Source organism: Lagopus leucura, unplaced genomic scaffold (genome assembly GCF_019238085.1).
Source record: "Lagopus leucura isolate 7727_CA_CO unplaced genomic scaffold, USGS_WTPT01 Super-Scaffold_100033, whole genome shotgun sequence".
Classification (NCBI taxonomy): Eukaryota; Metazoa; Chordata; class Aves; order Galliformes; family Phasianidae; genus Lagopus; species Lagopus leucura.
The window spans coordinates 143,680-432,037 of record NW_024962282.1 but is presented as its reverse complement, the minus strand read 5'-3'; the positions used below and the strand labels follow the sequence as shown (position 1 = coordinate 432,037).

At 41.6% G+C, this 288,358-nt stretch overlaps 5 protein-coding genes and 4 long non-coding RNA genes across 29 annotated transcripts in view; 3 read left to right on the top strand and 6 right to left on the bottom strand.

The window, feature by feature from the left end:
• The window catches only part of LOC122185968, a 23,410-nt gene extending 8,513 nt beyond the window's left edge, over window positions 1-14,897 (bottom strand). For 3 of the 11 annotated variants that reach the window (XR_006181012.1, XR_006181008.1, XR_006181017.1), the window contains exons 1-5: window positions 13,629-13,739; window positions 11,595-11,686; window positions 11,299-11,492; window positions 8,379-8,594; window positions 7,119-7,183 (exon numbers count right to left, since the gene is read on the bottom strand). This is a non-coding gene — a long non-coding RNA (uncharacterized LOC122185968). The other 8 variants (XR_006181010.1, XR_006181009.1, XR_006181011.1 and 5 more) reach the window with 8 other exon arrangements.
• Window positions 6,789-10,444, top strand: LOC122185967 (ferritin light chain-like). Its single transcript, XM_042882212.1, has 3 exons — window positions 6,789-6,956; window positions 8,529-8,675; window positions 8,949-10,444. The coding sequence occupies exons 1-3, from the start codon at window positions 6,789-6,791 to the stop codon at window positions 9,459-9,461; spliced, it is 828 nt and encodes a 275-aa protein (XP_042738146.1). The 3' UTR covers window positions 9,462-10,444.
• Window positions 14,494-17,737, top strand: MYOD1 (myogenic differentiation 1). Its single transcript, XM_042882211.1, has 3 exons — window positions 14,494-15,226; window positions 16,375-16,453; window positions 17,050-17,737. Exons 1-3 carry the CDS (start codon window positions 14,666-14,668, stop codon window positions 17,310-17,312), a joined length of 903 nt encoding a protein of 300 aa, XP_042738145.1. The 5' UTR covers window positions 14,494-14,665; the 3' UTR covers window positions 17,313-17,737.
• On the bottom strand, window positions 15,046-22,254 carry LOC122185969. Of its 2 annotated transcripts, XR_006181019.1 has the most exons (4): window positions 22,221-22,254; window positions 21,839-22,013; window positions 18,984-19,189; window positions 15,046-15,309 (listed from the first exon to the last, which is right to left on the bottom strand). It is a non-coding gene; the product is annotated as an uncharacterized LOC122185969 (long non-coding RNA). The 2 variants fall into 2 exon arrangements; XR_006181020.1 differs by lacking the exons at window positions 21,839-22,013; window positions 22,221-22,254 and adding an exon at window positions 20,923-21,027.
• Window positions 22,255-22,269: 15 nt separating this feature from the next.
• Window positions 22,270-45,989, bottom strand: LOC122185963. Its single transcript, XR_006181006.1, has 6 exons — window positions 45,912-45,989; window positions 36,046-36,228; window positions 34,836-34,918; window positions 30,496-30,629; window positions 24,263-24,471; window positions 22,270-22,368 (listed from the first exon to the last, which is right to left on the bottom strand). It is a non-coding gene; the product is annotated as an uncharacterized LOC122185963 (long non-coding RNA).
• On the top strand, window positions 34,047-133,822 carry KCNC1 (potassium voltage-gated channel subfamily C member 1). Of its 6 annotated transcripts, XM_042882208.1 has the most exons (6): window positions 34,062-34,631; window positions 115,385-116,276; window positions 120,196-120,220; window positions 130,385-130,400; window positions 130,558-130,717; window positions 132,727-133,538. In XM_042882208.1, exons 1-6 carry the CDS (start codon window positions 34,062-34,064, stop codon window positions 132,861-132,863), a joined length of 1,800 nt encoding a protein of 599 aa, XP_042738142.1. In that variant the 3' UTR covers window positions 132,864-133,538. The 6 variants fall into 6 exon arrangements, 5 of the variants coding, with proteins under 5 accessions (XP_042738144.1, XP_042738142.1, XP_042738141.1 ...); XM_042882210.1 differs by lacking the exons at window positions 120,196-120,220; window positions 130,385-130,400 and having other exon boundaries at window positions 34,047-34,631; window positions 115,385-116,318; window positions 130,529-130,717; XM_042882207.1 differs by lacking the exons at window positions 120,196-120,220; window positions 130,385-130,400; window positions 132,727-133,538 and adding an exon at window positions 133,547-133,822 and having other exon boundaries at window positions 115,385-116,318; window positions 130,529-130,717.
• Window positions 120,767-129,304, bottom strand: LOC122185964. Its single transcript, XR_006181007.1, has 4 exons — window positions 129,202-129,304; window positions 127,317-127,548; window positions 126,108-126,258; window positions 120,767-120,841 (listed from the first exon to the last, which is right to left on the bottom strand). It is a non-coding gene; the product is annotated as an uncharacterized LOC122185964 (long non-coding RNA).
• A 4,132-nt stretch (window positions 133,823-137,954) lies between the features above and the next one.
• SERGEF (secretion regulating guanine nucleotide exchange factor) lies at window positions 137,955-270,367 on the bottom strand. 5 transcript variants are annotated; one of them, XR_006180999.1, is made up of 12 exons: window positions 270,324-270,367; window positions 269,273-269,411; window positions 268,462-268,617; window positions 268,055-268,149; window positions 266,591-266,651; window positions 266,167-266,280; window positions 265,808-265,870; window positions 262,605-262,763; window positions 237,004-237,164; window positions 196,906-196,942; window positions 142,332-143,573; window positions 137,955-137,983 (listed from the first exon to the last, which is right to left on the bottom strand). XR_006180999.1 is itself a non-coding variant. In XM_042882166.1 (12 exons), the coding sequence occupies exons 1-11, from the start codon at window positions 270,345-270,347 to the stop codon at window positions 196,273-196,275; spliced, it is 1,035 nt and encodes a 344-aa protein (XP_042738100.1). In that variant the 5' UTR covers window positions 270,348-270,367; the 3' UTR covers window positions 143,520-143,573; window positions 196,260-196,272. The 5 variants fall into 5 exon arrangements, 3 of the variants coding, with proteins under 3 accessions (XP_042738098.1, XP_042738099.1, XP_042738100.1); XR_006181000.1 differs by lacking the exon at window positions 137,955-137,983 and adding an exon at window positions 144,291-144,373 and having other exon boundaries at window positions 143,486-143,573; XM_042882166.1 differs by lacking the exon at window positions 137,955-137,983 and adding an exon at window positions 196,260-196,298 and having other exon boundaries at window positions 143,520-143,573.
• A 1,222-nt stretch (window positions 270,368-271,589) lies between these two features.
• Window positions 271,590-284,523, bottom strand: TPH1 (tryptophan hydroxylase 1). The gene is made up of 12 exons (XM_042882071.1): window positions 284,492-284,523; window positions 284,140-284,191; window positions 282,796-282,933; window positions 281,668-281,851; window positions 280,114-280,214; window positions 279,371-279,438; window positions 277,655-277,851; window positions 277,016-277,151; window positions 276,416-276,542; window positions 275,273-275,368; window positions 274,598-274,731; window positions 271,590-273,240 (listed from the first exon to the last, which is right to left on the bottom strand). Exons 3-12 carry the CDS (start codon window positions 282,913-282,915, stop codon window positions 273,066-273,068), a joined length of 1,338 nt encoding a protein of 445 aa, XP_042738005.1. The 5' UTR covers window positions 282,916-282,933; window positions 284,140-284,191; window positions 284,492-284,523; the 3' UTR covers window positions 271,590-273,065.
• Between the last annotated feature and the right edge of the window lie 3,835 nt (window positions 284,524-288,358).

The window sequence follows — 288,358 nt, the reverse complement described above, 5'->3', positions numbered from 1 at the left end:
TTATATCTCATAATTACGAGGAAATCAGGCTAACGCCCAAATCAACAGGTCCTCTGCACAAAGATAATGAAATCAAAATCAATCTGCCTGAGCTGCACAGAAGGATTTGCCACAAACAGACAACAATCTAACACCTATCACTGTAAGAACCTTATAATATATTGAAAATCATTAAAATTAAGCAAAATGTGATAGGGAAATAAATATCCTAATGATCTACACCTTCACTTCACTGGAGTTTAGCACAGTCTTTAAGGTCAGATGTTTGAAGGAAGTTATCCACTTCTGTTTTGTCTGACTCACCTCCACTAAATCATAAAATCATAGAATGGCTTGGGATGGAAGGGACCCTAAAGATCATCTAGCTCCAACCCCCCCTGCTGTGGGCAGGGCTGCCCCCCACCAGCTCAGGCTGCCCAGGGCCCCATCCAGCCTGACCTTGTATACCTCCAGGGATGGGGTATCCACAGCTGTGCCAGGGCCTCACCACTTTGAGCAAAAAACATATTCCTAATGTCTAACCTAAATCTCATCTCTTTAGTTTTAAGCCATTCCACCTTGTCCTGTCACTATCAGACCATGTAAAAAGCTGGTTCCCCTTCTGCTTGTATGCTCCTTTCATGTACTGGAAGGCAGCAATGAGGTGCCCCCGGAGCATTCTCTTCTCCAAGCTGAACAAGCCCTCAGCTTAAATTTTCACAGCAGAGGTGCTCCAGCCCTTTGATCAGCTTTGTGACCCTTCTCTGAACACACTCCAACAGCTCCATATCTTTCTTGTGCTGCGGCCTCCAGGCCTGAATGTGAGGTCAGATGGGGCCTCACAAGGTCAGAATAGAGGGGGACAATCCTCTCCCTCTTGCTGCTGCCACCCCTCCATTGATGCAGCTCAGGTTGGCCTTCCAGGCTGCATGAGTACAGTGCTGGCTCACATCCAGCTTTCTGTCCATCAAGACCCCCAAGTCTCTCTCCACAGGGCTGCTCTGATACAAACCCATATGAATCCCAAATTTAAAACATTTACCTGATGAAAGTACACTTTAAAGTTAAAAAAGAAAGAAAGAAAAAAAAGAAGCTCAGCTTCATAGAAACTTTCAGAAGGCTTTTCCTCAAATAAAAACTGTGAATATGGCTCGCTCTCAACTTTTTGGTGAATGCAAAACCAAAAACACTTGGAACAATTTCCCCTTCACCTGCAACATCTTGCACACCTCTCTCCACAACTGTGGCCTCAATGCCTTTCCTCTTTAGCCAAACAGTAAAGGGCATCAGTCAAACCATTCAACTCCCTGGAGTACCTGCATTTTGGAAGCAGGTGCTCTTGGTACCAGCAGGAACTCTATGAACATTGATTGTCAGTGACATAGAGCAGCAAGACAATAAAGGGTTCCTGGACTTTCATCAGAAGATGTTGTTTACTACTGGCAAATATTACTGCAGTCTCAAACTCTGTGAACAAGTACAGAGTGCATCTGCTCATGCTCATCTCAAAGATGTCTGATGCTCTTTCAAGGGCTGCTGAGCATAGAGTGCACCTACTAGAGTTCACACTGCCTGGAAGGCATTACCTGCAGTCACTGACTTCAGTGGCACAAACTGTACCAGAAAAGGGCAGTGCCTCTTCCAAAACGTCAAGTCTTATTTTCTCATTTGTCTGAAAACAAGCACAGATTCTTATTCGTATCTGTGCAAAGAAAAGCAGAACAAGAAGGGGAAGGGCTACAAACCGTGAGAGACTCCAGGCAGTTGGGGATTGCACAAACCCCTTATGTAATGCATTGCCTGGGGCACACCACATGTTTTTAGAAATTCCTCAGAATCCCTTTATACTTGCTCCAGCTCTAAGACCCAGTAGCTCCATCCTCCAAAAAGTGACTGGAATTACAATGTACCATGGACAGATCGCACTCACAAGCCTCAAGTTTGCTGTCCAATGCTTTTTAAAATATAACTTGAAATAACAATTGCCGTATCTCAGAGGAGGAGTGACTGGAGATGAAACTTGGTGTAGGTAAATTGCCAAAAAGTAACTCTACTTTGGAAAGAGCAACATGTGCTTAAGAGAAACTGGAGCTATACAGCTGGTGGCCACAAATCAGTAGTGTCCGCAGTGCAGTTTTACCAGAGAAGCCAGCATTAAGGAGCCTATGAGCATGCACAGTCACAGAGGTTCCAACAAGGCCCGTGCTTAGCCTGCCAGAGACAAGCTAGGGCTGCCTCATCTCCGCTCCAGGCTACCTGAAGTACACTCTTATGCAGGAAGGGAAAAGACAGCATTAATTACAGAGAGCCTCACTTAGGTACCGCAAAGAGGAAGCTGCATGAATTAGGAAGCCCTTCTAGACCTGCTCCAATACACAAGGTTAAAGATAAGGACAATTTTAATCAGCAAAGATTTCTCTAAATAACACAGTGGTTTCAATTATCCAGTGTTTGAAAGTTCTTTACAAAAGAACTTCATTGCAGAAGAAGAAAGATGGATCAGCCAAATTCTCCATACCCACGTGATGCAGGCTTAAGTAAAAAGAAAACCATGGAACAAAACTAACCAAGATAAAGCTTACATAACAGCTGCAAACAGTGTCACAATTTTATTCTGCTACTGTTGCCAAGTGGGAAAACTAGATGATGGTCAGCAAGACATTCCATGACAACTGAAAAACATGCTTGCACACCTCAGCTGACTTCTAGCACTGCAATATGGTTTGCATATGAAAAAGCATCGGTGAACAGAAGAAAACGGAAGAAAATTCTCTAGAAAAGGAAAGCAACAAAAACAAAGCTTTGGAGTATTTGAGGCAAGCTCCAGAAAAATACACTTAAAAAATGACTTCAAAATGAATCCAAATAGTTGCATACAGGATTTCAGTGTGATATCTGGCCTTAGTAAGTGGTATACATAAATAGTAGATACTGCACAGTCACACAGTAATGTCCAGCACATACGAGCCCCCAAAATAGGCTCCTGTCTGCTCTGTTTGACATCAAGGACAAGATACTTCAGAGAAACTACATTCTAGCTTGTACTTTTGAGAAGCTCTTACCTTGTATTGCTAAAGCATACTGATTTCACACCATTACAGCAAAGCGGACCTTTCTGAACACTTCACATTTGCTCGGAGACACAAAAGTAGAAAATATATCCCAGAATGACCAACTCACAGCTCAGTCACAGGGCTACAGTCATCCCAGGGCCACCCCACGTTTTGTTGATGACTGTAAGACCATTTTTAAGAAAGCCCAGATTTCAGGCTGCTTTTTTAACTCTATGAGTCATACAGAACAAAAAAGCAAAGAACTCAGAAGTCTTGCTGGCTTTTCTTCCATGGAAAACGGGAAATAAAACAGAGTGGGATCAGACAAAACAGTGAAATGAAGCACCTGTTGAGCGTAGCAAAGCATATGGATAAATGGGTAAAGTGACTTCATGTCCAATAGAAGAGATTATGAATTCACGGGTGCTCATATGAATCATTCTCCATTTCCTGCCAGAGAGCTTAGGTTTCACTTAATTATGAAATAAAATTATGAATGAAGAAGGCTAATTTACAGGCATACATATCACACATTTATTTACAGCTTTTTGTTCATGTAGCCTTCAATCTTCATTATTGCTATTGATGGGCACAGAATGATCACATATGAAAAATATTTGGTGGCATTTGATAGATCACTTACAAAGCACACAGCTATAAAGCAGCTAACAGATGGTGGCTGGACAGAAGCAACAGCCACAATTTTTGCTACCTGTGGTTACAGAACACACAATGCGATCTCCAAAGTACAACTTCAAATGACAGAGAATCAAGGCAGAAAGCAGCCAGATACAATTAAATATTTGCAAAGCACTCTCAGCAGAAAAATATTTTCAGGTGACTGCTGAAGCCTTTTGACAATAACTCTGTCTTCTCTGCTACTCTCAGCCAACAAATTCACAGGAGGGGTGTGTTGTACGAGAGCTTCTTTTTCTGGAACAGGAACTGCACTCCTGCATACCATGCTGTGGTTGCTTGGGCTCCCACTCTGGCATACCACTTTGAGCGCTTTAAAATGTGCTGTGTCAATATCATCCCAAATCATAGAAATAAACTGAGGCATGTGCCTAACGTAACACATTTAAATAATCCTGGATTTTGGGGATAAGGAGGGCCAGTCTTGTCACCAGTCCTGTTTACAGAGTCCTTGTGTGCAATGGCTTGCACAGAACTATCTGCTCTTCTCTCCCTCAGCATCCATCCCCACCACACCGTCGGTGTCTGTTCGTTCAGGATTCTTGTATGGCATCTTCATACTTCAGGACACGTGGGAATAAAGTTCTGAAGCTGATTCACTTGTACGAAAGTAACATATGGACACTTGTCTCAAGTGACTAATAACTTTTCTAAAGCATAGAGTTTGAAAGAAATACCTGAAGCCTTCCCCTCATGGTTAGTGCAATTGACCAGCAGTTCCTCTACCTTAAAAGCCCCCACCTGATAGCAGACAGTTGCCCTTATTAAAGACCATGCTGCAATGTTGTAACTAACTAAGAAATTGAACAAAGCATTTGTCTCCTAGAATACAGCATTACTTAAAAACCAAGATTTGAGATCACATGTCTTTGGAACAGATGGTATTGTCCACCATCCAGATACTATCAGTGACACCATCTCACCCTGTGTAGCAAGAACCCCTATGTTACATTGTATGGATTTTCTCCATAACAAATACAATTGCAGTAGAAATGGCATGTGTTTCCTTCAGTTTGATGCAGAATGGAAAACAAACCAAACGGTGTTCCCATGAAAAAAAAAAAAAAAAAGGAGTTAAGGAATAACTGGAATTAAGGAATTCTGGAGTGAGTCAGAGCAGGCCCATGCTTCCTATATGGCCTTAAAAATGTCTTTGTGTCACTGCCATGCGATAACTTAAGATACGAACTTCCAAAAGACAGCATGCGATCAAGTCTACTATGCTCAGAAATTGAACATTAAAGGCCCACCAAACAAAATAAACTACAAGTTTCTCCAGAGGTACTAATTGGCTTTTAATTCTGATTTCACACTTGATATTATAGAATCATAGAATCACTTGAGTTGGAAAGGACCCTTAAAGGCCATCTAATTCAACTTCCCTGCAATGAATAGGGACACCTACAGCTCAGAGCCCCACCTAGCCTGACCTTCAATGTCTCCAGGGGCAGGGCATCCAACAGCCCTTGGGGCAACCTATTCCAGTGTCTCAATACCCTACCTAAATACCAGTCTAAATCTCCTCTCTTCTAGCTTGAAACCATTTCCCCTTGTCTTATCACAACAGATGCTGCTAAAGAGTCTGTTCCTCTTCTTTCTTACAGACCTCCTTTAGACACTAAAAGGTTGCTCTCAAGTCTCCCCAGGTATCTCCTGAAGGTATCCACAGGAGGAGATCCCCATGAGCCTCTTCTCCAGGCTGAACAGCCCCATCTCTCTCAGCCTGTCCTCTTAGGGAACCTTATAGAGGTGTTCCACCTCTTGGATCATTTTTGTGGCCCTCCTCTGGACACGCTCTAAGAGGTCCATATCTCTCCTGTACTGAGGACTCCACATCTGGATGCAGTATTCCAGGTGAGGTCTCACCAGCGCATAGTAGAGGGGCAGGATCACCTCCTTTGCCTTTCTGACCACGCTCTTTTTGATGCAGCCCAGAATACAGTTGGCTTTCTGCACTGCAAGGCCACACTGTTGGCTCACATCCAGCTTGCTGTCCACCAGCACGACCATGTCCAAAGCCAAGACTTTGTCTTTGGCTTTGTTGAACCTCATGAGGTTCACGCCTGGGCCCACTGCTTGAGCCTGTCTAGGTTCTCCTGAACAGCACCCATCCCTTAGGCATGTCCACTGAACCACAGAACCACAAAGCTTAGTGTCATCCGCTAACTTTCTGAGAGCACTCAATCCCACTGTTGATGTCATTGCTGAAGAACAGCAATGGCCACAGCACTGACCTGAGGCACTGGCACTCGTCATTGATCTCCACCTGGACAGTGAACCATTGACCACCACTCTCCAGGTACAATGTCACAGCCAGTTCCTTGTCCATTAAACAGTCCACCCATCAAATCCATAGCTGTCCAATCTGGGTGGGCTTTAAGATCCCCACCAACCCAAGCCATTCTGTGATTCTAAGCACTAAAATATGATTAGTTACATTAAACAACGAGGGCAGAGTACTGCAGAAGATGGAGGGAAGATGGAGGCACCAAAGTGGAAATAGGCAGGTTTCTGCAGAGCAGCTCTCACACCCGTACCACCAGCTCTCAGGCAGTCGAACCCAATTACAATTACAGCGTGGAACAGGCTAACATGGCTGCCCTTAATCCTCAGAACAGGTCTGCGAGGGAGCAGAACGAGCCGCTAGAATACATCGCACAAAGCGGCACGCATGGTTGAGCTGACTCAGCACAAGATCCCACGTGAAAGTTATCCCATCTGCAGGGCGTTGGGCCACATTTCCACTCCAGCGGCTTCTATGCGTTGAAAGCAAACGCTCAAAGAACAGCACGCGGAGCTGCACCTCCGTGACATGGCGGCTGAAAGAGCCTAGCTTTGGGGCCACCGTGCAAACAGAGCAGCGCCGCTAACGCACCTGACGTGACCCTGCAAGACTCAGGGCGCGCCGCCCACGGGCACACAGGAAATGGCGGCGGCGCCGCGGCTCCCTCCTCCCCCGGTCGGGCGGGAGGCGGGCGGAGGCGAGGTGCGGCCCAGGTGCCCGCCGCTATATCAGCCGGGGCGGCGCGGCGGCGCGGCTGCCCCATGGCGGCGCCCACTATGGCCGAGCCGCGCTCCAAGCGGCCCCGCTTCACGCTGCCCGCCTGCCCGGTGCACCGCCCGGTGCCCGGCAGCCGCGTGAGGCAGAACTTCCCGGCTGCCGTGGAGGAGGGCCTGTGCGGTGTGACCGGCGCCCTGCTGGAGCTCGCCTACAGCCTGCAGGCGCTGGTAAGGCGGCGGGAGAGCCGGGCGGTGGGTGACCCTGGTGGCTGGTAGGGGCGTGGGGTGGGTGCTGCTCAGTTAAGAACAGACGGTGGATAAATTAAATAAAAAAAAACTTGAAAACGTTAACATCCTATAAGTAGTTAATTATGTACATAAAATATTTACCTGAGCGGTTAAGCAGGCATGGTAACTTTCCTTCTGTGGCTGCAAAATATGGAATCTCGTTGCTTCTGTGAACAGCAAGGTGAAAATGAGCGCAGGACAAGGCTCGTTACCGCAACGGGGGTTGTTAATGCAGCATTCCAGCGTGGCCCTGCTCTCAGAAGCTTTATTGCCATGCACAGGTTGGGGCATCCCAGCTGGTTATCACAGTAACAAAACACTGTCTTGCACGCATAACTTTTCTGCAAGTTTTTTTAAAGAGATGAACAACACAGATGAAGCATTTACTTTGTATTTACACACAGCAACAGAACAAGGCGAGCAGGACAGGAAGAAGCAGAAAAACCTATGAAATCATAGAAGCACAGAATGGCTTAAATGGGAGCCCACCCAGCCCCAACTCCCTGCCATGGGCAGGGCTGCCCCCTGCCAGCTCAGGCTGCCCAGAGCCCCATCCAGCTGGCCTGGTGTGCCTCCAGAATTAGGGCACGCATTTGTCCTGTATCCCTCCTAGACTATAAGCATATAACAGAGCTCCAGTCCAGAGCCCATCCAAGAGGCAAAAGCTGTGCTGTACTGCATATGCATGCTTAGGGAACTAGTAGATCACAACATTGTAATTCCCTCAGTTCCACTGAAGCCCCTCTCCTATGAAGAAAGGCTGACGGAGTTGGGCTTATTCAGCTTGGAGAAGAGAAGCCTCTGGGGAGACCTTGTTGCAGCTTTACAGTACTTGAAGGGAACATACAGAGAGAGAGGACTGGCTTTTTACACAGTTTGGTAGTGGTAGAACAAGGAGGTGTGGCTTTAAACCAAAAGAGGGGAAAATTAGGCTAGGTGCTAGGAAGAAGCTTCGGAGGTGGTGTGGGCCTGGCACAGGCTGCCCAGGCTAGCCACAGATGCCCCATTCCTGGAGGCATTCAAGGTTGGATGGGGTCCCGGGAAGTCTAAGCTTGTGGAGGCAGCCCTGCCTATGGCAAGGGGTGTTGGAACTAGTTGAAGATGCAAAACTGTGCTTGTTCTCTTTTGCACTTGCCTCATCTTAATAGTTTTGAAAGCTTATTTTTCACCTATGTTCCCTGTTCTGGGATTATGCCTTGAAATTTATTTGTATTCCAAGGATCTCTGCCAACAAGAAAGAACATCAGTATTGGAGACAAACAACAGTACTATATCAGTATTACAGTTACCTCTCTAGAATTAAAAGCCAGAGGGATTTGTAATAGAAGTAAACAGACTTTTTAGTAAAGACACCAAACTTACTGTATTGTAGAAATTCGGATGAAGGTCTTCAAAGTGATTGTGGGTAGATAAAGTCCCATTGGAAAAATCTCCCGGATTCTAGCAAATCTTAACCATCTGTGTGGTGTGGGGTTTTTTTTTTTGTTTTTGTTTGTTTTTTTTTTTTTTTAGGGTGAATATTTTGATCAGTCACACGTGGCTCTACCAAATGTTTCGAAGTTCTTCCTGCATCAAGCTCTGGAAGAGATAAAAGCCGCAGAAGCTTTGATGAAGTATCAGCAAGAAAGAGGAGGCCATTACTGTTCTAAAACCATCCAGGTGTGTAGCAAGGAATGAGCTTTCAAGCACTTGCAATAAGCAGTAGTTACTCTAATTTCTTGCATTATATTGTTGGTACTTCAGATCTCTGCATTCATCCCCTTAGATTTCCAGGTTTAATTTTCTAGGAGTTATAAAATCCTAAAAAGAAATGCTCCAGACTAGGAGTTTTAAATCCTAATGTGACTTCTTGATAGGAAGCTGCAGGGAAACAGTGAGTATGGAAAGATGAGCTGTTCTTCTAAATAAATGTAATTCTGTCTTTGTTTCTAGAAACCAAATTATGACTATGCTGTTGGTTTGGTGAAAGCTCTGGAACTAGCTATGATGCAGTGGAAAACTCTGACGCGATACTTTGAAGAGCTTTATGCCCTAAGCATTGAAAATGAAGACCCTCATAGTGCAAGCACTATCAAGAAACAATTTATTGGGCCCAAAATCCAGAAGATCAAGATGATGGGAGATCTCCTGACCAATGCTCGCAGGCTTGATTGTTCCCAAGATGGCAGAAATAGTCTTGGGGATTTCTTTATGGACCGGTTGCAGAAAGAGTTCAGAACAGGCATAGAGCCAGAGTCTAGTCAGCAGTGCAGCCCCTGTCCGCCTCTCCAGCAGTGTGCAGGAGCTTCAGAGGGTCTGAAGCGACCGCAGAAAGAATTTTCCCAGCACAGGAACAGCATAGGGCCAATATATGCAACCATACACTGCACTGCCACACTGCCACAGTGTAATAGCGATGGGATGGGGGCAAAAATGAAACGGGAGGGAGGTACTTTAATGCTGTAGCTCTTATCGTTGTGGTCCAGCTCTGAAGGCAGACCTGCACAGAGAAGAGTGGCCTGGAGACTAGAACTCGGGGGACTCGATGCTTTTTCACTTCCCCCTCTTTACACCCTGTCCCTTGTTCTCATTTGAGCCACAGCTCAAAATCCAGCCCATTCCATTGTCTTGTTTAAATGACAGCAAGGTTGCTAGTTACCGAAATTGATAAGCATTCATTGTATTTTTACCTATGCAATTCTTCCTAGAAACCAAAAGCTTCTAGGCCTCTTCTGTCTTAATAGGGTTAGCTAATGCAAATTATGTTAGCAGTATATACAACTTTTATTAAAAACAACAACAACAAAAAAAAAAAACTTTAGTAAAAAGAAATGTCTATATGGGAGGAAACTCAAAGATTTAGTTTTATATTATCAGATTTTATATTAGCAATTTTATATTAGCATACTAACACAATGTAATGGACTTTTTAAAAGACTTGCTTTAAGGCAAGGTTTTATTTGCTTATTTCTATCATAGTAGCAGTTAAAATAAGTAGTCCAATTAATTTACTTACAACCCAGCTGTTTCTATAGTTGTATACTTCTCCAAGATGAAGGATGCAAATACTTCCTCCACAGCAGGAATAAGACCAATGCTCTTAAGCACATGGCTTAACTCTTACATTGTCCTGTGTGGAGTCAGGAGTTGGACTCGATGATCCTCATGGATCTTTACCAACCCTGGATATTCTGTGATTCTAAATTCCTTCCATTCACCTCCTACAGGAGTGCCTCTCTTTCACTATACTGGCTACCACGGTCACCTAGGAAGAGCAGCTGGCTAGATCAGCTGTTTGCAGCTAGGTTGTGAATTGTTTTGTTTTTTTTTTTATATGCCACATTTTATGCATTTGGGGTTTGCTTCCTTGAAAGATTCTTAGTTTTATGTAATGCTGCAAACAATGTTCCTATAATGTTTGACAATAAATTCAGTTCCATATTAAAAAATGGTACTTTGCATTTGCATTGTATTCCTCATTTTATATTATAAGCATGACAGTACTTTCCAAGAGATTTTGCATACGTACATGAAACAACACCAGTAACTGTGATTGAGAAGGTTGCACGGATGAATTTAAAGATGAAAGCAATAGACCACAGAATGAAAATAAATGCTACAAGACTGTAGTAAGGTGAAAAAAAAGCACAATGAAACACTCCCAGTAAATGCTTTGACTCCCTTACACAGCTGCAGTTAAGTACCCATTGCTGTAAAGCTGTGTAGACCACTTAATTTCTGTTAGTGTTGCAACACAAGACAGATGATTACAGCATTGATGCTTTCCTCATCTTTCTAGTACAATGACTCAACTTTTTTTTTCTTCTTTTAGTTGGGAAAATTTAAAACATCTCCTATATTCTCCAGTAAAAATACTGCGTTGTGCCACAAGAATGGTTTGAAATGCTTTTAGCAACATGCTGGATTCATCTGTTTGGGGTGGCTGCTCTCAAACACAGTAGTAGTTCAGCAGATATTTCCATCTGGGCTAGATTCCAAAACCCACCCTCACGCTGAGCATACCTTATTCAACAATTAGTTCCACTGACTGCAACTCAACATGAATAAGAGCAATGGAATTCGTCCTTCTCAGTATTAATACATAGCTCACTAAGTATGAACAGACCAAAACTGCTAGTTGAGTTATAAACTCCATGGCTAGTAGGCAACGTTTGATATACAGCGGTCTCCTTTAAGAGTTGTTAACCTACAATACGGGCATCAGTTTCAAGTACTGAAGATCTTAAATGAATTCCAACAGAACAAGGAGCCCAACACTTAAACTTTTCAATGTGAGACTTACTTGCTGCTGCTTCTTCCCTGAAATATTGTCGGTCGTGCTTCTCAGAGGCTCTTCTCTCATTATCTTTGTAGCCAAACATGCCAGTACTCTTTCAGATTTTAGGCCTTTCTCTTCTGAAATACCTTCCAGATTCTGCCCAAAGAGACAATTCTTTTTAGGTAATCTCACAGTCAGCTGTTTTCCCAGTGTATCTTCTGAAAAAGAAAAAATCAGGTACCGTAGATAACCAAAGCTTTTCTTGTTCATGTGACAAGGCTGTGAGGCACATGTGCCTGTGATCTCTTTGTCATCAGTACCTGTCTGCTATGTACAGGATGATCCTCTCCATGCTTCGCAGTGCAGGAAGTACAACCTGCCACTCTTTTCTCAGCTTTGTTTCAACCATGCCCTGTGAAAATGAGATGAAGGGTCAGAGTAAAACAGGTATAAGGTCAACAGCATTTAGAGCAGCTGTACAGATACTCTTCCTCTGTTGAACACTCAGTCATACATGCACTCTGTATCTGTTCTTGCAAAGCAAAGCCCAAATAATCCAGTATAGCCACAGAAGCATCACTGCAGTAAATATAGCATTCAAACTGGAAGCTCTGAAGAGACCTATTCTTTGCTTAAAATTATGAGTTACAGCAACAGAGGCTTCCAAACAGGAATCAAAAGCGGTGTATTTCCAAATGCTGCCATAAGAAATTCCTGTGGTTGTAGGGAAAGGGAGCTTGCTGCTGTCTGCAACCAGAGTGTGGAATTCACTTCAAGTCTCTTGGTGAAGATCATGGCATATCCTTCCTCTTCTGCACTCTGGCTGCACAACATTGAGAAGAGCATCTTGGAATACTGTTCTTTGCTTGTTTCTGGCCCACAACATCTTTTTGAACAAACCTATCCTTGGGCAAAATATTAGAAAGATAATTGGACTTTTGGTGCCAGCAGCAGGCACCAATGCATCCTCACAGAATCATAGAGGCCAGAAGGCCAGGGGAGATGATCTAGTCTAACCCGTTAAAGCAGGTTGAAGCTGCTCAAGGGCAGCTTCACTGCAAGACAATTCTGAGCAGAATTCACCAGCTGGTCATGGCTTTCTCCTGACTTTTCCACTTAGGTGAGCTCATGCACTTACGAGCATTCATAGGCAATTACTGGCAGTCTCTCAGTATTGCCTGTCCAAATCTCACCATCTGTTACCACTCTGCCCAAATTAACCACTACGCGTGCCAGTCCTCAAATGCCTTTTCCTGGTGTCCTGGGGTCAGATACAACCTAGATGCACACTCACAGTGACAGATTATGCTGTAGCTTTAGGTAAATATTAGCAAAATTAGCATTTCCACAAATTAAACCAATGACCTGAGGAAAGTTTCCGTGTTTTGAGTGGATCAGCAAGGCCAGCACCAATGCTTGACAACCAATGCACAGCTGTTAAACCATACAACTATTTATCATTTTTACTTGTTTTGTCTTACTGTATACAAAACATTGTTTTGAATACAAATTATTTTTACTTTAGCTGTTCTGTAAAGGTTAAAACAAACATTCTGTTCTCTCCTTCCGTATCAAAGAGCCTCTACAATAACAGTGGAGTGTTTTCATGAGCTTGCTGCTCTGCCTCAGAACAGCTGGGAGATACACTTCTGCATGTGTAGGGCTGATTAATAGCTGCTCTCCTTGGGGTGGATTGTTTTTCAGCACTGGATACAGTGAAAGAACAAACTTGTACAGAGTCCAAAACATCTACTTTAAAAAAAAAAATTGATCTTTGGGGTAATGACAGAATGTGACTAACAATTCTTATCTCTGTACTTCAAAACACGTAAGTAAGTAGAAAATGAGGGCTGCAGATTGGGAATTTTTGCAAAAAATTGAATGATAGAACAGCAGAAGAACCCAGCATAGTGACAGCCCATCTGAGCTGCCACAGGCGTGGGGACCACGGGCCCGACCGCCAACTGATGCTCTGTCACCTTCTGAGATGCTCTCAGCTTTGCTGCAGGGGGAGCTTTGCCTTTGATTTTAAAGGAGTAGGAATGTCACCAGCACTTATAACTGCAGAATGGAGGCTAATTTTAGCCCGTGGAATCCATAACTCCCTGAATCATAAAGTTAATGAAATCACACAGCTGAACTGCTGCAGTACTTCTGTATTGGAGAAAGACCCAAACTTCCCAGCTTAAGTGATATTCCAAACCCAGACTCCGGCAGCCTTAAGAGACATTACCAAAGCCGTCCTGCTCTTCCACATCCCCGACTGCCATGGCTATCGGCCCAAAGCAACACACCCGTATTGCACAAGCAATAGGGCTGCAGCACCGTTACACGTGCAGCACAACACTACTCACGACGCGACGTCAATCTCTTCAACGGCTTTGGAATTAAGGTAAGCTGAGTCTCGAGCTCAAAGAGAAACCTGAAACGCAGATGTACACACGTGAGCCGAGGCGCAAAGAGTCACTTACTGTAACTCAGGTGTGTCACTGCAGAGACACGGCCGCAGGCTCAGCTGAGGAGCCACGCGCTTCCCGCAGTCGCCGTGCCCGCAGCGCGCTCGTACAAGGCTCGCCCTCCCGCTCAGCCCCGCGCCTCAGCCCGAGCTCCGATAGCCGCGCCCGAGCCCCGCCCGACACCTCGCGGCTCCGGGGCCCGTCCTGCGGGCGCTGCACTGCGGTTCTGACAGAACAGCTCCCGCCCGGCGTCTCGCGCCCGGCCGCCGACGGAAGGCACGCGGCAGCAGCCCCGGCGCCTCGCTGCGGGGCGAAGGGCGCAGGGCTCCGCGAGCCGCCGGACGGGCCCGGAGCCTTTTCCCGCAGCTCCGACGGGGCGGTTCGCTCCCCTTCCCTCCGCTTCGCCGAGCTCCGCCGACGGCCGCGAGCCGCTACTCCCCCCTGCAGGCGGCCGCGCCGCGCCGCAGCCCCGACCCCGCCGCCGCTCTCGCCCCGCCGCCCCGGCTCCGTCGCGGACGCCCCCTCGGTTACCGCGCGGCCCCGGCCGTCCCGCCGGGCGAGGCGCGGGACTCCGGCAACCGCGGGCCGCTCGGCCCGAGCCGTGCCGCCGCGCGCGGCTCCCCCTCCCCACCCCGCAGGGGGCCGAGGCTCCGGGGGCTCCGTCAGCCGCGGCCCCCTCCCCGCCCCGCCGCGCCCCGCCCCGGCCCGCCGGGGGCTCCGGCATAAATACAGCCCCGAGCGGTGCTCCCGGGGCGGCGCGGCTGTAAAGGGGTCCGTAGTGGTTGTAGTGGTGGTGGCGGCAGCGACCCGCACCGGTAGCCTCGCCTGGCTCAGGGTGCGACGGCCCCGCTCCGTGCCTGCCTCATACAGCCGCCCTCGGGACCCCCCGTGCCCCCCGACCGCCGTCCTGCCCCGCTCCGCTCCCAATCGCCCCCATGGACTTACTGGGCCCCATGGAGATGACAGAGGGCTCCCTCTGCTCCTTCACAGCTGCCGACGACTTCTACGATGACCCATGCTTCAACACGTCGGACATGCACTTCTTCGAGGACCTGGACCCCCGGCTGGTGCACGTGGGTGGGCTGCTGAAGCCCGAGGAGCACCCGCACCACCACGGGCACCACCACGGGCACCCGCACGAGGAGGAACATGTGCGGGCGCCCAGCGGGCACCACCAGGCCGGCCGCTGCCTGCTGTGGGCGTGCAAGGCCTGCAAGAGGAAGACCACCAACGCCGATCGCCGCAAAGCTGCCACCATGAGGGAGCGGCGGCGGCTCAGCAAGGTCAACGAGGCCTTCGAGACCCTCAAGCGCTGCACCTCCACCAACCCCAACCAACGCCTGCCCAAGGTGGAGATCCTGCGCAACGCCATCCGCTACATCGAGAGCCTACAGGCCCTGCTGCGCGAGCAGGAGGATGCGTACTACCCGGTGCTGGAGCACTACAGCGGAGAGTCAGATGCCTCCAGCCCTCGCTCCAACTGCTCCGATGGCATGGTGAGTGCCCGGGGCAGGAGATGAGGTCCTTCCTCCTTGTAGTCCAGCAGCAGAGGGAGGCAGGGTCCCCACACGCCAGGTCTCTGGGAAGAGAAAGGAAATCTGTTAGATTCCTGGGAGGAAGGTTAGGCAGTCCCTGTGTGCCTGGGAGCTCTGTTGGAGGTTGCCTGGGAGCACATGGCCCCTGGGCACCTTTGATTTCATGCTCTGCTGTCTGTTCCTCGAAGGACAGCAGTGAGGCAGCTCCCCTTGGGTGTGGGAATTGCAGAGGAAAACACGCAGGGCAACCGATCAAGTCTAAGGTTTGTTTTCTGTCATTCATCAGGATAACAAGAGGATGGCCCAAGTAGCGGGAGTTGTTTTCCTTGACCCTCATGAAGAAGGCCAGCTTTCCTCTCACTTGATCCCTCTGCAGACATTTACTGGCAGCAGAAAAAAGAGCCCAGGCTTAGAGCCTTGGGTTATGGGGAGAGGACAAGGGTGGCTGCAGGACTGCTGCGGAGAACGGGACCACAAGGGCACTTCTGGGATTTTTTTCTGTTTTCTAGTGGAGATAATAATCACTGAGCTGAGTACTTGGGACTGTGAAATAGTTGGCAGATGGGAGAGAGTTACAAATGTCCCCTCTTCAAAATACAGCCTTTTCATTGTAGATTCACATATTGACCACAAATATATTGGTCAGGGTTTAGCGGTTTTTCTTTATAAAACCAGAGTAGGAAGACAAACTGAAAGAAATCCGAAGGTAGAGTAGAGGCTTTCTCAGAGGAAAAGTGGCTTTCTCATGTTTGGGAAAGTCTTTCAAAGTTAGATCAAAAGAATCCCTTCCTCTCTTGAGTTGCCTTTTCTAAACTGACCACAGGCATACATGAGACTGCTGGAAAACCTCATCTCTGATAAAACCACAGCGTCAGTCATAGGGATGGTGGTAATTTCCCTTTGGTACGAACACGACACATAAGTATTCTAGTGTAAATCCATTCCTTTTTTTTAGTTAATTCTGTCTGCTTCATTCTATGACACAAATGTGACAGCATTTTGGCTGAGAGTGATGGCACAGATTAGCCACTGAAATACAAAATCAGATGGCTGCTGGACCTGTGGAATAGGCAGTCCCCCAGCCTCACTCAGATTATTCTCCTTTCTAGATGGAGTACAGTGGGCCGCCTTGCAGCTCTCGCAGGAGAAACAGCTACGACAGCAGCTACTACGCGGAATCACCAAATGGTGAGTATCTGCTGTTGAGAATATGGCTGTGTGAAGCATGGAGGATGGGGGCAGCCAGTGGCCTTCTCTGTCCCCAGTCACTTAGCCAGGCTGGAGAAGGAGCCTGACTGTCCAGCCAATGAGCTGCTGATGCTGGCAGAAGCACTGGATTTCATGTAAATGTATTTGCAAGTATAGGGGATATGTTAGAGCTGCATTTCCTGTTTTGCAAATAGAGCATCTAGGTATACACCCCTCTCTGCAACTGATTTTTAGTCTTAACCCCATTTTGCATGAAGCCTAATACCTGTTCTAACCAGGTATCATTAATCCAAACTGGAGAGATGCCTGACAGAATTCCAATCTCCCATTCCCTTTCTGAAGACTGAATCCACTCTCCCTGAGTAGCAGCGTGTTTCACTTGGGTCTCTCCTCTGTTTCACAGATTACAGTTCCTTTCCTGACAGCTGGCACCCTTCACTCATACTCATTTCCTCTGATGTTTTGCATGCTCTCAGACACATACTTCAGCCACTTGCTGGGGTTTTATGAAAGATCTACATCTTACAATTTAAGTACACAGTGGATAAATGGATCACATTTCTCTTTGTTTTTAGACCCAAAGCATGGGAAGAGTTCCGTTGTTTCCAGCCTCGACTGCCTCTCAAGCATTGTGGAGAGGATTTCCACAGACAACTCCACCTGTCCAATACTGCCTCCAGCTGAAGCTGTTGCTGAAGGGAGTCCCTGTTCCCCCCAGGAAGGAGCAAGCCTGAATGACAGTGGAGCCCAGATTCCTTCCCCCACCAACTGCACCCCGCTTCCCCAGGACAGCAGCAGCAGCAGCAGCAGCAGCAATCCGATTTACCAAGTGCTATAAAGGCAGGTCCAGCCGGACTGCGCCGAGAACAAATTGCTCCATTCAGCCAAGCTCCAAGACTTGCCTTCTAAAGCAGAAGGGACTTCAAGACTTGTTTCAGTTTTAAAATATCATGCAAAATTCCTTCTGTAAGTTTTCAAACCTGTACTACTACAGAATACACTTAGTTATTTATTGGTTGCTAAACTAAAGTTATTTAATATGTCTAGAGATAAAAGCGTATACGGGGAAATGGCCAATGTTAAATTTGGGCTTTGGAGAATAGGAACCTGGCTCTTGAATACGGAGGAAAAAAGAAATCTACAACAGCAGTGGCGTGACAGATCCTTCTTCTTATTACCCCTGTTCTGGCCAAAATAAGGTTGTGGACCATTTTTTATAAAACTTTTTGTATAATTGTAAATAAGAGTTGCTTTGCAAAAAAAAAAAAAAAAAAAAAAAGAAAGAAAAAAAAAAGAAAAGAAAAAAGGAAAAAAGAAAAAAGAACAGAAAAACAGAAGAAAAAGGGAAAAAAATGAAAGCTAAAATTAAAAACAAACATAGGAAAAATTAAAAATATATATATTTAATGTTGCTTGGTTTGTTGTGCCAAACTTTAACTTTATATATTTATACGATGTGATTGCCAAGAATGTCTTCAACAGTATTCTAAATAAAGACCCTTATTTATAAAATCTGTGGCATTATCTTGACTTTCATTAGAGCTTCTAGAGTTACTGGTGCATTTAGGAACGGTGTTAAGATCGCTGCCTTGGCAGGAAGAAGACACAGGCTCTGATTCAGCAAAGAAATCAAGTGCTTGCTTCAGCTGCGCCACTTTCAGTTAATTTGTGCAAAGACATTGCTGAAAAGGGGTTGGCTTTCTTCCTGTTGTATCCTAGTGATTTCTAAACCAAGTCTTACACATCAGTGGTCTTCACTAAGAAGGTCTGTGAGGTAAATAAGCACATTTACCTCACAATTACATGATGAGAGCTTACAAAGCTGTAATAGAGGTGGGAGTCCTAATAAATTAAACTCTCCAGATTCCATTGCAGCTACTATGAATTAAAGCCTTACGACAATATTTTGCAAGATCAGGAACTACATTCCCAAATATTCAGATTTTCCATGTAAGATCTAGTTTTAGGTGACTTTACCATATTCATATACACTCAGGCATTAGAAAACACTTAGAAGTCGCTTTCTGTCACAAAGTTCAAGGTACAGATCACAGTTTTCCTCAAGTTCAGGCTGGAATTGAAGCCCAAGATTGGCAGTTTTAATTTGGATTTGAACTTTAAGCATCTCTGGCAGCACTGCTCCAGGGATTTGCTTCTTGTTTAGAGCCTCTCTAAAAATAACCGGTGGGGTATGTTTCATTCAGTGTATATATGTAACCTTGCAAGCTTGCCACAAAACTGAAAAACATGAAGCTCCGAGCAGATTGTCATTGATAAGCAAGTATCAGGGTGTATCTGTACATTTGGACAGTTGCTGAAGCCCACACACAACAACCTGATCCTTGTCATATCCCTGTGACTTATGGCTCTTGTTTAAACTTCACAGAGAAAAGAACAGCCAAACAAATAAACAACAGATACCATCATCAGCTCTGAGCATTTGATGACAGATCAGTCACTGTATTCCCCCTTAGGTGATTACTACTGAAGGAATTAGTGCAGCTTGTACCTCTTCAACAGGAAGAAGGAAGGAACAACTCATGAGCTCCATCGTGCATGCGGCAGTGACCACAGTGGATGACGACTGGGGGCACAGAGGACACAGGGCTGCTGTGCGGGCACTCCAGGCTTGGCTGGTCAGAGAGGCTGGGGCAGGGCTGCCCTCTCGGCACCTTAACTAACATCCAGCTTTGTAAGAGTCTCCTGTTGGCTTCGCTGTGGGCAGAAAACACAGTCCAGCTTGTAAAAGTTCAGCTTTTCCCTTTTTTATTCCCCTTATTTACATTCATTTTTTCCCCCTAAAAATAAGAATTAAATGAATTTCAGTGTTCTAATTCGCACTAGCATGAATCAGGAGCAACTGCTAAGATCAGAAAAAAGTCCCACTTTAGTCTGATTGGAGGCAGTGTCATTGACTCACAAAAACTAAAGAAACACAGTCAGATCCCTGCAAATCAGAGCTTCCCATATAGATGATAATTCCATTGCCTCCAGTGAACAATCAGGCCCATATGGAGCAGATGATACTGAGAAGTACTATAGACCTTGCCATCCCTGTGCTCTGTGGCTGGTGAAAGTGTCATGAATTCAAACGTACAGGCACAGTAATGGCAATCAAGAAATATTTTCCAGAGTCAGGAACTAAGAAGATCCAACTAAGAAGCACAAAGCTCACCCCTGCCTCACTCTGGGACCCCATGGGGTACAATAGGAAGCACCCTGGGTCCAGCTGGCATGGCACAGCGGACACAGAGTGCTTGTGCTCAACAATGTACATGCAGTTCTATGTGAAGTCATGTATATTGCATTTCACTGATTTATTTTAGCAACCCAAGTTTCCACATACTGATGTTAATGTTACAACAGAGAGCAAGCATTTAGCACATCCCAAAATAGATGGATGGATGGATAAAGAAGAAAAAAGTATTCCTAGATTTACTGTGCAGAGCCCATCTTTTTCCCACTGATGTCAGTGAGAGAAATCCACTGGAGTAAGGCCAAGGGGCATCAGTGCTGATAAACATACCTTTAGATTACAGCTGTATTTATTTTTCAACTTAAGAAAACGCGTGCATTTTTTCACGTCTGTTTCTAAGGTGATATATTTAAAATAAATGCCTGAAGTTACTCCATGCATCAAGGGGATGGCACATTGCTAATACAGCCCTGCCAACGTGGAAACATTTCAAAGTTGGACATCATTTGGACTCAGAGCTTTGTTTTGGTGGTGACATGGGACACAGGCAGAGCAGAGAATGGGCACAAGGCTGACCCAACATTTGCAAATGTTGCTTCCTTAATTGGGATCCATTATCATCCCAGTTAGGATCATGTAGGGATCATCCTGCAAGACAGACTGCAGTCTAGCTTGACCTACAGGAACACACAAGTGTGCACTACACACACCAACACTCTGAAGTCATCAACTTATAGTATAATTCTGAATCAATGTGCTGCAGGATGGGAAAGACCAAAAAGGACTGAATCTGGACAATTGTACTGACACGCAGAGCTTGGGGAGAACTGAGGACTCTGCAAGCCTGAGTCCTCATTTATCCCAGCTGATTTGACAAGACAGGACAGGGCCAGACGGAACGTGGGTGGAAAACTTTCCAGTGAAGGTTTTAGAGCTGTCTGGCATTTCCTATGGAAGGCCACCTCCAAGGAAAAATCAGCAAACTACTAATAATTAAAGGAAAGCAGCTGTTCTGAATGTGAAAAAATATTAAAATATTTTATCTTCTGTATCTAACACTATTAAATAAATACAAAGTGGGCAATTGCCTTGTATCAGTGCTGCTCTTTTAGAATGACTTGTTATTTCAAAGACATGATAGGCATTGCTGAATGTGGAAGGGAAGGGAGTTTTCATTTTACAGATGGCATTTTGCAGAGATATTTCAAAGGGTCAAATACTGCAAAGGGGAGAGCTGGCTCATTCTACTCACAGAATTGGTATTAACATCTCCAGAAGAACATCATCCAAAGGTGAACTTTTGGATCATGTGCTTTCCTGTAAATCTCTTCCACAGCCAAGACCTTCCCTCAATGGCCTGTGCAGAGCCTGTTGTACACCTGGGAATGTTGTTGAGTAGAAACTTGTGGTTTGACAGTCAATAGTTGAGATTCAGGGCTAATGGCACAAAATGAGCCCTAGTGTCATACAGAAGAGCCTCCTTTGCCTTTTCCCACCAAGGTCTCACCAGGAGTTAGCAATGTCTGACAAAGCTATCTGAGCCAGCAGAAGGAACCTAAAGACATCCCTAAGGGCAAGACCCAGAAATATAACTTTCACATATGTAGACACTTCTGAATAACATCTGAACAATATAAATTAATGAATGCTGATCTACCCTATAACCACAGAGTTACAAAAAACCTGAGGGTCTTCACAGTAATACAGTTGGCATGACACTAAGCTCACATTTCTTTCTGAAACATCACCAACTTATCTTCCTCGTGGGTATTAGCAACATCGGATAAGACTCAACAAATAATCCTATATTCATCAACAGGAAGGAAAACGCTGCCTGTGAAGTGAAGCTTTCCATTACTTATATGAAAATGCATTAAAAACTGACAACCAATAACCCACTTCATCAGAGGGAGGGAGGGAGGCTGTAATGGCAGTGGGTTTGGTGCTTTGGTTGTTGTTTTTTTTTGTTTGTTTTTTTTTTTTTTTGCTTGGAATCAGATTGAATTATTCAGAGTTCTGGGGCTCAGCACAGTCACCTAATATTGCAAGCACATGGTTGTGAGATGGGCCACCCAGTCTCTACGAACCAGACCTGAGGGGCTGAATAACCACCTGGAACTGCAAAAGCCCTCTGAAGCACAGGTTCTCCCTAACCCACTGAAACTGACCTTGAGCCGTTTGGTTTTCTTTGTCCAACAGCAGCATCTGCTGGACACCGTGCAAATTGCAGTTATTTCCGAAATCCCTTTCGGTGAGTTCAACGTTCTGTTTTCTCATCTTTTCAGTAACAGGTAATCAATAGGTGGGGAAACAGCAAAAACAGTCACAGCCTTCATTCAGCACCTGAAGCCCCATAAATCAGGAAAAACATGTTGGAAAAAGTCAAGTATTTAGTTACCAAAGAGGCTTCTAAGGAGAGAGAGTGAAAAACTCAAGGAATAGCTAGGTTTTTGTCTATTAATGCACAAATTTGGAAAAAGCAGCCTATTTTCATTTGGTTTATTTATGTGAAAAAGAAGACAAAAGGAAAGAGAAAAGGTTTGAACTCACTGCACAGTAGAGATGTCAGAAGTGCTGGGGGAGACTAACAGAAGGCACGTGCACAAGAGCAGGAGGTGGCAGAAGGATTGCAGTGCCATTCTCTGGTGGAGGAGTCCTTCAGCAGGGTGTGAATTTCCTGGCATGCAGTCACCTCCACCTAAAATGGAAGTGTAGAACAGGACGCGCTGAGAAATGGTCTCACACATTTGGAAAGAACATTTTGAGCCATGCAAGGAAGTGTGGAGGCAACACACCTAGAGATCATCTACCTTACACTTTGGTCATGCGACATTCCTTCACATTGACGCTTTCCTAAAACAATCGTAATGCTGCTTGCCATATTTGAAAGACAAAATCTGAATGACTTGTGCTTTACGTGTGGCTCATCAGTATTTATACTCTGCATCAGGATTCATATTCTGGGAGGATAGAATGGTCCCCTTGGTTGACTGACAGCCACTGAGTGCTGCACTGTCTCTGACTGCCAGCCAGGCTGCTTTTGTTCAGAAAATCCAAACGTTTGGGAACAAATGCTCTCTGAAACCTGTTCGTTCAACTCACAACTATTTCCTCACATGTGGTTCTATTTGAAGTCAGCAGTTTTGACTATCATTGAGTGGCAGAGCATTACGATTCTGCCATTAATGAGAAAGAATTTATTTTCAGCTGATCATTCACAGAAGAGAGCCAGTAGGCCTATACTGGTAAAGCAATACCCTGTTGTTACAACTGCCTTCACCTTGCCTTATGCCACGTGTGGGTTTCCTGAGGCTGGAGCCTAGACAATCCAAGTGATACTGAGAGGTACAATTCTTTTCTACTTGCTACAATGTGAGCAGAAATTACATTCCTGCAATCAATAAGCACTGTGTTTATCGGTTGTTGTTTGGTGTGTTTTTTTTTTTCCAGACCACTGGAGGGCAGCATTTGTATAAAAAAAAGAGAGAGAGACCATTTCTCCAATGCACGGATCTATTTTTTTTCCTAAATTTTTATATATACTTCTTCAATTCAGGTACAGAATATCTTCTCATGCCAAGACAACTGAAATTAATGAGCTGGATGTCTGTCTAGTGTAACTCCATCAGTCTTTCTTGCCAGTTGACACAACTTTGGTACCCTTATCTGTAGGAATTCATGACTTGCAAGATTCACTTACGTGTGAAAAATCACAGGCTTTTGTGTCTATATGGTAACATGTCCCCATGAGTTGCATAAAGGTGATTGGAACAAAGACTATAGTATAGGCAAACATTATCACAGCAGCTTGTAGATGAAGTTCTCTTTCTCAAACAGAACATTCAATGTTCCCATTACAAGTGCAATGCCATAGAAATACAAATGTACACAGGGCAGAACATGTGTCACACCAGTCATTTCCTTCATTTTGGAAAGGAAGCATGGGATGTACTTAGCACAGATGTTCTACACTCCGAAGGCGGTCTTCTAGAGAACTAAACACTTGAAATAGCTTGCAGATCAGAGCCAGCTGTACAAAATGTAGGCCCAAACATGGCTTTAAAAAGCTGCACAAATGCCAATTACATTAAACAATGTGAAAAAAGAAACAAAGTAATGTGCTTAATTAACAAAGCTAGAGATGGAGTCAGCCATTTGGTTTAGAAGTACTCCCAAGAGAGAGGTTAAATCCAACAGCCAGGGCAACTCTGGAAGAAATAAATTAACGTGCTGGGTTAATATTTCAAGCTCTGTGGGAGTGAGCAGTGTGTTTGGTGAGGAGAAGCAAAGGTAAAAATATCACAGGGTGCTATTTTGTTTGTTTGTTTGCCAAGGACACTTCAGCTTCTGCAATTTATTTATTCTTCATGGTGTGCTAGAAAATATGCAAGACAACATAAAATTATCAGCATTACGTCACTGGATTTCCTAAATTTATCTTTTTGCCACCTGTTAAATCTTATCTCAAGGTCAAGAGAAACCACTGCTTTGAGTGAATGAATTATGGCACAAGCATATTCACAAAAAATACATTAGCAGTGTTCTTTTAATTTTAGTACTATGTACAACCACAGATTAAAGAAGCCTCTTACCGTAGGACTTCTCTGAGAAATAAGCTCTGGTGGCTTGCTTCCATCCAGGCAAATCTCACTTATAAGCATTACAGGCTCCTGTGGGGGGCTTTGACTTCATCCTGGGCACGAAAGAGGAAGACGCTGTTCTACTGAAAGCACTGTTTGGTTCAAGTGCTGAGAAAGGTCATCAGGGCTCAGTTTTCCAACATCTCTCTTGGTATCCTCTTCTGTAAGAAAGACAACCAGATTAAAAAATTGCAAGCTCCTATTACTTAAATGCAATCCACCCGAACTCTCCATGCAGAAGTGTAAGCAAGACTTTACAGACCCAACAGCTCAGATCTGTTTTGTCTGGGAGCATGAAGGAATTCAGTTTGACAAATTTGTTCTGGAGCACTGTGGTTAGAGACGTACTTTACTTTTTCATACTGGAATTACAAAGATCCTGGAGAATGTCTTGTAGACGGATTTCATTCTATAGCAGCTTTTTCTGCTCTCATATCCAAGGATTGACCGACAGCTGCCTGGTTCACAATCTTAATACCTGTCATGGTAAGCTCAGGCCTCTAACTCCCGAGTTGCAGCAAGTACTGTGGCTTGAATCCTTTCCAGTGTTCATCTGTTGGCAGCTGTTTCCATCTGTTCTTTCTGAGGCAGTTCTGCCCCATCTCCAGGGAAGAGCAGGACTGGCACGCACTGCATTACTTGTTGTGAGCTGCCTGCTCATGTTTTACCTGAATCTGTCATTTTGCCTCATCTGCTCTCTGGCATCTTTTTGCAGCCAGAATTCAGAATTCTGCTGCACATCAATGATGAAAAAAATTTCTGTATCTCAGAAATGAATGACAAAATAATGCTCCCTCTTTTAAATGCAAGTTATTGGATAGACAGGAAAGATTGATCAGTTCATTTAAACCTCATACCTCCTAGGTATGTAGTGTTCCTGCATGTATGTTTTGTAGCTAAAGCAAAATAACTTTGACATATCTTTTCTTTGTTGAGACTTAAGGCATATGCCTTTCAAGCAATTCTTGATCACCACCATTACATTGGGCTCTGGTATGTTTGTTTGTTCGTCTGTTGGTTGGTTGGATTTTGCCTCCTTTCTTTTTTCTTCTGGTACAGCATAAAATATAGGAAGAAAAAAAAAAACAACAAAAAACAACCAACAAACAAACCCAACAAATAAACAACTTCTGCTTCCCTATCTTCTATTTTAGACACCAGTGGTTATGTTTCCAGACATGCAGCTGATCTTTTGGAAATCTTTGTTGGCTGAGCAGATGTCTAGCTACATAGGACTCATCTGTGAAGTTTTCCTATCACTACTTATTGCTTGTTAACTTGCTGTCTATGGACTGTTCATTGGCTGGAGTGAATTAAAAGACTGTACTTTTTTTTCTTTCTTTCTTTTTTTTTTTAAGCCAAGGTCGTTAGCTTTATGTTTTCAACACTGAAAGTTTTAATTCATATTTGATATACCATCCCTAGCCTGATTTCCAACTGGATTAAATGCTCTTCAAACCTCTTGGAGTTTTGCTGTGTGTGGCAAAAAACGAAAGCCTTTATGTCTAAACATTTTTTCTTTCAAACTACTTCAAAATACCTCTAAAAAATTAGACACGTTCTGCAGTTCTTACTCAGACTTAGTGAGGATGGGGGGGAAATAATCAGTAGGATAAGAGATGTAACATAATGTGGAAATGAAGCTGAAAAAGGTACTCATCCAGGTTTTGTCCCAATGAGTATTGTACACATTTTTGTACATATGGACAAATACACCTGCTAACAACTGTATAAACATACACTCAGGAGAATGGACAGTAATTTCATTGAATTCCCACACCACCTTTTCTGGGATGCACTGTTCCTTTCAGGATGTATTTCTCTGCTTGTTTCATGCGATAATCAAACTGAGCTACAGAAGCACAGCACCACTGAGTACTTCTGCATGAGATCTCTTAATCTGCTGAAGGGATCTTAAGGGATTAACATAATAAACCAAATAAAAGGCTGAAACACTTTGACATTAATTTTAGGAAGCAATATTTTTCTCTATGTTTTAAATAGGCTGGATGTCTGTAAGCTGGAGAACAACTTTAAAATAACCTGTAGAAATATGTTTTGTTTTTAATTACAGGCTGGAAAATTTCACAGAAGACTGGCCCTTATGGATTTGCAAACTGGGTACCCCTTTTCTCTCATCCCTTCATAGGAAAGCCAGTAAGTACGCTCCTGCAGGCTCTCTTGCAGGACAGGCATCCATCCTAAAAGCACAGAAAGGTCCAGCTTCCCATGAGAACAGAGCCTAAATTAGGAGGACGCACTTCTGAATTCTTGTTGGCCAACTCTGAGCACCTTGTGCCACCATGATATTTCTTTGCTTCCCTGTTATTCCCTAACCCTTTACTTCAAGGATACCTACAGGCAGGGAGTACATCTGCAAAGCCTGGCAGAACCCACCCATGAATCATTCCATGAGTAAACAATGACTAAACAAGCCGTGTCTTAGGAACAAGCATAGCACTGTGCTTAGTAAGCCAACCATTTAAATACAGACCTGCTGAAAATCTTGTGTGCTAGCAGGAACATCAGCCACTATCTGCTGGGCCAGTACGGCCTTTCTGCACTGCAATTCCTAGAGAAGGCTTCTTCCCACGGCCAGGAACCTATGGGTAGAGCACCTTCCTGTTCCCTGGAGCACAAAGCTACAATACATCCTGGCACTATTAGCTCTGATCTAGCTCTCATTGGAACAATAGACTGCTGGTAGTGCTGAGCCACAGGTTCAAAAACAAACAAAAATCAGGAAATCTGCATGCCCAACAGCTGGCTGAAGATTTGCGTTAGAATGTGGATTTTGCTTTCCATTTACTCACACTTGTATTGTATAAATCCTGTTTACTTACAAAAGAAACACAGTCCATTTTACCCTTAGTGCCAGTTATTGAACTACAACCATATGCAGCATGTAAGAATTACTTCAACAGGATTAAACATCATATTTCATGGCACTGCCCACATAAATAATCACAAAGCCAGAGAAAAGCAGAGACATCTCAAAATTATTGATCCATGTCAAAAAGTGAGGAGCTGGGTTAATCAAGAGATTTAACCAATGCTTTAAACGTTGGAGTCAGCACTGCTCAGATTTATTTCAACTACGCTTACCTTTCAACACCCAGCTTTATGAACCATTTATACCAATAAAGATTTACAGGCTATTTTCCTTCTTGTTTGTCTGAGAACATTTCAGTTGCTGCTGCAGACTCAGTGTAAGCTTGAGAAATAATAACAGTTGTGAAAAGTGAATCATTCAACAAAAGTAAACCTCCCATTTCAATTTAAAAACAGAGAAAGAAATGTTCTAATTATTTTGATGTATTAGAGAAATAGTCAGCTGTTAGGCAAGCATGTGTTTTGTGCATAATGCAACATGTTCTGTCCTCTTCCATTAGAAAGAGACCCCCATTTTTGCATGCATGTGGTCAAATGAAAAGGATGTACTTGAGGCACTGAGAACGGCACACTTTGCTCAAGAAAAGACCAGTGCCTCCTGTTCTGTATTCTGCAAATAGTCTGTGTGATGGGTTTGTGCCTGTTGCTGTGTTCATGCACCTGCAAGTTGGCTAAGATTTTAAAAACGTCACCCAGCATTAGCAGACTTTCATTTTCAGAAGGAAAAAAAAAAAGTTGATTAGGTCAATCTCAGAAAGTCAAGGACCTCATAGGACTCCCCCCCCAGAACAGATCAACTACAAATAAAGCAAAGCCAAATCACTAGCCACTTTTGGAACTGCAGTGGTAGCACGTGGTAGGAGCTACACAGTTCAGCTCTACGTGCATGCATTTACTCTTTTGAACATGCAGATTTAGAGCCTTCAGGATTCCTGCACTCAGCTCCTAGTAACACACATTTTGCAGCTTCTATAAGCGTGTTTTCGCTGACACGAATCTTCCAATATTGTAAGTTGACTTTTCCTCATCACCAGCTGCTTGTTTTGTTGGATCTCTCCTAGATCAGCATCAGGAAGACAGAGACTAATCTATACCCTTCATAGAACAAAGCATCACATTAGCAAAGCTGCATGCCTTATTTCAGTTACTGAAAGCAGATTTTTGCTGTGATTTTGCTCCATAATTTCTTGATGATTTCTATGTTAGGGAATGTTCATACAAGATAAATCCTGACACTTTTACTATGGTCTTGAGTAAAGTATATCATGAAAATCATTTGAGGTTAATGCATGCTCCAAGAGCAGCACAGTGCCTGGCCCAGCCCACTTATGCGCTGCTTTCAGGCAGGTGCTGGCTCTCAGGCAGATTATAGCCATTTTTAGTGTTCACTGCTGCTCTCTCTCCCTATGAGAAATAGGGTCTGGACAGCATCCCAGGCCTTCAGAAAGCAGATCATTCCTGCCACCTTGCCTTGTGTGCATGCGCAATCTCACATCAATTTACTCAGTTTCACCTCCCAGGAACTTTCAGTGAAATCAGATCATTGCAGGTGGGAATTCCACTAAGTTAACGGAACGAGTAAAGACCTGTGATGATCTCTAACATAACATGATATTACTTTCTTCTTTTTTTTTTTTTTTTTTTTTTTTTTCCCCAGGACAACTTTCATTTGTCTCACAGTTTGATATGCATCTGTTCAATAGTGATATTTCTACACTGGAACTCTTTGTTAAGGATCCTAAAGGGATTCTTAAAACAACCTTCACTCACAATCGAATGCAGCCCAGTACAAACGGATGGAGAACAAAATGCAGTCAGCAGGTGCAGCACAGCAAATAGTTCTCAGCTCACAGCAAAGCCAAGCGATATTTGAAGAACACAGATAAAAACGAAGTACATATTTAAGCAAAATTTAAGTAACCATATGAAAATAACCTCCAAAGCACTGGAACAAGCTGCCCAGAGAGGTTGTTGTGGAGATTCCATCTCTGGAGATACTTAAAATTCCTCTGGATTCTTCCCTATGCAACCTACTGTAGGGAACCATTAGCAGAGGGGTTTGGACTAAATGATCTCCCCAGGTTCCTTCCAACCTCTATAATTCTGTGCTTCTGTGAAGAAAGGGGAAAAAAAAAGCCCAAACCTAGCCAGGTAAGTGTGCAGGGGCTAGCATTTAATCTGTGCAGCTTCTATTTCTGTGACTAAAAGCAGGATGACTTCTTTTGAATCAGGCTTTGTGACTGTGATGTGAGCCCTTCAGGCATGCGGCACCTCTGTGTCTCCCTCAGTCAACATCAAGCAACAACAAATTATTTTCTCCCTCATTCTCATTTTTTTCCATGGAAGGCTTTCATCCAACTATTGATAGTCCAAAAGGGTAAATCTCACCTTGCAGAAAAGTAATATCATCTTTGCAAGTGCAGCTTTGTTTGTTTTTAAATCAGTTTCAAGGACAGAGTGAGTACATTGCATGTTGAAGTGCATCACAGCTTTCCATTTGATTCCAAATGATTTACAAAGATCAATATTAACAGACAGCAATTCACAGCATGATGTAATCTAGAACTGATAAAGAACTGCATTGGAATACTGTTGAATTGTCATGAATTTAATACAAGACAGCACAGACTGAGTTATAGCATTCGACCATTGCAAAATCGGTGCTCCAACCCTGGCTGCTTTTTGTTTTGAGATTATAACTCAGAAATAAATCTCTCCCTCTCAGCTTCCCCCAGCTTTAAAACATTTTAAATGTGCTCTCCAGATGTATTCGTAGTTGTACATAAAGTCATAGGTTTTATAAATGTCTCTTTTCCCTCTTTATATTGTCACTTTTCTTAGAATTGGTCAATAAGTTTTTATAAGAAGCTGTGTCTTTGAGTACAAACTGGTTGATGAACTCTGAATGGCAGGCTTAAATTTAAGGAGTGAGTGTTTCATTACTTATCACTACTGTTGGTATGTCCTTGTTAAGTACCTCAGGTACTCTCAGGTATGCAAAATGAGACACTGTTATACTAGGAAAGTACCAAAGCATAAAGCAAAGCTTCCCTGTATGTTTCTCGTGCCTACACAGCATTCTAAAATTTTGATCTATCGAAGAAAACAAAGCTATAATTTTGCTCAAAGGTGAATACTTACTAAATACAGACATATTAGGAAATAAATGCTCAGTCATCCCCCCCATCCACTGAAAAGAAAACTCCTTAAACCCCTTTGGAGATATGATTAGAAATCACTGAAATTCTCAGCTGTATTATTAGGTAGAGACTTCTTTCTGGAAGACAACCTACCTTTCATTGTATCCTGTTACCCTGGGGATGCTGAAGCATAGGTCAGCAAAGGTGATGCCAGGACTCCAGAGACAGAGGCGAAAGAAAGACTTCCTCTGCCTGTATCATCACAACACAGGAGGCAGTAGGGTGACCTAACACAAAGGATAAAATTAGTAAGGGGACAGATGATCTTTTGCATAGGAGTTTGAAAAATAAAACAGATCTATGGCTCAAAGCTGTATTTCCACTGTCACCACTGAAAGCGTTGATTCAGATGAACAGCTAAGGTTGTAAGCACTCCCAGTGACTTTAATAGGGCTGCTCAAAGCACATATATTCTCTCCTGAACAGCAGCTGTGCAGCTCCAGCCTCTCACATTGAAAAGTCTTTCTGAACTCTACAGCTGTTTTTCTCCTACTCACACCAGGCTTTGGTTAGCCACAGCTCGAGGCAGATGACCATCAAAATCTGTCACCAGTATCAGCTAGGGAAATAAAACACAATTCTGAGGCCAACATCATTTGGGAATTTATGATAACATTACCTCCTCCTGCTGCTGTTTTACCAGAATCCTTTTCCAGACTGTGATCTCCTTGCTCAATCTACCAAATCCGTGCCTCCCACACAGGTCTCCCAGAGCTCTTAAAACTGTTTTCATTCCTTTTTAGCAAGTAAATCTTAGTAAGCTTAACTGCTAATTTAACTTAAATCTGACAAGAACTAGCAGAGAAAAATAAGGTGATTCCTGGACATGCATATCCACCTTCCTATAAAGTCCTCCCTGCACAACTTCTTTTTCCTGGGTAGAGAAAACACCCAACAGGGATACACAGAGGACTTTTTTCAGGTGGTTGACATGAAAACCAAACTTTTACTCTTTCATTCATTCTTTAATTGAAGTCAGTGGAGCTATATGGGTGATGCTGCTTCCACAAGCGAGTGCATTGTCTGTAACACAAGTCTGAAAGCAGAGAAGAGGAGCCACTGCTATTGAAACTGAAAAGGCTGAATGCCCGACTGTGACAAATATATACATATGTTCATCTCGTGTACACTGGATTACAGAACCTCATTACAGCCCTGGAAAATACTGCAAAGTTAGGGGAGATCCTTCAGCATCCCAGCGGGTGGAGGCTGGTAGAATGAGACAGAGCAAGGAATGATTGCAGCACCATTACGGTTCAGTGGGGTGAGAGGAGCCAGGAGTGCCACGATGCAGTTTGGTACTGAAAATTTTCCACAAGCCTCTGTGGAAAACATTTTATCCCTAAATTTGACAGTCTTTGAAAATGATTTGGTTTCTTTTATCTGTTGTAGTCCAAACCTTTATATCCATGGAAAAATATTTTGTTAAACAAAACCAGAATTTTATATTGCAACCAGGCAGGCTCCTGGCAGCAAAGTTTTTTTTTTTTTTGTCAATATGATGTTACTGTCTATGTTCCTTGTTTAATAAAGATCTTATTTTCTGATACTTCACCTCCCAAACTGCAATATAAGCTTTGGAAATGATGCTATCTTTCATTTTCCCCATGAAAATAATGTATAATCACAAACTTATGTTTCCAATGTATGCTTTTAAGACAGTTTCCTGTTTTTGCAGCTGTCTTGCTCCAATCCTCTGCTTCCCCTCACCCACAGATCTATGATTTGGAGCCTTCTCACTCTCTGTTTGAAATACCCTGCTCATCTGTGACTGCCAACTCTCCTTTATCAATTGCAGCCTTTGTATCTTCAAAGAAACCTCGCAGGTCACTTAAGCGTGGCTTCCCCACCTGAGCCCATGAAAACCGCCTTTGAGCAAACTTCCAATTTCTTAACGCACGCTTTCAGGTTCTTCTGAGCTCCTGCAGCACGCTCCTGCCAATGCCCAGGCAGAGAGGAAGATGGAGTGCCAGAAGCTGCAAGGGGCTCCTTTCATCCTCACCGCCGCCTGAGAGCTCAACACTGATGTTCCTACAGAGGAAATGCTGATATGGGTAATGGAAGGCAAGACTAAAGGGCTGGGAGTGGACCTCAAATCTCTTCTGGATTAACCCCCATGGCCCTCAGAACCTGCCCTGCTCTGCTTCCCCTTGGCCCCTGGATCCATCACCATAAGAAACAATAGGTGAGTGGGACTATAAAACAATTACCATCATTTTATCAACAAACTACAATCTTCATTTCCTTTCTCTTCCCAAATTTCAGGTTTGAGCTCACCGCTCTCCTCTCATTCTATGCTTTCCTTCTGCCAACTCTCAAGGACTTTGGATGGCCTTTCTGTGTTGGGGCTTCTCAGACCCCTCCCTGTACCTCAGTCTTTCATGTTCAACCCGGCGCTCAGCTGCTGCCTGGCCGCTCTTCTTGGAGGCTCTGTCAGCAGCTGAGGGTGGCTGCGGTACAGCATTGCGTTGGTTCAGCCTCATGTTCCTTAACTTCACCGTGCTTCAGATTTCCGTGCTCATTTCCCACAGTTCAGGCAGACAAACATCCAGCTCCTCTGGCCTTCCTTCTGTCCCACCAGCCTCGTAACCAACCTGTTGCCATTCACGCAGAGGAAGCAGGCATTCAGGCCTCTCCGGTGTATCCTGCCACAGCTCCTGCAACGCTTCCCTCAGCACCCAAGCTGCTGCCACGCCCGTCTCCTTCCCCTGCACGCCGCACGGGACACGTACCAGGGCAGACGAGGGGTTTTGCCGCTTTGCCCAAAGGTGAGCGGCGGGGATTCACCCCAGCGCCGCCGGAGTCGTCCCGGAGACGCCACTCGGGCGGGCTCTGAGACGGGGGCACGGGGCACCGCTCCCGCTGGCGGGCAGCTCCGGACTCTCGCCGTGAGGGGGGGGCGGGGGGGAGCGGGCGCGGCGCCCTCGGGGCGCGGCCGGCATTAGGACCCGGCGCGCGGCGGCGGGCGGGAGCGGCGCGCCTGCGCGAGCGAGCGGGCGGGCTGCACCGAGCCGCCGGAGAGCGGCGGCGGCAGCGGGAGGAGCGGCGGCGGCGTCGCGGGTCCCCGCCGCCCGCACCGGCCCCGATCCCGGCCAGGCAGCGCGCTCGGCACGGCGAGGAGCGCAGGAGGAGGAAGCGGCGGCGCGGCGCTGTCCGTTCAGCACCAGCGGGGCCCCTCCGCCCCCGCCAGGCGGGGCGGGCGCAGCCCCGCCGCCCCCGGCTGCCGCCGGCTCCGACCCCGCAGCCCCACTGCCGCGCGCCGGAGGGCACCGCCGCTGCCGCGATTTTTCTTTTTTCCTTAGTATTTCTTTTTTTCCCCTCCCTCCCTCCTGGGTGTCTTGGCCACATCCAACCGGCAGGGACCTCCCCCTCCGCCCCGTCCCCGCTCCCCAGCCTCCGCAGCTCCCGGAGCATGTCCCCGCCGCCCCTTCCCGCCCCACCGCCGCGGCCCCAGCCTCCGCGGCCCCCGCGCCCCTGACTGAGCCGACGGCGGCGCGGCCCCGGCAGTCCCCGGCCGCGGGCGCCGAGCGGGCGCGGGGCCCTGACCCGGAGCGGGGCTCGGCTTCGCAGCGCCTGCCGCCGAGCAGCCGTCCCCTCGCGGGCTCGCCGCCCTCCGTGCTCGCTTGGATGAGGCTGCGACATGCCTGATAAGAGACGAGATGGGCCAGGGCGACGAGAGCGACCGCATCGTGATCAACGTGGGAGGGACTAGGCACCAGACTTACCGCAGCACCCTGCGCACCCTGCCCGGCACGCGGCTGGCCTGGATCGCCGAGCCCGATGCCCACAGCCACTTCGACTACGACCCCCGCACGGATGAGTTTTTCTTCGACCGGCACCCGGGCGTCTTCGCCCACATCCTGAATTACTACCGTACTGGCAAGCTGCACTGCCCCGCCGACGTGTGCGGGCCCCTGTACGAGGAGGAGCTGGCCTTCTGGGGCATCGATGAGACCGACGTGGAGCCCTGCTGCTGGATGACCTACCGGCAGCACCGCGACGCCGAAGAGGCTCTGGACAGCTTTGGTGGGGCGCCCCTGGATAGCAGCGCCGAGGACGGAGACATAGATGGCACCGGAGACTCTGGTGATGGCGAAGAGGAGCTGGAGATGACAAAACGCCTCGCACTCAGTGACTCCCCGGATGGCAGGTCTGGAGGCTTCTGGAGACGGTGGCAGCCTCGCATCTGGGCGCTCTTTGAGGACCCCTACTCCTCCAGATATGCAAGGGTAAGCTACGCAACCAGCACCCTCACAAAACGCTTCTCCCCTCGGTCCCACCTCCGCCCGGTGGCACCAGGCTTAGTGCCACAGGCAGAGTAGAGCAGGCATCCCAACAACTGTGTACAGGGCCTGGGGATGCAGGCCACACTCTCAAGAAAGTCCCATGTGTGGGGCCCAACTGGATGCCATGGCATGAGCTCATGTACTTACGTGAGCTTCTGAGACCCTTGTTCTCCAGCGGGCTCCTAGTAATACACAGCATGGGGCAGGTCCCATTCATAGGCCAGGCAGTCCTGTGGGAGGACGGAGATCTCTGTTACACCAGGTATTTCCCTCCATACACAGGTTTCCACAGTCAGCTATGCCCCAGCAGAGAGGCATCTACTCCAGCCCTCTTCCTGTATGAGATGGAAAAGGGATCATGGAAACAGGGAGCTTGGAGAGCTGCTTAGCTTGGACTGGAGAGGCTGTCTGTTCCCTTCTCTTTTCTCATACGTATCATGTTAAATATTTATGATCCTGCTTCTCCGAGAATGGATAATTCAGTTGCTCACTTACCTCCCCACTCTGTCTTTTCCCTTGAGGGAAATGCAAAGTATTAATCAGAGGAGAGGGTTCATTCATGGTGAAGGGACACTGTCTGGGAGGCTTCTCACCTGGCTACCAAAGGCCAACCTCTCCCTCCCAGTGCCAGCAGTTTTGGAAAGGGAATGCACACATCGGTTCACCACATAGATGGCAATAAAGATGGCCCTAAATAGGCACCCAACTCCTCTAAGAAGTGCCTTGGTGCTTTTACATATGGGAATGGTGACACTGACTAGGGCCTGATTCTGCATGTGCAGTCAAATGTAAAGAAAAGATCAAGTTCACAGAAAGAGAGCAGGATTAACCCCTAAGGCATCTGTCTTGGTAAGCAGGAGGGATAGGTGGAGGACAGTGCCTTCAGAAAGGCATCAGCTTGGACAGGTGTCACTTCTCTCCTAAATGTACCTTTATGGAGGTGTAAAATTGCTGCTGGCCCTCCATGGTGACGGTTGGTGCTTCAGTGTGGGAGGATAAACATTGTTCCTGAGGAGGATCAAAGGAGTCAGCAGATTAAGGAGCAAACAGGATGGATGGAGGGAAGAAGTGGAAACACAGGGCACAGAGATAGGGAAGCTGCCTGGACATGAATGGGGGGGCACAGCAGCTGCTGAAGGCTGCTGAGCTGAGCAGAGATCTCCGTCAGGGAGCCGCCAGGTCTGCAGCCTGAATGAATGGGAAAAGCTGGAGCAGAGCCTGCACTTACATCTTGGTGCATTTCTAAACGTTCTTGTTTGCATACCCTTTGGAGGTTTCCTCCTTGAACAAAGAAGTGAATATTTTAAATGAATTCTTTTAAACAGCATGGAGGGTAAAGGAATAATAAAATATTTACCACAACATGAAAGGATGATGCTGTTGAATTGCAGCTTTCAAATCCCCGATTTCTGCCAAGGGAACATGGACACAGAGAGGGAAGGCTGGAGGGCATCCTTCAAATGGCTTCATTAGCTTCCTTTAATCAAGCCCAACATTAGCAGGCGTTAATTTGAGGAGCAGATCTCTGGTGGCCAGGAATCTGTCGGTAAATAGATCTCAGGTCAAAGCAATGTTCTTGTCCAAGATGTTGTGGAATGGTCCAAAGGCTAAATGGATAAAGCTGCTCCAATGAAAAGGCTACAGAGACTAAAACACCGTTTTTCTTGGAAGCATTCCAGTATTTTAGTTTAGAGGGCAGAATATATAACTGATAATGAGTCTTTCTTTGTGATCTACAGGCTGGAATCCTAAGAGGATATAAATCCCATTTCCTAATTCTCTATGGGGATGGGGTATTTCCATTTAGAAACAGGCATTTTATAGACAGATATTTTTTTTCCAGTGGTTGCCATATCATTTATTCACAGTTACATATGCATACGCGGTAGAATTCAAGCCCTGATTTACCTTTAACTCCTTCCTTCCCTAAAGGATTGTTAACTATAGAAAATACAAATTCTGAACTTAATGTATATACTGAATATTTCATAGGTTAAATACCATTCCTTACCTTGTATCTATGGAGACACAGGCTCTATGCATTAATATTTTGTACGAAGGAAGATGGCTTTCATCATCAACACATGCACACACTGTCCATTAAGAAGACATTAAAAGACACTTAACATTTTCTAATAAAAGCCATACGTTATGGTTATGGATGTAAAAAGAGATGGGAGTCTGATTTATGCTCCTGTAACCTAATGACACACACTGCAAAAAGATCTCAAGCTCACAATAGCTAATTTACAGTAAAATAATTGATAGCATCATTAACAAGTGAATGGTATATTAAAGCAATCCTTAGTATAGCCAGGCAACAAATGATGCTGCCTCCCTTACAATTGTGTACGCTGCTTTCATTTGCTAATTGTATCCTAGCTTTGCAAAGATTTAGATTCACACTGCCATTTTGTCAAAAGTTTACATCACAAAATTTGTCATCCTAATACGTCTTAGACCTGTAATAGTGATGATTACTGTAAACATATATATTGGACACCAAACGGTACATCTGAGTAACAATATAAGCACTGATTTACATAATCCTTATACTATTACACTTGGGCAAGTACTAGTACTAGGAACGTGATACATGAATGTTAAGTGAAACCCCGCAGAAAACAAGATTTCTCTGGACTATATGGGGCACATGAATGCAATGAACATTCAGGAGCTGTCTGTGGAAGGCTCAGCATTTACTCAAACCTAGCCATTCCTGGAGGCCTGTGATAAACACTGTTTACAGATACAAGAACCTACAACTACCTTGCCTCACCAGCATCCATCTCATACTAAATATCTGATCTCATTGTAGATCTTGATGTAGGTGGCCAGGGGAGAAGGGAAGAGCACTTATGTGTTGCAGGCAAAATCAGCTAACTGCACATTTTGTCTGTTCACAAACTTCAGCAAAGCATGAGATCCCAGTTACTAGCAGTTTGTACTGGCTGGGTTTAATTACATTCATGTTTTCTAAATACTAATTTCTTAATATAGTTCTTTCTAAAAAGATCAAACGCAATAAAACTGCTGCCTGGGCTTCCAAATCTTATGAGAAGGTGGCTTGTTTCACATCACACCTTGCCTCAGACACCCATCTTAGTAAAGTAAAGTGTAATGCGCTTCTCCATAACAGAAAGGCTCCATGTTTTAGGTAACAGAGGCCAAGGAAGGTACCTGGAGGTCAGAACAGAACAGCAGATAAGGTGGTGGAAAAGATCAGCTTTACAAAGACATCAGGTACGCATGCAGACAGGTGAGCTTCCAGGTAGATTTTCCAAAGCATCTCCTCAGGCAGCTGAGTGTTGCCTCACATTCCAGGCACCCAAACTGGTGAGCCATTTCTTCAAAGCTTAATAGAAATCTTTTCACATCTTCAGGCAACTTTGAGAATTTATTTTCTGCAAGTAGATGCAAAGGGAAAACCCTGCTCAGAGCTGCACAGAAAGCTGCACAGACACTGGAGCAGAGTATCTGAGAGTTATGTTGTAATAGCTCCTGCCTTCTGCACTCATTAGATGTCGCAGGCTGCTCTGCACACACACAGTGCATGGAAAATATTTTCCTAGCACCCTGTCTCCTTCATTTTTACATCTGGGCACGCTGTTCGTACACAAGCAAAGCTCCCACTGACTTCAGAGGGAATCTGGCCAGCATGTATCTAACATCTCTGCCCCCTTCCTCCTCCTTCCCAGCAGGATAAGATGGTGCTGGTGTTCAAGCACAGCTGCTAGGTTAGTCAGTGGTTGGGAATTTGGAGCTCTCAGCTGAGATTCCATGTCAGTGCTCACGTTCAGATTGGAGAGTTAAGCTTCATTAATGGATCCTAAGGAAAACTTTGCAGTCCTTCCAAATAAACACTTGAACTGTTCTTAAACAAAAGCTGGTTGGGGTCCCATGGAAAGTCCTCAACAGCTTGACTTGCCATTCTGGCATACGCTATATGGCTCTGATCTGGAGGAAGAGAGGCTTATGGCAAACATCACTCACTCTTCCCTCCTCTCTCCCTTTGCAAACCTGCTTTCCTCGGCAGGGGATTTCTGAAAGATAAATTTCTGACAACAAGGAAGGAGGTAGTAAAAGGATAGCAGGGAAGAGATGAGAAAAGGGTGGTCCCAGGGACTTCTTCCAGCTTTCTTTTGAATGTTCTAGAGTGCTTCCACCTTGTTTCTCTGTACCGAATACATCCTGTAGGTATGAGAAAGGCTTATGGGTCCCGGCTCCTGACAACTGTACTGTCTTGGTGCTGAGAGGCTATGGGGATATTCCTGCTCATCCTTTAACCTGGCCAAGCTCAGGAGAGCATCACTGCACAAGGAGACCTTCTCCTTTTGCTGTCCCACAGGACAGCCTAGGGATATTCCAGGAACAGGTGCCTCAGGTGGTCCCACTACATGTGAGCAGATAGGGAGGAAGAGGGGATCCTCTCCCCACCTCCCCTCCCCACAGGCACCCCTCTCCTAGGGGGGTTCTTCCAAGGGGCCCCGGTGGAGCTGCTGTCCCTCCCTGGGCCCTTCTGCAAAGCTTCCCTGCAGAGGCATGTCTAATCCTGCACTGAAGCGATTCTCACTGCACACTGACAATTAACCAGACAGCCTAATTTTAACTGCACGCTGCATTACAGCTCTGCAAAAATGAGAATCCTGCATAAAATGAAGTTTCCCCTGCGCTTGTAGTATAATGGAATTACAGATAGACATCTATTAACCACCATTCTGTCATTCATTATTAACACAGCTCCTAAAATCCCATCTTGTTCCTATTTTCTCCCATCGAGGGGAAAGCTACTACAGATCCTTACATAACCCATGAGGAAGCCGGGTATTGGCTCCTCTGCATGCTGTCCAAAGCAGCCTCTGCCATCCCAGCTGGAAAGCATTGGCCACCTCCCAGGCTCTGTCCCCGCTGAGTTAGCCAAGGTGGGAACAAGCACACTCACAAATAACTCCTGTGAATTGTTCCTCTGGCTTCAGAAGTAATAAATTGTAAAGCCACCGCCAAGAAGAAAGAAACTGATCGTGGCAGCTGTGCAGAATCATGACTTCATTGGTTCAAGTTGTTCAGAAAGGAAGATGTGATGTCTGCCCGCAAAGTCTGACAGTCTTTGAAGTCACAACCTCACAGGGAGATTAGAGGGATGATGTTATCCACCTGACAAATTTCTGGCTGCGTAGTGCATGCTTAGCAGTTCTAATTCATGGAAGGGTTGTTTTCAAATCCATTTGCCCATTTCCAATTTCATTTCTATTATTTTGAAACCTTAAAAAAGAACGGCATCTGTTGCCATTTTCATAATATTTTTTTAAATCTTACTTAATTATAATGTTTCTAGGTTACAAAATTTACTCGATTTAGCCAAGGCTAAGATTGCATGGATCATACAATCATATGCATACACATATATATGCCTTCCTATCACCACCACCTCCCACAGTGCTGAGTGGGACTTCCATATGAGGAAGGACTTCAGAACTAAACAATCCCAAAATACTTCTAGAAATGTAACCTCGGTGCCACTGAAATGGATGCGAATTCAGCGACCGGTTTCAGGATGGTATTTGGGCTCTTCTGTCTTTAATCCATCCCAATGTGTCTTCAGTTATTTTCCTTGCCCTTCTCCTGACATTTGCTGTTTTGGTTTTGGTTAGGAATGAAAGGCAACAAAATACTGTATTCTGTGTTGGTGCATCACGAGTCAAAGGATAAAAAGATCTCTGGATCATTTATAATATTTCTATTTTAGAACAGCTCACAAAAATGTGATGCATTAGACTATGCCTAGGAAAATTATTTTCCTAATTTGTTTTTCCTTATTTTGTATGGTCTAGCATTGAGTGATACTCATCTTTTTAGCTTTTTTAAAATACGTGACTGATCTGTGTATATTTATGGTACTACTTCAGTACAGTCTATACATACTGCCTTTCTTTTAACATAAGGAGAGATGGTAGCAAATCAGCAGAGAGGGAGCAGCCTTACTGTTGCTGAAATTCAGTGCCAGCATTTCCAGCAGCTTCAAGGATAGAACTGCATCTTCCTGCAGTGTGGTTCAAGATAACAGATTAATTGCAGCGTACTGCCTTTTTAATAAATGGATTGCGTATTTCCATTCCAGAGCACTGAGGTGTGATAGATGTTAGCAATTTATTAGGAATGTACGTATTTAAATATGTATTTTCATAATCATTTAAAGTCCTGAGAATCTTTAGCACATTGCATCTAAACACTGAGCTCTGATATCGACAGAGCTCTTCATAATCTTAATGGCATTTTTCACTGCAAAGGGCTATAGAATACATCCCCATTCAAGCCACATGACTTCAATTAATACTCAATCAAATCATATCCAAGTGCTGTATTTCATAATAAGAAGGGCAAGAGGGGTATTCAGATTGAAAAATTGAGCCCTAATTGATAATCAAGTAAGTAATCCTTTCTCATGCAAATACAGATGGCAAAGCTGAGTTTCCATTTTGTATAGGCTTGATTTAAAGAAATTTCAGTGCATTCTTGTGGAATCACACTAACAGAACAGCCATTTTGAGATCTTTGCAACTGTATTGCAATTAGCTTAGATGCTATATGCTGAATTTGATCTGAGGAAAGAACAGTATTAGAAGGCTGACTGGGTTTTCTCTGCTGAATGCTGCGTTATATAAATATGTGATTCACTCCAAATGGTACCCAGGAGGTACAGTGCTAGGATCGCATGAAATCAACAGTATCTCTCAAGCTATGGAGAACCACCCCCTCTCCCCAGAAGATCAACAAAGCGCTGTCATTTCTCAGATAATTTGTGCATTTCTCTCCTGTGCTCAGTAAGGACCCAGATTTGGCTGTCTGTAGTCTTCGTCTCATAGCAATCCCTTACTCCAGGAATGTCCCCGTTTCCTTCAGGCTGAGCTCAAGGCACTACCCAGCACGGGTAAAGGTGAAAGGGCCAGGTCCTAATTGATTTTTATTTCCTTCAGATATGAATTATAAGATATAATGGGGGCTCTAATAAATCATGCTATAAAAATGAAGAATAAATCTCAGTCCGAGGCTTTTTACAGCGATTGCTTATGATGTAAGACCCTTTAATGACAGTAAGTTAAAATTGCACTGTAATGGCTCTTTGTAAATGCAATAAATCTCTGCTTTCAGTGCGCTGCGGACAGCCAGCAATGTGTGTGCTGCACATGATCCACCAGCACAGGCACCGGCTGCTGGCATGCACTTATGTAATTATGTTGATACTTCAGAAGCAGCTGCAAACCTCAGCACTGCTAGATTTACATTGAGGAAAAGCTCAGTGGAGACCATCGTGGTGTCTTGACAATGAGAAACAGTTTAAAATATCCAACTGCATTCTTATTTGAAAACCTGGGAAAGAATGCCCCTTTTAAAAAGAAGGGAGATGGATTGCTTGCTTTTAAATAACAAAAGGCAAAGCGTAGTCCTACTGAGTCTTAGGATTTCCCAGAGACAAATATGAGCTACGTCAGGCATTTTGGTCTGCACAACCAAACTGAATACATCTTCTTTACTCAGTTTCCTGTATCATCTACTCAGCATTCACACACACATGCACGCACACACCAAAACCTGCACAGAAATACACCAACAGAATAACAGCTCGTTCTACTGCAGCAGAATCCCTAATCCTGTCCATCTTTGCCCTCTGAAGCATTACCTTTATTACCCCAGTTAAATACAGAAAGATCTAGTCAGATCAGGTTGCTTATTATTTCACATGCATCAGAAATTCAGCTGCAGATTTCACTTTGAAAAACTCATTCCATTAACCCTATTCTGTTTTTCACCTTGGATTCTTGCACTGTCTTCATTATGCCAGAGCAATTGACAGGTATGAATGGTGGAGGCCAGTGTTGTGATTTGTCTGGTCACAAATTAAATGAAAAACTTCAGTCAGAACGTTCTGAATTTATAACAGACTTCAGGAAAATGTATAAGGAGAAATCTCTAAAAATGCTGAGCACCTACAACCTCCAGTGGATTGGAGGTCATGTCTATAGCAGAGAAGGACACAAATGAGGAGCTAAGAGACCTTCAGCCAAATCCAACCCCAATGTGTGGGGACATGAACACAGCTACCACTGATGTTAATGGGATCCAGCCAGAGACCCTTGTCTCTGCCAAAACTTTTCAGGACAAGGACAGTTGTGAAATTGCCTCAACACTGAAGGCAAAAGGACTCATCTTCACAGCAGGCTTTGATCTCTACTCCAAAAACAAAACAACATATCGGCCACATTGTGCTGTTCCGCTTTCTTTTCTTAGCACGGATCTCCCCGTTGCTCGTAGTGTGGAGTTTTGCAAGAAACCTAGTGACAATACATCTTAGCACTTCTTGGCAACGTGTCCTGCATACTGCAGAACTATTTTAACTCAAGTTCTTTCGGTAGAGCACTTGTCAGGACAAACCTAACAACCTAACTATACTACAACTCAACCATTACCAGATTGAGTCAATTGCTCTTGTTTTTGTTGTTGTTGTCTGAGAGGAAAGGGAGGTAGCAGCTAACTTTTATCCAAACATTGCTTAAGCAATGCTGAAATCATGCGTTCAGCTGATAAGAGTTCAGTGTTCATCCTGCCAAGGAGTCCCAAAGGTGCTAGTGATTTTATTAAAAGACCTAAGGTAAATTTTAATCATGTATAGATCTCCTAAAATGTTAGTTATGTCTATGCAGCAGGAAATCAATACTGCAAAAGTGCATTTGCTGTTGCAAAGAAGAAAAAAAAAAACATCTTTTGGAGAACCTGCTTCACTAAGAAAAGCCCATTTTACTTTGTGTCAGTGTGACACAGACTGAAAGCAAATGTTTGAATTTCGGGAGCATTTCTATCATGTCTTCAACTCCAAAGCACATATTTACCTTCACACGTATATAATCGTCAGCTATCATAACTCCTAACCAGCACACTGACTGTCTTCAAAAGATATCTGGGATAGGACAACAGGGTAAACCTTTGTTCTGATAGGGCATCTTTGGTGCTCATGCAGACCTGCCCACACACTGCACTTTCAAGATCTCATTTAAACAGAAATATACACAGAGCTACATGGTGTGAGTTTATTAGAAAGCAAATTAAAAGAAAAAAAAAAAACAACAGAGATTTGGACAGATGATTGAGATGATTGCAAGCAATTGAATTAATGCAGATTATCAAGAGAGCATTTGTTAGCAGTTCTAACTAAAGTCATTATGTATGTGCCCTGTGTGATTGTGCCTGTTAGTTCTGAAGAAACCACTCTGGGGTTTTGGCTAGCATTTACAGCACACCGGCTGTACGAGGGAAGGCCTCACTCATGTAGCTCAGTGGAGGAACATTTGCAGTGAGGCACAAACACACAAACAGCACTTGGTATTAGCTCATTAATCCACATCATTTGGTTATGTCTCAGCCCACCTCACCTTCTATGAACTTTACTTCACAAGATATTGAGTCTTAGTACGTCATTTTTAAAATAGGAGAACTTTTCCTGGGTTACTTGCATTCTTTGGCTTCCCCTTACAATGCATGCGTTGCAGTAACTAGCACAATAGGCTTCTAATTTCCACTGAGACCTCAAGATGCTATTGCCATAAAAACACCAAGTTATCAATAACCATATGTGGAAGGATTTTGTACTATGCTTAGATAGTTTCCCAAACGAACCTGGACTAGTGGGGGAGAACACCTAAAGCTAGGATCCTTCTCAGAGTACAGTGTGCATATGAGATGTACCAACCAGTGCAAGGACAGCAGGGGGTGGCACCCTCATCCCTCCTGCATCATGGGGACTTAGCACTTAGTTCCTGCATCCTTACTTCCAAAGCCATACTTGTGAAAGGATGTAGCCATGTGAGTTCTAATTTACAATTCTCCAAGCACAAGCCCTGCAGACTTATTTTTTTCAGATGCATATTAAAACTTACAGTTGCCTACAGTACTGCTTCTGCATGTGCCCAAAATTACCTTAGTACTGCTAATAGCTACCTTCTATCCCAGTCTCATTAATGCTGACAACTTTTTGTCACTAACAGGCACAGTCCTTTAAATGTACTTGGGCACGCCAACTACATACAGAATATAAGCTGCTTTCAGAAATGTGCTGAAAACACTAGGATACCAGTCTGTGTGCAAGTTTCCCTTACAGAGTAATCCAGAGGCTATGGAGGGTTTATGGAGGGTTTTTTTTTGTTTGTTTTGTTTTTTTTTTTTTCTAGGAATATGAAATTTAAAGTTCAGTAAATTTCTATAACTGCGGGGTTTCATATTTTCATCCGTCTCTGCTCAAGAGACTTCCTGACTTAGAAAACTACATCATCCAGACAGTGAAATTGGTAGCTTGTACAGCTTGAGGAATTCACAAAATAATACGGTGGGTACGTGACAGAGCAGCATTTCCCAGAAAGATGGAACTAAGAAGCTGTCTCGTGATAATTCTATATATTCTATGCTGATTTCAGCAAGGTTAACAGCAGATAATAGATACAGGTAGTAATGTTGCTGGAGACCGCTCAGCTTAAGTTTTGTGGCTCTTTATATTCAATTTCTCGCTAGTTCAGAGTTAGCGCCTGTTACGAAGTGACCAAATGTCATCAGGTGGCTCCACAGTGAGCTTTAGGGGTCTCTGCACAGTCTCTATGGAGAAGGATGGTACAAAATGCACAAAAAAGTATCATCTCAATGGACATAGAGAGGACTCTTGTTACCCAGAGCCAAGGCAGTTCTGCCACGCTGGAATGCGAGCTCCCAAGTGAGCGTAAGGACACATTGCATAATTTGTTCTGAACAGACCTGTATTTCCCAGGGCTATCAGTCACCTTGCAGTCATGCCATGTAAATACAAGTATTCTCAAAATCTCAGAAGGCTGCGTTTTCATCAATATTTTAACATAAACATTCTTTTCATTTAAACTGATATTGATCTTTCGCATTTTATTACTTTTGAATGTTTCAAAGTGCATTGAAGAAAAGCAATCTCAATTAAAATACTGCCAGGATAAGCTTAACTTGGAAAAGCACTGGAACCAGTCTTTGCAAGGTTAGTGCCTTTTACAGCACATACGCCTTAGGTCTGGCATAAACAAATAACATGGAAATAAGTGATCAATAAGCATTCCTGCTATTACATTCACTGCCTTCAAGATACACACAAAACCAGTCCAAAATCTTAGTGGAAACAATGAAAGGTAGATTGTTAAGTCTCTTCCTACTGTAACTTACCTTGTATAGGAGTCTTGGAAAGTGCTCTCATGAAGCAGAGGCAGTTCTTCAGTTTTGCAACACTTTATCAAATCTTCTCCTGCTATAATAGAAACAATTGGGATAGAATTCAAAAGTGACAAATATCAGAAAAACAAATCGGTGCTTCAGTAGCTTTGTTGTGCAGTCAAAAGAGCAAAACATTGGCACAATAAAACATCTTAAAAAATGATTTAATTAAAACAAGATATAGCAAAAGAATAAATGCAATCGTAAGAATTGTTGTACGTAACCACGGCACCAAAAAGAGGAATAAATAAGAAATGATGTTTTAATCCACAGCGTTTGGATTTAGGATTTAATTCAGTGTAACACCTTATTTTTATACCCTGAAGAAGAAAAACAAAATAAGAATAAAAGATTTTGAAATGTGAACATCGTTGAACACTTTAAAACCACCACATTTACCCCATTTAATGTATGGCCATAAAGCCACATTGCAAAGTATTCTGTAAAGGAATCTGCCTGTCCCATTTCCCAGACCTAAGGAAAGACCTGCAGGGTAAAACTCCAAAGAACATTACAGTTTAGCTTCACTTATGTGCAATGGACTAAAAATGAATACTTAATATTTATATGAATCATTGTCAGTGTCAAGTAAGATGAAGTTTTTAAAAATAGAACCAAATCAGGGAAAGAGATTTAAGACTCAGTGGGTAAATGCCACTTTATGTACGGCATTATTTATAGGCATTTTTCTAATCTGTTCTGTCATCTTGTCTCTTAGATTATTAGAAAGGGAGAAACTGGGAACTACGGCTAATGTAGATGCAAAAGAACCTTGCTGAGAACAGTGGCACAAATAAGAGCCAAAGCTGGAAAGTGTGGAGCTGTGTTTGTTGTTCTCTTATTGTCTGTGTGTACTACAAGAAAACCATTTCAGCCTATGTTGTATATATAATCACCTGCATGAAGTAGCCTTCTGCGCTTCCTTCATTCAAGTAGTATTTCTCAGTAGCTGTATGGTGGGAGCAGCATACACAGTTGTTCTTTGATTTTATGGCATTCCTTGCAAACATAAAGTTAACTAGCTCTTGACTTCAGTGGCAAGGTCCAGTTCAAGCCATCAAGAATTTTAATCTTCTCTCTTTTCGGCAAGACAGTCCTAAATTTATTTTAGCAGGAAGATGTATGTGTTTACAGGTGTGAGAACTATGGTCAATGTAAGCAGAGATCCTAGACATGAACGTGAGGAACAGCAGCTCTTTTTTTAGCCACCATGATATCCTGTTTGTGTTCTTCATCCCAGGAGCCCAGGAGGTTTCTGCCAGCCTAGCAGGCGATTTCCACTTGCAGTGGCTGTGGGCATGTTACCAGTTCTCATAGCTGCAAAACTTCTAGTAGAAATCCCTTTTTCTGTAGCATCCCCAGCTGTCCATTTTGACAACTTGAGCAAAAGAAAAAAACCAAGATTTCTGCTTCGTGGCTGTGCACAACTTTGTCCAGATACAGCAGAAGTTTGGTGTAAAGATTTCTCTAAAAGAGCTGCAATGTACACAGATGGCACAAGGCTGAGAAAGATCTTCAGGAAAAACTCAGTAGATGATTTATAAGCAGAAAATACCTTCCCAAGCCCTGTACCAAGTTTAGTGGAGACCAGAAGCTGTAAAAGCAATAAAGATTTGGATATGGATGGAAAATGAATCTTCTCATTCATTACCTGTGCTGCCTGTGATGCGAGCTGTAATCAAGAACAAATTCCAGATGACACGAAGCCATCAAGCTGCAAAATCCCTGTCAGTGCTCACTGCAAGTCCTCGCCACAGGCCTGCTATTAAAATGCCCACAGGCCACAGAAACACTCCCAAGCCAAGCCATTAGCTCCAGTGACAAACTCTACTAGTTAATAGTAGTCACCACTGACTTGCAGCTTAGGGTATAATCCTCTTTTTAATAACTAACAAACTAAGAAAAAAGGATCTCTCTTTCTAATTTCCTTTGTGTTGTTATTTCTGAATTTCATTCCATGTGCTTTGCTTGCAGTCCTTTAGCCTGTTTGAGGTGTGCTTTTCTTATTTGTTTGTAAATCAGTTGAGAAAAAAACAGGCTTCTATGTAGATCAGGAAGATAAGTGCTGGCTTGTGAACTTTCATCACACGATTCTCTGCCTGGCTTTGCATTTCTGTAGCTCTTTCTGGATACGAAATTGCTCTCCCTTTAGAGGGATCAACATCTTGTCCTTCTGGCTGTGCCCCTTTCACCCAGAGTCTGTGGCACCAATTATGTTTTTAGGCAATGTTTGTCACTGGATAACTGACCAGCGGCACAGAGAGCACAGGCTTATGCAGGAGGAACAGCACTCATCAGCAGACATTCAAAAGACATTGTGTTGAAGCAGAAGTACAGAAAATTGCAGGTCCAGTGTAAGCAGTAAGGAGCAAAATGTAGGAAACAGAAGAAAGCAACAAGAAGACAGGCTTTAGAATTAGAAGAACAGATGACTGTGAGGATGGGGAAGTCCTGCTCTTCAATGTTCTCTGCCGAAGAACAGCGCTGGGACACTGGAAGGGGAAAGCAGGATGACAGATCACCTGCCTAGTGGCAGAGGAACGAGACAGTCACGAGCATGAAATCTCAAACTGTGTTAACTAACAACAAATCCCCCCTTCTTTTTCAGCAAGGTGAGAATGACCTAATCAGAGTAATTCTAATGACAGCAATATGCCATTACATTCTGCATGTGCCACAAGCAAGAAAGCAACCCTCTCAAGAGGCCAGGAAGAAGGGAATTTGCAGTAATAGATTTTGTGGTCAAAAGAGCACATTTTGCTGTTGCAAACTTGCCAATGAATGAAAAAAGGGTTAGGCTCCACAGAGAAAAACCTCGTGTATTATTACCAGTGCTTGCACGGGAGAAGTCTTTGCTGTAAGGACATTTGAGGATTTTGGACAGTGTGTTCTGATACACTCATTTTTTACTGTGGCATGTGAAGGTCAAACATGTTGACAGCTGGCACAAGAGCTTGGCAGAAAGAAATGAAAAAAAGAAAGTCAATTTCATCTCTTTAAGAGCTCTACCAGCAGAGGCGTCACCTTTCCAACCTGGCCAAAACAGCTTTTCCTCTTAGGAGTCCTGCACAAGCATTATGGCCACCACCGTGCACACATGCACACATACTCACTCCTTTTCAGCTGTGATGCAACACCAAATGGGATTATGAGATTTCAATAGGAAAACAAAACAAAAGAAAGCAAAAAACCTGGCATAATAACTATACAGGGTACTCATGGACATGAGAAGGAGCCATAATCTCTTGCCCTGTCAGACCAAAGGAGGCAAATGTCAGTGTCTAACCCCATAAGTATTATTCCAGGGATGATTCTCATGGCACATTAAATCTAGGGACAGTTAGCAGTCCTCGGCCCTTAACACACATTACTCAAGAAGAAGGCATGGAATAAACAGGCAGTCTTTAACTGAGGATATATGCTGTCTAATGAAAAAATGTGGCTTCTTATAAGTCTGTTCACTGAGGACTCCAATATGAAATGCCTAGGGTTCAGTGACAGGTACAGCAATGGAAACAATAGGGAAGAGGCATGGTAGAATAGAGAAGCGGTACCATCTCACATAGGAGACATAGGAACGCCCCAAGTCTTGATCTGACTTCAGAAGTGACCTCTGACTACTCCCAGCTTCCTGAAAGTGATTTTTCAGCTATAATCAAGACAATAGAACATTATTTATCTACCTTTTCTGGGTATCCTGATGTATGCGCTGTAAATTGGAGATAAAGTTCTATGAATTTTCAGATCGTGTTTGCTTTAAGCAGGTGATGCAAGGACATCGTTTTGACAGCAGAAAGATTTTCTCAAAAGTTCTTATCAAAACAAATCAGGCGGACCAGAAGGTAATCTTATCTTTGCTCTGTTCTGATTATTCAGCATTCCTCAGTAAGATTGATGAAAAATGAGAAAGAAAAGCTTTAATGATTCAAGAAAGTAGAATTTAGGACAATTTAAGGCCATATCTACAAAACTTCTGCCAACAGTTAAAAATTCAGAAGATTCTTTTTGCTCTGTCAGATGAAAAATTAATGCAGGATGCTCTTAGCAGATTACTGACACTGTTGACTACTAAATAATATTTAGATAATGATAGATTTCAAAAATAGAATACATACACCCCCAAGTTAATATTCCAAAACAAAGCATACAGAATTCAAGCTCTTGGTGAGCTTGAATTCAAGCTCACACCCCACATTTTAACTGGCCCCAGTTAGTAGGAACCTCATAAAGCCAGAAAACAGTCAAAGTGAATTAACCTCTTACTTTCATAACCTTTACAATCTGAGCAGAGATCTCAAACTGAAGGAGGAAGTGGCAATGGGATGAGCCCTTGACTTTCATCTTGCCCACTGCTGGAAAACACACATCCTTCTCAGAACAGGCAAACTTAGTAAGAGCTGAGGGCAGCATCTAAGCAGAGTGGGTCTCTTCCAAGAAGCCCAACACCCTACAGAATGAGATGTCAGAGCAGATGATGTGCACACTGAAGGCTGACATACGCTGATACTCCCTGAGCAATTGCAAGAAGGCAAAAAGCACAGTGGGATCAGATACATTTTTCTCAGCTGGGGCGGTCTTATCTCTGGGAAAATCTTTAGTATTATGTGCCCTCTGACACGAAGGCAGCAGACAGATACTGAGGATAAACTAATAGCTTCCTGAGGAAACATTCAGCTGGAGGTGGTGGAGGTACTGCTACAGATCAAGATGAGAGGCAAAGCAGTCAAGAGGGACACAGAGGAATGACACTTGGACCTTTTCTGTCACTTGCAGCGTGCTGGAACAAGCAGTAATGTAGCTATTCCCCAGAAGACTCAAGGAGTAAAGCAGACAACACAAGAGTTGCACATCTCCTTTGGAGATACGCAGACCACAGAGTGTTAGAGGTGCGCAGGACCTCCTCCCAGTGATAGCCCAGTAAGTCTTGTAGGCAAGCAGCAAATGCCTAGGGGTCTGGTACTGCTCAGGGAACATTGTGTTCTTCAAAAGAACTGCATTGATTTAAAAGAGTTCATTCTGACTCACTATTTGATTTTTCAGTATGAGATACAATGATGGACTGTAATTGCCTTTATCCTGGTTGTCTTATTCAAGGGATCAAAACTGGCAAATCTGACCTCCCTGTTTGTTTTCTAGATCTGTCTCTGAAGGTGTTGGAAAATAACTCATTTTCTATATGGAAGAATGAGGGAAAGCTGCTGGAAGTTTAACAAAATAATAAACTTTCTTCTCCAGTGTTCACTGATTAAAATTAATGTGAAGTTAATCAAAACTCAGAGTGAAACAAAACAAACAAAAAAAAAACAAAAAAAAAGGTCAGAAAGAAATTATATTAGAAATATGCTCCCCAGTCAATTGCTTGCTTTTCAGGCTTCAGCAATGCTGTAATTTCAATACTTATGCAACCACCACAGAATTTTCTAGCTCTGAATTTTACTTTGAAGGCACCCATGAGCAGAAACTTCTCAACAAGCAGCTCCTTCATGTCTAAGCCTAAAAACATTATTTTCCCTAAGAAAAAATTTAAAGGAATAAAATTCCTTTCAAGTCTCCTTCATATTTTCAGCCTCCTCAGTTGCCACTGCTGCATCAGAGAAAAAAAATACCAGGCACCTTCCTTCCTGCTTACTGCAGATCAAGTCAAGGGCACTTTGATTCACACAGGAGACACCGCCTCACAGCACGCAGCTCTTGCAGAAGGAAATCCACTGGGTGAATCAGTTTGTAGCAGACTTTGTGTTGTGCCAGGTTAACAACATATGCATCTCTGTCCTTGTAGCACAGACTGGAAAAATATGCTATTTGCTAAAGGGACATAGCCACAAACATTTTAAACATATACACAAACGTCTGTGTGTAACATTTATGATTCCGCAAATTAACTTGCACCTCAGGCACACATTTTGATGGTTAATTTTGAGCCCTAATGCAGCAGAGCAGTCTTCTATCTGGCTGGTGTCTATCCTTTTCAAAAGGCAAAGGAGTGCATAAATTATGTTTTAAAAGAGGTAGGCATTTTCTGCCCACGGTGTAGAGTCACTGTAGGTGGATTATTACCCAGGAATACCAACGAGGTAGGAAGTCTGTGATTTAACCCATTCTTTGTACTGTCTCTTTGCCTGTTTTGTTTTTTTCTTTTCTGCTGATAGTCTGAAATTATCCATATGACAAGATTTTTCAGGTAGTACAGCAGCACCGTAGCTACATTTCAGAGAGTCAGCAGGAGTTAAAGCACTAAAGCAAAGATTTTGTTCTGAAATAATACCAGGTAAGCCCTGCAGGAGCATCCAGTTGCCTCTGCTGATGTTGGCACTGAAATTACTATTTATTAGCAGGACAAGTTGGACTCTGAACCATCCTGCAGATAACCGGCAAGATTTTGAAGACAATTTCTTCAGCAGGTCAAAAGCAAGAATACTAAATTCATGAGAATCTCTCATGCTTAGTTTGAAAGAGCACTGCTCTAAAATCCAGTGATTCTTCTCACTGAGAATGTCAGACAAGACTGAGTAACTTCCAGGCAACCTAGCATCTTCCATGCTACCTTGGGGCTTACCTGTATACTCTTTTTATCTCTACAAAATAAACAAGCATCTTATTAGATTCAGCTAGTGCCACAAAGGTAAAGGTTGGGACATAGGCCTGCCCAGTCCCCTCCCATCACAGCGAGGATGCAGAGAGCTGCTGGGCAGCTTGATCTCCATGAGAAAGACCAAGGCAGACTCACCTTATGAAAGGAGAGAGGAAAGGTATTTTTCTCTTGCAATGAAAGTAATAGCTACAACCATGTTAGTTCACAGATCTAGTCATGCTTGAGGACACCACTGGGGGAGACCCACCCTCCCCCGAGGGGAGCACAGGAACATTTCACCCCTGGGTGGCAGCAGCACAGCAGCTGCCCTTGCCACCTTTCTTGCCCTCTTTGGTTTTAAGCTGTCACCAACAGGCTGAAATTCTCATTTTTCACTCTGATCCTCAGGGGACACTTGGCAGAGTTTCAATCACAGTCAGAGATTTCCTACTTAATCAAAACGGATGCTAAATAGCACCAGACCACCTTTCCTTCCTTCAGCAGCCTGCACACAGGATTGCTTAAGGGACCCGTTTTAAATCCCCTGTGAAATTTTTTCTTCGTATCCCAGTTTCTGCTTGCAGTGTTTATAGAACACAAAGTTATTTTAATTAGCCAGCTGAATTCAGCCATCAGATATGGAACAGTAGAGTCAGGCTCCTTGCTAAACTGAAATTTGGGCAATGGCTTTCTGACCACAGTAAGCTCTTCAGCTCACCTCTTCTCCTGAAGTTGTATTTTGTTCAGTAATTGACCCTATCACCCTGTATGTGCTCGTATAGCTGAGCTCAAATTCTCACCTGTCATCTCGTCAGGGCTGAAATTTCTACTTTGCAACTATTTCCACTCAAGGTAGAGGGAACACATACCACAGCTTTTATCACTTTATTGCCCTGAATGTTATTTCATATTTGTTTACTGAAACAGCCAAAGGTGCTGATAAAGAACAAGGTCAAGCTATGGTTGCTCACTGAACTGAGAAGACTGAGTTTTTTTCAATGGTAATTAATATAAGCAAAAGAACCTTAATTTACATTCATCTGCATACCTGTATATAGATGTGTGTGCGTGTATTTAAACTGAGAAACACTTTTTTTAAACCTACAAATATGGCATTGTTCTGCACTAACAATGCATTGATGGAGACTAGAAAAGATATATTTCTATAGAAAATAGATCCTTTAGAATTAACCTCTTGGAGCTTAAGCCACTCCATGTTTTAATTTACGAAAATTATTGGGAATTTTACAGAATTCTCATACTCCTCTTACTGCCAGAAAAGATGAACTGATAACAGCCAAGTTTTTTTTAAATAGGTATGACTAGTTTATTATTAACTGATCCTCACAGGTTTCTCCAGCATTCATAAAGTAGCTGTGTAATACAGACCCATGTGAGGTAAAACTATTGACTTCCTGTATCAGAGTCCTCTAATTATTCTGGATTTCTTTTTGTTTGTTCCTAAGTTTGTGCCCATCTGCATGCATAGGATAACACCAATGGAAATAGGCGTTTAAATGCCACTGCTCATTCATGACCTGAAGCTGTTTCTTTATTGCCTATATTCTGTACCTTTTTCTCAGCAGAACAGTTTCCCGTCATAATAACACAAAAATGTAAGACAATACATTAATACCTGTGTATCCAATTTTAAATCCCATACTACAGCCTATCAAAACCAGCTTCCCTGGGTGATGGACGTTCTCCTCAAAGACGGCCACCGTCTTATGCTTCATCAGAATTCTGCTTTCAGCTTTCTTAGTCAAGGAGTTATTACTAGGTTATTAGCAGTTGTTAGGTACTTTAATTATTATTTTTAAAGTCATCTTTTAGCAAAGACCATCCTAAACGGAAAACACATTCAGAAGCTTCTGGTTAGAGAAACTGAACACAGAGAGGCTCAGAGCACAGCTGAATGCTTGTAAGGCATCTGATGAAGTCAAGCACATGGTGTAAAGTGCTTCTGTATTATCTTCAAAGCATTAGATACCATATTGCTTACATACTATATGCAATTGTAGCTTTCTCAGGAGGTTGGTTTTACACACCTTCAGCATGCACCCACTTTTAAAGAGACCGAATGCAGAAGCAAAGCTGTAGGTTTTATCCAACTGAAGCAGGATGTGTTAGCAGCCACAATAATGGGAGCTCATGGATCCAGTGCAGCAGCCTGGATGTTATCCGTCTCATTTCAGTATCTAATCTCTCTAGACACTTATAATATGCCACTCACTGGTGTGCTCCATCTTAGCTGATAGTGAAATCATTTAATAGAAGTGGGTAGTGAGGTAGGTGACAGGCTGATTGATGGCAGTGTCTTCATTTAAAGCTATACAACAATGCCAGACAGAGGTCTAGAGCAGCTCAGGATTACAGCTCTACCTAAAGTTGTCGGTATGCATGCAAGTTTATCGTGCTGAGTGTGGCCTATACAGTCTAGCAAAGTATTTTCCTAAAAAACAAGTTGAGATACTTCAAATTCATTTCTCAAAACAAAGAGCATCAGCATTTCACAGGATAGCAAACGGTGAGACGATGGTGAGAACAGTCATTTCTCCCTCCTGACAGTGAGAGTCTGCTTTTCTGCTTCCTTAGAGAAACAAGGAAAAGTACCAGGCTCTTGAAGCTACTTCTGATTTCACTGATCCCTAATATCTCAGTGGCAAAACCAAGTACATACACACCTCGAGACTACTCACCCTCAGTGGCACAGCTCCGTCCCACATAGCATGCACACTGGAATCTCACAGATCCTTCAGGACAAATTTTATTTCCTACAGATAGATGAGGGAAGCCAGCAAGCACCAGAAATACAAATGATAATACAGTCTAATCCTGTAGAGAGCCATTCCTGCACAACAAAAATTATTATCACAGCTCTGGAAAGCCTTTGCTTCTCTGTCTCTTCATGGTGCTCCTGCTTAGAGATCCTGTGAGGATGGCAGAGCCCACAGGGATTGCCATAGAAAGTCCATTCTTACTTGATGTGGCTCCAGCCAAAGCCTAAAGACAGGTTCTCACATCAAAGGAAAAGGGTATTTGAGTTAGGGAGCAGGAAAGTTTGTTCTTTTCCTTTCTTAAGAGTCTTGAGTACATCAGGTTAATCATTCATGGTCACCTCTTCCCTGTTCCTTAAAGCCAGCTGGTTCTAGGGAAAGTAAAGGCAGAGGAGTCCCTGCCCACCCTTGTACTTTAATGGAGATATAGCCTGACTTCAGCTTCTGCTGCAGCAAATTCCTTTGAATCCAATGGCTTTTCAATCCATAACCAACCTCTTGTTCTGCCTTAAGGAAACAGACAAAGATGAATCTGCTCCTTTCCACCTCCATCAGTGCTCTCACAGAAACTCTGAGCTCAGATCATTCAGTAGTGACCAGCTCAAGAGTGTTTGAATGCATATTTATTTAGTCCCTCTGGAAAAAAAAAAAATCAAAGCATATTTCACTTAATTTATAAAAGAATATCTGGAGGTGGTGGCTAATTCTGTCCCGATTATTCCATGCTCCATTCAAGCTCTACCTTGTGGGGCTCTTTCCAATCCAACAGCAGCACAAAGACAAGATTTCTGTAAAACTAGTATTGTCCAAGGTGTTCAAATGGGCATAACTGAAAATATTTCCTTACCAGAGGCTCATCTGCAATGAGACTGTGACATATGAGGTGTTTTACCTCCTTCAAATGGCAGCAATAAGATGGAGAGAATTTGTCTGCCTATGATTGACTTTCTTAACGAAGGAGCTTTATCTCGCCCAGTGCCATGTGTTGTTGCAGTTTCTGTGGTAACGACTGACTGCAGAGAGCAAGAAGTGGTGGCACAGAAATCACTGTGAACTGCTAGCATGTAAGCAAAGGCTACCTATGGCTATGTCTTACATACGTACATTTTTTATTCACTTAATGTTCATTTTCTGGAATGCAATTGTTAATGTCTATGATATTTATTACTTGTATTTTGGAAGTCACTGACTAAATGTCCTATATGACGTATTTTATGTGCCATCCTTTGCCAGTACGTAAATGCAGCTTCTAATTTAGGATAAAACCCATTTGATTTTTGTCCATATAGTCAAAATTCAATCTTTAATCCAGCCTAGAAAATCAGAGGAAAATCTCTCAATGAAAATCAGAAGCTACTAAATATAAAAGCATGAAGTATAAAAATATATACGTGTATTAACATATATGAGCTAACCAAAACAAATAGAAGCTGACATGAAATGGAAATTAGAGCAGGTAAAGCTTTTTTTTTTTTATTCTGTTTGCTTGGAAGATATTGATAAACATTAATCTCAGGAGCGAGCTCAGGTCAGAGCACCAGAACTGTGTAAGCACTTTAAGTGACTGAAATGAAGTGCTGAGGAAGACTAGGCTGAATATCTTTCATTTAAAAAGACAATTCATATTCTGAGTTAAGATTCCAGCAGCCATACGCAAGACCTTTAAAATAACTCAGGAAATGCCTTCAGAAATCAAGACTGCAATGGTTGGTGCCATTTCTTTCACTACCCACATTTACTCACACCCTACTTCTCTAGAAACACATTCTCAAAATGGAAGCAAATTCTCAAGCACCAAGCCGAGATTCCAGTTTACTAAATTCTTGCAGAGTACTGAAGTTCCATTGAATAGAAACTAAGGCATCTAGAGCAGTTTGTTTAGTCATGAAAATACCAGAAGAATGGAAGACAAACAAGTTGCAGGAATGGAAACTCCTGAACTAGTTTCCTACCAGCTTCTCACAGTCCACATATGCTTTATGAAATGTGTTTGTGTTGGCTAGGAGACAGCTGCTTAAAAATGGGGCAGTTATTCCGCTCTTACAGTCCAGATCTCAAGAGGGCTCTTCCACAGAGATTTCAGGCTGCCATAACCACAGTATTAACTAAATTATTTTCTTACCTAACGGGTAATAGCAATATTAAACATCCCATAAAAATATTCTGACATATACTAACTGCTCGGAAGCCCAAATCCTTTGTAGTCAATGGCTGATTGATGCTCACAGAAGCAAGACAGAGCTATTTATGGACATCACTGTAAGAGTTACATGGCCAGAATCAAACAGTGTTAGCACAAGATAGTGTGCTTGAAGCATCCAGTTGCTCTGCTGTGAGATCATACCACAGTAGAGTCAACTTTACACAACTGCCAGCTGCAGTCCCTGTAAGCTGGGGTGCCATAACGGAGGTTTCCAGTTCGTTCTGCGACACTCAGCTTGAGCAGTGCTACAGCTGCATTTCCAGCTGGTACAGCACGTTCTTTAATATTATATTACCTCAGTTTCTGAGCAGAGGTGGACCTTGTGTTGCTTTTCACAAGGGAGTCCTCCTAGGCAGTGTTGCTCTTTGGCTTTTAGCATTTCCTTTCACAATGGGCATGAGCTATTCCTGTCACCTCTTGCCTGTTTTGTCACCATGATGTCAGCCTATCAGCAGCAGGACTGCTACTGAGCTGCTAGCATACTGTAGTCCGTGCAGCTTTGCATCAAGAGAGGTGGCCACAACAACCCTCCTCATCCAGCTCATCAGCTGCTCCACTGGGAACAGCCTCAAGTCACCCAGAGCCATTCTCATACCACCTGAGCAGTGCAAAAGAGAGGAAAAAAGCAAAGTCCTAAAGGCCAAGCTAACGGAGCCCCCATGGATTAACTTTGTTTCAACCAATTGAAATTACACAGCTGCCATGTGTCAGTGTAGCCTTCACTCCTCACTGTTCCTTCTCCTTGGTCTCACAGCACTATCGTGTAACCTCCCTCATTAGGCTCAGAACACCAAACGTGGGCCAAACCCAGCTTTCTGTTTAGGCCTCTTCCTCCTCATCATTTTTAGAAAAAAAACTGCATTTGAAGGCAACTGGAGGCCTGATTCAGAACAAAGAAGAGAACTGCCTAGTTCAGGCTGTGATTTTAAGGACATATTTTACCTGTTGGATGCTCTAAGGCAATGCTTAAGGCACCTGATGGATACTGAATGAGGGCTTTAAAGCATTCTAAAAATACAGGATAACCCAAGTTTCCCAAATTTAAATAATAAGGAATGATTTCAAGAGGGGCAGGTATCTAAGCTAATAACAAATCCCATTATGGATTTCTCCGTTTGAAGAATGATCCTCTGATTAAGTTTTTTAATTGTAGAACAACTTCAATAGTTGACATTTTCTAAACAAAGAAGACAAAAGCTGAATAACCATTCTTGTACAAATTGCTAACTCTCATTTTACTGTAGGTAATGCAATTTTTTTTTTTTTTTTTTTTTAATGAAAATGAATGTAATTTGCAAGCTAACTACAGGTTTTCTATTTATTTGGCCATCATTTCATCGTATCTAGAGAAACATCATTCCCAGCTTTTATCCAGGGTAAATACATCTCATTGCTTCAGTACATAAACCGTCATCTACCCTTTGGCTTATGAGGTAACAGCCTTTAAATTATGATCAGCTAATATTTACTCTAGAATTAAAACAGTGATAATATCCATGCCATTCCTTGGACCTAACAAATCAGACTACTATCCTCCTGCAAGCAGAAAGAAGATGCAAGTTATGTGCAAAATGATCAAGCATTTCAAGTTACTAGTGAGTATTTCAATATGTCATGGGTTGACATGGTTTGAAACCCATGACATCCCCAGATATTAATTACACTGACCTTGTAGATCTGTAAACATTTCATTATCTACTGCAATGGGAACAGCAGCTCACCTGTGTTCTGCTCTCCATACTCAACCAAACAATTCATTTGGTATTGACAGATGTCTAGGACAGCAAGACTTTTATGTTGCACTGATACTAAATACAGCAGTTGGCAGTGATCTCTCTGGCCAAGTGAATTTGGGCCATCAGACATAGCTCCTAAACTGAATGACAAGTTGGTGCCAATATCTTTTATGGTTTTGTTCAGAATCACTTAGCAGCCTACTTTTTAAGGAAAAGGCAGATGATCTTTATGATTTCCTGTGATTTATGAAGAAGACAATATATCATCAGCCTAAAATCCTCCAAGTCTTTCAAGTATCATCAGAGCACTATAAGAAGAAAGGTCCTCAGACCAGTGCCAGCCAGGCACAGGCTGCTGCCACCACTATCACAGTCCATTTCTCACATGCTTGGAAGTCACCATGAAAAAACATGAGGCTGCTTCAGGCTTCTGCTCATCCAGGTCTGCTGAGGAGGATGCTACGGCACGTGGGGGTACCCCATGCTTATTTAGGCAGAACAGTAAGGTCAAAAATAAACGAGCACCTCAGGTGTTCTAAATGCATGCAGTCCATCTTTTCTGCACATATGGAAGGGCACTGGTCGGAGTGCAGCCTTATCTTCTGCTTCTGGCTTAGGCAACACTTTTTGGGAAACAAAGATGATCAGAAGAACAATAATGATCAAGGTTTCACATTTCTGTTTAGCCAGTAGGGTTATGGCTAGAAGCAAGCCTTGGATGCCAAGAGATCTATATAAAGAGCACAGCCTTAGTGATTAAGTCCTAAGATGTGGGATGCAAAACAAAAACAAACAAGAGAAGAGAAAAAGATCTAGATTTACAACCCAAACCAGGAAGCAAGAGGACCTGGGGAGATTTCCACAGCAAGGGAAGAGCAATGAGTGAAAACACAAAGTACTACAGAATTGTCAGTTGTTTAAGGCTGAACTGGTAAAAATGAATTGGAAAGTTTCCAGAGGATGCCTTTTTGCTCTATTATTTATAATGGCAACCGCTTTGTATAAACTACCTTACACAATTGTTTTTGCCTTCACCCTGATTTATCTTGCTTTCCTTGACAGATTCTGCCAGAATTGTTTAAATAATAATTTGATGTGCTGCATGCAGATTTCCCCTCATCTGCTCTCTGCCCAAACATGCACTTAACCCAGTAGTCTTACTGCACATTGCACAGGGATCAGCCATACAGTTTCTCTAACATGAAAGAGGCCACTGATTTCAGGCAGAAGAGGCTTGACTTTCTCCTAAAACATCCAGAGATCCTGGAAATTAGAGGAGGGGGTAAGATGTTACTACTCTGACACTTAGAGATTTGTCTCATTAGAGATATATCATGCTCCCCATTCACACACTCCCCTTCGTCTGCATGCAGAGCTTTCAGCAAGACTAGAGAAAGAGTCAGAGAGTGAAACACAACTGAGACACAAAACTGGATGGTTAACAAAATAGATTTTCACCTTCTGAATACTTTGCCCTATTTAAAAAATAATAACTCTGTCAATTTATTTGGCATGGACTCTTTAACTAGTGTTTTCTAAAGTGCTTTGCAGAATTTGAAAAAGAATATTAAAAAAAAAAAAAGGAGATTGAGAAGGAGTACAAAGAATAGAAACACAACAAAACAAGTGGTTTAATTTCTAAAAAGTAAATACACAGAAGAAGATTAAAGTGGCAGGAGCTGCAGGAACTAATAGCAATGGGTGATGTAGAGCTGCAAATACTTTAGACCACTTTAGGACAACCAGAAAATGTGCAGGCAGACAGAATTTGCTGGATGGGTTGAAGTAAGCCATGAGACAACAAACAACAGGACAGATGTTAAAAAAAAAAAATGACAACTGAATTTGTTTGTCAAAGTAATTTTCTTACAGTTTACAGTAGAAAGAAATCACAACCGTGTTCTTTTGAGCAGGGTAAGCACAAAAGGACACGTTCAAACATTAGGTGCAGTTTTTTTCATTTGTGTTCAAGTCAAATGTGAGCTCCCTCAGTTAACTAAACATAATGGCAGCATTCCAGACCATGTATCTGATTTTGCGTGGATTTTACATGCTGAGTTCAGATTTTCTAGGATGGAAGGAAATAAAACAGTCACCAGATCTTGATGAGGTGCTAACTAGAGTAGGAGAAAAGTGGTGCTTTCATATACACAGCCTGTTAGCTAACGTCACTTAAACTTACGGTTAAGAGTTACCAGCCAGGCTGTTCACTTCTAGTGGTGCTTTACAACAGAAATCTTACTTCCCTGTGTCGCCTCTGTGAAGCAATGACTTGCAGATATCCATCAAGCTTTTTCAAACAAAAGCTAAGAGCTTTAAGTATACTTGAGACCATGGCACACTTCAAAGGTCATAATTTATCACCATTCATCAAACAGGAAGCAATTAATTTTAATGGAAAATCAAGTCAATACATCATGGTGATGGTGGTTGTTGTTTTTCAGCTATATGAACTGCTGGAAGAAAATGAAGTAGCCCATAGGACAGCAGGAAACATTTTATTTACTTGCCAGGAGAATCCCTCGAGGTGGGGATCAGGGAAGCAAAATCCCTCCCACTGTAAGAGACAGAACAAGTCCAAGACCACCTCACAAGACTGAACATGTGCAAGGTCTATAGGGCATGATGATATGAACCCCAGGGTACTGAAGGAACAGCCTAATGTGGTTACCAAGACTCTCCATTATATTTGAAAAGTCATGGCTGTCAGATGCAGTCCCCAGGGACTGTAAGGAGGGAAATATCATTCCCATTTTTAACAAAGATAGAAAAGAAGTCCTGGGGAACTATAGGCCAGTGAGCCAGTTGTCCAGCTGCAGAACAACAGATAATGCCCAACACTGGGGGAGCACCTAGATGAACAGGAGTGAGACTTGCTTGTGATGGCTATCATACCCTCATGGATGGGACTTGCTCACTCAACAGCTCCAGGCTGGTGCCTACTGAAAACTTCATTTAAAAAAAAAAAACAAAACAAAACATAATGGACTCTGAGATAGTTAGAAAAAAAATATTTAACTGTACATGAAGAGGAACAAAATAATTATTTTTCCAATTCAATCCAATTTCCCACCAACAATTAATTATTGTTGGGGCAAGGTGGAAAAACATGATGCAGTGTTCTACAGCAACAAGGATAAACAGGATGCTGAACTCAGATTAACTCTCAGAAGGATCATCTAACAAAAACACAGCAGAAATGAAACATTTCTTAGACCTTCTGTGTATGTTATTGCTCCAAAACTGCAGAGCATCTAAATGAGGCTGTGACATTAAGCTCAGTGTTAACCATTTTGCCACGGAGATCATGGAGCAAATTTCAGACCTTACTTTGTGAAGGAGTGAAATCTTCATGTTAGCAATGATTCTTTGATACCAATGGGAAAGAAACTGGAGGAAGACTTTTCTTAATTTGAGTCTAACAGCTGGCAATGTTTTGGGAAAAAGAAAGCGGAAAGCAAATTCACTGCCACCAGGACATCATTGTTATTTTACAGTTGCCACTCTGCAATAGTGCACAAATGCTCTGAATATTTAAGGCAGTTGGAAAGCCAAGCAGGGAGACAAGTATGGAGGAATGAGTAGTGATGTGTCAGCTGGACCAGCTGGGTATGAACGAAAACTGAAAAAGCAACAATGCATTTCACAGTGATTTGAGAAAATACTACAGTCTCAGCCCTTCCATACTGACTGGAATTAGGAGATAATGGATCTGAGTACATTCTCACATTGCTATTACCACTGCTACTATGTTAATTTTAGATTGGCTTACTGATTTATGGAAGTCCCAAGAGATCAAAACCAAACCACTAATCTCCCCGCTCCTTCCCTTCTTTTATCTTACTGCCAGAGAATCCATAACAGAGCTGCTCAGACTTAGTCTGAGCATAATTCTAGCTTCAATCCAAAAGCTCTACTGTAACGTGAAATTTGCTCTTATTTACTGTACTTACAGTTTTAAAGAGATTATGCTAAGCTTAGTATAAATCACTATGGAAGAAAGTCTGCATGCAAGAGTGGGGATTTACAGGCTACTTAATGACTTATCTCAACTCTCTATTTCATTTTAATGAAATAACTAGAGTTCTCTGACCCTGTGAAATATCTCCAGTACCAAAGAGTCTTTATTAAAGATACATAACTGTGATGCTAAAAAAAAAAAAAAAAAAAGAAATAAAAATCCCACAACCTTGCATCCCTTGTTCTGTAGTTCTAAAACTAACATAACTTCAATGTAGTCCATAAGCAAGACAAAATATTGAAAGTCTGACAGTGTCCACAGGAAGATTAGTGCTAATTGGTAGTGATCTTTGAAAATAAATCAGTTTGGGAATGTTAAAAGGGAAATATAAAGAGGCGACTTACCACTAAGTCATGGGAAATATCTTTGCTAAGCAGTTGCACTAATTAGTGGATAGGGGCTGGGAAATGACCCCAGTCAAGCAAAGAACTCAAATAACTTGAAGCCATGTGAACCGGACATCAAAGTTACTTGCTCTTAAGAATTAATTCATGGTTTTTATTTGCCTAGCTGGACAAGGGCCCAGAAATAGGAAACATAATGTAATTGAAGCAGTTTTCAGAATGAAAAGGAGAATTATGTGCTGGTGATCTAAGTAAGAGTTGACCCCCAGCTCTTTGGGAGCAGCCTTCAAGTTCTGCAGTTCTCAGCCTGCCCAGCTTTAGGTTCACAGGAAAAAGCATTATGCTGGGTACTTGCAAAAGGCCCAGGTGCCACCTTCCCCGGAGTGCCTCCAGCCATCAGCCCATCCCTCACCAAGAGCCACACAAAGCCGACATCTTGCGGCCCAGTTCTGCTCCATCTCTCCAGACTTGCATCTCACAGTAACCCACCCCATTTCCTGCAATTCCTCCTTATTGCAAATAATTCTGTAAATTCTGAAAGATGTGTCTGTTCTCCTCAGGCTCTGTGACATTAGTTAAAGGAGAAAAGCCCGGGAGTGGGATCCTTCTCTCATTAAAGAACTAGTGACAGGTATTTAAGATCATTTTCTGACCCAGGAAGATGGGAGGATGGTCAACAGCTTTGAAAAATAGGTCCATTTTTAGCCAGACAACAACGGGCATCTTTAAAGTCCAAGAAGCCAAATTAAAGGAAATGTTCCCTGAAGTGGCATCCCATTCTGCACTCCTGATTTCAAAGGCAATGTATTCCTTTGTCATGTTGCAATGAAGAGAGAGGGTTTCACACCATCTTCATTTTATTTTTCCTCTGTTCAAAAGGCCTACAGTAAAGAATAGCTTTCACTGAAGTCAGAGCCATCTGAGTGTGGTATTGAAAAATGGACCAGAATTTCATTTCATACTTCTTGCTTTAAGGCTAGTTTCTAAATGTGTGTAAGGACTGCAGGATAGTATGGCTTCATGACAATGTGATAATCCCAAGCTATCAACAGGCCAGGAACTCTGCTTGTGCTCTGATCAATAGCTTTCACAGACAATGAAGAGTTCATCCTCATCTTCAGTACAGAAGTGGTGGCCAGCACCACTTATCTGCTTATTCTCAGGTGCAGAAGTAGTGGTGTTACTGGTTGGGCATATAAGATGATTCCTATCTATTATCACACTCTAAAACTCACTGAAATGCAATAACATCGTTGCACATTTATTGCTTTTAACTAATTGTAAAAACTAAAATATAAGCTTAGTTTCTCTCCATTGGTTCTGGGAGAATGCCAACCCTTACTCCACAAAGCATTATTTGCAAAGTGTTCCTGCCTTGCCAAACCATTAGATGTAAACCTTTTTAAACAGTGCACCGGATATAATAAACCATAGATAGGCTTTGAATGTCTTTCCATCTCCATTCTTTCTCTTCAGTGTCATACAAGTGCTGTTTAAACACGATACATGATTTAATACAACATCATTACTTCATATCTTTAGTCAATTACTTCCCAAGCACAACCAAAGCAATCCTTTCTGCTTAACATTAAGGACTTACTGACAGGGCTGTTAAGGAGAAGGAAGGCTTGCCTTAAGGACATACGGAGATTCTCTAGATAACCAACCATGGAGGAGGGACGACGTGAGGAGTAGGGTCTACAAGTCAACTCAACCACTGTAAATCCGTGATTGTGTCTTAACTCTAACGTTAACTGTGCATTAACTCGATTGGCCTTAGCAGTCATCCTTTCCTCAGTAGTTATTTTTACCTCATCACTTTAATTTGGGGGAAAAAAAAAAAAAAAAAAGAGGAGAACCTCAAATCCAGCATCTGTAGGAAGCTTGAAACCTGCTATTCAAAAGAAACAGCAATGACAACCACTTGATCCAAAGAGGATTAGAAAAAATATCCGACCGGTAATATTTTCTTGGCTTTCAGAAAGAATGCTATTCTACTTGAAAGCCATTCACACGGCAGACCAGAATTGCCTAGATGCAGTTCTCTTCTGCATAAACTTTACATTTTTAGTCTCTTTTAATTACTTTGATTTAGACAAAATGAAGCCACTTAAGAGCTGGCAGGAAATAACCCAATTATTATTTCCCTTCTCATCAAGTCTGGAGATTAATTATGCATTCTAATAAAGGCTTAAGGACTTGTTTCTAACAGCTGCTGACCATTTTCATCTTAAACCAACAATGCCTTTAAACACATCCTTAACTTAATTGCTTAAATACTCCTTTCAGAGTAAATGGCTCTGAAGTTAGGCAGCTGAGATGGCCAGAACTTGAGAGCTCAGAACCTGTCAAACAAATAAAAAACCAAAGAACACATATCAAAACATATTGTTTTTCTCACCACCACTTAGAATGTCAGTTATTCAAATACTCTCTGTAAAGGATGATAAAGAAGTACCATTGTCTTGTCAATAAAATTAAAAAAACCCTAACTGTTAAAGTCTATCCTCTCTGTAGTGCAGAAACCAGGCTATGTAACAAGCAGATCATACAATTATAGAAGGGTCAGAGTTGGAAGAGATCCTCAAAGAACTGGACTGAGACAACACAGTATACATCTCCTGCCATGGGCATGGACACCTTCCACTAGATCAGGCTGCTCAAAGCCCCAGCCAACCTGGCCTTGATCCTATGAAGTCTCCTCATGAAATTTCACTGACTGTTAAAGCAATTCTGTGCAAGAATGAGAAAAACAAATGCAACAGAAGTATTTCTAACTAGAGTTTAAAATAGAAATATAGTCATTCCAAGTTTAGTGCAAAACAAGTTCAGTAAACTGACATAATCTGTGTTGCTACACAGCGCAAAATAAATCAGCTAGTGAAAATTAGGGTAGCAATGGACCAATCACCACCAAGTGACACAAGATTTGCAAAAGTCCAGGTAAATTAAAATGTACAAAGCCTCTAATTATTAAACAGCAGTAGAGCTAAACAAATACAAATCTTTCATGTGTCTTGATGGCAGGTACATGCCAGCCTTGAGAGTACACAGGTAGTCTTCCTTGTGACTTCAGTACAATGAACAAAACATACATATGATGTTCTGCTTGGCCAGGAATTCAGGGACTGTATTCCAAGTGCAAAAATTAAGTAATATCTTACGTGCTTTTACAAAGGAAGAACTTCTAACACAGGAAAAAAGGGGATAAGGGAAGACAGATCCCACCACCTTTGGCAAACAGAGTTTCCCATGAGCTGCTGGTAGGTAGATAGCAGCTGTAATCCTGACCGTGACTGCCGTCAGCTCTCACATACATCACTTGGAAGTGAACAGAATTAGAAATACTGGATATTTTCATTTGTTTTTGATTTCCTTGCTTTAAAAATGGAGATAACTAACCCCTGTAACTAGCCCATGATTAAAGCAGGTAGTGCACTTAAGCACTTTAAACAATAAAAGTTTCCTATGGATTTAAGCATGAACAAAGCCCACTAAAACAGGGCTAAAACTAGACTTCACATCAGGATTTTACCAATGCAGATTGTGGTATCCACAGAATGCAGAAAGGTGGCAGCTTGTTAGTGCAATGATTGCCAACACTGAGAGACAAGCGTACCCTGCCCCACACACCAATAATGACTGTGTTTTTAAAAACCAAGTGTGGTATTAAAAAAGAAAAAAAAAAAAAAAGGGAAAGCAGAAGCAAGATTACCAGTCCCATAATTTCACTGAATGGTTGGTCTGATACAACTGCACATCAGAACTGACACAAAACTTGCTGAAATGAGGGGCAGTCTTTAACCAAGCATTATGAGAGCTCTGCTGGACACATGCTTGTGTGTTAGTGACAGTTAATCAAGTAGTTATCTTCTGGAAGAAAAATCAAACCAAAACCTAACTCCAACCCAAACTAAGACTACAGTCCTCAGATTTTATTTATCAGTCTTCATGGTGAGAAATAATTGGTTATCATTCTGGGAGCAAGGTCTCAGTATGAACCCAGGATTACCTAACAACTGCTCATTACAGTTCCAGTACAGCTAGAGCTGCCTTGATAAAAGCAAAAACAAAGTGACTTGGAATTTGATTTCAACTCTGCCAACATAATCAAACAAAGCCATTACTGAAGAAATATTTTGTAGTTTCTCAATCCAGCCTTATGCTTCCGGTGTTTGCTATGAATTTCTTTTTAATTAGAAATGAGATAGCTTTCCCTCCTCGTTCTCCTACATTGTACTAGCTCACTAAGCTCAACACTGAATGGGCTAATGCAATGTTCTTCATTTATGCCCTAGAATTTCTATTTGGTACTGAGCCACTGCTGTCAGGTCATTACATGTTTTCACTCTGTGCTCCAAATGCTGCTCACAGGATGCAACCTGAATGGAAAACAGCAGGAGCCTGAAATGCAATAACAGAAGTTCACACAGGCATTGAAAGGGAAAAAAATTAGTGCCCAGTTATTCTTTAAGAATCCTAAAACTGAGAGGAATAAGAGGACCAACAGTACATTGTCCACTGCTTTTAAGAACAGATGAAGATCTGTTAGACTTCCAATAGAAAACTTGCTGGTCAGAAAGCTCAGCTCCAGTTTTGAACTGCTGAAATTCAGTATTGTTCAGATAGCAGGTTTTAGCTTAGGACCCATTTGGGTGTCTCCACATCCATACAGAACTGCTTGGAGAAAGTTTTCATGTGAATAAAATTATTCTGTCAAATGGCTGGATGCAATTGAAACTACTTTCCTGGGTACAGAAAATAAAATCTGCACAGGAAAGATCATCTGAATTCACTGCAGTGGCTGAGTCTGGGCTGAGTTCCAGTCTCATTAAAAATCAGAGAATCATGGGCCAGTCCAGTATGTTGGCACAGACACATGAGCAATAGAGAAGTTCCTCCCTGCTTTCCTGATCTTGACATTCACAGATGAGGACAAGGACGCGTGCCGGTATCACCCCGCGCATTAATGTAGTGGACTGTACAAATGAGTTGGAACTGAAGTTTTTGACTGATGGCCAAAAAAAAGGTGGCAAGTGTCTCTTCTGCAGGAAAAGGTAGTTTAGAATCTACAGTTTGCTACTCATAGGATCACAGAATGGCTTGAGCTGGAACGGACCTCAGAGCCCACTCAGTTCTACCCATGCCATGGGCATGGCTACCCCCCACCAGCTCAGCTGCCCAGGGCCCCATCCAGCCTGACCTCGAGCTTTCGCAGAGATAGGGCACCACAGCTTCTCTGGGAAGCTGTGCCAGCACCTCACCACTCTCATCCTCACTCACCTACTCTGGAGATGCATTCTGTTCCATCCACATATCCAACTCCAACCCCTTTGGAAATTTGAAGGAATTCTTCTTTTGACTTAGATAACCAGGGAACAGCAGGGAAGTGGGGACAGAGTATGACTGTGGAAAATGTCAGACTGTAAAGGCACAGTTTTCTTCCCAGTTCTGCTCAGGTAGAGGCCACTACGTACGCTGTGGCTGTTTGCAAAGTCTAACATCGCCCCTTAGGCAGCAGAGTAGAGAACATCTTTCTCCATTTGTGGAGAGTTCAAATTAATGTGATCATTTGATCAGTAGCTAGTTTTCCTCCACATAAGTGCACACACGCACACACACAAAACCTACCAGCACAGGTGGACTGAGGAAAGATAACATTAGAAAGTTGGGTGCATGTTGTACGATTTAATATAATTGCTCCTCTCTGAGAGAGCATCCCCACTGAATTAGAGGTAGTCACTTTATTTCTGACAGATCAATGCCGCTGCAACTAGACTGGTTGTGAAGTTGCTATGGAATATTGTAACTTCAAAGAATCTAATACAATTACTATTGCTATCCTAATTTGCTTTCTTATGACGCAGATTGCTAATGGAGAAGAGCTTCTGATGACTGATCCTTAACTGATATGAAGGAAAAAGGAGTTTGCTTTGTCCTTCAAGCAGCTCCTTCTTTCATCTAACATTCAGAGCAATTCTCCAACTGGAAACAATCCTTAAAAAAAAAAAAAAAAAAACCTCAAAACATTATGATGTCAAAGAGTTTGATACAAGCGAAAAGACTGCTTTGAAAGACAATCATTAAAGATGTACCCTGCACAGAGCACTTGTCGTTAATAACATCATAAACTTGAAGCTGAAATTGGGAGCAGTTTTAAAATGCAAAAAAGAATCCGTAGATCAAACACTACAAAGGAGGAGAACATAATGTAGCTTTCACACAGATGCAGATGGAGCTGATGGGGAGAGGTTAACTTGGGTTAGAAACATTTTCTGAGGGGAAGAAAGTTCAGGGCATGTAACTCAATTTTATTGTTAATTTATTTGGCTGGGCCCTACTTAAGTGATTCTTTTCATTTAGATATTTTTATTGTGGCTTTCTTGTCCTTTTAAAAATGCTAGTGCTGGGGTGAGAGAGGAAAGGGAGAAGGGGCGTACTCACTGTGCAAGCACAATCAGGGATAAAACTCAATTTATGTTAAATTATTCTGCTGAAATTCTTAAATTGTTTTCAAACGTTTAAATTAGCGACTAGAGCCTGTGAAACTAATAAGACATATTAAACCAATGTTATTATTAAAAGGAGATTACAACTTGTTAGAAACTCAGTGGCAGAGTTGAGATTTAAAGGAATAACCTCCCTTTGGAACAGGGGAACTGGTAAAAACCACTGGTTTGTCAACAGCATTTGGTTTTAGCCTGCCTTTGAGATAGGAGAGATATCTAAGAGGTGTTCTCATTCTGCTCTCCAGATCAGTTGTAATTTTTACCTTTTAAGTCTGGGGAGGAACATCCCTGACTCATTTTCTCCAGTAATGAGATATGCCTCATAGGAATTACAGGGTTGTTTCCTGTGGTTACAATCAAGAAGCAGCTTTACCCATGAAAGGCTGTAGTCCCATCTCAATATGTGAGTTGCAGAAGCTCACCATACAGCTAAACAAGGGTGAGGCAAAAGCATCAAGGTAAAGGTGAGGACAGTAAGATAAGAATAGATTATATACTTATCAAAAAGTCAAACATTTACTGGGAAAATAGATGCATTCTCTACTCCTATGAAATGATTAATTTCTGAATTTACAGTGGCTTTTTTGCAGCTCAGCTCCTGTACTGTTAGGACCACAAGAAGGCTGAAGACTGCTAGACTGGGGGAGTTGATGGAGATTGCAACCCAATAAAACACAGCTACATTAAAATAGTAAGGAAATAATTGTGCAGGTATTTTTGATAAAACTTGTTTGCCCATTACCCACTTTGCTTAAGTTTCCAATGCCATCTTTTCTTCAGAACAGCTGTACAGACTCTCAACCTCTAGCTATTTGCAGGCTGGCTGCTGGCTATGCCATATCACATGGCAGCAAGCCCACCCATCACGCACCAACAGCAGCAGTCTGTGTGCTGCTGTGACCGGTCCTTCTGCCACAGCCACCACCCATACTGGTACCAAGGGCATGGTTACACAGTGCTGGAGGAAGAGCCTGAGGAAGAAAATACCTCCGGCAGAAAAGTGTTCCTGCTTTCAGTGCTCCTCTTTGCTTCTCCCTCTGCATTGCAGGGGTGCAACGGGGAATACTGCTAAAAAGTGAATGCAGAGCAGCACAAGTCTAACCATGAACTAAGTAGCATTTGAAGGTCATTTCTACCACTAATTTGAGAGTAAAAAACAAATCTTAGTAAGCCATATTCGCTACTACAATGCTAAAGATCTAAATGAAGGTACTTACCATGGTGGAGATTTAGGGCATGTCCTCCTCTCCCAGAATACAAAGGAGTCTGGTAAAGCTGGCACACAGCAATTTTAATTTGCCCCAAATTAGGGGAAAATTAATATGGATTATAGCAACTCATGGAACAGTTAAAAGGAGATTATTCTGTATCATGGGAAAAACAATGTGAGCTCTCTAAGTAGACTGTAAAAGCAAGAGTCAAAGGAAGCAGCTGAATTCCCACCAAGCACTGAACTTCTACCATATGAAGTCTGATTCATTTTGAACAGATCACAAGTGCTATAACTTCAATTGCTGTTTCTCTAAGAGAAGATTAAAATACTTCAACTGAATTGAAGTTTTCTGAGATAATACAAAAGGGAATAAAAATCAGATGTTCCAGAACATGCAAATTTAATTAACTGAAATCTATCTCAATGGAAAATTCCCAAATGCTACCACCTAGTCCAGAAAGACAGACCCACCACCACCACTATACAGCTATGCTTTGTGCAAAGGGGTGCAAAAAGCAAGGATGCCTGCTGAGCTCTGACTGCCACTTCCCAGGTCTGCCCCCAGGGCTCAAACGTAGGCAGAAGACCTCTCCTCCCCTCACTCACGCCATACTTCAGTCCAGGACTGTGGAGCTGGAAATGAGAAGAAATCATCAGCTAACCCTCAACTCTAAGACTGCTCATTAATTGTTTTTGGTAAGAATATTATTTTGTTCCTCCATTATCAGGAATAGTGTGAGGCAATAGACAAACACATTCTCTTTTCAAAAAGAAAATCATAAAATGTATTTCTTTGTGAAGTGATTTCAAGAGGCATGTGTCTCTGTAAAACAGTTATGGAAACGCTGCTGACTTGCATTCAGTGAAAACTCATCTGAAAATGATTAATTCCGTTTTAAGTCTTCCAGACCCACAGACAGCAAGGAGAGAAATTCAGTTTTTTGGAAAAACCTCCTATTTGGAAGATTAAGAGGTGGAATCTGCGATACGTGACAATGAAATTTTAATTGTCGGAAGTTTGGCACAGCAATAGATTTTGCTGCACTGCTTTGCCAGTAGACTCTGTTCCAGAGTCCCAGCTTCACACCCAGCCTCGAGCTCTGTCTAGTTTGTTGTTTGAAGCCTGCCTCTCTCCAAGGTGCTCCTTTTCGGAACTGATGAGGGAGGAAACAGTCATTTGCCATTGATAAAGGCCTCAGGGTAGCTTACTCACTGCAGTGATATTGGCCCTCCTGCAGTCACAGGGGAGAGGAATTTCTGCATCTGATTCTCAGGGCTGGTCACCCTCAGGAAAGAAAACTTCTGCAGCACAAAGTGAGATCTACAGACCCTCTCTCTGCACTGACAGGGCCATCATTGCACACACCCTTGTTCTCCAAATTCCCTCCGCACTGAAAAGCAGTGGGTCAGTGAGTACAGTAACAGGTGCATGAGCTCTGTGCCAGCACACCATTCCTTTTTGCCTGGTAAACTCCCAGATGGCCCTCAGCATCCAGCTATCAGCTGTATACTTTCCAAAGCACATAACACAGTGTCTGCGCTCATGCCAGATTCCCATAGGGTGACCACAACCATACAACGCTCACTGCAGCTCCTCCAGCAGTTTTGTTTAGATGTGGAGCACACTTTCAGTCCATACTTTCTGTCGATAAACATACTCCATGTTCATTCCCTTTCATTCCAGAGGTGAGCCAAACTCATTTTCGTATTTTATGTACCTGTGTTGTGTATGGCTTTCATATTTGAGAGAGTTGGATTCTTGTTTGAGTTAAACCAGAGTAGCTTTAGAAATACGCTGATTTATGGCAAAAGAATTCTTGCAGATAGAAGCTTTAGGATGAAAGGCAGTACAGAAAAGATGGACATTCTTAATAGTCTGTTTTAGCCCTCCTACATAAAAGCAAAAATTCAGTGTTGTGAAAGCAGCTCAGGAGAAAACATTGTCTTGATAGTAAAGAGATTAAGTATGCTGCATGTTAACCATATATTCTCTGCATGGCCTTTCATAGACTACTGTGCTATTCACAATCACTTTGTCTGTTTAGGATAAAGCTCTCCCTGGGGTCCTCATCCAAGAGTAAATAGTTACTTCAAGAATTAAAATAGATTGCTGGAACTATATCACACTTTATGGCAATTGCAGTTTTTCTCTCAAGTATGAATCATAGAGATAAAGCAAAGGTCTGCAGCAGAAGTAGGGCTGGAAAGGGGCAGACCTCAGAGCAGCTGCTGGAAACACTGTCTTTTAAGAAGTTCTTCCTCCAGACCTTCCTGGTATTTCTCGGCTCAGCCCAAGTTGATACCTGGAGTTAGGTTTGGGATAGACAAAATGCCAGTAGCTGCTTTTGGAGCAGGGCTGGAAAAGGGCCACAAATTCTGCTACTGAACTTTGGTTTTAGTTGAGTACCTTGAAAGAAAGGGTAAGAAATGCATATTCCCTCTTAGGGATCTCAGAAAGGATAAACCTCAGAAAGTACCTGGGTAAGCTTGAGACCTTGATCTGGAAGGAAGGTACAGCTTTCTGAAGCTAAGCAGAGCTGAGGAAATTCAAGCACTCTCCAGTTTGCTAGGAGTGAAGAAAAATAGCTTACTTTGTTAGCAAGGAGAGGCAAATAACCAGAGGGACTTGGAGAATCACACCCACTCACCTGCAAGGAAGGACAATTTTACATATAAAGAAAGAACTAAATGTAATTGTTGTTGATCTTCATAAGAGCTGGAAATAGAATAAGTCAAGTGGATCTGATTGTGGCTTTACAATCTATATAAAGAAAACCTTCCCTATTTTTTTTTTTTTTAAATAACAAGCTTATATTTAGGATCCTAAATCTGTATTTGGAAACCTAAGGAACTGACCTGATTTTCTGAAGTGTTCAGCACCCACTGAATGAGTGGAAACATTTGAAAGAGACTTCTGTGAGAACTGCTGGATTCAAGAGCTTTGGATGGGGAGAGGGAATCGAAGTTTCTCTGTATTTCTTAATTTAATTTCTTGGCTTAAAAATTTAAGCCAAGATTTGCATTTTCAGAATTCATCACTCTGCACTAACGTCTACTTTTACTTTAAAGAGCATGCAGCTAGAACTGGTTGTACAATCTTCTAAAGAAAGCTTTCAGGCCTATTGCTACCATTTAAACTGGGATATTTAACACAGAGTAAACACTTCGCTGCAGTGCTAGTTAGAAATCTAGATAAAATAACCCTTACAGCAAAAGCAAAGCCATATGAAAAAGTCATAACAAAGCCAAAGCAAAGTCGTGTGAAAGCCACCAGCAAATCATATTTGGGAACGTTTCTATTAAGTAAAAGATAAATCTCTAATATATCAGTTAAGGATGAAAGGAGTATTCAATTATTAGGTAAATTCTGCAGGACTCTCTTTCTGTAGAAATGGCCTTTCCTCACCAGATTCTCAGTTATTTTTTGAGACAATTTTGTTCACACACTGGAAAGGGTGCTGGTATCTCTTCCATTCACAAACTTTCTTTTATCCTCTCAAGACCACAACAGTATTTGAAAATAGACTACACAGATCTAGGGCCTAGCCAGTCCATATCAAAGCAAGGGGCACATGATGAATTACTCATCCCCTATTTCCACTAACAGCACGGTTACATGAAAATGCAAGAGTTCTCCCATAATATTTGCAAATGCTAACATTTTTCAAGTGCCTTTCTTTAGAAGTTCTGCAAAATGGGAGAACAAAAAGGCATATATGCACTGCTTTCTTCTTTTTAACTTCACAGTGATTATTTCAAAGTTTTAATCAGATTAAATTAAGAATTGAATCCCACCAAATGCGTCACAGAAGCATCCAGGCCTACAAATCTCATAAAAACCTGCCTGATAACAACCTGTACATTGAATCCACTAATGCAGGCACTCTAAATTAGGCGATTTTCTACAGAGAGAAGTTTTACAGTTTCACATACTCCTTGTATTATAAACACCATTATCAGTAGTTGTGAAGCAACTGGAGCCTTACGTTATTCTCCAATGCAGTAATGCAACTACCCAGGACAAGAATAATGTCAAGACTGTTATTTTAGGCATAGAAAGGTCTACAGGCCAAAAGCAAGGTTGGCAACCTGTTCTGGTAGGCTGCACAAACACCAGCCAAAGGCAGTCTTTACATTTGTAAGCTGACATACAAAAGACAAAGCGGAGCAGACAAACAGAGAGATGATCTATTGGGTCAGATCAGTGAGGAATTAAATAGATCCCTCAAGTCAGCCCTCCTGCTATACCAGCAGCTTTACCCCCAGACAGCACTGCCATTTCTACAGCATGCTTTAACACTAACCACTGTAACTAAAGCAAAGAACAACTCATTTTTCTACATCAAAGCCTTCTTTTGAAGCCCTATCACCTGTTTCCAAATTCCCTATTGACTGTGGATTGCCACTATACCCAGGCAAACAATTTGCCACCCTCTTCAATAATTCAGTGGCATACAGATCACAAATTCAGGCTCTCTGCTGTCTGAAAGCTTTTATATCACTCTGGGGCAGAATTTCAAGGCAAGATTTCCAAAGCACTGTAGAATATAATTGCTCCGTGCTATTTTCAGTGGAAGACACATGAAGCAATGCCTAGGAACCCTCAAAGAGTTTAGGCCAAGCTTTCCATCTAATCCCTGCCCAAGTCTTCACTGAGCAGCCTCTCAGACTCAAACTTGTATCTATACTGGGTTTACTGTTCATAACATGACTTTCAGTAATCATTTCTTCCATTTCTTTTTACTTCATATTTTAGGCAACCCTTAAGGCATCCCTTAAAGCATCACTAGATGAAATACGTGATCATGATATCTACAGACCAGTTCGTTTATGAAGTCAATTGATAAGTGACAAGGGATAACTAGAATAAAAATTTATGCATTTCCAGCAGATACTACAGATGCTCAGGGGCTGACAGCTCCAGAGGTGCAGGAGCACTGGAAGAGAGGCTTGTAAAGGAAAGGGAAGTGACAGGAAGGAAGCATTAACTCTTCAGTTTAAAGCTGGTTACAAGAAGCCTCCACAAAGCTCGGCATTACCTTCAGCATAGGAAGTAGCATCACAGCTTTTCCTAATTCCATCCTGCCAAGTCATTGTACAGCCCAAACCACTCCTGTCTCCAAGATTTATAGTCCATGCTACAGAATGGAAGTGGTCTTATGGATGTCAGGATGTCACATAACCAAAGCCCAGAGGAAATGCATCAGAAATAGGCTGCTGCTTACAGAGCTTGTGCAGAACTGATTTGTCCACTGAAAAGCAGCAAAGTTTTCCATTAAATTGTTGGCTCAACTGCTAGGAAAGAACTCATTAGAAAGGAAATAGATTTCACTGTTAAAAGTTGCAAAAGTTAAATGACAAAGCTGCTTAGCTACAGGAACAAATGGGATAATACTAGAAGCCAGAAGAGTAGACTTCACACAGTCTATTCCATCCCTTACAAAAAATATCTAGCGAGGAGTATGGAAATAACTTTCATAATCAGAACTCCAGTGAAATAGTAACGTTCAAAGCTTTAAGTGTCAGTTACCCATAACTATCCCTTACATTTTAAGTCAACTGAAGTGGACTTCTGAACTCAAGCTCACAAATCTCAGCACAGACAGAGGACCAGCACAATCTATGAATAACAGCCTGCCTGCAGCTGGTAACCAGCTGTATAGTCTAACATTCTCTGCACTGGAGAGGGGCAGCTGATGGTGTTTAAAATGATTCAGTAAGCCACAGCATTTCAGACTGAATCTTTAAACCAAAGGGAACTTTTCAGAATTAAGGTCTGCCTGACTGAAGCAATGGCCTTCCTTCCCTACATGGATGGCACAGAATTTCAGTGCAAGGAGAACAAGAAACACACAGCGATTTCCTCCTGAAGTTACTTCAGTAACATCAAAGAGAATTCATGGAATAGGCAGCCAAGTTCTATTTCCTCCTGAGATGTGTCTGCCCAGCCAGTTCTGTAGGGCACAAGTAGGCAAGTAGGCAAAGTCTACAGAGAATCAGCTGACAACGAGACATTAGTCAGGGGAATGCACAGATGTTACAAACACCTACCCTGCATTCCAAAATTAACTTTTCTATTAGCAAACATTTGACAGTCTCAGGTCTGCCTCAGAAAACACAAAGAACAGGCTGCTTGTGAACACAGATTGGGAAAACAGTACCTATTAGTTCAGGTAATATAATCTTAGAAGATAGATGTATAATATTAACGTGAACCAATAGGCAGAGAAAAAGTACTATTTAACCATATCCTCAGCACTACTCATTACTTCTCCCTAGCCTGCTACCACTGATTAGTCATTTATTGCACATTGTGATGTGTTCTGGATGGTTCAGATGCACAATTATGGCAATGGAACCATTTCTGATGAAGTTCTCAGGGCAGCTTTCCTGCCAGATTTAGTATTCTCTTGTTCTGAAGTTCAGACTCCCATATACCAATTTTCTATATGAATTGCACTGTCTTCCAGGACGTTTGGTCAGACTCTGATCTGATGCAAGTGAACCTGGCAGCACTGCAGGGAAGAGAGTGATTTCCATTTCCACCAGCTGAGTGTCTGGCACGTACTTTCTTCTAATTACTATTCATCTTTAGGTCCGTTGAATTTATGGGAGGGATTTTGCTGCCCATGGAAGTCCTAATTGTTTAGAAACCTGGACAGTTTCCCTTGTAGCCTGCAACCTATTATATCAACTGTACTCAAAAAACAGGATATGCAAAATAACATAGATCTTAACAAGTATTTGGGAGACCTTTCACCTTCTCACATCACTTAATTTAGCATCTAAGCAAAAAGCAATATTATAAATGAAAGATCTTGACAATGTCTTTAAATGGAGAAATATTTAAGGTGCCTGCACTCAAGTAGCAGAGTTGCCATGCCTTTTTTGTTCCAATTCGTTCAAGAAGAGTCACAGATTGACAGCACTTCTACCAAACACAATTATGCAGGCAGCTCTCTTTAGCAACAATTGGAAAAAGTTGATGGTAACTACAGAGCCTTCAGTCTTCTACAGGAGCAGATCCTTGTCATTCAGCAGCATAGCGAGAGTATAACTTGCTACAAGTTTTGTTGTGAAATCCAACAGAACTTTTTCAAAAAAATATTTTGGCTACAAGTTAATGAGAAAGAATTGACCCATAGCCTTGAAAGTGCCCTTCCACACACGAAATACAGCATGCCAATACTCACATGGAAGGAAAAGGTGGAGCAGAAGCCTCCAGGAAACTAAAGATCTAGATACTTTACGGCTTTAGGTAATCCTCTGCATGTACTAATTTATGGCTCAAAGGAGTTTATCAAGCTAGATAGAAAGTTTAAAAAGAATTAGAAGTCTTGAATGCAGGAGGTAGAAGAAAAATAGTGAAGGAAATCTCTGAGGTACTTTTAAATTCTGTTCTCACACTCCAGAGGTCTCAACAGAGCTAACTGCCAAGGCAGTAATTGAAGGGACAGAAGCCCACTCTGTGCCTGCTGCCCAGGTTTGCTACCCAATGGAAACAGATTAATCCAAATAAAACATACCTTCTGCAGCCTCAGGTCATTTCTAGGTGCTAGAAAATTCTAACCATATCCAGATAAAATTCTTTTTCATTTAAAGAAATTTGTGGATAAATTACGGCCACTTGGGAAGGAAAAGTAGTCCTGAAAAGATTTAAAGTGTTTTCTAGAAGCACTAGTACTGGACAAGCCAAAGCTGACTTTATCAAAAAGCAAGAGACTTCAAATCCCACAGATATTCTAACAAATATAACTCAAATCTGGCTGAAAATGCCCTCAAACTAAGTCACTTGGGTACACTTACCATTTTAAAATCAGATACACACCGCATAATCAAAGAATATTAGGATGTTGTAACCACAAAATAAACAAGAGAGTTAGGCAGAGTAGACTATGATAACAAAAGAGAATAAATAGTAGGCTTACCCCTATCCTGGGCTCACCCACAAGACACCAGTAGAGACAATCTCCAGAAGAGATCCTTCCCCTCTGGTAGCCAGCTCTTAAATAGGTCCAGGAGGGGTGGAGCCTGGCTCCACCCCTTCCGGCAGCACAGGTGAATTGCCTTCACCTGTGCTCCTCTGGCTGACTCAAGGCTCGCCTCAGGTGATCAATCAGAGGTTCAGGCCGTGACTCAGCAGTTCCCATACACACACAATACTCTAGACTTTGAAAATCACAAGGGGAAACATTCAGGTATGAAGAACAGTTACAGGGAAACTCATGAATGCTTTCTGTTCTCTCCAGCCTCCTGTTAACATCATCACGTAGCATGCAAACTACACAAATATAAATTTTTATTTTTTAGTCCATTTAGGCCATTTATTTTTCTGCCCAAAGAAACATTTGCCCCAACTTTCATTTAAGTCATCATTTCCTCGTCTTCTTTTGTTTTCCCTCATTCTCTCCTTTTTAGCTCCTCCTATCAAACAGAATAGACTTTCATGGCTGTGGGACAAAGTCAGACCTTCTGTAGCATGAGTGATTTGTTTAGGTGCTAGACCAACACCAACACTAACACTGACTTCAACAAGTGCTCACTTAACACAGGCAGAAATGGCACCACCTTCTCCAGACTTTGTACTTGGTTGTAGACCCAACAGTGTTTCAGTGTAGACCCCCAGAAGCATTTCACTTCTCTCTCTCCTCTCTGCCCTTCCCAACATTTCATCTACAGTAAAGTTTGAGTGAGATTTTATCTGCAGGTAGTTTGGAATTGAAAGAGGGACGCAGAGGCAACATGTAGGGTACAACCTATAAATATATTTTTAATCACTTTTCAATAGGGATGTTCCTGGCCTTTCAAAATGATAGTTTCAGTCTGAATGAACACATCAAATACCACTGCAAAATAGCACACGTTTTTCAAACTCTGAATAGATTTAATTTACTTGCAAAGAGTTAAAGACACGTGCAACACAAATCATAGTTCTATGAAAAATCTCCAATACAGCCATGCATAACCTCACCTAAAAAGAGAAGCCTTTAACTAAAAAAATGCACATTCGTTGTTTGACAATAATACACCTGGCAGAAAACATTAGAAGGTAATAGCTTCCATTAAGGATTGCCTTCATTAAACTCAAGTTCTTGGTTCATACAGGAAAATTGCAGCGATTTGTGTGAAATTTTCTTCTGCAAATGACAACTGAATTCTACTGTATACTTTCCTGGGAGAAATAGCAGCTGCAACCGTATAGTTAGGTTCAATTTAAAGCTTTTTATTCTGGACACCTCTCAACAGAAGTCCACATGTTTTAAATTTAAAAAAAAAAAATATGCAAAGCTGTCAAGAACAATGTCCAAGACATGGCAAAGCTCCAGACCTGGTACAGGATGCTAATTAATAGCTCCTTAGCTGATCATTACCCATGCGCGCTAAGTTTTATAATTAATATTTCATTTTGGACTAAAAAACTTACAGTTAATTATACTGAATGCCTAATAATAAGAATTTAATTTGATCTCTCTGACCAAACTTGCACTCCAGGAATCAGTGTACATGACATGTGGCAACGCTTGAAAAAAGGCAGTAAAGAATAAATGAGGATATTTGAGTGCAGAAAAATATTAAAATTGCTTGTTTTCCTTTTTAAAGAAAATCTCAGTTGTAATCTTAGCAGCTATCTTGATGTTTTACCACTGTCAGGTCATCCCTTTCTCACACTCCCAAACATCGTCCCTGCCCTATGTTTTGACCTAAACTCTCTGAGGATAGGGATTGCATCTAGATACCATGCTGGGATGGTTCCTAGCAAAATAAGGCTCCAGACCTGAAGAGAAAAGGAGATTTTCCATTGGCAGACCAGTCAAACACAGAACTCAGAGCTTTCCAGCTGGGAATGATCAGATTCCCACCAGGGACAAACCATGCAGCTCACAGCTTATCACTAGAACCTATGTGATGGAGAAACCAGTGAGCATAGAGTTATCTGGCAGATGAGGAAGATGATGGGGTCCATTAAGTCAAGAGCTTGGTGTCACTGGCAATGCAGCTATAGCCTTTTATTACAGGAACAATCTGCTCCACAACAACAAGTAACATTTCTTATTTTCTCCAATAAAACAACCAAAGACTCACTGTGAACTATTCAAAATGATAGCAGAATTTTTCCTTTGAATGATCTGTAGCCTAATATTGCTTCAGTGAGGAGCAAGGAGGATGTTGTCAAACTAAGTTCTCCAGAAGAGAGTTCCTTCAGAGCACTCTGTAACAAACAATTATGTTTTGCATCTGTTTGTTTCCCTACTCCCCCTCACACTTAGGAGAGAACTTTTAAGCAGAAGGCATATACAATTTGATAAATCTACATTTTGGATACTTGCAATTAATCTATGAGGATGTATTTTTTTCATCAGAGAAAAATTATTTTAACAGCCATAATCAACACCATCAAATATAATCAGTCTGTCAAGTTAATCACAATTTAGAATCACTTACAATAATTTTGTACCTTGCTAGCTCACTTCTATGTGAAGATGATTACATCTAGAAAAGATATACAACTCCAAAGTCTTCCACCTCTATTGAAATAACAGTGCTGTTACATATTTTGATTTTTGTTCCTTCTGTATCCTCATTCCATCCTCCCCCACTCTGTTTTTAACTTGCTGAAACTTTTATTGTTGGCCTTTTCTTCCTCCTTCTGCACTCTCCTCTGCTTTATGCATAGCTGTACCTATATGCAAATGATTAGGATAATCAGTGAAAATTTTCCAAGAACCTCAAGGAACATATTAGGTTTGCTTCCTAAACTTACTTTTTCCTATTTATCCCCTAGATCTATGCACAAACATGGCCATTTCCAACCATGCCCAAGACATACTCGGTTGTGTTGGCCAACTTCTCCTTTTAAATTTTATTCCAAATATCCCTCCAGTGCTCTTATTCTGAATCTGCCACAACACAGATATCACCTTCTCTCTCCCATCCTCCAGCAACGCAGTACCTGTTCCCATGCCTTGTTGTCATTTAAACTTTTCATTGCAGTCTTCCACTCTTGATCCCTGAAGTCCCTTCCAACCCAAGCCATTATGTGATTCCATGACTCCTTTTCCTTCTTCAACATAAAAAAAATTTTTTTGAAGAGTCCCATTCTACTGCTTCAATCCCTTTACTTCTGCACTATACATCTAGCTGCCTTTGCTTAGCACTGACAACTGTCAATATTAAATTGAAGCTTACCTTTGATTCTCCTCTTGAGTATGCTACACTCTGCACAGACTTCTCTGACTGCGGCTCAGATCTCTGCCTGTTCTCAGTTTCTCCTAAGCTCCTCATCTTTGCTCTTGACCTCTCAAGTCCTTTTTCTCTACCCCTGCTTTCCACCTCATGTTTTTAACTAGAACAGTTTGAATTTCCTTGACCAAGAATTCCCCCTTTTTTTTCTTCCAAAGAAATCTCTGGGTGCCCTCCCTCGCTTTTCCATGCTTACATGTTGTATTAATACATAATTAATAATAATTAATACAATTATAGCTTTGATCTCCTACATTTTGACTGTTCTATCAGAGTCTTCATGGACAGATGATCTTCTAATTGGAAAAAAAAAAGGAACGATAAACTTAAGTTAATGCACTGGAATCCCTCTACATGACGGCCTCCTGGTTGCTACTGTTGCAAAAACTTGTGTTTGCACTTCTTTCATTAATGAAATGTATGATTTTGATTATCTAGTCAACAGCTTCTAGTGCAGGAATTAAACCGAGTTAATTAGGAGAAAATATTGCACTTTACAGAGATAGGTGAAAAAGAGCAAGACAATACAATATACAAGACACATTCCTCCCTTCTTGAAACCATTATCTTAACTTCAAGAATCAAATGAGGAACTTAGCAGCTTATCTGAGCACTCAGTCAATTTTGTGTCAGAAAGTGAAAGAGGAGAAGCCTTTTGCCCTGGTTTAAATTATTGTGATAGACTAAGAAAGTGAAGTTAGGTTGATTTTAACACCGGGGAAGACATTCTTTCATTATTGCAGTCTACAGATAGTAACAAAAATTGCAGCTGTTGTTCATCCAGATGCCTCATTATCTAAATAAAACAATTCTGTTCAAAACCATACACTATAGACCCACAGTAGGTCAAAGTATCATACTGAAGTCACAGAAGTAATAGAAAAGTGAAAAGAGGAAGGAGGCGAAAGTACTCAAAACCTATGCTGGAGACTGATGTAGTTGTTCCTTGAGCACCTTTATCTTATCTCTTGGATCTATTTCCCACAAATATACAAGTAATTTTCTAAAATTAAGTGGAAAAAAAAATCACGTTACCTACCATAGGTCCACGTTATATTAATGTGTTTCTTGGAGGTTGCATTTTTGTGATTTTTTTGTGGGGTTTTGTTGCCTTTTTTTTTTTCCTCCTTCAAACAAAGAACATCTAGAACCAATCCAAGAAAGATGGGCAGTCTGATGGAGATGCCTGTTATTCTTTTTTGTAATAGTCTTCTTTCCTAGTCATTCAGTATGCAAACAAACAAACAAACAACCTTAAGATGCTTGTGAACACTAACACTTACTGATTGTTATTGATTCTCCTTTACGATGAAATGGAAGCAAGCCACATTCCAATCAGCATTATAGAAACTGTCCACATACAAGTGATGACAGCACAATCACAAATCTTGGCCATATTTCCCTTCTTGCTAGAAGGAAGCCTTGAGCTCTTTCTGAAATTCTGTTGCCAAAAGCAGACCTAAACTATCCTCTTCAGCTGATCTTCATTTACAGGAGTGTTTGTCCTAAAAGCTCAAAGTGCTGAAAACTAGGAAGGTCTGGACTATATTTTTGAGGGATGATATACTATATCATGAAAGCGTAACAAAGAGCTTTAGATGACAACTTCTCAGTATACAATTCATCAACATGTAACCGAGATTTCCCCTTGATATTCTCCTACTTTGCAATTGACCTTACCTAGGGCACAAACCTACCTGCCCTGAGAGACATGGCTGAGGCATTTTATTGCCATGGCAATCCCAATAGCTTCTGCTTTCAATGCTAACAGTGTCTTCTCCAGTTTCCTGAGATGACAGGTACAGTTCTGAGTATAGTACAGTAGAAGAAACAGACCATATCTAGTTTACAGTCATAGCAGGACTGTCAAAAGCTATCAAAAAAATGGAAGTACTATGAATCATATTTTACCTACAATTACTGAAAAATACTAAATTAAACACCACCAGAAGGAAGTTTGTTGCAGAGCTGTGAAAAAACTTTGACATCATCAGAGTCTTGGCCAAGCACTTTGACTGATTCTGGGTACTTACTCTATTAGAAGCTTTTGCAGGGAAGTGGATCTGGGAGTGAGGAGGAGCATTGCATGGAAAATGACACTGTACATTGTCTCATGAATTTATGACAGCCTTATGGGGCATTATGGTACCTAAGCGTAGGTCAGTAAAAAAAAAAACACTGTGGAATTCTATGTAACAGAGATCTGTCTCATGTTTAAGAGTGAACAGAGAGCTTTTTAGAAGGTTTTGACATCTTAAAAATAATTTTTGATCCAAAGAAAAATACAGAAGGTAAACGATCACCATCCCAGATTTATGTAACAGTGGTTGCATTTGGAACATTGCTAAGTTTCTCAGGTATGTAGAAGCAGATGTGCAGGCATTGATATAAATAAATCTCTACGTATTTCAAGGAAACATAATTCAAGGATCTCGTCATTAAATCACAAGACCAAGAGCCAGAAAATCTGTTTCCACTTGAACCACATATTTAACATGCGAGAATGAGAGACAAAATACATCAGTAAATATTTGTCTTTTCACAGTTCAGTATCCAATCTTCGGCAACTCTAAACAAATGGACCACGTATTGGACTTATTTCTGTCTTTAGACTTCCAATATTTAAAAAAAATAAAAAATATCTTCTGGAAATGGTACCTGGCTGGTGCCTCAGTATCTTTCCTGAGGAGATGAGTAATTTGGGGAAGAAGGAAAGGGCATGACTTCAAGTTTGTTTTCTTGTTGAAAGAACCCACTGCCTGTGTTCTAGGAAGGTTCATTACCAAGGTCACTGCAGTCATTCTGGAGACCAACCAAGTCAAATTCCTGTGAAGCAAAATGGCTTTTGAAACACAACCTCCCTATGCATATACTAACAATGATACCACATAAGGACTTCAAAATCTGTTCGAAAATGTAAGTATTAAACCAGTCAGTTAAGATGAAAGCTATCAATGCTAGCTTGAATTGTTCGTGTTAGTGTAGAATGTAACATACCTACTAAAACATGAAGGTTACATATTTACTATCAAATTCAGCGTAGCACGTGTCTCCTAATTAGAAAGGCATTTAGGTATTGTCAGCACCAGCATTACATTACATGTTCTGAAATGTTTAGCAGAGTGTTAACTAGGTGTTGAAAGCCAGGTGAAATCACAGCACTGCTGAACCTTAAATTAAGCAGCAGGGGCAGCTTTTGCTGCAGTGCTTGCTCAGAACAGAGAGAAGGCGGGCAAGGCTGACCGGGAGCGCTGAGGGAAAGCAAGACTAGGATTAGCAGACCCAGGGGACTGGCAGAAGGAGCCAGGAGACCAGAAGGAGCCGAGGAAAGTATAAGGAAGAGAAGAGGATAACAAATAAAGGGTATTCGTACCTCTGTGCAAGAAAGAGCCAAGTTCTAGAATATGAACAGTGAGAGAGGGGGAAAAAAACATTTCTCCATGAAAACATTGGTGTCACTTGAAGATACCCCACACGCTGAGTCAGTGTTAAAACTGTCATACGTGACAGCTAAAAATTAGAAAAACAATGTAAGGATTACTTCAGTCAGAAAAGGAAACACCACAACAATGAATGCTGACTTTCCTACCTTTGGTTTCATAGCAAAAGAACTGTTCTAATTTTCAATGGAAAACATGCATAGAAGTAATATATACTTTTCAGCAAACTCTTCAATGTGTTTCAATGAAAATAATTTTTAAAAGTGCTTAAAAACAAATAAGGAGTTTTCCAAAGTTAAAAAAAAAAAAAAAAAAAGTGCTTAAATTTTCAAAATAGAATCTGCATTGGTCAAATACTGTAAAAATATATCTGTGGAGGTAGACAACACACTACCAGAGAGGATAGCTTCATAATGTGAAGAATGAATTTAAACATGTACTAAAAAGGCAATTAGATCTAAAATGATTTGCACAGTCCCTAGTTGGCATACTGAAGTGAGGTGCATTCTGCCTTATCAGCAGTTGAAATGTTTTGGCCACAAGCTGGAAAAGTCTTTATTTGTTGTGTGTGCTCAATATGACGATCCAAGGTGAGGTGAACCTCAAATTTTTGCAAATGCTGCACATATTCCTTCTGTCATTTGGGTGCCTCATCTTGCTGTACATAAAATCCAGTGCATTGCTCTTGGTCTTTTATACATACTACAGCACAGTGATTTTATAGATAGTCTTCTACTATACGAGCATTTTGCTAGAAATGGAAACGCCTGCCATGCAGCATTGCTGGTCGATTTTCAATGACACATATGGTTGTCAACAATGTGAAGTGAAGAATTTAATTTCTGGTGCTGATCTTACATGTTCCTTTATTGTTTAAATATACCAGACTCATTTTTACATGTAAAAATAGTACCTCTGCTTGCTTGGGAGCTGAAAATGCAAACGAATAGCTGAACAGTCAAGTCCTCGTTCTGCCTGAGCAAGCATCAGTTTTGGGAATGTTCGTATTCCCCTGCAACAGCTTTAGGCACTGAATATGAAAATCCACTCCTAAAATGGAACAGATCTGCTAATTATGTGAAAAGAGTTGCTATAAATATAGGAGAGAAGAACAGTTTAAGTCCAAAATGTGTTCTGTAGATAAGTAATAGCTCAGTTCTGCCCTTATCAACCTGAGGAAGTTTTTAATGCTGAGATGGAATATGAGAACTGGTTGGATAGAACAGAAATAAACACAAAACTAATCAGAAAACATACTTTGCATTCTTCATCCACTCTCTAGTAGCAGCTGTTTTGAGATATTGCTATAAGGATGATCCCGCTGCAATTCTGGCTTTTGAAAGCCTTCCAAATCCTGTAAAATGTATTAATTTCCAACACTGATATGAATAGCATAGACAAATGAAAGCAATTACTTTTTCCTCTTCATTCTGATTTGTTATCTCTGTTTCATACAGATAGTCCATGCCAAGCACCTATCAGTGATACTTTCATGATCTGGTTTAAAGGTTTGTGTTCATTTTTTTGTTTGGCTTTTTTTTTTTTCTTTAATATTTTAAATATTTAGTTATTTTTAGGCTTTAAATAATAAGCGAGGAAAATGGAACAGTCTTACTACGTAATAAAATAGATGACTGATTCCCTTCAGTTCTCCCTCAAGTAACTCGGATTTGGAGGCCTTTGTTAAGCTAGCTTTTGGAATTAAAAAAAAGAGTGGGAAGGAATGGGAGGGAAGATCATTTTCCCAACTACTGCACAATCTGCTATCATCAGCAGATCTCTACAAAAGTCTGAGGAGAAGGAGAAATTACTGCAAATCATAATGGAGAAACATTTTTAGAAAGTTGCAGAAATGCAGCAGAAAGCCTCACTGCAGAATTCCTGGACCAAGCCAGAGGTTGCCCAGTCTATGTTTTTTCTTCCACTGATTAAACATGATCAAGAGGAAGGAGGCCCTTCTGTCTGTCCTGAAGACAAAACACAAACAGTAGCAGCTGCCTGGATTTAGTGGACAAAGGGAAATGGCACCACCATCTCCTCCTGCTGCTGGAACTTAGGATATTCTCAGAGCTGTTTCAAAAACAAGGCCAACCCCAGACCACTCCACTGCAAATTGCTAATGCTTAGTGAAAGGCTGCAGGAAACATTTGAAATCTGCAGAAGCCCTGTTAATATAGCTCTATCTCCTATGGATGTCAGTGAGCTCAGTGCAGAAAGGAAGGGCAGAAACATAGGGACAAGGTGCAGAGGCTACATATCAGAGCTCCGTGGTTTGGCTTCCCATCCTAAAGCAATGAGATCTCTCCTCTTTGGGAAGCACCTGGAAAATCCCAAGAAAGGCTAGTGGCCATAATTTGAAATAATAGAAGATAGAACCATTTTCTAATAAACAAAAGTGAAGGGAATTGAGAAAAGGACTGCCATCAGGCAGTCACCAGAGGAAGGCAAGGGAATGGCAAGCTTGGAGGGCTCTCTCTAACATCCCAGAGTAGCAGGCTCCTGCTTTTATAGAATCATTTGAGTTGGAAGGGACCCTTGAAGGCCATCTAGACCCAAGTCCTTTGTAATGAACAGGGACACCTACAGCTACATCAGGTGCTCAGGACCCCATTCAGCCTCACCTTGAGCGTCTCCAAGGATGAGGCTTCCACCATCTCTGTTTTGCTGCTTCTTTTCTTCTACCTTCTGAAGCAGTCATATTAGCCAGGATACAGTTTGGATACTAATTGATTTTCACCCTTGCAATGCACAATTTGTTAAGATAAAGGATGTGAGGGGAGAGAATTCTCCTTGACGAGGCTAAAATGCTTGAGAGATTACTGCCATCACAGCTACATGTACTTTGTAAAAACAAATAGATTGGTGACCTGAAGCCAAGCTTGCTCAGCACAGAGTCCCCAGCCTTGCTGCCAGTTTTTAAAAAAAAAGACAGGATCCAAAAGCCCAAATGGCTTTGGATCACACCCTAAGCCTGCAGCATAGCTTATGTCCCTGGCATTGTTGAAGCAGCATGTGAAGGCAAGGCTTCCAACTGCCCTGGATCAAAACTCAACCAAATGGCAGAAAGGGAAGGGGCAGTCCAGGACAGGAAAACCTGACAGATGCAAGCCAGTTGGGAGTGCTGCTCTCAACAGGCACAGCAAGGGGACAGGAAAGAAGGGGTCATGAGCCAGGGGCGGACAGGATGGCATGAAAAATATAAATAGTTCTGTCGCATATTGTGTTCAAGGATTAAAGATTAGAATTTGCTCCTGACAGTGGTTTTACGGAGGTTTTGGGTTTTTTTTCTTTTTTTCTTTTTTTCTTTTTTTGTTACGGCCTCTTTTTTTTTATTATTATTTTTTTAAATGCATACATCACATTACCCCAAACTGACAACTCAAGTCAACCGTTATGGCAGAGCAGCAACCCTGCAGATCCCCTTCTGTGCATTCTGCTTGCCTGGGCGCCCTGATGCCTCCTTCCTGACAGCTCTGGAGACCTTAAGACACTCTCCCTCTAATGCACAGGCACAGCTCCCAGGAGTGCTGATCGTCATCACTACCCAGGCTAATGGAGCTTCTTTTTTCCAGTCCCCAGCAGGTGTCCTTTCACGGGAAACCCATGTTGGTAGGTCATGCAGTCTTTCACTGCGTACCACAGAGGATGTCTGATGTTTGTCTGCTATTGCTACTCCTGGCCCACTTTTCTCACAGACCCTGAAGAAAATGACATCCGAGAAGTAGCTGTTCGTAGTCTGCCACAGAAGGCAAGACCAGATATAGAGGAATTAAATGAATGATTGGCTCCTCAAATTAGACTCCAGTAATTATTTCTAAAGACCTGAATGCATCCATCAATATCTTATAAAGGAATACAAAGTCAGCTTTTTGCAAGGAATCCTTGGAAATTGCAGGTCTCATTCCATTCGCTCGGGAAGAGTGCTGGGTTCCCCCTGTACTTTGGTTCACTTAGGAAAATCCTAGCTCCTGCAGATAACACCCTCAAATCTGTATTCTATTTCTGGCACTGTCACCACCTGTAAATTTGGACAAAGTCAGAATTTTCTGAATGACTCATCCCTAACAACTGGGAGCAGCAAAACCTGAGCTCCCAATGCAGTAAAAAAGCCAAGAGTACCCCCTAGTGTTCTGGGTACAACCTCAAAATTTGGCCAGATTCAAATTGGAGACAAGCTCTTTTTACACAGCCGTTCATCTTCCTCCGGCAGAGGACAGTTGCACCGCAACGAGTATCCAAACATGCCTCCAAACCTTTACATTACTATGGCTTAATCATTAATATCCACTGTCATGATTTAAATTAACTCCAGCGGATTTATACCACTGAACCCTTCTTTGCATTGGCAACAGATTAAGGGCACTCCCTGTCACCTAGAGTCGCTCAGATGACATTCAAAACTCATTAGGGTACAGTAAGTCAATAGCTTTTCATGCACTACAGATCTCCTATGAAAGTTGCATGCCTTAATTAATCTGTCGAGCGCTTCAAAATCCATGGAGAGGAGGCAGAGTATAATGCAAGAGATTATAATTTATAACTCTCCCTCCTTTCTGCACAAAAAGGCACGTTATCTCAGATTAAATCCTACTTTAATAACAAGGTTACAGCAATTGTGTAACTTCTGTTAACTGAAAGCAGTCCAGACGCCTCACCTTCTTGCCTGGAAGGTCAGCAGACCTGCAGGTTCTGCCATTAACCTCCTGCTATGCAAGCATGCCACCTCTTGGAACTCCTCTGGACTTTTATTTCTTTCAGCTCATTTCAGCTGGAAATGATTTGTCAGGGTTTGTGGCCATGTGCATCTAGTAACAGTAACTACTTAATCAATAACAAAGGAAATCTGCCCTTGATACTAGCAATAGTCTTAATTTACTTAGTCTTAATTTCTTTTCTGGAAAAACTGGAGGGCAAGTTTAATTTAAAGTCAGGGAGGCACACGTGGAGTGCAGCACCTTGCAGTACATATGCAGCTGATACCATGCTTGAGCAGCCTAATCAACGGGGCACTTGTAGCAGCTCATTTATCAAGACTATGTTCTAGCAGATGATGTAAATTTCAAGATTAAACATAAAACCTTAAAAAGGCAGCTAGTAGCAGGTGCTTATGGTGCAAAAAAAGTCATGAAAGCTCATCACCTAAACTTCATGCCATATTGAAAAATACCTTCCTGTAGCAAGGCAAGCACATTAATAATGCAGCAGCACTAGCTGAGAAAAATGGCTGGTTTATAAAAGCAATTCCAACTCTAAGGGTCCAGGAAATGGAATCTCAACAGGATAAGCAACACTTACAGGCTCCTGCTAAGATGACTCCTCCTGCAAGCCAGAAAATAACTTACAAACAGTTCACAGTTTGCACTTCTGCAGTACTTTGTGCATGTTTCAAGAGTCCAGCTTGGAGGAAGAAACATTGCAATTATAGAAACACTGTAAATTATGCAGGTAAGTGCCCACAAGATGCCCATTGTGGGTCTTTCAGAGCTTCTAGATTTGCAAGAGGTGACATTAACACTCAGAGACATTAAAGCTCAGGGTGGTTTTCGCTGCAGACACTGTAAGGCATGCTAACACTTCACTTTCTGTGATTTCTGCAAATACTGATCTTTGAGATGTTAACTTTTTGGGATAGCCAGTTTTGCAGCTTGTCTGGGATAGTACATAGTCCAGAGATGTTTTGCAATTATTAAGTTATCTAGTTGTCTATGCTTAGGGCTCTAAATCAGTTCATCAATAGCCACTTAAATCCATGCAAATTGCTTTGAGCATAGGAAGCACTGAGATGCTGAGCAGCTTTACTGCGTGATACCTTATAATGCTCTTGAAGCATCTGGTCAGTCCTCAAAAAGGCAGAAAGGATGAAAGCTCTGGTGGTTATTTTTGTTCGTTCGTTTTGTTAATGGACTGCATAAAAACTGTTTACACTTCACATTGTGCACAAAAACTCCCAGAAAAATAAAATCTCCATCTCTAAACATCCTCAGGTAAAACTAACCCGCTCCATCATACTATTGTGCCACCTAAATACTATTATGCCACCTAAACAGCCTGCTATGGGTGCACCACACCATAATTAACTGCAGAAAAATGAGAAGGAAGAGAAAAATCAGTGCAAACATGGAAGACCTCTCACTACACCTACCAGGTGGCAATTTGTTTACTGTGGATTTTTTAGCATGCTAGATTGCTTTATTTTTACTACTCCATCATTTGCTGAGTTCACTTCCCATTTTATTGGACTTGCTCATTGCCTTATTACATATGAAAAGGCTTTTTTCTTTTTTTGTATTGTCACACATCCCTTAGCTTAGCAGCAGAAAGCAGCTTCTCAAAGAGCAACATGAGCATGGCATGCAGGCCATCGGTGTACACACCACAGTGCCTGAACGCATTTGTCATGGTTCAGAATTACACAGCCCTGAGCAAAACACACTCCAGCCACTGTGCTTATTTTCCTGTCAAGAAGCTGAACTGAAAATAAACACAAAACTCACATAAAAAGATAATGCAGTTTTCCTAGCTATACGAAGAACAAAAGAGCAAATGGGATATGTCCCATCACTTATCTACACTCCAGTTCACCTGTGTATACCCAGTGCTCTACAGCACATTCACAGATAGCCCACCTTCTTCTGCTGCCCCATCCACTACAACCTCAAAAGTGATGATATGTGCTGCACAGATATCACTTAAATTGTGCACTGAGCCCCTCTCTGCACTCCCCTGCTGAACTCTGCTTCACTGGAAATTCTGCTGCAGCTTCAAGGAAAATTAAGGAGAGCATTTTTGTCAAATGGAGTCACACCGCTATTTAGCTAATACAGAACTTTTTGCATCGTTGTGCAGCATCAGTGTGCCACGCCAACAACTCCCTTAAGGTGGATGGCAGAAGGTGGATGATGTCAGGCAGAAGGCATTCAGCATGAGAAGGTGGGGATCAGGTGAGAGGAGGCTGAACCTCTTTGTTGAGAACCAGAGTCTGAGGATTGTTTAGAGGCTGCTGCTTCCACTGTCAAGTATTCATTTTTGTGCGTACAACTTGCAGCTGTTCCAGTGACCCCTCCTCCCCACCATCTCCAATTCCAATTTATCAAGGATTAACAAAGGTACAGCATGCTGAAAAAACACAGGACTGCTCCATATAACAGCTACAAAGGGTGACTTTCATCAGATTGGGTGAGAGATCAGTGCAGGCTGTTTTCCTGATGCTTCTTAAGTTAAAAAGTATACATGAGTTCAGAGAGAGCTATTAAGTCTGGATATTTCTGCTAGTTTCTTGAAATGATCAGCACACAGGCAAAGTATTAGCAATGATGTTTCTGCCTTTTGCTACCTGCTGTCAAATGCTCTCATTTTGGCTAGGAAGAAAATAATACCAACTGTAACCTAATAAAGGAATAATAATAATAATAATAATAATAATAAAGGAAAAAGCCTTGGACTTTGCATGCATAACCATATTTGCTGCACTGACACAATAACCCTGCTGTTGCAGGGCTTGTGTTCTCAAGAACATATAGTTGAGCATAAAATGAAGGGTGACAGAGGAAGATACAGGTATCTTTACTGCACAGACCTACGAACACACGCAACCCAATATTTGAAGCTGAAGCCAATAATGTCAACTTGATGTATGGATTTTGATGTGAGATTTGCTTAGCACTTACTCTATATGTATTTTTGCTTTAACTCAGCCTCTTTCTCTCCCAACAAAAAATAAAAAAAATAAAATAAACAAGTGCCAATCTCTCACCTCCCTCCTACCGGGAACTGGCTGCTTTCCTCCTTATCGCTGGCTCTAGCCAGCCCTGAGCGTGCCCAGGAATCTCACTGCCTGCATCACTGATGCTATATCTTGGCAGTCCCTCATAAGTATGGGACATCATGTTCTGCCCTCAGGAGACCCACCCCACTTGAGTCAGGAACCTAGTCTAGTTTAAAGGATAGGTATTCCCCTGCATGAGGGACCAGTATTTTGGGCTACATTAATTTGGGTGCACATCCTCTGGCAAAATGTGGGGACAAAGCAGTGGAGAAGGGGAGAAAGCTTTATTTATGTTCTCCAGGTGTTTCACAGGTGCTCTTCAGAGACGGAACTGATCAAACTTCTAGGTTTGAGTAGTGGGTTAGAAGGATATTTCTGTTATCTCATTATCCAACTCAAACTACTAACTAACAATATCCACTAGTTCTGTCCTCACAGGATAGCAAACTTCCATTTCAGCAGGTCTCTAGTGTTCTCTGTTGTATTCACAGATGGAAGAGCACTGGTTCTATTATGGAGCATAGGTTTATCCCAGATGAAATACCCAACCTTTTCACTCATCACCTACATGCACCCAGTACATCAGGCAAAGATGTTTCTCCATCAAACCCAGCAATTCAGAGTTTTGGTATCACTTCAACACCTGCTACGAAACATAGTTAATCCATTACAAGTAGAAAGGGTGAACTTTTCCATCCACGACAAGCTCAAAATCAAATTCATGGCAAGAAACTGAGAAAGGAAAAAGCTCTAGACTGAGTTTTTATGAGTCTGGCTTGAAAATGAAAGGTTCACAACTAATCTAGTGACTGCAAACAGCTTTGGACAGATCATGCAATTTACTGCTCCATAGACACCAGAAGCTGAATTTTCCACTCACTGAAACAAGTCACAGAATATCTACCAATTTCAGCCACAGCATGATTCTGGCATAGCTGGATGTTCTCTCTGAAAGAAGGAAAATACGACCAAAATAATAGTCTTGCAATTGGAGCACTGAATCCAAAGAGTCACATGTAGCTCCTTACTCTTTAACAAGGTTCTTAAGACATTCAGGAAAGTTGCTTCAGAGTAAAGTCATCTCCTCTGGGGCGTAAATGAGCAGACAAACTCTATACCCTGTGTTCTTCCTTTGGCCACTTCAGAAAGAATGGCTTCTTGTCCCAGGTTAAAAAAAAAAAAATAAAAAAATGCATGCACTATTTTGTAAATATAACTTTCTATGACAAAGAAGTCTATTATGAATATCTTGATGCTCAAGTTAAAAGGACAGCCTGCCAAGAAAATTGTGATCATCCATCCAGTCTGCGAAGTCCTACTTTTTCCACGAGACCTATTCTGTATACCACATGCAAGCAGAATTTATATGAATTTTCCCCAAATAAAAACAGTGAGCAGACTTGAAAAGTACATCATATGCATGTACAGTTTGTCCTTGCTCTCCCAGCAGTCTCACTGCTCTGTAATAGCTACTCAGGAATTGATTTCCCAAGGGGCTCATTACCTTCAATTGTGATATTTCTGTTATCTCACTAACCTCCTTCGTTACCACAATTTGGTCTGATGTGGACATTGGGGAGATAAAAAACACATGTATATAATTTTAAACCTATGGTTGAGAGGCATAGCCTGAATGCAGCCTCAAATATAATAAAGTACTTTCCCAAAAACTGCTGCATTTAGTCATACCAAGGATTAAAAAAAACAACCCACCAGCTAATGAAAGTGATGTCTCAACCAACTTCATTATTCAACTATGTTATGTTCTTTTAAATAAGTTACAAGTCTGAAAATGACATTGTGAAATGAAGCCCATTTCATTTACTGGTTTCACTAGTTCTTTAATTAATGAATCAGGGGAAAAATAAGCCGTCAAGCAATATCCTTTTTTTTGGAGACACAACATCTTTGAAGTAGTGGGAAAATGTTCTTGTTTAAGAACAGAATAAGATGGACTACAAACCTTGGTTTTCTAAACAGTTTTAGATTCAAATCGTGTTGAACAAGGTAAAGCCATTGCTGACTAACATTTGCATTTTGTTTTTGCCGTTGTATTGTTAATGCAGTAAATGAATAGAAGCATCATAAGTCATAGTGCTCTGCTACATCAGGAGTTGGCTGGCTCCTGCTCCACATTTAACACAACTTTCAAAGAAACAGACTTAATGAATGTTTAGTCAAGCCTTAATGCTCACTGCCACCATAGCTTAAAAGCAATACCAGCTCTCCAGGGACACTTTTACCATATCTGTGTTCCATGCTAAGTCTAGAGTTGTATTTATTTAGCTCCTATGATAACGTACATTTCACTGGAGAAAAAAAACCAAGAGTTTCATCCTTGTTGCAGAGTTCTCCCCGTCTGCAAGTGGGAAATTAATGCTAGCCTACCTCTTTCGTAAGTCATTTGAAGATATGGGAAAAACTACTTAACACAAAGCTACTACTCTTTGCTATTGGTTGGTATGGAAGGAGAAGCAGGACACTGACTGTTTCTTCTCTTTTTTCCAACTATTTCTTTCTCTCCTCCTTAGACTAGTTCAAAAACCCACAAATGCAGGTAATGGAACTGAGGCGAGCTCTGCAGCTTGGCTCCACTGTGAAAGTAGGTTCCACCAGACTGAGGGTTGGGAGCAGCTCTGTTTGCTGGATCAGAGCCTATCTAACTGTGAAACAAGAGAGAAAGTAAAAAGAATCACTAATATAAAAATCAATACACACAGCTATCAAAATTTCAGACTCAGTGCATCATATTGGGCTTTTACTCAGGAATCATGCTGCCTCACTACATCTTCTTCCAGGTCCAGAAACCAACAGCAAGAGCCAAACGGTCAGTGCCAGCAGGAAAATGGCCCAACAGCCAGTGGAGTGGCTTCTGCTGCATATGCTGCTCTGAAAAACTGGTTTTCAGAGATGATCAGCTAAATACCAAAACCTAACACTAGTCTGAAAAGCTTTCACAAGCAGTAGTAGAAACTTTCACTAATTCACTGGTTTCCAATCATTATGCATTTTTCTATAATTTTAGTGTAGTTTAGTTGCATTGATATTCTTATCACAAAAAAAAAAAACAAAAACATACACCTCACACACACTTAAAAGCTACAAAGCTCATCATAATAGATGAAAAAGGCCACTACCTTCTGACACATGGTAGGCAGCCTCATACATCTGAGATCCTCTACAGCATTAACATCACAAACTGCCAGGAGCATACCTTGCACAGAAGGTTTTTAGCTGCCTGAAAATTAACGTGCCACTTGCAAACAGAAAAGGCATAAAAGTGTCTGATCTAATTCTGTGGTGAAGGGAACAGCTGGAGCAACTGAGGGCAAGGGGTGTGAAGGGAGAGCCAGCTGTGTCCTTCGCTGGGGCACTGCAGAGGAGGAAGGGTGAGGAACAGCTCAGGGCATCCCAGTGAGTGCTGCAGGTGCCATCAGGCACAAACCTGGCTGCAGACGATCTCTGTAATTGCAATGGCATGTCCTAGGTTACCAAATGAAACATGGCTTGTGAGGCGATTAGGGTGAAGATTTTCTTTTAATACATTTTCTATATTGTCAATCTCTTTCCGAGCCAATCATATCCATAGTAATTAGATTTCATTTTTTTGTCCTTTCCCCAGTGCAGCAGAACAGGTTGTCATTTCTAGTCTGACTTTGCTAATTCGGGGAGAAGAAACATTACAAGTTTTTCTTCCTCAATTCAGCTACCTGCTCCTCTTTTCAGTATTGCTCTTGTTGCTCCCAATATGTATTTGTTGCCAAGCAGCAGAGAGCTAATTAATGCAATGTCATGTTTCCTTGTTTTCTTCACTTGCTCCTTCCCTGCTTTATGCACGCTGCTCCTCACTTCAGCTTTACAGGATGAAATCCCAGAAAAAGGGAAAGAAAGACTGGCAGCAAGAAGCAAGACACTGAAAGCACAGCCTTGCACTCAACCTATACAAATACCTCATTCCCTTAAAGAACTTGCTCTTGTGAGTAAATTACTCCTTACACTTTGGCCACGGATGAGGTATTAAAACCTCTTGCCAAGCAGCTGGCAGGCTTGTGCTGTGCTGCTGTGCCTAGCCAAACCAGGCAGCTGGAAGCTAAAGCAGGCAGCCTCTCAAGAGACACAGTTACTGCAGTACTGGTGAAGCTCCTGTTGAGGGCAATTTAGAGAACTCAGTATTTGTGCTGCAGCACACGTTGGAAAAAAGGCTGCCAGATAATCTAACAACAGCTTCTGTCAATCAATTTGCTAGAATAAAAGAGAAGTCTTATTTTAAACTACCCACTATGAACCATTTAGACACACCACCTTCTCCCCATTTTATCTTTCTTTGCTTCCTCACAATAGTAACCTTCTTCAGAGTGGGAGAGAACAAAAAGATTTTGTCTTCCAAGACACAGACTAGTTTTGTATCAGCAATTTATTTTTTCTTCCTTTTAATACAGCAATGTATGTCCCTGGTGTTGTAAGAAAAACTCGCTGTCTTCTCAGAAGGCTCCAGTATATTCCTCTTTTTGAAATGGCAGAAGGACTTAGGAAGAAATATCCCTCTCCTTTCATTGTTTGAAAGCCCAGAGGAGAAAAGGATCCCACAACACAGAAGCTGACTGCACATTTTAAAATAACATCAAAGGAAGAGAAAGGGTTTAGAAGGTCAAAATAAGGCAGCCATGGCAATGCCAAGCACAGACTGGCTGCACTGCAGACCGAGTTCACCCAAGTATAGTAAAACAAGGCAAGATGTTTTTCAGCTCCCACTGCCACCATGCTTCACCACTGCCCAGAGGCTGTATTTTTCTGTGTTGTTTTCTATCCCAACACTTCTGCCAAATGCTATCAAGTTATGGTGAAACAGAGGCTTGATCTAAATTTCTGCCTATAAGACTGTTGCCTGAAGAGTCAACCCAAGCGCCCTTTATACCTTAGAAAAACGAGTTAATGAAATTAATTGTGTCAGGAGCAGAAGGAATCCCCAGTATGCCTTCCAGCAGGAGAGCAACAGTTAACCTCTCATTTTCATAACTGCAGACATGCCACCTTCCACTACAAGAGGAAGTGGAAAATAAAGCAGGTGTTACAAAATAAGGAACACCTCTCTGCATGCCCATCTTTGACCCAATTATCTTCTGCCTTAGCCCTGCCTTAAATGAGCAGCTCACTTACATGGTTCCCTGCCCCACGGGATCGATGAAAGCAAGCAATTCCCAAATCTCTTATGTAACAGTGTCAGCTGGCATTTTCAAAGCCCGGAGTGGAAAGTCCAGCCACCTGGCTTCCATTAATTTTGATGAGAAATGGAAAGAGAAGCCCCCTAGTCGTTGTTGAAAAATATTCAACCTCAGAGAGCCAGCCAGGAATTCAAGTCCACTGATAAGGGCATGACACTAACAAATGCACTGCACAGTACTTCTTGCACCCATGTGCCACTGAATCAGCTGAGATACTCTTTACGTTCAGGCAGCTCAGCTATCTCCATACAGATCCCTGTCTGGCAGGCAATGGGGAGGGCTGGGGAAGTGCAGCAGATCTGTCAGTTTGCAGCAGACAAGAACATCTTGTACTTGAGCTGCTTGTTGAGTAGCTTTGAGAGGCAGACAAACCGGCAGACTAATTAGATTTTTTAACCACAGTATTCAAAAGTAAAATCCTCATAACATGCTACCAACTTACACATGCCTGTTTGTGATGTCAGATCATCTCCTTCAACCACATTTAAACTTCAACAGAAATATCAGGGAAAGGGTTAATATTTGAATGAAAAATATTCCAATTTAAATTGAGCTTTGAAGAGATTTCTGCATTCCCCTTCTTTATTTCTTATGGTATTGTGGTTAAAACCAGAAGATCTCTGCAGGCTGGAACTGAGACTAAGGAGACTGAACGAGTTCAATATATCCAGATTTGCTGAGCACTTAGTGAAAAGATAACAGAGCAGTACGCAGTGACCTGAAGGGCACTTGACAGAAGAAGGAAAACGAGAGCAAAACAAAGTGGCACATAAATAGGAATTGATGGTTGAAAAAAGGTGGTGAGGCTACAAAACATTCCACTCTGGAATTCTGCCTCAAAGGAAGAGATGTTCATCTCACATAATCCTCTAAATAACCCTGGAAAGGCCTCCCAGCTGCAGCAGGAAGTATAAAATACACCTTTTATCACTTCTAGATTTCAAGATTTGTAAGAGCGGTGACTCATCTGATATGCCAGAGACCCAGGTTAAAGCAGCACCTATTAACAGATTTGTTCATCTTTGGTACTAATGGGAGTTTTGTATGCATGTGAAGAAAAGAATGAACAGGATTTTCTGAGTAAGCAGCAATGACTCACACTAATAGCCATTACACAAGGACACTGAGAGTACTGTAACATCATACTCACAGGAAAGCTTATGTCGCACAGAGAAAATAAGCCAAGCATCTTTAATGGCTACATTAAGTCCTATGACATCTGGCTAAATATTTATGGGTTTTTAAAGACATCTTAGTCTAGTCAGTCCCCTGCACCTGAAGGAACTATGGGTGACTGAGCTGAGAAGCCACTTGAAGGTTAAGAAAAAGGCAAAGAACAAAACCATGGTAGCTTCCATTTTCAATCTCTCTCCATTTGCTTTTGAGAACTCTCTATGCAAGTTGTTCATATCAGTTCTGTGCTGGTCCATCACGTGATCTTGCAGCATTGCTGACACCACTGTTCAAACAACTCAGCTCTTCAATAACTTACAATTGTAGAATCGTAGAATGGCTTGGGTTGGAAGAGACCTTAAAGATCATCTATTTCCAACCCCCCGCTGTGGGGATTGACCTTATTTGATTTCAGACTCTAAGCTTTTGCATAATTATTGAAACAACACAGCTATAAACACTGCCCACATTTTTGAAGGGAGATAGTTTGCTCCCTTCCCAGTGACCTGCTCACCCCGTGTCTCTGAACGAGTCATCTGTGCGGGACAAACACCTCCGAGTTGGCAGATGAGGAACAGCAGTTCATGCAGTCTTGGGCACAGTGTCAGAGGCACACTTCATCCAGATCTGAGCTGCCTCTGCGCACGTGTGGCTTTGATAACCACAGGTGCACATCCCAACAGGGCCACCTTCTGCTGAGCATCAGGCAGCATAGAGTATCAGCATAACATTCCACTGAGACAAAAAAAAAAGCATTGACAGCTCATTCCACTACAAGGGCACTTCTTCCTTTGTGTGTCTGGACAGAGAGGAGAGACAGGATATAGGGAAGCACAGTGCATAGCCCTGCTGCACCCATTCTAAGGAGCACTGCAGGTTCAGAAGGCAGCTCCTGGCCCTCGCTGCAGATCTACTCTGGGACACAGGTGTGTGAGCCAGTCCCATCCCCTGCACTGAGTTATGCAGACCATAAGGATCCGTTAACTACCAGATGCTATCACCAGCTATTAGTGAGAACAATCTAACAAGGGGAATTCCTGAATAAACATGACCTGTTTTAACAATATGCAAACCATGACCAAGCAATCATGCAATTATCCCCGAAATAAAAGTTAATGAGCTAAACAGTGACTACTAGTATTGAGAAATACACATCTAGGAGTATGCTTATTTGCATGAATTGTAGTTGATCTTATTTGATAAGAATACAAATGTCCTGATTTGGTTTTAAAAATAAAATCAATTGTAAGTTTATTTAGAGAAATTTACCTGCCTGCCTGTTATACATCACTGAGCCTGTATTGATTGTTTGAGATGGAACTCATTCCAAACTGTATTGATTTAATTCATTAGCAAATTTTTAGCAGAACTTACTTGGTAGTTCTAGGCCATTAGTATGGAAGGCTTCATTTAGAGACTGTAGGACTGCAGGGGGAGCGTTGGCAAGGGGCTAGGGCTTCTCCAGTGTAGAAGATTTATAGCCAACAATAATGTGAATTACCTGTTTTGGACAGAAGAGTCATTTTCCAAACAATGAATGAGGAAAAGCCAAGAGTGGAAAAAGCCTAGATATATTGATAGGGGAAAAGAAATCCAGTTGGTGAAGATAAGAGCAAAGTGAATAATTCATAAATAGTACAGTGCATCAGTCATTTTAAAAGACACTTAGGTTTGTAAAATTAAGTGCGTAAAGTAGCTCAACAGCTTACAAAGCACCTCAACGCCGACAGCCCTGGAGCTGACCTGTGCACCTGCCCAGCCCGGCACCCTGCAGTTCACTTCTGTGGCTTCAGCAGGGAAACAACTCAGTACTGCATCAGCTCCTGCTGGAGACAACAGGTGTGCCAAGTGCAGATGTCCTCAGCCACAGGGCCACGTGAAGAGCCAGCAAATGTTTCTGCTGCAAATCATTACCTGACTCAGCCTGTGTGCCACAAGGAAACAAACCACCATGTACCCAAACAACAGGCGCTCTTTGCATCTCAAACAATTCAAGCACAATCATTCTTTTTTCAAATTCTGGGTTTCAAGGCATATGCTCTGAAAGGCATCCCTCGATTTTGCCCCAACCAGAGACATTATTACTGGTAGCTGTGCAGTCAAAATTAAAACAGTGTACTTGAGAAACATCTCCCGTAACCTCTCAGCCCCCCAGTCACCTTCCCTGTAAAACAGAAACAGAATCTACTTGTTTTGTCTTACAAAATGGTTGCAGACTGATTTTTAAATTAACATTTCAACAGCACTTTCAAGGTATAAAGGGTTGCACAATGTTATGCAGTATCTTTGTAGCACAGGTAAATGCACGATACTCCAAACAGAGCTATTCCAAATAAAGAATGTTTCCCTTATGGCAGAGGATAGCATTTGTAAACTAAGTTGGTTCTTCAGCTGTGGTTCACATCGTACCTGCTCATGTGCTTGAATAAACCAAAAACAAGCAAATAGACCACAGCTGGTACAGCCAGAATGCAGCAAACAGTAAAAGATGAGAGAATCAATCCTATTATCCCCCAAGATGTTCGGCATACTGCAGGACACAAGCTAAACAGTTGCATAACACAGCTGGCATACTTCTCAAAACACTGCAAATTCCTTTCATCTCATGTAGAAAGCTCTGGGTTCAGGCTATGACTTATCTTGTATTCCTTTTCTAATACTTTCAATGGTTTAATTTAACATTGAATGCACAAGACATTATTTTAAGTAGAAGCGTTTTCTTGTTGCTTATGCAATGTACCTCACAGTAAGTGTTGAAAGGCCTCCCTCTCTCAGAAGCCTTTTACAGTCCCAGCCAAAAAGCCCTGACTATAGGAGTTAATGGAGAGCGGTCCTTAACTCAGCACCAGACAAGACAGTAGCTCTTACAGCAGTTACCTGCAAAGGACTGTTGGAAAACCTTCTGAACTGCTGCAAGCAGGTCAACCATACCATAGGATTAATCCACAGTGCTGTAATACCCCTAGAAATCTTTTCTCTACAAGAATTTCACAGCTGCTAACACAGTTACTAATGCTCAGAGGAGAGTCATTGCACATACCCCATAGCTGGGTTAGTATCACGGGTTTTACACATTTCTCATCAGTGCTCCTTGAAAAGCAGGTGACCGTGTCAGCTTGGGTTCTGGCTGGTTTCTTCCTGAAGTTCTCTATGGCTGCAGTATGTCTTTAATGACTGAATGTCTTAGGCACATTACTCACTGTAGTATTTCAGAGGCTGTAGTAGCTTTGTGGGCAAAATCAAAAACCTACTAAAGTTTCAGTGCCAAGCTCAAAATAATTCTTTCTACGTAGGCAAATTGAAATTCTCAAAGGCATCTTGGAAATGTGATGTGTTGCCTAAGCTAAGAAAAATTATCAGAACATCCTGAAAAATAGGAAACCTAACTAGTGCCATCAAGGTGTATAGCAAAAGGATATTTTCCTTGTTTTTCACCTACAAAAGCAATAACATCTTAAGGCAAGGGTCTAAACATTATTCAGAGACTTTGAGAAAACACCCTAGGATACTTAAAACAGACTGAGGTGCTCACTGCTGGGAAAAAAAAAAATATGTCTTTCTCTAAATATCATATATGCATCTGAACCTTACCACAAAGAAAATGAGCCATTTCTTATGGGAAGTGAGAAAAAATGAAATCTACCTGGGAATCGAAGTGCTTGACCACTTGAACAGGTGACAAAATGACAAAGCTGCAAACTAGCATAAAATGGCCACCTTACTGGCTCCAGCTGTTTACTTCCAGCACATTTAAGAGCTAAGCCCCAGAAACATCAGCATGAAAACTCTCCACTTCAAAGAGACAGAAGAATTGATGCTGACAAAAGAGGGTGATGAAATACCAGATATCATCACCGTAACACCTTCATTCCCTGATAAATATGAAAACACAGCAGAAGAGGGTTCTGCAGGTAGGAAGCTATCACAAGTCTAACTTGTTCCTGGGAACAAGTGAAGCAGAACACCATAAAATGAAACTATTAACTGCCTCAGCAGGAAAAGCCGAGACAAAAGTTTGTACTGCAGAGGACTCGTGGTCAGATTTTGGAGCAGGAATCAGATGGTTTCACACAACTACACTTCACACATCAACTTGCACTCAGGCAGCAGATGCCACCTCCTGTCCATAGTGCTCATGTCTCTCTAGTAAGCAAATACCTGGAAGTCCATGCTGCATCAAGAGCACTGGCAGTAAGGAGGGCAATCACCTTGTCTGGCCCCAGGTCTGTCCTCTTGGTGAAGCCTCATTCCAGAGAGCAGTGTTTCCAGCAAGTTGCCCTTGCTTGGGAGGTGCAGCCCTGGCATACCTGGAAGGGAAGAGAGGGGCTGTGTCTGACAGAAAGAGAGGTAGCATAGAACATAGAAGTCAAGGAAACAAGTCCTTCCTCTCTCTGTTCAGAAGAGGAAAATCCTAGGAAACACAGTGACTGAAAAGTCATAGTACAAATTTGAGGCTGTAGTGATTTCATGATAGCAGGTACATTTCCATAAGGTCTCTGGTCCCCCCAAATGGCTTCTGTCTTCCTCTGGGTAGCATGTCCGTCCCATTTAGAGGGTTCTCTTAAACCTAAGGACTCTTCTAGTAATTACTGCTACTGAAGGGCTGTGCTCAGAGGAGAGAACAGGCCTTCTGTGTGCTACAGCCAGGCATCGCCAGAGTTCTTGAGACAGACATTAGATACTTAACACACAAGGGCTCTCCAAAAGTAATGCCTCTTATTTTGTTGTATCAGCCTATAACTTAAGAGGCAGATGTTGATGGTATGGCAGTAGAGGTTGAACCTTCCCACCTATATTCTGTTACGTTTTCTTGTGTGACAGATGGCAGCAGAAGGGCAGTCTGACAAAATGGTGTCTGACATGGAAGTGCGGATGAAGCAAAGGTGTGGAATTGAATTCCTCCACATGGAAAAAATGGCACCCGTTAACATTCACATACTGTTATTGTGCTCTTTCTATGTGTTGTTATTTCCATGGAAATAAATAGTCGGCATTACTTTCAGAGTGACCTATGTATAAACACATAGCATATTTCTCTGTGTTCTAGCAAATAAGAGTTTATATATATACAATAGCATAATATTTACAGCACATACTACATATGATTGTAACTATAATATGAATAAGTTGTAGGGCATTACAACAAAAGAGTCTAGAATGCACTGGTAAGCATAATCCAGAAAATAAAATTGATGAGAAAGGTTTTCACCAAACAACGTGAATTTATCTAACATGAAATAATCACTGAAATGTCTGGGTTTGGACATCTAGTTGCCATCCATTTTGCTAAGAAGCCTAGCTTTTCAAGGACTACTTTACCTACCGTGTCTTTCCATATAAACTACAGTGAAAACAGGAAATCCTGAGCTTAACATTTTGTGGCACTCAGAGCTTTCAGTTTTCAGTGATGAGTTATTTTGAGTGCTTCAGTTCTGATGTGCTCAGCTGAATGCTCAGATGGTAAAAACTCATCCGCTCCTTGAATTTAAAACTCTGGAACATTTCTTGTGGAGCAGTCAGAAATTGGTGTTGCAAAAATCCATGGTCAAATATGAAAAAGCTTGGTCTGTGCCTCCATCAAGGAATTTTACAACTATTTTTGCTACAGTATTGCTTTGGGGGAGAAAATAAAGTAGGGACTTCACCTGTGCAGGTTCTGCTCACCTCTGTATGCTGATATTTTCTGAATCTTCCCCTTAGTCTTACATAGGAACCACCAGTATCCTACTGAATGACCCTATCAGTCTGCTCACGGAAGACAAGCAGGTAGATTTCACACCTTGTTCAAGGGTGGTTATGTAGCCAGCCTAGCCACATTTTAAAGATCTGAGAGCTGCTTATTCTAATTTGTCTCAAAGCAAAAGCATCGTTGTCTAAATGCAAGCACAATCTGGCACATACTCCAAATATCTTGGCTTAAAATCTACAGGAAGTAAAGACTGCCTTGTTTATTATGTTAGAGAGTTCTGTATTCAGAGCAAGGACTCACTGCATATTTCAAGTGCCTCCTTGTGGAGTTTTGCACTTGGCAATTTCACACATTGGAGTGTTTCTTCTTGTAAAAAATAAGTAAATCGGGTGTGCTCTTTCTATGGAGTTAAAGACCAACAGGCATTCTGCCTGCTCCACACTTGTAAAAATTCCATTCCTTGAGTGTATATTCCTTGTACATCTGATGTTGGTGAATCAGCCCTCACTTGGGGTGGGCCTGAGAGGCTACAGAACTATTTCATCCGTGCTTTGAAAGCCTTCTGGCACCCCAGTAATGAGATGTAGGTTTGAGAGAGGCTGTACTTCTTAGAATCGTGAGTGTATGAATTTAGCCACTCTTAGGCAAGTCACAGTGCAGAAGCTGTAGCAAAAATGTAAGTAGAAGGGATTCTTGAGTTAACAACTGAAGAGTTTTTGTGCATGCTTGTATGAGAGTAAGACTTGTCAACCAATCATCTATTTTCACACTTTTGAATTCCAAACGTGAGTCTTAGGCAGAGATACATACCTAGCTTAATCTGGCTGCGCAGGATCATAAGCACGAGCACATGCAATTTCTATTCAATCTGGAAGAAGAAAGACAAAAACAACTCCTAAGCCATAGGAAACCTTAGAACTAAGCATATTTTGCAAAATCTTTGAGTTTTCCCAGTTGGATTCTGCCAAGCTCTAGTCAGGAATTCCCCTCTCTTGTTAAGGAGTTGCATAAGAAATGGCTCTTCCTACAACGAAGGACTGGCAGAGAGTTAGAGAGGAAGGAAGTGTGATATTCTTAAGAGATAAAATAGCATCTAGTACAAAGGTAGTGAGGCAAGATCCTGAAAATCATAACTCCTGACACTGCCACCAGTCATCGCTACAAAACTCTTCAGCTAAGAACAGAAATTGTGCCTAGCACATAGTGTACAAAGTTGCCTAACAGAAAAGACTGAAAAACCTAGTAATAATGAGCAGTTGCAGAAAAAGTTGCCTAGTTTCATTCGTCATGCTCCAGTGTATGAGAGATTAAATGACTTCTCAGTTTCTCTAATTCTAGAACATTTGACAGAACTGACAGCATAAATGTCTGTAGCATCATCTGAAAATGAGATTAATAATTATATTGATTTTATGCAGCAAAGTATGAGAATATGAGAACATAAGTCTAGGACTCGTGAAAAATTTGAATGTTTTGTGGCTGTTAGCTTAGAAAAAAAGGAAAACATCTACAAATTTCCAAATCCATAGCTGTCTGTGACAGATAAGACAAAAGCAAACACACTTAAAATGTAGCAGAGATGATTTATGTTAGGCATTAGGAAGGAATAATTACAGATAAAATATTGTGAAGTACTGGGCTAAATTTCTTGCAGAATGTTTGGAATATTCACCACTGAAGATCCTTAAAAACAGCCAATTTAGCTATCTTTAGACAATGAACAAAGACAGCTTTGGGACAGGGGCATGGCCAGATAACATTTGGAGGTCCCTTCAAAATATAAGTTTCTGCAGTCCCTTGAAGAAATGCAACATTTCCTTTCAATACTTGCAGCTCTTTCTGCAGTGTCCCATATACCTAGGTGCAGAATTCTTGGGGCACTTTTGGATAAGGAATCCATACGTGTTAAGATGACAATTTCGCACTGAGCTGTTGCTGAGCAATATGAAACATTTCTCACTCCCGCCATACTATATACAGTTCTCCCTAGCCAGACTAGGCAGCTAGCAAGAAAGCTTACAAAATAAATTCACATCCCTGCGTTGACCATGCATGGTGCTCCTACTAAATCACAAGATTGAATCTATCCTAAATAAGACTGGAAAACTTGCCTGTGACCTACAAAGAACCATTCCAAACTTTGCCTGGTGACCAGCTGGCTGGCCAGGTGGTTACAGAGAAATACTGTACATACTACACTTCCAGTTCTGATTCAGTCTTGCTTATCCCTGTAACTACCTTCCCAAAGCACATGGCTGCCTGCTAGGACTAACATTTGAGAGATCTGCTTCTCATTTACTTATTGCAATGTCAACACCGAATAACTTAAGCATATTTTCCACAGATGACTGCACATTTTTTTTAATATGCTGTTTCATGTCTGCATGCCAGTAAGCGTTCCAAGATTTTTCTGCAAGCTGTCACATATTTTTGGGGGACATTACATAATCATTTCATCCATGAGCTGCTAGTTGGACTAGTAACTTATCTGACTACAGAGCAAGCTCTGTTTATCTGTAAGTTTATCTGTAAGAAGTCTTACTTCTTTCATTAGCCTCAGCTAAGATGCACGACTTTGAACAACCTCATGACTTAACCAGTGTGTTCACAGAAGTGAGCTGTATTGATTGTCCTTATTATACCACTGACAGAAGAAAGACAGACAGATGGACTGCTAAGGTGGTCACCTGTCCCTTCAGAGACAAAGGCTTGGCAGTTACATCTGATTGTGCCCTTGTGTACTTATTTCACACCTTCAAATGGATCTTCCCCCTTTCAAACACTTTCAATTTCATAATTGTCACTCAGAAGATCTGCACACATCTTATATTAGGATTAGTATTAAGGAGATGTTGCCCAAGTGGCTTTTTTGACAAAGTCCTTGCTTTTGCTCACTTTCACAGCACTAGCAGGTTGCTAGTATCGTGTGCCCACATTTAGTTATTTCATCAGTCATACAGATTCAATATTTCTTTCAAAAATTCAGCAAAATTACTTAGATATTCAGAATGAATCATTTGCTTGAATCAGGATCCATATCTCTAAGTGAGGCTGGAGAATCAGTCTTGACAGATTACAGAGATGTTATAAAGTTCAAGTAGCTTTCATTTAACTCAAGCTTTGGCTGAGCTGTGACAAAAAGATTTCTCTATTGTTATAAATTTTGTTAATATCTGAGCTAAGTTTTGAGTGAATAGTGGTTAAAATACAGTTTTAAAAGTAAGTTAGAAAGGCAAAGCTCAGCTCAGTGATTCATGTCACAGACAGGCAAAAGTTGGCAACTTCAAGCAAGCTTAACAGGAGTTCCAGACACAAACTTTAAATAGATGAATACTGATGCTTTATAGAAAACAAGCTCATGAGTTACCAGACCTGGGATTCTTTTCAGTTGAGAGAAAAAAAATAGAAAAATGAAGCATGTAGCATCTCAATAGTGTCATAACTTACATTTATGTAAGCACTGCAGCACTAATGGCTCCACCATTCCTCCTTTGGAGATGAAGATTTATGATCAGAATGTTTTCTGCTCTCATTTTAGTCTTGCAAAGTCCTTGGTTCTCTTGTGGGAGAACTTCATGCTCAGAGGCCCTGTTCATACTAAGAAGACAACTTCGTAGCTCCTGTGCTTTGTATATTCAACAGGACCAGGATAATTATGATCTAGTAGATGAAGTATTTTTGTCACTAAAACCATAACTCACCAGAATAGAGTAGCAGAAAGTCAAGGTGCCACTTCTATCGAAAATGTTCTGATGCTTGTAGTTAAAGCAAAATGCTATCTTCCTCTGTCTTTCATTCAGAGGTAGGATAGGGTAGAATTTTATGAATTTCCCTGCAACATGAGAGGGATTAAGAATCACTTTTTAGAAAATACTTCTGTTTGCAGTTGCAAAGTCTGGCAAACCTCCTGAGTGTCATCTGTTCCTTTTCTCCTCTCTAGCTTTAGCCAGAATTGTTATGTTTCTGAGCAGTATCAAAGGAGAAGAGTCCCCATCTGCAGTGCGCAGTTTCTACCAACTCACACTGAACACGTGATCTAGAATGAGTAATGAATGGTGTGTTTTGTAGCTAACTGTTTCCTAGAAAACAGACTCTGTGGTAACTGAAACTTGATTTGCAGAAGCAGGGCTCCTGCTGCCACCACCAACTTCTCTTGCCTATGGTCCAAGAGCAGTATCTCTATTACAAAGGACTTGGTCAAGGCTTCCCTTCACAGGTCTCCATGCACACTGAGTGGACATCAAGCTTCTGTCAAACAGCAGACAGAGCCAAGCTCCAGGATGTTTGCTGTTTCACTTTTAAAAAGTAGATAAGCAATGGTACAAAAGATTCAGGAATACATGCTTGAAGGCAAGAAATGAGCCAGATGCTGGAAAAGAGACTCAATCATTTAATTTCTATCCCATGTTTTAAACACCAGCCTTCACTGCCTATTCTGCATTGAAACCTGGTAATTCCAGGCACTATATTAATGAATTCTAGTGGGCTATTGGGCTTATTTTTAAAGTGGAACATAAAAATGCTTCTTATCTTCAAGATAAGAACTGTCTCAGAAATGCAAGATGAAGTACTGTTTTAAAAGGTGATTCTCAGAAGCAGGCAGTCACACTTAGGTATTTAATACTACCCGGTCCAATCCTCAGACTTTTTCCTGAATCAACCTGGTCTCCTAATCCTCATGTATTACAACCTTTATCCGTGTTTTTTATCCATCCGTTTCCTTTCCACAATGAATGGAAATATACTGGCTGATCATGAGAGGCTAGATCTGATTCTGTTATCTTGCACCTTTCACAGCAATGCAAAGCAGGTGTGAAACACTACTATATATGAACTAACTTTCTATTCACATGGCACTGACAAAAATGGCTGGGCTAGATACATGGCAGTGGAGAAGCAGGCCATATAGAAATACACACATATGTATGTATGATATGTATATGTATGCTTTTTTATCATAGAACAGCTTGGGTTGAAAGGGACTTAAGAGACTCATCTAGCTTCAAGCCCCTGCCACGGGCAGGGTTACCACCCACGAAATCAGGCACCAGCTCAGACTGCTCAGAACTTCATCCAACCTAGCCTAAAACACCTCCAGAGATGGCATCCACAGCTTCTCCGAGCAGCCTGTGCCAGCACCTCATCATCCTCTCAGGGAAAAATTTCCTCCTGACATCTAATCTAAGTCTCCCCTTTCAGTTTAAAGCTGCAATATAAATTAGATGGTGAAATTCTCCACTTTATGGGCATGATGCATTTTAGCATGTTTCAAAATAGCCTTGTTGAAAAATAGAACCTCTATTAGCAGAAATTATGCAGAAGTGTAATTTTTTTTCTCTTCATAATGAAGGCATTTTAACATAATTTACATTTTAATCAAAACATCCCTTTAAAAGTCCTTCTGCCTTCTCATATGGTTTCTGCCATTCTGGACAATCTGAGAATTTTCTTTGTTGGTATTAATGACAGAAAAAGCAATGGAAGCACCATCTCCGGGCTAAGTAGGAATCATTCACATGTGTCAAAGCAGATAAAAGAGTTTTGATCACTTCAAACACATTACCACGGTATTTTCTTTAATTATAGAACATTTTAGCTGCCATTATGTAACTCAATAGCACATGACATCACTCTTTTACCCCAGCAGATTCTGGTCCTAGAGATTCTGAGAGATTCTGTTGTAAAATGTAAGCAGAAGGAAGATTAAGAAACACTAAATATCACTAGAACAATCCACTGAATCAATCTGGGTTTGGGCTGTTATTACTGATATAAAGAGATAGCCTTATTTTCCAAGACAGAAAACAGATAAAAGTCCAAAATCTTCACTAAATTTTACCAGCTTTGCTCATCTCTGGGTTTGTCTAGCTATCATGTTAGGCATGATAGCTGAGTTTAGTTTTTTGATAGAGGGATAATGATATGTCATTAGTATATTTTTATGCCAATTATATATTACACATTCATTTACAGAAGGCTTCCAAATTTCTAAATCCAATCGTGGGTAAATGCACCAGAGGTGGGTGCCAGTGAATGAACTATCAGGTGTAGTTCTCATTCACTTCTGCAGTTGTTTGGATCAGCCAAAGGACTGGGAAACTCTAATGGGACGTTTATTAAGAGGCTGCTCAGTAGTTGCTCTGTGTGTAGTTTAGTAGAACTTTCTGGTCTTTTTAAAGTCCCTTTTGTGGGATGCCTTGGTAGGAAGAGCACCGAACACCAGTTTCCATCTTATGAGTGGCCCTGTGGCAATGGAGGCAGGAGCCTTCTGCAAAAAATCTATGTTACGTTACCAAAATGTTGTCACAAAACACGTCTCCTTTGTGGCTTACAGGGCACATCTGCTTCCCTGACCACTGAGCTGCTATATCTCGAGGATATTTCTGGTTGACATTGCTGAAGTACTGTAATTTGCTTGTACAAAACAACCATACACTACAGAAGCTGTAAATTTCACAGAATCATGGCATCACAGAACAATAGGGTTTAGAAGGGACCTTTGGAGATCAACTAGTCCAACCCCTTTGTAAAGCAGGCTCCCTGCACAGGAAAGTGTCCAGGAAGGTTTTAAATATCTTCCAGAGCTGTGAAATGTAGATAGCACAAGGCACATTCTAGACGTGGCAAGATGTAAAAATACTCATTGGGACACATTGGTATAATTGTTACATTTAAAATCAAGGGCCTTTCAGTACTGAAGCGTGGAATGGCTTAGGAGTATTTTTTCTTCTCAAACACAAAGTAGGCTTTATGATTAGATAGTAATTTGACAGTGAAAAAAAATACAAAATTGAGATCCATCTTGTCAGTAACATTGCTTGGAGTCAGTTTTATGAAATCTTGAAAGCAGACCTACAGCTCCAAAGAAGCAAAGAATTTAAGAACACACCTGTATGCGTGAAGGAACTCTGCATGTTCTTAAATACAGACAGAACCATTCATGCTCATTCAACAGATACTTCCCTGCTCTGCTGAACCGGAGACTAAAAGTTTTCAATTCCCCTCAGAAACCAAAGAGAACGCTCACAGCTAACAGCAAGAGAGAGGATGGTTGTGATGTTCTCTACTGATAACACTGCTGGCATGTACCACTGCAGAGAATTTAAATATCCTGTCAGAATTGGTCATTTCTTCCCTTCGCTGTAGGAAAACAGCACTTTTTAACACAGTTGATGTGAAAGAGCAGCCTGACAGTTATCCTAAGCAGGAAAAACTCACTCGGGAGATGTATTCATATATGAGAAGAATCACATTTTTGAGTCAGCATAAAAGGGCCTTTTCACAGATCCCTTAAAATGCAAAATGGTTCAATTCCCCTCTCTGCTTCTTATCGGTGAGTGCTACCTGGTTTAATGAAGTGTCAGCATTTCCTTCTGCATCCTGAATTCTCAAGGCTCCAAAACTCTACAGTAAAAATCTGCTCCAGGCTGAAATGGAGCAGCCATGCTCCAAGGCTGCTGGGAACATATTCCTGAATTCTTGTTGAAAAATGTTTTTTGGTTCTTGTTTTACTGATACTCAGAAAATTGGGTAACTAACCCTTGCTTAATTATGCTCTGAACATTAACAATATCATGCACAAACTGACTTTGACCACTCAAAAGACTCTTTGACTTATTTTTCAGAAAGACTGTTGAGAATTGGTGAAGTCAGTAACAAAAAAATGAAAACTGGGCAACCTGATTCAGCTGTGCATATCCCTGTTCATTGCAGGAGAGTTGGACTAGATGATCTTTAAAGGTCCCTTTGAACTCTAAGGATCCTATGATTCTATAACATATAGGAGCTGTTTACCTAGGATCACAAAGCACATACCACAACTTATCATTTTTTAACCTATTTTACAGATGAAGACACTTTGCCTCGAGAAATTTCCCTAATAGGACAATCCAATAAAAAGATACCAGCAGTCCTACTTCTTACGTTCCCTAACCTCTAGTTTGCTTATCTTCCTAGACTACCATATGAAGCTGTGATTTTAGCACGTATTAACATGTACATTGGACCATTACATAAGAATGCTCTGGTAGACTGATGCAAGGGAAGGTACTTGGTTTTGTATCTGTGACAGTGGGTAAGTTTCTCATCTGTTTGGCAGTAAGGCTGGATTGAAAATGGAGAAAAGCCTGTTTGCTTCTGTATCCTTCCAAGCTTATTTGCTCATACTGCTTAAATACTGGCACAGGCTGCCCCAGCTATGGAGATACTCAGGATCAGACAAGGCCCCAGGCATGCCTGGGTCCAACTTTGAAGTTGTCCCAAATGACCTACAGAGGACCCTTCCAACCTAAATAATTCTGTGATCTCTCTCTATTAAACAGCTTACCTTAAACTTGGCAAATACTTGCTTTTGACTTTGTTTGCTAATAGGGAAGGTCAAGTGCAGTTTTGTACTATGTCTACCTAAAAGAGCAGACAGGAGGAACTTCTCGATTGCAGGAGAGCATTGGTAGCATGAAGCAGAAGTTATTTTTAACTATTCTATTCCTTTGGCAGTGATTTGTTTCAGATTATTGCTCTGCATTTACTGGCAGCAGACAATTAAAAGAAACTAGCTCTTTTTAACCTCTGCTCTGGCTACACTACTAAAAAAGGGACAGTACAATTAATGGAATACTACGAGAGTATCTAAATAATATTTTAATTTATATAGTTCTTCGTGTTTATACAGTGATCTACTTGATCTATTAAAGGAGAATTGAGCAGAGAAAGTGTGGTCGTTAGAGTTGCTAATTTCATCCTGACTGTTCCCCTCAGTTACTACAGAATATAACCAAGGGATCTCCTTTAAGATGAGGAGAGCAGGATCTGAAGCAGAAAAAGCAAATAATTCTTAGAAAAACATTCACTGACTTTGGGGGCTGCTTCCATCTTCAGCATAACTTGGTTAACCAAACTGAAGTCATGTGTACTGCAGGAAAGCTTGGTTTGGTAAGTGCCTGTTCCTTGATCTGTCCCTAGGATTTAGTAATATAACCTAACAATGCCAAACCAGACTCTGATCCTTACTGTGGAGGCCACCTGAGACTGCCATTTGCATTTACCAGCACCTTACTGAGGAATCTCAAGTGCCACAGCTCTCACCTGGCTGGGAGCAAGAGGCAGCCACCATACCTCCGACACAGTGCTGTGAAAGGACTCCTGCATGACCACTGTCCTGGGAGGTGCTCACTATCTTTAAGACCAGAAAGACTCAATTTAGGCAGGTACAATTTAACTATGTTCTTAAACTGAAATACCAAAGAAAGCTCTGAGATTCAAATGCTTGCTTAAATTCATACTCACACTGAAGTGCTACCTGTATAGGAATGGACATCAGCATGTACTTGTGTACTGGTTTCCCTCCAAGTTTGAATGTCAAGCTATCTTTGCTGGTGAGACTTGGCATCTTCAGTCCAGAGGAAGAAGGCTTGGTATAATCTTCAGTTCTAGCACAGCTCTTGTCTCTCTTTTTTGTCAGAATCAAAGCTTCTGTGCTTAACTTACTGCTTAACATTTCTCTCGTATCTTTCTTTTCACAGTACGTGGCATTTGCCTCCCTCTTCTTCATTCTGGTCTCCATCACCACCTTCTGCCTCGAGACCCACGAGAGATTTAACCCCATTGTGAACAAGACAGAAACTGAATTCATCGGGAATGACACCCAGGTGCGGCACTACAGGGAAGCAGAGACCGAAGCCTTCCTCACCTACATCGAAGGTGTCTGTGTGGTCTGGTTTACATTTGAGTTCTTGATGAGAGTCACTTTCTGCCCAAACAAGGTGGAATTTATCAAAAACTCTTTGAACATCATTGACTTTGTGGCCATACTGCCTTTCTATCTAGAGGTTGGACTCAGTGGCCTGTCTTCCAAAGCTGCTAAGGATGTCCTGGGCTTCCTCCGTGTAGTCCGTTTCGTGCGAATCCTGCGAATTTTCAAGCTGACCCGCCACTTCGTTGGGTTGCGGGTCTTGGGACACACCCTCCGTGCCAGCACAAACGAATTCTTGCTGCTCATCATATTTCTGGCATTGGGCGTCTTAATCTTTGCCACGATGATCTATTATGCCGAGAGAATAGGTGCTAAACCAAATGACCCTAGTGCCAGTGAACACACACACTTTAAAAACATCCCCATCGGCTTCTGGTGGGCTGTTGTCACCATGACGACCCTGGGCTACGGAGACATGTATCCTCAGACTTGGTCAGGCATGCTGGTGGGGGCCCTCTGCGCTCTCGCTGGCGTGCTGACCATTGCCATGCCTGTCCCTGTCATTGTGAACAATTTCGGAATGTATTACTCCTTAGCTATGGCTAAGCAGAAGCTACCAAAGAAAAAAAAGAAGCATATCCCGAGGCCACCCCAGCTGGGATCCCCCAATTATTGTAAATCTGTCGTAAACTCTCCACACCACAGTACTCAGAGCGACACTTGCCCACTGGCCCAAGAAGAAATTTTAGAAATTAACAGAGCAGGTAGGAAACCTCTTAGAGGAATGTCCATCTGACCGTTAACCTCCATCCCGCGTAGTGATTTAAGATTCAGCCAGACTGCTTTCTTAGAGCAATGGGTAGCACATTTATCCATTCTAGTCCCACCATCACACAGTGAATAATACGTGTGAAATCTAGGTTGCAGGGACAAATGGTACAAGTGGAGGCTGATCAGCAAAACTAAGCATGAAAGCACGCTCTAGGAGCCTAAACTTTGGTCCTGGTTAAGGGCATACAAGTCTCAAGATATTTTGAAGAGCTGTTACATCTAGTGGAAGAATTTTGAGAGTTCTACAGCTATTTTGCTGGACTGTGTAATGCATCTCAGAGGCTCCTGAGAGCTGAATGCTTCATAGAGCAGAGTAGGAGCCAAGTACTCAGCAATTACAGAGTTCTCTGACAAAACAGGGCTGGAATTCGAAACAGCCAGATGCTTTCTCATTTGTTCCCAATTGGGACCTTTCAGCTGTTTTAAATGGCAGATATTGTACATCTCATTACAGAAACTAGGTGCCTAGTAAGTTGAAGGGACAACTATACCATCATGCATATTCATGAGACGATCCGTCTCTTTCTGATGATTAACTGCAAAGTAGAACAACAGCTCAAATTCTTGACACTAATACAAAATGACTCATTCTGAGACAAGACTAGATGTAAGGATGTTTATTCCATGGCATGTTAACCAGTTATTCTACAATATTCCACTAGAAATTAGCATTTAGAACTATGAAGAGTTTTGAACTACATTTTCTAAACCACACTCCTTTTTTGGGTTGGTGAGTTACAGCTCTCAACCTAGCAGCAGAGGCTGACTGGAAAAGGTCTGACTGGTCATTACTGGCTGGTTTGACCTGAACAGTGATTGCCTCATATTATGGTATTTTTACTTTTAATTATACTGATTTATGTCAGCAATAGGTGAAACCAGAGCAAAATTAATCATACTAATTCTACCAGGGGGGAGGGAAATGAAAAAAATACTAGTCACCATGGAATATATTATAATATCCCATGGCTAGTGGTTAATTATGGGAATATCTCAGTTTTATGAGAATCCTCCTATAGCACACAAAGTTACGGGGCTCCAATTTGATTGTTTCAACCCCATAATCTACCTCTACCCACGGAATATCACTATTTATTCTATGGAGTAATTTCAAAGTAGATAATAATGTCAAAAACAAAGCCAACTGCATTTTTGGCAGATGTCCCAACCGAGTTGCATAGTAGACATTTTACAGCCTATTCAGAATATTCCCCTGTGTTGCATTAGATAAAACAGATCTCCAATCAAGTGATTTTAACTGACATCTAGACAAGGGATGTTTGGAAAGAGCTAGAGTATACCTATGATGGTCTTGTGTTATCATTTCTTTTACTTTGAAGAAAATTCTAATTTGTTACTCATCCTGAGTGAGGTATTTTCTTGTCATCTCATAGCCATGCATGTTGATGTCATTGTGAGAAGCACAAAGAAAGTGAGACTTTCCTTTGTGTACAACTTCACCTATGCCAATGCTAATTTTGGAGGGGAAGAGCTGGTGGGAACTTTTCTCTCTTCTTTTGTCTTTTTCCTTTTGTGCAATTGTGTAAAATCCATTCAGAAGGTAAAGAGCTTTTTTTTTTTTTTTTTCTTTTTTTTTTTTGTTAAAGACTATTCCATTGCAACAGGCCAATCACAATTCACGTGACTGATAGACTGTCTCTTTCCTATTGTATCTTTGGTGCATAAGCGTATGGTTTTATCATCCATTCCCTTCAGGTTGCAAATGCTTATCACGAGTCATGTCCAAGCAGCAAACTTCCTCGTAAGTGATGCCCATGTATCAAGAGGGATAGAGTGCAAAGACAATATGGTGCATTTTCTACCACAAGCAATATGCCAACCACCCTCTCGTAAAGTGTGTAAGACATCTCACTTCTGAGTACTTTAGCAAACAGCTACAGAGTGAACTTCTCAGAAATCCTTTCCTTTATAAAGTTCCTTCCATTACATATCCTGGTCATCTCTGGGAACTAGAGGACTAAGAATTCTACAAGTTCAATGCAAATCCACACTGGTATCCTGAGAATACATGTTCAATGTGGAACTGTTTTGCCACCACCAGTGCTCTAAAATCAGCTGTTACCACGATATCCATGAAATATCAATAGTAACAGCAACTTATCTATTTCTGCAATAATTAATTAGAAGAGGCTATTTTTATACATGTGTACAAGCATATACATTTTGAGAAGTAACAAAGCACGCTTGTATTTCAGCTAACAAAATGGACTTGGTAACACTGTTGCTGAAGACCTGTTTCTGATAATTATTATGCACCACTAGCAGCAAAAAATATTGCCTGCATCTCTCAGCTTTCTCACAAGGAAAGATCTATATGTGTGCAAGAGATAATTGCAAAATAATAAGATCAGAACTAACTGTTAAAACAAGATCTGCACTGCCTTGGATGTTGAGGTTCACTTTATGTATATGAAGCTTTCATAGGCTCTAACTTGTTCTTGAAACTATAACCGTACATCATATAAAAACAGAGACTTGCAAGAAGTGATGCTCCCCTTACTGTAGAATATTTGCATTAGTTAACCCCACCTAGCTGTAGGCAACCAGTTAGCATCATGCTAGGTACTCAGAATGGGTCCTTCAGACCTAATGCTTCTGAAATAATGCTGAGTTGCTCATGATATTTTTTGTAATTTTTAACAGCAAATGTTCGGTGTGGCGGTGTCTACGTGATATACAGCCATACTATGTATATCTAATTACATTATTCAGACTCATAAAAAGGCCTATTTACCTGCTCAAGAGTAAGAGGCATCACATGAAGTTACTAATTCCATATATTATTTTTGGTGGAATGATTAAATTCTTCACAAAACAATGATGAGTATGAAATAGTTCCATGTATCATTACCTCTTCACAGCCAAATGCCCCCATCCGTACTCGGTCAGTAGTTCACAGCTGTTCTCAGTCCATACACGCAGGGCCAAGGGGTCTCTATGCAGAGCTCTGCACAGCCATACCCCAGTGCCTCCTCACAGGCTAAGGAGCACTTTCCTGGCACAGACATGCAAAGAGCAGAACTTTGCCCAGCGGCTGCACAGCTGCTGCCAATGATGCTATGGTGATTTGCATGCAAAGCAAAGATGTTTTGAATTGAAATTAGGGTAGTTTTGAATTGAATTTTTAGATAGACCCCAACACTCTCAGCAGCCCAGTCCTGTGTAATCTACATCTGGCAGGAGGTATCTTTAAATAACTGCTCTTGGTTTTAATTTCACACAGAGCTCTATCACACCCTTCCCTGTCTGCAACAACTCTGCCTGCTCTCCACTTTATTCCTTCCTGCCAGTGGGCAGGTGGGAGAGCAGCAGAAGGGGAGGAAAGGCATTTCAGAGGCCCTCACCAGTAGCACTAAGAAAGCAAAGATTACCCCTATAAAAAAACGTTCTCCAAGATAGCTTCTGGTGTCCTTAAATTCTCAAGACAATGTTTATATAGTGCCAGGAGGAACCGGGCCTATGACAGCACAAAGGAGCAGATCTTCATCTTTGGATATCTTTAGTGTCCAAAGGAGGGCTACAAAGATGGTGAAGGGTCTGCAGGGCAAGATGTATGAGGAGCAGTTGAAGTCCCCTGGTTGGCACAGCCCAGAGCAGAGGAGCTGAGGGGAGGCCTCATGGCAGCCTATAGCTCCTCACAGGGAGCTGAGGGGCAGAGCTGAGCCCTGCTCTGTGTGACAGCAACAGGACCTAAGGGAACAGCATGGAGCTGTGTCAGGGAAGGGGCAGATGGAGGTTAGGGAAAGGTTCTGCACCAGAGGGCTGTGGGCATGGAACAGGCTGCCCAAGGCAGTGGACACGACCCCGAGCTGCTGTTGTTCAAGGAGCACTTGGACAATACTGTCAGACATAGGGTTTGAATTTTCCATGATCCTTCATGGAGCCAAGATTTGGAATCAGGGGACTTTGTGGATTTCAAAATTGGGATATTTTATGATTCCAATATTTTCATTTTATACAGGGTGTAATTTAACTGAGCAAGATCATATGAAAGGTCTGTGACAAAGCTGTTAGTAGAACGTAACTACTGGGCAGCAGTCACAACCATAGTGCTCTGTACTGCAGTGTCTTTCATCTTCATAACAAAGCAAAATAAGAAGAGGGGAAGGGGAAGGCAAAATTAACTTCAAATAGAAACAAAGCAGAAGAAGACAGACTCCAACAGTCAAACTCCACGATTTCTGCTTCAAACCACACACCATCCTACAGATACTAAGTAATTTATCTCAGTAAACACAAACTGACTTCAAGGTACAAGTTTATAAGAAAACCTTAAAACACACAGAACAAATACTGAAAGTTTTGCTATGAAAATGTTACTTAGCTCTTAAGGCTCTCTCTTCTGTGAGCTGTGCACTTACCTGAAGTATAGGCTGTCTGCACAGTTACATCTCAAAGGTGATGTAGATGAAGAAATGAAAGTCGTTTTCCAACACTGCAAAAGAAATTAAAATATGAATGGAATTATAACTTCATTTGATGTCTGCACACTCTCTAGTGCCACAGAGTAATGATCTTAAAAATGTATCCGTAATACACAACCAGAGATGAAGGTTATTTGGGTTTTGCTAAGAAGCCAATCCCAGCCTTTTATTGTTTCTGTACATATATTTAAAACATCTGCACACAAAATGCTTAAGTTTAACATAGCCAAAACAAGAACTTGTCATCTCTCTGATCAATTCTGCACACAGCTTCACATAAACTGTACTCCAACAATATTGTATCTTTATACAAATGTGTTGTGCAGACACATTTGGTAACTTTTTCACAGTGTACCGATAGCAAAATTTCCTGCTTTATTGCATAGCTTGAAAAATTTAGGAGAAATATTATTAGAATTCAGGAATTCTAAGAGGAAGTGAAAAATATCTATTCTTACTAATGTATCTTTAGCTTTGGAAAAACTTCTGTAGTTGTTTTAGCTCCCTGCCCCTCAAACTTTTTCCAGAACCCACTCCATAACTATCCTGCTGTCTGAATAGTTAAGGCCATCTTACCCCTGACAGAGGGGAAAAACATTGCTACAGTGACTTCATTGTACCCCATGGGCAGACGAATGGGAGCAAGCTGTGACATTGTAACTTACCATTTCAATGCAATTTACTGAGATAGAGCTGATTTCTTTTAAAAGAAATAATGCGGAGTATTTCAATTTTATCAGTCATGTCTTCTGGAAGCACTGCTCTTTTCTCAGGGTTTCCTTTTTCTTCCCTTCTGTCACTGTAACCTAAATAACCTGTATTTTTTGTGCAACGCATTGGTTCTAACGTCAGAAGTGTGCTGAGCATTGTAATTCCAGTGCCAGTGCTCAGTGGGAGCTGGGGAGTCTTGGCAGATCTTGTCACGGGCCTATTATGCTGCTTAACATATAGCTGTAGACTGTGAACTTCAGTGTTGTTTTATTTTTTATGGATAGCAAACCATTGTTGAAGCATAGGTATGCAGTCACTGCGGTGGTCCTTCCATCCACAGGAAAAAAAAAGGTTGCTAGATTTTGTGTCATAAAGTCTTTGACCATCTCTGTAGGAAGGACTGTAGATAGCAGTGTAACTGCAAAGAGTTTAGGTCTGTTTCAGCTCAGATAGCTTTGATGTTTGTATACATTGCACACCAAATATGCAAAAAGGCAGTGAATATAAGATAGCAGGAAGATGCTTTTCTTTCCTCCTTGTACTTAATCTGTTTGGCCTTTAGAACATCAGAATTCATCATTCCAAATAGCAAATGAGGCAGTGATTACATCTTAACATTACTGAAGATGGGGGCTGGTCCTCAAGATCTAACACAGAAATGTTAACAACTCAAAAGTAATAATGCTCAGTTCTTCTTTTTTAGATTAAAATGCACTTGCCTGAGGTCCCCCCATATGTTGAAGGAAGAATTAGGAGTCTCACAGAGTAATTTACTCATTTATGACCTGAACTGCTCTCCAGAGGTGGTTTTCTCAACAATTGATCTCAGGTGACTGCAGCTCTAACTTAACTTCAGTTAAGTGCCTACAGATAGGTGAAAATAATTTGGACTTTTTTCTTGCTCACCAAGTAACATTTCTGCAATCTCACTGCTGTGGATCACACATAAAGCAGAATTTATAACCAATACAATGTAGTATTTTCTTGCACAATTATTCATTTATCATTTCCTGTAGAGATAAAATCAGTGGCTGTCACTTGTACCGCATGCTTGTTTACATTAGGATTTGAGTAGGAATATCAGTCTCTGTACCATATCTATTGAAAGCAAAAAGGAAGAGCAATGAACTCAAGTACAAAACTTCAGGTTTCTATTTTTTTTTGGTCCACGTGCATGCCAAGTCCACAATGGCTGAAGAGTTTTGCCATCCAGTGAGTTAAATGAAAGCATGCAGTAGCCACAGCCAAATCCCTAATGAGGAAGGTTTGGACAAAGCCCCAGAGCAGTACAAGTAATTAATGAGAAAGTAAAAAGAGCCCCTTGCAGCTCTGAACTGGCTTCTGTCCCTCTGCCAGCAGAGGAGTCTGGGGATCTCCTTCAGCACTGCTGTCCTTTTGCTGTTGTTTCCCATAGCAGATACTTAGACACATTTCTCTGGCACTGTGTGAGAAACAAAAAAAAAAAAAAAAAAAAAAATTAAATAAAAAGGAGAATCTTATTAAACAGTCCCCTGTGGCCCGGCCACAGTCAGACATAATTATGGGGACTAGCAGGACTATACGGAGCTGAAAAACAATCCTAGAACTAAATAATAAATCTTTGGACTTTTCATGCCTTAATAATTTAATGAGCACACGAGACACTTTTAGTGATGGGAAAACAGAAACAAACACTCCAGTCAAATAAGCCTAGCCAGTGCCAATCCTCCAGTGTGAGGCAGCTGTAAATGTGGTAAACCATCTTTCTCGAGTGCCCTTTCAAACACATGTGCCTGCCACCATAGCTTCCATGCCGTCCACTGCCAAATGCAATCCTGGGATATGAAAGAAGTACTCTTGGCATCTCTCCCTCCTGCTGGATTAAGTATGAATGATATTTGTAGGATAGATACAACAAAAGGCATCTTTGCTGCAATAGCACTAGTCAGATGGGGTATCCATTATTACAAAAGAACAGGGGAAAAAAGGGCCTAGGGTATGATATGATAGTGCTGTGCCCAGCCCACTATCTTATATCCCTCTTACTCTGTACCTAATGGACATTTTCTCCATTGGCTATTTGCTTGTCTGTTTATAAGAAAAAAGCTGAACTAACAAACAATCCACCATTCCTCCATTCTCACTGTCATTGTTCACTGTATTCATCCATGTTCCATGTCTCAGACACCCTCCATACTGTACAGATCATCATACTGTATTCTTCAGTCAGGGCGGTGTTATAAGAGTGTAGCATTCCTCACTCAACTGCAAGCTGTACCTGACCTGTCGAGGCCTACAGAATTTGCTGTTGATGGGGTTCTCAGAAGGCCAGAATGAGTGCAAGTGAATCCACAGAAGGGTCAGGATACAAGTAGGAGGGATCTTCCAGAGCTCTTTGCACTGCAGCATTTCCAGGAGAAACAGTTATCAGTACTGCATTAAGCACATATCCATTACTAAATCTGTAATGGCAAAATGCACTGGATCTACTTAATTAGAGCTCCTGTATTTCCTCCAGCATACCGGTAGGTAGGCAGCCAACATACTGTCACCTCACTTCAAGATGTAGTGCCTCTCAAATTTGATACTCTCTGGGAGTGATGTTACTATGTTGGTCAGTTAGTTCTGGGAGAGGTGGTCAGCACTGTCACTGGAGTGCCTTTCCTGGGGGACACGGCTTCCTGGAGGAACCCAGGTCAACAAGGTGGTGAGTAAATGCTGAAGAGGTAGGTTGGGTCGGAAGGCCTCTGCGTATACATGTAGCGTATTAAACTCTGCTCTCGTTTGTGCCAGTGTAAAGTCCATCAGTGTGAAAGCTACTCAGAAGAGCTTCCTAGTAACTTTCAAAAACTGCAGTAATTTAAAAATCAGGAAACCTTAATAAAGATACCTAGAACTAGCAAACATTTTTGCATTTTAATGGCCTTAGATTATTGGGATAACTAAATCGAGTTGTTATATAGGAATCTATTAATTCTTTTACATGTTCTTCACCTTTTCTCTCTCTTTTTTCTCTTTCCCTCTTTCACTCTGTTTGTTAACATTTGTTATTACTGTACGTTGCTTGCAACTTGTGTATGTTACAGACTGTCACTTTTTATTCTGTGAAGCTTTCCTCCAATTCCCATCAACCTGAGCTCCATGTTGGGCAGCCGAGGAGATTACAATACAGTTATTAAATGCAAAAGAACAAGGAATGTCACAGACTATAGGTAACTTCATTGAGGTTGTGACACCAAACCTGATGCAAGGTATTAATGCATTGAGTAAGTACTTGGTATGACAACAGAACTACTTAGTTAAATTACTTTCTTTTTTTTTTTTTTTTTTTTTTTTTCAGATAGTCTGCATGGAAAAAATAAAAATGTAGAAAAATTCCCAAGCCTACCAATTTAGGATTTTTTTCAGTGTCATTTTGAAAACTAATGATGCCCACATTGATGCATCATTATTCATTTTCAGAGGCTTATATCCATATATTCACTGTTCTCCTCTATGCTATACTTCCTTCCATACTGTCCAAGCCATCATTTCATCATCCTTTGTCTGTGGTTTACTATATCTTCTTCATAATTCTTTTTTACAATTTAATAAAGTTATATCCCTTTCACTCTAAGGACCTGCTTTAACAACAACAAAAATGAGCCTCTACCCATGGGATCCATGTTTCTTAATCCTTCATGAGACTCTGGAGCCCATAAAAATTGATTTCTGCAGCCAAAAATGATCTGACACACAAGGATAATTGTTATTTTGCTGAATCAGGTCCTGACCAAAGTATTTTGTTACAATCTCCCCCAATTACACAAACAATACTTTAGAAGAACAGTAAAAAACAGGTGATAGACATCTCTGGCAATTTCCTAGAGGGAGAGCATCAAATCTATTGCTTCTACTTGTCTTCTTGGATGCTAATAAATTCCATGTTAACTCAGAAATCACTATAGAGAAATACTAATTCAAGAAAAGCTTATTTTTCTCAGTCTGCAGCTTCTTTGTTTCCTAATTGGCTATTATGTTCTGAGCCTCCCTTAACCTGTGAAAAAGTTTAGATGGAGTCCAGTTTTAGAGAAAAATAAAATGACTTATACTGATGCAACTGTTGAGAGGCCAATGAATATTAATGGCCTGTTACTACTATCCAGGCAGCCAAAAGAGTAACAACTTGATATCACAGGGGTGAAATCTGAGTTAAGGAGACTTGAGAGAACAGGGAATTGAGCTGTGGTTACTGTCTTTCTACACAACATCGCAGAGAGAAATAAAATCAATGGGGAGTTTCTCAGTAGCTCTTCATTGCACCACAGATTAGAGTAAATGTTTTTGGAAAGTGGCATTCACACCCTGAGTTTCATCGTAATCATATATGCTCAGCCTAGAAATATCAGGCAAAAGTTGCACTACAGAAGCAGGATGCAAAAAAGGAACACAAAATCTTCGCATTTTGTCTACAGCAGTAAAGATAGCTGGGAAATTTTCTGTTCTCCATCAGCAGCTGTAGCAGCCTCATAACTACTCTATTGTGCACTTCCAGTGAAAAGCCTTGTAGCTGAGAAGATCTAGAGCACAACAGTTCTCCAACCTCACCTTTGCCATGTCGTCCCTTTTCCTATATTATTCTGTTAGCCTGAGACAGGAAAGGCCATCGTTCCAAGTATGCCATCTTCAGTATAGTATGACATCGTTAATGTTTGCCACATTAAAAGTCCTTTGATACCATCAGAAAAGTGTAAAAAGACTGAAAAACAAGAGAGTAATTAACTCATTAAATGGACAATATAACATTGCTTTCTTCAGAGATCCAGTTGGATTAAAGGTCTCTGCTGACAGGGACCTCACAGATTCTTCTTCATGAGAGACTTCTGGCAGCTACTGAATGTTAGGAGCCATGCAGAGTGATGTGGGTTGAAATTGGGCAGATGCTCAAGCTGCAAATGAGTAACAAAACACTCTCAATTGATCAGGAATGAGCTTATCCATAGACCGAAAACCAGGATTGGGATCAGGGCTATAAGAGCACAGTTGATATCTCAGTAAGTGTAGATTCATTTTTAGGTCTACATAAGATGGTGGGATGGAATGTAACTTCAGTTACATAATGTTTCCCTAGTAAACAGATCTTCATCTTTCAAGCAGCTTTCACAGTTTTAGCACTGTTTTTTCACTTAACTGCTCCTACCTCCTTCCTGTGCATCAATCCCCTTCCCTGCAGGCCCTTCAAGTCTCCTGAGTTGTTGTGAGATGGCAAAAGGCTGCTCAGGGAAGTTGTAAATACTCAGCCTGGGTTCCTGTCACTTTTAATCCTTAAACAAAGGTGGCTAGGAGGAAGACAGTCTGTTTCCTTCTGGAAGAGATTGCTAGTGACCTAGTGGGGCCGAAGAAAACAAATCTATCTAATTGCTGAGTTTCTGATCTGAGCCTGTGAAGGCCCTATCTTCTTTAGCACAATGCCAATAAACCTGGAGCGATTAACAAAACCAGTTAAGTAAAGCCAGTAAGGTGACTGTGATAATCTACTAGTTGTAATTGGCATATTTGGAATTGTTTGTAACCAATGCTATGAGCAAAGAGAGAGCAAAGAGACAAGTTGTGCACTAGTGCGTGGATGATCTCTCCAGAGCTTCTCCCACATTAAGCACAAGAAGATACCCTAAGTCTTTTTCAGAACACCCCCCAGTTTAAAATTCTTTGTCTGCTTGAAAATAGCTGAGGCATTTCAACTGTAGTTTTCTGCAAATGGAGGCTGAGAAAACAGGAAGGAGGAGGTTAAAAAAAATAATCAAGTGGAAACCATACAAATGTAGCTGTGAAACGAACTACACGCCTGGGAGATCTGCTGAACACTTTCTTCAGCCTCTAAGCCAAATCTCTGCAGGAGAATGTTTTAAGCTGGTGCAGTTAACCAGGTATTCGCAGATATGATGATTATGGAGATAAGGTTCCATGCTGCGAGTCAGAAGATTTTGTTGTAAATAACTTCTTACGTAGCAATGGGCTTGTCGTTTCACTGCAGGGTAGTTTTACCCATCTGTAAAACAGAGATGATAACACTAGCTTTTCATCACGGAACAGTATATAATACAAAGAGGAAAAAGGTTAGACAAGCCTACAAAAATGTTATACAAGCCTGGATTCAATTCTGCTAACAGGGATGGAAAGACTTGTAAATCTGGTAGGGCACAATCAAGTGTGTGAAATTTTAAGTGCCTAGAAGTTGCTGTCATTGGTATAACTCTGCCAATAAGTCACCAGACAGTAATTATTTCAGGATCTTTGCCTTGTCTACAGTCCTCTCAAAGCCCAGGTCAACCTTGGAAAGAACAAATCAAAACTTAAGAAATCAACCTAAATAATATAATTTCATTCCATCTTTAGACTTAATACGTGAAACTGTTCAGCATGTGGGTCTGCTAATGAAAGCAATGAAAACTTCTCACTGTTGACAGATGACATCAGAGAGGTTTTCTCTATTTGGATAAGTTATTAGGCATCATGTGATTCCTGAGTCTAGCCTTTACTGATTTAGGTGCTGCAGAGAGTGGTTTGGAACAAAGCTACTCTATCAACATCTGTTTACACGCACAGCTTTCTGTGCTGGTAGTTTAACTCCTTCCTAAGTATTCTGAAAAACTGCTCTTGAAGATGACCAGGGCTGTCCAGAATTTGGTCCCTAGGGCACAGCCCATGCATGGAATAACCCCAGGGATGTTTGAGGTTCAGCTTAATGATTTGTGCACATCGCCAGCTACTTTGTTCTCTTTCTATTCAACAGAACTAAAACAAAAAGGTTGCAGACTTTCAGCAGCAAACACACAGAAAAATTCATCAGCGTTAAAGAGCCCTGAGGAGGCTACTAGAGCAGCTTACAGCTCAGGTTGCTAGGAATGTATGACACATCTTAAGAAATAAATTCCAAGGTCAACTTTCTTGTCAGTGAGCACAATAGAGCCAGAAAGCTGCTTCCATAAGGACCGATGGCTGCTATTAGCAAGCTGTGTGACCCATAGCCAGGCTTCTCAGAGGTGTTTTGAGCTCCAGAAACAGACCAGTGTCCGTTCCATCACTAACCACTTAGTTTACAAACCCAGGCTCAAATGTGGCAGCGGGGATTTCAGAGATGTCAGTGCCTCGTTCCTTGTAGGATTAGAGCTACCTGCCTGTAGCAGTCGAAGATTATGAAGAAGCCCAGTGCTTTGCTCTTCCCCAAAAGGCCAGCAGTTCTCCCAAAACACAGTTATGTGATATTAAAAGCAACAGTTCAGTACCTGTAGTGTCACGGTTACCATGGCAGCTGTGCCAGGCTTTCGTGCTGATAGTAGTACTTAATACCAGTCTTACAAACAGAAAGGAATTGCAGTTCATTGCAAACATCTACAAACAACAGAATGCCCCCATAGCTTTTTTCAGGTTTTTAAAATATATTGAGATATATTGAGAGACAGAAAATGTTGCTACCTCTCTATGGGGAAATAATTGGCTAAGTCTAAATGGAGAAGAAAGGAGGCAGAGGTGAGATATGCAGAACAGACTATTTCTTTCTCTGTAGTGACAAACCAGTGACATCCAAATAAAAGTAAATGCATAGAATGCAATTACTGACACAGGGATGGATGTATATAGCACATGCTGTATACATCTGTGTGTGTGTGTGTGCTCAACCGTTGTCTGAAAAGGCTTTTACCTCTTATTCATCTGTCTTGTCCATCTGACACAGAGGAATTGTATCTCTGAACCCCACCTAATGCCGTTTCTCTTTTGGTCTTGTATTATTACTTGGCTTCAAAGTCACTGAAAAACAAATAACAGTATCATGTAGCATTCAGAATGAGACAGTATGTAAATCTAGAAGAGGCACTGGAATTAAGTTTACTTATTGACTTTATCTTTCTCTAAAGACTTGCAGGACCACCCATTGCCTTACAGTCTCTAGTTAATAAGCATTGTGCAACCAAGGTTTAGGATGCTGCCTACAGTTACTGGGTCTCAGCATTTGGAAAACTTCAGAAAGCACTTGGACTGCTTTTTCCTCCCTTCCACCAAAATACTCTTATTGAGCTGTGCCATATTTCGAGTATATTCTCAATGTACCAAATTGCACTTTAAACTCTAAAGTAAATCCTACAGTAAATAGCACTTTGAATTGTTTTACAAATATCATACAAGTCACACAGAGAAAACGTACTCTTCGCAGTCTATCTTCATGGGAATGTGTGGAGCAAAATGGGCAAATCTGACAACCTATTTTCATTATTTACAGCCAAGCATAAATTTGACTCCATCCATTTTCTAAATTCATGGCCTGCTGTAGTGTTTTCTATATGTAGTTCCCGTGCTGGCATTGCAAATACTGTGCATGTTTCAGATGAGAACATCAGAAAATTGATTTTTTTTTTCAAATCCACGTTCTGCTGTCTTATTCCCATACATAATGTACTCTGTGTGTCTAAAACGTGTACAGCCATTCTGCACGACTGATACCAGAAATAATATTTCAAACACCTGGGGTAAATTGAGGGAGGGAAAAAGCAAGGATTTTTCCCCCTGGAATATTGCACGAAGGCATAAATCAGCATAAACAGAATATACTCAAATGCTCAAACACAACTCACAGTCCACTGCCTCTCCCAAGCTCTGAGCAACAGAAGGCTTCATGACGAGCAGGTCATTCATGCACCATCTGTCGTCATGCAAGCACATGATCCGATCTCTAACCGTGGTCTTCTGCTCGCAGGACTAGGAACCACTGCAGGCCCGTATCCGAAACTGCCCCTCTATGCGGAAGTACAGGCGGCGGCTGTCACACCTAACGCGATCACGTTTTGTTTCTCCTCCCACTTAACAGACTTTATTTTATTTTGGTGCAGTGCACACGAACGCAGTGTCTAGGACAGACGTGCTACCTTCTATAGTGTCGCTATAGAACTCATTAGCTGTGACCCCTTAATTTGCAGCTGGAACTAATAAACAGTGCATAGTGTTTCAATAGCCTTCTGCTTATATGTTTGAAGATTCGAAACTGAATGGTGAGGTGGCCAAGGCGGCGCTGGCAAACGAAGACTGTCCCCACATAGACCAGGCTATTACGCCTGATGAGGGCCTGCCCTTTACCCGCTCTGGCACTCGGGAGAGATATGGACCCTGCTTCCTCTTATCAACCGGGGAATATCCCTGCCCGCCTGATGGAGGAATAAGAAAGGGTATGTAGCTGGGGTCCTGTAACTATGTAGTTAGCAACCGTTTTAAACGAATAAGAACAAGTCAGCTATAGCTCTAGCACGCAATAGTGCGCTTGCTGTAGAGATGCACGTTTGGGCTGGAAACCACCACTTGATGTCTGCATTTGGAGTTTCTAACCTATTTCTTTCAGAAAGAAAAGCCTGAAGAGCTGTAACTACCCCTTGCAGTTATGCTAGACAGCTGAGACTTCCACCCTAACCGGTGCAGTAAGCTTCAGTGCAGTGAGCTTCAGTGGAGAATGCTCTACAGTGCCCTCAAATTAGCCCATTCTTTAAGGAGAGGCCAGTTAGCACTTGACAGCAACAAAAGTTTGCCACTTTAAAAGCTCACAGATTTTACAGACTCTGAGGAGCAAATACCTGGGAGGTAGCAGACAAAAAAAAGTTAAAACGCAGAAGCAAAAGATCCTCAAGAAACATCAAATGATTATTCGGCTACCTTAACAGAGCACTAAAGGAAATTATTTGGATCTTCATCGCTGTTTTGCTCAATAGACGAAGAGAAGCACATAAGAACATCTGTTAGCACAGGTGTCTTCAATCACAAAATCATTCACCTAAAATCACTTTCTTTTCATAAATAAATCACTACTAGTTAGTTTATCTGACTTCTGACAGCTACAGATCTCTCAGGAGTCATTTCATTTTAGTTTCATTATGGCCAGAATCATTCACATAGTGGTAAGAAGTCAAACTGAATGAAAAAAATACCTTCCCTTCTTAAAACAGGCTACGTTTTGTTTAAGTTACTTAAGCTGAAGAAACCGTCCAAACCAAAATTAGAATGACATGCATATGCATAAAAGTCAGTAAGAAATGGGGAAATTGGAAAGGTCTGTCTCTTCAAATCAGTGTTTATCACTGGTGTACTGTATATAGTATACGATACAGTCAATATTTTAAAACTTCAAAGATTGTACGACGTAACCATACGCTGAGTATGGAGTATAGAATTCCCATGTGCCATTGTATGATGGGCAATAGTTATAGTAAATGCCAGTTATAGATAGTGTATGTATTTCTAAGTTTAAAGCTTATCATCAACAAAGATATAGTTGGACCACAACACTTTCATGTGAAAGTATAACCTCTTAAACTTACCTTTGTAGCAAAGTGTTTTACTTGATTCTGTATTGGATAAGCATTGGCCGCGTTCATTCAGCCTGGGCGAGTTTGGGTGGTTCCAGTGGATCAGGGGAACACTCCAAATGGCACATCCTTTGGGATGAGGAATGTATGGTTTTCACGATGCACTGCAACTGCCTCTCGTTACTGAATGAAACAGAGGCTGGTTGGCTAAAGAGTAATATACGTCAGCATATTGTTGGCCTGTTTGAAACACGTTGAGAGCATCTTAATTGTTGTTCCAACAGAATTTCACCCATAGTTTGTGCAACTCTCCGTACACTTGCTGAGCTGTTTACGTGCATGTCTGACAAAGGCGGGGGGTGGGGGAGGGAAAAAAAAGCATGCAATTTTGTTTTCTTTTTTTTTTTTAATGCTGAAAACAAAGGAGTAGTATCTCTATAGCAACAAAGTAAATTACATGGATTGCTGCCTTTTTTTTTTTTTCCCCACCTTTCTCTCTCTTGTCCTCCTTCCCCAAAGCTACCAGAAGTCTAAATTCTGCCTGAAGTCAAAATGCATGAGGTGACAGGGAATGGTATGCGTGAGTGTATGATTGAGACATCAAAAATCCCCCTCCTACTGACTTTGTTTTAGGGTACAACCACATCGCTGCCTGTAGGATCAATTACACAGCCTGACTATCCTTGAAAAACGATTTTTTCTTGTTTTTTATTTAAACTTATTCTTTACTTCAGTGGCCACGCGAGTCAAGTTGCAAGCGATACTACTCTAGCATGTCTGTGCATGCAGTTGCTATTGAACTGGCTACAATGTTGACCTCATTCTTAGTCCATTCTGTCATTGATCCAATGCTGTACTTTGCATTTTTCTTTTAAATGAAGGTTACGAAATGTCACGGAGCCTTAACAGCATAGCTGGCATAAGTGGAAAAGCGATAGGATTATCCTCAGTGTCTGCGCCCTACAGCTCTCCTAGTCCAGTGAGACGCTCTTGGTCTCCCATCCCATCTATTTTGTAGCATGGATCAGTAGCAGAGAATGGTCTAAAAAGCTTTATTTTCAATTAGCCTATGCTATGTTGCATATAATCCAGGTGACTAAGTCTGAAGATGCAATGTCTCACAGTAGCACCTGCTGGGAATGGTGTTACTACTGATGCTAGGTGACAACACTCCTAAATTGCACTCAGATGACAGTAGGCAGGCCATTCACGTGGTACTGGTGGGCCATAATGTGCTGCATGGTATCAGTACATAGGATGAAGGGTAGATGCACCAGATAGCTTCCTTCCTGGTGCATCGTGCTAGTCTATGCTTATTGTGGCTAATGGCGGATCTACTGGCTCGGTATGGAATGGGTTAGGCATATAGTCGATGCTGAAACATGCCAACGATGGAAGATTTTGCTTTTCTCAGGATACTTTTGAGCCATAGGAACCCTGCAAGAGTTTGAGCAAACAAGCACAGTAGGATGAAACTTTGCATGGGCGCCTATCTTAAGCTGAAAGCAATACTCAGACACACTGTAGAGAGGTCTCAGTCTGGCTGACTGCATGGAAAAAAAACCCTGTTGAAGAAGAATATGGCTGCCTCTGCATGTAGCTATTTCACCTTTTCCTCCTTCCTTTAAAACTAAGATGCCGAGCTTGATGTGAAAAGCACAGGGAAGAAGCTCAAGTACTGATTGTATTCTTTACATGCAGATCTTTGCAAAGAAAGTCCAGTCATTGCTAAATATATGCCAACAGAGGCAGTCAGAGTGACCTGACAAGGCAAGATGGAGATGAACATTGATGGCAAATAAACATCTGTGTGGAACTGTGCAGGCATAGAAGACCTTCTCATTTGGACAAAGTTAACTCGCTCCATGCAGGTTTTATGGATGATTCTTCGTGGTTCTGGAGTTGTACAAGAGATGCAGGCTTTTTCTACGGCCAAAACGTAACAAAACTGTAGAAGATCTCTTTTTTTTTTTTTCCTTAGTCTATTTTTTTTTTTTTTTTTTTTTTTTTTTGTTCCATAGCATGAATTGCATGAAGACAAAAATTAAAAAAATAAAATAAAAAAAAAGCAAGAAACACTGCAAATGTATGATTAACTTTGAGGGAAGAAAAAAAAAAAAAAAAAAAAAAAAAAAAAAAAAAAAGCAAAGTTATATATTTTCTTTCAAAGCTCTTTACTTTTACATACATTGTTGTAGCCAAAATGTAAAACAAAACTGTACATTTCTTTGCTATGGATCGCTTCTTTTTGTATACGAGATACTGAGTAATGGTTTTAAAAAGTGCAATCAGGCAGTCATGGGTCATATTGACCACGCCTTCACAGATCATCACACCGACATGGAAATCAAGAACTTTTAATCCTAGATGTGTATAAAAATAAGAAACTATTTTCTGTCTGTTTTTGTTGGCATGCTTGTGACACATGGGATCTTCCTTCGGACCTGACAGTAACAGCTGGTCTAGATTTAATTTTCCAGCTCTGGTTATGTTGTATTTTATTGATGTATAGATCCAACGTAAAGACCCTTCATAAATTGTTCATATTAAGTAATCAGTATGAATTTTTAAAAAGAAAAAGGTGTTATTTTAAAACTGGGACTTATAGTACAAAAATCAGGAAAATACTCAAGTATAAATTGTCTCAAAGTTTAAGAAACAAGACAACAGCATTGTATGCAATTTAGTACTGAGTAAAAATGCATGCACAATGTTATGCAAAACAATTCTAGCATGAAATAAATTTTGTATCATGGTTTCAGTGCCTGCTGTATAGTGTCAAAGGGAATCCTTTTCAGAAGTGATCAGGGGTTTCCAGAGACTTGCTTCTAAAACCTTGAATAAATACAGTGTTCTCAACAGAACTGTAGGAGAAAAGCTTGGTATTGCTTTGGTTCTAAAACGCTAACTTGGGTTAGTAGATAATAAATGAAGCCTGCAAACACTTGATACAACCAATGTCTGAAGAATCCACATCATTAGTAATTTTATGAGGAAAGATTAAAAAGCTCTATAATTATCTAGGTATCTTCCTTTTCCCTCCCCAAGAATAATAAAAGTTTGTCTTTTTAGCTGATGAAATGAATTCAGTTTCTTACTTTCTTGGACCTCATCCTTCCCTTGTTCTTCATTGAGCCACAGCAGTCCACCTGATACAAAACCCTGAAAGAAATCCAGGTGCCCAAGTAGTGCTTTATTTGCTACACAAAACATGCAGCAGTAAGAACCAAGAAACACAATAGGATTGGGTTTCACTTTAGATCCTGGAAATGGCAGCTATGGACTATGCGTCAACAACATTTTGGAGAAGCACTTTCTTGAAGGAAGGATACATCCATCTTTATCCTCACATGAAGCTCTTTGAAAGAGTTAGAAACCTTTCAGACAGAAGCTATGACACCTGGGGCTGCGGAAGTGAATGAAAATGGAACAGCGTCCCTAAAGCTTGGAGAAAGTAGAGATTAAAACGAAATAAAAACACAAGAAACTCTCATGGCTCCGGTAAGTGCTGAACCATAAGCAACAACAACAAAAACCAACTGCAGCTGGACTTTGTCTTCATAAAACTGCTACAAAAGAAGAATGAAGGAGACCTCCAGCTGTGTTTTAGGAACAGGAGAAAGGCTGATGATGTGAACTAGAACATAATTAGATGAAGGACTGCAAAGAAGCTTTCTAACAGTACGTACTCAATTTCCACTTCAGTCAACTATCCCCTCTCCTAAGAAGTATTTTTCTCCTACTGTCGTTAAGCTGTTTTTCACAGCCGATGAACGGACAATTTTCTTACCTTCAGAGACAAGATCCAGGTTAATCCAGGATCCAAAAGTTGTCTAATGAACAACTTTCCCTCTTATAGCATATTAAGAAGCCAGAAATAGATTTCCCACATTTTTTATTTAATGCTAGAACTCAAGGGCCTTGTGTGAAGACTGCTCCATTACCATAATAAGGAACATGAACAATTCAGCCTTGTAAATCCCACATAGGTCTTCCCCTTCTGCAGTGCTTTGCATATATATATGAGCTTTAGCTATAATGAACAGGTTGGGTACACGTGGCCTAAGGCAACTGTAATTCTGCGCTACTTTTTGCTCTACCACATCTGCCAGCCCCATTTTCCTTTCAGTATTCCTTTTTCTAATTCAAGGTATCTGTGCCTTCAGGCACTCCCTGTAAACCCTTCAGAAACTCAATGGCACTTCCTACCTGGTGCTCCTCAAGTGATGCTCTGCAGCTTAAGACCCTACTGCTTCCCCTTGCACTATAGAAGCAGCACCAACAACTGGAAAGTTGATGTCTAGTTGATGTATAATCCTACATTCAGTAGGATCTGCTGCACCAAATCCTGACATTGAGTTTAGTGAGAAACTTAACACAGCATACAAGCTGCTTTACATTCAAAGAGGTTTTCTGGGTTATTAGAACATTAAACTCTTCAAACATGCTCACTCCCATCACAGGGGATATATATTTTAATAAAAGAATTAAGATGTGTGGCTGAATTCTGGCCTCACACTTGCAATAATGCCACCAAATGCTTCTAATGTCAGCCAAGGTAAAAACAGTAGCACAGTCAGCAGCTGAGCTGAACTCTGCCCCTTTCCTGCTGAAAGTGAACATCCGGGTTTCTTCCCCTGGAACCTCATCTCCCAGCAATGGACAGCCAGCCAGCTGAGCCAGCCTCAATACTACTGCTTCCTCTGACTGGCACTCACCGTGGGCTGCTGTCTATCACAGGCAGCTCACCCCAGCCAAACACGTGCAGCCCTGTGCCCTTCTTTTCCTGGGCAACCCAGCTGTGCAAAGCACTCTCCACAGCTGCCTCTTTAGACAGCATGGACCTGAAGAGTGGTTTCTGCTCCCCCACTCCAACAAAGAACCCAGCTACTACCACTGTGGTAACAGTCACGTGCAGCAGTCATTTATCTGGATAAAGTGATTCTTCACATAAATTGCCTTCTTTCTCCCTAAAGTTTCAGGTCCAAGAAGAAAATACATCACTGAAACAAATGTCTGCTAGGACAAATGAGAAGAATGAAATACAACAGAGAGCGAGCAGGACTAAGGCAAGGACGCTCACAAGGAAACTGAGATCTGAGCCGCTTATGAAAGATATCCTGAGGCAATCCCAAGCACAGTTATTAGCCTGCCACTTTGCATATCCTCTGCGTGGTTTCAAAGCGCAGCAGCACCCCGCTCTGCTTTCCATTTATACACTGAGAACAACTTTGCCTCTGCACTCCCAGAAACTAACTTCATTTCGTGGAGATGTGCTTCAATTATGTAGGTTATTTTTAAGTCACTCATCTATTTGAGTTTGGGCATAAAACACCTGTCTGTTCAGAAGCCCCAAAGCTTCTGCACTCATCTAGGAGTGTAGGTGCACCCTTTCTCTTTCATGGGAATATGAATGCTTGTTTGTGATCAAGAGCGATATTTAAATTCAAATTCAGCCTCAAATTACAAAGTACATCCAGGAACTGTAGCTCTTGACTTGCTTTGCTTATCACATAAAACACAGGAAGATGAGTTTCCTGGCCCTGGCTGAGCAGGCCAGGCTTCCAGACCTCAACTCTCCCAAAACTGTATGCAAGTACTTAGGGCCCAAACATCTCCATACAAAGAGCATGTGCTCCAAGGCTTTCACTGGCTTCTCTACTGCTCGCCATGGGGTTTGTCAGTCAGCCACAGGCACAGTATTGCTGTCATATTGGCACAGTTACCGCTGAGGGCACACATGGCTGCAGGCATGCAGCTCAGCTGTGGCAATGTGACACCAACAGCTATGGAAAGAGGAAGGGATGGCAGGAAGATAGTGGTGCAGGGAGAATAGAAGGACACAGGACTGGTCTAAAGAGTGGGGTGAGCAAACAGCAGGGTTGGGAGTATGTGACGAACCAGCCGTGGGGGTAGTGGGGAGGATGAAGAAAGCAAGGAGAGAGGGAAGTAGGAGCACGAGGCTGACCTATAAACTTCAAGGACCACTGGCCTGAAGCAGAGCCATGGCCTGGGCATCATAAGACTGGAATTTTATTCTTGGTTCTGCTGTAGACATGCTGAGTTACCTTGGCTGGGACTTGTCAGTTTTTTGTGCCACATCTCCTGTTTCTACTGTGTGCCTCTTTTTAAAGTGTTCTGAGGACAAAAGATGAAAAGCATAATTTAAGTAGAAATAGTTTTTCATAATTACGTACTCAGAAATTAAGGCATCAGAGGAAAGCAGCAACTAGATTATGTAAGAGACACCGTGCTTCCTGGTCTGCAGAAGAACACCGTGCTCTTACAGGGATTCCTTTCCTTTAGTACTTTAAAGCAAAGTATTATTATGGAAAATGATTAAGCACCCACACAGTTAAAATGACAGAGCATCTTCATTACTGATTGGCAACTCCTCTGCTGCCCTAATTTAAGTACCACACGTCTTCATGCATTCAAATCAGTACAAACAAAACAAAAGCTAAACTCATTTGTCATTTGAAGCAAAAGAAAAAAAAAAATCATTTCAGAACATGAAAAATCGCCCAATTCTTGATTCTACTTTCAAATAATAATAATAATAATAATAATAATAATAATAATACAGTAAAAACAGTCTTTCAGCAAAGTGTTCATATTCACTTAAATTATGATGATCAGGGAACTGTCGTCATACAGATTGTGCTGTGTATGAGTAACAAGTTGGTCTATAGACAAAGCAGTCTGGAAATAGAGGAGAAAGATGAAAATTGAGAGGCTCACAAACACAGGAATTGGACTTAGGCGTTTCCAACCTGCAAAGGCTTGCCTGAAAATGAATCAAAATCCAACAAGTCGCAAACCAAAAATGCCTGAAGTTTCAAAAAATAAATGTTCATCTCCATGGCCAGCTTTCATTCAGGAATTACTTTGTTGCTCTTGATGCTAACTAAACTGAATAACATCTTCCCCATAACTCTGCAAATACATGTTTCCCCCCTCTCCCATAAGCACAAGGTCCATCCAGGTCACAGTTCCAATACTCAAAGGCCATCTTCACTGCCGAGTACTCTGTCGCATATTTTCTTTCAATGCCCCACAGAGGCAGAAATGAATAAAAACTGCCTCTGCAATAAAATTGGGCAAATGCAGAAATGAGTGAAAGATGAATCCGTGAACAAAGTTAGCAAACAGCTGAAAACGTCCTTTGGTTCACTGAATAGCTGACTAGCAGGGTTACAAAATAACAACAGCAGCTTTACCTACCCAGTTTCTTCCATCAAATTCTGAGGTGCAAATGGAAAACACCTCCCTTTATTGTTATATTTTTGGGCCACTTCCATGCTAACTAACCATTTCATTTTAGGACCATTAAATCGTTCTTTCTAACACAGAGCAAGATGTCAGCATTTATCAGGAATTAAGAAAAACACAACAGCTATTATAAAAAGAACAAAGCATGTACTTCCATGGTTATTTTTGGAAATAAATTAAGAGTTTGATATGTCTAAAGTTCCAATCTCCAGTTATTTTTTGAATCTGCTGTAGTCTTCTATCAGTCTGGCATAAAGCCCATTCTCTACTGTACATATTTTTAAACCACACCAGATGATTATCTGCCATTTCTAGCCTTTGGGAAGCAAGTCATACATTTTCTTCTTAAGTATTTTTCTTCTCTTTTCAGCTGCTCTCAACTATAAGCTGATAGTAAATAACAAAAGCATGACTAAAAACTGGTGAAGAAATTTAGAGCCTTTTAAAAGACACTATCTAGTTAAGAGAAAATGCATGAGGCTTGCCATATGGAGAGGGCTTTTTAGTGAAATCATAACCACAATATAACGAGAAAGATCTGCCATCATCTTGATGATGAAACTGACTTGAAGTCTCGCAAAAGTCAGGTAAAAGTTTGACCCAGAATTTGTGGGATTTAGTGGAAAAGTACAAAAGATTAGCTTATGTGCTGGGCAGGTCTCACAGGTCTGAATTAAAGATTTCCAAGACTGGAAGGTGAGAACACATGATGCCGTTTCAACTGAAGAGAACTGGAAATTTCAAGATGCCTTATGTGCAAGAACAAAAGCTCACAGCAAGTCTAAAATTCATGTTCTTAACAAACAATGAGAGAGGGAGAGCTATAACATCCAGAAAGCAGAACAGCTTGTGTTTTTACCTCAGCTTACTTGGATCATACCAGTATGAATGCTGTACAGGGCCTTCATTTTGAATTCCTGCCCTCCCTTCACCTGCTTTACCCGACTATGCTAGGCTTTTTCTACTGCCACTCATTTAAATGTTTGTCCACAGTCTCCTTTCTTCTGTACATCCAAACTTACCTCCTTCCTCCGTTTTCCATCCCCAACTTAAAGTCTTATGTCTCCAAAATGTCAGATAAAACAAAACCAAAGCACATTCCAAGCAGAAAAGCATAAAGTCAATCAAGGGACTACACAAAGTCAAGTAACTTAGTGACTGCTAAGTGGCCTAAACAAATCCTCCAAGAAAAAGAAACTTCTGAACCAAGCATCTTCCTACTTGCAGCATTTTTTAAAATGGCACAGAAGTGTCTTGCACAGGTTCACATGGAGGTTGGTTGTGTAGCAACTGCAGATGCCCTATGGCTTCAAACAAGAGAAATATGTACAGCAGCTTCCTTCGCCTCCTCTGCCCAAAAGCCTAAGATCTCTCTAGTCTGAGGGCAAAGAATTCAAAGCTTCATCCATCTCCTCACACACACACCTCATTGGCATGAGAAGGGAAGAGAGAATGGCTAAACAGACACTTCTTGCCTTCTTCCAGTGTTACACACTGGGAAAATATTACAAACCTTGTTAACTTATTTGCATCTGAACATATCTTGCTTAAGAAAAAAGCTTGTTTAGCACTGAAGACCTGCATAAACACGTCCTCTTTGCACTGCAGAAACACTAGCGTAGCTTGCTGGCTCTGCATTTTGCTCTGCAAAGACTGACCTTCTCCGGGACACCGATCAGCAATATCTCCTGAGCAGCAGCAACAAAGAGCATTTCTTTGCTTGACTGAAAGCCTTCCACTGTGTGCTCCCTTCCTTAGGGCAGAAAGACTTTGCTGATACTGTACAATGCTTTATTCTGCAAACAAAGCATGCTGACATACAAAACATAGCATTCGTTTCTGAATGAATAACTTTTTCTCTTTCCACATTCAACCACATACAGTCTACAACGAGCTGTCATTCATTCTTTGTACTACAGCAGCATCTTGAGATCCCGACTAACAGCAAAGGATGTATGTAGTACATCAAGTTCTCAAGACAAGATATTACTTCCCGGCGTTTTCAATATATATAGGCAAAAGAAAGAAACAGAGAAAATGCAGTTCCCCTTCTTTGAAAAGATCAACAACACAGGCAACATGAAACTCAAGAACAGGACCAAGAACAAATAAACAGACACTTTCTTCTTTAAAATGTCAAAACACTCTTCACATTTCCAAAGGCAAGCATGAAAGAATGACCAGTTCAAATAACCACGTCCCATTTATTTGTTACATTAGTTAGATTCCTCTGAAAGGGACTGCACCAACAGCTTACTCAACCAAAACACGCCTAATACAGCAAAACCTAGGGCCTGTGGGTCACATACTAGCTATCATTAACCAATGAACAAAATTATTCTCAGCATACTTCCCACTGAAACAAGATAATGTTTATTCAGTGCACAGATCTGAGGAAAATGAAAGAAGGAACTCCAGATGAAACTGCCTAAAAAGCATGAGCAACTGTTCAGTACATGTATCAGAGAGGTTGTTTTAGGCAGAAAATAGTACTGAGGAGTCAATAAATAGCAGCCTGGTCAGAGAAGTAAAAAGTGTCTGAAGTAGCAGTCTAGAACAGGGTATTACTGTGAAGAACCACAACCGACAGAGATGAGAAAATGAAGATTAAATTTTGCACTTTTTGCAGTTGGTCCCATTCTGTTTTTCCCAACAGTTTCCTTCAGTATCTGCAATGCAGTTATAACCAGCTTCTTACTACAGATTTCTTCTCCACTGAACAGAAAGACAAAACATCTGAAAATGAGGCCATGAACTGTAACCACTGAAAGAGCAAGGAGAAAAAACCTCAGAGCCCATATACCTCCCTCCCCCTTGTGAGTTAGCTGACAGGTCAATACAGTTTTGCCATCCTATTTTCTAACAGCCCTTCTCTTAGTACTTTGCAATTCTATAAAGCCTCCTCCCTGGCAAACCCTCATTTAAAAATTAAACCACCGTTTAGTAACAGTAGTTCTCATTAAAAGGTGTGTTTACCACACAGTAGTACTCCCTATATTTAGAACTTGACATACATCAAATATCACAGCAAATTTAACTATCGTGGGTGGTAAACATCTAGTTTAATGGCATCCACTGCATTTGTGCGGAAGAGTTTTATAAATAGCTTCCAAAATTCTGCTCACCATAGGCAGTTAATAGTATCTGAAGACAACTTACACTTTTCTCTCACCACAATCAGTGTAAGGCATATGTTTCTCTACCCAGCACTCACCTGGGGCTAGTATTGTGGGCACTCTCTGATCAGAATCTCAGACGGACTGCCAAGCTGATGCGAGAGCTGACGCTACCAGGAGCATTCTGGTCTGCCTTTTAAGCTAGAGAACTTGTAAAAAGTTTCTGTTTATATTTGGAAGCCTTCCTATTCAGCTGCAGCTACAAATACATCAGCTATGTTGAATCAAACTGTCCTCAGCAGCTACAACTGACTTACGCTCTTTGACAAGACCTCTTCTGTTGTTTCCAAGGGCTCTCAGAAGATTCTCTTTCCTATCAGTAGCTTCAAGAACTTCAGGTTTAATTTTAAAGTTAATAATAATTTGTGTGGATCTGCAGCCCTGTGAATATATATTGAATGGATGTCTGGCACAGAAGATAATTCCTCAGAAACGCTGTTCCTCTCAGTTTAATCAACACGTAGCTTATTTCAGAAGGGCCTCATTTTCTCCTTTTGCCAGTCTTCTAAATCATATCTACTTTTTCAAAATTCTGATCTTCCGTTTAAAATGTGCATATGCCTCTATTTATGTTCACTGGCATTTCTCTTTTCAACTGGATTTCTCAAGATGCTGGGAGCTCAAAACTTCAATAAAAGCTGGCAGGTGCAACACATGCTCATCGTGACATACAGATGCAATAAGAAAAGACCAGAGCTGGCCCCATGTTTCCACCTTCTCGCACTGTTTCCTCAATCTTTTTTTTACATTAGACTGAATTTTTACACTAATGATAAGTGATTAGACAGGCAGTTTCCTCCTCAAAGACTTCTTAAAAAGAAAAAGTCATTCTTTCTTCAATACTGCATCAAGGCAAAATGTCATTCTACCTGTGGGTAAGAAAGTCAATTCCTGTACAAAGAACCCATGACATAATTTTTTAAAATAACTGTTTGATTTTTATTTTTCCCATACTGTTCTAAGCACGCTCATTTCTTATAGTTTGGGAACAAACTTCCGCACTTTCCAGCTGCCATGTTAATCTCAGGCAATCTTCTTGGAGAACTTCTGAGCTACGCAACCCAACGACGTCCATCCACATCCATGTTGCTAAGATTTCTGGTGTCCTGAGTCTAACGTGGAGTTTTGACAAAGAGCCAAGGAGTGTCCTGCCCCACATCCAATTAAGATCTGTTCTGCGTAACCAAGAGCTTTCACTGGCTTTGGTACATGAATGTTTGCTTCTGTGCCGTCACCACACATCCCATGTTCGTTCCATCCCCAAGAGAAGCAGCAGCCACCTAGAAGAGAAGATACAAAACACTGAATAAAGACAAAAACTACAACAGTTTTTTACTAGTTTAAGGAGAAGGATTAGCCATGTTGTCTTCTGGCTAGATTCTAATAAATTCTGCTTAGGCGAGAAAAAAATGTTCTCGTTCTCCTGAAAACTTCAATAAAACAATGTGTTATTCTTTATCACTTCATATTATAATAGCATAAGAGATTAAAAGAATAAAGACTTTTGAAAATCACTTAGTAAATACACTGCTCAATATTTATCCAGTGCCCACAGGAATCACTCAATATTTTAATAACCCTTCCTGAAATGGGATTCCTACCTTTCAAGTTCACTTTTGTAAGCAAAATTTGGTAGCACAAACTGAACTTAGTGACTTTAATTCACACAGCACGGCCTGTAAGATTGAGGGACAAGGGCCATGAGGCAGAAAAACAATAGTTCATTGCTGCTTTCAAGTGAGTTGGAATGAAATCTCACCTTTTCCTTTACATGCACAACATGCCTTACTTGCGAGCAGCACACCTCTTCTGTTTGCTTTGGTACTACTATACTGCTGTTATTATCCTTATTTTCCTTCATTATCCTTTTTTTATCTCCTCTTTTATATCCCAAATCATGGTCCATGCATTAATATTATCCTACAGTACTCTTTCTTAAAGCACAACATGTAAATTCTGTCCCATAAATAGCTAGCATAAGAAAAAAACAAACAAACCCCTGTCTTCTTCTATTAGCAAGGGATATTTCTTCCCAACTTCCTTTTCCTTATTCATCCATCACAGAATTGTCTGTGAATTTCTGTAAAGAAAAAGGAATCCATGCTGTAAGAGAGTGACGTTTCTGATGCCAGTGTAATTTCTGATATGCAGCAGGTATGACAGCGTGAAGCGCCACTCTGGAGTACAAATGATCAGAAAAAAAGCCAGAATTCACCAAATTTAATCTCAGTCACAATTCTGAAATCATTTTACTTTCCAAAATTGGCAAATCAATTGCTCCAAAGGTATACTCTCCTCCAAACTCCACTCTCATCCTGTGTCTCTACATATTACTCTATCAAAAGTTCTCTTCTGTAACTATTTGTAAATGTTACTAAAATCAGACAGAGTTAAAGAAGAGCTTTTATTTTCTTGATGCTCTTTGAGGAAATAGACTACTGCAAAACACTGCTAGAATGCCACAGTGAGCTAAATACAGCTCACCTCATCCAGAAATGGTAGTTCTCATCCTAGAAGGCTCCAAATTCTCTCAGTAGCATGCATGTGCAATATCAACAGCTGAACATACAGCACAAATGCACATGCTGTAGAAATGTACCAAGAAGCATGCAGCAGATCACATGTAACAACCACTGAATAGAACATCTAAGAGGTTAACACTTTTATTTTTATTAAGGCACCAGGTAGAAATATTTATGTAGATATTAACAAGCAGCAAAAAGTCATCATTAACAAAGAGACTAAAGCTCATCACATAAAAATTATTCAGGGAAATTGTCAAGCTCAAAACCATCTGCATGTAAGGAAAAGCATTCTTTTGCACAGTTGCTAAAACATGGATCCTGCAGAATAAGCCTAATGAGAGTGGGAAGACTTCCAAATTTAATGAAAAGGGAATGTAACATGCTCTTACATTAACAAGATGACTATAGTAAGCCTTTTGTGACGAGGCCACTAGCAATTAGTACAATGACTAAAATGCAGTGTGCTGATTTGCTGGTATGGGGACTCACTGCATCTGAATGGTTGTGGGGTTTTTTTTCATCTTATTCCAACAGGACAAAAGAAAGGAAATCAAAAATTTTGTTCACCTTCAATTACAAACTGCTCAACAAGGTATTTATGATATAATAAATATATTAAGAAACAGATACTAGTCTCTTGAATTGAGAAACAGACCTAAACATCTTCTTAAAAAATTTACAAGCTAAGAAAACCACCCACAAGAATATCTGCCAGAGTCAGAAACACTGAATCTTCTACACTACTCTCCAAGCATTCTCCCAGCATGCAAAAAGGGCAACAAATGCATCCCTGCATCCAGCTCCAGCAAGCTTCATGTTAACTGAGACAGGCTGAGAGGGAAAGCTGGCAATAGGGCATACATGCAGAGTAACTAGGATTTATGAAAGGCCACGCACAGATATATGGGGAGCCAGGCAGGATCCTGAAGGGCCGAGGGGGGAGCTGACAGATACAGAATAACAAGGCACAATAAAGGGCTCTCATCAACATTGAGTCACATTTCCCAAAAAGCTAAAAGGCAGAGAGTCTTTTTGGCACAAAAAGGAAGGTGAGCGATACCTTAGATACCTACATCTGCCTGGGGAAAATGTTCTGAAAGGTTTGGGCACAATGAGGCCAGCTGCTAGATTTCTGTCAGAGGATGTGCAGAGAACGCACTGAGGGCATTTTTTGCCCTCTCATTAACGAACCATGCAGGAGGGCCAGCAACATGGCCATGGGGCACTGGCTGGGAGGGAATGTGCAGATTTGGGATTCACTGGCACAGAAGCTGAATCCAGTGAAGACCAAAAATAATGAAGCACTTACTAAAAAAAAACTACATAGAAGGAATAGATGCAGAGCTCAATGCCTTCATTAAAGGGAACTAATGGTTATCCTCTGGTCAAAGGAAGCCAGTTTCATTTTAATTCCTTTTTCTTCCCATACACACAAGTTTTATTTTATTTTATTTTAGTTTAGTTTGATGGGGGGGAACTATGAGAAGGCTGGGGATGGCAAATGTTTCCTGCTCAGAACAGAAGAATTCATTTGGAACGGACCTACTTTCACCAAGTCCAACTGCTTGACCAGCCTCAGGGCTAACCTAAATGCAATTCAAGCATTTTCAATTCTATCTGTTCAGTTTATTACTGATAAAAACCTACAAGTTTGTCAGCCTAGGTCATGATGGCAAGAAGAGGTTGCAGCAATGACTACCAGGCTTTTCTCAGTGTAACTTCAGTGACAGCTGCAATCCACTGCTTGATTCAGCTGGAGGGATGCACTCTTAGTTAAAAACAAGCTGCAGTATCTTGGATGGGATTCTGGGGCAGTGGAGGTTTAATTCGCTCCTTATCACCAAGTACTCCGTTCTTCAGATGAGAAGACTGAATGCTAGGAAATAAGCAGCTTTGAATGAGATTTCAGTGCATTTCAACCACCTACAACACAAGTGATTTAGCTATAGGTACCCTCAAGTCTTCTTTAATAGTCAATGGAGGCAATTCATCTTACCTAAACACTGATGTCAAAAGCAAATTTATCTCACTCTGGTGATTACAGAAGGAGGCCAACCAATTGTCTTAGCCCAGGCAGATCATTTTAAACAGCTGAAGATAGGTTATGACAAATCACATCTTGCAATGAGTCTGAAGGTAAAGTAAAATCCCTTGGAAACAAGAAGTCTACAAACACTGCTGCTGCCTAGTTTCAGGCTGCAACCTGTCTGCTTCTAACCCACTGTGCCCTGGAGACCAACCAGTGAGATCTTTAAAAGCCTCTTTCTTTTCTTTCTCTGTGCACCCGCTCCCACTCTTCCAGCCACACATACACAGAAGGAAGCTGGCTTTAAAGACAGCTCGAGTATCTTGAACTAAGGTATTCAGCAGACAAATTTGCATATTAAGGACACATCAAAGTATTTTAGCATCGCTCTATTATATAAGCTCTGCGCTCTTAGCAGTACTCCAACATTTCAAAAAATATTCTCTTAACTTTCAATCAGTGCTACTCTACAGATGGTCACAGATAAAGTTATAGTTGGCAAGAGACTGGCAATTTGCTAGGAGCAAATCAGAGAACTTCAAACAGAACCAGGGCAGAACCAAGAACAAAATGCATTGTATCAGCCACCCCTTCTGACTACTAGAAAACGCTTTAAACCTCACAAGGCACAATGTAATATACAAAGGATTGAGACTGTATCTCCCCTAAGAAGTGGTAAAATACAAAGAAATAAAAAGTCTTCCTATGTTTTCATGATACCTAGTATCCAGGATTATCATGCAAAATACAAGTATAGAAATATCTCTACCACTTCTGCATTTTCGTTAGCAAGAGTTATTCCATCATTAGAGGAAAACATTTGCAATTTTAAAACATAAGAAACAGTTACTATCAACTCTTTTCTGCAGAAAGACATGGAAGCATAGAAGTAACTACAAGAACACTCCAAACGTTCTGCAAAGTCTTGTAACAGGCTAAGTTTAGTAAGTGGAATATAAGACAATGTGACTCTAAGGCATTTGATGTCACCTCCCAAAGTAGGAAGCAGCCCCGTGCTATGCAGCACCTGCTTCCTTGCAGAGCTGCACTCACACCCACCTCTCAAGAAGTGAGTTGGCATGGCCTCCAGGCAGCCTCACCAACTGCTGTTGAAGTTTCTCAGGACCATGATGCTCAGAAACATGCACCTGACTTCACTGAAAGTTAGAGCAAACCCACGGGCACTGCAGCTCTCACTTGAAGTGCAGATAAGAAAAAACGTGTCTTGATATCAAGCATGAACTCAAGTTGCTAGACATGCTGACTTCCAAGTTGGCCTCCAGACAGTTAGCATCCCCAGTGTCTCTCCCAGACACCAGACCAAGATCACTCATTCTCTCCCCAGCACAGTGGTACCCAAGTGACAAGTCAGCTGCCCTCATGTCAAGCACCCTGGCTGAGCCTGGCACCTAAGAAGGACAGCTTCCCAGCAGGGGCTCACAGCACACACCTGCAGCAAGCACCACATGGATAGAAGGATACACATCTAATGCAAATTTCACTTGAAATGGTAAAGCCCAGTTTATAGCTTCTCCTTCAGCACTAGTATCCATTCCTCTGTAGAGAAACAGGGAAAGACAAAGCAACAATAGCCCTTATAAAAAAAAAAAATGTATTCTCATACAAATGTGATGCATTTGCCTATACACTGTTTTTATGCATCAGACAAATAAGTAAGCCCACTCACTAGTGGTAGAGGCATCTTGCTAATACACAACAGGAACGGAGATTTCTTTGTTTTTACAGAGCAAAAGAAAGCAGTAGCTCAGTGGCTCACTGCACAAATTAGCATGCATCTACTGAAAAGAATCCTTCCGCATTATACCAGACAAGCCCTGGCTTAGGTCCATCACAGTTCTAGTTCACAAGGGATTTTATTTTCTCCTTCACAGTTATGCATTGCCATTCTGAAAACAAAAAGCCGAAGAAATGCACAAAATTACATTCTAGGATTTAAAAACAATGTACTTGTAACTTTAGATTCCTTGCGTTTCCACATTATCAGTTTTTGTGGAAGAACTGAAGTTCTGTAAGAGGGAGGTGTTTGCTTTGCTGTGAGTAGGTAGCAAAAAGGTGAATCTATTGCAAGCATTAATTGTTCACATTTCTGTTTTCACAGGCAAACGCCAGTGGTACTTCTTATGACTAAGGCTCACGGGTGCTGCACAGGGTTTTCCTTTTGGTATTACTCAAACATTTCAATTCCTTCCAGCAGGAATGCATCTCCACCTCAACACCGAACAAAATGCGGACTCACGACTCTGTTCAAGGCTGAATGTATCTGGCCCACTGACAATACATGAGGATTATATCATACATGAAACTGCTGCAGTGCAGAGAGGAATAAGCATTAAAGATGCTTGCTTTTTACACCTGTAGAAGATGAATCTTTACATTCTGCTCTCACAGCATAGGACAAGAACACCTCATAAAGTTGTCAGTGAGGAGATTTGTCATAAGGCTCTGAATGCAGCACTACTGTCTGCTCCATCGGAACATCAGGTGTTGCAGTGACGTTCCTACCCACAGCTTCCATCCCTGCTTCTCAGACTGACAGGCATGACATGTGTCAGTGCTCTAACTCTGTATGACCAGCACTAGGCAATCGTGGCCTCAGCACTGAGACAGGGGCTGCAGTCCCATGACTATTTCTGTGTGACGTCAAGAAAAAAAAATGGAAAATGCCTGTTACTAAATGCTTAGTAAGAGGATGCCCATGGAAAGTAAAACAGCTGAAGCAGTATGTCAAAACACACCAAGAAGTGACGAGTCATTTAAGTGCCCCAGACCACATGGTGCCACAGCCATTTGTGCCAACATGGGCATAACGCATTCCTGTGTCAAATTTATATATGCTTTAAACAGAAATAAATGATTATTCAAAGAAAAGGAAGGGACAGCTGCAACTTGTTCTGACCTAGAACACTACAGCCAAGACTGAGAACTGAAGGAACTGAAGGCCATCTTCAGCACAGCCTAGGAAAAGTAACAGATAATGAGAAGTACAGAGATGAACACATGCAAGACTCTGACAAGCCCTTCAACTTGTGCTACAGCCACATGCAACTTACTGTGTACACAGTGTAAACCAGGAAGGCAGAAGTTACAGACAGCAAGGTGAGCAGCAGCATGAAAGTGAAATGGTGCTTCCTTATCTGTTGGTTGAAATTAGAAGAGATCACGTTGGGGTCTCTTCGGAATCCTCTCCTCAAGCAAGAAGAGCTAGGTAGAAGAGTGTTTTGGAAATGATTTGGCACTTTGTGGTTTTTAGAAAGCAGCTCTTTGTATCCCACCCCAGTCTAGTTACAAGCCTGTCATTTTACGGAGATCATGCATGTTAGGCTGTCAGCCCTTGGCAACTTATAAAAAATAAGTATGATAAAACAGAAGGTAAAAAGACATTTATCTCCAATTTCTTCTTGTCTGACTGCTACTCCCTTTCCCTGAAGGGCTGTTTGCACCAATAAAAGAGAATGTTTTGTTCTGGGATTTGTTTCTGAACATGTCCTTTTCTGGAGAATGCAATTCTCTGTAACTCAGAACCAAGAGGTGACACACATAAACCTTCTGGCCATCTTCTGTAGAATAGCTTTGTGCTTAAATGGGCTTTAGTTTGGACATATCCCCTTTCATTTTCCTTTATAACTGCAAGGCTGCATTTTGGTCTAGCTACAAGACACATTATATGAATGTGTGTTACTGCTGAGCGAAGATTAAACAACTGCTTGCAGATATTAAAGCGAGGGCTTTTCTTTTTTTTCCCATGCTTAACAGGTGGACTGGACTTTGAGGTGAAGTCCAGAAGTCATGGGCAGAAGTGTTAGAAACACAAGAGCAAAGTTGAGGAAAGAAGCAGGCATTGAGTTTCTCAGTTCCCTCCGTACTGATTGTACTGGCAGATTTGCTCACAGCTATGGAAACCTCACCTTATAGAAGCAATTAAAACCCAGCAGTTAAATTATTAGGTTACCTTACTTTGACAGAGTTTCAAGCTACAATGTTAGCATAGCACAACGGCTCAGATAATAGTTCCCTGCAAGAGCAGGCACTGCAGTTTCAACAGTGATAGCACTGCAGTGCATGTGTACATGTGAGAGCTTTAAAATACCTAGCTTGGTGCAAGCTATAGCATAGCTGGAAAAAAGGGATTCAGGACGAGCTGATTTACCTTCCATTCTGGGCAGGATTTGTGGATTACTTTTTTGTGCTGCACTGTTGTTCTTGATTTAGGCTACTTGTATCTGGTTCAGACGTGCCTATACCACACTGTACTGTAGTGCAAGTGCACATCTAATAAATCTCCTACAGACCATGTGCCTTGCCTGTCTCTGTTTTTGTGTCTGCTGTTATGGGGATTCTTAAACTAGCCATCATGCTGGGTGTCTGAAGGGGTTAACTCAGGATCTACTCAGAAGCAAAACAACAGCTGGGTCACTTAGGCACCTAAAATGAGCAAAAAGTAAATGACTTAAGACAGTGTTAACACTAGGATGTTCACTCTGCTGCTACTTAAAACCATCATTTCCCTCACACAACACAGTCTTGGGAACTAATCACATCCCTTTCAAAGAAGGAAACAGAGAGTGACTTTGACAGAGTTATGAAAAGAGATGAAACCAAGCAAGCAAAAAAAAAAAAAAAAGAAAAAGAAAAAAATCCCATGATTCAGACTTCATAGAGCTTAAGTGGTTTACTTCAAGTGCGTGCACCAAAAATAAGCTGCATTTGTTTAGACACAGATAGAGCACAATGGTTTGGTCTTTTTTACCCTAAGATTGGCTCTGCTGGGCTGTGCTTCTGTTAACTTCCAATTGCAGGTAAAACAGAAATCGAAGAAAAACACCTTACAAAACAAATAAAAACCCAATAATAAAATCCTACAAAGCAATCTCACCACAAACTGCACCCTCAATCCCATCCACATGGTTTGGCTGCTCTGAAATCAGCGAGTTTTCAGCAAAAAACTTTCTCTAAAGCAGAACCCAAGTGTTCTAGCTCATTCAATTCCTTAAGAGATAACAAAAGTTTGGAGGCTTCAGCCGTATCATTCAGGCAAGCAAATTATGCCAGATATTATTTATCAGAGAAGACACACAAACTCTTTCCTTTTCCAAGTAACCAATAGCTCGGAAGACCAGAAACCTAAGAATACAGCCACTACTTTTCTGCTGTAGTTTTCAAGCAGTATTTGAAATCCAAGTAAGCGTTCTGGAAAACCTAAGCAAATGATCAATAGCAGATGTAGAAGTAGTGGGAGAATAGGCTATCTCAGGTATGGTGGGCAAAAAATGAGCATCACACCATAAGAATTAAAAATGCTCAGCAAGAGAATCAAAGCAGACAGCTTCAAAAAAGAAAGTGCCCAGGAGGCAGGATTGGATCTATTTCTCCAAACATCACTTCAATTCCATATATGACTGCTGAGTGAAGTCCAGGGGAATTGCTTGCTGATATTGAGCAAGGGAAATGTTCTGCCATCCATATCCATTAAAAGCCTAGACCAGTTGCATAAACACCAATTTTGACATGCTTGTTTTTCTGGTGAACAACAGAGACTCTGGGCACGATGAGAAGCACAGCTTACCAACTTTCACCTTTTCATATTCTTTATGTATTACATTGTGTTTCAGCTACTTTTACCCACTAAACTATTTAATTTCAAATCCATTATTCTTATTTAAAAGAAAAGCAAAGGAGCTTCAATACTGAGTTGGCAAAAAAAGCATCTCAGAAAAACACAGGACTAAACTTTTGCCACTTAGCTGAGCAGCATCACCACCACAGAGCAGCTTCTCCATATTTGTCCTTGCAGTGCTCCCTTCAGCCTCCTCTGCAAATCCCAAGTCCATACATATGCTTCCTTTTCGACCACTTCTTTCCAGCCTTCTCTTGAAGGTAAGCAATACTGGGAAAGAAACGTCAGAGAATTTGTGATGAAATGTGCAAATGGCACCATTTGAGTTACTGTGGTTAGGAAGGACAAATATCTCTGTTGCAGAAGGTTCAAAGTGCATTCTAGGTACACCTCAATGCTTTCACAGAATCACAGAAACACCAGGATTGGAAAAGACCTACAAGATCATCCAGTCCAACCATCCACCTACCACCAATAGTTCTCACTAAACCATGTCCCTCAACACAAAATCCAAACGTTCCTTGAACACCTCCAGGGTCGGTGACTCCAGCACCTCCCTGGGCAGCCCATTCCAGTGCCTGACCACTCTTTCAGAGAAGTAGTATTTCCCAACGTCCAGCCTAAATCTCCCCTGGTGCAGCTTTAAGCCATTCCCTCTAGTCCTGTCACCAGTTACATGAGAGAAGAGCTTACTACAACCTCCCTTCAGGTAGCTATAGAGAGCAATAAGGTCTCCCCTGAGCCTCCTCTTTGCTCTTCTCTTTGTTTCCACAAGTGTTACAGACACCTGGATTCTGAACTGGGAACTGCTCCTTAAGTAGAGGGAGCAAGCAGAGCTGGTCTTTGGAAGAAGGCAAGAGCTGAAAAGCATCCTGAAATGAAACTCTCCTGCCTGTAATACTGCAGAGATGTTTTCTGAAAGTTCTGCTGTAGCACCATTTTCTGGACCCTGGCAGAAGAGCCACATCGAAAACAGCATTTATACATCAGGTGCAGGCATCTGAGGATGGAAAATAAAATGTCTTTGGCATAGTGACAGTAAAGACAGCTGATGGGCAGAAGGATCCACAGGCTCCATGCCAGCTCCAGAAGGTCAGAGGATCAGAACAGAGAATGCAAGCTGAGCCCCTAAGACACTCTTTGGCATTGTCCCATCCAATCCACTGCATAACCTCAGGGTGAAGAGGAAACCAGCTGGAGTCAGGACAGGAATATCTGGCACAACTTTGGAAGGACTTTCTCTGCCAGAAATCTGGGGTAACAAAGTATTCTTCAGAACAACAACAAACTACGACAAGAATATTTGACCATACGAACAATTCAAAGCTTTTTTCTCCTGTCTTGAGAGGAAATGGAAACACTGGAAATAGAGCATCTCCATAATTGGCCTCGCTGCTCTTTCTTGTGTCCACAAAGAAAGCCAACTTCTTCCCTTTCCCTCTGCAACTTATGTAGGTTAATCTCAAGGTAGGATCAGCCATATAGACAATAAGCTGAACTGGAAACCATACTCTTGGTGAAACAGCAAGCTTCAGTTGGCAGCAAAGAAGGCCTGACATGATATACATGCACTTTGCATATAGTATAGAAATAAATGAATGCTATACAACGTAGTTGTCACTAACTTGTCATGTGTCTATGTAAGAAGCTTGATTCACTCTTTACGATGTTGGAAAAGAGAACAACCAGCCAGGAAAGGACAAATGTCAGACAATGCTGAGGTGTCTCAGGAAGCTTTTGTTTGTTTTTGGCACCACTTCAAAAGTCTCGTGATAACTTCAGATCCGTCAAATAGTAAAGAAAACACTTACCATACAGAATAACCAAGATATCCTTATTCTACACAACCACTTATTGACAGACCTGTCCAATCATGGGTAAACCAAGACGCCGCTTCTCTTGACTGCTGGTTTCTTAAATATACTCAGGGATAGGAAACACAAGTACTGAGATTTTCAAGTGTCAAATCAATTTTGCAGAAATCTTTAACAGATACGGCCCATTCCCAAACCATTTAAACACTTAGATATGCTATCTTACCCTAAAAGAGAGCCTCTCCCTTTTTTGTGTGTGTGTCAGCATTTTAAAACTCTCCCCAAAGAATTACAACTGGCAGGTCCTACAGAATGCCTACACTGAAATACAGACTTTGCATATGCGAATAAAGGATATCCGTATCTAGATCAGGTTTGCTCCTACTATCTGCATATGCAGAATAAACTTGGAGGTAAGGCACTACATTTCAGTAACTGCTTAGGAAACAGGGCTGACTTTAACTTGCAGCACTTTACTGTTTAGAACTGTCTTTACATCGTTGTGCTGAAATATGGTTCCATTAATGTCAGCAGCTCTGATTTTCAACACCTTCTCTGTGAGGCAAGGCGCCCTGCTGAAAGGCTGCTGATTGAGCTAAATGTTTACTTTTCAACACGAAAGGCAGAGCTTTTCACAAATTTTGCAGGAGATCCTTCTAATTAATTAGTTCTCACAACACATTCTTTTCTTTCTTCCCCAGAGCTGAGGTTGCGGGGAGCAGGGTTTGTGTTTGTTTTAGAAAGCTCCTAGTGCTTCCACTGGCAAAAATCTCTCTTGCTGTCTCCAAGAGATGCTTTTCAGACACTTTTGCTACCAAGAATCTTTTTGGCTCTCCAGAGAACAACTGAAAGATGATGACTTCGCATCATAATTCAACTTCTGAGGATTTCATTTGATTACCTGATACTGACCTCAACCCTTCAGCCACAGGCAAGCCCAGTGCATCCACGTCAGCCTGACCCAGGTCCCAGACCCAAGTCCCAAGGGTGTGTGACTGATTTCTCTGGTAATGCAATTAGGCACCAGCTCTGCTGCAGGCTGGGTTCAACACTGCTTCCCCAGTTTGTCAAATGCAAAGTTCTAAACAGGATTTCAGCAGCAAAGGCAAGCCTTGATGGGAACAGCAAGGGGACCAATTGCTTCCCCTTGAAATGAGAAAAGAAGCTATGAGAAAAAGGGCTGCCTGCAGCTCAGAGCAGAAACCTGACTCATGACTAATTCCTTCATTTTCAGCTATCAGTTTCTCTCCCTAAAGCCCTGCACCTCTTAGCCCTGTGACTCTGAACCTTCTCATAATATATGGAGAATTCTGCCTCAGAAAGCCAAAACATAATCCCCCCATGAGCTCTGAAGGGATCAGTCAGATTTTCCCAGTGAATGGTAGAAACCATCACAAGAGGAAGCAGATACCAGGGAACTAAGTCGCTGAGCATGGCAAAACTGCTCGAGTCCCAGGCAATTCACTAGGCGCTGCTTCTACATTTTCCCACCTGGTCTGCACTATTTTAGCTACTCATATTGCTGCCTTTTTAGGTTTTAGGCCACAGAGCATCTTTCACCACCTCCTCTACAACATGGTGTGATCTCGCCATGAGCCCATGGATGTTAGTAATGAAAATAATAATGAAGCAACTGTAAAAGAATTCTGTTTTATTTATTCATCCATGGGATTAGATATTTGTTTTTCTTCATGTCTGGAACTTAAAGTGAATAAAAACCCTGCAGAGAAGGTGTTACTGGGTCCTGGAATCTTGGCTCATCTGTATATTTGGAACATACTTGAAAAAACGAACATTCAAATTTAACATAAGATGAGACATCATGCACTTACTTAACTGTCCTTTCTCACATGGTGACTGATACGAAATAAACCTGTCCTACTTCATTCAGTCACAAAAAGAACCAGAAGGGAATCATGAAGGTAAAGATGCCCTTTATAGGCCTGCTTTATGGAGCAATTCTGTAGGAGAATGCTCCTCAGTGCTTTTGTTTCCTCGTCTGCAGTCCAGGGACATTTGTCTAACCCAGGGTACATTATAAAGCCAATGGTTTATAGCATTATCTCATACCAAACTCTACATTTCATGGCCTTATAGAAAAAAGAAAATAATGCATAGGAAAAGCAGAACTGAGTTACTAAGTTTGGTACAGACAAGCCACGTTAAAGGACATTTTAGGCTTCTGAATGTATGACCTGACAAAGACAAAAATCTGCTCCTAAGAGTCAATATTCATTTCCACACCTGCACTAGTCAGACCCTGAGGATTGAGCACTGAATTCCAGCACCAGACTAGCAGCAGCACTCTGTGAGCACACCATTTGTATCTGTACGGAGGATTAAAACTTAGCAGGCTTTAAAAAGCACTTAGCTCCTCTTCTGCTTTTAGTTCAGTTTGGTATTTATCCCTTGTCTTCTATGTGCTGTGAGCGACCTCATTTGCCCACCACGACGCCCAGTTCCGTCTCTGTCCTCTTCCCATCCACAAAGCATTTCTGCAGATCTGTGCACAAATACAACGTTAGCTGCAATGATTTCAGAGCAACACAGAATCTGTGCGGTACCTGCACATCAGCACCATCTCTTTCAATTTCTCTCTGCCAATAAAGGATCTAAGGAATTGCAGGTGGTTTTGCTTTCTGAGCAGCAGGCAAAGGGCTGCACCACATCACTATAGCAACAGCTGCTGTGAACGCTCTCCATTTTTATCGGCAGTGCTCGACATGTCTCACGGAGCCTCACGAAAAAATTTATACAAACGGAGAAACACAAAATGAAACATCCCAAAGGCCAAAGGAAAATATTGTGGAGATCTGCATCTTTGTGCATTGCTTAACTACTTCCCCTGTGGCAATTTGCTACTTTCCCTCTATAGTGATAACACTAAAATAGCGTTTTAAAATTCACAGTTTCAGAAGTAATTGAAGCCTCCACAATGCCAAAAGAGAAGACATGGCTGCGATTGGCTCCGGAGACACTTTAGCACATTGCTGTATTTGACAAAGCTTCAGCACTGGGAAACTGACACTACACAAATGGAGAGAGAAAAATCAGGCGCATGCACGTTTTTTCATGGAATAATTTGCATAGGGACGTACTGAATTATTCATGTCTCTCAGGCAAGACAAAAGAAGCACCCTTCTAAGAGAGATTTCTCGTTACTGAAATGATGCACTTTTACAAGGAGTTTTCTGCACTCCCAGGAGCTGAGACCTGTGTGAACACAGCACTGGGATGCTCTGCCCCAGTCTTAGAAATCTATGACTTGATGGACAAGTTCAACATCCCCAAACCAAGCAAGCAAAGTTGAGTTCACAGCAAAATATGAATATGCCACAGTTTGAGGTGGCTTCAAGAATCCTGGAAAGCTACCAAATGGATGATGCTGAGCTGGAAAACGTCACCTGCAAGTGTGTTTCCAAGGCTAAGATCCACTGGGCTGGAAAACTGGTTCTCCCCAATGACCACCGTTCATAGATTTCAGCTTTACTCCAGTCCCATACAATACAAATCAAAAACACTTCCATAGATTATAGCATTAACCATCGGCCTGAGAACTATTGCTGCTAGAGTCTCACCTCATTGAGGAGGAGCACTAACACGGTCACACCAATTGTTTCCCCCCATGCTGGTTATTCCCCTGTTTTCAACTCCACTGCCACCATTTCCTTCTCAAAAAAAGCACAATTGTCCCAACCGCTTTTTTATTCTAACAATCATCTAAAATAGCTATATTTAATAGCAAGGTTTAGGGAAAGCAGCCGCACTGTTAACGCAGCTCTTCTGAACGCAATACCCCTGCAGTACACAACGTGATCAATCTCTGCTGCCTTGAAAGGATGAAAATGATGTGCTGCCATGGAAACAGGAAGGCAAATGTTTAGGCTGCTCATCCCTGAAGAGCTGCCCCACCACCGCCTTTAAAGCCTGCTAATAAAATTTTAATCAATGATTAGAATGAAGTGAATTTCACCTCCTGCTTGACACCACAATCTCAGTTCAGACAGTGTCAAGCTCTTTTAATGTTCCCTGTATCCAGCTATGCCATGTAACATTAAGAATGAATTTATGCACAAACAGAAATGTCAACATGTGCTTATCTAGTTCAGCTGCTCAAAACAATCATTCCACCCAGCAATAGACACCGGCTTCCTGAATTGAAGTTTTGTGCATGTAGGAATCTGCACTTTGATTTATTTATTGATGCACTGTACCTCCACTTAAAGCAAAACAAAAATACACAACTAACAGCCAAATCAAGCAAATCCATCACTAGCAACTGATGGCCAGTGACCAGGAATACACCCTTGGGCAATGTGACAGTCAGCCCAGCACTGAAGTGATCCCTCGCCAGCACCCCTAAACATGCGCTATTTCCTAGAAATGAGTTTCCATCTTAACATGATTTACCTGCAGACAGATATTTCAAGACACTGCGGCTGAGGAAGTAAAAACACATTTCCAGGCAGCCAACAGAAAACAGGCCAAGCTGTTTGCTGGCAAAATTCCATTTGTTTCCACCATTACAATAACAGAGAATTTGCCTCCAAACATGCAGCCATCAATTAACTGTACAGCTAACTATGTCAGTAAATCTATTTGTTATTACACTGGGAAAATGATAAGCAAAACTTTGTTACTTTCTTTTCTAATCTATTAGCTCAGTCACTATAAGTAACAAAGTGCAACGATAAGAATATCAGAGCACACTAATGAACTGTTATGATTTGTATTCTCAGCCATAGAACGGTAAGGTAAAGCAGAGAAGACAAAGAATCCATACTGTAAACAAAAGATATACATAATTTTTAATGCAGTCACACATCATGAACGACTCTTTATATTTTCAATTGATTCCCACTAAAGTGTATTGTATTTATCTCAGCTTCAATATTGCTGGCAGAAGGACTTCAGTGGTCCATTCTGGCACAAAGAAAAGCAGCCCCCAAGCCAACTAACTGCAGCAGAATACGATAAAGGCCGATGTCACAGGTGATACAAGTGACAAGAGGAACAACATACCCTTTACAAGAGGACACAAACCACTGCTTTCAGCTTCAGAGACTTAGAAACAGGATGATTTCCCACACTTCTCCCAGAAAATGCCAGTGCTTGCAGGAACATGGGTGGCCCCTACCTGCTGGCACATTTGGCCTTCAAGTTTTCTAGAAAAAACCTCGCCTCGAACCTTCTGCTCAGCTGCACAAGATGTTTAAGGTGCTCATTATTTTTAAATTAAATATCAGATACACTGATTTCCTCCGAGAAGAGGAACACCACTGCAATTTCCTTTTCCTGGCTTTGTAATTAATATCAAGACTTAATAGTTGCAGGCCCAGCCCTCCTGAAAACCAGGATCCCACTGTGTAGGCACCGCATAGCAGCACGCAACAGAAGATTGCTGAACACCAAGATGGCCAAGGAGTATTAACATAATGGAAAAATCCTGAACCTTCCAGGCCAGTACATTTCCAAGGAAATAAGCAATTGTACTGTGCCCACCTTGCCAATGCTTAGCACACTCAGATGTCTGCTTTCCAATACTATTTTGTTTTAGAACATACAGTACCAGATGAATGCTAACTCAGGATAATTTACCTTTAGAAGTCTTCTTTAACTTGGGCTTATAAGAACATATTCCATCAAAGCTCTGCAGAATAAACACTCTATTCTTGATGGAATGCATTTATCTATAAACTTACTCGAACTCAAGTTGTTTTCATTTTCACCCTATAGAGCTCTATTTTTGTATTTGAATAAATCTGATACAGCACCTGTGAAGCCTGCATTTTTCAAGAGAAGACAAAAATAACAAAAAAAAAGACAAAATCCAGATTTCTGTTTAAAGGCTACAATGTTTTCCAGTTGCTTTCATTTCCAATGCATTTGTTTCTTCCCCAAGGAACCTACTGCCGTGATATTTAAAAGGATTTATTTGCTCACAGCTAAGCAGATGATATTTACTCACATTACAAAACTCCTGTCATACAACACCAGCTCTGTTTAACCACCTCCTCATAGGAGGCCTCTCGTACTGGAGACAGCAGTTGGGACTATCGTGAGCTGTCTGGACAGGCTCAGCACACACAGTACATGGGTATTGCTCCTTCTCCAACTATGAAAAAAAGTCTGAAATGTCATTATTCAATTATTCAGTTATATCTGCAGGGCAAAATACAACCCACTCCCTATGCATTTTGCTGAGCATACTAATTTAGCCCTTTTGCAATAAAAAGCAGATATACAGTTCCCCTTGGCTCAGAGGGTTCATAGGACAGCTTCACTCCCCATGGTTTTTAAGGGGCTGGCTGCTCCCTAGACATCTTCACTGGCTACCAATGTGGTTTTCATATGTCCTTCCATTCAGGCAGCAGCTCTTTCCTGAGCGGTTACAGTCAATACATCAAAATAAATGCTTCAGATACAACAGTGCTAGCTGTGGCTTTCCAACAGAAAATTTTGGAAACAAACAGCTTACAGAAAGCAGAGAATGACACCGTGACATTTGGAGCGCAGTGCCCCCAGCCTCACTTCCTCAGAAAGATTTCCTTCCAGTCATGATACTTCAGCTCCTTCACACATATACAGTTCCATGTTTGCTGGTCCCAACCAAGTTTCCCACGTTTCCAAGCCTGTAGGATCTCACTTTCCCTCCTCTAAGCATTTCTCGACAGCTAGCAATCTTTGTTCTTTACTGAGAAAACCAATGTGACTCTGCAAAAACAAAATGCTGTGCATTAGCCAGCCAGTTCCCAAGTTGTATCCTTTCCAAAGAGGGTTGGGTTTTCAGAATTATTATTTTTTAAGAGCACACGTGAAGCTAACTTCTGCAGATGGAGTAAAAAGAGTACTGTGTGAACGAGGCAGGCTGGTTTTCTCGTTGGACCCTGAAGGGTTGCTATGATTCAGATATTACACTTAATATTTAAATTTTCACAAGGTAGAGGTGCTGACATAAGAACAAGCGTCAGAAGGTCGATCTCTTCTGAGATCGATCTCTCAAGAAGGCAGACAGCACACTCTGAATTCAGGTTCTGTTTCTGCCTATTACAATTTGACACGTTTCAGTCACTCGAGTCTGACAAGATTGCCAAAGGGGAATCCAACAGTACTCTGCAGCTTTCAAGTGATCATGAGGGGACACCATACCATCATTTTTCTTTGTCCTTGGTGGAAGTCATAAGAAACAGCAAATGCTTTTATCTACAGATATTAAGGAATCTTTGCCCTCATTTTCTTTCTAAGTATCATTTTGAAACCAGATTCACACTTACTTACATGCTTGAATTTTGCAACAGCACCATAACACACTACGCAGGAAACTTACTCTGTAGTGTTATTTTAGTCTTCTCTGAAGTTTGGCAGAGCTGTTGAACAGGAAGATTCGGGAAGACTCCTATAGCTCAGGTTATCAGAACTAGGAGGTATCAAACTATTCAGGTTTGGTTTGGGGGTGTTTTTCCCCTCCCCTACTTTTTTTCCTAAGGAATGAAATCCTTACACTGACCCTGATCTTAAACATTGCATCTCAAACAGTGCGACAACTAGGGAAAACAAGATCTACAGTGTCAGCCACTTACATGTGTTCTCACGTAGCCACCATCTGCTCGGCAGTCCCAGAAGTCAGCGGCTCGGATCACAAAAAGCACTGCCATATTAAACACCCTGCTGACACAGACTACGGAGTGAGGAACCAGCCCACAAGCTGCTGAGCCATCAGGTTACGGCCTCACAAGCGTATCAGCAAAGAACCATGAAAAGATCATCCTTCAAGGGCTTTTCCTTCCCTTCTTTCCCCAGCTGTGGGCTTCCCACCTGTGATGATGAGACTGCTGCTGCTCACGCTGCAATTGTTTAGCAAATGTATAAAATTTTACAAACCTGCAAGTTCACAAATGTCTCCTACTGCATGAGTTGGCAAGAATGAGTTTATGTGGAGAGAAAGAAAAGAAAAATGGAGACGTAACACTCCTTGTTAAAATCTGCCCTTTGCTCAGGACAGTGACTAAGTGTTGCCTGAGCTTACCAGGAACTGAAATCATTGTGAATGCTGGATGGGTCACCTTCAGGGCTCTCAAGGAGAGACGATCCAGATCTTTGCTGTGTTGTAGAATTTAGTTTGCTTTTTCCAGCTTACTGGGCCTACTTGGCACTGGCACAGCTGCCCAGAGAAATTGTGGAGGCATTCAAGGCCAGGTTAGATGGAGCCCTGGGCCGCTTGATCTACTAGGTGGCAACTCTGTTCATGGCAGGAGCTTGGAACTAGACGATCTGTAAGGTCCCTTCCAACATAAGCCATTCTGTGATACTTAAAGTGTGTGGAAGAGCTCTAATCTTGGCACTCGGCTGTCCTCAAGGCTTTAAGCAACACAGTACTCCCTTCATGACCACACTGCTCAGGTCTGGATCCTGAGAAAAAAGCTTTTCTAATGATCATTGTACCAGCACGTGATCACTACGTATGCAGTCATGGCGAAGGACTTGGAAGCAATACCTGCTACACACAGTAACAAACATTTCCCATTTTAAATGGGAAAAGGAACAAACTTAATGGGGATAACCTACTAGCTCCTTCATACACAGATGTACATTTCATATACACATCTTTAAATGAGAGCACAGATTTATCAAATAGTTACTGCTCAGTACAGTATCCTATTTACCTTACAAGATTTTAGAAAATCTCCATATCTATGTATTTTCTGACATTTTAGAGTTCTATCTGGAAATCTTATCTCAGTTGGTTTCCCAGGAGTAAGAAGGCCTGACAACCTTCAGCCTCACACTTTGGCTCATCTTGCCAGCAGAGATGATGAGCATTTACATTTCAACACTTGCCTCAGCAGATAAGCACGTTTCTGCTTTTGCAGAAATACAACAATTGTATTTATGCTAAGTATATACGCACCTATTTCCCTCATGTCAGTTCCAGAGCATCTGTGCATAAAATCAGAATGAAAATCTTCTTAGACATGCAGTTCCTTTTCTAGCAACTACTATTTGCCAGCTGAACTGAGCAGCCTTCTTCTCTTTCTCCTCCTCCATTTCCAGCCATGCAAAAAGATTGGAGCAGCTGACTCTGCTCCTTGGAGGGATCACCAAACATAACTGCTTCGGTAATGAGAACCTTGTTTCCCCCCCCCCAAAATAAGTAACTCAGCAATATACAGAAGTGTCGGCATGGAGACATAAGCAGATAATCCTGGAAAAGCCTCCAAATTTTTCACCAAGTTCTACATTTTAATCACTGAACTCTCAGCTCCTAAGCAGACCATACTAACAGACAGCTCATACAGTCTGATTTTACAGAACCACAGACAGGTTCAAGTGGGTAGGGTCCTCTGCATCCCTCTGGCTCGGCCCCTGCTCCAGCACAGACACCCAGAGCAAGGTGCCCAGTCCCACATCCAGGCAGCTTTTAGACATCCGCAAGGAGGAAATTCCACAGCCAGTGGGCAGCCAGCAGTGTTCTGGTACCTGCACAGCACAGCAATGCTGCCTGGTGTTCAGAGGGAACCTCCTGTGCTCCACTTTGTGCCCACCGCCTCATGTCCTGGCAGCAGGCATCACTGAACAGAGCCTGGCTCTATCCTCCATGCCTCCTTCCTGCAGGTATCCACGGCAGGAGATCCCCATGAGCCTCTTCTCCAGGCTGAACAGCCCCAGCTCTCTGAGCTTCTCCTGACAGCAGAGCTTTCCTGTGACCTAGAGGCTCCCTCTGTTAACCTAGAGGCTGCTAGAACACTACCAATTATTTCCGTCATGGAGCAGTGTCCCTGCAGGGCTTCTGAGCACCTTGGGATCCATCACATCCCAAGCACCAGTCCACACCACAGGCACTGCTGCCACTCTCCCAACTTCCCTTTCTACAGCAAACCTGAGCCTTCTTTTTGGGACTGCTTTCATGGCTATGCTCAGAATGTTCAAGCAAATATAGGCCCTGAAGGACAAGAGGCAGCCAGAGCAACCTCACAGTTAAGATTTCCCTGGCTGGAGATGAGCAAAGAGAAGTTGAACAACACAGAATCAGCCAAGAGCAGCAGCAGGAGATGAGCAGGCTTTCTGTTCACTGCAGGGGATCAGAGATAATTCAGAAAACAGAGACAAATTCAATTTAATACAGTAAATTAAGAAGAAACCAAGAGAAAAATTGGGGTCAATCCAGCACGCACATGGCATTCTCATTGATGAACAAGCAGACAAAGTTTTTGCATTTCATAGATCTCCAGAAATGAGCAGCACCCACAAGCTCAGCAGATGGCCTCGAAAAAGCGGCCTGTTCTCTTCAGAGCCCCAGTGGGAGCTGAACCCTCTCACAATCATGGGATCAGTCTCTAGCTAGCAAGCAACCACCAGCAAAAGAAGTAAATTTGCTTTCACAGCATTTCCTCTGGTTTGTTCCAAGTTTTCCCTGCTCATTTCTGCATCTTCAATGCAAATGCCATTCATTTTTTTTTTCCCCCTAACCAGCCTCGCAGTTACTGGCAGCAGGGGAGGCAAGGAGTACAAACAAAGCACTCGGTAATTCAAGCCCAGAAATGCACCTGAAGCTCTGTCTCCAAGGCTCTGACAGCAGCACTGAAAAAACACGCTGCTCCCCTTGACATCCAAGGGGACGTCAGTCCATACGCTCCCTGCCACTGCTCTGCCCCTTCTCCTCTCTGCCCCTCAGACACCCCTATGCACTGGGAAGGGCACATGAGCAATTGCACTGTCACTGCCTGGCAGGGACAAGCCCAAGCCAGAGAGATGACACGGGACAGAGCCACGGCTGACATGATATGCACAGCTCTTGACATGCCTGTCGCTGTTCCCGCTGCACTGCAGTGGGAGCTCACTGGCAGACGCCTTCTGTCACTGCAAAGAAAAGCCCTTTGTCTCTGCTGTACACACTGCATCACAATCCTGGCCTCTTGCACTTCAAAAAATTACGTACAGAGAGATGATGCATCAGTAACAAAATATTTTCCCATGCCTACTGCAAATCTGGCATCTCTCTGTGACCGTAAATATTGCAATAAATAAATAAATAAATAAATCTGGGAGAGAGAAGATAAGGCTTTGCTAAGTTTCATTTCCATTTGGAAGCGAAGGAAGCCCTCATTGAGAAAAAAGGCAGGGGAGATAAAGTAAGATCAGAGATGGTGAAAAGACATCCATAAAGGGCACGGGAGGAAGAAATCAATCACAAATGCAGACAAGATCAAACAGCAGCACACCAGTCACAGCTGCATTTTCCTGGGGAAAAAAGCTGCAGGATGGCAAGGCAGCACAGCACCATGCTGCGAGGAGCGCTGCTCCCTGCACCCACTGCATAGCAGAGAGTCGCTCGTTCTCCATAGCAACAAGATACTTAAAAGCCAATCTGGAAACCGAAAACCAGCTTAAAAACAAAACAAAACATGGATCAATTTATTATCTCTATTTTAAGCCTCAGCTGTGAAGTACACAAGGTGGCGTTTGCTCAGCTTGGGGGAGCATCTTCACGGAAAGCTCTTCTCTTCCATCACATCCCCATCCTAGAGCTGACCCCTGGTGTGAAGCACACTGCACGTTCCCTGCCCTCGCACAACACCAGTGCCCCATACACAGGCCAAGTACATGCAGCCAGAGCTGACCAGTTGCTGCAGGAAGGTGCTGACACCTCCCAGCCCTTCCCAAAGGGTTCAGGAAGAAAGTTACTGCCTTTCACTGCAAAAAAAAATAAATTACAATCTTTCTGTTCAGTAGCTACCAGCTCAAGTCTCTGCTTATAAGAGCTCAGGATGTGCTCATATTCTGACCTTATACCTGCTTGGAAACACCTCTGTTCAGGTACCTGAATGACTCCAATAAAGCCGTTGTGCTGACTTCATCAGCAGAGCTTTGGAAGTACTACAGAGCTTGTCTCCGCCTCAAAGGCATCGAGGGAGCCCTGCACAGCACATTACAGAGTACACCAGGATTACTCAGAAGCTCATCAAGTGGAAGTGAATGGATCACACTGAAAAAGCTGCAGCACAGTGTCAGCCCCAGTTCAGCTCTGCTGCTGAGACTGGTTTCCTCATGGAAAGGGGCAAAAAAGAATGCTAGCAAATCACAGCTCCTTAACCACAAATATTACAGCTACATTTTGCAAGTTAATCACTCTACTCATCTAAAACTCTCTGCATGTCTACACACCAGCCCCAAACAAGAACCCTAATTCAACAACAACCTTCCTTCGTATTTAAATAGCACAGCAAAGAAAAGAGCTGGAGCAGGAGAGTTTACTCAGAGTGGTTACTCCCCAGTCCAGGTACCCCTCAGCCTACTGAAAGATGTTCTACTCATCTGCAAGGAAAGCACACAGCAGTGTTAGAGTTATTTAGAACAAACGCAGCTGAATGATAGTGCACAGCACTTTCTGTCCCCAGCTGGAAGTGCTTCACAAACAAGTAACGCAACAGGGCTGCTGCAAGCAAGGCTGCTCTTGCTCATTCAGTGTCTCCCAGGGCACGACAGAGCCATATGGAAGGAATGGGCTCACACAGCACCCAAGCAGGCAGGCTTCTCTCCAGTGGAAAATGAACAAAACGTGCAGAGGACTCGGAAGCACAAGGCTGAACCCCCTAACTGAAAAACAAGGTATGCTGTGCTAGTTCCATTTGCTTTATGGCTTCTCTGCCACTGCTATAAGGAAGGAAAGAAGAACCTGCTTCAGGATTAGGCAGAGATGTATTTCCACTGTCTGTCATGAAAGCCCTCTTCTGAAGCATTCACATTAATATTAAGATAGTTGTAGCATAGATTCATCCTCAATTTAATGAGTCATAAGTTTAAAAAAAAAAAAAAAAGGCATCGCACTCAGCAATTTTGCCTTGGCTCAGTTCTGCTTTATCTGTATGTCTGTTAAATCAAGAATTCCAGAAACATTTGATCCACATATGCAGAACATCCATTTGTCTGCTTCTTCTATGGCCAACATATGTGAACGAGCCTTTGGACTTAAACGACAGAAATTTTTAATCAGCCAATCCTTAGCCACAGTATTTATTAGCAGAAAAAAAGATGTTGTCAGTCTTTTCATTTCCTTATGTAATCATTTATTCAAGTATAAAATATTAATTTTTAAGCCACAGACCAAATCTACCCTTATTTCTGAAGAAAATGATTTCAAGAATTAGTTCATGGAAAGAATAATTTTCATCTGCATAGATTATGAGGTAGAAGGAAAAGTACCCTCATAAAAACACATTTACTAGTCAAACTCTCTTTCCTATATGATTAGTTACAAAGGAGGAATACTTCTTTTAATACATTGGTTCAAAGGTTGTCAGGAGCAAACCTCTTTCTGGCTGGCATACAAAGTAGCTCTACTTCCATTTACATGGGATACCTTACTGACCTCAAAACTGAGGTATGCTAAGAGCTTTTTAAGGGAGGAGGAAGCCACACAGCTCACGCAGATGTCATTTTTCTGACAATCAGCATGGAAAATAATGGCATTTAAGTCTTCAGCTCAGAGCTGACAGCAGCCCCAGGAAAGCTATCTCCCATCCAGTCAAGTTTTACCCTAGCTATGGAAATATCTCTTCAATCAAAGAGACAGATGCCACCCCAACCTCTCACACACTACAAGGCCTGAATATTCAAGGTAACCCTCCAAATCTGCCTCAAAGTTCCATGGGACTGCAATGCAGAGCAGAGGGCTGCCCTAAGTGCTGCAATGCAAGTGCAGGCAGCTCTTGCACACGGCCATACCCATGTCCTGCTATGTCCCACCACTTACAGTACAGCAGTGACAGAGACATCGGCAGCATGGTGAGAAGATGCTGTCCCAAAGAGCTCCTAAGCAAAAACACTGTCTACAAACAAGCCAAAACCACACTTCCTTAGGAAGTGAATTTCTGGTCAGATCCTGGAGCACGTTCCTAAGAAGAGGATTCTGCAGGACTCTCAAGACACTTGCCCCTGTCTTGTGAAGTTGCAGCTTTGGCCAGTGCACATCAGAAAGCCTCTCCACACTGCTGGCACACGTGTGAAGGTATCCAACGCAGCACAAAGTCACAAGGCACAGCCTGTGAATCACAAGGGCTTACTTGCTCCATCTTAGGAAGTTTAATTATCCTGATGATGTTATCTTAATTAAATGGAGTTCATATTTAAGTCTGAAACATGAATATATTTTCAAAACTCTTGATGATAGCAAACCTGAAGAGACAGTGCAAAGAAAGGAAAACTACCAGAGAAAGTAGGGCTGGCTGGATATGACAAATGCAACTGTATTTCTGAATGCAGGCAATTACAGCCCAGGTGGCTCTCTGTTCAGGGCCCTCTAGGTCAATCAGATTTCCAAAGGGGAAATGGGAGGGTCTACAACAACGCTGCTTCGCTTAAAAGCAGATAACCAAGACATAAAAGCTAAAGAAAAAAAGTAACCCATTGAGTTGGAGGTTAGCAGACCATCTCTGAACAGTCCTGCTGTGCACATAATGATTTACACTTTCCTAGCAGAGGAAACGCTGTTGGTCTTGTAAAAAATGTACAGCAATCCAGCAAGGTGCCACACGTGCAGGCCAGAAGCCAGTCTGAGTAAATAGGAAATGGTAACCTTCCCAAAAAAGGAAGAAAAATAGCTTAGCATTTAAGGAATTACTTCTTGTTTATTAAAGAGTGAGGGAAATTTCAGTTTTTCACTATGCTGTCCATGCTAAAGCCAAGAATTTCAGCTCCAGCCATTACTGAATAAGGATGATTGCTAAATGGAGACATCATCTCCACACCTGAGCAATGACAGACACTTGGCACCCCAGTCCTCTATTTGACCCAATCCTAACAACAGCTGGGATCCTCCAGGATTCTGGATCACAAGCCAAAACTCTGGTGACATCTGGTAAAAAGAAACACAGAAGAAATGGCAGGAAGAACTGACAGTGCCTGGTGGTACTAAGTCCCATTATTCCTTTCTGATTCTGACAAAGCCTTACAAGCCCTGGTGACGCCAGGACAACTTCTCCCCTTGCAGTGATGGGAAGCACCAGGAACAGGGCTCTGCCCCTTGCTCTCCTGCTCACCCCATCTCACAGCGCTTCTCCTTCTGAGCCAGGAAGACTCCCATGTTCGCATCTGCTTGTCAGTAATACAGGCTGGGAGCATCACAAGGAAGCATGCTGCATCACTCCAAGTCGAACAGCAGCTTTCCCATCAGCTCTCGTGCTAACTTTGGCCATTTCTCTAAAACTTGAATCTCAAGAATTTAGTAATTACTTCTGTTGGCCTTGGTTCTCTGATGAGCCTGAGATAGGAAGTTTTACTTCCAACCTGTGTCTGAAACAGTTACTAAAAAAAGAAATCTCTTATAAAAAAAAAAAAAAAAGCCAGTGAAAACAATCACACTACTGCCTTTCTCCTTCTTGGAAAACTGACATACAGAAACTAACAGAAAAGCAGACTAGAATAAAGTCATGCTAGAAAACAAACAGGTTCATCTCCATGACGGAGAATGATGGTTCAGCAGCGTACACACAGGCACAGGTATGACTTGCATTCATTGATCCACATGTGCACACAAAGATGCCTGAAGTGAGTTCAGAACATAGAGCTATGGTCAAGTGAGTATTTTCAAAGTTACCTAGCTACTCCTGATGCTCAGTTTGGTGCTCAATTAAGAAACTGCAGCTTTAGGACAGGCCCTTCCTGCCCTCTGGAATCAGGGACCTCCATTGCCCATTATTACTATCTCAGGTAACCAAGAACTGAGGACTTTCAAAAACCATTAGCAGTCACTGCTGTGAACACTGAAGGAATAAAGTGAGCCAAACAAAGCTTGTAAACAGGGAGCTCCTCATACCGTTAGCATGAGTCATTATTATTTTGTTTTCTTGTTATTCTCATCCAGTTAAAGTCATTATCTTCAATTAAGAAGGTTTTTTTTTCCTGGCTGTACAGCAACATTCAGACCATACTAGGTAACTCGAGGTTTGTAAAAAGCTAGGATGTATCTCTAGGAGCTTGCACTGGTTGGTTCCAAACTACCAACTTGTTGGACAAAACAGAAGCCGCTTGAGAAGGAGCAGCACAAGAGAGAAGAGGCAAGTCCCAGCACAATGGTGATTATGGAATATGCTGTGGTTGTTGAGATCCCAAGAGGCTAGGCATAAGTGTAGGAAACGCAGCTCAGCTTTAGATTCAAGACTGGTAGGAAAATTAAGCCATAGTTTAAAATATTTACGTTCACATAGAGAAAATCAATTGTAAGACTGAGCACAAGTTCTGAGCAGACACTCCTGCAAATATTAACTTGGGATATTTCATTATTATTGTCCTGTGTCATATCTCAGACACTGAGCTTTTGCCAATTCAAGGAACTGTTGCTTATTTCAGCTGACTCAAAAACAATTCTAATCTTCTTCTTTACTCTCAAAACATTTGCAAGACAAAGTGGAAGACCACATTGCATTAAATCTTCATCATCCATTTTTAAATGCTGTTGGCAGTAAGTACCCCATTTGATCAAGCTGAGTGCATTAGTTGAGGGATAGGCTTCTGTTCACTAGTCTGACTGTTCTGACCCAAGTGATATCAATTGCTGCTGTCATCTGCAGACGTTGGAAGTGCTTTGCTGCTCAGCAAACCTTTGTGCTGACTGTTAACTGCTAACTTAACCACAGAGGCCTGAACAGGCCTTTAAGCATTGAAGTCCTCATGGAAATTGCATGGGGGAATCTATAACCAAGTCATCAGAAAGCATGTTCCAATTCCAATTTAAAAAAAATCCAAAGTATGTGGGAAGACAAAGCTTTAATTGTTACACACTGAAATACAACATGAGCACAGAAAGAGCTGGCTCAGGCTGGGGATACACCATGGTTTGACTTCACTCATTGTTTGTGGACAAACTTCATACAGGCCTCAGACCTGCCTGTACTAATGCAGAGACTCTTACAAATGGTCACTGCAGGAACTGTTTATATTTTTGTTCTCATCACTGGACCCTTTCAACACTAAAAAATTTAAGGTGATTTTAGGCAACGGTCTCAACTCTTCCCGTTTCCTCATCTCTGTGATCCTCCTGTCGCTGTGCATAAGCTCCTGAGATAACGCAAGCTCTGTCTAGAGCTTAGGGAACACAGCGTAAGCACCGATTCTGATCTTGTCTTGCAGTCACCATCCTGGCCATACCACAAAGCAGTCCTGGCTGTAACCCAGCCCTCCTGGAGCAGTTAGCATGGGGCTTTGCATTCCTACCTCCCTGTGGATGGGACAGACCCTATCATCAGCACTTTTCCCAGAGAGAAATCCAGTAAATCACAAAGCCTGCAAGACCACACAACAGGTGACCTCTCTGTTCTTCTTCCTATGCGAAAAAATATACAGCATTGCAACAAAGGAACGGAAAGAACAGAAATATGAGTTCTCCTTTTTAAAACATCTCATTTGCAACATGGAGGGAAGGTTGCTTTTTTGTTTGTTTGTTCTATTTAAATAAAGGGTACTTTTATTGGAGTGTAAGAAGAGAAAACACAGAAGAAACCTCAATTCAAAAAAAAGGTAACATGATAAATCTGGCTTACCTCCCACAGATACAAAGCAAACTGTCATTAAATTACCCCACTCTGCACAGGAATTGAAGTTGAGCCCAGTCTCTCTCCTTTTCTCACACAGGATTAGGTGCTAAGTTAGCCAGAAACAATCTGAAAGAGCTCCAAAACTATTCCTTATATGGCAGATACTTTTGAAAGTCCCGTTCTGCCACTGATTTTGGCAGTTGTGAAGAGAATCTGTCCCATTTTTCCATATCATCTCTCTCCTGACAGTACACTGACTTTGAGGGGGTGCAGCTCTCCTGATGTCATCGCACAGCCTGGAAGCAAGATGTTATGCCAAGGCCTGAATCTCTACCATTTCTGCAGTTCCCCGACTATGATGATTTAAAGAAAAAACCTTCAGAAGCAGTCTAAAATTATAGAAACCATGACACAGTTCCAAACTGAATAAATATTAGAAGGAAAAAAAACAAGCAACTGACATCAAAACCTCACAGTAGAGAAATGTCTGTAGTGACACGCTGCAGATTCAGCGTAGAAAAGAAAATAACAAAACTTCTGCTATCTTTAGTGCTGACTCACCAGATTCTGGCTGAGGGATCTGATATCCCTGAGGATGTTTGGGCTTTGGAGATGTCCCTAATGAATACACATTCCTCACTGTGCAAATACACTGTCTAGAACTGAGATAAAAATCCGTGCTCTTGAGTTGTGAAGAAGGTGGCTTATATCCTGCAGGGAGTGGAGACAGTCATTAGAACAAGAGTGGGAAGTAACAGGCATGAAATGGGGCTTTTCCCTGCTGAGCGTAAGTGAGGTCATATCAAGTCTGAGCTGCAGAAAATGATGAATGTGTCTAACTTTCTCATATTCTGTCTTCCCAGGACTGAAAGCCATTTTTTCCTATTTGCCTTAACCAGCCATAAAAGCACGTATCAGCAAATGAGCAGCCAGAGGCCTTGGTAAAAGAGGAAGCAGCTGGAGTGCAGCAAGGACATGTGCCCCTTGTGCAGCACTACCACAGGCCAGAGGCATCAGGAGGCAACAGGGGCCTTATATGCTGCAAGGAAAAAAAACTCATCTCAGGCTAGACAGAGAAGTGCAAAAGTATTCTGCAGGTACTGAAGAGTATTTAGCTAAAATGAAGCCACAGCCACAGAAATACCAGGAAAAAAAAAAAAGAAGAAAACCAAAATAAGAGCTGAGCCCTCTTTAAAGGACATGCACACATACATGACACAATTACATGTATACACACACTCTGCCGTGCATGCTAAATACAACCCCAGAAGCAGCTTTCCATTCTCAGCCTTCATCACCCACAACAGACTAAATTCCTTGACTGTCAAGGCCAACTCATTGTCAAGGCTCATCCATTCAGCTAAGTTTTCTTGTTAAGCCTATTTGCCAAGAGGGCAACTGCTTTTGACTCAGACTCACTCTGATGAGTCCTACGCCAGAGAGATTCATTCCCACCCCTGTCAAAATTAGTTTGCCTCTCAAATTATGGAGTGAAGGTCACTTACCTAACTCTGGAACGGGATTAAACTCAGGATAAAAATAGGATGGCACCGCCTCTTTATTTATCAGCTACATTCAGATCAGTTTCATCCTTTATGTCTTTTGCTACATTTCACTCTCAAAGTATATGATTACCAAGATAAAGCTTATTTAATCATTCTGAAATACAGTTTATAAATAATACAAATGATCAAAATGAAGACTTTTGAAACAAAGTAATACAGAAATCTTGAATTTACTGCTACATGATTTATTCCTGCATCTGCTTAATAAACTATCCACATGTACGTGGTATAATTGTATTTCACCAGACAGCTCTCTGCATTCTGTATCCACAGAGCAATAGACCATGGAGCACAGACCATTATTCCAGTTTTGGAATCCAGTAAATAAGATGTAAATAAGAGTTTGACATTGCAGATATGTTTCTGTGAGGTGAAAGCAGAGAAAAAGCAAGTCACACACATGGGACTAGGAGCTACCACTGGCTGACATGAAATGGAAGCAGTGCCTGCCTCTCATTGCCGCAAGCAGGACCAATGCTTCCTACCCAGGCCCCTGCCTATCATGTCCATATGTTTCTTTTCTCGCAAAACTCCCCTTTTTCTATTTTTTGTTGGTATCACACAGGCAAAGCTTGTTCTCGCAGAAAACAAAGTAATATTAGAAGTGTCAGAGCCCACGGCAAGAACTGATTTATCAGAACATCACAGTAGCCTCCACTGCCACAAAGCTGACTTGGGGATTCACCCACCCCATCTGCTATACAAGCGCAAAACAGGGGTCAGCTAAAGCCAAAACTGAGGGGGAGAGAAGGGATGACATCGTCCTCATCTTGCAGTCTTTTACAGCTCTATGTTCTACTTGTAGACACATGACCTGAAGATGTGGGCTAGGGAAAGAAAAAAAAAAAAAGAAAAAAGCAAACTTGAGAATTTCTCAATGCTCTTTTCTTCTCACTTTCAGGAACACCCCTAAGAAAGCACTAGATTCCTAACACTGGTTTCTACGCTGGTGTTCTCACAGACATAGTGGCTTTCCAGGGACTGCTGCCCTCCAGCCAGGTCACAGCACTTCTGCCCTGCAGCCTCCAGGGGATGACCATACCCACACAACAGCACCTTTACTAAGTGTTTCTACTCCACACAGCTCTGACAGAGATCCTCGAAGAGAGGCATTTGCAGACCATACTGTTTGCAAGCTGTCCAGGAAATGAGTCTTTCCTATAAAAGTGTTCCAACAACACGCCAAGACATTCAGGATCTCTCCTACGCTATTTGATTTCTTGCAAATGCTATATTTATATTCTTACTCACATTGATCTGGATATCATGACCTCTCATTCTACAAATGCAGACACAGAAGCACTTGAATGTCAAGTGTTTTACGTATTTCCGCAGTGTTTCAAAAACAAGTCTCTGCTCATCCTTCACCATCCAGGTAAAAAAGAGTCTTCCAGTCCCACACCACTATTTAGAAAAAAAATGTAACAAGGAACATGGCAAGTATTTCAGTATTTTCTTTTTTAGTCCAAGTAATGACCACAGACAGATAAAACCTAGGTTTTTGCAATCTAAGAGAATTTTTCTGCAGTTTGTAAAAACCACACCATGAAAAATACCAACGTAAAAAGGAGGTGCTGAGCCTCCTTAACGTTTCCATGTATTTAACTTTGGATGATAAGAACATCCCTAGGAAAACCTCATCCAGTAATGAAATCTGTAATGAAGAATGGCCACCCAGAAGTAAAAGCAGTTATACACAGTTAATGAATTTATTCAGCCAGTCACTAAATCAAAACAGCAAACCAGACTCTCTTAATCATGCAGAGAAACAGTTTTCAGTGCTTCTTATATTGTACTTTGCTCAAGGCCTGTATTACCAATTGGTTATTTCTACAATTCTTAACCACTTACAGAATAAAGTTATTTAAAATTTAAATGTCATTCAGTGATACTGCTTAAGAACATATTGTTCTTTCCAGGTTTCTAATTCTGAAGGAAATTAATATCGGATTTATTTTCTGGGTCAAAAAAAGACTGAATATTCAGTAAGTCAGCAAGTTATTACTGCACTATTAACTTCAGATTTCCAGAAAGGATCTCAACTCTTCCCTTTGAGGGTAGGAACTTGGTACAAACAGATCAGGCATTCAGAAAGCCATCACTGCCTGAAGCTCACACGTTCCCTTTCCACCTGGGACAGGAGGGGCCCTTGGGTTATAGATGCCGTCTTCAAAATTTGTCAAAGACACTTTGAAAGTTTTCACCTACTATTCAATATTACACTCAACAATGGACATTAAAAGTAACTCTGACAAAGCCCTGAGCAAGGGAATATTAAGAAACAGCTGCTTGACTGAAGGCCAAAGAACAATCAGATGTCTTTTTTCTTTCCGCTGTAAATGCCCCATAGCCCATCTCTTCTGCATTCCCTCACCTAGTTTGCACAGAAAAAAGAAATAAGAAGGAACATCCCTACACTTGCTCCACCAAACTTTTCAGAGGAGCTCTGTGCACTCTTCCCAGAAACACACTATCAATTTTAGATGGAAAAGGCAAAATCCATGACACAAAACTTCAGAAGTGTCACTGAAGGACAAAGCTGTCCAACGCTCCCTGGCCACCTCATTGCCATCACACTTCTTCATGCTGAAATCTTAGGGTTTTTTCTTTCTTTCTTTCTTTCTTTTTTTTTTAAATTAAAAAAAAGCTTTTTCCCTTTTGAATGCAACTTCTACGCACCTGTGACTTAAACCAGAACCAACTGAGCACAAAGTGCTGTGCTGATTCTCCAGGCCTTTTCTAACAGCAGGGTCTAGCTACTGCCATTTTCTAGTGCCAGCTTGGTAACAGAAAGTCACAAATTGCTCTTCCAGTTTCCACTTTCTGAAGGACAGCAGTCAGGAGAGACCCTACAAGGTGACTCTTAATCAAAAACCTGCCTCCAATTACAATTATTGCAGTTATGATTCCTGAGTGAACCTATTAATCAAAGTCTCTGCACATCAAGATCTTTAATCTGACAAAAATCCTTTCAAGTCACCTCCAAACCTGGGAATAAAACCAATTTTCTTCCTCCCAAATAATTTCAACAATATCCAAAACCCTCCCTGCCTGCAACAAAACACGTGTGCTCTCATTCATAATTGATAGACCATTTCTGGGCCAAACTTGCAAAGCTTAGCTTCCACCTGTGCTGGCACTGCTGCAATCAAGTTGCAAGTCCACACTTAGTCACATTTATCACTGTTGCGTCAGCATTTACAAATTCAAATGTGAACCAAGATCTTGCCACATGCAGCCCTGAACAAATATAGGAGAAAATAAAAGGCATGTCTGCCCCAAGAAGCCCGGGAAGTACATCTAGAAAGGAAACCCATCTGCACCTGAGCTTAAAATCATGTGGAGCAGGTACACTCTGGGGTGTGCAAATCCAAACATCAAGGGAGAAAAAACAGGCCTCAATGCAAACACAGCATCTCAGTGCTTCTTTAAAAATCTTGCCTGTGGTATTATTGACATGGATCGTGCACTGAAGACATATGTACAGAATTTGAAATAACTTTTTTCAGGTGTCTTAAAATAGAGGATGAATCAACAGAACCAGCAAAGAAAACCAGAAGCTATGTATGCACGAGCAGCTTCACATATGCTGGACAAAGCCCTGAAAACTCATTAACTGAGATAAAATATAGAACATATCCCTGAACAATGACTGCTAGTGTTGAGCAAGCCAATGCACTTGCTGCTGCAGTAGGGTTTGCCCTGTATGTTTTCTGACCCTAACAGTGGTCACCCCACCGCAACCAGCCTGCTCTGCAGGCACTAAGTTATGCAATATGCAACTGTTTTCTGAATAACTTATGATCAGCAAATCCACCCACACTTGCCTCAGAGTTCACCACTGAATTTCCCAGCTTAGGCACAGCAAGAAGCATCAGTTACAAGGATCGCCTCAGGACACTGTGGTTTGGTACAGAGGACACAGTTGGCTACTCTTGTAGCCACACATTGCTGCTTGTCTGCCTTCTCAAACAAGTTGCCTCCTTGAGGCAATACACCTCAGTGACAGGCAACAACACAATGCCCTGAGAAGCAGCCGAGCCTGAAGGAAGAACAGGGATGCATTTTGTATTTTCCTGCTAGCATATTAATTTTGCAGGTCTTCTCACACTCCCAGTATCACTTATCCCACACCACGGGCCCACAGCCACCCTCTTCCAACAGCTTGGAAAGGTCAGAGTACAATTTTACTATTGATATACATGGGATAATATTGATGAAAAGCATCAAATCACTCCCCTTAACCCCTCAGAGGAGACTACATACCATAAGCAAAAAGGAAGGAAACAAGATGGAGGCCTCACATCACCTAAACACCAGCACCTGGAATGAGATCTGCAAGACCGTGCTGTGGCCAGATGATCCAAAACTACAACTCTACTTACACTGATCTGAAAAGGAGACTGGAATTAAGACTCAATCTGAAGATACACCGAGTGCTATCAAGAAAGGGCTGACTTCTCCACCAGATCTCCCACTGCTGTATTGTCAGACAGTGCCCCTCAAGCTCCATATCCCCCAAATACACAGATGGTGAGGTGCCATGAAACCCACAAGCTGAATGGGCAGAAAGACAAAAGAACTAAACTAATATGCAATGCTACTGTTGAGTTTTCTTTTGCGAAACAAGGTTAACAAGAAAAAAGAATTGCTGTCCCCTTCAGATCAAAGGAAGATGCAGGACAGCAAAAGATCTCCCTTAGAAGCACATTACATGACACTAATTATGGAATGTGACTAAAAGCCTCCTCAAATTTTTAGTGTTCCTGAGACATTCTCCACTGTTTTGATCCCACTGGAATTTGTACTTTTGAAACTAATCTCAAATAACCATCAAAAAGCCACTTGATAGCTGAGACATGCAGTGTTTATTTGCAGTACAAAAACAGATCTCGACTGCAGGAAAACGCAGCAAGTAGATACACATATTATTAAGCTGTTTAATCACTTTTTTAATACTAAAAGATAATACAGAACTTGCCATCTTAAAAAAAGGTATCAAGGTCAGACTGGGCTTAAAATTTTTCTGCCAGTGATCAATATCTAATATAGTTTCCTTATCAAAGTGATATTATCCATGAAATTTAAAGAACTATCAGAACACTGCTAAACAGTACTTCTTCACAGCCCTCACCAGACAGGTCTGAATATTAAAAACATCTTGCAAGGATGGGAGATGAAGGTAAGGGAAAAATTCAAGGGCATGCCACCCCAAATCATACAGCCACACCAGTGAGGACACAGTGTAAGGCAGGAATAGATACATGAGAACCAGTGTAGGCCTGTACATTCACAGAGCAGTAAGTAGCCTCTGGAGGGGTATCTGCTCAGTTCCGAAGCAAGAGAGTTGGGCAGCCCAGCACACCTCACCAGGGCTCACTGATTCCTGAAGACAGCTTCAGCAACAGCCAGAGCATCCTGGAACTGTACTTTGCTATGAGAAGTGACACCCTGATAGAGAATGAGCTGCAGGAAGCACTGGAGATCTCATTTTTATTTTTTTCTGAGGAGAAAATCAATCTTTAGGATCAAGCCTAACTCTGGTATTTCTGGTGTTTACATGGAATCAACATGCTCTGCTTGACACCTAGAGCTTCCAGGGACTCCTCCATGCTGCTAATTACTAATGAAATAGTTTATGTCAGTGTATATAAGCTACCAAAAAGTGCTTTCATCTGCACTGAATTGCAATTTCAGAAAAAAATGACTATGGAAATGCAATACATTATACTGTAGATTCATACTGCTGTGTTACACAAGAACTACTGGGCAATCAGATCCTTTGCACGCTTCTTTGAAATTACCCAAAGGTACAGAGTAAAGCAGTTCCTCATCTCTGACACTGCAGGAGGACTCTGGAACTCATGCTAAGTGGTAATGGAAACAAATTAAAAAAAAAAACAACACATAAGAAGAGCTAGTAGAGAAAAGCAAAAACTGCTTGTCACATGGCCAGCACCACAACACAATGTTTTTAACAGTAGTAAGACCAATTCTAAGGGGTGGGTTCAGAACACCCAGCTCTCTAGCCTGCTTTGCTTCCATGAATCCCTAAGCAAAGTAATTCTAATATTTTACCACTAAAATAAAATGAGGAGCTTTTCCTGAGATTTCTTCACAACAGAAGAACTCTAACACTGATCATGTGACAGCATCAAATCCCATTTTCCCCTCATCACAGAGCTGCTAGTCTGGAGCAAAAAATCCCCAGAAGTGAAGGGGAAAACTATTCATTTATCAGTTTGCACTGCCACGTCCCCTGACCTATTTTATTACTAAAAATAGTCCCTCTTAGGTCATTGCTGCAAATTGAATTCTGCTGCTTCATTGCCCACTGCAATCTCATGGAACTGCATGCTGCCTACACACAAAACACTAAGTAGGTTGACTTATTCGCTGCCAAAGATGCAGCCAGTCTTCTCATTTTGACAGAAAGAAACAAATCATTTTCCATGTTAAGTGAAGTATGTTTCTCTGCAATGCAGTTTAAGCCCAAATCCAATTATTTATACTGCAATTTGAATACAAACATAACTGCTTGGTGCGGCTTCCCTTTTGTTCATGTTTGCAATATGTTCTCCAGCAGCCTATTTTGCAAAATATGTTTTCAAGGGTATTCACTTTTTTTTTTTTTTTTAAATCAGCAATGGAATAGCAGCCCTAATGATATCTATTGATTAAAAAAAAAAAAAAAAAACAACAGAAAAAAACCAGAAAAACACAGTAGGAACAACAGCCAAGTCTCTCTCATTAAGTCCTTTCATTACGACAAGTCTAGGAAAGCATGAGACAAGAGGCAGTAAGTCAAAACGTTCCAAGTTCAACACATCTTCTTTCTAAAGACTGCCTTTATTTGTAACACTGCATTTGTAATTGTCAATCCAAAGCACCTAACGATTATCACAACACAAAGAAAGCTGGTAAATTCGGACCCAACAAACACAGTGCAATTTAAAAGAGGGAGAAGGAAGAAAGCATGAATTTAACAAAGCAAGAACTTACTACAAGATCCTGAAGCAGAAGACTGAGGTAGGTATTTCTAACCACTTTATGCATAATGCTAAATAAATACATAGAATACGCTATGCCCTTGCTACGTTATTTGACATAGACAGAATGTGACTAACATTAGCAATATGACTTACAGCCCCTGGGCTATTATCATATCTTCATTTCTCCAACAGCTTCTTGATTATAAACAAACACAGCCCCCCTACCACCCAAAAAAAAAAAACCCACAAAAGATCAAAGACAACAGATGCACTTCATGTCAGTTTTCTGCTTAAACCACAGCAAATTCTGGTGGGAACCACAGATGCACACAGAGCAGAACCACTGAAACAGCGTGCGGCCTCATTAAACTAACTTCCTTGTTATGTGGTTACTTAAACAAGTTTCTCACTTCCGGCTCTACTAATGCTGCCCAGATCTGTCAATCTGGGCTTTTATGACTGAGAAATTCCCTTGTTTTCAGGGGACAAAACTCTTGGTTCTGCATGAGGTTCCGCTGGTGCCATTTACTGAGATGCCAAGGGCACAGTGGGTCACAACTTGTGCTTGACATTCATACCCTCCCCACCTGATAACGATGAGCTGAAAAGCACATTGCCTGTTACTACAAAGAGAAGTACACAGCCTCTTATCAAAGGTATCTCAGTTCTGCTCAGAGATGCGAGAAGGCACCAGTCCTGTCAGCCAAGGTGCAACTTCTCACTCACTTCACAGAATACTCACTGCAGTGCCACCTGTACATGCATCTCCAATAACCACATGCTCCAGATATTTTATCATGGGATAAAACTATATTCATTTCTGACTACTAGGTTAAGATGCAGTTACTCTGTTGATACATGTTCGTTCAAAATGCATTACTCACTTCAGCAGCATCAGGTCACAGAGCACAGGCCTGTCTAGCATGAGAACAGTTGTTCTTAAACTTTTTTTTCCTCAACAGAATGAAAGAGAGAGGGATGTTAAGTTACTTACAGAATCAAGACAGGGAGTCCTCATTACTTTTAATGAGAATAAGCATGTTTCGCAGCTTTAGCTAGCGGAAATAATGACTCCTCTCAACATGATGTTCCATCAGACCTTTAGCTCCTCTGAGATGCCACAGCATTACTTGCCTTTGTATTTGTTATGAAAACAAAAAAGAGTTAAGTTGGAGCACTTTTAATGCAGTCAACCCGCTTGAAAGATACATTACTTCATTCTCTGAATTTTCCCTGTAATGTCTCTGTTGTATAGCAACTTCCTCTATTAGAAATTCCATTTATAGGAACAAGATATTCTCAGAGATATTATCAAAATACTCTGAGGTCATGTGAGATTGTGTAACATGCCAGATGACTAACAAGATTATCAGATAAATTAGGATCAGCACAACAATTAACAATCGTACTTGAGCAACAATGCTCAGTGCAGATGAAAATCAGCCATTTGCAGTTTTTCCACGACGGCAGTACATAGCCAAGAGACTATTTGCCTAAGTATTTAACTACCTAATTAATCATACAATCAGCAGCTTGGAAGTATCCAAGCCTTCTTGATCATGGTTAATGTCATATTCCACAAGTCAGAATATAAATTTGCAAACCCATTGCTTACAAAAAGAAAAAAAAAACACATCAAAATATAGGTCATGAAGCTCAAAGGTCTTCTGAGACCTACCTGTACTTGGATTATTAAAACAAAATCCGTTCAGCTTTCCAAGTACCTGAATATACTAAAACATATTTAATAGTGCTATAGAAGCACATATCCATCAATTTTACAAAGTTTTGTGGGGGAAGAATAGGAAACATGTACACTATTTTGTGCTAAAGATCAAAAACAACATGAAACTAAGGCTTTTCAAAATCTAATTCAGTACATAACTCTGCAGTTTATTATTAAAAACTTCAACCAGCTCATCATTCAGGTTGGGTTCTGCATGTCACTCTCTGACTGCGGGGAGTTCCAAAAATCAAGTCTTTTGTGTTTCAGCATCCAAGAAAATGTAGGACTGTTACCAACCATCTGTTAAGCCCACACCACTCAGAGGTACTAATTAAATTAACTGCCAAATCTTAACTTTTATCACAGTGAATTATAAATTAGAGAAATACTGGCACAAAGACAAAAAAAAAAAAGAACTTCTTGGGACCTGAACAAGCACTCAAGGTAAGTGAAGCAACACGTGAGTATTTTAACACCTGCATCTCATTGTGCCTTCCATCCTTGGTCACTTTTGCAAGTGGTAGACTCCTAAGCTCACCAGTTCCAAAGCCCACGTAAAACCAAGCACAGGTCACTGCATCACTGTAGGGTTCTGCATTGATCTTCCATTTTGAGCTGGGAAGTCAGTTCTAAAAAAAAAATCAGTTGGGGTTGAGCTGAACATGGAGATGCTCCTCGTGGCCAAGAAGTCATGCTACTTTTTCAAGGAAAGAAATATCCTCCAGCTAGATGAGCCTCTGGAACTAGCACTGCTCAGAATACACAGAAAGTGCAGGAGGCAGGCAGTTCACCATCACACCTGGTGATAAAGTAATTAGTTACCATCTCATACTCCCTTCTGAACGCCTGCATGCAAATACTAAACCAGCAGAATACCTCTATCCGATATTACTGCTTTGCCTCACACTTGCTCACCCTGTCCCCAGGAAGCATCACTGCAGTGAAGAGACCCTTTGGAAACCCCACATTTCCTAACACCTAAAAAAATACTTGCAAAGTAGCTGCGTGATAGAGATGTCAAATCATCAGTTGCAAAACCATCTCATCAGCCTGTACATATTTCCGTAGTCTTCAGCAGCTGCAAAATTAAGAATAGCTGTCATAAGCAAAACATCACTGAAAATGAGAATGTTGGTTCACTTATTCGGGGCTGATAATGGTGTCACTGTTGGCATGTTTGGGCTCTGAAAGGAACACTAATGAGGAAATGGACAAAATTATAAAGGCAGAATACGGAACGTTCTAAAATAGGAACATGAAAATGACTCTCCTTTTAATTTTACACAGCAAATCTGACTAGTCATGACAAAATAAGCTTATATGGCTCTCCGGGATGAATTACTTGTTAACTACTAGCAGAGCCATCATTTAAAGTAGCACTGTCAACTCTTCAACATTGCTTCTCACCCTAAACAAATGTTACTATTTTATCACGTATCAAAACTATACGTCATCCTTGATTCCTCATGACTTCAGAAAGATACATTTAATATGAAATGAAATAGTATTACTGCTGAATTTTCTATTCTGCTTTTGCTAAAAGCCTGGCAAATCCCAACATTTACACAAGATACTTTCAGTTCAGAGAAAAGAAGCCTTCTACAAGAATGAGAAATCATGTTTTATCTGAAAGCTGAATTATCTACATTTCATATATGTTTATCCTGTTACATCGCCTGTATCATTCTTATTCTGTGAACCAGACATAGAAGATGTGTATAAAAACCGCTCTGGAATCCACCTGCTTCATTCATAAAACACCAGTAGTAGCTATGTAGCTACATGTTTCAAGGGAACTATTTCCCAAGGAGAAACTTGGGAAGTTTCTAACACACTGATTAGACACATTAGACTCATCTGTCAGATTTTCTCTATTACTAATTAGCCATGTAGTCAGACCTTGGTTAACCCAAGGTCGCATCTGCCTCCTGGAGAAAGCCAGGTCTCATATATCCTTGGCACAGTAGAAAGATTGAAATTTCCAAATAATTTCTGAGCTACTACTGCTTTCCATCACTGTACGAAAGGGAACACATACCTCAGGAAGAGTCAGGTTCACTGAAAGGCTACCTGGCATTCAGAGACAGGAAAATAGCCAACCTTCTCCATCTGATTATGAAAGGTAACTCTGGAAGCCTTTGCATCAACATATTCCCAAAAGACACAGAATTAAACGCTGCTAAACCAGCAGAAAAGCATCAGTACACCTACACACTCACAGGTACATTTAACTGTCCTTACAAGTCATTACAAATACGCGCAAGAACTTCTTTACAGTGAGGTGACGGAGCACTGGAACAGGCTGCCCAGGGAGGTGGTGGAGTCTCCTTCTCTGGAGATGTTCAAGACCTGCCTGGATGCCTACCTGTGCGACCTGCTGTAGGGAACCTGCTTTGGCAGGGGGGTTGGACTCCATGATCTCTGGAGGTTCCTTCCAACCCCTACAATTCTGTGATTCTGTGATTACATTTGAGAAAAAGGCTGGAACAGTTCTTACATGGCTGAGGAGTGGCCACGGAGACAAGGTGCTCCATCATCACTGGACCCCTACCAGGGCAGCTAGGACAGTGAAGTGGAAGCTCCCTGCTGCTCTGCAGCCTGCAGTAACAGCCCCAGTGCTGTGCTGAGCTAACCCAGCGCAAGGGCTGCTCAGCCCAAGCCGAAACCACAAATACAAGCTGTAAGCATGAAATTATATTAACATAAACACAGCTCATAGCTGGGATTACATGGACCTGCATGCTCTTTGACATCTGAACCACAACATAGCACAGACTGCTGAAAACTTGCCACTTCTGAGAAGACATCCTGACCAATATAATAGATTTTATCTTTTCTGTTCCCTCACTACATTTAAATATCATATTTTGAATAGTAGAAGCATGTCTAAAACAGGTCAGAAATAAGCAGGATCACTCACTGAGATCTACCTGCTATGTATTCAGAGTAGAAGGGAAATTTTGACTTAAGTTGAGAAGTCCCCTAAGGTATAAGCATTCTGGTCCAGTTTGTGTCACTTGTATCTTAGATATCTCCCTTCTCCTCTGGTGCAGCTGTCCTGAAGTAACAGGTCCACTGACAAGGATGGACAATTTGCACGTGCCAGAGACTGAAGTCTTTTACTTAGCTACAGATCTAAAAACAGCTCTAAAATTCTCCAATGAGAAGCATACGAGAAGATCAATTGTGGACATATGTTTCTAAGGGATTAGGATGAAACTCAGCATATTCACTGCCACTCAACACAATTGTCAGGTTTCAGCTCCAGCCCTGGAGACTTAAATGAATGCACAAAGTTTCTGTAACGATTACAGCTTTTTTGTTCTTAGGCTTTAATTGCTCACACTGAATTTGCAAGCCAGCATCAAGGCAGAAGCAGAAGATATCTTGCAAAGGGAAACAATTCTAAAAGTTAGAAAGTGACAGCTTCACAAAGAACAAGTTCACAATGTATGGAAATAGGCAGCCTCTGAAGCAGGATACTTCAACATGAGGTACAAAATATACTCCAAAACGGAGCATCCATTTTAATTATGATACTTCAGCTAGTTACCCTTGTTAGTCAGAGAAAAAAGAGCTCGTTTGTTTACTGTCCTTTAATTTGCTTGCTGGGAAATCTCTACTTACCTGGCATGTACACTGCTTTCCTTACAAGGAACATGCTAGCATCAAGCACCAGCCAAGGGAACCAAAGGCCACTGGGACCTCAGTGAACAATTCTGCCTGCCTGCCTCCCTTTTTCAATTCAATATCCCTCACTGGAGAGACCATGTCTTACCACATGTTAGCCTTAAACTTTTGCTAGATATTCAGAGCACAGCTATAGAGAGAGAGCTGTGACTACACAAATTTGTTTTGATTTCAGTGAACGGCCTCATCCAAAACCTGCTCTTAAAAGCCCTTTCTCATTTTTCACTGGCACTTTGCTTTGACAGAATGGAGTTTCCTTTCTTTAGAGTGAGAAGGTGGCAGATGGGAGAAGGAGGAGGACCCAAAGCAGAGAAATATTACACAAGACTCATGCTGAACTTGTCAACAGAACAAGGTTACTTTACTACAGTGCTTTAAAAAGAAAAAAAACTGGCTGCCACTTTACTCAGCAAAGCAAACCTACACAGGATATATGGTAGTATTTCACCTTTCTTGTTTTAGGGTATCCAGAATTTAGTTATGAAGAATCTTGCATGGCAGTCAGTTTGACCAGCAGTGTCCTGGGGAGACTAAGGAAGACTCAGTGTCATCACAGAGACAGCAAACCATCCTACCACTCCTGTTACAAACTGCAAATGCCACAAGACTTGGATATAAGCAGAACAAATTTGGATTCGTGCCTCCTTTAACCAGTAGGTGGTGAAATGAGTATTAGGGCCAAAAAAAAGCTTAAAATAAGGTGAGTGGTAGAATAGAAAGGGCATCAAACTCTGATTTAATTTTTTTTTCCTCTTTCAGGTCAATAGAAAAGTTTCATGCGAACTTTAAGAATACAACTGGTAAGATGAACCCCCCAAAAATACTGTAAACTGAGAACTATGCTTTTATCTTTAGGGACACCTGCAACTGCCTTCTTCCTGCCTGCTGCTTTTTCGTACAACTGTACTGCTGGGACTGAAGGAAAGCTCCAGGTTAAGTGAGCATGCCTAAGGGCTGCATCAAGTACAAATCCTTTCACTACCAACCAAAATATCCTGTAATAGAGGAGGCTGAAGTTGCATTCATTGATCACAAATGAGACCGTGACAAAGCTGTCCAGCAACTCATGGAAGGACACAGCGACTAGTGAGACTTTTCTCCTCCTCTCTACAAAAGAGAGGAATAAAATTGCTAATTTTCTTCCCCAAATACAAACTTTTACTTCTAGGAAAAAGCCAAAATTACCCCTGCAGTGAGCCCTGCCTCACTGAGTGCTCTAAATTTGCTGTGCCTGATCAACATAGAACAGAAACATAGGAATTCATATGCAACTGATTTCTAAAATAATCCCATCTGGGGGGCTCAGTTACACAACTCTCCTCAAAGTAAAGGTCACAGCTTTGATCTACTGTATTTCATCAGCAGGAACAGTACCAAACTATGAATTAGTCTTATCAAAGCTAGGGAACAATTTTGAGGGTTCAAGTAAGCACCTATTACATCAGTATCACCCAAAAATACACACGTTGGCAAAAGCAACAGCTACCAACTTCCTGGTTAATACAACCAAATTCAGCAGCTACATTACAAGACTGTCCTTGCCCCCTGCGCATATGTATGTCTTTTTCCATCAGCACATCTCACAGTGATTTTCCCATGTGTTCATTTAGAACTACAATGGGTTGGAAGGCCTTAAGAGATGCGCCTTTCATCTCACTCGATTTAAAAAGACAACCTTGAAATGTTCAGAACTGAAAAAACAGTACAAGAGAAACAGCTTAAGGAAAAGGACATAAAGGAAGTTGTAAGCCAAAGCAAATGTACCTTTCAAACCAAGTGAGCTCCTTACACAGAACTGAAATATTATATGGATTTGTGTTGCTTGTCATCCTGCCCATTTTCTGAGATGTCTCAACTCAGCAAGACAGCAGCTGGTGTCACTGAAAATCAAAAGCACAGAGAAGGCGACCTCTAAAAGAATATCTTCTACGTCTATAGTAAAGCATCTGCTTCCTTGTTCTGTCTCTTGGCAACTCAGATTTGCCACTAAGATCATGACAGTCTAAACATTTTGAACACCATTAACAAAACACCTAAAGGAGGAGAAGGAAAGGCAATTAATGCTGTACCTTAACAGAAAAAAAAAGTCAAGTTCTATTAAGCAGGTGTTCAGAATATGATTCACATGGTAAAAAGAACAAGCTCATCAGGTTCAAAATTTGAGTGACAGAAGTTCTTCCTCACTGAGAAAATAGAAACTGAAGTCTTCTAGCCATGCGTGTCCTTCACTCATCAGAAAAAGATTGTCTTGCATTACAGAAAGTCTCACTGGTAGCAGTACACCAGGGAATAGAGAACAGCCTAATTCACTTTTATAAGGTAAGAGGAGATTTGAGAATAGCTCATGGATTTTTAAGTCACTAGTACCAGAGGTCATATAATACCAAAAAGGAGAATCTGCTGTATTTTGCAAAGTTCCTCAGCAGAGCCTGGGTCTGAAAAGCCCAAAGGAAAGGTCATAAAGAACATCAGATGTCACTCTTGTGGCTGGCAGAAGGATTAGAAATTTCACTATGGCAGATCATTGTGTGAGCCAGCTGAAGATATTTTAGAAAAAAAAAAAAAAGAAGGTTTAGAAATAGCAAATATATCTGCTAGGCTCCCTCACACTCAGAGCAAGTGAGTATTAGCAATCTGTAGGAGCAGAGTTGTAAGCGCAATTTTGTGTCTCTGTATCAGTTGATGCGGGAGTTTCATCTCTTTCACCTACTGCCTTAGGCTACTGTTTCCCATCATAATAATTTTATAGCAATCTAGGAATTTTTTCCAACACAAGGCTACACAGTAGGGATATAGTAAGATGCTAAATCTGCACTAAGAAGAAGGACAAGCAAGCAAAGCTGAAACATGAACTCTTGGCATCATGTGAATGCCTTCCTAGAAAACATTCCATTTAGCAAATAAGTGCTGTAATATATGTAAGTTATGTTCAAGCCAAAAATCAATACATCACGTATCATTTTCTCAAGGTAATTAATCCATGAGATTTGTAGAGGAAAGGAGACTTAGGCCAGAACACTTACTACGCTGTGGAAAATGTCACTATCTGTACTGGGAATCTATAGAAGAGGACTTGTCATACTATTTTAAAAATCAGTAGGGTTTGAGGATGGTTTTTTCTGTTGTTTTTGTTTTTTAAGAACACTGACAGCTACCATCTTCAGCAAGGATAGATGTATCACATAAATGTTATATACAATACAGGCAGTTGCTCCTCAATGATTGATAGGCACCAAGAACTTCTGAAGTAGCAGCAGTCTCTCACTTCATTCAGCTTCTTGCTTGCTACACTTATGTTTGAGCTGTGCCATAAACAACTAGCGCACTTTGACCTGATTCCCTTTTAATTTGCTTGACTCACATAAACATATCAATCTTTCTCGTGGTTCCACAAAAAATGTTACATGTGTTGTGCTAAATGTCTCTTAATGTCCCACTGATTGCAGCTGTCTGTCCTCACCTTCTCACTGTTTGAATAAATCCAACAACCCAAAAATATTTTTCAAAAATAAGTCATGGTTTAGCCTGGATGCTCCTGAGAGACTCTGCAAAAAGGAGAGGAAAAAGGACAACAGAGAAAAGAGTCTCAAAAGCATTTTGAATTTCAATTACTTTGTTAACTCCCCCAGATAAAGAAGCATTTGAATGAAACAAGTTTAAAAAAAAAAAAAGTCAAGTTGGCCTAATTGTGAAAGTTATCCTTTACTTTTCAGCACTGATTTGACTTTTCTGTTCTAATCATCTAGGAGACATCTCACTAGAGCCAATCAGATTTAATCAAAATGCTGTATTTTTACCATGAAAGCTTGCTCCAGGCTTGCAGACTTGAATGGTGGTTTTTTGTTTTTTTTTTTGTAGAAGAGCTGCACTGTTAATAAAACAATCATGTTTGCCAACTAGTACTTCTGGATTTTCTCTGCTACAATTTCCAGTACATTTAAGTTCAAAGTTCTATCTCCCAAAGCAGGAACAAACGAAGAATCTACCCTTGTTGTGGAAAGCTGGAGAAACAATTCCCTGTCCACCTTGCTATACAAGACCATGCTTTGAGACATGCATTTAATCCTGTGCAATTACAGCCAGCTTTGTAAGCTGTGTCAGGGACACGTGTCCTATCTCAGGAGCAGCTCTGTTCATCACCAGCCTTGCTATGTATTCATACAGCAACATCTCTCAGACCTAGGTCACATACACTGGTGGGTGCACTGACAGAAAATACTCGTAGTGCTCCATAAAGGATCTGGCCAGCGAGTACATGCAAACATGCAGGCAGCAGCCTAATCGCTAAGGCTGCTGCACACACAGCCTGGAATTATCAGTACAGCTCACTTGTGTGTCACTCAGTTCTGAAGCCTTCAACCGTTCTGCTGGCCTCATGCTTTTACTTCAGCGTTCAGTGAGCATTCCCCCTGCATGCTCTAGATAACTCCCTGAAGCTAGACATTAATTCTTTCCCTCATTCCATTTTATAAATAACAAACTCTTAAATCTTTCTTCAGTGCGAAGGGTGACTTTTTGTTACTCCCATTTGCTTCCTTAAAAATTAAGATAAATATGCCTTGGATATGCTGGATATATTTTTATTCTATTTTAAAGTAATTGCTGCACTTAAAAGCCTCTGAGTGAACAAATATAATGAAATCTAATTTGCTTTCTAAATACTTATATCAATCCTCCGAACCCTCTGACTGAGGAAGGATTGCATGTATCTGCACTGTGGCTCCTTCTCTTCTGATTCTCCATCATTTTCAAAAATCAGGAGGAACAACCATTCCTGTTCACCAATACCTATAAGAAAGGGCTTCCCTCATTCTGCTTCGATGAAATTCTTGCCTAACATTTGCTGGTTGTTTCCAAGCTTCTCATGATAATTACCTTGCCTAACTGCTACTCATAGCAGCTGGCTGATTTTAGCTGTCACTAGAGGTTAACATTGCATGCTTACCTCTTACAGGGTTCTTGATGAAGCACAGTTATCCCCATGGATGTGGCACAGTGTCTTGCAAGAAGTGTAATGACAGCCACTGCACAAGAACTTAACTCTACACAAACTGTGAGCTAGAACCAGGATCATACGTGAGGTTCAGTGAAGGCCTTTTACAACTGGGAGCTTTGTACACAGAAAAATATAATGGCTTTTCCTTTTCTGAACCTGTACCTGGTAACCACAGGAAATCATTCTGTAAGCAATGTGACAAGCACTGCATTATTACCTGTTTATATGCCAACTGATATAAATTAAGATAGAAACATACAAACAGAGATTAATCATATTTTAAAACTGTCTCTCTGAGGGAAATTGATTCCAAGTATTATTAGTTATACTGCAGTATTAAAAAAAGAAAAAAATCAGATCCTGTTATGGTAGGTAATACTAAAATACAGAGGCAGCTTTTCCTCTTAAGATTTCACAACTGAAATTGACAAGACACACAGAGAAGAGAGGAAGGTGAACAAAGCTTCCTGCTGAGTCAGACTGCTCCAAATCATGGAGCACTGGAATGACAAAGCCTGAAGCAGGTGGCAGCTCTCAAACACAGGCTTTAATTCAGACAACTGAAGATGCAGTGCAGGCAGGTCTTGTTCTAAGCTCTAGAATTTTCTTGCAGTCTGAGTCCATTTTATCTGGTGAATCTAGTTAGTTTTTGCAGCAAAGCATCCTCCCTTGCCTATGGTCAGTGGCTGTGTCCACTGACTTCAGACAATTTAGTAGATACAAAACTTTCTTTAGTCTCGTCCAAGTGTTTTTCCAGATGCTCAAGTCAGTAAATCTCCACACTTCTCTCCTCATCACCTATGCCCACAAATTAATGAAATAGCTGGCAGCTTAGTTTACCATTAACCTTGGAAAAGAAGCTCCAGGAGATTAGGGAATCAGACTCATGAGTGTAACTTGCTAAAAGTAACAAGAAATCAAACATTTCAAATTACTTTTGAGCTTCTTTCCTACCAGAAAACAATTCATTGACCTGAATTATGAAATACGCTGTGAAAAAGTATCATCAAGTAAAAGATATTTGAACAGCTCTCTTTAGGCTCACAGAATCTAAATGCAACAGCAGAACTGAGGTGTCAGACCTATGCTTAAGTAGGCAGAAAGCACCTGCACATAGGCAGGTGCTCAGGTAATTACAGAAGCATGGCAACTTTTGACAACAAATGGTACCAAGGCAGTCTGTATCTCAAGGAGCTATTTTAACAGTTAAAGTCACATTAACAGACAAGTGACACGCAAAATTCATTCTCTCTGCCAGGGAGCAAATTTAGAAGGCTGACATATAACCCCCATGAAAACGACAACAGCGATGGTTACTCAAAGTCCTGCCAGGTGCCCTTTAATAAGCAGAGAATGAGATTAGTGCAGCAGTGCAGAGACAGCATGCTGCAACATGATTCCATGCTGCTCTGCCAGGAATCCTTACAATAGAGACCCTGGCTGCACTGGGATTTTTCATGCATAATAAATAAAGCAACAGAGGATCAGACTGAGGCTCCTTGCTGAACACCAGTGCCCTCCGCTGTGTATGCTGCAGTTTCCTCCGAACGCTATGCCAATATGAAAAGAGAGAATTTATGATTTTCTCTTTGTGACAGCATGCTGAGCACCCCTGGGACCCAATGACTACATCTGCTGCTTCAGAGGGCTGCTGTGAACATCTAAATAATGCTGCCACCACAGCAAAGATCTGCCCAGCAGCCTCTCCCAATTGGTTCTCGCTCTGTCATAGAAGCACGCCTTTCACAGTCTGTTACAGTGCTTCTTCCACTGATTCTCTTTACAATAATTTAGTTGGACTCACAGAACTTCACTAAATAATGTTAATTATTGCTTTTGTTATTGACCTTGTTAATAACGAGGCAGGGGCTCCAACAAAAGAACCCTTCAGCTTTCTCATTCCAAAGAATGTGAGCAAAGCATGCACGATGCCACCACTTCCGTGACCACTTCAGGATGCTTATCACCAGTTCCCAACCAGTTTGAGTTTGTCATTTTGATCACATCTGTTTTCCAGTCCATAACTCTTATGTTCTTCCAGCATAACGACATAAGATGCAAACATTAACAGCCGATGCAGTAACTGCTTTTAGTCTCTCTAAAGATACTACACACTTTACTCCAGGGGATTTGAAGCACTACCTGCCACTTGAGAGGAGATATATTTTTTTCCTCAAGTTCCCTTGATGAAGAGTGTTATTCTATAAAAACTTAGTATTGCTGTGCACTCCAAAATGACATCTTGCAGCTTCAGAGGAACTTGAACACCCCTGTCAGGGTATTTACAGCAGTGTTTGCATGTAAGTCACAGATGAGACAATTCTGAAATAGAACACATGCTCTGAAATACAGCAAGCATGGCTACAGTAGAAAAAACTGAACCTTTTCTGAAAGGGGTTCTTATTTACAAGGAAGTTGAGAAGTAGTTTTAAAAGTGTTTTGAAGTCTCCAAGAAAGAAAACAATATAACCCTCAGAGAAAAACAGAGTTCACCACGCTGAGTGCGAAAATGCCAGGAAAAGTCATGCTAGCCATTTCAGGCAGCCACGATTCCCAACACTTTTCAAGATGCCTTACTAGAAAAAACTTACCTGAAGAATTCATGTCAGTTTCACAGAAAAACACTTTAAATCCCCAAGTCACCCATTATGTTAGCAGAAAAATCACCGAGCAGACGTGGTACCAGGCACTGCACTACTGAAATCGTGCACAAACCAGCTAGTAAGCTTTTAAAGTTGTGTCTTCTGTTTTTAAAACAAGAAGTTCTCCCCACACATCCTCCAGCAGTTTTCTTTTAAAAGACTCTTAATATGTTATAAAGGTGAGAAAATGATTGAAAAGATGACCAAAAATGGATACATTATATTTCAGCAGATTTTTGGAAGCCAGATAGAGAAGCACCGTTCTTGTAATTACTTCAAGGAAGACTAAATAAAATGTATGGGTTTAATTTTTATTAAAATAGCACATCTGCATCTGGGGGGTTTCATGGAGGAATCCTGTCCTGTGACCTGTGGTTATAGTCAATACATGCCTGTTTTTATAGCAGCTGTACATTCGTATGGCTATTTGTATGGCTTTATTATTTAAGTAGCAGCAAGGGATGAGCCATATGTGGCACGTTAAGTGTTCTCTTAAAGCATATTTTATTCTCATCAATTTAAAAAAATCTTTTCTTGCTTTTTTTTTTTTTTTAAAGGAAGATCTATTCATAGTGGGGGCAAGTAGGAGGAACCTGGTAAGAATCTTCCCCATAAATAGAATTTTTAACCACATGCTTTTCAGGATAAGAATCAAACCTTCTTTCTTCTACTTTTCCATTCTTGAAAACACCATAGATTCTCAAACCTGAAAGCACTCAGCTTTGTCACTGTGATTTGGTTTCACACCACGTTTCAATCACTGTCGTAATATCATGACATTCAGTGCTGCAGAGTGCAGCTATGAAACTCAGGCTGAATAGCCAGCTTTTCTCATCCTGAGTACCTGGGCAGTTCTCAGCATCAGATGTTTTTCATATGTGAGATGCTGCCCAAAATTTGTTTAATAGATATATTCTCTACCAAAAATAGGCTGGATCCTACGATGATTAATCCTTGACTGAAATGAGAAGTGCAAGATTCTGTCATATTAAGTAGGGATTTTCCTTTTCATGTAAAAAGTCACAATACTTTCAGATACTCAAATCCCAAGACAACTCCAAACAAGTGTTTTCATTGAAAGTTAGCACATGAAAAGGTATGAATTTCTTCAGTTGTAAGCATTACTTATAATTCTGTTAATTCTATAATTCATTGAGTTATCCAGATCAATCTATTCAATACATTTATAAATAATAGACACATACCTCACCCCTTCTACAACATTAACCTTGTGATCAAATGAAAACCAAATTTATTTCCATTTACCCATGAAAAAGGACTTGGTGCCATTACAATGAAGACAACAACCACATTTTGCTCTTTCAGTAAGAGGAAGCAAGAAAAGAAAATTAAATAACTGAACAAACTGGATATAAACTATATAAGGTAACACAAGAAAAATCACCTGCTAACTAAGCCCTATGCATCTGTTCATGTCTCCAGCAAGATGACTGGAGCACAGATTCAGTATTTGTGAAATGAATGACAAATCTAGCTGCTCCATCTTTAAAGTGCTTCTGATTAAGACAAGACAACAAAGTAGGTACAAACATCTATATATGCAACCAGAAATCTCAGCTTGAATATTCTAATATTAAAGGTGTGCATTTTGGTTTGCCTTTCATATTGAATCTGAAAGTTACTTCAGTCTAAAAGTCTATCACTCAAGCATTACCAATTAAAAGAGAAACTTATTATACAGTTGTTGTAAATAAACGCTGTTTGAATGATAAGTTACTGTGAAACAGTACAATAAAATAGAAGTACTTAATGAAAGCTGTGTGTAAAACAGCTAACTGCTTTTAATGAAGAGTGACACGCAATGGAGAAATCCTACCATAAAATGTTCTAAAAAGTCAAGCTTTTAAAAGCCTGTACAAAAGTTCAATTCAAAAGTAAAATGTATAATAGTACTTTAGTTCAAAAAAGTAATGTATTTCCATTGTTCTTAGAATAAAAATGACCAGCTTCTAGGACTGATAATTTTCCCACTGAATTCTATGCAGGTAGGGCAAAGCTTTAAAAGGTATATGATATGATTGTGTGTTTGGAAATCCTACTTTAACATACCTTACTTCTACAATTTCTCTCCTCTATCCATTTTTTCCCAGAAATTTTAGCCTAAAAGGTAGGAAGCTTAAAAGAACATAAGGAGAGAGAAGGTTGTCCAAACTCAGAGCTTGGCTTTCACACACTGGAGTAATCTGCAAGCAGTACACTTCACTTCATCAGTTCAGCAAGAAACACAATGCAATTCCTCAGATCGCTCTTCATTTGACATTCAGAAGCACCAACTTGAAAATTAAGAGATGCAAATGACACTGAACCAGTGGGGAGACAAAGGAAAAAACTTTTCTTTAAGCCTGTCGTATAAATTAAGTAGAACTTTAAGAAGTTTGATGTAGGGTTGAATTTTACAGTCATTATTAGAAAATTACATATTATGTATACAGGAAAACCCTTCAGTGTCCACTTAATGAAGCTGACAATAACCGAACCAAAACAAATCAGGATATGAAACGCAGGTCTCCTACCAAATAGCCAGTTTTTGCAGACCTGTCATATTGCACTCAGGAAAATACAGGATATTCTTCCTTTAGCACCTTAATACATCAGTGATGGCAATCAGCAATGTCCACATGGATGCTGACTGAAATTGATGGTTAATGCTGGTTTCATTATCAGCTCTGAGTAGCACAGCATTCCTCTGTCTCTCTCACCCTGTTAACCAGGATGGTTATGCTGACCTTTATTACATATCTGAAAATCCACAGTTAAGAGCTTTTTTTTTTTAAACATGTAAATATAAACAATAGCAATCACGTACCAAGCTTCAGTTATCAACTCCTCACATGAAAGCAAGAATCTGTTGAATTAGTATACAAAATTCAGTTCTTTCAGTCACATTAGCTTCCTAATAGTTTTACCATTGTCACTACAGCAGCATTATAATACGGTCTACTAAAGAACCTACCAAGCATTGATCAAAACACCAAAGACTTTCCAAGCTTAAAAGAACAAAAGACTCAGGATTTTTTTCACTGAAAATTTCCCTGTTAAACAAAGATACTTTTGACAAGCTTCAAGCTTAGATGCTACCCCAAATCTGTGGTTTGAATTGTTACAATGGCTCCATTCTAACAGCAAACTGAGAATGTATTTTGCTGTTACATCCACCAATCCTCCTCTCTCCCTCTTCCCCACCCCCTTTCCCCCTCTCCCTCCCTCTCTCACTCTTTCTCTCTCTCATTACAGTGGCTGGTCAACAAGGGCATTATTTTCATCAGCACCAGTCAGGCTACAGATTTCTCCTCCTCTTTTCTCCCCACCTATACACTGCTTTCCTTCTCCCAGCTGGTTTGCACAACGCCCTCACTCACTCAATATGTCTGATGTGCACATTCTTCTTGCATCTTGTGCTACTTATAAATGAAAAAAAGGTGACAGAATTGATATAAAATCAAGCTACTTACCAACTACTGCCAGATTATGCTCGGAGCCACATGCGATCTGAAAAAGAAGTACGAATGAATGAAAGAGATTCTCCTTACCAGTATGAAGACAACCACAATTATGACAGGAAATTAAAAATTAACCTAAAACAAACAACTACTGTTTGTAGGATGCAAAATCAAGGTTGAAATGACTCAGTTTTAAAGGAAATTTCATTATATGTCCCACTTGGGGGCGCAGGGACAGGCAGCATGCTTGTTTTTTTTTGGTAAAAAGACTTTATTTTCAAGACCTAGTCACATTTCAATCTTTGAGAGCTAAGCTGGACACAAGCCTGCAAAAGCATTCAACAAGGCTATTGGAGGGATGGCAGGGATACAGATTGAGCCTTAGCAAGATGAGAGGTATGCAGAGGCAGCTGGGAATCAAATGGGCGATGAAGAGCTCCATTTCTGTCATCCACATTGTTTTTCATATGATTCCTGTACAACTGCACAGGTTCATCGTGGTAAACAATGAAGGCAACAAAGAAATGCCGTGAAGACATCAGGTGTTTAAGCTGCTTTAGCACACATCCCGCAGTCTCGTTTGCTGAGCTTTCTCTCAGATCCATCACAAATGATGGTAACACAAACACCTAGGGGGCAGCCACTGCCCTGCTGCAGGGGTTCTCCCTCCCATCAGGCTCTTTTGCAGTGCCAGTGCTGACACAGATGTCTGACATAATAATGACATCACCTTACTCTACAGAGCACCCTCAAGGTTTTTTTCTTTAAATCTGTATCCTGTTCATTGCCTTGCATCTAGCTGCCAATCACATATTACCAAGCTGGAAGAAAAAAAAGAATATTCTATTTCTTGAAAGTAGATTTGCAGTGATAAAAATACAAAATAGAAGTATATATTAAGTTACAGAGTTCTTGTCATCTAAATTATATACCATTTTACACATGCATAATTTTATAGATTGTACTACCAGTGAAACTACAGTGATCACCATAGAATCTGCATAATATAAACCCATGCAAGTACCCATAGAAGTTCACCAAACTTGTACTCAGCTCCTTGTTCTTGAGTGCCAGCTGGAAAAAAGCCAAAGCTGGCACACAGATTGTCTCAAGTGATCACGTAACAAATGAATGCTGCAGCCACTACTATGCACCTGCACCACAGCAGTGATGCACTGCTTAGTGCCAGCTTCATGCAGCATACTAGGAAGGTAAACCAGTCTCATTAGGCTGGAGGTGCTGAGCCAAGAAATCAAATCACTTGGGAAGATGGAGCTGCAAGTGTAATGCAGGTGTGTGATGGCCCCATCTCCAGAAAAATCAAGGAAAGGCAGCAGAAATAGCATAGTTCTTGCAATCTTGAGCAGGGTAGCATAAAGCCATCCCACCCAGCAGTACTGAGGCAGGCAGAGCCCTATGCCCTGACTGGAAAACACACCACTTCTCACCATGTTCCGCAGCACTGCCCTCCCTGCTGCTCTTCGCTCGAGGCTGATGCCATGGAAACACAGATGATGGCTTCGCAGCAAAGAGCAAATCCTGCGCCTCCATCCAGAGCTGAAATGTGAGGATTCTGAAGCTGCTGCTAGTGAAGTAAACCATCAGTTCTGATGGTTGCAAATAATCCCATCTCAGCTAAACTCCTCTGGAAATAAGCTGAACGCAAGCACCAATCCAGAAAACGTTGGGACAAAAGAGGTGCTCAGGCTGGCTCTAGCTTACTGTCCCCTTCAGAAACACTGCATTTCAACCTGGAACCAGGCACAACTGCAGGCTGATGAAGGCAGTGCCCTGCTTCACCTCTGTATCCAGAGCTGGGGCTGTGGGCACCACATACAGCAGCACCATGACCCAGAAAGGAGCTCACTGTGATTCACGTGGAGCATCTCCACTTTGTGGCAGAACATCACCACCAGACAACGCAGACCAATGCCACAGGAACCCCAGACAGACAACACAGCCAAAGGACACTGCAGTCAGCTCTAGGTAGCAGCACTCTCACCAGCAGCCACACTGCTCGCTACGACAGCGTGCCTCTGGCTCCAGCCTCAGAGACCATTCTACGGAGGTGAACCAAGGCTGCTGCTGCTTACTGAGCAGTGCTGCCTTGCAGATTTTTTTTTTTTTATCATAATAATAGGCTTTAAAATGTGGCACCTTTTCTTCATGACCACCCACAACAATCAGCCAAGAACAGTCTGCTGGTACAGATGCAGGGCAGCCAGAGAACAGCACTGTCGATTTGATGTTTTATGCTTGTATCAGATGTAATAAGCTCTGCAGTCAGCACAGGTCACTAGGAGAAGCCTGGTATTTACTGCAGCAACAGTGATTTTCTGGCTACTTCTTTTCTGTCCCCTCCCCCAGTGTGCTGCAGAGAAATTCCAGCAGACATCTGCGTGCTCCCAGCGGACAGATAAATACGTTCAAGGATACTTACAAACACACCATTGCTTTCTAATTGGACGATACTTTTACATTCTGTTTTAATTGAAAAAAATCACTAATCTTACAGCCAAATTGGAGAGACTGCTAGTGAGTGAGGCATTCCGGGAGCCTAAAGAACATGGACAACCCCTCAGCCCAGTAACAACCCATATTAAGATTTCTCCTCCACAGAGACAAAAATTTGAGAAAAGTTGCATGAGGATATTGTGATCTCTGTATACACGATCTCAAAACACTTCACAAACACCTGTGAGGCAAGCAAAGAATGCTCAGAGACCATCTCACCCAGAACCCTCCCTCATAATCCATGTCCTTTCAACTATACATAAATTGTGTGTTTCTTCCCGTGTTATATGTTAGCAAGCCATATTCTACCTAGCAATGGTCATAGTTAAGATGCATCCCTCCATACAGATAAACCAGGAGCAACCAAGGGCCCAGCATTTTACTTTCTCAGACCTTTAGCTGCCTGAGCAGTGAGCAGAGACCTTGTAACAGTGACCTCTAACCTAGGCAAAACAACAGCATCTTTCTGTAGTCTTTTTTAAGTACTACAGCAAAACAAAACAGTATTAAAGTCAAGATTCAGACTGGCACTTTGACCACAAGGCTGTTGTGTTCTTCTGTCTGTACTCCCAGAGCTCAGGCTGAGGATCCACTGTGCCACCCCCATCAGGAAAGGATCAAGGCAGAAGTGCAGGCAAAGCTGCCTCATGCTGCAGCCAAGGGGAAGGAGCAGGACACCAGGACAGGGGCTGAAAGGAAGGGGAAGGGAGCTGAGCTCCCAGAGGGGACTGTGAAAATACACAGGAGTCAGCATCAGGATACTTATCTGAAACAACAAAAGCATCTCCAGACTACTTTCGGTTCAGTGTCCTAACAGCGCAGGTTAATTCCCTGCAGGGTAATTATTTCCCAGAATATTCAAAGTTAGGGAGGCCTCCGTCAATTCTCCAAGGGAAGAGCAAGACATACAAAGTCAGTTTCTAAGGCAGAATGAGGATACGGTATTTAAGAAGCTGCATTCAGATTTTAGCCAGTATCATTTCCAACTTCTAAGTGCACGAAACTCAAGAGAGAAAGGAGCTGGGGAAGAAAGCCATTAGGAACGTGTGCACTTAAGTACTTTTACCCAGCGGTTCTGTATAGGCCTTCAGCATGGCACCCCATGCCTTCTGATAAATTTCACTGCAAAGAAATTGTCAGCTCCATAAGGTGGCTCATTTTATTCCTCTTGGGATGAGAAGTCCTAAGGGAAGGAGATGAGGTGACTGAAAGCCTGCAGCCCGATACTTATGTAACACAGAGGGATCCTTCCCTCAGCACTGTTCTTCCATGCCCTTGATTAATGGATTGTTACAATGATTTGTACACTGCCTAGTTATATTGATATGCAGAATTCTAGTGATGTAAAAAAAAAAAAAAAAGAAAAGAAAAGAAAGCTAATTAGCCAAACTGTCCTGCTTGCAATGATCCTTCACTAGGAACTCTGTGTTCCTCTTCTGGATCATTTGACTCCTGATTGATAAGAGCAGCTCACTAACCTCTTCACAATCCTTGGCGAGAACAAGGCTAAGTGCAGCATAATACAGCACATTAGCAGCAAACCAGTATGACCTCACCTAGAACAGCACACCAAACTTCTGTAGGCTGTATCAATTGAAAATGTCCTACAGCTCAGTGACTTACAGCTCAGTTGGCATTTTCCATCCCTCTAATCATCTATTTAGGATAAATTTTTTTGTTGTTGTTTGGTTACAATGACACTAAAACATATTTTATGTGTAAATAATATATAATATATATTATAAAATCCCATAACAGCAAGAAAATTCACAATTTAAACAGTGCACAGAGGCCCAAAAGAAAACTACCTTCTCCCAGACAAATCTGACCTACAGCTCTTCTGCCACAGGAAGATCAAGACATCAGCAGGATGCAGTAAGCCTTCAAAATAAAGATTCAAAACTCTTTAGAGTGCTAGACCTGTGGTTTATGTGTTCCCTGCCTGAAATTAATTCCAAACCTGCCTTCACTTGTGCTCAAGATACAAAATGAAAAGTGCAGCATTTCCATTGCTTCTCCATCTACTGTTTCAGAGCCTCACCTCAATTTGGTCAATATCCTGCCCTTCCAAACATCTCATAGCTTCCAAAAAGCCAGCTGACCAACCCCAAGATCTTGCCTTTACATCCTCCATGCCTTAAATCACACAGATTTAAGTCCCTGCACACACACTCTCGCTGACATGAACCAGACGTGCCAAACTGTGGTATGCACTCACTCACTGAGCACCGTAAATCCAGGAGCAGGTTCTTGGGGGTAACAGGACCCAAGTGCACTTCTGATTCACTTGGTGCAGCTTAGGTATCAGGCGCTTGTAGGAGATGGAAACAGTTACAATTTCAAGGTAAAAGGAAAAAAAAAAAGTTTCCTAGTTTTAGTTAAGTCCCACATAAAGCTATCATTACAGAGATCAAGTACAGAAATCACGAAATTAAAAGGAAGAAAGAAAAACTTCAACTGTCAAAACATTTCCACTGAATCTTCACATCACACCATCCCCCCATGTGCACCCGTAGGGTCTACTTGTGAGGCAAGCATGCTCATGTTGAGAAAATGAATTATATACTGCTTATTTAAAGGGAGGAGGGATGGATTGAGATGTCAAGGCAAAGCAAAATCCATGTCCACCACCAAAAAACCCTCATCATCAGATGACAGTAGGATAATCAAAAAGCTGCTGAGATCCCAGTAGGAATGCCTTGTGGGATTAGAGTTGAGCACAATGGCAGAAATGCAGCCAAGAGAAGCGTGATAAAAATCTTTACAAGTCAGTAAGGTCAGCTGGCTCTTCTCCAATGTCTGAAGACTTTTTAATTAGCTCTTATATCTTCCTTCTAACAGTTCCCTTCCATCCTTGATGCTTTACTCAGTGATTGGTGAGGTGCTGGCACAGGCTGCCCAGAGAAGCTGTGGATGCCCTATACGTGGAGGAGATCAAGGCCAGGTTTGATGAGGTCCTGGGCAGCCTGAGCTGCTGGGTGGTAGCCCTGCCCATAGCAGGGAGTTGCAACTACAGGAGCTTTAAGGTCCCTTCCAGCCTAACTTATTTTATGATTCTATGACTGGGGCTCAGAAAGCATCAGCACTTTCAATCCTGGAAAACCAGGCTGCCTCACCCCTGCACCTCTCAGCCCCTCTAAGCTTCTTCTTTAAGTCCATCAAAATTTTCCCTTTATAGCAATCAAGACCTGAGTCACCAATGAATTTTTGCTCATCCTTGCACAGGTATCCTTATCCTTATAAAAGGTATCGAGTCATGGTCAGTTAATCCCTCTTTGTTTCCTGCAACACAATCCCTTCAATCTTCGTTATTTTGTGAAAATTAAAAATATCACTTCAAACTGATAAAAAAAAAATTCCCAAGCACATCAGTCCTGACTGCTATCACGTACATATTCCCACATCTCTGTGCAGTGCAAAACCCCACAAGGCCAAAATCTTCACTCATACAGATAACTGTAAGCACATCCAAATAGAGCTAGTGGAACCGGACCTTCACCAGATGTACAGTTTTACCCAAGGGAACTTCACCACCATTTTTCTCAGAAAGATTTTCAGATTGTTTCATTCACACAATTGCTTCCTTGCTCCCTACAGTCTCAGTGTCCCTCCCTCATAGCCTAAACGAAGCTCAAAGAACAGCTTCTTACAAAGTGTTTGATGCTTGCTTTGGAGACTACTAGTTTGCTCATTATTGAGTTCACAAACAACACCTTACAGATGAAACAAAAGAAGCCAAGAATGGAGAACAAGAAATTAAGCACAAGTGGTTTAACAAGTAGTTAACCACAAGTAGTTAACAACTGACCACCTGAAGTTTTCAGGTCAAGCATGCAACATATACCAAAAACAACTTGGTGTCTGTCTTTTCCTCATATGCCATTACTGGCAAACAGCAAAAAAAAATCAAAAATCATTACAGCATGTAAATATCATTGTTATCTACTTGAATGTGTGCACTTCTAGTACTGTGACCTTACTGAAATGAATGGTTCTACTACTAAACAACAGCTGCAGGCAAACACTGTCCAAATCCATATCATTACACAACTTTATATGTGCTTAGAATACAAGGCACAATGGCAAGCACTATTTGATGACAAAATACCAAATTTTACTTAAACAACTGCTTCCAATGTGTTTTTGTGGATGCATATCTGCAGTTTGAAGTTCTTGGAAACAATTTTGGCCCCACATTTCACAGTCCACCATTTTGAATTCATTTGGAGTATTTCCTGGAGTATGTCAGTGAAGCTGCCTAGAATCACCAAGAAATCAAATGCACAAACTGTGGGAACTCTGCTCTTCCCTAGCCATAGCAATACTCATTACCATTCTTCTGCATTAAAAAAATGCAGAGACTTTGGCACTCACAGCCTGCAAACAGCAAGGAATCCTGCATTTTTGTAGAACTAAAAGGAAAAAATAACAGTTTTCCTGAAGTTCATACCTTCAAACAATTCACTTTGAATATTTCATTTGGGTGTTCAGAACAGACAGACACAGTCCCTTAGAAGATCCCCTTACTGGAGAGCAGCATTGCTATAGCTGGGGCCACACATCTTATGCCAGCAGCTGCCCCCTGGCCAGCCCTGCCAACCACACTGCCTGAAAAGAAGTGGCTTCACTAATGTGAGGCGAGGCTGCATGGCTCTGTCACCTTCCTTTTTCTAGTGTGTGTTTCTCCTCAAACCTCCTTACAGTATCTGCTTCTTTTATATTATTTTCACCTACGATATTCTTCCTTAAAAGCTGCATCCTGAACACCAGGCAGCATTAAAGTATTAGCAGGAGAATATCATCAACAAGAAGGAACGCTACTCTCATTCTAAAGCTTTTTTGCTTCTTCCAGCAGTAAGTCCAAATTTATTACAGCATTGTCAACATCTTGGTTCTTCACCACACAACATTAGGATGTGGGAGGCCTAATTTTCAGATAAATTGTTAAATGATTAAGGGAGCTCTCAAGCAGAACCAGACAGTCCTCTCATCTTGCTGCCAGTTCTAATGACTTCAGTAAGCATTGCTGCTTGCACAGACTGCCTGTGCACAAACATATTCTCACTAAAGAGAATAAAAAACTATTTAATCTCCAAAGCATCAAACGTTCTTAGAAAGAAGTGAGCAGGTTACTGGAAATACAGGACCACCAAATGGTGTAACACCATTTGAAGTTTGCATCATCAGACCCAATGCTTTTGGGAAATACATTATCTAGTACATCATCCATTACTTGTTCAGGAACGCAAGACTTTGCCTCACTTCTAGCACCACTCTCACTCACTCTCACACGACTGTAAATGTAATGATCAACTTCGTAGTTTAAAAAAAAAAAATCAGCACAATAAGATTTCCTCTTAAAATATAACAAAACAAATAAAGGGAAAAAGTTTTTAATATACCAACTAACTGAACGTGGAGCGAGTTCTCTTGGTTCATTTATTTTCCAGCAGAGCTTAAAGGCATGCAGCTTCCACAAGGCTTTACTTTGTACAAACACATCAAGCCATGAATTTTGCTGACTGTCCACTCCTTTACCTCTCCACACAAACGGTGCTGATGCCTTCAGGGTGTCCTGTAACTCTGTCTACTTGTGACTGTTGACTGTCTGTTTCTGCAGCTCTTAGTAACCGCACTGTTTCCCGAAGCAAACTTACTGGAAATAAACATAAACTTGCTAAGACCACAATCCAAAGATGAATAGAAAACCTCTTGCAGATAATTAAGTATACTCTTTAGAAAGACTCAAAGAGACTAGAGAGAAAATGAGGGGAGAAACAAAAAAAGTGAAGCAATTCTACAGAGCTGATAAAAAGGCATTTATTAGGAAGCTGAATTATCATTAAGCTTTCAAAGTTTCAACTTGAACATTTTTGCTATGACTACTGCCAGAGCATGCTGTCAGAAAGCCTTACTCCAGCACGAGAAAAATGGGTGTACTAAAGTAAATAGAAAACAAAAAAAACAACTCACAGAGCCTTGCTGCTGCTCTACCAGAGTTAAGGTCAGAACACACTCTGGGCTGGAAAGCACACTGCAGCCAGTCAGCATCAGTCAGGCTGGGGAGCCCACCAACAGAACTCCCAGTTATTCAGGAGAGCTATCCATTTGCCTCAGATGGGTTGGTCTTTAAGACCACACATTCCCTCCACAGTTTGCGACTTAGCAGCTGCCAAGCTGTAAAATGTTTCTATCTATGCTGTCTCTCCCCCCACGATACCCACACATTATCCACTGCTTTTTCCCCTTTCATTCTACTCTACCTTTGATGCACAATCCCTTCACTCAGGTACTAGTGCTTTGGTTTCAAATAACCTTTACTTCTCTTGTTTTACTAAAAGAGAGAAAGTAGCAGCCTGCTCAGCTTCAAAGTTTGCTAGAAGATCCAAGTGCCCTGGGAGCAGAGTATGCTTAGAGAAGAGTCTCATCTCACAAGCTGAAGGATTCACTGGTTGGTCAGTTAGTTGGAAACTTTTCCTGCCTGTCAGATGGGGCTGGTCATCCTGTGGTGTTGTGGCTCACAACAGGCTGCTGCTGATGCCTCCCTTCCAGGGAATGGAAAGGCCTTCCTCCCCATAAGGATACAAGACCTCTTACTTTTATCTTTTTAATGACTGAGGAACAGGTAGTGCAGTTTTTTATTTTAAAATGCCCCTTCTGCTCCTACAAACCTACTCAATTCTTCCCAAATAAACTGTAACCAAATCGACATTCCAAGCATGCAACTTTTTCCGTAAGTTTTTGTACCAAAATATTCTGTTGTACTACGGCCTAAAGAATAGTGCTTTATCCTTTGATATATACCTCAGACTACAAGTGACAGGGCTAACATGAGCAAGGTAGGGAGGACAGGAGGACATGCTATCAATGTCTTCCTGCATTAGCTCATCTATCTTCCCACTGCTCAGCTCAGGAGTACAATCACCGTGTTTCCACACATGCATGCCGCCAGGCTTCCATGCTCAATTATGTCTTCACTTCAATACTTCAACTTTTGAAGACAAAAACACTTTCTTTAACATATCCAGAAAATTACTGGGAAATGTGATCAGAAATGCCTTAACAAGACCTATTTTCTTTTCCAATTTATAAAACGTCAATTAAATAATGTATTTTTTTTTTTATTTCAACTCCATCTGATTCCACAGTCCATGCCACTAGAATAAAAATTACAATAACTGAAGAATGGAGTTTTCATATTTTATTCAAGCAGCAGCATTTTTGCAACAGATGAGAAGTACTACAGGATATATTCCAGTCAGCAGCCCACCAGATTTCACAACTAATTACAAAACACACCCACTTATCACCCATTTGTAATTTGAAATGGCACCTCGCCTCAGACCGAAGTCAAGAAGCAGCACTTCTCCCTGTATCAGAATCTTTCAGAAATTCAGTGAACTCATTCAACCTATGTGACACAGCTAACAGGAATAACAATAATGAAACCTTTTTGTGGACATTTTGAGACCTGATAAAAGCTGAAACATAGATGTATGACAACTAAAATCTACCCCGTCTGTCCTGAGTTCTGAGGCCATCAACTTCAAGAAAGCTTTACTCTCACGATGAAAGTCACAGTTCAGGAAAGATTAAAAACTACTCCTGAGAATGAATTGAAGCATGTGTACTCGTGCCTAGGTACATTGCTTACCTTTTCAAACACGAGAGTCAGCTTGCCAACTGCCAAAGCTGTTGCTGTTTTGACTTTAGAGCTCTCAGGCCAACATACCTTTGGACACAGAGCAGAAGGTTGAAGGCAACGCCTCTTCAACCTCTACTGATCCTCACAGGCTTTAACACTTACTCTTTTGCCCAGCCTCTCCAATACAAGCTACTTGCCTGTAACAGAGGTGGCACATGCATGGCTGCCCTGCTACTACAATTTCAGGCAGCTATGGGAATTGAAGTGTGTTGCTTCCAGTGACTCCAGACACACTCAAGCACCATGGATAAGAGGAACAACACAACAATTTGAAGCTGTTTCCATATACTGGATTAGTATCTTCTGTAGCAGATTTCACCACAAAAATAGCTGAAGTGTTCTAAAGTACACTTTATTATCTGGCCAAAATTAATTAAAGGTAGCTCCCTTGCTTTTCACAGAATCACAGAATGGCCAGGGTTGGAAGGGACCTCAAGTACCATGAATCTTCCAAGCCCGCCTGCCACATGCAGGGCCACCAACCTCCCCATTTAATACTAGACCAGGCTGCCCAGGACCCCATCCAACCTGACCTTGAACACCTCCAGAGACAGGGCATCCACAACCTCTCTGGGCAGCCTGTTCCAGCACCTCACCACTCTCTCTGTAAAGAATTTCACCCTGACATCCAACCTAAATCTTCCCCTCCTCAACTTAAAACCATTTCCCCTTGTTCTGCAGTTATCTACCCTTTCACACAGTTGATTCCCCTCCTATTTGTAGGCTCCCTTTAGGTACTGAAAGGCTGCAATGAGGTCACCCCGCAGCCTTCTCTTCTCCAGGCTGAACAAGCCCAGCTCCCTCAACCTGTCTTCATAGGGGAGGTGCTCCAGTCCCTGATCATCTTTGTGGCCCCTCCTCTGGACCCCCTCCAACAGCTCCCTGTCTTTCTTGTACTGGGGGCTCCAGACCTGTTCACAGTACTGCAGATGGGGCCTCACAAGAGCAGAATAGAGGGGGACAATCACCTTCCTGTCCTTGCTGGCCACCCCTCTTCTGATGGAACCCAGGATCCCATTTGCTTTCTGAGATGTGAGGGCACACTGCTGGCTCATGTTAAGCTTTTCATCCATCAGGACCCCCAGGTCCCTCTCCGCAGGGTTGCTCTCAAGGACCACTCCTTCCAGTCTGTATGGATGCCTGGGATTCCTCCGGCCCAAGTGCAAAACTCTGCACTTTCCTGTGTTGAACCTCATCAGGTTCACCCAGGCTGATGTTCCCAACCTGTCGAGGTCCTTCTGAATGACATCCCTTCCTTCTATCCTATCAACCACACCACTCAGCTTGGTGTCGTCAGCAAACTTGCTGAGGGTGCACTCGATTCCATCATTGATGTCACTAATAAAGGTGTTAAAGAGCACCAGTCCCAAGGTGCAGTACTGAAATCCTAAAGTAGAGACTGGATAAGGAGGAGCTTGGTTACTCATGATGTGTTTAGAGCTACATAACCTGAGAAATATTCAGATGAAATAGACAACCCTACCTTGAATGTTCCATTATTCATAAGCCGACTAAATTCCTTTTAGATTTTAACACATTGTTTTCTTTTCAAACCAGAGATTTCTGTACGTCACAACATTACCAACTTTGCATAAAGCATGTATCTATTTTTGTTGTAGTAAAGCTTTCCCCACCCCACCTACTGTCTCCTCAAAAGAGCCTGCAACTTATTCCAGTTTCTGAGAAGAGAATTTCACAGTACTATTGTATGAGAGAAATAACTCACTTTCTAGATCAGAGAATCAAAACTTTCTAACTCAGCTGCTGAGCATCACTCAATGTAGGTGCAGGAAAGCTTTCACCACTCACTCGTTGCTGAATTCTTCATATGATTTGTGTGAGATGAAGCAAAGCATCTGCAAGTGTCATACAAACAAAATATTACACACTTCTTTTTTCTAGACTACTTTTAAATTTTCTATTCACTTTCTCCTTTCAGCTCTGCCATCTCATATTTTGTTTTGTTTTTTTGTTTTCTTATGTGCACATATCAGAATTCTTACAAAAAGGACATCTTACATTCTTTGTTACATTCTGAAGCCCACAGGAAAAACTAAGCTAAGCTACTGGAGCAAAAAGACCAAATAAAAATATACTGTGTGTCTGTGCATGTTTGAGATCACCTTAACTGAAACTAAGGGAGTAAAATATTCTGGATGTCTGATGCTTGATATTACACTGTATTCTGCAATGAGGAGGAGATCTGCAAAAGCTGAAAGGAATGTTCATGCAATGTATTTCTTTTCCATTCCCACCTCGGAAAAATCATCAGGTTTTTTAAAACTCCATATATATTGTTTCTTTTCCAATTCCTCATTAAAGACCAAGAAATCTTGTATGCAGAAGAAACCAGACTACAACTGCTAATTTACCCATACAGAGGAAAATATTTAGCATATATCCTTAAGTTTACCATTATTTGAAATATACAGAAGCCCATAATTAGAAGCTAAGTTTCTGTTCTGGAGGTTTCTGAAAACGCTGCTAATTTTAACACAAACATCAATCTACAACTGATTTAATGAGTGCACAAATTATACTTAGAATTATTTTTAAAGGAACAATTTTTTGCGTACTTTTCTACACAGGCTCCTCTCTGACTCAATGGGAGCTAAGAAACGTCAAAGGCTAAATTGTTCATGAGACTGCCTGAAGGAAAAGGTTCTTTCAGGTCAGCACCAAGGGTAATAACATTCACCTCAGCCTCAGCAATTAAGGAAATGGTTTCCCTCTCTGCAGGCATCAGTCTCTCTAAAACCAAAGGAACAATGTATTCAACACAAGCATGAATGAAATGTTGACCACATTAAAAAAAAAAACTAAAAATACACTTGGATAACAAAAGAGTTTTTTGGAGGGGAAAAAATGAGTAGCTAGGCAATGCATTAAAATTATTTCCCTGGCTTCTGTTCAGATGCTGTCCAAGCACAGTTCATTGTTTGGCACGTCACTTCCATCCCCTCACTTCACCTTCACTCTCTCACTCAGCTAACCTACAGATAAAAACGCAGAGCCTTATTCTAGCATTCAGCAATATTAACCCAGCAGCCGGAAGCAAAACGGGGGCTTTCCTGATTCATAAAGAACTTGTGTGATCCCTGTCAACCAAGGAAAGGCAAAAGCTCCCCATAAGACCAAAACAGCTGGTGCTTGGAGGTTCACTCGTAAGGAAGACGTATGGTGAGCTGTGGCAAGAGGGCTTGCCTTCCTGCACCTGCTTGTTCCCACAGAAAGGGGCTGCTAAGGGGGACAGGGAATGCTCACTGACACGCATTTCAGCAGCCTGAGACTCTTTACATAAATGGTGGAAAATTATTTTACACTTCATGTTCACATCAATGAATTGTTTTGCTGCTGCTCAGGTCTCTTTAAAATGCACAGCACTGGTTCCCCTCAGCCATCTGCCACTAACACACGGCCAGAACAGAACACTGGCACACATTTCACACATAGGTAAGGAAAGAAGAAGGGGAGGGAAAAACACAGGTAAAACAGGAGACACAGATCCTGCTTGATGAAAAACCCCAGCACGCTATCAAGTCGCAGAACCAGCACCACAGAGCAGGTGGCCGCGCACAGCCACTTCACTGCCCTTCTCAGCATGTTGTTCAGGTTTGAACAACACGCCTGTGCTAGTGAGCACACTGACAACTAGGGGGAGACCTTGTAAGCCTCAGTTGCCCTCAAAGCCACCAAAACGGGGAAGGGAATTGGGCAGGCAATCCTTTCCCTCAGTGCAACATGACCCGGCTGCTGGGCGCAGTGCAGCCAGGCAGTTTCCCTGGCAACAACATTGCTTTCTACCAAGGATTGTCACTTAGCACAGTGAGCAGCGTTGGTCAGACAGCACATCGCATCTACCTTGGACATGCCTGCAAGAAGTGAGGCCCAGCCACAGCAAAGGATTAAGAAAAACACTGCACAAGTCTGCCGGGGCAGCAGGCATTCCAAACTCCCAGCATATCATCTGGCAGCAGCAGCCTGCTGGCACCTCAACCAGCAATGCTGCCATCATTTCTCACGAAGCCATGGGGTTGTTTTCTTCACAATTGCTAGCGTCAAATAAACAGCTAAATGTATCTGCGCCAGATTTTGTCGTAGAATCATTAAGGTTGGACAAGGCCACTAAGATCACCAAGTCCAACCTCCGGCCCATCCACACCTGAGCCATACTCTCAGTGCCACATCTCCACAGCTCTTGAATACTCAAGGATAGTAACTCCACCATCTCCCTGGGAAGCCTGATCCAATGCATCACCACTCTAAGAAGAATTTTTCCCTTATATTCATCTTGAACCTCCCTGGCACAACTTGAGGCCGTTACCTCTTCTCCTTCTTCTGCAAGGGGAGACTTAAGTTTTCCATACACATTGTCACCTCGATAAATATCACAAATGAAAAATTAAAAATAAAAGCAGAAAATATCTAAGCTGCTTATTTTTACGCACACTTGTTGGTTGATGAACACATAAAAAAGGCAGTGAGAATACATGGTGTAGCATGAGTCTTCAAAAATTTTGGTCATAAGATCACCTGAAGAACTGGAAAGCTTAACCCTCACCAGTGATCACCTTGCCTCGTTTGGTCTCCCCAGCTTTTTCAGATGAAGAAACATGCACTTTTTTCCTTGAGATGCAAGAAAAATTTTGTTACACAAATAATTTGTGATCAATTGCTACTCCCAAAAAGAGTAAAAATTCAAATAAAGGCTTCTACAAAATATTAGCGACCATCCATAAGACGCTTCAACACCTCTTCTTCAGCAAGGAGCAAGTTTCAAACTGGCCTCTTCAGGTTTTTCAAAAGTAGCCTCCTGCCCAAGAGAAAGCCAAGTCAGAACCATTGAACAACTGCTAACAGAATAAAGAAATTTGGTCAAGAATCACAACTAGCCAAAATAAATGGGGCTGTTTCTAAACTCGTCTTGCCATATATAAAATGTTTTCCAAGAACATACTGTTATGACAAACAATAGATAATTTCAGCATCAGTTGAATATATATAGCTCCAACCAAATGGTTGTCACACCATAACAGATAGCTTCATTAGAAAACAACATTTCAGGCTTCACTAGAAGACAGGCACTCCAGAAATTATCTGCTACTCAGGTTTGCAGAGACCCAATTATAAATCTAATTCTTGACTGTTTTGGGGGGAAAAAAAAATCATTAATTTTGATGAGCTGTAGAAAATCTTCAGATTTCATGATCTCATTTTAATAAAGAATAATGCAAAACAGATATTAACTTTACCTGTGGAAGAACACACAAGCATAAGACAAAAGGAACAACTGTAACTGAGTCTTTGAATTTAAGCTTATAATGGAGATAAGCTATCTCTTACAATGGAAGACATCTTTAACAAACAATATTCTACAGAGGCAAAGCAAAAGACTGTATGTAGGAAGAAACTAACTCTTGATGGGGCTGTGAGAAAGGAAAGAAGATAGCCTCTTGTTATGTACAGTGTTCCTTCCACTGCAAGTTAGAGAATTCTAAATGAAATCTGTGAAGGAGAAAGATAGATCTCTATTTACCAGTACCTCTGCAGAAGGAATTCAATCTGAAAGGACTGTTGTGATCTCCAGCAGGAAGCGAACAAAGAGCATTACCCCATTTCAAACACTGCAGACTATTAAAAGTAAATGCAAAATCACAAAACAAGTATTTGTGATTTGTATATATTAAGTTACCTACTGCATTTACATCTGAGTATATTAGCAATTCACTTCTTCCAGGAGATGAAAACAAGTAGATAGATTTCCTTTCTCCTCACTTAACTCCTGACTAAGACTTAAGACTGTCTGGAAATTCTACATCTAGCCTAATTCAGAGTTCTTACATCACCTTAACTCACATTCTAAAAGTAAAATACAAGGAGGAAAAATTTTAGTTTACAGCAGAAGTCTGCCACTCCTACTCATATATTTATAGCACCAGGGTTGAGCACAAGGGTAAGAATTTAAAATAACAATAAGGATATTAAGGACTCCGAAGTCAAGGAATCAGAATTGACAGCATAATAGGCAGAAAGAAAAAATGTATTCCAACAACGCAGAGAAAATCACAATGCAAATATCCCACTACCTGTGAAAGCCATCTGAAGCACTGGAAGACTAGAATCTTCATTAGAAGGTAGGGTTAGCTTATTTCAAGATATTCTCGGCCAATGCAGTGCTACGAGTGAGTATTCTTATTACAAGCTGTTACAGAGAACAAAAGTTTAGATCTCTGAATTCTTACTGATGCAAAATTTCCTGAGGCTGTTCTTGTTTTTAATACGGATTTTTCAAGTTGGTGGTTGGTGGGTTTTAAAGCACTAATACTATATTTTCAATATCAAAGAGAGTTATTAAGCTGAATGTATGGAGTTGTGTCTTTTTTAAACAGATTAAAAATAAGATGCACTTTTTGAAACATGCTGTTGGCTTTTTTTTGTTTGTTTTTGGTTTGTTTGTTTGTTTTACTATAATACCAAAAACAAGGAAGGGATTTGCAGAATCTAATTAAACTTATTAAATCAGAAAGTTTATTTATCTCCAGAAGGAAATTCTCGAAGAACTGCTTGTGACACTCTTATACATAGAAATCTATTCAGAGCACTTCTCTTAGCAATCAGAAGGGCCTATCCACACATTCATTCTTACACTTCTTCATAATCTTGCTATCTATATCATCTCAGTGCCATGGAGCACACTTCATAGAAACTAGGCTGTCCATACAGGCTGTCAGCTTTAGAATTGGGAAATGGGATTTAGAAGCCCCAAATACAGTTACTGAGGGATGCCATACAGTTTCAAGCTTCAGCTCAGCCAGTACAATTCTTTTGGGCTGAAGTCAGAGAGTAGGACAGCATCTCTCCTTACAGGTGATGCTCATCAGCTGTCAGGACTGAACATGTTATTTCAACTCCAAGGAAAGCCTGGAGAACTTAAAATGAAGAAAAGAGAGAAGGAAAAAAGAAAATCACATCTGTCCTCAGGAGACCTCAAAAAAAACTTACAAAAATCCATCTACAGGTCTGCCTGCAGTATTGCCAAGGGATCTCTATTCTTTCCAGACAAGCAGCCAAAGAATAAAACTTATTTTTTTTTTTTAATGAGGTCTGATTAAAATTTAACACTGTTAAATAACATATCTAGCAGCTCAGCAGCCTACTTTTATAAATGTTAAGTGGAAATTGCAAGACAAGTAGCATCTTTAAAGACTGGCTTTTTTAGGAATCTAAAACAACGCAGAGGGATATGATCTATGCCACAGTTCTAAAAATTTGAGCCACTACCTGCTCATTCCTATCTCAACTGTCACAACATATTGCATAAATGTGGCAATGTCCAGGATCCTTTCATTACAACTTTGCTATTCTAAGCTGAAAAGTTCTGTCTGAAAGCATTTAACCAAGGTTCAAGATGGAACACACAGCCAGAGTTCACGAAGTGACCCATATTATCACCTTCTTCAGTTACCACATTAAGCTCTATATCCGTGATTAAAGGTAAAACAGACTAAAAGTCTTGAGTGCTGAGCAACAACTTTTGAGCACAGATAGCATGTAAAGTACCATGCAATTCTGCCTACAGCCTATGGTGGATGCTGCAAGTTATAATCTGGAAGTGAAGTCATTTTACTATGGAAGCCAGGGAATGCTGTCATTGCTACCATCAGCACGTTCTTGCTTTCTTCTGTGTTTGTTTGCTTTTTCAAGGTCTGTGAGCCGGAATAGCTTACAGCACTGTACAAATGCAAAACTGGACAGATTAGAAAAAGCTGTTTAATGCAATAGGTGAGAACAGGGCAGAATGTCCACCACAAGAACATTTCAATTCCCTGAGCAGCTGAACAGCAACAGTACTGTGTGGTGCTGCCCACTTCGGTCACTGCCACTGAAGGGTTCACAGGGTTTATCTGCTGTGACCATGGCTGGAAAGGAAGCTCGTGTGTTCTGTACTCTGCTGAACCCATAGAATCACAGTCACAGAATCACGTAGGTTGGAAAAGAACTTGAAGATCATCAAATCAACATCATCTACCACATCCCATCACTGTACCTTGTCCCACAGCATCACATTCATATGTCCCTTAAATACCTCCAGCCAAGTAGATCATTGCAAAACTACTCTCAGGCTTAAACATAAAACTAACACTGCTAGACTTCTGAAATTTTCAGTTCTCTAAACTGTCTACATCACCACCAAGAGAAAGAGTTGCTGGCAGAAAAGGCAAACAAGTCCTAGGCACATCACAATACCATGATCACTCACCTTTTCTTCATACTGTACCAGTATCAATGTATTACTTTTCTACACAACAATTCAAGCAAAAATGAACCCAAGTAGATTCAAGACTGCATTCCCCGCCTCGCTAAGCAACTATCAGTTGCCACACACAGGATCCAGCCCAAGATAGCAATGGAACCTGTCCTTTTTAGGACATTTTGCTTTTGACACCACACAGTAAGGAAGGGGTCCGAGCAATAAACCAACAGCATTCTGATGCTGTATTTATTTCATAAAGGCAATTCACACACCCATCACTGCCCTGTTGTATACCAGGAGGCCTGTGTGGATGGGTGGTACAACCTTTCCTCAGCATGATGGCATCCAGCACTTCTAACATCGCTTTGCGATTCTACACCCAGAACTGGTGTGGGCATCCCATATCCTTCTTTCATCACCTGAGATCCAAAGTTTAAGATGGGGCAGCAGTTCAATTATCTCCTTCTCTGCTCCTCCTTCCCCCTCAACCCCCATTTTGTTTTTTGTTTTTTTTTTTAACCTAATTGGTGGCAATCCTTCCACTTAACAAATGTTTAGACTTCCAACCTCCACCAGTTTAGACTCACTTTGATGGAAGCTGAGGACATAAGAACCTTGTAGGATTTGGCAAAAAAAAACACAGGAAGAAAACAAAATGAAAGATATTTCTTTTGATATAAGCCGAATACAGTTAAAATAATTATGCCTAAGAAAAATAGAATTTTTTTCTAAAGTTTATTTTCCCCTGCATTAGCTCTCTCTTACAGTCAGGACGCAAAGGAATCTATCATATACCAGAATTCTTCCCAAACTGACTGTTTTGAGCTCCATGGAGAAAAACAGAGGCAGCAGAAGAAACAGAACTCTGAAATGATCTTTTAAGGTTCATTTCACCATTTCCTCTTAAACTCAAGCAAAAATCCTTACTGTCACTCTTGTGGGGGTTTCACTGCTTTTCTTCAGTGTTTATCATTCAATCTATGTAGTTCCCTTTTTTTCAGGTAATTTTGGCAGGTCTCACTGCTCACTTGAGATGCTTCATTTTTGTGTGTACTGTAATTTTACTCTGAATGTCACCTCCAGCAGGATGAGAATTGCAAGTGAAGCAAAACATGCTCAGAAAAGCCTGCTCAAACTTTCAAACCAAGGTCTATGGAGCAACATGCTATATGTTTTCTCCCCTGCATCTGAATGCTGTATGAAAGAGCCTCAGAATCCTCAACACCATGCAACTGTCTCACGCAAAACAGCAAGCATCCTGACTCATAGGGCAGGGTGGCTTTGATTTTCTAAGGTAAAAGAATATGTTTGTGGACATTTTTATGAGTAGAATGAAAGAATAAAAAGGGCACTGCAAAACCACACTGCAAAACAAGTATGTGCACTGGGAGCAGGGCTTGTGGGGAGAGGAGAGGAAGAAAGGCTCCCAGCTGTGCCAGCTCTCTGCTCCCGATGCTCTGTAGGACAGTGCCATACTGTGGCCGCTCGGCTTCGCTGCTGCTGTGCTCTGCAGTCCCTGCAGGTACAGTAGGCCTGCTTCCTGACCCACTTTCCTCACCAATCTCTATTTAGCTCTACGCTAGTGATGCTCCTGGCATGACAATCAGATACTGCAGCCTGCAGTGCAGTTCGTTACAACACATTCACAAGCGCCTAGTAAATCCAGTGGAAAAGTACTGTATCAATAAAGCCTAATTAAACTGAAGGCATTTTCATAAACTTATGTCAAATGCAACAACAACTACAAAGTGCTCCCCTGAGATTTAAAAGGTACCTTTTTCTTTTAAATCTACTAGGCATGAAGTAAATGCAAAAGATCTTTTCTCCCCAGGGTCTGTGAAGGGAGAAAGCTATTAGAGCTAGTACCTTTGCTCTGGGTTAGCTCATTGATCTTATAACTTGCGCCACTTAACACCTGCCACAGTTCCTCCCACAGTCATTTATTTCTCCAGAGAAGGGCTCCACACCTCAAAGTCCAGTTGACCTGTAAATTAAACCTCAGCACAGCTATTAGAGTTATCTTCTTACATGTGCTAGAACAAAATTCCTCCCTCAGATACTATCACCTGCAATTAACTTCAGGTTTTACTTGAATATTCATGGATCAAGGTAAAATTTGTTTCAGGACATGCACTTCACATCAAGGAGGACAGTTCTGATTCAGAAGATCTGATTTTTACTATTATTTTTTTTTTAAATCACTGAGACCAAGTAACTGAAGGCCGACCACATTCTACATATGTGCAGAAAAGAAGCAGTAATCTTCCTTCCTCCAGAGGGAAATAATCTAACCAATGGCTGTAAACCAGACCTCAGCTAAAAAATTCATTTTCCCAGCCCATACATTTTATGGCAGTTCATTACAATAATACATGTCTATGCTTCCTTCTTGTGCACCCAGGTTAGCTGCAGATTCCTGTAGTGAATGGAGCCAATGCAAGCAGGCCATACACACGCGGTGACAGCATTTTTCATGTAAAGGCACTGAAACACAAGATGTGTAAGGGTCTCACCATCCTTCTCTTTGACACAACGCTGTTTCAAGTCAGTGGAATATTTTTGTACTTGCAGAACTCCCCTCCTCATCAGAAACGTGCATTGAGAATTACTCAAAACAGTTATACCAAAGGATTTTGAATCAGTAATCTTAAGATTAGAAACAGTGAATTCAAAAAGTTTTAAGAACATTAATGGTGTACGGTTAAACATCAAATGGTGTATCTGAGACAGACATTCTGGAGCAGTGAATGGACTGCAGGAGTAGATCATTTATCGAGGGTATTATGCAAGGGAGAGAGCCTGGGGGACAAGCATTCACAAAGCAACCCCAGGGTACTTGATGGACAATCACAAATTCAGTACCTTGCTGGAGTTTATTCATATACAATACAGCCAGTTTTGCAGAGGAATAAGAAATATTGCTAAAAAATTCTTGTAGCTTGGCACATGCCACACAAACCAACACTGTTTTTTATTTGCACTATCGTAATCACACTAATTTACTGAATCAACTACAGATTCCCAAAAACGGACCCCTAAGTGCTTATGTAAAGATCTCTGCAGCAACTAGTCTGATTATCCATTAAATGGGGTGATGCCAGCCAACAGCAGGAGAAAACAAAATTAAACATCTATCAGAATGTGCAATTCATCCAAATTTCATACCACAGGCACCTATAAATATATGAGTCATTATAATAATGTACAAGGTAATTATATTTCATCACTCATTACCTTGACCCATGAACGACCTCTAATCTTCAAATGGAAGACAGAATCCAGACTTGCATTTTTATGACTAGGAACTCTGCAAGGAGCATAGCTTACATAAAGCAACATCCTTAGTAGAGCAGGCACGGAAGAAACTCAATGCTGTCAATCTACTGCAGATTTTACCTTTTACCTGCCTGTGGCCTGTGACATCAACAGTGACAAACAGACCACATCTTTCACTGGAATGCTCAGCCTGGGGCCAGATGGTGCACACCTTCTCCTGGAGTGCTTTATGTGTAATACTGCACAAGCAGGCAGGAATAATGCAGGACATAACAAGGTAGATGCAAATCTATCCCAGCTCAAACCTGCAAACAACAGTTATTTGAGGGTATGCAGTCTCTTTGCTGCTACTCATGCAAAAGTCCCAACAGCAAAATGAAGAGATTATTTTGATGCTTTGTTGCTTAATAAAGAGTTGGTAGGATCATGCTTCAGGGAGTCCGAGGCAAAAATTCTGGCAAAGCAGAATGAACAATTTTTCCCAGATAAAATTCCATGCTTCAAATAACTTTTACTGAACCACAGGCCACAAAACTAAACCTAGACCTCAACAAGCCACTTCTCTAATCTCATGCCTACTCAATTCCTGCAGACAATACAGAGGATACATGGTGAAGCTCGGGAGGACAGAAAGAGCAAAGGAATTGCTGTATTGGATCAGTCCACTTCAGTGACAGTTGTTTCACAGGCACACAGCAGAAACTCTCAGCAGACGGCCACAGAATAAACTTACAAGTTTATTCTCAGGGTCCATAACTTTATACCTTTGAGCATGAAAGTTTACATCTTTTCAAGAGACAATACAGAAGTTTGCTTCCTTTTCCCCTGCCAATTTGGATATTCTCAACATGAGCATCCGAACATTTATTGACCCCTGCTATATTTCCTTCTCTAACGCGTCTGTTATTGTTTCTTTGTTGTTGTTTTTTAATCAAACAACAACTCTCTAGGAATCCAAGAATGTAATCTGAATTGTTCCTGCCTGAATATCTGGTAAACAATTTCAACTGTAAAAATTGAATGGATTCTGGTTCACACAGAAAGCTACGTAACTAATAAATACCAGGCAAATCAAGAAAGAACTTCAGGGGACATAACCTAAGAAGTAAGCATTAAATTCCCTCTTAGTCCTGCAGCATGGAGTCAGACTAAGAAGAAAACCACAGCAAGAAGCATTAGTTTCAATGGTTAATTTCAATATTACTGTGTTTAGTATGCTGACTCTTGGTTCATTTGCAAATAGGCACATGCCCATAGGAGTGGGATCTCAGATCATTCAGCACCATGGCAGATTTCCAGATCTTGGCAGGAGGGTTGCTTTCCTCCATGAATCAGCAACTGCCCATCAAACTACAATCTGCAAAGAGGAAAAACCCACCTCATGAGCATAAACTACGTGCACGTACATGTGTATATATCCAAGAGAGGATGCGTTGGTCTATGTATACAATCCACACACGAGGATTACCATTTGCATAGACAACCACATCCACGCTCTTAAAGCAAACAAAAGTGATTTCTCCCAACTTCTGCCGTCATAAAATACATTGATAACACGCCACATCATTTGCACTGTAAGACTTTGAATGTTATGGTAAACAAAAACATCAACCCATCTTATTTACTGCTTTTCCCCCAGCAGACGGCTCCAGGTTCCACTCCCACTGTGGCCAACTGGAGCACAGCTGATGGCTTGCCTGCTGCAGAAGAGCAAGCTACATTTGCATTTAGAAATGATGCTTACCAGTGAATGTTTCTAAATACCCATCAGCAAGGAAAACAAGCAGCAAGAAAGTTACATTTGAAACATCTTTGTGAAACATGCTCCAGAATTTTAACAGCTCTCTAAAATATAAGGTAAATACTTCTAAACACGATAGCAAATGAGGTGAATGCTGCCCTAGTAAGACGAACTTATTCTCAGAAATACGCTGACAAGCAAATCAGGCACTTTGGAAATACATTACAGAAAAGCGTGTACCAATAATTCCTCATTTTATTCCTTCCGTGTCTGTCTCTCTCTGATACACAAGAGATTGCAGTATTCTTACTGTACAGCACCACTGCACCGATATTAAATAACAGCAGTTCTGCTGGCTCAGAAACGCCACTCTTTAAAGAAGGCTGAGGGACAACTACTATGATCTGAAACCCACTGCTCAAACTCGGGAATGATTCACAACTTGAACTGCTAGCAAAATTACAGCCTAATCAAGGGCTCAAGTAGTTGAGCTCCTCATTGTTTCCTCTGTTTGAATTATATGTCCAGGGTGCTGCAAAATTTACCAAAACTGTATCTCTTCCCCAGAAAGTAATCATAAAACCTGCACCTCGTGGATACAGATTCATGATTTGAGGCCACACATAAATTCTCTCAATAAACTGCTTGTGTTCCTTGCAGCATTAATTTGCACATGGGCTGAAGCTCATTGAGTACAGAACAGCCAAGTTACCAAACTGCAGCAATACAGTTGAAGGGGAAGCACTTCTAAAAATGCAAAAACGTATGTTAATATTATTAGTTACGTAAGGGCGATCCATGTTTACACAGCTCAAAACTGGATTCAAAGCCTATTTTAATAGCCAACTGTTTCAACTTGCACGTAAACAAACATACTGCATTTCTTCATTAGCTGGAATTTGCTGCAGTCTGTCAGCCATCTGTACTGTCTTGCATTCTGCTCTCTGCTCAGAGCACCGCTATCAAATGTTGGTGATATAGCATTGCTCTCTTTGGAGACATCATGACTACACTATAAATAGTTTAGAGACATAAATTGCTATTTCTTACAGTTCTCTTAATATCACTGTTCTCAGATTGTATTCGGTTGTTCGCTTTCTCATCCAATTTTGGTTCTCCATGGCTTTTTGAGGTAAGAGATTTAATTTTGGTGCTCTCAGAGGCGCAGAGCAAAAACTGCAGCCCAAGCACAACTTTATTCAACTTGTGCACCCTCCAACTCTGGGCTGCAGAGGCCGACGCCTCCAGCAAAGCCCTGCAAATATCTGCAGTGCAGTCACAGGGGTGGCTGCTTAGCACAGCATCCAGGCTGGTGCCAGATCAGCTGCTTGGGGTGCCAGTAGCAGCCATGGGGAAGACATCATCCAGAAAGCTGAGCGGTATGCATGTGCTATTTGCAGATTTCCAATGGCAGGTGATGGCATCTTTAGAAGAACACAGCACAAAAACCCCACATATCTTAGAAGGGCTTTTGTAGCTTGCCGAGTCATTTCCTTTTTTTCAGGAAGTGAGGAGAACCGGTAGTGAGGCAATGACAACACCCCTTACATTCCAGGTTTCTTTCTCCTAGGATCAGCCAAGCACTGGGATGCTACTTGTATAAGAAATAGCATTTGACCAGTAACACAATACAAAGCACACAAGGTGCTTGATATCTACATTAGTTGTCAAAACCAAATGCTACCACTTCAACAAGGTCTGTTTAGTTAATTTGGTCTTTAGTCTCTCAGTGGATGAGTTGATAACTTTTCTGGAAGGCCAATGTTCTGCCTCTAAGTTGACTCTACAATTTAAATTATGCTTTTCATTTCTGCAATGCTGCAAACCAGCTTTCTCATTTGAGAAGGAATTTGCAGCCCTCCAGGAATGGACTCATGCCATATTCATGCAACACATCTTGGCTACCCCCACCAGGTGTGTCAGATCTGGGGGGGAAATCACTTAGTAAGAAGTCAAAGTGCTGTGCTTATTCTTACGATATGATTTCTGTTTCATTTCTCAGCTTCTGGCTGAGGACAGCATGGTAGAAAGCTGTCTAATTTTATTACCCTGTCAGCCACATACACAGCTGAGCAGGACTCACTGACAGTCAAACCAGGAGAGCAAAAATTTGCCATCCAGTATTCCCTGATGGGAACAGACTCTTAGCATGCAATTCAGCAGAAAAGTTACGTGGGTTTCTAAAGAAGTCCCCTCTGGAGAAGTTGTTTTTTTTCATAGACATAGCTTCTAGTAAAGCTGTCACTGGAAAAGCTGCCCTTTTCCTAACTCGTCATCCTTTTCTGGAACAGCAGCATCAAAAACGCCCATGTCCTTGCGTCCTGATCATTTTTAGCAGAATTTTGCTATTAAATGCTATTAAACAAGTCAAGCTGCAGGCTTGAAAGCAGGCTGCTAGGCAAACTCACTGCCACAGAGTGCTTCTGCAAAGCTGCAAAGTGCTACTGCTGCAGTGAGGAAAATTAACTCAGACATGCAAGCATTTAGGGGACAGGAAACAAAACAGTTCCTCCAATTATTTCTTTCTTCTGTATCCACACTTACTAGGCATTAGATTCAAGGAGGTCTGGGGGGATAACAGGAGACAGGTCTGCTCAGTACTGTCACAGAAAGAACAAAAAAATGCAATACCATTTTCTAAATATTCCAACTCTGTTTTGGCACATCATACCTCAAAAGCAGTCTGGCATGGAGATTTCAGGCATGTATAACTCGAGAGCCCTTGACAACATCTAATGCACAGGCTGCTCATCATACATTGAGGTACTTATCTTCAGCCTTCACCTTGGAGCACGAAAGAATCAGTTTTGTCAGCACCAGAAAAGTTTGTAAATTCTGCCAGATACATCAACATTATGCATTTCATCACAGGCACCTTACATATGTTGCAGAGATATCCACAACTCTGCAAAGTTCAGCATTTCAAGATTTCTGCCTGCTCCAAACAATGTGAAATCAGGTCGTGATGTTAGCCACCAAAACCTCCCCTCTCTATAAGAATAATTTGTGTTTCGCAGCTTTCATAACACTAGTGTGATAGCCAATGTAGTATTGCTTCTCCTTTGCCCACCTCACAATTCCTAAACACACTTTAATTTGGGGTGGAACCTTCTCAATTATGTTAGTAAGTGCATTAGCCCTCTGGAGCTCTGAAGGCAGCACAACTTTGGGAAGCCTGCAAATCTGTGAGAGACATCCTTCATAGCACTGGACTATGGAAAGATGGCAATTTTGGAGCCTCTCATTATTACTGTTTTATTTAAATTTTTGAAAAAGCCTTCCAAACTACAAACATCTCATCTCTCCTCCTGAGTTTTTGCTGCTGTTAGGATACCTACAGAAAGAGGTTCACATACAAAGCATGCTAAACGGTACTGCTATTGTTTACTTTCTGTGTCCTGCAGGCAAGCATCTCTCATATTATACAAGCCACAAAGTCCTTGAGAAATAGTTTTGCTTTTTTTAATTCCCTCTGTGTACCAGCTAGCCCAAGATTCTACATAGATACTCCAAGCCACTGTGAGAATACAAATAAAAGACATCTAACTTCAAATTGTTACTGAGAACTCCAAGAAAATTATATTCTACTGCCCAACACCAATGATCTGTGCCAATTATCACACTTGGGCTCCTTGGGCTTCATTTTGTAGCCCTCTAGAGCATGAATTCTATTGTAGTCAGACTTTCCAACCTCCATTTGCAGTAGGTACCCAAACCCTTCACAGAAATGCTTTTACCCACCATAAAAAATTGTCAAGTGCAATTCCCTTCCTTATTGTCTTCTCCAGGTGGAAATTTCAGGGAAATAAATACCAACTACATGCTATGTAATCAGGAAAGCCGAGGCAGCTCTTAGAAGGAGACCACTGCTTTGAGTGATTTGTGAATACAGGGCTCTTTAAATACCAGTGAGTTCATGCCAAAACCAAAGCTATGGCAGTGATGCTGCTCTTACACAAAACAGAAGAGATTCCTTGTAGTTGTCTTGCATGTTGCAAAAGTAAAGTCAGAATTGTGTTTGTCCACAGAATTACTGTGAAGCATTAAATTCAAACCTGAAGTAGAAAGTTCAGGCATAACTATACAAAAAATAGAAAAAACAAAAGCCATGCAGCAGAGCTATTTGAGGATACTAAGCCAACTTAATATGTCGAGTTAACTGAGATGAAAAAAACTAGCTTTGTGCTTAGAGGTTTGTATACACCAGGCTAAGAATAAAAATTAAAGGAACTTCTTCAGACAAGTGAGGATCCCTAAAAAGAACTGCAGACAGCACGCATGATTCCAGATGAGTAATACTGTAACTGAGAAGAAACATTCAAGATTGATTCTCATGCATCTGGGCATGTCTTTTCCAAGGAACATTTTAATGATGACAGCCGCTTTGGTGTCACCTCTGAACAATGCGGTCTCCTTTCGGCTTCCTGTTTACCCTTGTAGAAGAACACAACCTTGCAGACATCAGGCTTTTTAATTTTCTGAAGAGCAGAGGCTGTGCTTTTAGTCAACTAATTTCAATAGTGTATCCATCATTCAGACTGGGCACCTATTAATACTCAAAACAGGGACTATGAGAAGGGCATAGACACACACACAAAAAATCTTACACAATGAGATCAAATCTGTCAGCGTAAGCTAGAGATGCTTAATTTGATAGAACCAAAGAGCAGTTTATGCTGAAGAAGAGCATGCAACTAGAGAAACGGCAGAACAAACTCTGAAAAGCAAACGATCATTTCAAGCATCCCCATCGAGGGCTCTGACTTTCCGTGAATGTACAGATAGTTTAACACAGCTCCTTGACACGTTTTCTGCTTTGCAGACTTTGGACAATAAAAAGAGTAAGAACAAAGAGGACAGCTAATGTTAGAGCTGCTGGGTTAAAACAAAATAACAACGAAGACCCACTGAACCATGAAGCCTTTTTTTTTTTCCAAGCTGCTATTTCAGTTACAGCCTCCATCTCCATGAGCCAGTATAACAAATGCCAGCTTCTACCCTATCACTGAGTAATATGAATACCTTATTTTATCCAAAGGGGCACATTGAGAGCTCTGAACTGCTTACATAATTTTTCTATGCGTTTTCCTGCACCCAATATGTGTATTACAGCTGACAGGAGGGAAAAAAAAAAAAAAAAAAAACAGCCTGATTTCTTTAACTTCCCCTTCTCTCCGTGGTTGCCTTCCCAGTAAGAAGCATCGCTTCTGCAACCTGAACTTATCTGAGCAATGTCCTTTGCATTTAAATAATATGAAAAACCATTTTTCTGACAGCTTGCTATCTTACAGCACGGGACAGAAGCTTCGTATTTCTGAATTTTGAACATGTGTACAAACAACTTTTGAGGATAGATAACAGGATAATTCAGGTTTGACGGGACCTCAGGAGGTTTCTAAACCAATTTGCTCACAGGCAAGTCAGTTATTAGGTCTGACCACACTGTCTGGGCTTGGTCCAGGTTGGTCTCGTAAATCTCTAAGAATGAAAACAGTACAACGTCCCTGGGCACCACTGCATGATCATCCTTGTGGTGAAAAAGGTTTTCCTTGCATTGAGTACAGGCTTTTGTTCCAGATTGTACCCTCTGTTTCTCTGCCTCTCAACTGACTCTGCTTCTTGAAGAACATCCTCATAGGCACTGGCAGGCAACTACTGCATGCCCCAGAAATCTTCTCCTCTCCTTGCTGAATAAGTCTTCTCCTTGCTGAATAAATCTTGTGAGATTTTCACTAATTAGTTCCTGGTTGAAGAAAATGTTTAAAAAAAGGGCTAAATACTTACTCAGAACAACTCGTATTTCCAAGACCACCACTACTATCCAACAGCAGAGTAAGCTTCCTACAGTTTAAAGAGCAGACCTGGAAGTTTCCCACCTGAATGGCAAACTACTTCAGTAAATTTTAGCAAACAGAGTTAAAGTAGAACGCAGAGAAACTTCAGCAACATTAAAATATACTGATTCAGGTTCACAACATTGCTGATAAAGTTCACTTTTCTCCAAGGATTTACGTACTATTACTGCACAAATCTTCACAAGAATAAATTACACTTTCCAAGTGTTAAGGACACATTAACATGACAGAGGTCATAGAAAATTCAAATTTCAGATACTTACTGAATCCAATAGATCAGAGACCAAATCAGTATTAGAATGAAAAAGAGGCCTGCATTAACTGAAATAAAGCTCTCTGAAATGATTAAATAATTTTTCAGTCACTATGATAACATACATTCCAGTGACTTAGATATCACAGAAAGTCATTTAGACATAATTTCATTTCTAGTCGTTAACTGGAATGCATAACTCCCTGGACCAACTCCAGAAGATTTTTCAAATCCAATACAGAAAATTTCATGTCAGCTTGAACATCAACTAATAATCTGCACTATACCTCATGAACTGTGAGCTGTAACAAGACGGGCACAGCAATGTGGCAGCACATTTTAAACCATCTTCATTCTTGCGCTCTTCAGTTGCGCTAAAAATCAGAAAGGACTTGGCAACAAACTTTCACTTCTCTCACCAACTCTTTCATCAAACAAGTTTAGACAATTCATTCACTTGTACCTAAATGACCAAAACAATATACTTATTCTTGCTTATAAGTTTAATCCTTTTAAAACACTTGCACTGTGCCAAAACCTGCTATGCTTAATCACCTTCAGTTTTCCCTTACATCTGAAATCAACTGGACTAATCAAGCACGCTCTGCATAGTGAATGTAAAACCGGATGTTTGTCAAATGACAACAGAAACGTTGTTATCCAAGAGTATTTACTGAATACTTCTGAACACTTGAAGCTACAACATAATTGTGAAGCTGGCATCAAAGCAAAGGATTGCCTAAAATGGGTCTCCAGTCTTGCTATTTGCATTTGGTATCAAAAAACGAAGTTTCAGGTTTTCAAGATTAAAAAAAAAAAAAAAAAAATTTGTTTTCAAATTATCACAGTTCCATCAAGAGCAACTTGCCTTAACGTATGTATCCAGCCTCTCACAGATGATCACTATCTTCACTGCCTAATGCATCTCACATCTTGAAATATGACAGCCACCAGACACTGAGTGATTGTATGACAGCTCTGCTGGATGCTGTGAAGCCCTCCACTGACCTAAGTGCACCCTTCCAACAACACTGAACTTGATCCAGAAACTCCTGCAGCATTTCAGATCTCTAAGTCAAGATCACAACAGAGTTGTGTTGTCTGCAAATACATACCAAAGGATTCTATACAGAAAATTATCTACACATTGGAATACTTGCTGATTTTCTTTTTCTTTTCCCTTTTATTCTACTCTGGCCATCAGAGACCCAAGTACCGAGGCTTGCTCTTATCTAACCATCTGTGTTTTGCTTTCTCACTTTTGTTGGCTGTTTCCTTAAGGCACAAGGCTGTTGTTCAAAGACAGCTCGCCCACACAGGTATTTTGCACTTCCTACCTATGGGGATGTGACTCGGGGGCAGAAGGCAGGGACAGAATGCTTTCAGGTTTTAGCACGGCAACAAAACAAGAGAAGCAGTATGGGTTCTCTGCAGCTTCTAGATGCAGTTGGGCTAACTGCAGACTTGGCTAATAAAAGAGTTTTGCTTAGTCACCTAAAACCACTGGTGCATTCCTCCTGCTCTTCCAGGCTCAGGCAGTTTGCCCTGCTATCACTGGCAATGTGCTCAAGGTGCTGGTCTAAAAATCTTCACTTGTCTCCATCCAGCAATGCAAGGCTTGAAGTCACAAAGACAGGAGAGAAGCATTCAGGGATTTTTCTACACGTAGCAGAGGTGTAGAATACAATTATTGACTACCTTAAGCCTTCTATTCATTTCAGTGATCTGCCTGTGGGGAGCAGGGGAAATGTGCTGCTACATTGCCAGAGGAAGGAAAAGATTATTTAAAGACCAGGCGGGTCTGCTCTGAAACAGCTGAAAAGTCTGACGCTGATCCACGGCAAACAAAGCCCCACTGCAGCTCACCTTGAGGTACTGCCCTTGGCTGAAAAATAGATGAGTGAGGAAAAAGGAAAAAGGAAAAAGTACACCTTTGGGTTTCTGCAGAATGAGTTTCTTCTCTCGTCAAAAACAGTGCAAAGGAAGGAGGATGCACAGAGTGTGGAAAATGTGGCTCTGCTAATTTCGAAGCCCCAAGCATCCCTGTTTATCTGCAGTTTTAGTTCTGCTTTTCCCAAAACTTTTTCCAAAATAATGCACTGAAGTATGAAAAGGTTTATGACCAAACATATTTTTGCGAACACAAAACAGCTGTGTCTGCAGCCCATCTCTCCCAGGTGCTGGGCCCAGCACTATGACAAATGGGAGCTGTGTGCCAGGCTTGTTCAGGTGCTGCACCAGATGGCTCTCAGTAGGTCTGAACAGGAACTACAACTCTCCTGGGCAAGAGAGCAAGAGAAAGGCACAGGGGAAAGCGCTCAGAAACAAAATATCTCACAGGAAGCATCAGCTAAGTCCCGTGTAATGACTGCGGTCCTGCACCAGAGGTCTTTGCTACATCAATTACGAGTGAAAGCAAATTACCTGAATTGTTGGGAGGCACCACTCAGACAAATGGAACACAACTGTGGGTTTTCTTACACCGCTTCTCTAAAATCAAAGTATTCCTCTTCAACTATACTTCAACTAAATTGCATTTAACAACACACTTGTGTTTTTACTACTTCTGACATCTGCCTTACTAGGAATTTAATTAAAAATAACTGAATGGCATTAAAATAGTCTGATTGAAGATCCAATCTGGGATTCACAGATTCATTTTTTAGCTCAAACGTAATAGGGAGTTAACGATACCATTTCAATTGTTTTAATGTTTCTGAATCATTTTCTCCCTGAACATCAGCCAACATACAGCACTGAATACAGAAGAAAATAAGCAAGAAAGACAGATGGATCCAAGCTTGAGTTGTTTCTCTTAGTGAGTGTATAAACATACAAGTGCATCACAACAAATCACATCTATCTAATGTGAATTAAAGGTTTTCAGAACTTGGTCCTGCTTTCTCAAACTATCACAATTGAGCGCTCAGCCCAGAAATAACAAAAGAAGAGAAGGCAAGCTGTTCCTCTCTCAGCCAAAGGATTCAAAGAGAAAGCTGATGCAGTCTCACTCTCTGAAAGATTAAAAGACATGGAACTCACATCACATCCCATTTCATGTTTCTATTTACACCTAACCACGTAAGTACAATTCTGCACATCCCTACATTTTTATTAACATTGGTTTTGTGTAGCAGAGATCCCAGAAACAAATACTACATAGAATAAGCAGTATGAAATAGGAAAAGCTCTTAGAGATGCACAACAAAACTTAAAAAGTGACGGTCATCACAGATCTCCATTTCCTTGTTTAAGGTTTCTTCTATTTCCCCATGATACAATAAGCCTAAGATTTTGTGTCCTTTCAAAACAGAATTAAGAATAAAAAACACAACAGATGTCACAAAACCACAAAAAAAGAGATTGTGAATTTTTCTTTCATGAAGACTTAAGAACATCCCCTCCCACCACAACCCACATGATTTGCACTCCCAATGAAAACATCAGATTCACTTAGAAGCAGAAATCAATCTTCACGCTCTTAAGAAACTGGCATGCGGTTTCAAAATAATCTGTTCAAATACGACAAAGTTTGAATTTTCCAAAGACAAGTTGACAACTACTAGCTCAAAATCAGATCATAAGTAAGACTTAAGCTCCTGCATCCCCATATTACTGCAGGAAATAAGAATTATTTTAATGAATGTTCTCTTAGTCCAACAACCCACTCAGGAACATGAAGCAAAAGGCAGGATCAAAAGAGTTCTTAAGAGTTCTTAAGACATGAAGAACCAGTTCTTCATAGCAATCAACACAGACCGCTCCAGGTGAAAAAATGGCCTTTTGCCAATTCCTTTAACTACAAGATCTGAGAAACACAGATTTGTCTCATAAATCCACAGCAGAATCCCTTACATATGATATACTGTACTAAGGCAGGCTGGTTCTTATCACCGGCTACCGATGATTCAGTGCATGAAACCCAGCAGTTGGAAATTACTGTAATGCCTCCCAGACAAGTTCAGAAACACTTTTACTCCATAAATTTAAGGTGCAGAAGTCTAACACTGACTAGGTCAGGACCCAAAACATCTTCACTAGTTGTGGATGTACAATCAACTGCAAATTGGACCAGATTTTTAAGAAATGGATTTTGTAGAAATTTAACATATTTGACAACAGTGGAAGATGTCAAATTGAGAAGAAGGCACTCGTCTCAAGCAAACACATTCATTCCACTTACATTTCTCACAGTTAGCTTTCAATAAGTTGTGAGAAGACATTGGTCAAACGTCTGAACTGTTGACCTTACCACACCAACACTATTTCTTCCCCCTGAGGAAGGGACAACAGCAGGGCTCATGTAGAGCCACAGAGAGCAGTAGATGTAGCTCAGCAGGATCATACGCAGACAGGTGAGGAACTTCTGCTCCTGCAGCAGCTGTCAGCCTCAGCAGCGCAATCCAGTGAGCAGAACAGAAAGCCACTGCAGTGACATGCCCCGGAGGAAGAGCCACCTACCAACCAACATTGGTTTCATGGCAAGGAAGAAATACATTTAACCAAAAACTGAAACATCTATGATAATTAAAAGCCTTGTAATGCTTTCTATTCACTTTCTGTTCTTATTTGCTCTGAAAATAGTGAAAAGTTCTCTTCACTACTCCCAGAAGTCATGAAGGATGCGTTTGGAAAAGGGTTGCGTGTTTGTTTGTTTTTTAATAACATTAACCCAATTATCATCTAAGTCTCATATATTTGCTCTAAGAAAGGGTACTCCATTTTGCCATTTTAAGTCCATTACCACAATGAATAATGCATCTTTAAAAAAAAAACAGAGATGCCTTCATCAGTTCTTTGTAGTGGTTAAGTCATAAAAATTGGGCAATAGCTAAGAAAAAAGGCAGGGTGGAAAAAAAAAAAAAAAAAAGATCAATTCACTGTTCATTATTTCTGGAATTTACTTTTGTGGGTTTAAATCAGAAAGCCCTTTCCTGAAACTACTGAATAAAAAGGATTTTCTTCCACACAGAGAAGAAAATAGAAGTGCCACAAGAAATTGGAGAGTGAACAGGAAAGACATGAAGGGCAAAGGACTCAAGAATTAAAAATATATCCCATGCTTTCACCTGTACAAAAAGCAAAGTTATAAGCATTCATTGTGGCATACACAAAAGCAATAAAGGAATCGCATCCTTACGTACACTTGCAATGTATCTTGTTACAGCAACCAATCAAATAGTTCTGACTTAAAGCGGCTTAAATCTGTTAGACAAAGTTTGTTAGATGGCTTTCAGTCCTTCCCCCTCAATCTCCATCAAGGTCCAGCAGAGCCCAGCTTGTTCTTTTTTTTTTTCCCTTCCTATAGAAATAAACCAAGGTTTCAGGTTTTCAAGGTTTTGAGTGACTTCACACTTCCAAAGCGTGAAAGGAACTGACAGCAGAAGCTGCAGGTAAACCTTGGACAGGTCAAATAAGATGGAGAAAAAGGATTTCCACTGAAGTAACTGTAAGTAGGAACTGGCAAGGTAATGCTTGTCCATCTAACACTAAAGAACACAAACACTGTGGCAAATATTCTGGTAAACAAACGCATTTTAAGAGCTCCTCACAGGCTCCCTATACAGTTGTTGCCAAGAAGGGATCAGTTCTATTAGCTATACACCTGGAGACAGAAGGACAGATGGGATTTGGAGCTGAAGTGATAAAACACTGGAGGTGGCATTATCAGATACATACCACTAAGGAACTATCACCTTTTTCTCCTGTATAATAAAACAAAAGTTTCTCATTAGAGTTTTTATTTGCTTCTTCTGTGACAGACTATCCTCCAAGGCATCAGTAACAGGAGCACAGGTCTTAGCAATCTTTGCTGCTATCTGATTACATGCCATAGCCTCTGAATTTAGTGACACCTCTGCAATCAGCTGCCAGGAGGCCAAAAACAAACCCTTCACCATGGTTTAAAGCAGGAGACACGTTACCACTTCTTTCCTCATGAGATTAGAGGCATAATTTTTGCTTTCACTTCTCCCTCCTCTCACAAACAAGCTGCACTGGTTGATTGCTGGGGCAGAGACGTGGAATATGCTAGACTCTAAAAGCAAGCACCGAGTTCAGATATCGCTCCTGCATTGGATGACTTCAATTTCAATTAGAAGTGAGGCAAAGGAGATGAAGTACCAGGTGAGAGAACAGACAGACACCTGCCATTTAGCAGGCTGCCTAGTGAATTTGGTGTTTGAAACCTACTGCGTGCCAAGGTACTGACATCGCATAGCAACAGCTGTAAGCATTACAGAAGAAACACGAGCTTCTCCCTCTTCTGAACCCTCCTTCAAGCAATAGCATTACAGCAGCTTACAGAATAAGCACAAAGGCTAGCAAGACCAGCAGGGCTCACAGCTTCAATGCTGCAATGATAAGCAAAAGCTGCAAACATCAGACAAATGAAAAGCAAAGCCATCACTAGTGTGACCTGAGTTCAAATCAAATCTCAAATCCTGAAATTAAAAGCAAGCAGAAACAGCCTGCAGGCTGGCCAGAACAACATTGGCTCAGTGAGGTTATGGCCCCACAGTGACAAGTGACTTGGCAAAGCCCCGAGGAACATGCAGAGGAACAAGCAGTGTCGCAGCCACCAGGACCCCCCTCACCTCAGCCATTTGTTGCACACTACCCAGCAGCCCAGCACTACACTGCCCATTTCTTTTCAGCTATGTAATACATACAATCCAGTAAAGAGAAACTTTTATGAAGTAACACTTGGTTTTTGGTTTTTGTTGTTGTTGGCTTTTATTTTGCAGGATTTCTTTTTAAGAAAACAAGGCAGAATAAAAGAACTAGTGAAACCACTTCTACTAACACAAAAGAGTAAACAAAGAGAGCACTCCATCCAACTTCTAAGAGTAATACTCTCTGAGTAGGTTGGTTTTTGTTGCTGTTTTTATGAAAAGATTCCTCTGTTACAGAACCAACCAGCAATTCATCAATGCAACAGACAAAAGAAATATTACTATTTACACCCGGAAGGTTTTTGACCTGAAGTTCTAGGGTCAGGCGGGTAAACTAGAACTCATCTAACCCCCAATAATCATTTTAACATTATTTTTCCATCCTTAAAAGAAGATACTGATGAGATTTCTTTGCAGAGAATGCTGCAAATTGATAGCTTTGTTCCAGTTCACTACAGTTTCTTATTGATTTTCTCTCGTTTGAGCCTGCATTGATTTGTTAATCCCTTCTCTGTAACAGTTTTAATGACAAATTGAGAATGAAAAACTGCATGCTTTAGGGCATTTTCCACCAACCTCTTGCTTCAAACCATAATTTCACATAGATTTGGAAAACATTATGGAAAACATCCATACCCTGGGTCAGACCTGACTTAGCTCATACTAAGATAATCTTTACACTGCAGCCTTTCTACTTAGGCTTCTCATAGATGGACAAGGCAGCTACTGAAAGAACTCTAGCAAGGCAGAAGAGGATTTCTGCATTTAGGACAGCCCCCTTCCAGAGCTGTTGCTTACACAGGCTTTGTCTTAACACTGACTAGATTTTTTTTAAGCAATTTTCACCACAAAACCACAGCAGGGTCAGCAAAAGCAAGGCAGGTACAGGCTGCCACACGCCAATGGCTTATTTTTGTTCCCTGACACAACTGGCCCCCCTTCAGTCATCACTGCCAAGAGTCAGGCTTGGTGACTGTGAAACTGAGCAGGGAATTAAGTTCAAGAACTCAGGTATCCAAAAACGACAGCGATACAAGTTTTTGTAGTTTCGTAACTGAAACTGGAGATCTCAGTCCTCAGCTGTAATCCAGCACAGCTTTCTTTAATTACAGAAAGGGTATAATGAGAGCACGGCTGCATATGAACTGTGCTGCATATCCAAAATGACAGTAGACTTCCCTTCCATCCAATTTAGTGAGAAATGTTCAGCACTGCAGGATGATTTCTTCTCATTTGTTTACTGCTGCAGCAAATGCTTGCTGCAACGTGAATGACATGCTGAACATACCCCAAACAGTAAAATGATAGCTATTAAAACCAAAAATATCAAATTGGCCTGGAAAAGCATTTTGACAAGGAGGAAACATTAAGCCAGGTCTTTGTAGCATTTACTAAATACAGAGGCTCATCATATTTCAGGCCATTCGTATTTAATTCTCCTTTCATCTGAAGAGCAGTGGCTGTGAATGCACATCAGGCAGCAGATGAGTCAGATGTTCTGAAGAGGTCCAATCAAGGACGCCCCACAACATAAGAGCACTGCATGCATAATGTCTCACACAACTGATTCTGCTACAGCCCCAAGTTCCTTCTCCGTCTCTCATCCTATTCCATGGCGGTTTTGCACAAAAGCACTAAGAGAAAAACAATAAATCAGCCCGCAGACTCTTATTTCAGGAAGTTAAAGGCAGGAGACTACAGGAGCCTGATGTTCATGCACACTTAAAGCTGATTAGCAGATAATCATCTTAAGTGCAGGCTTTTGTTCTTCCATTGTTTTCGATGAAAAACAAACAAAAAAATCCACTTGTATTTCCAAGGTCAACGTTTCCAAACGAATTTGTGAGATGAAGTCAAACTCAGTGAAAACAGTCTTCCACAACACTTCAAAATTCAATTTTGGAAAGGTAGACAGACTGCAGATACAGAGATTATACTCATTTCAGCACAAAGAAGAGAGACTCCCCAGTCCTTGGTGAGGGTATGAAGACAAGTCACAGCACAGGTTATCTCAAGGACAGCACAGTAGACTTAAACTAGCGTGCCTTTTATACTTTCCTCTAATTTCTACATCACTTTCTCCACTTTGGCTTTAGCAGTATTAACACAAGTTCAAAGGGAATCAATGGACTACGACACGGTTCAAAATTTCTGTTCAATCATTAAAAATCATTAGTTGTAAGTGTCAGCTATTAAATTGGTCCCCTTTAACAAAGCGCATGTTGGAGTTGATAATTCACAGTAAGCATGGAAAAGAACTCATCCTCTCTGTGTCCATTTTAACTCAAATCAAACCTCGTCTCTATATGATGACAAATGGAAAAAGGGTAGTTTGTGTGCAAAAAAAATAAACAAAACAACACCAGCTCACACACTACATAGTATAAACACTGCAACTTAACACAGTTTTAGGTATAAATTCTAACTCCAGCATTATTTTGTAACCTTGAAGTGAAGTGATTTAGGCTCTTATCTGTTTGTTCCTTTTCCCATCAATGCAGATCCTCTCAGCGTACAAATGATGCTAGCTCTTGATCACACGCTTCTTAAATCATCTTCATGCTGTTAGCTCTGCAAAGAATGATGCCTGCTCCAGAACACTGCCATTGCTAATCACTCAAATCAAGTCTCTCACAGGTGTATAAGGAGGAACAGCGCTGAGGGCAGCAGAATGAAGATGAGATGTTGTTTTTACTCTTTCTTTTCAAAGAATGTTTCTGATTGCATCTCCTTCCTTCACCTTCATGGACCACTCGTCCTGCCAAGCTTAAGTTCCCCTGGCAAAAACTACAGCTGCCATGGCTTTGTATTGTACAAGGGACAAGAGAACTATTTCAGGCATTGCCCAAATCTCAAATGAAAAGCAGCACAAAACAGGTTTAACGGTGGTGTTCCTATAGCTATCCAACAATAAAAGCAAGGATGCCATTCTCAAAATAAGTTAGACTGCTGCTTGAGACTCAGTGGAGTCAACACCAACCACACAAATTATTTGTCAGCGCATATCCTATGCTCTAAGGTTCCACTTCTCATCCGAGTGCACACATCTGCAGAACGCTGATGACAGGAAAGGGCTGAGACTGACTCTGCTAGCTGAAGTCCTGCTGCAAGACACGACCTGAAGGCAGAGCAGCAGTGCATGCACTGCAGCTGAAGACCTCAACCTGTACTTATTCCTTGCATTCTGACTGCCACAGGGACCTGCACATTGCCATCCAGCAGGCCAATTGCCACATGCTGCTTCTCAGACACTAACAAGCCAAGAATACGGTTTGCAGGCAGTATGGGTTGCATGATTTGTCAGACTACAGCAAACAACTTTTGAGTTCCTAAGCAACATTCACTTTCCCACCATCTTTGCGTCTGTGATTTTCTCAGTCATACAAAAAAAAAAGAAACCCTCCAATACAGCTCAAGGATGTTATGAAGTAGAGAAATCTTCATACTTGCTTAGTCAACCTGAGACAGAAGCTGCAATATAATTTATCAGCTAGAGAACAGCCATTGGCTAAATTGTTACAGAGGGCTTCAGCAAGAATTAGCACCACACCTGGGCAAGGTCCCACCCCAGCTGTGAGACTTCATCAAAGCTGCAGCTATCTCCAGTATGCATTTATATGTGAAAGAACTTGGCATCTGGTTCAAACAAGAGAAAATCAGCTTCTTAATGCAAAAGCCTTTTATGAAATTTGAAGTAATTGAATCATTAAGTTCTGAGCTTACAGGAAGAGCAACAAGGGCTTGTGCTGCAGCATTTGAAAGGTTTCTATTAGGAAATTGTTCTGATTATCTTAATGCACCCAAGAAAAACCTGGAAAAATGGTAATTTCTTCATTACCTGAGATGCTCCATTTAGGCAAGACAAGGAAATAGGAATGTTACAAAACAGCTTCACAGATTGTTCAGATGCTGTGCACGTCTCCTGCCCATCAGGAACCACTGCATGTCTTCCAAGCTGTCCGTAGTCTGCTCTGCCCCAGGTGAATACCTTCCCAGTTTCTAAAAACAAAGCACATTTCGAGATTACTTATTCACTAGGTTCCTGGAACATCTGGATACCAATTCAAAGCTAGAACACCACTTTCTAATGCATCTTATCTAAAGCTTCACAAACGTAGTGGAAACTTATTTGCTTCTGGGAGCACAAGAAAAATTATATTAAAACTAAAGATGAATTGAGTTGCACTTCCACACAGTTTCTCCAACTTCATTAACTTTCCAGCAGAATGCCAGCTGTGTGGTGGCCCGGGCTGTAAATGAAACCACTTCTGTGAAGCTGCTTAACTTGTATATACTGCATGCAATACACATAATTTGTTTGTATAAAGGATGCTGTTTTTTAGCTTCACAGAAGCACACACAAAACAGCTGTTTTTGAAGCACAAAAGATTGTTTTCTATTATTTGCCATAGAAGTATCCATCCTATGTCCTGTATTTAACATACGGTTTGTTTTCCTGATAGAAGTCAGGATACCTTCTGTCATAACTCCTGCTAGCAAAGTTATAGCCCTCAGGGCAGCAGCTGATTAGTGAGGAACTCCACCACAGTCATCATTAAGCACTGCAAATACAACAGTTTGTTCTCACAGGAATCACATTTTTACCAAGGCAGTTTTAAATGAAATCAGCAGCATTTAGATCATCCTTCTCCCCACATTACAAAGGGTTTCACTGCTGCAGGACTGACACCCCAAAGTCCATCCTACAAAATAAACAGCATTCATAAAGTAATGCTTCTTACCTTCCATTCCTATTTTGACAGAACATGCTAGGTGCAAGCTTTTTTTTTCCTTAATGACATAATTGCATTTGCAAGGAAGTTGGTGAAAGCTCTCCTTCCACGGCTTCCAATTTAAAAAGTTATACATACACAATATAAACAATATGCTCTTAAGTGGGTTTTTACTAGAAGCAGCAATCCCATCACAGCCCAGAAGGAAGCCTGCATTGACCCTGAATTCCATGTGTACTTTAGCTAAGCCTCAAACTTCTCCTGAGAACTGGATTCCTCAAGTCACAAGCTGAACAATTTTAATTTTCCTCAAATCATAGAATCACAGAGTGGCTTGGGTTCATCTAGTTCCAACCCCCTGGTGTGAAATCTGTGAGAAGTCAAGCAAAGCAGCTCTAACACTCACTTCTACCATTGCCCTTCAGTGGAGACATATCCCACAGAGCCGAGGGTTTCCTTAATATGCCCTAACACAAACCTCAGGAAACCTGAACAGCTCTGGCTTTTTTGGGTGCTGTTATACCATCTCAGAGGGAACAAAGCTAGGCACTGCTGGTTTGGGGGATTTAAGCCGGTAACACATTTCAAACTGGAAATCTCTGACTTTGTAGAAATGTACATGAAGTATATCCATCTTCCTTGCAAATCTGCTGGTAGTGGTATCTTTCACTCAGATCTTTCAAACAGATTTTCAGATTCATTCTCTCAGTTCACTGATAACGCCTTCCCTGAAATAATTAAGGGATAAAATTAGTTGTCCTTTTCTTTCAAGGGCACAAAGATTTTTTGCCTTTGGAGGCTCTCTAGCACTTAGGGAGAAGCTGAAACCAATCACACACTGCTTTCAACCCAAGAAAGGTCTTTTAATACACAGGTTTTGTTTTGTTAGGTTAAAGCACTAGAAGGTTTCATTGATAGAACACCAGCATGCTTTAAAACTTGGAGGAAATAATTTGTAGCTTAAAAAATGTATATGCTTATTTTGTGGGTACTATATTTATTTTATAGTTTGTATGGATATCTGCTAAAAACGTCTGCAGCTGCAAAAGTGTTGCAGGAAAGCTCCTGTGTCAATATGTTCTGCAGCAAACCTAAACGCAGATTAAGTCTCAGGCTTTTACATCACACCAGATTACTGCACCTATGAAGAAGTCTGTGAGCAGACTAGAAATGTGCAGGCAGGCTGCTCTACTTTGTATCAACTCCAGGAACTCAAGCTGATTTTTATGGAGGATAAACCCAGAAAGAATTTTTGTAGCATCTAGTTAGATCATTAACACCCCACAGGCTCTCAAGCCCTACCCAGACACTGCTGCACTGACCTGTAATTCAACTTCAAGCATTTCAACCCTCAGAAGCCAAACACATCAAGTGCAAGAGAGACAGACGTCAGCAACCCACAAGGCCTCCAGAAAGGTGAGCAGGATACGTGATGACACATCCAGATTCTCCCAGACCAATGGTAGCACTGCCTCGGACACAGGAAAGAGTCCTCTCCAGTCTGACTTTTTTCCCCAAATGCAAATCGTGTGTTCCATCTGGACCCAGACACTCAGAGAAGCCCCAACCACTCAGGTAACAGTAAGGATCCTGGGCATGCTCACATCAGAGCACTGCCTTGTCTAAATTCATACCCATTGCTAGTGTTCATGGATCCGGATGAAGGCAAACTAAAACTCCAAGATACATCTGACCAGTTATTCATTGAGAGAATTATTTTCCTGCCTTGTAGGTGACCAGTCGATAGCATCTGTCTAACTACAGCTGCCATCAGCTGTTTATTATGCTTTTATCAGCAATGAAGACTAGAAAAAGCTCCTTTACCCACCATCTCTACATGCTGTATGTTTGGTTTCATTTTTTTTTTTTTCCTTCTACTATTATTTACGTATCAGTGCCCTTCAGGTTTACTGCAATTCTATTACTCGATCAATTTTTGAGGCACTACATTAAACTTTCAAATAAGTTGAAATATAAATAACAGGCCTGGAAACAGTACGATGCTCATGATTTTACTCCTCCACAACCTTACAATGGCTTTGAAGTGTGTTCGTTATTATTATTGCAAATTATTCCAGCAAATTTGGTGGAAATAAAGAACATGAGTATATCAGAAGGATTGAAAACAGACAGTAGTAGGGCTTAGCTACAGCAGAACACCTCCAATGCCCAGATTCTGTTCTCTTTAACTGGAAAAGCAGCATAGAAATACTTACACATTCAACACCGAACAGCCTTTAGCAGTCTCACTGTTCACAAGCAGAAATAACTAATTTCACTTTTTTCCATTTTGCAACTAAGGGAAACAAGTTTCAGGTAGTTATTGGTAGGCAAACACAGAGAATATCAACCTTAAATTTTAAACCAGGTGATTTTTTTGTTTGTTTTAAGAAGAGATTAAAAGTTGGCCCAAAAAGCCAACTCCTCCTTTAGTTCTCACGAACCCCAAAATATCTTTTCCGTGAGAGAACCTAATAGAAGCTGATTTAGAAGTGCCTCCTCTACAAAATGCCAATTACATTTTTAGCTAACAGACCAACAAAAAAAATTTCAATCACAAGTGGAAATTTCAGGCTGAGGCAAACACCAATGCGTGGAAAATTCCAGCCAAGAAGGTTAAAGTCTTCTCAAAATCCTAAGTGAAAGAAAGCACTGAGTTATGACAGAAAGTGTTAAGCAACTGTAATGAGAGGTATTGCTACTGTGCTGCTTATAATATAGATGGTATTTTAAAATGTTCTAAGAATATTTGAGAAAGACATTAGTCATACAGAGTAAGGAGGCTGCAGGATGAATTACTTAAGAATGAAGGGTGATATAACAAGGAACGTTGGTCTAATATTAGAATAGAACAGATTTTAATTAGAAGTCAAGAAAACATACACAGTGATGAGTCAACTGGACAGAGTACATCAACCATGGAAGTGGCTGAGGCACCAGAAAAAGGTATTTTGTACCAGACTCCATACAGTAAAAGAATAAAAGGCAGGAGGAATTTCTTCAGCTTGTGTGAAAGAAAGACGCATACTACATCGGCAGTTCTTGGAAGATACTAATGATGCTTCCTAAGACCTTGATCTTGCCATGTTCTGAGCACACGGGCCTCGATTCCAAAAGGTTCTTTAAATCCTCAACAGTGAAGATCAGCATCACCTCAGAAGACATTATCACAACTCCTTTTTTCACAAAAAAAATCACAGAATCATTAAGGTTGGAGAAGAACTCTTAGGATCATCCAGTCCAACCGTCTACCTACCACCAACATTGCCTACTAGGTCATGCTCCTAAGTATGACATCTACCCTTTAACACCTTCAAGGACAGTGACTACAACAATCCCCTGGGCAGCCTGTTTCAAAGCTGACCACTCTTTTTGAGAATACATTCTTCCTAACATCCAATCTGAATCTCCCCTGGTGCAACTTGAGGCCTTTCCTCTAGCCCTATCACTGTTACCTGAGAAAAGAGGCCATACACCACCTTGCCACAGCCTCCCTTCACCAGCTTCATTGCCCATCTCTGGAAATGCTCCTAGGCCTTGAAGTCTTTCTTATAGTGAGGAGCCCAAAACAGAACACAGTACTCCAGTTGCAGCCTCACCAGGGCTGAGTACAGAGGGATGACCACCTCCCTGCTCCTGCTGGCAACACCATTTGATACGAGCCACAATGCCATTGGCCTTCTTGGCCACCCGGGCACATTGCTGGCTCATGTTCAGCCAAGAGTTGACCAACCCCCAAGTCCTTTTCCTCCATGTAGCTTTCCAGCCATTCTGCCCCAAGCCTGCAGCATCGTATGGGGTGGTTGTGATTAAGTGCAGGACCTGGCACTTGGTCTTGAATTTCATTCTATTGGCCTTACCATGAAGGTGTGATAGTATTCACTAGAAATCCAGCATCAGAAAGGCTCCTCTGTGTTTTCCTCAGTTCAGCCTTCTATCCTTACGCTACGACAAAGCATACACAGTTAAAAACAGCCTCAAGATTACAAGTTTACAATCCTCAGAATTTTGCAAATCCAGCAACCTTGCACATAAAGCACCTCTAGTTGCTTCCTGCCTGCCTGTCTCTTACTGTGCTCTATGGTGCTGCCGAGACTGCAGATTATGTCATCTGGCACTTTCTTAGTCAGCCTCCTCAGCCATATAAATACTTGGTGAAAAAACATCTATTTGGAAAAAGCCTTTTTGTTTTAGAAACAGCTTGGTTTCACTGTTAAGCAACAGGCGGACAGGGACATTAAAATTTACGCCTTTTCACACATTGATTAATCTTTCTATCAATTTTTCTCTTTTAAGATGATACCATGATTGCAGTAGTATTATCTCCTTGAAGCCTCTCTTCAGTACGCAGACAAGCTTGGAACTAGGCTTTCATAAATACAAGATGAAAGAGTTCATCTAGGCTATCTTAAGTCACGGTTATATTAACAATTACTTTGCAAATGAAGCCTGGATATCCATGCTGAATGCGTAATCTCATTCAGATCTGAAATAGGATCTTCTATATTAAATTCCCAATGTCTGCTTTCTCATGAAAATTCACAGCAACATCTATTTAAAACTGGCATTTATAAGGAGCACAGAAAGCAAGTCAACCCTTGTCCCACAGCTACACACCTCTGCCATTCTTCAGGACAATCATTTACCCTCTAACCATTCTGTTTTCAGCAGCTGGAAATCTGGCAACACTACTGCACCTACAACACTGTACTGTGCAAGGTTCTGGGACAGCGCAGGATTAGCAGAACTGACAAAGGTTTCCACGGCCCCTTTATGCTCTTACACAGGAGTCCAGTACAACAGAGCTGCCCAAACCCCTTAACAAACCTTTCTACGTGACCTCCATAGAGCCTTCTGCATCTTTACATAATAACCTATTTCATTGCTGGGTGTTTTTTTTTTTTTCTATTTTGATTTAAAGCAGCTATTAAAAACATCGCGAAAGCACAAATCTGCATGTGATGCTGAGGTCATGCCTCTTCTGTCAGAAAAATTCAACAGAATAGGAAGCACACTCCAAGAGTTGTCAGCAATAGAAACCTCCAGATAGGACAATTGGCATTTTCAGCCTTCTGCAGTCACAGGCTGTAATATGCTTCTAGTTCAGAAGAGTCCACAGCCTTCAACATGCAGCAGCTCAAGAGGGCTTCCAGGCTTGCAAGCAACCTATAAGTAGGATTAAAACTGCAACGAGAGGCCAGCAAACAAATGCCAATGGAAGAGAACCGTAAAAGCATCACCAGTGTTCCTGCAGCAGCTATGGATACTTTGTCAAACTTTTATGTGCTTTAAGTGGGTCAAAAACTGCTGCCACTCTCAGCTGCATAAGATATCCCCAAGTCTGATGACCAATTGAACCACGCGTGAAAGCAAAACAAACAAAAAAGACATCTAATGGGTTTCACGCCACTAGAACCAGTGGCTCATAGCAAACAAATGGCTTCTCTTCGTGACCCACCTCTATTGCCCAAAATACTAATAAAAATTAAAAGGAAACAGGAGAAAAATCAGCCAAGACGACAATTATGTATTTATGAAAGAAAATTCTACAAACCAGGAGGAACTATAATGCATGACACGGATCTAAACAGCATAAGAAAATAACATCCAGCTGCCCTCAGAACATCCTGGAAACATCAAAACACTAAGCATCCAGTGACTCCTAATAATGTAGTGTAATGGCAAACACTGCTAGGCAGGCAGTGCCATTAGGATGTGTGACTTTCTCTTAGAGAAGACAATGGCAAGATTAAGTAGTGAGAAGGCACTGCCCTTCTAAGTCAGTTTGATACTCTATGATAGGCTGGAGGTAACTCAGTTTCACATGGCATACTAAATTTACCAATAGATCCACCATCATCAGGACTATCAACGCCATTAAAAACGTGAACTGCTTTCATTTTCATTCATTAAAAAGATAGGGAAGCTTTCCCTTTTTAGCTTCCATAATTACACCAAGTTATGTATCAAGATGGGCAACATTTAGTTAATGTGATTATTTACATACTTAATTGCATGCCTCACTGCTTTGAAAAATTGGAAAAAAAATATCTTTCAAGTATGGAATATTCCAAGACACTCCAGACACCCGCTAAGTCTTGCCCCTGGGTTTGGGCTTCAGCTGGGATAAAGGCTGTTTTGCTTTTAGAGAAACTGGAAACATGAAATATTACATGAAGCTCTGACTAAGCTGGAAGAAAAATTACAACAGGAAATTTAGTAGATATTAAAATTATGTACATGTAGTTGATACTAAGCAGATAAACGATCCTGGTTCAAAAAAGAAGGGGAGGTCGTCTATTACCAGACCAGGTCCATGAAATGGTGAACCAAAGCTAAGAAAGCAGGGTGGGGGGCCGGGGAGGTGTTGGAGCACTTTTCCCACTTTGCATTCATCTGCAAGATGAGAAAATTCCCTTCTCAATTCTCTCCACTCATGATTAGAGTCATGACTGCCTCACCAGCTGTGCCTCTGGCTCATTTTAAATTCAAACTACGATGCATATCTCACTTTTAGACTTTTAATAGCAATGCCTTAAAATGCAGATTGCTGGCTAAATTTAGTTACATGATTAAAAACAAATCTAACTCATCTCTACCCAGCAAACAGATCTGCTGCATTCAAGGTTCAATAAAGGACTTAACTCTTCATCTAAACACAAAGCCAAAGCAAAAAGAAGAAAAAAAAGAAAAAAAAGAAAATCAAAGCACAATTTAGCAACGTCTCCAAAAAAACAAGATGCATAAAACATTAACCAGCTATGGAAAACTATCTGCAAATGCATCATAGTATACCATAGGGTTTTTGTTCTGTACTTCTGCAAATAAATTCAGCACTGTGCTACTACAGCAGTATGAGTCATACTCCTTTACTGACGTTCTATATTTATATCTCCATGCACTTCTGCACTGTTATATGCTTTCTTGCATACAGGCCTCCCTAACCTGGAATCTCCTTGCTGCTGCAGTCCAGCATCTGCTCCCCTAACGTGTCACAGAAAAGTGAATAGGTATTTCTTTCTAAAGACCTTCAATTATTTCTGAACGGCACTTTGAAAAACAATGCAGATGCTTTTATTCATTCACAGTGATTTTCTTGAGTCTTGTTTCCTGCTTATTCTCTGTAAGCGGACTGCTCAGATGTTCATCACTTTACAGGTATGGTCCACGTCGTATTTCACTAGCGTTAACATGGTACAGTGCTACAGAAAATGTTATTCAGACATTACAAAATGCAGTACAGCCATCTTTTCCACATCATTTTATAAGAAGTGTTACCTAAAGCCCCAATACTGCAAACATTTACAAATCTGCCTTATTTGGAGAACCCACATAGGCCTACTCCTCTCAATATCCCATTTCCATCTGAGTCTATCTAGGAAAGAACAGACATCTGTCTAAAAGAGATCAACAAAGCGAAGGCAATTAAATTCTAAGTGCTAATATTTACCTTGTCAAAAAACTCAAGGGCATGCTGTGGAGAGACAGACACAGAAACATCACAAAAAAAACCTGGAATGACAGTCTGTAGGAACAGCAGGCTTTCTTCACATTGCTCACAGCACGCACTCGCAAGAGCAAACATTCACAAGTTTTGCACGTTGATTTGAGTACATAACAACCCTCAGACATGCATGATTCTGTAGCATTAGAAAAGTCACAATATCTACAAAGAAATAGGTAGCATTATGAAAACAGTTTTAAATGATCAATCCTGCACCCTCCTAAGGGGTTTTAAATTTCTTAACTGTTCCCAGAAGCAGCTGAGTTTGATATGCAATGGAATTCAACCCTAATTGTGTGTCATTCTTAAGAAATTAAGTACAAAACAAAATAGAAAAGTATCACAAAGCCAACAATAGCACCTTCAGAGCCTCCCAGAAGATCACCCTGCTAGTTCAGAGTCTGAACCATTACAACAGCAACCACTAAGACAGAGTGGGCTGCTCACCTCATGCAGTGAGCAGCTGTAACTGCAGCATTGTCACTGACAGGAGGAACAAAGCAGTCTAAAAATGGATGGGAAGCAGAATTTGTGTCCTTTGAAGTCAAGAGACGAATAATGAGCAATGAGGTGATGTATTCCCTCCAGAATACTATCCCCATTTTTTCCTCACCCACAAAAGAGTTTAAGAGCACAGGAAAAAAAAAAAAAAAACAACAAAAAAACAGGTTCTACCCTAAGTTACATGTGGTCAAGATGCCTAGCATCAAGGAGACTGCAAGGAGAGAGGGGGAAAAGGTGTAAACGTCTGCATAATGGTGCAAGTATTTATAAATACCATTTATGCCCCTAAAAATCTCCATCACCTACCAGAACTCGCAATCCAGCTAGCAATATCCTTTAACTCGCTCATTCTTGTTGCAACTCAGACCTCTAACTCTACACAATTGATATATTAAGAGACTGTCCAGGAGATGTATCCAACATCCCCGAGCCATAGGACGCAGAGCAGAAGAGGAAGAAGTTTAGATCTGGAAGTTTAGCATTAGAGATGTTTCTACCCATAAATACAACAAATGCAATGCAAGCCCCTCGTATAGAAATCTGCCACTTGCTGCAAAGGGGGAACAATACTAGCGAGGTTTAATTTGGATACCTACATAATCAGTGATTGTTTGCAGTGCCAGCATATCTGTAAATGAAATCTCTACAAAATCTGTTTCAGGATTACCACGTACATAAAGATGTAAGAACTCACAAGCTGTGCTGCCCGTTAACAAGAGAGCTGCATGTTTGAAAGCAAGAGGGGAGAAATAACATAACACATCTCCTCAGGAACACAAAAGGAACAACAGTGAAAATAAAAGCAACAAAAAGCTCTCAGCTCTTCGTGGCCTTCTTTTCTTTGACATTAAAAAGGATGTTGATTGAAAGAAGCAGTACCGTCACATTCACGCTTCGCAGAACGCAATGAGATTGGACAGCTTTTAATGATACCCTGAGCTCTCTCCTGCCCTAAAGCAGCTGGCCAGGTAGGGAAGAGTCATTGCTTTGAAGTAAAAAGTTCAAATAAATAAATAAAAATATAAATAAAAATCAGACACTCTGAAAGCCACTTTACATGTCAAATTTGTGCCTACACAGGATTAGCTCACTGCAGGGACTTGAATCCCAAGGGCATGGGGTGACCTGATTTGGATGAACACTGCTCCAGCTCTGGTGGATTGCAAAGTTTTTAAATAACTATCCTAGATTCTTAAGTTGGACACAGTTTGTTACAGATCTCAACTATCAGCTTCTGCTTGTGTGTATGCCCACAGTGGTTCGGGCTCGTTTGGTTGAGTTTTTAATCTTCAACTAAGTGAGCAAGCAAGAAGAGACAAGCACAACAGCATTTAACATCCTCCTTTGTATTGCGTGACTTGTCAAGATGATTCTTCAAAACAGATGAATGACTGGTAATCCACACTGCCACCTTTTATGTCCTCCCCACAAGCTTGCCCTTCTCTTCCGGCAGTTTTTTTTGTCCATTTTCTTTCAAACCAAATGCTTCAGCTTCAATCAGTTGCATCAGCAGCAGGCACAAGCCTGAAAGAAAACATTTATGCACAGGCAAACTCCTACATAACAACCAACAGCTGTTAAAAAGGTCAAATTATGAAGGCAGAAACATGAGAACAAAATGATTTTCAGTTTGCTTAATATTTTGGGATGCAAGAAGTAAGTAGGAAAACAGACTCCTAAATGTGTTTCTGTATATATTTTTCCTGAATTTTTGTAAATGTAATGTTCTGTTGGATTTTTTTTTTTTTTTAATAAAGAAAAACAAGGTTTCTTATGTTCATTAGAAAAAGAATTTAGCAAAGCTGATAAAAGGCACTGACCCTGAATCGACCTGTCTTTAGCAGGTTTTGTACCATTTTTCTTATAATAAAGTGACATTGCGTACATAATATCCCTTTCCCATGGCTTCTAATCTGCATGAATCAGGTGCTGGTACCTTCTTAGTATCACCCAGGTCTTTCTCCAGCCCCCAGAACAAAGTAAACTTTTCTGTTACCATTTACTCTCAGTACATACTGTGCTCCCTATAGCATTAGACAGACAAGTCCCCAAAAAAGCAGCTGGCAATAAAATGTTTTTTCCTTCCTCCAGATAGAGACTTTATTCTCTCAGAAGATGAAGAAATTATTAGCAGCTGATTTTATAAAGGCACTTGGAATGCAAATTTGAAATCATGCACGTGAATCCTGTATTTCACAACTTGGATTTATGTGCTCAATTTTGAGAACAAAAACTTCAAGTCACTGTAAAGCAAGCTTCCACCTCTTTGTCAGCACCACTAATGACAGTGTATAGTTTCTTGTAGTAGAAAGCATCCTTTCATCAATAAATGAAAACAACCAATTTATTAAACAACAGTATAGCCTACATCAGGCTGCTTGTGGTCAAGACCAAGAGATGGTCACAAGGGATACAAATAAAACTGCAGTTACATCAAGATTATCTTACAATAGAAAAATAGAACAGAATGAAAGTTCCAAAAACCTGCCATATAATTATGAAGTAATCTATTTGGAGAAACTGAAGCCTGAGTGATACTGGCTTATCAAAGCAGTGATGATAAAAGCTTTGCATGGAGGAAATCAAAATGCTTTCCCATATAGCAGGTCAAACGAGCCACTGTCTTACAGAAAATCAGTATACAGTCATTGGTGCTACTTCCTATTCCTCTCTTTTGAAAGCATTTTTGTTTGGGGATTTTCTGTATCATTCTTCTGTACTGATGCAATTGTTTCCCCACGGAGTTGTCTATGGCACACAATTTTAACAAGCTTCAGTTCCAAATACCTCCTCAGCTGCTAAGATTCAAGTAAGGTCATGCGTGAGAACAACTTCCTACAGCATTTCAAGTCTCTGCCTAGCTACTGCAAGGAGAGATGGTCAACAGCAGAAATGCTGAAATAAACATGCATGGAAATTTCCATACAAGAGCTTACAACCAGAGAGAAAGCCTGGACTTGAAACAGGAAAAAAAAAAAACAAAAAAAGTAGACTTGACCCAAACAGGCTCTTCAATCTATCAGAGCATCCCCAAATCCTCAATCTCAGCTGTTTGGGATCTGCACAGAATACACATGCTTAATCTTCGTGCTGATGTTCAAATATGAACCACAAAAAAACAGATGAAATCCCATCTGAGTTTCAACTGCCATGACACAAACTGGACATCTCTTTTTCCTGTTATTATACAAAAGAACTCTTCAGAAACACAAGTGTGCAACTGTCATAGTCTGCAAAGTCCCCTTCAAATTTTTCCTTGGGGTAAGAGATCTGTTTATTCTTCATGCCACTGAGACTGAGCCTCGCTCACCAACCAGAGCTTGCTGCACAGCAGCTGGGGGCTGGCCCTGGATCATGCCTCTGAGCAGGCACATTCAGTGTCCAGCCTATTCTTGAACCAGTGATGACCTCAGGTTGTTGGTTTGGCTCTCCTCATCTTCTGGCTGCAAGCTTCTCAGAGTAGCACATTAATCCTGCAGTATCCTATTTGTGCTTACATGCATATATTTATAAAAAACGAGTGCCTGAAATACACTGCCAAATGAAAACTGCTCTGGAGATCAACATAACTCCAGGTCAGCAAAACCAGTACACATCCCTACCATATAGCACGAGTTAATCATAAGGCTTGGATTTCAGCAGTATTTATAAGAAAAGCAACGTGACTTTTTTTCATGGGGTGTATTAAAAAGGAACTCTATCTTTTAATTTAAGGAAATCAAGGCACAGAGCAGCATGGAAAATAGTAGAAAGAAAACTGACTTTGCTTAAGAGACATAAGAAATACAAGAAATATTGATGGCTATCAGTTGCTAATCAGACTTGTATATGTACAAGACTTGAGTGCTAGAACATAAACATCAGTCATGGTATTTTCAGGGCACTCAAATCCAGCTGCATGCATGCAAATGCACAAAAAACAAACCCCCAAGTACTAGAAAACATCTATTTGTTCATACGTACATCAGCACAACTTCATGCTGTAGCAGCACAAAGTCATTCCCAGCATTCATACAAGCATGGTTACTCCCTCCAAAAAAAGCCTGACTTAATTTTTTCATGTTGGGCTTACGTTAGATTATTTCATGGCTCCTCACAGCTGGAGTAATTCAAACAAGAAAAGTCACCAGTCTGGCTACCAAATGGAAGGAGCAGCTATACCTGCCTATCGAAGGGGAAAGAAAACATCCTACACGACCACAAAGGCAGTACTCAAAATTCATAGCTGCTAATATATCTCCTGGACTCGATCAGAGCTTACCTCAAATCCACTATTTGAAAAGTACTTGAAGGTAATCATGAAAAAAAGAAGCCAGATGGTTAGGATTTTTGTTTGGTGGTTTTTTTGGTTTTTTTTTTTTTTTTTTTTTTTTTTTTGTGTGTGTGTGTGTGTGTGTGTGTGTGTGTGTGTGTTTTTTCCTCTATCCTTGCTTTGTTTTTGTTCTGTTTCTTAGGAAAAAGAAGTCCCAGAAGACACTGCTTTTCAGGAACACTCAATTCTCACTAAGCTTTTAAAAAGCACATTACCTATGCTCAAATAATAAGATTCATTAGTGAGTGTTAACCCTGCATAATTAATTACACCATACAAAAAGTGTCATTTAAAAGGTTAGGAAAACAAGTATTTAGCAAGTCTTAAGATGCTACTAAGGTTAAATGAAATCTCTAGATCAATGCACATGTATGTACAGATTGTGTACACGTAGGCAGTTCCTTCCAACAGTGGAGCTTATCAACAAAAACATTACAAATGCACAGCTTTAAATGAGTTACATTGAAATATAACAGCCATCTCTCTTGCACACACGGCTCAGAGACCAACAAGGCAGAATAAATACACATCATGTCTGGAAAACATATGTCATGCAGATTAGTTTTGCTGTTAATGTAATGACTGGTTTCAGCTTTCACATTATTGCTTCATGAATGGTGGGTGCAAAGCACTCCTACTTCACATAATTTCTTCAGTGCACATTCTTACCATTCGTTTGCTTCACATCAGTGCTTTGCTCTACTAAGGGCTTTGAGTTGCTGAAACTTCAGACAATTCTGTCATTGCTCTGCTATATGCAACTATGTCATGTGATGTGATAACATTAAATGCTCAAAATAAAACTGCCATTCTTTTGCCCAGAAAGATCAGCAGCCAGGTCAAATAAGGCACAGTGTATTTCTAGTTAAATGTGATGAGGGCTGACAACACTGATTTGTCTGCATTACATAATTCACCTACCAAATTTTTCCATACAACAATTGAGGTTTCTCTGGTCTATGGTCTTTCTTTTCACCTCTGTGCAAAGCTTCAACTTCAATTTATAGCAACTTAAATATGAATGAGTTAAAATGAAAGTGAAACAATAAGCATCAGTCAAGCTTAAGCTGAACCTTACCACCTACGCACCAAGGTAAAGCCAGATTTTAAAAGCTGCACAGCTTCCATTCCCATACATTTCCCAAAGTAGTTTGCACAAGGCCAGACAGGATAAGCCAGAACTGGACCACCTATACAGTAACAAGTCTCCATCTAAGTGGTCTTAACACCAAGACACAATCCAACCAAACTAAGCTACCCCAGCTTATTCCTCACTTTGCTTCCCTGGACTGCAGACATAAATACCCCTATGAAGGTCACTTTGATTCCAGATTTTCCCAATCACAGAACAGGCTTCAGTAGCAATGAGAAGCAGAAAGACTCAGAATCCAATGACAATCAACATGATCTCCATTCTACAGACCACAATACCAGTCTGACAGGAGTGTCCTGTGCCTCTCAGCTGAAAGGGGATGTAGGGAAGAATCCTCCAAATCAGCCTTCCTATCTGTGCTCACTCCTGAGTGACAGAGCCTAATGAAGAGGTGTCATGGTGGAAGCCACAACACATGAAGTCTGGAAGCTGAATTCAAACAGCTGAATTGTGCTGGCATAGGCTGCCCATAGAGGTTGTGGATGCCCCGTCCCTGGAGGTGTTCGAGGCCAGGTTGGATGGGGCCCTGGGCAGCCTGGTCTAGTATTGAATGGGGAGGTTGGTGGCCCTGCATGTGGCAGGAGAGTTGGAGATTCATGATCCTTGAGGTCCCTTCCAACCCTGGCCATTCCGTGATTCTGTAAAAGCTGTGAGGCTGGCAGGCAGAGACTCAGGTTGTTACTGCCTCTTGTTCCACCTACCAGAATGACAAATAGTGATCTTGTAAGTTACTTACTCCACATTTGGATCTTTCTCTAAAAATATAGTGGAGAAGGAACTTGGGAGCAGTTTGATGGAAATCAATAGGGCAGCAAGTTCTCCTGCCTTCACTTCTTTTCAGCTTCATATAGGTGAATTGGCAGACATCAGTATAATGTGATTGAAGCAATGTCTATGATACATGTGTGGTTCAACACACACACACAAAAAATAGGACAGTATAACAAAATCACAAGTGGCTCAGGCAGTGGCAATAACTTCAGCCACAAACACACAGAAGAACCAGAAAGACAGAGACGTTTACAGCCAAATTCTTCCTCTTCTGAGTAGAGCTTAATATCACCTTTGTACCCTGATTAGACAATAGCTGTAAGATGGGAGGTGTTTCCAAGACAGTTATCACCGCAATTTCAACAGTTTAATTTGCATTAATTAAAAAGAATAAGAGAAAGAAATCCCAAGAAATTGCTTGGAACCAATAATCTGCTCTTCTGAGCCCTCCAAAACCACAACTCTTCTTGACATTGACTCAGGATATAGACAACACAAGGAAGACCACATTTACAGTTTCTTATAGGCAATCAGCTCATCAAGGTTTTATTTTTGAGACAAAAGGAAGCCACTGCTACTGAGAGCCCAGGTAAAATCTTTCAGCAGACATGATGCCCAGATACGGCTCAGATATCACAACCAGGAAGAGATTGTGTCTTGTTTTCAAATTGAAATGGCAGGGAATATCCAAAGCCACTGTCACACAAATCATTGCCATTGTGGGTGAACAACTGAGTCTGTTTTCAAAGAGCGAGGGATAAGGAGGTTCTCTGCTTCATACAGAGTCTGTGCTGACAGCAAGACCCCATTAGAACCTTCTTACTCATAACCTTCCACATGCTTGCTAATGTAACTGACCTTGTTTATTATGTTTGCAAAACATATGGCTAGCCATAAACTGCAGCAACCCAACCACAGAAAGCAAAGGAAATGAACAAAAAGGGGGAAAAAAAATTTATCTTACACTCTAATGAGCTAAACAAAATCTATACCACATCTACACTTTACAGGTTCATTTTTCTGAAAGCTTTTTAAGATCAAAGTTCCTCCAAGCCAGGGCAGACATTCACATTGCTAGGTGCACAACAATCATCATTTCCAACAGCAAAAAAGATGATATGGCAAGGGAAAAAAAAGAAGAGGAGAGAAACTGAATATAACGGAGCCCTTCTTCCCACACAAAACCTCTGTTAAAAAAGCCCTGAAGTGTTCTGCTGAACAGGAACTGAATCGCTCTGTAAGCTCATCCAGTCACACAGTATTTAGCAAAATGCACCTGGACAGGCGTAAGCAAGCATGAGGAAGTCACGGCCAAGATAACCTGGCCAGAAAAGCTCCACGTTGTATCTTTCCCTTCTACTGTGGGAAAGGAATTCTATAGGCTGCCATACATATAAGTGAGCAAACATGATCACAGTTATTTCTTCCAGTTTTACAATTCTTGTTTAAAAAAAAAAAAAAAAACACCCTTTGTCATTTATTGTGAAGTACATTTAACTAAAATCCATTTAAATCCTACTCTCCATAAGCCACCTAAATGTCCATTTGCCAATATACTCACAAGATAATTTACAAGGGAAAGAGGGGTGGAAAGCAGGGAGAGGGAGATGACGGGCTCTACTTCACCCCCTGTGAGGTCCCTTCTGGAGTACTGCATCCAGGTCAGGGGCCCACAGCACAAGAAAGCTGCTGGGTCCAGAGGAGGGACACAAAAATGATCACAGTGCTGGAGCACCTCTCCTTTAGCTTAGGGAGGTGGGCTGGTTCAGCTCAGAGAAGGAGATCTAGGGAGATCTCATTTCAGCCTTCCACTACTTAAAAGGAAATTACAAAACAAGAGGGAGATACAACATTTTACACAGTCTGCTAGTGATAGAACAAGGAATAATGGTTTTAAACTAAAAGAGGGGAGTTTGGATTAGCTGTTAGGAAGAAATTCTTTACTCAGAGGCAGCGAGGCACTGGCACAGGCTGCCCAGTGAAGCTACAGATGTTCCATCCCTGGAGGTGCTCAAGGCTAGGCTGGATGGGGCTCTGGGCAGCCTGAGCTGGTGACTGGCAACTCCCTCATGCAGGGAGTTGGAACCCAGTGATCCTTAAGGTCCCCTACAATCCAAGCCATACTATGAGTGTATGGTATGCATAACTACTTAATGTACCAATTGAAAATTACTAAGAATAAAGAGGAGCAAAAGAGGGATAATTACCAAAGAGATATCACAAATCACTCAGAAGATTGTTACTAAATATCTATGGAGAAAACAGAATATATGAAAAACTGAACACTTGATAGGATATGATTTCAGAGACAACTTTCAGTTCACACTGAACCAGGCCTGTTCCTTGATTCATAAAAAGAATTTCTTCAAATGTTTTACCAAAGTCACGTAGAAGTCAGGGAGCAGCACAAATAGATGCAACAATACACAAATACACATAGACTTACCCTAGCTACAAGTTTAAAAATGAAGCCAAGGAATGATGCCAGTTCATGGCATGGAGTCAAAGAAAATGCCAATCCTTTCTACATATTTGTAGGAAACTTGAACTCAAATCCATACAGTTCTGAAAATAAAATCCAGAATGTTTTAATGTTCAGTGTGTTAGAAACTCATTAACTTGGTAGCAACAGCTTGATATTATAAAGCAAGAAAAAGTGATTGGCTGCATAAGCAAGATACAACTTAAAGGTCCTGTTTACTTAGTTCCTGTTAAAGAACAGGAAAAAAAATACATGCAAGACGCACACTTGTGTTGTCAGACAGAACTAAACAAGAGGGGCAGAGACAGAGAGTGGGATGTAATACAAAGCTCCTGTTGTGCTGCTGAGACATAGCTGTTGGAAACAAGACCTGCTGTGCCTCACGAGTGCAAACACTGGAGATCCAAGGTCTACTGTGATCTATTTGTTGCCAGCAGAGCTTCCCCAAGACTCTCCAGCAAATTGGCAGTTACAGGAACAAAGCTCTACAGCGGCCCTCACAAGATGCAACCCCCTGCCACCCTTCCCCAAAGACAAGTTGTATCATTTGGCTTTTGCATCTCACATGCAGAAATCTTCCACGTATAAACAGTCTACAAAATTCATTTCTATGCAGCCCGATGAATGAATTCCCATCAAAACCCCAAAAACAGATAACAATGTGATAAACTCCTTCAATGTCTGATGAATGTGGTTCTTCAGGTCACCAGCTCACGTCTTCTGGGTTTTTGTTGTCGTTTTGTTTTGTTTTTTTCTCCTTCTGCAGGAAACACTGGCTGAACCTGTACATTCAAACCCTCCCAGAATTCACAGCACTGGGGCTGCAGAGATGCAGACTGGCCCATAGCCGAGCAAGTAGCAAGAAAAGCGATTTCAGGAATGGAAAACATCAGTTCCCGTAAGTCATTGATGCTTTCTGTTTTCATTCAGTTTTCCCAATCACCTCTAAATATTGATGCCAATAAATGTCCTCAACTCATGAAAACCAGGTTGCTCCTGGAAGCAAGGCAAAAGATGATCAAAATTGCAACAACAAAAAGCAATCTTTTGGGAGCTCAATTCAGGATTACCAAAGGACATGGCTGAAGACAACACAGTGGCACATCTGGACATTCACCTTCACAGTTTTCAAAATGGCAGGATTTTGATTCAATTCATTAGCTTTACTGCATCTTTCTCAAAGCTTTTGCATTAATGGGATGACTTGCAACTGGAATGGAACTGTCTGTTAAAACATAAATTACTTTAAAAAAAAAAATCTATAGGTGTGGCCACAGAAAATAAATGGAAAATTGCCACAGATATTCGTAGTATAATAATTTATGCCCACATTTTGCAGAGTTTAGTTACACGTGTCTACTGAAAAAGATAAAATGAATCCAATTCAGAAGGTGAACTTCACACACAAAAAGTTGAAGTATAACAAACATCTCGTCGATTCAGTTTGTCAGTACACCTCTTTACACATGTAAATCTTACGTGCCCACGCAGTGCTGAGTAAGTGTTCATTTCTATGTATGTGCACTCCCAGACATTTCAATTCTCAGAGCACCCACAGAAGGTGCAGCCCTGACACCAATCTGACCCCAGCCCCCCCCCCAAGATCTGGTTCTCAGCTGGCTTCCAGCCCAGAAGTGGCTTCCTGAGTTACAGGTTGCATGCTTCCCATTAACCTTTGCTTCAGCAGCTTATATAAGCTTCTCCTAAAAATAATAATTACCTAAGTTGAAACAGCAGTGAAAAATTGGCGATGGAGCAAGGAGGCAGCTTTGAAAACAGTGCAAGAAATAAGGCAATTCCTATATGCACCTTGAACCTCCAATCCTGTTACTGCATACTGTAAGTTACCCACAAAACCCGTATTTACTGCAAAGTTTTTATCTCTGAATTTTGGTTCCCAAGCTTCTGTGTTTCTTTCATTCCTCTCTTCACGCTGCAGCCTATATAATCAAATACAGGACCTTCAGGGTTTGCCCTCAAGTTTGAAAACTTGCCAGCCAAAAACATATGCATCCAAAGATACAGATAGATATTTGGTTTTTTTTGTTTGTTTTTTTGTTTTTTTGTTTTTTTACACTTAATGTAACCAGAAATTTCATTATCAGTCAGAACATGAGATCTACCCGTAAGGAAGTCACTTTGAAGATGGACACAAAATCCTTCCTGCTTTCTCACAGGCAGCAAATAATCACAAACTCTCCCATCATTCGAAGCAAGTGGAAAGAAAAAAAAAAAAAAAACATCAAGCATCAGAGCTGTAGAATCATTAAGGTTGGAAAAGACTACTTAGATTTTCTAGTCCAACAGTCAACCCATCACCACCGTGCCCACTACTCACGTCCCTCAACAAAGCATCACAGGGAGACCCAAAGATTGCAGAGCATTCCTTATCCCTTTGCTCCTTTCCTTATGTGCTTTATCTACAAAAAGAATCTAACCTGTCACATTATTCCAGAGATCAAAAGATAGCTAACATTAACATTCAAGTCCTCTTGGGGTCACAAACAGATACTTTTATTCTCAAAACTGAAAATCCACCAATTCTCAGCCTTGTAGACCAGTCCTCAATTAACACTTACACATGAATATATATACAAGGCAAATTAGTATATGAAAGTGCAAGTGTGCATAAAAATTAATACACAGCATCCTTATATGGCTCAGAAAATCAACAGCTTACCCCACCAGATTACGCCCCATGACATCCTACTGGCCAAACTGACATAGCTGGAAACAGCACTAATTTTGCTCTTCCATCTAAACAAGCTAAATTCAGAACATATATCTGATGACCAGCCTGTAAATACACACTCTGGCATTCCATTTCTTCAGTGCTGAAAGTAAATACCCAACCTTGCTGTGTGTGGTGTTGCTTTAGCAAAGGCAATCACTCCAAATGATCCTTAGAAGCAGCACTGCTGTATTATCACTAACCATCAAGACAAAGACCCAGACCACCTCTTAGGTATAGCCACTAAAAGATCTTAAAAAGCAGAAGGAAAATAAGAAGGGGGTTTTGTCGTTATCGTTTTTCATAGGGATAACAGCAATATCAGCATTTTGACTTGGTTTTAAACAAACACAGTCTCTAGAACACCAGAGCTCAAACTCAGACGACTGCAACAAGATCTCTAAACTATTCACTGTTCAAAAATGTCATTTCCCAACTGCAGTTCCTTTTGGCAGAACACCCTATAGCAGCTAACAGGACAAAAGAGTCCTCATAAAACAGATGCCTTATTGGTATAGCAGATAAGGTGCAAAAAATAAAATACAAAAGTCAGGATTTGCTCTCAGGGAGCTGCTGAAAATTTCAAGGCAAAGATGTATGCTTTCCAGCAGCAGGAAGGCTGCAGAGCCTTGATTCAAAAGAAATCTGGAGAGGCCCTCTAGCGGGCTGACACCGCACTGCTCGGTACCACAGAGCAGCGCCCGCACACCTCACCTGGCTGCAGCCCCATCCACTGCACCGCTCACAGCAAGGCTGGAGAGCTGCTTACTGACTGCAGAAAGCCCAAGTGCAAACAGAGCACGAAGCCCCTTCTTCTAGCCTCCGATTAGAAATATTCCATCAGCCTGTTCTCAGTCTTTGGATGCATTCTCATTTGCTTCAGAAAAACAGAAGATAAGCTTGTTTTATCATGTAGGTCACTAGCCTGTGAGACCACCCCAGGGCTTTCATGCAGACTAAATGAGGTCAGGTCAAGGGAGGTTTGCAGGAGCACAAACTCAGATGCGCATTTAGAATAAGGATTCCAGACATCATTCAGGCTACCTGAAGGGGTCTGAAGTATGCTCTGCCAAGACTTTCTAGCCACTGGCAGTTTCAGATAGGAAGCAGATAGATCATTCTAACTGCATTCTTAAGGCAACTCCTTCTGGGAGAAAGAGTTTGGAATTCTTTATGTGAACTCAAGCAGACCACCATTCCATGTGCTGTCACATGAAAAATAACCTAGAGAACATATTGCAAACACTTAGATAACAGAACAGGGCAGCTTAAGAAGGCCTATTAACAAGATCTCAGAGTTAAAAAGGAAATCGCTTGTTTTGAAACGAGTTGATGATTCACCTTTCAGTCTTTAAAAGTCTTTTCTTGCTGTTTTTAGGTTTACCTCCAACTCACATCAGTTCTATATTTTTCCAAATTCCCTACTTTGGAACCTTCAGCATTACAAGCTACAACTTAACTCTCTTACAAATAACTTTTGTGATAGCCTCTCTTTCAGCTGCTACATTCAAAGCGTCTATCAATCGGAGAAGGACCACAAATTAAAGTAGACATTGTTAAGAAGATAAGCAAAGAGCTGACTGTTCTTCAAAGCAGTATCAAATACATGGCACTGGTATCCTTGTGCCATAAAGCAGTGCTTAGGGAAAGAAACAAACCATATTACAGAGCAGTCACCTGTAAAGAGAAATACTTGCACTCGGAGTCCAAAGTCAGAAGAATGCATCTGGTCCATCCTTCACCTAAGCAGCATTAACAGTGCTGCTATAATGGAAACGCGCACCTTGAAAGTCACTTGATACAAGCATTCATGCAGCAAAAAAGGAATAAACTAATGTGCTTGCCAGTGTCTTATCTTATCATCAGATACCTGATCAAAAAACAAGCACAGTTTCTTAATCTTTTTGGACCAACCATCACTGACCAGGACCATTTCACAGAGCAATTACAACAGCAACTTATTTTGAAGTGGTTCTATGAAGGTCTAGTACGTCTAGTTGTGTACGTCCTTGGGAATCAGTAAAGGGTAGGAGCTACTTGGAAGGATTCTGAGTTACTTTAAAGTAAGTTTGCAACAGAAAAAGTCCAAAAGAGACCTCTATGATTAAAAAGAACTGGATCTGAATAGGATCAGTTAAGGATCCTATTCTATTGATGATGATCCCATCCTATTGATGATGAACAACACAGCACGCTATGAAAATGCACCTTAAATTCCTTGAGTCAAGCAATTCCTATCTCAGGAATTAACTTCTTGAAACTGACCTACTTCATGATAGAGATAACAGAAGACAGAGTTTACCAGACTCTAAGGACATTGGAAGGAAGGAAGGATGGACTGGAAACAGAATATTCAACACAGCTGCTGAATGAGATAGAAGATAGTATATTAAAAGAGATGCATGCATTTGAGTGATTTCAGGAGCAGCTGAACTCATTTATAAGGACGTAGCAGGGAAGAAATAGATAAAAAAAATTTTAAAAAAGCTTTTTGTGTGTTTTGTTTTAAGTCACAATGAAAAATTTCGGCAATAGTTTGAAAGAAAAAATAAAGCAAGTCTTTTTAAAAGAGGATGGTCTACATCATAGGGAGAACTTAAAGAAGAAAATGTTTAGGAAACGTTCTTTCTTGTCTGATAAGTTGGTAACTTGCTCAGACTTGCTTTAGAAGTATTAATCCACAGCACCCACTACAACTGCCACTGCTCCTCCAGATGGTTGCTTCTACCATCACACTGAACCATTTCAGTGCTCCACGGTTGTGCAGGCAAGCGCTGCTCACCCAGCACATAAAGATCCAAGAGCCATTTTGAAATGGCAACACTTGTGAATTTACAAATGAATACTTCAGCATCGAAAGTAGTATTTTACATAGTGCTTTCAATAGCATTTCATCCTCTTATTCATCCCTTAATTTCTACCTCTATGTATATTATTTGCATAGTACGCTCCAGTAGTAAAAGTAATGCATCCTCTCAAATAGTAAGTACACTTGGAGTGGGGGTGCACGAGCAAGAAGTTCTGCTGTTTTGTGTTGGTTTTTTTTCTTACTGATAGGGATTTGTGATCAAAGTCGTTTGGAGAGCACTGCTTTATGCAACTTCAGCAGCAGCAAACTGGAGCACCATTTCCTCTTTTGCTAGGATGCAGTAAAAATAACGGAGGGAAAATGACACACAGGGAGAAGCATTCGATTGGGCTGCATTTCCAGTTACTCAGAGAACTGCAAGTTTATCCGTAAGCAATTAGTGATTTTTCAGCAAGTTAAGTGCTTAGCTTACACTACATCTGGCAGATGAGCAACCTTTGGAAGTCCCATAAGGTTCTGATTTGTGTCTGGATGCTGCCAAAGGCCATTCAAAACCTTATTCCAAATAATTTAAGACTCAGGTCCGTTGACTTCCAAAGAGATTTAAAATTCGAAATACAGCAATAACTTACAGCACTACACCACTTGGCCAGTTCTGATGCAAATGTCAAGCCAGCCTATTTAAATCCCTTTCAAACATTTACCAAAAAAAGAAAAAAGTACCTCTGCTAGTCAGTCAGCAGAATTCCACCCTCCCCATCTTAAAACCACCTACCAGAATATTCCCTTCAGTTCTGTAATGGCCATGGATAAATAAGTGAAACACTGCAGTTTCTAAAATCTCAGGGAAATTTTGTTTCATGGATATACTTTATTATAAGGAATAATGAAGCCAGGCAAACCACATTGACAAGACCTTCTGCTTAAAGAATAGGCTGTCCTGACTAATGTCACTTCTTCCACCATTTCTACTCCTGTGAGAGTGACATTAATTATCAAGAATCATGCATTTTGAGAGAAATTCCTATCTGCCTGAAATGCTTCCAAGCAGTACATTGCATTGATTCCAGCTAAGAAATTTTCAGTATGCATCCTCTGAAAAAAAAATAAAGAAATCAGCATTCAAAGCTTTCAAACAGCTGAGAGGACAGGAAGAGCAATGCCTTTCACATAGCACTTCTCTCACATACTTTGATGTCAAGCAACGAACACCATGAAACAGAATGATTAACCAATTTGTTTTTCCAGTCATGCATTGCATCTCTTCAAGTCCTACCACCAAGAGTTCACAATACACTGTAATTAAAACAGGCAGTTCTCTCCCAGAGCAAGGACATCACTGTGTGACCATGTCATTATTTACAGCGCCAATTTAATACCACACTTCAGCACACTGTGACGTTTGAGCACACAGTGACCAAGGAGACTAAGCACTCCTTGAACCAGTATCCATAACTACAGAATCCAGTAATAACAACAGATCTGTGTCCCCTCTGATGAACTGGTTGTATCCTGACAGACCAGATCCTCTTAAATCTTCGACACAGCTCTAAGAAAAATGTTTCCATCTGTTCTTCATTTCCTTACCTGGCAGTCTGCACAAGCTAAAACAAATGTATGTAACCCCTGCAAATCTAGTTCTGGCTGCTCTTTTTGTTTCATAAAATAATAATCCTTTTGAGCATCTTAACTCTCATACCTCAGTACAGATACTGCACATATGCACATACTATTCACATATGATAACAGCAAAACAGTTTCAGATGCTTTCCCTTTCTCTTCCACCTTTGTATTTCACAACAGAGCAGCAATGCAAATGCATTTTAATGACCTTCATCAGATCAATCATCATTTTACATGGATGTCATTAGTACACAGCATTCCTTATCTATTTCTAGGAAAGAATCTGACCCTATAAGTCTTCCGCAAGCAGCAATATTTCACATTTTCTTTTCCCAGGAAGGTACAGCCAAACATGTTCAACAAAGTCATTTCATCTTAGGATAACACCTTTCAAACTAACAAGGTCTCCTTTTACTTATCTCTTCTAAACACTTTCCACATTTGACCACAGAAGCAAGGCACTCTAAACCAGCTCAGTTTGTCTCTCTTCTGAACACGTTACTTTATTCAATTTTAAGCACCCTACTACAAAAGAGCAAGGGCAGCACTAGAAGGTACGCCCAGTATTGAAGTATAACAAGATTAGCACAACTGTGCTCTGGTGCATCTTCATATCCTCAGCTAAGACTCAGGTATGAACCATTCCCTGGTTACTTATGACCCCCTCCATGCTTGTCAGGCAAACACTTGTTCAGGATTGTCTTCTCCCTCTCCCTCATTCCTGTGTTCAGTTAATACTAGTAAGATCACAGTTTGCATGCAGTGTAGGCTATTTGCAGATCTGCTGCCACATCTGGCTGCTTTTTACACATCCTACCTGTCTGCGCCACCAAGTGAGTCCAACCACTCCAAACTGCTCCAATCTTTTCATGTGAGAAAAACTGAGCGTCGATCTTCTTGGGCTCAACAAGAAATATCTCTTTGCTCACCAGCTGCCCATGTTTGTTGCTACCCCAGACATAGAGGTGTCCTTCACCTGCAGTTGATAAAGAAGTAAAATAAGCTGAAAGTGACACACACAGAACAACACCAGATACATTACTTGACTCAGCTCACAGAATGGCCAGGGTTGGAAGGGACCTCAATAATCACAAATCTCCAAACCCCCCTGCCACATGCAGGGCCACCAACCTCCCCATTTAATGCTAGACCAGTGAACAGTTAATGAATATACCAATGTTACGGTATAGCAGCGTACGATTAATGAATATACAGATGTTATGGTATAACAGAGAGAGCTTGGCTATGATGTTATTACACCAAAGCAGGAAACAGAAATGATAGGTGCACTAGCCCTACCCTGGGCTCGTATGGGAAACTCCAGTGGAGTGGATCTCCAGAAGTGATCCTTCCCTACTTATGGTCAGCTCTTAAATGGGTCTCAGAGAGGTGCAGCCAGGCTCCACCCCTTCCTGCAGCACAGGAGAATTGCCTTCACCTGTGCTCCCAGGGCTGACTCAGTGCTCGCCTCAGGTGATCAATCAGAGGCTCAGGCCATGATTCAGCAGTCCCCATACAACCAGGCTGCCCAGTGATTTTGAGGAAAGGAGGGTCTCTTTACCACATGCACAAAAGCTGTAATCAGAATATGAGAAATATTTGCCAGGGTTTTAACAACAAAATGTGTTTTCTGAGGGCTACACTGACTTCCTGAGACAACCAGGGTTTTGAAGTTGAGGTCCATCCAGGCTTAATTTCTACTCTGAATTTCTGAAAGATGACTGAAACACCTTTACAGCAAAGGCAAAGTTTTATAAGAGAGCTAAGTAAAGTAGAAAATATCTTAGAGAAAAAGCTTTAAGTATTTTGAGGTCATTCACTGAGCACTCTCTCTCTGCCACTCTGTCCTTGCAGGCCAGCTTTTACCTCCAGCCCAAAGCTTAGACTCAGCCCATTAGATAACCTGAAGAGCAGCAAATAACACAACTCCCCTCAAGCGCTTGGGAAACTTGAACAGTCTCCCAGTCTCTTTACAGGAGCTACAGGCTCCCAGCTCCACTTGTAACTCTGCTGCTGAATTCAGCTTGAGCATATTCAGTAAATCCTCAAAAGCAGGGATGGTCTAATGCTCCCTACCCCATCCTGCTCAGTCACTTCCTAAAGGAATATGATACACAGCTAAGAACAGGTAGGTAAAGCAGGTACTACCCATCACAAAGCAAAATCAAAGTATTATCATGTCTGAAAGCACTACTACACAACTACTAAGAGACTTCTGTAAGTAATTGTCTTCCCCCACTCCCTTTGCAGAAGAAGCATTTATGCAAGTACACACTCCAGGATTCCACCCACAGGGATAATTATGTTTACAGAAACATGCATTTGCTTCGTGTGGCTCCCCAATACGAGTTGGAGATGCTCACAGCCTAACAGCCAATTGACAGTAACGAGGTAAGTGTTCAGATGAGTCCTTCTGCAGATACTACTTATCATTAATCCAATCTTTTCAGCATGAAATGATTCAGCCCAGGTTCTAGACCTCCATATTAAAAAAAACATAACCTGTAATAAGCAGAACACGAGCTGTGCCAGGCCTCCTGAAGTCAGTTCATTCTGCACAAGCAAGAGAAGTCATGCACACACCAAGTACACGTTCACAGGCCAAGAAAGTCTGGAGACTGAAATCTCCAACACAAAGTGTCATTCAGATCCCCCTGCCCCCTTTATTTATTGATAAAAAGAAAAATTAACGTTTGCAACAATACACTTCAACCCTTGTATCAAAAGCCTCCCGCTGACTGGTGTTCAGTGTCCTACCAGCAGGTGGCTCGTGGGACAGAGCCCAAGAGAACTGCATTGCTCAGCAGGAAATTCCTAGAAAAAAAATCTGCAGTGATGCTCACTTAATAAATAGCACACTCTACAGTTAGTAGATGCTTAAATAAGCATCCTTAGAAGCTAATGCAGATGGAAGGGCAGCAATACCAGCATATCATTGAAAGCTTCGACACCTACTTTGTTAGATGTGGTTGCCCTGTTGCCAAATAGATTGCTCTCAAAAAAAAAAAAAGAAAAGAAAAGAAACAAAACACACTGAAAGTGCTAATTAGCTAAAGCAGATTCTATTTGTCCTGCCAGTTCTTCACTAATCACGTACAGACTTTGCATCTCAGACCTCAGTGTAATTCACATCTAATGTTTCCCCATGCAATTCCATCTCTGCATAAGTGTAAGCAGGCTCTGCAGCACTCCATTTGATGATGGCAGAGGTACCAGATGGCTGCATATTTGCAAAGAACTCCTGAAGTTCTGTAAAGATTTGTTTGCATACAGTTCAATACACTTCCCACATTTTAGAACTGTAAGTTTACAGATGCAAAGCTATTCTCTTTCCCCATCTCTTGGTCTGCCAAGAAATAAAAATAAATAAATAACTTTTCTTACACTTGCACAACCAGATACTTAGCACCCAGAGCAGGAGCACTGGGTAGGGAACAAATGCCCTAAGTTATGCAAATGTCTAAGTGATAAAGCAATTTCCCACTGCTTTTAATATGCTTGGAGCTCTTACACCACCTCACACAGGTGTGTGCATGCTGTTACTGCAGAGCCAACAAGACCTCTTGCTCATGCACAGCACAGCCAACTTTCCAGTTGCAGGAGGACAGCCACAGCAGCCTTTCACAACACAGCCCCTAACACTCCTTCCCATTGGCAAAGGGTTGCCCTCGGGCCAGGGCTCACCCATTCGGTCACCTGATGCAGCACCGCTGCTGCAGAAATCTATGCAACCAAGTGCTTTCACAAATCTCTGCAGTTTCTAACCACTAAGAGCCCAGAGCCTTGCTTATTTCTAAGGGCTGTGTCATACCCGACCCCATGAATAAAATACAAAGAACACAGTGAATCCAGGTCTTATTAAGATGGAAGCTCCCAGAATCCAAAACCACTACAGGCTGGCTAACCAGCATTATGCCACAACACACTGATCAGCCAAGCCAAAGCTGACAGACACTTCCAAAGCACAGAACCCCCTCATATGTTGAGACAAGGACTTCCATGCCTACACCTAGGGCCTACCTGTAAGAGACACACAATGGTAGGAGCCTGCAGCAACTCTCTTTGCTTTCACATCTTCCAGGCCTAAGGAAAAATTAGTCTTATAAACTTGTACAAAAGATATCATTTTGTGCACAGCCATGAAGTTCTATCAATGTATGATTGTATGATAATGAATTTTATAACGAAAACCCCTGCTTCTGGGTCACAGATGCTAAAAGACTCAGTATCATTGTTCCCTGTGGATTATGAATTTGTACAGATTCTGTTTCAGATGCTCCATACTTATAACACCAAGCAGCTTCATAAAAAGAAACATATCACTGCAAAATATATTTCAGCTCTATCACCTCGACAAAGAAGTCAGACTCCAGGATTACCTTTTATTTCACAGGGTTCCTTTGCAGTCCAGAACAGAGGGAGGCTTTTCCCCTGGTGCGCACGCTTTGCCCGAGATGCCATGCCAGTTCCCCACTGAAACACCAAACCACTCTCTTCCCAAAGTGAACACACAGAGATTAAAACACAATCACCACCAATAAAATCACTTAACTCAACTGAATAATTAATTAATTTTAAAAGCACTTTCATTTTCACTGACTCGAATTATGCTTTGCATGTTCTTTATGCCAAAACCAAACTTTACCAGGGTTATCCTTCTAGACAACAACTATAGTCTCATCACATGAGTATAAATAGTAGCTAAAATTCTTTTTTTAATTTTTCCACCCCATCTAGGTCATTAAAACACATTAAAAGTGCTCTTCATGTGTTCCAGAAATGAGAAAACAATAACATATTTACCTGTAGCAGCAAGGGCATGTCTCAGTCCTGCAGCAATACCCACTACTTTCTCTTTGAGGGACTGCTCGAGTAAAGAAAAAAAAAAGAAGAAAAAAGGTTTAGCATATTTTTGCCTCTAAAAAGCAGAATATGCTGAACACATTTGTGGGGCACAGTGAAAATAGCTCTCGATTCCAGCCTGCACATCACAATGCACACCAATGTATTACTGTTTGTTTTTAGAAGATGTTCCTATTAACTTTTGTCAGCCATGCTTCACTTCCATCCGAGCACTTAAAAGGACACAAAGCAAAAGAAAATATTTCAGATGAATGAATGGTCCACACTGTCACTGCCACCATTTTCGAGGCACTACACTGGAGTGATGTTCTGTACCCTTGTTGCTTCCTGGATCAGGTGAGGAAAGCCCTATTCACTAGAGGACCAATTCTTCCCTACAATAACCAGACTGTCACAAAATTCAAAAATCACAACAGAGCAGTGACTGGCATAGACCACGAGGCTACTGTTCCTGTCTGAGAGTCCTTTCTGCTCTCACTTGTGTTACACGGAGAGGATGTAAAAGCATTTCATTAGCATTCTTCAAGTAAGAAGCTACAGTGTAAATTAGGGATTAATTAGAATTCCCATGAGAAATTTATTTACACTGTTAGGCTTACAGCCAACACTAAAGAAGCTTTTTTTGGTATGGAAGTCTCAGTTCTTACCACTTAAAGCATTTTAATGCAAACAGTTTGAGGCTACATTCAGAGCTCCCTACCCACAGTGGTGCCTCACCTCCAGGTATCACCACAGATCTCCACACAACCTACAGGAGCAGCACCAGCTCTGTTGCCTTTAGCACTTACAGTTGAAGGTAGTGGACAAGAGAGAAACTGTTAGCTAACTCTCCATCCGATTTCCTTGGAAGCTCGTTGACAGAACTAATTTTGTTCAACTTGGACACAGGCTTTTTTTTTCCAAGGGGGGATTACTGCTGGCCTATTTTGTTCTACATGTTCCACCCTTCAAATTGTTAGTCACAAATGTTGAATGAGGTATAGCAAAGGTAGGAACAGCCTGCAGGCGTATAACCTATCTGGTCTCTTACACACTCAAGGTAAAACTGCAGCTGAAGTAAACTTCTGTGGTTTTGGTAGCTTTAGCATCACTTTACAACACCTGAACAGACATTCTGCAGATGTTATCAAGATGTGTTACATGAAACATCCTCAGCTCTAAGGACAAAGACAACTTTCTGTTGTAAGAGGGCAGCTCCCTCACATAACAAAAGAAAGCAACCGTAGCATTTCATTTCTGGGTCAAAGACCATCACTGGTTGTCAGTAAATTTACTTCATCAGATGGACTCCTTTAAAACAGTTGAAGAGTCAAGCTCAAAAGCTCACTGAGGTCACCAGACCTTGTCATTGCTGTAAGCAACAGAATGCACAGAGCTATAGAGCAGTTCCTTTTAAATCCTTACCTCGATCTTTTGTGGAATCAAGCACGGGCCTGAAATTTGAGGAACTCCTAGTTGCCCAAAAGCATTAGACCCACAGGACAGAACAAGGCCAGCTCCTGCAAAAGAAAGCATTAGAGAGTGATCGGGGTATCTTTGAGTAAAAGCAAAGTATTGTAACATTACAGTAGGCAAAAAAACAGTGAAATAACTGGAAAAAAAAAAAAAAAGACCTAACATCTCCCCTTCTCAGGTCTCTGAGGCCACAGACTTCTGATTTTACAGCATAATGATCAGTTAAGATCTGAAGCTCACGCACAATAGCTTTCAAGCAGCTTAAAACCTGTGAGTGCACAAACAACAGCAATGTGAACTGTCAGCGTGCTCTCCACACTCCCATACTCCCCCAACTCCTGCAAAGATGGGCTTACCTCCTAGTATGATTGTAAAATCCCAGCCACAGGCCACTTCTTGCACACAGAAGCCAGACAGGGCAGCGCACAGTGTAAAACAGAGCACATTTTCTGTGTGATTCAATCCCAACTGCCCTTCTTTGTTATGGCCACATACAAAGAGTTCTCCAGCACCTGGAATAATTAAAAAAAAAAAAAAAAATCACGCTCAATTCACAGAGAAGCACATATGCAATGAGATCCTGCAACAAAGACAGTAATGATGTGTCATTTAATACACTGAATCGCACAGAGACAGCTACTTCTGATGAACCAGAAACATCTTTGAGTAAGCACAGATGTCAAGAGCCAAGGAGGACAGCTCATACAGCAAAACAAGAACCTGTTTTCAGAAGAATTTCATACCATTCACACCTGCTCATATCCCTTTGTTCCCGTAGTTAACTATGGCATATAGCAGAACCTTCTGAAGACCAGATGCTATTTCCTGTTCCTTACCTTCTTCAGATTGAATAACATCCCATTTGACTTCTTCCCTCCTCATTCTCAACAGAGGACAAGTAACGGTTTTGTATTAAAAGCTATTCTGTCAAACGGGTTTAGAAATTAGCCTCACAAGGTCATTAAACAGACACAGAAGATGAGTAAACAAAGGACTTTCTCCGAAGTATTAAGTTGATAAGCCCAGGGGGAGCCTGTTTTACAACTAAGAATTGAAACTTGCTCAGACACAGAAGCAGCATATAGGTGGCAGCACCGCACCAGAAAGGAAAGACATTTTCTCCTGGCTGTTCAAGTCATGCACTCCTTGCAAGAGCAATGATCTTACCAGTGATAACTGCAGAATGTCCTCCTCCTCCAGTGATGCTCCTGATGTCTTGACATTTGCAGGAAACATCTTTCAGTGTCTGAGGTACCAGCACATCCTCTTTATGACCAAGGCCAAGTTGTCCATAGCTGTTTGCACCCTTCAAACACACACAGACAAATAACATGGGGAAAAAAAAGTTAACAAGAGATGCGTGCAGCTCTCCTCCTGCACCACTGGGTTCATCGGGAACATGGCACGGGTTAACCTGACACTACCCGCTCCCAAAAATCCCCCAAAGGACAATCTTCACTCTTACAGCCATCACACAGGCGCTCAGAACTACAGAGCAGGGCCGTCCCAGATCTGCTGCCACTAAGGCCACCCTTGCAGCCCATTGATCACTGTTCTATACAGGAATATGCTTGCTAAGACCGACTGCAGGCTAACACCTGGCAAGGCTGAACGCCTCCTTACAAATGAGAGCCACCTGTTCAGTGCTAATGGTGCTGTTTGCGCCAGCGTAACGCACCAAAATGAGGTGAGAACGACACGCTGCATCGTCCGGGAACATAAAGCAGCAAAGCAGAAGCACTTATCCATCATTAAGTGATTCTTCTACCTTACAGCGAACAAAACAAGAACGTGCTAGCACGCTTTTACACACGCGGCAGGGCGGTGAACTTGCCCCGACCCCAGGCAGGGGCTGCTCTCGGCGCTGGCTGGCGTGGCAGACACCTAACTCTCCTCAGAAGGTCCGACACGTGCGGACTCCGCGCGCCCTCAGGACGAGGCACGGAACGGGTGCAGTTGCCCGCAGCACAGCGCGCTGCTCTCCTCCCGCCTCACAAGCAACAAACCAGCGGGCACCGGCTGTTAGAGCCCGTCTGTTTACCCGCCCTAGAAGGCTCGAAAGCCCGTCCTCACGCCGCTCGTGCCAAAGGCCGGGCACACCCGCAGCACGCAGCCCGACCGGAGGAGCCGCACAGCGCCCGCCCTCACCCTCCTCCCGCCGCCATCTCGCGGCCGCAGGGCGGGCTGACGGCCGCGCGCAGCCTTCGCGCCCACCTACCCACGCGCGGAGCACCGCCTCCATGGGGCTCGCGCCCTTCTCGCCGCGGCCGGGGAGGAAGAGGCGGGGCGGGATGGGGCGAGGCCGCGGCTCAGCGCGGACGGCCGCCCGGAGGCGGTCGGAGAGGCAGCGCTTTCAGTTGGGCTGCCGTGTCTGGAAGGGCTTGGTGGCGTCGTGGCTGCGTGCTGCTCACGCGGAGCCCGAAGCAGCCCGCCTGCATCCAGACAGCCCGGCTGGGCACCGCGGCCGGTCACGCAGACCTCAGCGGAAAGACGAGGAAACCTTTAGAAGGGAGAAGACAAATCGCTTCTCACTGAAGCAGTTTGCAAGAGAATGAAGGCACGGGTGCAGAAAACCCCTTGTCGCAGTATAAAACACGCAGCTTCAGTCAGAATGGTTTGTGTTTATTGCTGAAGTGGTGAAGGAAAATTCTACCTGTTCTACCCATTTCCAGCAGGATGGTACACGTTTACTTAGTTGACATTTAAAGCCTCCACAACGGTTTAAAATATGTAAATTGTTAATACTCTACCTAGCCAGAAGGGTTGGATGGATGAAGCTGAAGGTACGTGTTGTTAACAACGCAAAAACGCACCTGCCCTACATTGCTGGCAGCACATCGCTGCCATGTTTTGTTACACCGGTGCAAATAAAGACACCATTCCTGTTTGTTTTCTCCCTAGCAGTACCCGTGCTAATGCAGCAGGTGTGAGGTCTGCTGCTCACAGTGTAGCTCAAGGATTTCAAGTAACACAGACCTGTATTCCAACACCGTAACAACCTTATTGTTTTTAAAATGCAGCTGAATGGTCGTCGTTAGCACGGAAGCAGACAATACATCTTCCCTTACTACTTCAAACAGAAGGTTTCTTCTTCAGAAGGAGGAAGTTCCTAACATCTATTTAAAAGTGTAATGTAAGCTGTAGACCACATTTTCATGCATCCAAAATGTTCTTAGAAAAAAATAATAGCAATGGTGGATTAATAAAGTCATAGGAGAATTATCTAGACTGGATTTAAATAGTGAATGTATTTGGAAAGATGGCTTACAAAGCAGATGCAGCTTATGAGAAGGCATATGAAACAAGGGGAGGGCCAAGAACAGAGGTTCTTGAAAGTCCTTTCCGATTGCCAAAGGACTTGGACCAGCGTATTTAAGATTCCAGTTAATTTTTCCAGCAACCTTCACAGTTGCAAGCTGGATTTTCTCATAAGAACCACATATGGAGAACCAGGGTCTAGCATGTTATTAAATATACCCTGCACTTCACAAATCATCAATTCAAATTTATTACACCGTCTACATACATAAATTAACTTCATAGACAGGGTTGGCAGCAACAGCAGACAGCACAGCTCCATACAGCTCTACAGGATGCTTGGAAATATGCAGTCCTGAAATCAGGCAACTTTACTGCTATGCTATACAGACAATTCAGCAGGACACCGCTTCCCAACATTCATAAAGAGTTCTTCAGAATAAAATCTCATAGCTGAAAGTATAAATATTTGTGTTTATAGCCACAAGATCACAGTCACAGAATGGATTGGGTTGGAAGGTACCTTAAAGACCACCCACTTCTAATCCCCTGCAGAGTCACCACCCACCAGATTATAATGCCCAGGGTCCCATCCAACCTAGCCTTGAATGCCTCCAGGGATGGAGATTTCCATCAAATTTTTCTACCTTTCACTTATTTGCTTGATGGGGAATACAAGTGTTCAGGCCTAGCAAGGAAGAAGCTAAATTTATCTTCATGCAGTTTGCAAGGTTAATAAAGCAATCAATGGGATGTCTACGAGACTACAAACTTTGGCCCTCATTTTAAATTCTGGTGTTACTTTAGCACTGGGCTTCTCTTAGTCCTGTGAAACTACTTTGGATATAGGACTGTAATGCTGAAATGGTTTTAGGCTTTGTGCTAAGTCAGAACCTGATGGCTTGCTATAATCCTGGCTACATTTATTCAGCGAGGGAAAAGGCAAATGGTATTTCCTTAGTGTCTTCCCTCAGGTGTAACACCATAGACAGCAACAAAACTCCAAACTCTTTGAGGTGACAGAAAAATCTCCTGAAATAATCAGTTAGGCTTTCACATTATAGCTCTGTACCTCTGTGTTTTACTAGAAACAGGCCACTCAGTACAGCTGCAACTCTTTGGGAGCAAGAATGATCCCTATGAAAGGGAGATATGACCCCTCCATTTTGTCATAACAAACTTCCAGATATTTGTATCCCGGTACCTGAGCTGTAATCATTCAAGTTCTGAACCGGAATATTTAAACTTAATAGCACAAAGAAGCACTGATTACTATAGCTTCTATGTTATGAGGTCTACACTACTGCAAAATTAGCAGCATAGGCTACTAGCTCAGAAAGACATTTCCCTGTGCCAAATTGTTCTACAATTGCCTCATGAGCCACTCTCTGAAGCATCTGATCCTAGCCCTGATCCACAGACCACAGTTTTGCTCCAGCCTAGTGATTTCTCTCTTCCTCTGCTAGCTTCTCCAAGGCAACACCAGGACTTTATCCGCAGGGAATGGAGGTGAAGGAAATACATTCTGTAAGGGACTTTAAACAGAAAAATAAGTTAAAGTGAGTTAAAGTGATTATCTTTACGGGCTATTCACTCTTCCATTAGTAAAGGAAAGTTCTGCATACAAGATGTTACGTGCCTAGAAAGAGACAAGTGGGGAAAAGAAAGAGTTGCTGAGCGCACAACGTGAATGATGGGAACGTTAAACTTCCAGCTGCTTGCCCATCTTGCTGAGGGCATCGCTGACAATGTCCAGCTCATGACGCAGCTCGTTCACCACACTGGCAATGCTCTTGGTGTCTTTCAGGATCTGCACGCTTTGAGTATATGGATTGTACTTCACGCCAAATGGACGTTTGATGGTTTTTGCAAACTCTCTATTAAAGCAAAAAAATAAATAAATAAAGAGGAAGTTTAACCAGAAGACAAATGTATCCTCTGTGTGCAGTCAGTATCAGTAATGACTTTTCAAATCACTTACTTTCTTAATGATCATTATAATTACTACGAAGTTCATCATCTCTCCCATCCAGTACATGGGAGACCAATTAAATATTAAACTCAGCTTTCCAGCCCCATAAAAGGTTATTATAAAATTGTGATAATCATAGAATCACCAAGGTTGGAAAAGACCTAAAAGATCACCCAGTCCAACCGTTCACCTATTCCCAATAGCTCCCACTAAACCATGTCCCTCAACACAACATCCAGCCTTTCCTTGAACACCCCCAGGGTCGGTGACTCCACCACCTCCCTGGGCAGTCCATTCCAGTGCCTGACCACCCTTTCTGAAAAGTAATACTTCCTCATGTCCAGCCTGAATCTCCCCTGCCGTAGCTTGAAACCATTCCCTCTGGTCCTATCACTAATGACACGAGAGAAGAGGCCGACCCCCAGCTCACTACAACCTCCCTTCAGGAAGTTATAGAGAGCAATAAGGTCTCCCCTGAGCCTCCTCTTCTCCAGGCTGAACATTCCCAGCTCCTTCAGCCTCTCCTCATATGGCCTGTGTTCCAGACCCCTCACCAGCTTTGTTGCCCTCCTTTGAACACGTTCCAGGGCCTCAATATCTTTCTTGCAGTGAGGGGCCCAAAACTGGACACAGTACTCAAGGTGCGTCCTCACGGGTGCTGAATATAGGGGAACAATCACTTCTCTGCTCCTGCTTGCAACACTGTTTCTGATGCAAGCCAGGATGCCATTGGCCTTCTTGGCCACCTGGGCACACTGTCGGCTCATGTTCAGCCGAGCATCAATCAATACCCTCAGGTCCATTTCCTCTACGCAGTCCTCCAGCCACACCGCCCCAAGCCTGTAGCGTCGCCTGGGGTTGTTGTGGCCGAAGTGCAGGACCCGGCATTTGGCCTTGTTGAAACTCATCCCATTGGCTCCAGCCCAGCTCTCCAGCCTGTCCAGATCCCTCTGTATGGCCTCGCTACCCCCAGGCAGATCCACACTTCCAGCCAATTTGGTGTCATCTGCGAATTTACTGAGGGTGCACTCGATGCCCTCATCCAGGTCATCAATAAAGATATTGAAGAGGACAGGCCCCAGCACCGACCCCTGGGGAACACCACTCACGACTGGTCGCCAGCTGGATTTGACTCCATTCACCACCACTCTCTGTGCCCGGCCCTCCAGCCAGCTCCTTACCCAGCCAAGAGTGTAATGTGATAAGAATGAAAGGATCTGGTGCTGCCTCTGAGAAACACAGGAAGTCAAGAAAAAGCATACCTCATCTTCTCCTTTGCTTCTTCAAAGCTTTCAGAAACAAAGTAAACCTCCTGGAAAGTTGTAATGAGGCATTCTTGCTTGCAGGTGATCTTTGGATCAAAAGGCTTGACTTTGGCACTGCCAGAGAGCGAGTGCTAAGTAACACATCATGTGTTATCACGTGCCAGAGGAATATCGCCACCGAAAGAATCCACAAGGAAGATGATACAGATTAAAAAGTGAATTAAAAAAAAGATGAGGTGAGACCATATTTAGTGCATTGCCTCTTAAAACATGTCTGCAGATGAACAATGGCTTAAGCATAACAAACATTATCTCTAAAGGATTGTGTTCTGCCAATACGGGTCAAAGCTGCTTTTAAACAAGAACAATATTTTCAGAATCTGGTTAAAACAGTGGAGTCTTTTTCTGAAAACAGGTTACTTGGAACTGAACATACATCAATCATCCATTCTGCTTCCTCAGAAGGACACAGGAGCTGCTCAGCACATACCCAAAAGCACACTGCCCTGTGACTAACCCCAGTGAACTCACCTAGAAGTCATCCCCACAGTAGGTATTTTCAGAATAAATATTTTTAAGAATTATATCTGATAAATAAACATGGCAGAACAGCGACAAAAATACTCAAGTATGAGCCAAGTAAAGAGGGAAGTAAGCAGTGGATATTCTTACCTTGAGCTCACTAATAGAAGAGAGCAAGCCAGCCCCATAAACTCTTAGCTGCCCCTCTTGCTTGCACAGGCCAAACTCTACAGTGAAAAAGTAGCACTGAAACAGAGAAGGGAGTAAAATAAATTTATCCTTCAGCAAAGGTTTTGTGGTGAACTGGATGGAGGCCCTTCTACTCTCAGGAAGTATCAAACACCTGCAAGTCATTACTTGGTTATCGTTCTCAGATATCTAAAGCGAAGGGAACCTAAATTGAAGAGAGAAGAACCACAGGATTATATGTTTCTAATAAGAAAGTCTGATGACATAGCTGGGACAGAAGCTGCTCATCCCAGTAGAAATGTGGCAATTTAATCTGTTTTGAGAAGCACTGTAATGACCTGAGAGATTCGGCTTAAAAGAAACATTAGATAGACAGGACCTCAACAATTGAAAGCATCAATCCAATACAGGTTGTTCCTTAGTGGTCTAAAATGTTAAAGATGGTCAGTTTCCTGATGTTCAGGACTCCTGCAGGTATGTGGCAAGGAATGCCATTTTCTTAGATGCTTTACTTCTGGTCTCACTAAAGGTAGCAGAAGCTTTACCACTAGCTATGACTGGCAGTTCTTTTGTAACTGGAATCAATTATTTTTCATGTAAAGTTTTCACCTTTCAGTATTTCTGTCAATGTATCAAGAAACTGTTATCCCAGAACTAAGATGAGTTTGCATTATTTATTTGAATTTCTTGGCTGAAATGTACCGAGTGCTAGTTTCACATTCAGTGAAAACACAACATTTCAATTCATTTTACACACTGAAGTAACAGTTCAATGTTTTTATATCTAATCTATGTTCTCAGAAGTAGAAAGATATTTTCTGGAGGAAACAGACCACAGAATTTCAAGCTGGAAGAAGTTATCTACCCCTAGAAGTTGCATACTTACTTGACCTAAGTGAAGTAAGAAAAATACCTGTCACATCTTTCTTAAAATGTATTTTTTTCCTAGCATGGAAACTTGTTCTATGCTCTAAAGCTAAGAGTCAAGTCTAGCAGCTGCTGCAGCTAATGTTGAAATTAATCCCCAAATTAATTAGAGCTAGAGGGATCAGCTGAATGAAGCGCCAAGCTTTAAGTGGGATCACTGGGCACTGAAACACTCACTGTTGCCAGTTTTTGGACAGCCTCATCTGATGCCCCAAGTGATGCAAGACCAATTTCCTGGGAGAACTGAGCAAAACTGGGTTCAGCCAAAAGAGGGACATGGCCTAGGAGCTCATGGCAGGTATCACTGGAAAAGAGGGGAAAAAAAAAAAAAGAAAACTCATCTTTCCTTGTGATGGAGAGAAAAAGTAGCACCACTAAACAGCGTCTTGTGTGAAACTTCATTATCTGAACAATATCCCAAATACAAAGAAGTATCAAATCAGGTTTAGCTAAAAGCACATCACACCATTTCTACAAAAGTACAGCTGCTCCAGTTTGCAGATGAAGGTGTCTAATATTAAGAACACAGTTCCAACTGAACTTCAAACTGCCCACGATGACAACTGCAAGAGTCCTCCAATTACATGCTCTACTTCTGAAAATCCCGTGCTTATGAAGGTGGCACTTGAGTATGCTAAAACATCACTACATTCAGTGCGAAGACTGAAGTCTTCAGCACCTTTGAAAATAAGTTTTCTTGCTGGTATTCTTGAACAGATTTTAAGTAGCTTGGTATTGGGTAGCAATACTCAGAAACACACGTTTCATTCTACTCACGGCTCTGGTGTGTAGAGAGGGTCCGAGCTGTGTCTAACATACTGAGTGCAGTGAAAAACTCTGAATGCTAATCCTGCCAAGAAGTCTCTGGGTGACAGATACCCAGCAACAGGGCGAATGGTGAAACCTGTGCGCTCTAAAAAGAAGTGGAGAAAATATATGTTAGTTTACAGTAGAAGTCCATAATGTTCCCATCTCTGCTACAAATGGGGTAAGATCCACAGCACTACTTTGGCTTAAGAGCACATGAGAAAAAATAGGCATGACTAGAAAATTTAGGCCTAATCTTGAGGATGGCCAACATTCAGTAGAAGTGTCCCTACCTCTGCGTAGGTGGATTTCTTAAGATTTCATGCCTACAACCAACAGAATACAGTTAGGTATCACTTTAACCAGTCCTAAGTCTTTTTAGAGTTAGCATGGCCCCCCAAACCATCACTGCATATATTCAGGACATAATACATTAAAAACAGAGAGGCCAAAAAGCCTCTTAAATGACCAGAATGAAAACAAGCAAACATTCTGCTTTTAGGTTTCCCAGACAAAACCAAGAATCTTTTTTTTTGTGCCCACATAGTAACAGTGTGATTTGCAATGGACTTTAGTTCTTCTCCATGTGAGAGAAAACTAATACCCTACCTTTCAGGAACCGGGACACATCTTCCAGCTGGGGGATATTGTCTTCCCTGTACCCACAGTATTTGGTGAGCAACGGCAAGTTTTTAAGGTACTCTCTGCAGGCATGAGTTGGGTAAAGCTTGTTAAGCTCTCGGTACACAGTCCCCCAAGTCTTGATCTCCTCCTCTGTGAATTCAATCTTGGGAATTGGGTCACCACTACAAGGAGATGAGGACAAAGGGACATTCCTTGGTAAATGGCTTATAAGGATGACTCATTTACTTACTATTATTGTTCAACATTCATATGGCCGGGACAGCTGGTCAAGCTTAAGATTTCATTACACTGTCAAGTACGTGGGTAAGATCAGGTCTGTGCCCTGGAGAACTTTTAGGCCTGCTCACTCTTCCACCTAAATCAACAGATAGCAATCCTTGCATTGATTTCATGGGGGTCTGAAAGCTTCAGTTGTGTAAATAGTTTCTTAAGTGTTCAAACAGTAACTGCAAAATCTTTTGTTTTGGGAGCTGGGAACACATCTTCTTCCTTGTAGTACGTCTCTGTCTGTATACAGTAACTTTCCACTATCTTTTTTATTTATTTTAGGAAAAGATAATCCCCTAAATTAGCAGCACAATAAGTGGAAGAAACTAAACATGCATGTTAGGTAAAAATCATGCTGCCGTGCAGAGGAGACAAGTATCTGCCTGAACATATCGACTGTGGTCCATCCTAATCAACCCTCAGGATCTTGATTAAAGTAGATTAGAGCAAGGCTGTGATTTGAAGGCTGCTGAAAGCAACTGGAGTGTCATACATTGCCTCCACTGCCAGCTAGATAACCAGCACGGCTGCTGCTTTCCCAAAAAAAGCTCTGTTAACAACACATCTGCAGTAACTGCCTGCATGCTGTGGTGGCCAGCTGCATGAACACAGAGAGCCATGAAGCTCTAGATATCTGCCATTTCTAAGTCATTCCCAGTTGAGGAATTTGGTGTCAATATTCACACAGGCAACACTAATGCAAAAAACACATTCAGAAAAAAATGTTTAGCGTTGGGCTATGAAACTCCTCCAGCTTTAAGAGCTCCCTCCCCCAAGCAGAATCTCTAAAGACAGAAGCTCTTTGAATTCCATTTCACAGAATTCTTATCTATGCATCGCATGTTCTATTCTAAACCAGGAAATAAAACTCAAGTATTAACATTTGCCCAGAGAGTTTATAACTCAGTGGTCAATGGGCTGTCTAGCAACTTTTCCTCCCCTTCCTCTCCTTTGCAAAGGAGATCAGCCCTGGCAGCGTATGCATGTCCTGGACAGACAGCTGTGTAGATGTGCTGCCCACTCCCTTCCTTTGCTGCACCCATTTCCAGAAAAGGGGGGAGAGAACCCAGTGCCTTAACACACCCCACTGCAGGAAGCCCATGCTGACATTGCTGCCCGTTTGGGGATTAGTGCTGCCACAGATACCACAATGCCCATGCAGCCATGAGCTGATTCTCAGACTGACTAGAGACCCAGGAAGCTGTAAGGTGGCCTAGATCTACCTTTTAATCTTGCATTACCTAGATCAACCTTTAAATCTTGCATTAAATCTCCCTTCACTTTATCCTTCTAGCTCTGATTCCTGAGACAAGTATATCTCAGTGAGATCTGAGCCCAGGGAACATGTAGCAGTCCACTCTGTTGCTATTTCAAAGCACCTAGATGGCTTTCGCTGGAAGAAGTTGAACTTACTGCTTGTAGTTCATAGCCAAGTCTGCAAAATACTTTCGCCTCTTACGATAGACATTGTCTTTGAAACCCTGGGGAGAGTGAGGAGGAAAGAAAAAGCAAAGTTAAATGGGTTTTCAAGCTGTAGTATATAAGTTAATTTAAAGCAAGATACTTGAAAGTTCTTCAGTGGTAAATATTAAAGTATACTATATAAGATGGAGAGGAACCTCATAGCTGTAGATCGAAGTGTTTATTAACTGTAAAATAAGCAAATATGTCAATTCAAAGCAAACATCAGTGGTTTTATGCATGCAGTATATATTCAGAAGACAAGGCTCCTTTTAGTCACGTTAGTATATACACAAACTTGGTCACTTTCTTGCTTGTTTCAAATTACGAAAGAAATTGTCCATTTGTACTGTGCAAATTCTAATTAGTTTGCTCCACCTGTAGTAAGGAAGAAATAGAGAGGACAAACCAAGCCTGTCTCACAACAGCATTTTGTTTTTGTATTTATGTGACCGCTCAGGGCCCAGCCCCAGTCCTCTACATGAGCAAGCTTCACAGAAAGGCATAGGAGCCACATTCAGTATCAGCCTTGCCTGACCTAGGAAAAGACATGAAACCCCCATGAGAAGTTTCTTAGACCCCCAGAGACACTGCGGAGGGAACAAGAGAGAGGAGGAAACGCTTCATGTTTTAAAAGCAAGTTCCACAATGTACTTTTCACTGAGCGTTGTGCATGGAAGGGGTGAGATACTTACTGGATGGTCAGCATCCAAATCGGACCCGTACATCAGCACTCGGTTTGCACACTTATCCAAATCTGAGATCTTCTTTGGATACCAGGGAATGTTCTCCATCTCTACGGAACGCATGGAATCCACAAGGTTATTAATAATGCCAAGCGTGCTGACGGAGGAAATGCTACTTTCAAGTCTGGCTATGGCGGTTACAGGCAAAATCTATAAATTAAAAGGGTTACAAACAGGACAAGGGAGCCTGCTGCCTATCTGGCACCAGCCTCCAGTTCATACTTCCTCCTCTGTCACTGCCAGTTTGCCCACAGACTGCACAGCACACTCCAAATCAGAAGATTTGGGGAGGAAACAGTTAATATGGGTTCTCAGTGGCCCTGACTGTTGTTAGTATTAATGTTAGAGCAGCAGCTAATGGCTGCCACGGAGCAAAGGCCTCCTTGTGCACAGCCTTCCAAGGCACAAAGCACGTAAAGGAGTAAGAGAACTGATTTTCCTTGGACATTGTGGAGAAGGTTAGAGTCCTCCCATCCTGCTTCACTGGCAAGAAACGCTGCTCTGTGCTTATGTGCTCCAGAAACATCAGGCTTTACAGAGGGAAGAGGAAAAGAAGGAGGCAGCTTCAGCCATGTAGCCTCAGAGAGACGCATAATTAATTTCACTACTGAGGATTTTGGGGGTTCATTTCTTTGGAGGCGATTTTTGGTGTTGTTTTGTTTTTTAATCAAAAAGCTTTTAACAAGCTCTTGGCACGGCTGCTAATACACTGTAACTACCACAGGATTTTTTTCTCTCCTAATGCTCCTCAGTTTCCTTAGTAAGGATGGGGAAATTGTTCAGATTGAGATTCTCCTTTCCTAGAGCTAGAATAAGAAACTTTTACCCAGCAGACACCAGATCTTCCCTTTCCATGCCTACTAGCCTGTGCCAAGCATGATGGCTGAGAAAAATATGACACTGATTTTGTGCTGCCCCGAGTTCTGAGCACTTCATCGTCTAAGAGCAAATATGAACAAGATTTGAAGCATCTCCAATTACTTTGGAGAAGCTCCCCTTCTCTTTCACACTGATATAAGCAACCACATATTATGAAAAATGTTTTAAAAAAAGTCTTTAAGTCAAGAGCTGCATGAGGAAATGGCAGAACCCATCTCCCACACCGTCCAGTACCTGAATTTAACTGGTGTATATCAGTACGCCACCTCTGATGTCATGGAGCACCAGCCCAGCCCTCAGTCAGACTCCGCCTGAATGTGGCAACATCACAGTGGCCTGCATCAGTCTCTGCTGGTGCAGGGACCCCCACTTACAGCAGTTATACTGTGCTGAGAAAAGCCAGGAGAGCAGGTGGCCAAACAGCCAGCTCTTCTAGAAGACACCAGGCAACAAAGCCCTGCTCGTGCCAACCAAACCATGCAGCGATGGCACAGAAATACAAACCTGACAGCTACCCATAGCACTATGCATGTGCACATACAGACAAAGTAAAAAGGTTTCAAATTAGCACACTGAGAAGAGCAGTAATGCCTTCTCTTTACCAGCGCTGCCCCCTGTGCTTACCATCTTCCTGCACATTGAAATGTTCTGCTGGGTTCATAGAGACGATGCTGACGTGGGATTTGAGGAGCTGGAAGATCTCATTCAATTGTTCTCTATTACTGTCACAGTCAACAAAGATTTCAAACTCTGAATTTCGTCTCTTGGATTTCCGTGACTCGATGTGCACCAGGTTCACATGCTTTTCCTGTTTTGTAAGAGGTGATGTTTTCAAGCAGAACGACTAAAATCTAAATTTCATTCTTTAAAAACAAAAGTATTCTGCTGACACAGCATATTCACCATCTACGTGAAGGTATTTTAGTTAATTGGCTCTCCTGGTAGTAGCCTGGCTTTTGCTAGTGGTGAAACTGATTTTTAAAAAGCCACCTATTCGAAAGAAAATGAAAGACTTTGAGTTATTTTGGTTTCATTTCATTGAAGAGAAACACGCTAAGGATGTTTAATTTCACAGACCTTTTTTCTTTCATCCTGCCCATAGGAAGCTGATCAGTGACTTGGTCTAGGGAAATCCACAATAATGCCAATCACATTGCCATGGAATTATCTCACAAGCAAAGGATTTTAAAGCAGTCATTTTCCAGACATGAACTTCACTTTTCTTTTATTAAAAAACGATTTAATCATACGTCTTACACCAGGATCATGCAGCAACCCCCAGGCTCAGACAGGCAGGGCCAAATGACAGCACAGTGACAGTGCCACATTCCCTGCAGGACAGCAAGGAAAGGAGCACAGTGGGACTGCTGCACTACCTCTGCCACCTTCAGTCCAGCCAGGCAGAGTGACAGCAGCACTGCAGGCAGCTCATCAGCACCCCAGGTGTGTATCATCAGCACGTCCACTTCTTATATGCAGCAGAAACAATGCGTGCAATCCTTTTTCGTGAAGGAACAAGAGGAATCTGTTCCAATTTTTTGTAAGTGCAGAAGAGTTTTTAAGACATTAAGCCAGCATCCAACTTCTGAGGCATAAGTGTACGTTTGTGGATAATTTTGGGTGCAAAGTGGGAGGCACGTTAGGAATCACATCCTTAATAAACGGATGTAATTAATTCCACTGTGTGCCAAACCTACCTTTAAAATAATAAACAAAAAGTAGATCCGTTATAGAAATATAATTATTGCATACCTGAAAGAGTTTTAGAGCTTTAACAAGGCCTCCGACTTCATTCTTCAAGGAAAAAATGATGGCAGTTCTTCCCCTTTCAGGCACGTGGTCTTTGTTCTCTTTATTATCTTCAATCATCATGTAGTTGGACTTACTTAGCTACATGTAAACAAACAAGGATCTGAATCACAAGGAATAGGCGCTGAGCAGGGCTACTCCAGGCAGAAGAGAAAAAACCAAAACCCCACAATACATGGGTTATTAGCTTTGCCCAAGTGCAGACACTGCTCTTTGTTTAAACCTAACCCCTCTTGGATGATGCTGCTGTAGAAGCAATGAAGTGCCCATCATAAATACACAGTGGATTTTGAAGGCATAAACCATGGGGCTAATTATTCGACATGAATATTTTATAAATATTCATATATTTAATATGAATATATATAAATTTTATAAAAAGCAGGGTGGTTTGATTCCACACTCAGGATCACTGCCTTCAGCTCATGAGATCTAGTATAGCTGCAGGTAACGTTACAAGGTGCACAGCTGGGACAAACCACATGTACTGAAAACGTGTGTTCTTATTTTATATTTTAGTAGTTTAACTTTGTGCTTAGGGTCAGGTGACATCATTTATTAAGCAACATTTCTAAGAGGCAAACAAATAAAACACACCACCATGCAGAGTATCCTTACCCTAAATTCTACCAGTGACCTCTAACATAAATTTGAACAAATTGCAGAAGAGAAATTCAGATGCCTGCCATGCCAGATGCACATCATTTGCACCTTTAACCCTAAACCAGCATTAATCTTTGGCTTTTAGTACAAGAACGGACTGCTAACAGGTCTGCATTAATGCAGCAACCATGTTGGTGCAGGACCAGAGCAAATGCGAACGCAAAAGCAACTCCTCCAGTTTCACTATATTCCCTATCAGTAACTGAGCTCTAATCATGCCTGACACCCTGCCTTCGTGTGCCGTCACTTGCCAGCCCTTAGGAGGGTATGGTGGTGAGGAATCATTATTGTGCTATATTAACTGACCTGGCATCAACATGACTTGCCTTCATGAAAGCACACAAAGGGGGCCTTTCAAGTTCAAAAAGCTATTAAGTGCTTTCTGGATAAAAACTGCTCCTCCTGAAGCCCATAGCAATCTCTTCCCTTTCCTCCCCAGGAAAACATCACTCCCCATAGGATGGATACTTAGCATTACGTGCTGCGGCTCAGTTCTTTGTATCGGTAGGTATTCAACATTTAAAATTACCCAAAAGCACCTGTCTAAAGGAAAGTACATTTCAGATCTGAAAGCTGAACAGCAGAACACCTTTTAAACGGGTATTTGTCACAGATTGCCATTACCCGTACTCCTTACGCAGCTGGCTGCTTTCTCGCTGCACTCCTCACACCCTTCCTAGCAGGGAAGGATGAAGACATGTGACCCTACAGGTGGCTGCAACTCAGCATCACCTTACAGGCGCGTTTTTCAGCCCCACCGAAGATCTTCGCAGGAGTTTTGTTCTGACAAGAGATCCAAGCCTTTGCTCAGCTGTTTTTTGTTGCCCGTTTCATTTTTTTCCTCCACGTGCCGTACCGCCGACCCGTGCCGACGCGTCTGCCTCTCCCCCGTCTCCTCCAGAAGCAAGGGCCGCCCCCGGCCCCGCTCGGACCTCCGTCCCAGGGCAGCACGGCCCGCCCGCCCCGCGCAGCTCACCTGCTCGCCGGCCTCCCGCGGGCACGGCGCCCCCTCCAGAGAACCGCCGCGCCGGGGCACTGCCTGCATGGCGCCCTGCGACGGGATGGGCAGGGCCGGCCGGGCGGCCGCTTTATGGAGGGGAGAGCCGGCCCTAATCCCCCCGCGCGGGGCGGAGGAGGAGGCGGGGGCGGGACGGGCCGCCCGGCGAGGGCTGCGGGAGCCCGCCGTGGTTTTTCCCTCCTTCCTCTCCCACTCCCTCATCGCAACCCGCTTGCGCCCGTGCCCGCTGTTTGCTCTCGGGTCAGACGTGGAACGAGGGGATTTGCGCTACTCAGCTGAAGGCAAAGCGCTTCCCGGGAGCGAAACCCCTCAGAGGCTTTAGGGGTGCAGCCCTCCAACACTGCAGGACTGAATGAGCACGGCCCTAAGTTATAATGAAGCTGGAAAAGCCAACCTATTCCAGCTGGGAACAGGATACATTTCATGACCGGGTGCCTTGATTTTCCTTTTCATACAACACACAGTACTGCATTTTCTTCATGTCTTAGCTCTACACCAGACGTTTCCCTTCTTGCTCACTGAACAGCTCTCCCCATCATACAAGCTGACTCAAAAAGCAAACAGTTCGTATCACCTTTACGCAGAATCTTAAACATATGAGATACGATATTCATCATGAAACTACAAACAAGGCTCAGGAAGGTGCTTGTGATAGATGACTGCTCCACTGGCTCTCCCTGACCCATCACACACGGCAACAAGGACCGGCATCGCTCTGCTGTGACTTGCTGGCATTACGCCGTGGGTAGCCCTGCAGATGCAAGTGAGCATCTTTTACTGGCTGGGTGCTCCCTGACAGCAGCCAGCTCCGTTGCCCCTGTTTTCTTGTCTATCAAAATGCTGAGCTCATCCCTCATAGTATTTCCAAAGAAAACACAAAATACAATTCTCATTTCCTCAGAACTGTCAGAAGACAGTTGAGTTCAGACCGCTTTAACTGTGCTTTTTTCTCCAACAGCTGCTTCAAGGCAAGCAGCACAGCAACAGCCAAGGAAATTTAACCTAACATGAAAACAGCTCATTACATAAAAAGATAACCTGGGCACCCAGAATCTCGTGGAACTGATTAAACTCAGCTCACTGGTTGAGCAAGAAGCCCTCACTGACCACAGCTGATGCTCTACGATCTGAAAAGGCAGAAGCGTGCAGCATGAACTGACTCAATCATAGCCTGCCCTCACTGGGTGCTCACTGGAGCCTGCTCTGCTCTCCTCAATTGGCTTCCAGGTCCTGTGCACGCACAGATCGCTTGGGATGAGAACTGTGTTTCACTCCAAAGCCAGCAGCATAACCTACTATGTCAGAACAGTAGCCTTGGCCCCCACGACAGAGAAGAGCAACATGGCACAGCAAAGCCACCAGCAGGTAAGTGTAGAGTGCAGCGCAAAGAATATTACCACGTTTGCAGTGCTGCCCATCTCACCCTAGGAGATAAAGAGTGACCCAGAAAGCATCTGAACTGGCATAGAGCTGAACAGGAGCTGCTGAACAGGAGCACAGACACGGAGAGAGGCCACAGGCTCTCAGCAGGATGTTAGAAGCCTTGAGGGACCCTGCAGCAGGAAGGAATTGGGGAGGACAAAGAGAACTTGGGGCACAGGGAAACAGCCCTCTCCTTGTGTCACAGCAGAAGGCAATACTGTGATTTTTATTTTCGTTTTTTTAAGCCCACCAGAGATTTCTCACATATAGCCTCTCATACATGCAAAGCCCTCCAGACAGATAATCGGCACCTGAGGATCAAGTGCAGGTCTGACCCTGCTCAGAAGTGGGTCAAGCTCATCACCGTTTTGCAAGGCAATGTTTTGTCAAGCAGGGCTGCCATGAGACCTGTCACACTGGCACCGAGCAACCGTGAATGCTCCAAGAGCTGGCTTTCAATTACATTATCCGCTCGTAATTCCTCCTGTTAAATGAATCCTCCTTTCCTCAGCAGCCTCTGGCTCCAAGTGAGAGGGGGTGGCAGAGAGAGAAGTCCCATGCCTTCTTGGCCCTTCATGGAAATAGCTCCAGGAACGCAGTTGTAGATAAATGCATAGGGAAACATTTAGGCTGATAAGAGTTAAGAGAGGCTGTCACACATCCAGACTTTGCCCTTGATAGTAAAGAGACTTTCCTTTTTTTGCTGTTCTGTGAAACGGACCAACATAAACCTTCAGTGCCACATCTCCTTTCCTCCCACGGGGAAGAGCTCTCCATAGGGCATAGGTAAAATAAGTAGGGGCTCAGCTCAGCTGTTACATCTTTCCAGACACAGGACAAGCTTTCCATTCACCAACCCTGGGAGAGAGGTGGTCTGTGGAGATTAAAACAAAGAAAGAAAACAAAAACCCCAATGCAGCGCAGGGGTTCCTGAATGCTCCAGTGCTAGGGGAAAGAGAGAGACAGAATGAGAGGGTGATTTTGTTCAACAAAACCACTCATCATAACTGATGTGGCAAGAGCCAAGGAAAATCAGAAGAGAAATGAGCTGCAGATGTTAATCTTCTGCTGAAAAATGGGATTAACAGCTTGGATGCTGCAGCACTGAAGGAGAGAATCAGTGAGCCCTAAGGCTCAATCCCATCAAGGTCACCAGTGTGAATTAACCCTTCTCCCTGACTGGCAGGAGAAAGTGCTCTAATCTCCAAGGTGGTAATTTTACAGCATCACTGCTGGGATAGAAACATCTTCAGCCATCCTCTGAGCTTCACTGGTCCAGCCATCTCCCTTTCCAACCAGAGCATTTGCCTGAGGCAATGTGGCCACTTTATACCTTTTTCTGAGAAAGGTATAAAGTTTTAAATCCCTGAACAAAACAGGTTTAATACGATTTAATACTAAGTCTGCCCTTATCATAATTACCTTCCCCAGGAAAAAAAAAAAAAAAAGCCAAAACACATTCTAATCACAACCCACTGTCTTTCCATTAATTAACAAGTCATATCCAAGAATCACAGAGCATTTTGGCAAGCACTATGGAAGTCACAGGGAAGAGTGAAGATGAACATCATCATGCATTCCTCTGAAACTATTTAAAAAGTCCTAAATTTGCCAGAACTAATAATGAAGAGAGGGAGTTCAGTCATTTCCTGAAGATGTCCACCAGTCACGGAATGATAAAGTGGTTTGGGTTGGAAGGGACCTTTCAGCCCCAGCCTGTCCCAGCCCCCTTGCTGTGGGCAGGGTTGCCCCCACCAGCTCAGGCTGCTCAGGCCCCATCCAGCCTGGCTTTGAAGGGGCATCCAACCCTTCAGGGATGGGCATCCACAGCCTCCCTGGCAGCCTGTGCCTCACTGCCATCTGAAGAAAGAATTTACTCCTGACATCTAACCTCAATCTCCCCTTTCTTAGCTTAAAGCCACTCCCCCTTGTCCTATCTCTATCAGACCATGTGAAAAGTCGTTCTTCCTCCTCCTAATCATAATATCCTTTCAAGTGCTGGAAGGAGTCATTTCTTTTCAGTTCAGCTTTTACACATCTTCATATTCTGCTTGTGTTTTTATAGATGCTGTCATGTCCTGGTGCCTGAAAATCTAACTCATTTTCTTCTACTTGATTTTCATCTTCACAAAGCATGGATCATAACAACACCTAACCAGCAGCACTCATTTCCATTCACTTTCTGATCTGATCCTCAGTATCCCAACCTTTCACTAAAAAGAGAAAACTTATCATTATGTTTCAGATATTTTTTTTTTTCATGGCTGGGAGTTCAACAGATACAAAATCAAAAAACTTTTCAATTTTGTCTGAAAATGCACAGATCTAAAAGCCTCAGCTTTCAACAGGGGAATTCTCCCATCAGCTAGTTAGGATGCTCTTTGGGGCAGGGGAGAAACCAGG

Bases quoted from the DNA above. Each gene is read 5' to 3' on its own strand.
- LOC122185967 (XM_042882212.1), top strand. From the start codon at position 6,789: ATGGCCGAGCCGCGCTCCAAGCGGCCCCGCTTCACGCTGCCCGCCTGC. The intron at 6,957-8,528 runs GTAAGGCGGCGG...TTTTTTTTTTAG, and splicing joins CCTACAGCCTGCAGGCGCTG to GGTGAATATTTTGATCAGTC. The intron at 8,676-8,948 runs GTGTGTAGCAAG...CTTTGTTTCTAG, and splicing joins ACTGTTCTAAAACCATCCAG to AAACCAAATTATGACTATGC.
- MYOD1 (XM_042882211.1), top strand. From the start codon at position 14,666: ATGGACTTACTGGGCCCCATGGAGATGACAGAGGGCTCCCTCTGCTCC. The intron at 15,227-16,374 runs GTGAGTGCCCGG...TCTCCTTTCTAG, and splicing joins CCAACTGCTCCGATGGCATG to ATGGAGTACAGTGGGCCGCC. The intron at 16,454-17,049 runs GTGAGTATCTGC...CTTTGTTTTTAG, and splicing joins CTACGCGGAATCACCAAATG to ACCCAAAGCATGGGAAGAGT.
- KCNC1 (XM_042882210.1), top strand. From the start codon at position 34,062: ATGGGCCAGGGCGACGAGAGCGACCGCATCGTGATCAACGTGGGAGGG. The intron at 34,632-115,384 runs GTAAGCTACGCA...TTCTTTTCACAG, and splicing joins ACTCCTCCAGATATGCAAGG to TACGTGGCATTTGCCTCCCT. The intron at 116,319-130,528 runs GTAGGAAACCTC...ATATGTTTGAAG, and splicing joins TTTAGAAATTAACAGAGCAG to ATTCGAAACTGAATGGTGAG.
- SERGEF (XM_042882164.1), bottom strand. From the start codon at position 270,347: ATGGAGGCGGTGCTCCGCGCGTGG. The intron at 262,764-265,807 runs GTAGGCCCTAGG...TATCAACTGCAG, and splicing joins CCATTGTGTGTCTCTTACAG to GTGAAGGACACCTCTATGTC. The intron at 237,165-262,604 runs GTAGGATGTGTA...CTTTGTTTTTAG, and splicing joins TCACTTGGTGGCGCAGACAG to AAACTGGGAAGGTATTCACC.
- TPH1 (XM_042882071.1), bottom strand. From the start codon at position 282,915: ATGATGATTGAAGATAATAAAGAGAACAAAGACCACGTGCCTGAAAGG. The intron at 277,152-277,654 runs GTAGGGTATTAG...ACTTCTTTTTAG, and splicing joins TGTGTCCCGGTTCCTGAAAG to AGCGCACAGGTTTCACCATT. The intron at 274,732-275,272 runs GTAAGAATATCC...TGTGTTACTTAG, and splicing joins CTTCTATTAGTGAGCTCAAG to CACTCGCTCTCTGGCAGTGC.